This window comes from Hypanus sabinus, chromosome 7 (assembly GCF_030144855.1).
Source record: "Hypanus sabinus isolate sHypSab1 chromosome 7, sHypSab1.hap1, whole genome shotgun sequence".
Lineage (NCBI taxonomy): Eukaryota > Metazoa > Chordata > Chondrichthyes > Myliobatiformes > Dasyatidae > Hypanus > Hypanus sabinus.
The window spans coordinates 110229178-110471211 of NC_082712.1; the positions used below are offsets into that span (position 1 = coordinate 110229178).

The window sequence follows — 242034 nt, forward strand, 5'->3', positions numbered from 1 at the left end:
TGCTCTTTCCACACTCAGCCCATTTCTGGTGCATTCTAATTTTAATTCCATTTTCAATAAGGCATCTCTGCCTAACAAATTAATCGGAGTTCCTTTAAATACTAGCACCGGCAAAACAATTCCTTTATTTCCCTTTCTCAACCGCACTGGAGCCGTGCACTGTGTCAACTGTGTTTTCCCCGAGAACCCTACCATCTTAATAAACTTTCCTGACATGGGAAGGTGAAGCGCATACTGTGGCTGTACACAAGTGTACGTGGCTCCAGTATCTATCATCATTGGTGTCATTTGCCCTTCTAACATAACCTGAACAATGGGTTCCTCGTCTGCCTCCCTTGTTATCATTGGGTAATGTCCCTTCCCACTCAAGTTCTCGGGGCACCCCTAATACCTCGCATAGGGGTTCACAGGTCCGCTTGGGCCTGTGGGGGCTGGTCCTTGGCTAAACTTTAGTTCCCTTTAGTCACTTTAGTTGCAATTGTTATACTCCAATAGTAGAAACTGTCCTTGAGCCTTGTGCTTGGTGCTTTCAGACTTTCCTATCTTCTGCCCGTTGGAAGAGGGGAGAAAGGAGATTGTCCAAGCGGGGCGGGATCTTTGATTATGCTGCCTGCTTTACTGAGAGTCCATGGAGGGGTGGCTGCTTTCTGCGATGCGATGAGCTTGAGCCCTGTGCACAACTCTGCAGCTTCTTGCAGTCACGTACAAAACAGTATCAAGCCATTGTATGAGGAAATCTACAGATGCTGGAAGTTGAACATAGAGTTCTCCAACTTCAGGTAATTACTCCCCACCCCCCGTCAGATCAGCACCACTCCTCTGTCAGCCTGACTGGTGATAAATAGTCTCCAGTTTCACGGTTTTGGATGAACGTCACCGAGGATCTCTGTTGCTCCATCAGCATGACCTCGAGAGTAGGGCAAGCACAACTTTGACTATACTACCTGAGGCGTTTCAGGAGAGATAATCTGCCCCAAGCATTGCTGGCCAGCTTTGATCGATGTGCGATAGAGAGCATCACTCAGCACATCACTGGGACTCAACTACTGGACCTGGAGACAATTCACAACTCTTGATGTCTGTGGCACACTCGTAACATCATTAAAGACCCATCCCATCCCCGACACGGTCTGTTCAATCTCCTGCCATCTGATAGGTGATACAGAAACATCGCAGCCAAGACAGTAAGAATGAGAACCAGCTTCTTCCCCAGGGCTATTGTGCAGCTGAATAATGCTACAGCCCGGCTTGCCAATGGCCTTTTGAGTGTATGGACTATCAAAGTCACTTGTTGCATGTAAATATGGGATTTGTTATTTTTTAAGCTGTAGTTCATGCATTGTAGCTATCTGTTTTGCATGGACTGGAGTAGCGCTGAGTCATTTTTGTCTTGAGCAATGGCAATACAGTTCTGTTCGATTCTATTAAGGACCACTCCCCTTTACCATTCTTACACATGTTCTAATGAAAATATGGACTGGAAGCTAGTTGTGCCTTAGATGATCAGCTTAATCCTTAGTGAACAGAACCAATCCTAACTTTCAATGCAAGTCTGAAGGATCTGAGATACAGCTAATTTTCAGTTCAAATTTGTGCAAATCTGTCACACAATGTATCCCTCATAACCAACATAGGGACCAGAGCTTTCGGTAGAGTGTACATGGTCCTTTGTATGTGGTGTTTCGGCATTACAGCTTTGAAGTGAAACACATTCCTTTAACTACCCCATGCTGCGCACTAGGAGGCAAAAGGAATGCAAATGATCAAACTTCAGAAAATATAGTTTGGATTTTTTCTTCAAATGAATCAGAATTTGATGATAGCAATGAGAATAAGGCGTTTCCTGGGTGGTGGGTGTCCTTCTTGAGGCACCGCTCCTTGAAGATGTCCTGGATGCTATGGAGGCTAGTACCCATGATGGAAATAAGTTTACAATTCTCAGCAGCTTACACTGATCGTACGCAGTAGCACCCCATCCCTCCATACCAGACCCGGGGGGGGGGGGGGGGACATTTAACTGTTGTGTTTCTAGAGTGTCATATAGCAAGGATTCAATAAGGCTTGATGAGCGTATGGACATGAAATACTGTTTCCTATATCAATCCCATTTCACAATTGAGGAAAGGTAAGCCTATCTCTAACTGGGGCACAACACAAATGTCAGCATCATCATCATCAGGTGCCATGCCCAGTTTGAGCTTTGTCTACCATGGCCCACACACTCCTGTTTTGGGTCAAGTGGATCAATTCATTGGCATTCATTTCCAGTTCTCTGGCTGCTGTCTCCATCATCATTTGTCTTTGCCTTCCTCTTGCATTCTTCCCTTCAATCTTTCCCATAATTACAGTGCATTCTAACTCCTCTTTCCTAATCACCTGTCCAATGAAGTTAAGTTGCCTTTCCATGATCTCATACATTATCTCTCTCTGTGCTTGCTCTGTTCATTACATCCTCGTTAGATATTCGTTTCGTCCATGATATTCTTTGCATCCTCCTCAAGAACCACAACTCTGCTGCTTCAATTCATTTTTTTATGTTACTAGATATTGTCCAACATTCTGAGACATATAACATAACTGGATAAACATAACATTTCAGTACTCTGAGGCGGGTTGTCACGCCTAGTTTAGTGTTGGTCAGTATACTCTTCATCCTCATAATGGTGTCTTTTGCCATCCCTATTCTTCTTTTGATGTCCATGTCGCACCTGCCATCTGATGTCACCCAGCTTCCTAAGTAGCAAAAGTTCTGTACTTGTTTTATGTCTTCCCCGTTTATTCTCAGCCTGCAGATAGGATTCTCCTTCTTTTTGGATATCACTTTATCAAATGCTTCTGTGTAGTCGATAAAACAAACAAACAAATCTTTTTGCACTTGAATAGCTCATTCTGATCCTTAACATCAACATCGCGTTTCTTGTACCTTTGTCTTTCACAAAACCACATTGTTCTTTACCTATTTCAGCCTGTATCTTACTTTTAGCTCTTGTCATCAAAGTTCTTAGAAGTATCTTAGTGATATGACTTATTAAGCTTATGGTCCTAAGTAATTCACACTAATGTAACATCATTAATTGTATTTACTCAGTTAAATTGGGCTAGATAAAAGTAAACGTTTTTTAGTAAAGAATGGAATATTTCATAATCGTTGTGGACTGTAATGTTTCAGACAAAGATCAATATCAACTCAATTTATGTTTTCATTATAGTCATACTTTCTTTAAAAACGTGACCAATGCAAGCATTGGAATTATGTAGCATTGATTCAGAGTGTAGCATTTCATAAATTAATTTACAATCATTGATGTTATTCAATGTCTGGATTAGTTGGCATCAAGTGCAGAATTAACACCACTGTGCCCCTTCCTGAATATAAACATCAGTTTCCATTGCCACTTCCAGAAAGATAGTTCTTTCTACCTGTCTGGGTCCTAATGCCCTTCGCTTGGACAACATTGGTGGCGTGGAGAGGGGAGACTTGCAGCTTGGGCAACTGCCGGTCATCTATAAAAAAACCTTGCCCAGGCTTGCGCCCTGGAAACTTTCCAAGGTGCGCATCCATGGTCTATTGAGACTAACGGAGGCCTACACACACACAGTTTTTTCTATTCTTATATCAGTGATATTTGCAAAGCATCTTGCATGCACTTCACACAACAATGGACTTCATGCCTTATGTTCCAATTATGTTCTTGTATATAATTTATTTTCCTTGAAGATGCTGCTTATGTAATGCTAAGTTCAGAAATTCAAAGTAAATTTATTATCAAAGTACATAAATACAACCCTGAGATTCATTTTCTTGTGGGCATACTCAATAAATCCATAATAAAATAATAACCATAATAGAACCAATGAAAGTCCACAGCAACAGGGCTTCCAATCAGAGTGCAAAAGACAATAAATTCTGCAAATAGAAAACATGAAATAATGATAGTACATAAATTATTATGGAGTGATGGGACTCAGGATAGGATGGATGGTAAAAAAGCGAAGATGGCATGCAGTCAGATTGTCAGGAAAGGCAGACAGATGATGAGACAAAATGATCAGTGCATTAGGGATGCAAAAAAAAGGTTAGCAAATACAATATTTAAAGTGTTATATCTCAACGCAGGGAGTATAAGAAATAAGGCCAATGATCTTGCTGTACTATTACGGATTGTCGGGTATGATGTTATAGCATCACTGAATCATGGCTGATGGATGGCTGTAGTTGGGAGTTGAATGTCCAAGGTTACATATTGTATCAGAGGAAGGTAGGCAGAGGGGGTGACATGGCTCTGCAGGTAAAGAATAACATCAAATCAGTAGAAAGATCTGATATAGGTATCGGAAGATGTTGAATCCTGTGGGTTGAGCTAAGAAGCTGTAAGGGTAAAAGGACACTGATGATGGTTATATACAACGATAGCTGGGATGTGGAACACAGATTACAACAGGAGATAGAAAAGATGTGTTAACAGGGCAATGAGATGGCCTACTCCAGATCCTATTTCTTATGTTCACTCCATAAGAAAGGAAAGAAGCAGCAGAGAGGAAATTTAAACCAGTTAGCCTGACCTCAGTGGTAGGGAAGATGTTGGAGTTAACTGTTAAGGATGAGGCGATGGAGTACTTGCTGACACAGGATAAGATAGTATGAAGTCAGCATGGTTTCTTAAAGGGAAAATCTTGCCTGATGAACCTATTGGAATTCTTTAAAGCAATCACACATAGGATAGATAAAGGGGATGTAGTGGAAGTTGTAGATTTGGATTTTCCGAAGTCTTTGGCAAGGGGGTCGCACACGAGGCTGCTTACCAAGAGCCCATGGTTTTACAGGAAAGTTACTGGCATGATTAGAGCATTGGCTGATTGGTAGGAGGCAGCCAGTGGGAATAAAAGGATTCATTTCTGGTTGGCTGCCAGTGACTAGTGGTGTTCCATAGGGGTTGGTGTTGGGACCACTTATTTTTATACTGTGTACCAATGATTTAGATGATGGAATAGATGGCTTTGTTGCCAAGTTTACAGATGGTAAAAAGAGTGGTGAAGGGGCAGGTAGTGTTGAGGAAACAGGTAGGGTGCAGAAGGACTTAGATTAGCAGAATGGGCAAGAAAGTGGTGAATGAAATACAACGTTGGAAAATACATGGTCATGCACTTTGGTAAAAGAAATAAATGTGCAGCCTATTTTCTAAATGGGGAGAACATTAAAAACTCCGAGATGTAAAGAGATTTGTGAGTCCTTGTGTAGAACACCCTAAATGTTAACTTGCAGATTGAGTTGATGGTGAGGAAGGCCATGTTAGCATTCATTTCAAGAGGTCTAGAATACAAGAGCAAGGATGTGATGCTGAGGCTTGAAAAGGCACTGGTGAGGCCTCACCTTCAGTATTGTGAACAGGATTGAGCTCCTCATCTCAGAAAAGATGTGCTGGCATTGGAGAGCGTTCAGAGGAGGTTCACAAGGATGATTCCTGGGATGAAAGGGTTATCATACGAGGAACATTTGATGGCTCTGAGTCTGTACTCACTAGAATTTAGAAGGATGAGGAAGCTACAGGCGGAACTTCCCATTTGCTTCAAAAAGGTGACACTTATACCTAAGAAGAATAATATAAGCTGCCTTAACGACTATCACCCGGTAGCACTCATATATACAGTGACAAAATGCTTTGAGAGGTTGGTCAAGGTTGAACTCCTGCCTCAGCAAGCACCTGGACCCATTGCAATTTGCCTGTCGCCACAATAGGTCAATGGCAGAAACAATCTCAATGGCTCTCCACATGGCTTTAGACCACCTGGACAACACAAACACCAATGTCAGGATGCTGTTCATCGACTATAGCTCAGCATTTAATAATATCATTCCCACAATCCTGATTGAGAAGTTGCAGAACCTGGGCCTCTGTACCTCCCTCTGCAATTGGATCCTTGACTTCTTAACCGGAAGACACAATCTGTGTGGATTGATGATAACATCTCCTCCTCACTGACGATCAACACTGGTGCACCTTGGGTGTGTGCTTAGCCCACTGCTATACACATGACTGTGCGACTAGGCATAGCTCAAATACCATCTATAAATTTGCTGATGATACAACCATTGTTGGTAAAATCTCAGGTGGTGATGAGAGGGCGTACAGGAGTGAGATATGCCAACTAGTAGAATTGCATCGCAGCAACAACCTGGCACTGAACCTCAGTAAGATGAAAGAGCTGATTTTGAACTTCAGGAAGGGTAAGAAGAAGGAACACATACCAATCCTCATAGAGGGATCAGAAGTGGAGAGAGTAAGCAGTTTCAAGTTCCTGGGTGTCAAGATCTCTGAGGATCTAACCTGGTCCCAACATATCAATGTGGTTATACAGAAGGCAAGGCAGTGGCAATACTTTATCAGGAGTTTGAAGAGATTTGGCATGTCAACAAATACACCCAAAAACTTCTATAGTTGCACCGTGGAGAGCATTCTGACAGGCTGCATCACTGTGTGGTATGGAGGGGCTACTGCACAGGACCGAAAGAAGCTGCCGAAGGTTGTAAATCTAGTCAGCTCCATCTTGGGTACTAGCCTACAAAGTACCCAGGACATCTTCAGGGAGCGGTGTCTCAGAAGGCATTGCCCAGCACCCAGTGCATGCCCCTCACTGTTACCATCAGGTAGGAGATACAGAAGCCTGAAGGCACACACTCAGCGATTCAGAAACAGCTTCTTCCTCTCTTTCATCTGATTCCTAAAAGGACATTGCATCTTTGGACACTACCTCATTTTTTTTATATACAGTATTTCTGTTTTTGTACTTCTAAAAATCTATTCAATCTACGTAATTGATTTACTTGTTTGTTTATTATTATGATGTTTTATTTTTTTTCTCTCTCTGCTAGGTTATGTAGTGTATTGAACTACTGCTGCTAACTTAACAAATTTCACATCACATGCTGGTGATAATAAACCTGATAAAAAAAAACCCTTTTGAATGTTGAAAGGTCTAGACAGAGTAGATGTGGAAAGGATGTTTCCCATGGTGGGAGAGTCTAGAACAAGAGGGCACAGCCTCAGGATAGAGGGGTGTCCATTTTAAACAGATGTGGATTAATTTCTTTAGCCAGAGGGTGGTGAATTTGTGGAATGTGTTACCACAGGCAGCTGTGGAGGCTAGGTCATTGTATTTAAGGTGGAGATTGATATGTTCTTGATTGACCACGGCATCAAAGGTTCTGGGGAGAGTGCTGGGGTGTGAAGCTAAGGAGGGGTAAAATAATTAGTTATGATTGGATGGCGGAGCAGACTCTATGGGACAAATGGCCTGATTCTGCTCTTATGTCTTATAATCTTATAAATAAGCATTAAACATCAACAATGTGAGGTAAAGAATTCCTGAAAGTGAGTCCATAGATTGAGGGAGCATTTCAGTGATGGGTCAAGTGAAGTTGAGTGAAGCGATGTCCTTTTGTTCAGAGCATAATGGTTGAAGGACATTAACTGTTCCTGAACCTCGTGGTGTATGTCCTGAGACTCCTGTACCTTCTCCCTGATGGCAGCAGCGAGAAGAATGCATGTCCCAGATGGTGGGGGTCTTTGACAATGGCAGACATCCCACCCTGCAAACACTCGTTTCAGGGAGGTAGCACCATCAATTTGCAGGAGACTCCCGGGAGAGGTGGGATATCTGCAATAGAGTCGCTCTTTAGCAGCTAGCTAGCTAGTTTAAATAATGTTAGCTACGCTAATGAACGAATGACACCTGTTAAACTCATCTCAACAGTGATTTAACCCACCGTAGGCAATAGAAAAGTCACTGTTGCAAACAGTGCAGCGTGCAACACTGTCATTATTTTTGACCCCTATTAGGCAGGGGTACACTTTAGTGTAGTCTGGGGTAAAGTACGTTTTTTTGGAAAACTGCCATGTCGCGCTCTCTGTCTCTCTCTCTCTCTCTCTCCCTCCCTCTCCCTCTCTCTGTCTTTCTCTCTCTCACTTGCTCGCTCTCAAAAAAATTGATTTCCAGGGTATTCTATATAATTTTTGGGTGTCAGGGAGCTGCTATGAATATGTGGGAGAATACCGGAAGTTCTGGGAGAGCTGGGATCTCTGCGATGGATGTTGCTTTCCTATGATAATTCTCAGTGCTGATGTGCTCATTGGTGGGGAGGGCTTTACCTGTGATGGACTTGGGCCATATCTACTACTTATTGTAGGAAATTCCTGTGGTGCTGATGTAATAAAGTTTCCATTGCACATGCATATGTGTGTGCATATAATAAACCAGGATTCAACTTTTAACCATGAAATTGAGGATGGGACTTCAAAACCTGGACTATTTCTCTCTCCACAGATGCTGCCCAGCCTATTCAGTATGTATTTCAGGATTTACAGCATCTGCAGGTTTCTATAATTCCCATTAATGTCCACTGGGTACCACCACTGCAGACAGCTTCTCCATCTTCATCTTTGAAGAAGTCAAAGCAGTTTTCTCTTCAGATTGAGAATTACTCAGTGGCTGCACAAACTGGACAGTTTTCATTCTCAGCTCCATAATAACAAAGCTCTTCACAGACCCCCACCTACTGAAACCAAACTACACAAAGGAGCTCTGTGCCTTCGTAATTTGTCTTACAGCCCTCCTAACAACACACAAAATGCTGGAGGAGCTCAGCAGGCCAGGCAGCATCTATGAAAAAGAATACAGTCGACCTTTCGGCCCGAGATTCTTTTCCACAGATGCTGCCTAACCCGCAGAGTTCCTCCTGCATTTCCTGTGTTGCGTCTGCAGATTTTCTCGTTTGTGATTGGATCACATGCTCTGGTACCGCCCCTTCCACTTCCTGATTGATAGGTCTTCCAAACATTCAGAACGCATCACCCGGCAGGCTGTTCCTCCAATCAGCTCACTGGTCTCCCGCCAAACCGCGCGGAATCGGCTGAAACGCTCCCTTTAACCCCCTCCCCTTTAACCGGGACGCCGCGGCCGGCGGGGAGACGATGAAGTGGTGTTGCTGGCTGGCGGTGCTGCCTTTCCTGCTGACCGGCGCCACCCTCTCCAAGAAAGACGCGAAGAAGGCGGGAGTCCGGAGTTCCGACGAGGAGGTGAGCTCGACACAGCCGGAGGTGGCGGCTTGGGGAACGGTGATGGGTCTGGGACGGGACCGATCCCGGGCCAAGCGGCTGGGCTCCGGTTTGGGAGTGGGGTCAAGGGTCTAGGGTCTTGGTGGTGAGTCCGGCGTCAAGGAGATAGGTTAGGCCTCTGAGGTCAAGGATCTGGGGGGGGGGGGGGGGGTAGGGCCAAAGTGCAAAATAAACTTATTTTTTATTCAAACCCGAGGTTCTCTTTCTTGTGGACATTCTCGCCAACTCTATGGCCCTGACTGAGGAGAGGTGCTCAGTGGATCAGGCAGCTTCTCTGCAAGTAGAGTAGTAAAGTTAACACCACAACTGGGTAAAGTCACTGTCTTTAACTTTGTTTCTCCCCCTGCAGACATTTTGTCTGACATTCTCAATGCTTCCAACATTTTCTCCTTGTATTTCAAATTTCCACAATTGGATATAAGATCACTGAGGTAAAGCTATCATCATGAGGATGAGACATTCAAATTAGAGGCTATTTAATCCTTCGGGTAGATGTTAAAGACCTTGACCTTACGGTACTTTGGTTCTTTCTCAATTGACACAGGAGCCTGCTGAAAAATGGTGCATTACAGTAAGTTCAGTGCTCAGACACCCTGGCTTCAGAAGCGCTTGTGATTAGTAAGTTTAACATGTTTGGAGCCTGTTATGAACATCAGTGTTTGCTTTTATTAGGCAGGACCATCGAAACACTTAGTTCAGGATCGAGGCCTTGTTGTCACTGACCCAAAGGCGAAAGATATTGTCAGGGAGCAGAAGAGTTACTGCGCTACAAAAATGAGAGAGAAACACTTCCAAGGTGACGTTCTGGGATATGTCACGCCTGTGAGTACCTGAATGGGATGATACTATTATTCATTGGGGGTACCTCACTGTATATGTGGTTGTCTACACAAGCTGGCTCTCTTACCTTAGCTCCTCACCCGCCCATCGCCTCTCTCTAGTGCTCCTCCCCCTTTTTCTTTCTTCCATGATCTTCTGTTCTCTCCTATCAGACTCCCCCCTTCTCCATCCCTGTGTCTCTTTCACCAACTTCCCAGAACTTTACTTCAGGTTTCACCTATCACCTCTTTCCCCTTCCCCCCCACTTTTTAATCTACTTTTCAGTTTTTTTTCTCCAATCCTGCTGAAGGGTTTTGGCCCCAAACATCAAATGTTTGCTCTTTACCATCGATGTTGCCTGGATCCAGCATTTTGTATGTGTTGCTTGGATTCCCAGCATCTGCAGATTTTCTCTTGTTTGTGACTAACATGTGTCCGTTTCCCAGTGGCTCTGCTCCAAGCCAGCATTATTTTATTGCCCTTCTCATAAGTAACAACTTGTAATGAATATCTCTTTGTTCTGAATCAGAGCAGACCAGCCAGTTACTAGACTCAGGTTCCTCCAGTCAGACACGGACTCCCCAATTCATAAACCTGCATGCTCTAGCGCACCAACAAACTTCCTTTTTGGAACTGATCTCTTGTTCATCAGATTATCAGGAATGTCACTGTGTCCACTTTAAACCACTTTGATAGAACTATTCCTGAGCAAAAACAGCTCACAAAATGGCAGTCTCCATTCCACCAAGCACATGGCAAGAACAATTGGTTTGTCTTTTTCCATGACTCATTCAAGTTTGATGTTTTCTTCATACTTCAGTTTGTTCATGGCCAATATCCCTCTCCCTCTCCCCTTTGATCAACTGAAAATCTGGGGATCAGACTATAGTTATATGTGTGAGTGAGTGAGTACAGTATAAAAGGAACACCAGCGTTCATGACTACGTCAGGTAATACTGAGAAAGACGCCAACAAACTGTTATTGAATGTAAACCATAAGTATCAAAACACTGGCATATTTAAAGATAATTGGTATAAAAGGATATAAAAGAAACATAAAATGTACCTATTTTCATATTAAATGCTTGGTATATACTAACAAATAAGTGTAATGAGGTATAGGTACATTGTACTCAACGTAAGACAACATCATAATGATAAAATCACCAAAAAGTGACTTAGAATGGCATTTAGCATGTAAACTAAGTTGTTTTAAGTTGCTATTGGAAAACACTTGGGAAAATACGTTGCATTGGTTAATCATTAGAAGAAGGAGCAGAACAACAATAACGTGAAATACAAATCCAAGCATGTACATTAACATTAAGACCCCGGTTCCAAACATTACTCCAAAAGAGTGGATTCTGCAAAACGTCATTAGCTAAATCCGCATGATCTTTAATAGTGTTGGATAACTCATCCCATAGCTTCCATATATTTAGTAACTATCTTTCTGTGCAGAGAAATGAGGGATAGGTGGAAGATCAGTAAGTACATATCTATGTAAACCCTCCACAATGTTGTTGATATAGACATTCAGTTGAATAGGTGGTTTTACAATGGTTTGGGCAAAACTTGATCAGCCAAAACTGAGTCACTTCAAACATTGGAAACTTCAACATTTGAGTTAATCTAACTGCAAATCAAAGATCCCTTGTAATGCTGTTTGAAGTAGCAATGTACTGTAATAAGTATCACTCACCAAAGCAAATTTTAGGATTGTCCTGTTATTGATGGGCAAAATAGATAGAGAACTGTTATCATGAGGAACAAACCCACAAATTCCTTTGGAGAAATCCAGTATTCTCCCTTTTGATGAAAAGAAGCCAAAATCACTTACTTTGTAGATGCTTGCCATTTAATATCATAAGACCACAAAATATAGGAGCAGAATTAGGCCATTCTAGACCTGTCGAGTCTGTTCTGCCATTTAATCATGGCTGATCCTTTTTTTTCCCTCTTTAACCACACTCCCCGCACTTCTCCCCGCAACCTTTGATGCCGCGTCCAATCAAGAAACTGTCAAGCTCTGCCTGAAATATACTCAACGACCTGGCCTCCATAGCTGCCTGTGGGAATAAGATCCATCTATTCACCACCCTCTGGCTAAATAAATTTCTCCACATCTCTGTTTTAAATGGATGCCCCTCTATCCTGAGTTTGTGCTCTCTTGTCCTAGACTCACCTACAATGGGAAAAATCCTTTCCACGTCTACTCTGTCTAGGTCTTTCAAAATTCAGAAGGTTTCAATGAGATCCCCCTTTGTCCTTCTAATTTCCAGCGAGTACAGACCCAGAGCTATCAAATGTTCCTCGTATGATGATCCTTTTATTCTCAGAATCATCTCCAGTTCCAGCACAACACTTCTTAGATGAGGAGCCCAAAACTGTTGACAATACTCAAGTTGAGGCCTTACCAGTGCCGTGTAAAGCCTCAGCATCACATCCCTGCTCTTGTATTCTAGACCTTTTGAAATGAATGTAACGTTGCATTTGCCTTCCTTCTGTTTAGAAAATAGTTTGCATGTCTATTTCTTCTACTAAAGTGCATGACCATGTGTTTTCCAACATTGTATTTCATTTACTATTTTCTTGCCCATTCTCCTAATCTGTCTCAAGCCTTCTGCAGCCTACCTATTTCCTCAACACTACCTGCCCCTTCACCAATCTTTGTATTATCTGCAAACTTGGTAACAAAGCCATCTATCCCATCATCTGGATCATTAATATACAGTGTGAAAAGAAGTGGTCCCAACACTGGCCCCTGCAGAACGCCACTAGTTACTGGCGGCCAACAAGAAAAGGATCCTTTTATTCCCGCTGGCTGCCTCCCACCAATCAGTCAATGTTCTAACCATGTTAGTAACTTTCCTGGAATACCATGGGCACTTAACTTGGTAAGCAGACTCATGTGTGGCACCTTGTCAAAGGCCTTCTAGCAGTCCAAATATATAACATCCGCTTTATCTCTCCTCAAAGAATTCCAACAGGTTTGTCAGGCAAGATTTTCCCTTAAGGAAACCATGCTGACTTTGTTCTGTCCTGTCCTGTGTCACTTCATGACCTCATCCTTAACAATTGACTAACATTTTTCCAACCACTGAGGTAAAGCTAACTGGCATATAATTTCCTTTCTGCTGTCTTCCTCTTCTTAAAGAGTGGAGTAACATTTGCAATTTCCAGTCCTCTGGCAACATGTCAGAGTCCAGTAATTTTTGAAGGATTATTACTAATCTACTGCTACCTCTTTCTATGATGCAGTTCATCTGGTCCAGGTGACTTACGTACTTTTAGGTCTTTCAGCTTTTTGAGCACCTTCTCCCTTGTAACAGTAACTGCACCCACTTCTCTCCTTTTGCACCATTCAGCATCTGGTGCACTGGTAGTGTCTTCCACAGTGAAGACTGATGCAAAATACTCATTTAGTTCATGTGCCATCTCCTTGTCCCCCGTTATTATTCCTCTGGCCTCATTTTCTAGCATTCCTATTTCTACTCTCATCTCTCTTTTATTTTTACACAAAAGCTTTTATTATGCACTTTAATATTGTTTGCTAGCTTGCTCTCCTAATGATCCTCTGAGCTACTCTCTAGGTTTTTACAAGGTTCCCAATCATCTATCTTCCCACTTATTTTTGCATTGTTATATGCCCTCTTTTGTTTTTACATTAGCTTTGACTTGTCAGCCATGGTTGTTCTATTTTGCCATTTGAGTACCTTGGCCAACTGCCCTCTCATACCACTGTAAGTTCCTTTACTCCACTGAAATACTGCTATGTCAGACTTTCTCCCTATCAGATTTCAAGCTGAACTCAATCATACTGTACTCTCTTTTACCTTAAGCTCCCCAATCACCTCCAGTTCATTACCTTAAGAAAACCATACTGACCATACATAACACCCAATCCAGTATAGCTGATCCCCTAGTAGGCTCAACGACAAACTGCTCTTAAAAAGCCATCTCATAGGCATTCAACAAACTCATGCTCTTGAAATCCATTACCAACCTGATTTTCCAAATCTATTTGCATGTTGAAATCTCCCATGACTATCATAACATTGCCCTTTTGACACACTTTATCTATTTCCTGTTGTAATCTGTGGTCCACATCCCAGCTACTGTAGAGAGGCCTGTATATAACTGTCATCAGTGTCCTTTTACCCTTGCAGTTTCTTAACTCAACCCACAAGGATTCAACATCTTCCAATCATATGTCACGTCTTTCTACTGATTTGATGCCATTCTTTACCAGCAGAGCCACACCTCCCCCTTTGCCTACCTTCCTCTCCCTCCAGTACAATGTGTAACCTTGGACATTCAGCTCCCAATTACAACTATCTTTCAGCTACAATTCAATGATGGTCACATCTTACCTGACAATCTATAACAGGGCAACAAGTTCATTCACCTTATTTCTCATACTCCGTGCATTGAGATATAACACTTTGAGTTCTGTATTTGCTACCCTTCTTGATTCTGGATCTCTAATGCACTGATAGGCACCCTGCTGGCTTCAATTTTGTCCTATCATTTGACTGCCCTTCCTGACTGTCTGACTGCATGCTATCTTTTCTTTTTTACCATCTGTCCTAGTGAGTCCTTTCACTCTGGTTCCCAGCTCCCTGCCAGATTAGTTTAAACCCTCCCCAACAGCTCTAACAAACCTGCCCGTGAGAATATTGGACCTCCTCAGGTTCAGGTTCAACTCGTCACTTTTGAACAGGTCATACCTCCCCCAGAAGAGATCCCAATGATCCAAGAACCTGAAGCCCTGTTCCCTGCCCTAGCTTCTCAGCCACTCATTAATCTGCCAGATTATCCTGTTTCTACTCACTGGCATGTGGCACAGAGAGCAATCCAGAAATGATTACCTAATAACTAGGTGGATTAGTCAGTGAAATCCAAACTCCTCCTTGATAAACGTTCAATTTACAATGGAGTTCCTAAACATTCTAACACAACGGAAACTGAATGGTAGCCTTGGACATGGCATCTGTTGGAAACCCACTGACACGGACTTATACATCAACAATAACAGCCACCATCACAAACCTCAATGTAGAGCGGTTCTTTCTACTTTGATTAACTGTGTGAAAACTTATTTTGGACCTAGAGAGTCACTCTGAGGAAATAAGACTATCCCGTACAACATTTTTACAGAATGGCTGCAAAGTAAGGGAAATCAATCGGGCCCTTAGAAGGGCCAATGGAAAAACTGGGAAACCTAACGAAAGAGGAGGCTGCTGAATGTCTTCCCTGTATTTCCACAGTTTCTGGAGCAATTACCAGGGTCTTGAAGAAATACTGGAATAATACCAACCACAAGCACATAAGGAAGCTCAAAGCACAGCTTATGCGGGTCAGGGATGACCTGGGACTCAGGTTGGCTGCATATTGTCAAATGTGGAGCAGCATGTATCGACCAGATGGGACACACAGTGAAAACCCGCATCGAGCACAGGAGGTGTATCCGTTTGGGTTACCCAGAGAAATCGGCGGTAGCAGAACATTGTATTCACAATGGTCGTAGGATTGACTGCAACACAAAATTACTGTGCTGCGCCATTGGCTTTTGGGACTGTCTGGTAAAGGAAACCATTGAAATAAAACAGAGGAAAAGAATTTTAACCAAGAAAAGGTCTCACTCTAAGTAAGACCTGGAATTCGATTGTAAAAAAAGGTGGGAGAGTGGAAACCTGATTGGATGAGGACTAACCAATCAGGAGGGATGGACTACAGGGGGTATAAATACCACCGGACTAGCTATGTCCAGGCATCATCACTGATGAAATGGCAGAGCTTGTGATTGAAATATTAGTTATTATCGATACCTGCACCCTGCTGGAAGCCTGTGAAGAGTTTATTCAACGACCTCACTACTTTTTTATTTCTATTTTTGCACTACTATATATATATAGACACACACACACACACACACACACACACACACACACACACACACACACACACACAGTAATTTACAGGTTTTTTCCTCTGTTATTATGTATTGCATTGTACTGTTGTTGCAAAGTTAACAGATTTCACCACATATGCAATTGATGTTAAACCTGATTCTGATTCTGAAATTCTGAATGAGTAAATTATTCAATTTATAAATGTTGGAAAAGCTCCTGGTGGCTTACTCCATACCAGCTAGGAATTTGGACTGCTGTTAAGTTGAAGAACACTTGCACGTGTCTAGATTAATTTGTTCTTTTTCATCGAATGCCAGTCCTACTCCCTGTATCTGTCTGAACCTCATCATAACAGTGGACAAGTAAGAGCTGGCACTGCAGTGGTTGTAGGATCAGTTGGTGTTGACAGGTGTAATGGGAAATTCTGATGCTTGAGAGCAACTGGGATAGAGTTGCCAGAGGCACATGCTAATCCTGGATCTCATTTCTGATTTGTGTCCACTACATTCACAATGAAGGTGTACTTGAGTTATAAGCCCTTTTTTTACTGAAGCAGGACCGGGGAAAAAGAAAATTCCCATCATTATTGTAGTACTCCCATCTTTTCTCCAGATCACCACTACTTGACTATGATTATCAACAGACATTGGTCTTATTTCCTTTACAGTATCTCATCTCAGTTCTTCATAAGTTTGTACAACCATTTCACCTTCCTCACCCATACAGTCTACTATTACTATGGCAACTATATAGACTACTCCATGAATCTCCATCTGCAGCCTGCCTAATCTTCATACTTAGCACCTGTCCATAATTAGCCAATAATGTATTGTAGAACTCATTGTAGAACATGTAACCTTCAGCAAAACCTTTGACCACTATGAGGCTGCTCATCAGTAGTATTCAAACACCAATCATTTCCAAATACGGAGAAAACAAAACATCAAGAGCACCTTCTGTACTTATTCTAATCATCTGATGCTTCCTCTAAATTGAACTCTTCCATCTCACTTTAATTCCAGAAGATCTGGTAATGAACGCACTTTCCTATCTGTTTCTCTCTTCCGGTGTCTCTACCTTGGCTTTGGTGAATTGGTGATTGCAGGGATTGCCTTGTCTTCACCCTCCCTTCTTGATGATGAGTATGAAGTGAATTATTCTTGACCTCCGGTGGAACCTGGAAGAGGTTGCTGAACTCGGGACAGCTGCTCCTTCATTCTCATCATCATCGATTGTCCAAGAGTAAATCTGAGAGGTCATCATCTCCATCCAGGTCATCCCATTAACAATGTGATTTATGGTCCTCAGCCACTAGAGGAAATTGAGTTTCAACAAGGGGTTTAAGTTGGTTAATATGATACCAGTCTAGCTGGATTTTGTAGACTGATGGGCTAACTCTGTCAATGGCATCAAGAGGCCCTTTACATCTCGGATATGTAAAAGAACCTGGCTGATGTACTGAGGTTGTAACCTTTTGTTTTATTTCCAACACCCTAGGTTTTGTTTGCTTGTCAAAACAAGCTTTACTCTGCAGTTTCTTCCATCCCATATTAAGGTTCAAACGTTCATTTATTATCAAAGTATACTACTCTGAAATTCTCTGGATAGCTACGTGAAACACCCTGGTCTCTTTGTCTGCATAAGTCCAGGGAAGACACTCTCAAGTCCTGCCAAACCTGTGAGATTGAGACGACCTGTCCCACCCCAAACCCCAGTTTGTGTGGATGCTGTGTAATTTGTTACCGTGTTATAAATTAGTGCCACAAAATAACAGACAGTACACTGTTTACGATTAAAGGGATTATATTTATGAATCTTAACTAAAGGGTTAGTAAAGAATAACAAAAAGGGCCCATTCTAATTAAACAGTCAAATGTGCGCAAGTTGGAACTCATCTTGAACTTCTCTGTCACTCACACACTGGACACTCAGTCAATGTGAAAGCACACACCACCTTCTGAACATCGTTCGCAATCCATCTGGAACAAACAGGTCTCCCACCGGATCGTATGCTACGACCGGTTCTTCCCAGCGTCATCTCCTGATGAACAAAAACCTAAGCCCAACCTTATTGTTCCTCACCAGAAAAACTTCCCGGTAATTGGATGGCACACGTTCCACATCATCCTTTATCTTAAACAATAAGCCGAACAGGCTAAAAGCAGGACAGCAGCTCTGACAGAGCTTATAAATGAAATGTCTACAGTATAACAGTAAGGATGTAAACTAGGGCATTACACATGAAACCAAGAAAGATAGCACGATCATCAACCCCCTGATCCCACCTCTTTGCAAAAAAACCCAAAAAACAGAAGACAAATTGACCCCCAAATCCCTCCTCCCACACAAAATTATGTTCTGTGACATCATAGCCTTCTTTAATAGTGTCATTAATTGTTGTATCCATTTGTCCTTTACAATACCTTCATACTCGGGCCCTGATAAATCTAGCCCAACCAGGAATTCTGACCCCTCATTTCTCTCCCACCATCAACTTAAATGGTGCAAGTCCAGTGGAAGAAGCTGGGGTGGTATAGATGATCAAAAGGGCATCGGTAAGACAGTCACCTACGTGGTCTTGTGCTTTTTAGCCATTTTAGCTAACCTTGTATTTAAAGTCCTCTTCATGTGTTCAACATTTCCACTGCATTGTGGAACCTCTGTTTCACCCAGAGCAGCTTCATCAGTGTGGTGAGATGGAATCTTGAACTGATTCTAGAGTCCTTGGCGATTTCTCAATGGGTTAAAAACTCTCTCAAACAACATCCTGGCTGTAATCTTAGCAGTGTTATTTCTGGTTGGGAAGCCTCCGTGCACTTGGTTATCATAGCCAGGATTTATTTCAGTCCTTCAGGGGATGGAGGTAAAGGTGTGAAACAAAATCAGTCTGTTAAGTTAACCCGTGTCTTAAAACTGCGATTCTGGCCAAGTTATCAGAGTTATAATGAGCACAAATCAAAAAATGCTTACAATAATATTCTACATCTCCTCAGTCACCGACACAGATTCTTCAACTGTTCCATAGTTCTGTCTGCTCTTGGATGCCCCAAAATGTCATGTTACCAATACATCATCTGGTTTCTTTTACCTTATGCCACCACAAATCTAGCATTATTAAATGCAATTCTATTCTGTACCTGTATTCCTGGATGTTTCCCATACTCTTCAGAATTCTCACCTTTCTGTACCTTTGCTAACTCCGGATCCTGTTGCTGTACCTTGACTAAGTCTATAGGTATACTGTTTGTTGGTTTCTGTGGCATCGCTCTCTCTACATCTGGATTCTATTTCACCTTACACTTTGCTCTTAATTTGGCTAACTCATCCGTCTTCCTGTTCCTTTCTGGGGATGTCTTTACGTGAGCCTTCATCTTCACTCCATCAATGTTTCTTCTGGCCATTCTCAAAATATACTTTAACAAGGGTGGTGATGATAAAGGTTTACCATCTGCTGAATGTAACCTCAAATGGTAAATATTGAAACTATTTCAAACATATCTGTGTGTATGATTGCTCCTGAAGGATACCTGTCTGGGTGGCTGACAACTAGAGCTACAGCAGCAAACTCTGCCACTGTGGCAGTCATTGTTTTAGGTAACTCTGATCTTTACTCGTTCCTCATATGCCACATATATACCATATATTGTAAGCCTCTCTCCATCATGAAATGATGCTGATCTGTCAGCAAAGACCCTTAAATAGGAACTTTCCAATTGCATGATTTTACTTGCCTTTCCTGATTTTAAGATGGGAATGAACTTCATCCATGTACTACTGTCACCTGACACTCATGAGGTTCACTCCAATAGGTTAAGTTGTCTACAAGCTGAGTTGTACTGTTAACTTTTGTAACTGTGACATTAGGACCGTGCATTAACAATGTCTATTGGACTAGTTGAGTTGACTGACTGTTCCATCCTTGATATGACCAAGCTGAATTGGAGTTACCTCTGTTAAATTGGTTAGTGGATTAAAACCCACAATGTAAGTGAAATACACTGCTAATAGATGACATTCACATTATATATCTTTGCTTTACTGCAATGAGCATTTTAGACGCATCCAACATTGGCTCCAGTTGACCATGGAGTAACAAAGCTGATATTGTGGTGGCCATGTACTCCAAAGAGAATGGCTGGGAAGGATTTGGAGTCTTAAGAGCAGATGCTCCTGCAAGGCTAGTTATAAGATTTGACACTATCTTAGTGTGTTCTGGTTTCCATTTCCATAAGCTTTGGTAGCAAAGCCACCTGTGTGGTCTCTATAATATGCCACTAAACTGAGAAATGATCTCAATTCCCTTGCATCAGCGGGAAAAGGTTTTGCCATGCCATCCACACTCTGTTTATCAGTCTCTCATCTCCCAGGGGTTATGACCACTTCCAAGTGCCTCATGATTTGAGCCTTTTTAGGGTTAACCCTCAAACCCTTCTCCTGTAACGGTTGCAGTAATTCTTTTAAGTATAGCGGTGCTAGGAAGTTTGTGAAACTGTAGAATTTTTTCTATTTCTGCATAAATCTATATACTACTAAAAGTCTCATGCTCTGTCGGTTTGTGACCTCCTATTAGCGCAAACGGTGCATTACAGGGCACTTTTTGAACTTTACAAAGTTCAATAGAACAATACCATAGCAGGGAAGACAGTGGAACAACAATGGCAGGTATTTCTGGGAATAATGCAGAAGGTGCAGGATCGGTTCGTTACAAAGAGGAAGAAAGATCCTAAGGGGAGTAAGGGGCGGCCGTGGCTGATGAGGGAAGTAAAGGGCAGTATAAAAATAAAAGAGAAGTATAACATAGCAAAGATGAGCGGGAAACCAGAGGACTGGGAAGCTTTTAAAGAGCAACAGAATATAACAAAAAAGGCAATACGGCAAGAAAAAATGAGGTACGAAGGTAAACTAGCCAAGGATATAAAGGAGGATAGTAAAAGCTTCTTTAGGTATGTGAATAGCAAAAAAATAGTTAAGACCAAAATTGGGCCATTGAAGACAGAAACGGGTGAATTTATTATGAGGAACAAGGAAATGGCAGACGAGTTGAACAGGTACTTTGGATCAGTCTTCACTAGGGAAGACACAAACAATCTCCCAGATGTAATAGTGGCCAAAGGAACTAGGGTAAAGGATGAACTGAAGGAAATTTATATTAGGCAAGAAACAGTGTTGGATAGACTGTTGAGTCTGAAGGCTGATAAGTCCCCGGGACCTGATGGTCTGCATCCCAGGGTACTCTAGAAATCGTGGATGCATTGGTAATCGTTTTCCAATGTTCTACAGATTCAGGAACAGTTCCTGCTGATTGGAGGGTGGCTAATGTTGTCCACTTTTCAAGAAAGGAGGGAGAGAGAAAACAGGGAATTATAGACCGGTTAGCCTGAGGTCAGTAGTGGGAACGATGCTGTAGTCAATTATAAAAGAGGAAATTATGACACATTTGGATAGCAGTAGAAGGATCAGTCTGAGTCAGCATGGATTTATGAAGAGAAAATCATGCTTGACTACTCTTCTGGAGTTTTTTAAGGATGTAACTATGAAAATGGACAAGGGAGAGCCAGTGGATGTAGTGTACCTGGACTTCCAGAAAGCTTTTGATAAAGTCCCACATAGGAGATTAGTGGGCAAAATTAGAGCACATGGTATTGGGGGCAGAGTACTGACATGGATTGAAAATTGGCTGGCTGACAGGAAACAAAGAGTAGCGATTAACGGGTCCCTTTCGGAATGGCAGGCTGTGACCAGTGGGGTACCGCAAGGTTCGGTGCTGGGACCGCAGCTGTTTACAATATACATTAATGATTTAGATGAAGCGATTAAAAGTAACATTAGCAAATTTGCTGATGACAAAGCTGGGTGGCAGTGTGAAATGTCAGGAAGGTGTTATGAGAATGCAGGGTGACTTGGACAGGTTGGGTGAGTGTGCAAATGTATGGCAGATGCAGTTTAATGTGGATAAATGTGAGGTTATCCACTTTGGTGGCAAGAACAGGAAGGCAGATTACTATCTAAATGGAGTCAGGTTAGGAAAAGGGGAAGTACAATGAAATCAAGGTGTTCTTGTACATCAGTCAATGAAAGCAAGCATGCTGGCCTTTATAACAAGAGGAATTGAGTATAGGAGTAAAGAGGTCCTTCTGCAGCTGTACAGGGCCCTGGTGAGACCCCACCTGGAGTATTGTGTGCAGTTTTGGTCTCCAAATTTGAGGAAGAACATTCTTGCTATTGAGGGAGTGCAGCGTAGGTTCACAAGGTTAATTCCCGGAATGGCAGGACTGTCATATGTTGAAAGATTGGAGCGACTGGGCTTGTATACACTGGAATTTAGAAGGATGAGAGGGGATCTGATTGAAACATATAAGATTATTAAGAGATTGGACATGCTGAAGGCAGGAAGCATGTTCCCGCTGATGGGCGAGTCCAGAACTAGAGGCCACAGTTTAAGAATAAGGGGTAGGCCATTTAGAACAGAGATGCGGAAAAACTTTTTCACCCAGAGAGTGGTGGATATGTGGAATGCTCTGCCCCAGAAGGCAGTGGAGGCCAAGTCTCTGGATGCATTCAAGAGAGAGTTAGGTAGAGCTCTTATAGATAGCGGGGTCAAGGGATATGTGGAGAGGGCAGGAACGGGGTACTGATTGTGTATGATCAGCCATGTGAATGGTGAATGGTGAATCAGTGAATGGTGGTGCTGGCTAGAAGAGCTGAATGGCCTACTCCTGCACCTATTGTCTGTTGTCTTTTTTTTGGCTAAATCAACTTAAAATGCGCTAACTTACAGAATGCAGGCAAAGTTCAGGGTTATATATTCGTATAAAATTGCTCATTCGCCAAAATCAGCAGTCCCGCTTTCACCCGAGAGCCGATCCGCCATCATGGAAACTAGACGTGACACCACGACACATGCACACGGCCAGCCTCAGCAGTGATACCAGGTGGAGCAGAAAGGCAGGGCAGGGTAGCTGTATTTCGATTCTCTCAAAGGGTGCCCCAAAGGGTCACCCCGTTGTCTAGTATGACCTAAAATGTGACCAGATCTTCACTCAAGTCCTAAAACTAGATAAAGAGAACCCAACTAAATAAATAACACAAAAACATATACTTGTTCATTTATTTATTGAGAAAAATGATCCAATAATACATATATTTGTTGGAAAAAGTATGTTAATCTCTGGGATAATGCCTTCTGCAAAAGCTATTTGGAGTCAGGTTTTCTAATCAATGAGATGAGATTGGAGGTGTGGGTTGTAGAGGTGTCCTGCCCTATTTAAAATAAACACACACAAGTCAGATTACTGACAGAGCCTACTCGTCTCAAGAAAGATCTGTTTATGTGCACCATGCCTTCATCAAATCAACTTTCAGAGAAAAATTGTAGAGATGCATGAAGCTGAAAAAGGCTACAAAAGCATTACTAAAGATCTGAGTGTTCATCAGTCCACAGTAAATGGAGGAATGAGCTCATAATGCTCCTCTTGGGTCTCTCTGTAACAGCTGATCATCTACGTATTGAATTAAACACTGGGGAGCTGAAAAAATTTTCAGACCATTTGCTAACCTTTGATGGAAAATTGAGGGCGAGTTATGAAATCCTTGTGACAAAATTGTCAGATAATACTGTTCTATTTTTGAAGTGAAAGCAAATTTATATTGACACTCCTTTTTCAATAGAACAGACCAAAATCAATTACTCATATCCCATACTGAGAACCTCTTTGGTTACGGTATTCTGCTGAATCATAGTCTCTGGATTTATGGCAACTTTAGAGGTAGTTAAAGGGTAAGATGGCAGCACGCTCGGATGTAGCGGCCTCTTTGAGGCCAACCAAAGGTGTTTCTATATTTTAATCATCTCTTTTGCAAATGCAAGACAATGCTGAACATTAAGAACTTCAAGTACTGCAGGTCTACCCTGTCATTGAGTTGCTTGTTAGCATAGGAGCTGGACTTGGTGTGGACCATCTAGCTGCCTCCCGCAGAAAGACATCGGAGTCTGTCAGTGAAGGCGGTGTCCAGTCTAACAGCAAGTGATTGTCTTGGATGTTTTTCTTGTGATTGCAAGACTCTGTTGGACACGGTAATGTAAAATATTGTAAATCCAGTTTACTGGTTTATTGGGAAGACTGACAGTGGGGAAAGCTATGTGGCCTTGGTTGTAGCAAGGACAAGGCCTCATGCTGCGGGTTTACCTGTTGCAGCAGTCCAGGATGGATGATGCTGGATTGGGGGTTGGCCCCTCCGGTCAGTCCTGTCCTCAACAGAAAACTAGCTAAATCGTGCACGTGCATGTGTACGTTTGTTTGCAAACTGCTGAGAACTGTTTGTCCTTGCCAACGATACCCAGGCATCATCAATTTACGAGGCACATCTCTCATTTACTGCTATCTTATATGTGCTGTATGTTCAAAATTCAAAATATATTATTATCAAAGTACATGTATGTCAGCATAAACAACCCTGAGATTTGTTTTCTTATGGCCATACATCGTAAATCCAAGAAATATATCCAAGAGTTTATCCAGAAATCCAAGAATATGTGCCTTGTGCTGTGTATACTGTTGGTACTGTGTTTTGCACATTGGTCCTGGAGGAACACTGTTTTGCTTAGCTGTGTTCATGTATGATTGAATGATAATTAAACTTGAACTTTATTCAGTTCCCTGTAATCTATGTGTGTGTCCAACTTCTGTCAGATTTTTGAACTGGTCATATGGGTGAATTAGTTGTAGATACTATTTCTTGCAAAACTCCCAAATTGGTGCATTGAATGTGGATGTGTTTAGGGTGCTTCTGGAGCCTCCTGTATCCCAAAGAAATTTTATAGGGAGGCCTCCTACCCTACTTCTACATGGGATCTACTCGCACCACCCCACCTTGCGGTGCACACCCTGACACCATCATCATGTATTGAAGTCCGGATACAGTGGTGGCTTCTCTGAACTCTAGACATTTCATTGCTGGTAATGTGATAGACCTTCCAGGGGCAAAGGACATATTGTTATGTCCTAACCATTCCCAACCTGCTCCTGGCCAAATGACCTTTGTGTCCTCAATTGAAACATTTTCATGGATATCCAGTATTCATAACGGGGAATGCAGGCATTCTGACCGGGTCCTTAACCACTCCCTCTACTAGGTGGCGTTGCTGAGCATAATGGTGGCATACCCTGATAGCCAGTCTGTCTCCCTTTGTTTTGCCACTGCAGACCTTGTTCTCTTATAGGGGCCATTTTAGAACCCATTTCCACTTGCTTCCTTTACCCATACTTGTATCATCCTTCTGAAAACCCATGTTTCAGTGTGTGTGGAATCCGTTGGATCAAACTTATCACCCACTCTTCTGCTCTCCTCAGTACAGTGCAGCACCAGGGTCCTCAGCCACTTACTATTCTGTTCTTGAGTCACATTCCACCTATTCAAAGTAGGACCATAAACAGTTGAGAAAATGGGTCACAGTCTTGTCTCAAATGCAGTGGGGTGCTCCACTTTTTACCCTTGGCAAAATCTCCACTGAATCACCTTGAGTACTCCCTGCAGCTTCTATTATAGACTCTTGTAAATCACCCAGTGTCCCCTGGCCTTTTGTTTGTTCCTCTGCAAGTTAGACACAGAACAGTTTACTGTAAACTGAATTATCCTGTGCTGCTGAGTGTACTGGAAAAGTTCTGGAGGATCATCTCCCAGCATACACTTTGGTATACTTGGCACACAATTGGGCCACATTAAAAGGAGTAGAATATCGAGTCACAACCAGTTCCCTCGGCTCTAGTGTTTCCTGAACTCCCTGTTACCATTGGGGCAGGAGGTGCTGAAGGTTGCCTTCCCCTTGGAAAAGTCCATGGGGAAGAGGGCCAGTTCCCCATTCATCCTCAGTATTACATAGTGTTGCCTCATACACCAAATCACCCCACTATACGTCACCACCATGATTAGTTCTTGCCCAAAATGCTCGTCATTCCTCTCTGACCTTCTCTATCTGTTTTAGACAATTGGTGTGATCAGCATTGCCTTTCTTCTTAGCTGCAGATTTTAGAATGACTTTCATAACAGTCCACCAATCCTGACACTGATTTTTCCACCCCTCTCCCCTCTGCACATCAGGGCTGTATGACGTCACCTTCATCTTTACACAGGATCGCAAGCTGTCATCTGTGAGGCGTGCGCGATGTTTGTTTTTAATAAAGTTCATGTTGGAGAACACCTGCTCACATACATATGTGGATCCAAAGATCGACAGGACTCCAAGCGCATACTTTTTAATGTTTACATAAATGTCGGGGATAGCATTCCATGTTTCGAACACAAGTTTGTCCGGTTTGGGGAGGTTTTCAATATCACTCCATTTGTGATTCTGAGCAAGAACGGCCTTCTGACGGGCAACATCTTCAAGGTCTGCTGTCAAGCGTCTAAACTTGGACACCCATATGTCTTTGTCGGCTATGTCGGCCAGTTCCATCTCAAGATCAGGTTGACTCACACCTGCCAATGCAGTCGTATTCAGTAGGGATGGGTGGATGCTTAGGGGAGTGACTGGGAAGGATAATGTGTTTTTTTCCTCTCTGAACTCACAGAAGCGTTTCCCAAATGATGTTTGCATTGCGAAGATTGCGGAATGTAAATACTCCAAATTTATCATGTCGTGACCTTGTTTGAACTCTCTCAAATTGGGGAAGTGAGACAATGTGCCTTTCTGTAAATCTCTGGCAAGCACTGTCAACTTGCGCTCGAATGCCAAAACATCCTCCAACATGTGTAGGGCTGTACGTCCTTTCCCCTGAAGAGCTGTGTTCAGCGTGTTCAGGTGCGCTGTCATGTCTAGCATGAAGTGTAGCTTTTCCAGCCACTCTGGCTGTTCTAGCTCAGGAAAGGTGAGCCCTTTGCTGCCCAGGAAAGTTTTCACTTCTTCCAGACATGCGACAAAGCGTTTCAGCACCTCCCCTCTGGACAGCCACCGGACTTTGTTGTGCAGCAGGAGATCAGAATATGCGCTTTCCAGCTCGTCCAGTAACAAACGGAATTGATGGTGATTTAAACTTTTTGCCATTATTTTATTGACAATCTGAATGACAACATCCATTACTTCTGTGCATTCCGGAGGAAATGTTTGAGTGCACAGTGCCTCTTGGTGCAAGATGCAGTGAAAAGTCAGCAGCTTTCTGTCCAGCGACTTCTGCAGTAAAGCCACAAATCCCTTGTGCGCTCCTGTCTTACTTGGTGCCCCATCAGTAGCTACTGGCACCAGGTGGGTGGTCTTTATTCCTTTGGCTCTTAAACTATTCAAGACAGCCTCACAGATGTCCTCCCCCCGTGTTTGGCCTTTTAGAGGTATCAACTCAATCAGTTCTTCCTGTGGCCCGGCAGAGTTTACATACCGGCAGAACAGCGCTATTTGTTCAATATCACCTTTGTCTTTAGACTCGTCACAGGCAATCGAGTAGGCCACAGCTGAATTGATGTCTTTAATTTGCTGTCTTGTGATGTCTTCTGCCATTTTTATGGTTCTGTCTTTGCAGAGAGGGGCATATCCCTGATTTTCTGCACAATTTCACTCTTGTTTTTAAAGTCCGTGAATAGATGTTCTGAAATCTTAATGAAAGATTCTTTTATATATTCACCATCTGTAAACTGCTTCCTGTGCCTGACTATTTCCTGAGCGGCAACAAAACTAGCATATGTAGTTGATTTTCCAGACTTCATCCACTTCTTGAAATGATTTTTGCTCAGATCAACCTTCCGCATCATTGCGACATTTGACTTTTTGTTGTTTGCTAGTTTCTCATTGCATATTAAGCATACCGGTAAACCAGTCTCGTCAACAGTGAAAGCAAATGAATCTGTCCACGTATCATTAAACGTTCTGTTTTCTTCAGTCACTTTTCTTTTTTTAGAATTCTCCATAGTTAGCCTAACTTGGATCGAAAAATTAAACCGCGCACTGGCGGGTGTCAGGCATTGGCAGTGGTGATGCATATTAATAGCGATAAAAACACGTTGTAGCGGTGTGCTGCACGCAGTCAGTAAACTGCAGTCAAAGATAACTTTATTCGAACTAAACAGCCTTGCTTATAAGCCTCCCTCAACCCGCCCCCCCCCCCCCCATGGGCGCGGATGCTCCAAAAGACATGTACTCACAAACCCCTGTAGGCTATCTCCCTTAGCCTGAATGCTGGCTAATTGTGAGCCGGTTCGGATGTGCCAGGAAATGGGTTGCCATAACGTTTTATTAAGATTGTACAAGATCACCATAATCTTCAAATTTAGAATTTCATTTCAAAAACTAACAAACTAACATAAAATACATTTTAATTAAATACCATTTATTTTCCAAAGCCACAGGGAGCCGCAGCACAGAGATGAAAGAGACGCATGCGGCTCAGGAGCCGTGGGTTGCCGACCCCCGGTATATAACAATACACACAATCTCTCCAATCTTTTTGTCCTTTCCTTTTACCATTTTAATTTGGTTTGACTCGAAACAAGGGTCCCAGGCCTCTATTTTTCCTTTTTGAGCTGACTGGGGAATGCTAAATTCTGTTGACTATCATCAACTGATCTAGCTTAGACCATTCACTACGCAACTAATTAATTATCACTTCATTGTCATTGCACAACAACTTGGACCAACTTGAAGCATGAATTCTACTGTTCCCTCTGTACCAATACTCACTCAGATGACTTCTCCAATTTTCACACTGAAATCGGGTATTTTCCTTTCTTTTTCTTTTTAAATCTTTTTATTAGTTTTAAACAAACATAAATGAAACATGAATACAAAATGTTTGAGAGTACATAATTAATAGTTTAAATAGACATTCAGATATATAATAATAAAAATATATAACCTCTCAAACTCAGAACATTAATGAACAAAGAAGTAAAAAGAGGAAAAAAAAGAAAAAAAACCCCCAAAAAAACACTAACCAACATGGGCCATTGAATAACATTTAGTACATATACAGTAGTGCCAATAACTCCGAACCTCCATCCAATTAATTAAGGATAATATAAGTAAGGTTTAGGAAAAGACAATTCAACTCATGTGAAAATGTTGAATAAAAGGTCTCCAAGTTTCTTCAAATTTAACTGAAGGATCAAAAACCACACTTCTAATTTTTTCTAAACTCAAACAAGAAATAGTTTGAGAAAACCACTGATATACAGTTGGAGGATTAATTTCTTTCCAATTCAATAAAATAGATCTTCTGGCCATTAATGTAACAAATGCAATCATTCGTTGAGATGAAGCGGATAAACGATTATTATCCGTCATTGGTAAACCGAAAATTGCAGTAAGAGGATGCGGTTGAAAATTAATATTTAAAACTCTTGAAATAATACTGAAAATATCTTTCCAATAATTTTGTAAACAAGGACAAGACCAGAACATATGAGTCAATGAAGCAACATCAGAATGACATCTATCGCAGGTTGAATTAAGATGAGAATAAAATCGAGCCAGTTTATCCTTAGACATATGAGCTCTATGTACAACCTTAAATTGTATTAGGGCATGTTTAGCACAAATAGAGGATGAACTTACCAATAATAAAATTTTTTCCCATTGCTCAGTAGATATAGAACAATGCAACTCTTCTTGCCATTCCTTCTTAATTTTTTCTGATACATCTAACTGTAAATTCATGATCATCTTATAAATGATGGCTACTAAACCCTTTTGATAAGGATTAAGGGCTAAAATTATATCTGTAATGTCCAATGGACATTCTTTCGAAAAAGACTGTAACTCATTATACAAAAAATTTCTAACTTGCAAATATCAAAAAAAAATGGGTTTTAGGTAAATTATATTTATTAGATAGCTGTTCAAAGGGCATAATGTTATCATCCAGAAACAGATCACGAAAACATGTTATACCTTTTGTTTTCCATAAAAGAAAAGCTTGATCCATAGATGAAGGCCGAAAAAAATAATTAGATATTAAAGGACATGATAAAATAAATTTATTCAAACCAAAAAATTTAGGAAATTGAAACCAAATTCGTAATGTATATCTGACTATAGGATTAGTTATCTGTTTATTCAATTTGAATAAAGAGAAAGGAAGTGAAGATCCTAAGATTGAAATCAGTGAAAAATCTTGCACAGATTTACATTCCAAATTTACCCATTGTGGGCAAGTAGCTATAGTCCATTCTTGTGTCCAGAATATTAAATACCGTATATTGACTGCCCAATAGTAAAATCTTAAGTTTGGTAAAGCCAAGCCGTCCTCCTTCTTAGGCTTCTGTAAATATTTTTTACCCAATCTAGGATTTTTGTTCTGCCACAAGTAAGAAGATATTTTAGTCAATAGTATCAAAAAAAGCTTTAGGAATAAAAATTGGTAATGCTTGAAATAAATATAAGAATTTAGGTAGTATCATCATCTTAATAGCATTAACTCTACCAACCAATGACAAAGATAGTGGAGACCACCTAATAGCAAGTTGCTTAATTTGATCAATTAAAGGTAAAAAGTTAACCTTAAATAAATCTTTATGTTTTTTAGTAATTTTAATACCTAGGTAAGTAAAATAATCTGTAACAATTTTATATGGTAAATGTTTATAAATTGGAACTTGCATATTTAATGGAAATAGTTCACTCTTGTTAAAATTCAATTTATAACCAGAAAAATTACTAAATTGAGCAAGCAAAGATGGAATAGCAGGGAAAGATCTTTCAGGGTCAGATATATATAATAACAAATCATCAGCATATAATGATATTTTATACATCCTCTCCCCACGGGTAATACCCAGAATATTAGGTGATTCACGAATAGCTGTAGCCAACGGTTCTAAAGCAATGTCAAATAGTAAAGGACTTAAAGGGCAACCTTGCCTTGTACCACGAAATAGCTGAAAAAAAGGGGATCTTTGATTATTGGTAAAAACCGAAGCTAAAGGTTTATGGTATATTAATCTAATCCATGATATAAATTTTGAACTAAAATTAAATTGTTGCATTGTAGTAAATAAATATGGCCATTCAACTCTATCAAACGCTTTTTCAGCATCTAAAGAAATAACACATTCTGGTATTTTAGATGAAGTATAAATAATATTAATTAATTTTCTAATGTTAAAAGATGAATAGCGATTTTTAATAAACCCAGTCTGATCTTCAGAATTTAAAACAACTTTTTGATTAAAAAGTAGACCAGTAATAAGCAAAAATCTACCTTGTGGATCTGAAATTGTTTCATGATGTATAAAAGAAGTTGATGAGTCTATAAAAATAGAAACACCTCTTACTTTGGCTTGCGAATTTGCGTGATACTGTTTTCCCTTCCAAAACCTAAAAAAACATTGACTATCCAGCTTCCTTACATGAGTCTCCTGCACAAAAATAACATTGGCATTCATTCTATGGAATACTTTGAATATTTTTTTTCGTTTGATCGGATGATTTAAACCATTAGTATTCCAAGAAACAAAATTAATAATCCTATCCATATTGACAATATTTATTACAGTTAACACATAAGTTTAAAAAAGAAAGTGAACTCATGAACCCGGAAGAAGGAAGTGAGTTCAAGGAGAAACCGGAAGTCACGGCACTGCAACCATTTTTGTAGTTTCATATAGGCCCATGAAATAAAACTATGCAAAAAACAAGCAAAAAGAGAAAAAAGAAAAAGAAAAATCCCCCTCCCTCCACCCTCGAAACCCCAGGAAAAAAGCCAAAAAGAGGCAAGCAGGCAATCTAATACTAAAATTACCCCCGTGTCTCAGGACGGCAACTCAGACAAAAAAAAAATTGAAAAAAATACGAACAACCCATATTATAAGAAAGGGTTAATATAACAAAAGTTAAAATATAAAATTAGTATTATATATAACAAAAGGGTTAAAAAATTAAATTGATAAAACCCATAAATAAATAATACTAAATTAGTATTTTAAATGAGAGTTTAAAGCTTTTAAACTCATCAAAACGGATATGATGTTCCAAGCACTAGAGTCTGTCGGGAAGAAGAAATGCCATTTCATTATTTTTTTTTAAATCTTAATATTTAAATGTTAAAAATATAAAAAATCTTATACAAACTTAAAAAAAGGAACCCTAATCAGTTATTTTCAAGGTTAATAGATTAATAAAATATAAAAAAATAAAATCAGAATAAACCAAAAAAAGAGAACTTTTACAATATATAAAAAATACATGTCAGCCATACCAAAAAAAAACGCATCATTCTGTAAGAGATCGAAATTTATAGACTAATTATTACATTAGTCAACCTGATAGAGTGTCATTGTTCCAAAAAACTTTGAGCGTCCGCTGGAGATTTAAACAGCCGAACAGTTCCATCTTCAGAAGTAACTCTCAGATGCGCTGGAAATAACAGCGCTTGCTTGTAGCCTTTCTGGTGAAATTTCGACATAACCGGTCTAAAAGCCATTCTTGCCCTTAAAACTTCAGGGCTATAATCTTCCAAAATACGAAATTTAAATTCTTGAAAGTTAATCATACCCTTTTTCTGAGCCGCCCGAATCAGATGCTCTTTGGTATAAGGGTAATGGATCCAGAGAATTACATGCCGTGGTTTATCTGAATCAGAATGATAGCGAGAGACACGGTGTGCACGATCGATTATTGGAGGAGAGTCCAGAACTTCTGAACCGAATACATCCATTAGTTTAGAAAAGAAAACGGTAAGATCACCGCTCTCAAATTTTTCCGGAATCCCAATTAGCCGAAGATTTTGTCTTCGAGAGCAATTTTCAAGATCAGTAATTTTAGATTTATAACGATCCATCTGTTGAGAAGTCGAAGCTTGCTGTTGTTGCAAAGTTTCGATAATATGTTCTTTTTTGCAAGCGGCTTCTTCAAGTACCAAAATACTTGCTTGTTGTTTTTGTAGTTCCAGTGTAAGTGTTTGAAGTTCTCCTTCGAATGATTTTAAACGCTCATCAAACGCAAAAAGCTGTTCGGTTATTTTTCTCTCCAGACCTGCAAATTTAGCTTCTATAAGCTTTACAATAGTTTCTAAAGTTATCGGTTCTTTCGTCTGTTTCGATTCTTTTGCTTTAGACATTTCAGCGAGTTAAAAATAGATCGAATAGTTAAAAAGAAAAATTCTGTATGTTTAAACCCCTTTAGAATAAGTATAAAAAGATCATTTAAGGGGTGTTTGTAGGTTAAAAAGACGTAAAAAGGTTTGGAGCAAAGCCAAAAGCCGTTTACTCCATAAGCGCCATCTTGAGACCTCCTGGGTATTTTCCGTTGGCCATACAATTGATTCTTCTAGCCACAGGTGGGAGGATGGGGGAGGGGTTTCCTTGCAATAGATAGTCGTTGGAGTTCCACTGCTTTGCATTTGGAGCCCCTCGTTCTTATACTCTTATCAGTTCAAATGTTGCTTTTCGATCACATTGGCTCTGTCCTTCATGCTCACCTGTGTCAGCTTCCCATTTTCTCTGGTCCAAGCCAGCATTATTTTATTGCCCTTCTCATAATTAACAACTTATAATTAATGTCTCTGTTCTGAATCAGAGCAGACCAGCCAGTTGCTAGGCTCAGGTTATCAGGTAAGATAAACCTGTCTTACAAACAGGCACCTCAAATGACTTTTCATTTGGAAATTATCTCTAGTTTAGGAGCATCACTGTGCCCATTTTAAAGCACTTTGATATAAAACCATTTCACAAAATAGAGGATAAAAAGCAGCTTCACAAAATGGCAACCTCCATTTCTTCCTGGCACTCAATGTCAGTAAGATGAAAGAGCTGATTGTGGACTTTAGGAAGGGTAAGATGAAGGAACACATACTAATCCTCATAGAGGGATCAGAAGTGGAGAGAGTTAGCAGCTTCAAGTTCCTGGGTGTCAAGATCTCTGAGGATCTAACCTGGTCCCAAACTACTGATATAGTTATAAAGAAGGCAAGACAGTGACTGTACTTTATTAGGAATTGAAGAGATTTGGCATGTCAACAAATACACTCAAAAACTTCTATGATAGATCTTGTACCATGGAGAGCATTCTGACAGACTGCATCACTGTCTATTATGGGGGGGGGAGGGGGCTACTGCACAGGAACGACAGAAGCTGGAGAGGGCTGTAAATTTAGTCGGCTCCATGTTGGGTATTAGCCTACAAAGTACCCAGGATATCTTCAAGGGAGTGGTGTCTCAGAAAGGCAGCGTCCATTATTAAGGACCTCCAGCACCCAGGGCATGCCCTTTTCTCACTGTTACCATCAGGTAGGAGGTACAGAAGCCTGAAGGCACGCACTCAGCGATTCAGGAACAACTTCTTCCCCTCTGTGATCTGATTCCTAAGTGGACATTGAACCCTTGGACACTAACTCACTTTTTTTTAAGTATACAGTTATTTCTGTTTTTGTACATTTTTTAATCTATTCAATATACATAATAGATTTATTTATTATTATTTTTATTTTTTTCTCTGCTATATTATGTATTGCATTGAACTGCTGCTGCTAAGTTAACAAATTTCACGTCACATGCTGGTGATAATAAACCTGATTCTGATTGACAGCCAATTTTATCTTATAATTGGATAATGAATCACTGTGGTATCAAATGCCTTGAACAGCAGTCCTAACTAATAACACCCAATGTTGCACAAAAAACTCTTTGATTACGATCAACTTAATGACAGAGATGTCGGCCATGAGGGAATTAAATCATGGAACGAAACAGTGAACACAAATGGGTCAAGAATAGTGGAAGTACACAAACCAATGGTCTTTGTTGTTGCCATGTGTTTCAGAATCAGGTTTATTATCACCGGCATGTGACGTGAAATTTGTTAACTTAGTAGCAGCAGTTCAATGCAATACATAATCTAGCAGAGAATAAAATAATAAATAAACAAGTAAAAATTACATATGTTGAATAGGTTTAAAATGTGCAAAAATAGAAATAACTGTATACTTTAAAAAAAAAGTGAGGTAGCGTCCAAGGGTTCAATGTGCATTTAGGAATTGGATGGCAGAGGGAAAGAAGCTGTTCCTGAATGACTGAGTGTGTGTCTCCAGTTCACCTACCTGCCCCAACCAGGAGTTGAGGATGCCATCGTCTACCTGCTGAACCGTGACTACGTCCACCTGGACAAGCCGGCGAGCACTGTGAGGGTCATGTTTTTTGACTTCTCCAGTGTGTTCAACACCATCTGCCCTGCTCTGCTGGATGAGAAGCTGACAGTGATGCAGGTGGATGCTTCCCTGGTGTCATGGATTATTGATTACCTGACTGGCAGACCACGGTACGTGCGCTTGCAACACTGTGTGTCAGACCGAGTGGTCAGCAGCACTGGGGCTCCACAGGGATCTGTCCTGTCTCCCTTTCTCTTCACCATCTACAGCTCAGACTTCAACTACTGCGCAGAGTCTTGCCATCTTCAGAAGTTTTCTGATGACTCTGCCATAGTTGGATGCATCAGCAAGGGAGATGAGGCAGAGTGGGAAACTTTGTCACGTGGTGCGAGCAGAATCATCTGCAGCTTAATGTGAAAAAGACTAAGGAGCTTGTGGTGGACCTGAGGAGGGCTAAGGCACCAGTGACCCTTGTTTCCATCAGTGTGGTCGGTGTGGACATTACAAATACCTGGGGATACGAATTGACAATAAACCGGACTGGTCAAAGAACACTGAGGCTGTCTACAAGAAGGGTCAGAGCCGTCTCTACTTCCTGAGGAGCATGAGGTCCTTTAACATCTGCTGGATGATGCTGCGGAAGTTCTACGAGTCTGTGGTGCTATCAAGTTTGCTGTTGTGTGCTGGGGCAGCAGGCTGAGGGTAGCAGACACCAACAGAATCAACAAACTCATTTGTAAGGCCAGTGATGTTGTGGGGGTGGAACTGGACTCTCTGACAGTGGTGTCTGAAAAGAGGATGCTGTCCAAGTTGCATGCCATCTTGGACAATGTCTCCCATCCATTCCATAATGCACTGGTTAGGCACAGGAGTACATTCAGCCAGAGACTCATTCCACCGAGGTGCAACACTGAGCGTCATAGGAAGTTATTCCTGCTTGTGGCTATGAAACTTTACAACTCCTCCCTCGGAATGTCAGACGCCCTGAGCCAATAGGCTGGTCCTGGACTTATTTCCACTTGGCACAATTTACTTATTATTATTTAATTATTTATGGTTTTATATTGCTATATTTCTACAATATTCTTGGTTGGTGCGACAGTAACGAAACCCAATTTCCCTTGGGATCAATAAAGTATGTCTGTCTGTCTTCAGGCTTCTGTATCTTCTACCTGATGTTAACATTGAGAAAAGGGCATGTCCTGGGTGCTGGAGGTCCTTAATACTGGATGCTGCCTTTCTGAGACACTGCTCCTGAAAGATGACCTGGGTACTTTGTAGACTAGTACCCAAGATCTAGACATAGTACATCAAAATATTACAGCTGGTTACTTGAATACCAGATAAACCATTGTTCAGAGAATATGCTCAAAATGGCTGTACTGGACCTGAAAATGAAGCTGTTCACCATGGAGCCTTGGTGAGGATCTGACTAATACAGAATTGTGGTCAGGATATTGGCAAGATCTTGTTCCTCAGTATATTTTGACCCCTTTTACAGGATGCTGGTACGACAACATCTGGAGATGTATGGGCAGTCTTGGTCTGGTCATTAAAGTAAGGATGTTGATATTTTGGGAGTAGTTCCGAGAAGGTTTATCAGACTGACTGAACATCAGAAATAGGAGCAGGAGTAGGCCATCTGGCCTTCAAAGCTTTCTCTGCCATTCAATAAGATCATGGTTGATTTGATCTTGAACTCATCTCCACCTACCTGCCTTTTCCTCATAACCCTTAATTCCCCTACTGTGCAAAAATCTATCCAACCTTGACTTAAAATATATTTACTGAAGTAGCCTCCACTGCTTCATTGGGTAGGGAATTCTACAGATTCATCACTCTTTGGAAAAAGCAGTTCTTCCTTATCTCCATCCCAAATTTACTCCCCTGAATCTTGAGGCTTTATCCCCTAGTTCTAGTCTCACCTACCAGTGGAAACAACTTTCCTGCCTTTATCTTATCTATCCCTTTCATATTTTATATGTTTCAATAAGATCACCTCTCATTCTTCTGAATTCCAGTGAATACAGTCCCAGGCGACTCAACCTCTCCTCATAGTCTAACCTTTCATCTCTGGAGTCAACCTGGTGAACCTCCTTTGCACAGCCTCCAAAGCCAGTATATTCTTCCTTAAGTAAGGAGACCAGAACTGCACGCAGTACTCCAGATGCGTCCTCACCAGTACCCTGTATAGTTGCCGCATAACCTCCCTGCTCTTAAATTCAATTCCTCTAGCAATGAAGGCGACCTTCCATTTGCCGCCTTGATAGTCAAATCAAGTCAAGTCACTTTTATTGTCATTTCGACCATAACTGCTATGTACAGTACGTAGTAAAAATGAGACAATGTTTTTCAGGACCATGGTGTTACATGACACAGTACAAAAACTAGACTGAACTATGTAAAAAAACAAAAAAAAAACAACTACACTAGACTACAGACCTGGGACAGTTTGGCCCTCGCTGTTGTTAGGGCTGCCTTGTCGCCTGCTCTGAAGGCGGAGTCAGGGGTCCTCAGCAGCGTGCGCACCTCTGTGGTTATCCATGGCTTCTGGTTAACGCGTGTAGTGATGGTCTTGGACAGAGTAACATCATCAATGCACTTGCTGATGTAGCTGGTCACTGATGCTGTGTACTCCTCTCAGTTGGTAGAGTCGCCATCGGTTGCGGCCTCCCTGAACACGTGCCAGTCAGCGTTCTCAAAGCAGTCTTGAAGAGCAGAGATAGCTCCTGCAGGCCAGGTTTTCACCTGCTTCCGAACTGGTCTGGAGCGCCTGACCAGCGGTCTGTATGCTGGGATTAGCATAACAGATGCGGTCTGAGTAACCGAGGTGGGGGCGGGGCTCTGCCTGGTACGTGTCGGGAATGTTTGTGTAAACCAGGTCTAACGCGTTCTCCCCCCTCGTTGCAAAGTCCACATACTGATGGAATTTGGGGAGCACTGACTTAAGGTTCGCGTGGTTGAAATCACCAGCGACAATAAACAGTCCATCAGGGTGTGCGTTCTGCAGTTCGCTAATAACCCCATACAGTTCACAGAGCTCCTCCTTAGCATTAGCGTCGGGGGGGATGTAGACACTGAATATAAGAACAGAGGTGAATTCCCGTGGCAAATAAAATCGTCTGCATCGAACTGCCACAAACTCCACTAACGATGAGCAGTGTCTGGAAACCAGCACGGAGTTCTTGCACCATTCCGTGTTGATGTAAACACACAAACCACAACCATGAGTCTTACCAGAGAGAGCTGCGTCCCTGTCTTCTCGAAACAAGGCAAACCCATCCAGCTGAATGGTGGCGCCTGAAATTCCCTCAGTGAGCCATGTTTCTGTAAAAAACGTATGCAGAGCAGACTCTGTACTCCTGCCGAGTATTTCATTGTAGTTGGATGTGGTCCAATTTATTGTCCACGGAGCAGACATTGGATAGCAGAATGGACGGGAGAGCCGTCTGGCTAGGGTTTGCTTTTTGCCTGGCATGGTCCCCTGCCCGCTTGTCTCGCTTCCGCTTCCTTGCACATCACTGCGACGTCGCCATCTCCAGCTACCAGCATCAGGCGAGTCCGAGGATTGTAGGCCCGTTCCACGTAATTTGACCAGCAGATCTTCGTGAAGGTTTGTTTTGGGATGATCTCTGTATTGTAGTAGTATTTGGTGATGGTAGATAGTCGCTCTGTTATCCATGTGCCCTAATCAAAGTTGTGTATTCAAACTTAAATTAGAAAATTAAATTAAAGTAATACCAAGTCTGAAAGGCTGCTGTGCCGCACCGCCTCATGGGATAGCTTGCTGCACCTACAAACCAACCATTTGCAATTCATGCACAAGGACTCCAAAGACCTACACACAGCAGCGTGCTGCGGTCTTTTACCATTTAGCTAATAATCTGCTCTATCATCTTCCCTTCCGAAGTGGATGACCTCACATTTACCACCATCGTACTCCATCTGCCAGACCCTTGCCCACTCGCTTAGCCTATCTGTATCTCTCTGCAGACTCTCTGTATCCTCTGCACAATTTGCTTTTCCACTCAATTTAGTGTCAATAGCAAACTTAGATACACTACCCTCGGTCCCCTCTTCCAGGTTGTTAATGTCTATTGTGAACAGTCATGGGCCCAGCACTGACCCCTGTGGCACACCGTTCACCACTGATTGCCAACCAGAGTAACACCCATGTATCCCAACTCTCTGCTTTCTATTGGTTAACCAATTCTCTAACCATGCTAATATATCTATCCCAGCTCTACGTATCCTTATGTATAAGTCTTTTATGTGTCACCTTATCGAATGCCTTCTGGAAATTCAAGTAAATAATCTATCCACTGCACTCATTATAGCCTCAAAGAACTCCAGTAAGTTTGTCAAGCAGGACCTGCCTTTGCTGGATCCACGCTGCGACTGCCTGGTGGTTCCATTTCTTTCCAGATGCCTCACTATTTCTTCTTTAATGATAGCTTCAAGCATTTTCCGAACTAGAGATGTTAAATTAACTGGCCTATAGTTACCTGCCATTTGCCTGCATCCTTTTTTGAACAGTGGTGTGACATGCGCTTTCTCCCAATCTGCTGGGACCTGCCCAGGGTCCAGAGAATTTTGGTAAATTATCACTAAAGCCTCAACTATAACCTCTGCCATTTCTTTCTGTAGCCTGGGATGTGTTCCATCAGGATCAGGGGACTTATCTATCTTCAGCCCCACAAGTTTCCTCAGCACTACCTCTTCAGTGATAGCTATTGTATCAATGAATAGGCTGTTGTATGAGGAATTATTGGGCAGGCTGGGTTTATATCCTCTGGAGTTTAGAAAACTCCAAACACTCCTTGCTGAATCCAAACAGATCTGACTGTGGATGTTTCCTCTTGAGGGAGCATCTAGAACTAGGAGTGACCATCTTTAAACAAAAAGGCTCCTCATTTAGAATTTTTTTTCTCCTCTCCCTGAACAAGGCTAATCTTTGGAAAACTATTCACCAAGAGGTGATGGAAGCTGTGTCTTTGAATATATTTAAAGCAGAATTAGATGAGTTTAGCATTCTTGTATCTTTCCCATACAATTATCTTTTTTTCTTACTTTTGCAGTGGAATGGCCATGGTTATGAAATTGCAAAGACTTTTGGTGGAAAATTCACCTTCATTTCTCCAGTTTGGCTGCAGATCCAGAGAAAGGGAGTTCAGCTGTATTACCTGACTGGTCAGCATGACGTAGACCAAGGTGATGTTTCTGCTGCTGACACATCTCTCCGGACTTTAAACTTGTCCTTTCACTGTATAATTCCAATAGTCATGGTGAGGGCTGCTATCTCATTCTCTGTATGTATTGCAGTGTTCCAGATCTGTGTTCAGTTTGAGTTCTTTTTCACTTAACCGTGTCCTGTCAAAAGTGCTCCGTGCTTAACCTAAGTGCCACGGGGGTGTGTTGGCCCAGAGATACCATTTGAAATCATCAGTGGGAGCAGGAGGTGTAGAGTCAAGGTTGAGTTTATTGCCTTCAGCTCAAGTACATGTATACCCAGATGCATTGAAAAACATGCTGCAACATCACAGTATCAGAGAAGCAGATAATCAGAAAGCATAAGTTATATAAAAAAAAATCAGACAAGAAAGAACACAATTAGAAAATTAAGTCAATTTTTATACAACATAATCAAAGTGGTTATAGTCAGAAACTATAGTGATTAGGATTGTGCAGGTTGGTTCAACCACCAAATGGTCGAAGGAAAGTAGCTGTCCTTGAACTTCTTGATGTGGGACTTAAGGCTTCTGTACTTCTGCCCAACAGTAGCTGCAAGAAGACAGTTTGGCCCAGATGGTGGGGATCTTTGATGAATATTGCCTTCTTGAGGCAGTGCCTCATGAAGATATTACCAATGGTGGGAAGGGATGGGGAGTTTATGCTGAGATGTGAACTTTCAGTCAGTAATTATCTTACCATCAAGTAGTGATTGATTATTGGTTATCTGCCACTTTAATTCTCCATCCTAATCTTACTTTGACTGCTTTCTTTGGCACAATGTTCCAAAACAGCCAAACCCTTCATTTTTCTTACATCCATGTGCCTATATGAGAGTCTCTTAAATATCCTTATTGTCTCAACCTCTACTAGCACCTCCGTCCCTTCGTACCTTAAATCTATGTCCTCTACTTTGAGTCCCTGTTACTTCTCTTTCCCTGAGAATGAGAAAATGGACACATTCACCCTCTCTATGACTTCATACACCTTTGTAAGGTCACCCCTCAGGTCTTCTATATTTCAGAGAATAAAGTTCTACCCTTTTTAACCAGCCAGCCCCCCGAGTACTGGCAATATCCTCTACACTTTTTCAAATTTAGTGACATCTTTCTTGGAGCCAAAACTGAATGCAGTACTCATCAACAAATGCAAGTAATGTCTTAACCTCTGTACTCAATGCCCTAACTGATGAAGGCCAGCATGCCAGAAGTCTTCTTCACATTCGGTTGACTCTTTTGCCACTTCCAAGGAACCACACATTTGTCCTCCTAGGTCCTTCTGTTCTCCAACATTCCCCAGAGCCCCACCATTCTGTGAAGGTCCCATCCTGGTATGTGTATCACCGGGCATCTTTTTGTGGCTGTCAGTGTCAAGAACTTCATAAACAGAAGCTGGAGAAAACCATTCAATCCTTGTTCGGTCATTTGCAAATTTACTAACCATGCCTTGTACATTCTCATCCAAGTTGTTGATAGAGGTGACAAACAACTATGGGACTAGTACTGACCCCTGAGGCACACCACTAATCACAAGCCTGCAGTCCAAGGAATAACCTTCCACTAACGCCTGTGTGTTGTACCAGTTCTATAACCATCTATGTTGCTCTCCCTGAGGGGTGCACCTGTCATTGTCCCAAGTATGGTGAAGGTTCAAAACTAGATGGGATTGTAATGATGGAGGAGGGGAAGAGTTTCAAAGGGAGGATAGCAAGTTTAGTGAGTGGGTGAGAAGGAGGCAGAGGGAATGAAAGAAGAAATACGCAATAATCTATTTTGGTGTACAAAGCAGGAAAGTTTTTGCTATGTGATGAGAGACTGGTTAGTGTCAATGTTCAAAGGAAGCTGGGTGTGTCTACACACAAGTCACTGAAGGACACCAATGCAGATGCATCGGCCAATTAAGAGGGTAATTGGTGTGTTAGCTTTTGTTACGAAGAGGATTTGAAAATGGGAGTAAGGAAGTCATTTTGAAATTGTACAGAGCCTTAATGAGACTGCACCTGTACAGTCTTTGTCTCTTAATTGTAGGAAGGATATATTTACCAGCAAAGATCCACTAGACTGATTCTCATGATGGTGAATTTGCTGTGTGAGCAGAATTTAAAAAGGTTAGAACTGTTCTCTAGCATTTAGAAGAATGAGAGGCAATCTTATAACATTGACAAAATTTGTAAGTAATTTGATAGGCTGGGTGCAAGGAGAATGTTTCCCTGCCTTAGGGATCCAAAACTGGGTGCTGAATGAAGTTTAGTAATGTAGGACTGAGATGGTGTTGACACCTTCACCCTGAGTGAATTACCAGGAGCAGGAGGTGCAAGAACAAGGCAGTGAACAATACTCAATCTTTGAGCAGGGACACACCAGAAGAGGAGGTTAGTTTTTGTAGTGTCACATCCAGAATGAGGTAGTCTGCTGTGTTATGACTTATGTGATGGACTGAATGAATATTTCATTATCTAAATTACTCTACCCTGGAACTAGTACTCATGGGACGTCAATGTGTACATGCTACTCCTGGACCAGGTGTGGTCTGTGAGTGTTTCTTTCATGACCTTGATCTGAATGCCAAGGTTGGAGAAGATGGGATCTTCTGGCACGATGTGAGAGGCCAAAAGGAAAGTTGTCACCAACAGCACAGGTCTGACAAAATGCTTGAAGCACAACTAATAACTAAAATGTTGTTTTTGCATAAAGGATTACAGAACAGGTGACCTTGTTGCAACACAGTCCTGGTCCTATAAATGTGGCTACTTGGTCATCACCTAAAAGACAGACTGAGTGATGTCCACATCACCTCTATCATGACCGCCGTTTAATCCACTGTTCTCTCCATCAACCTGCCCCCAAAACAATAGCAGCAGCAGAAACATTGGTACAATAAAAATCAATTTTGTCCCCACAAAATGTTGACTGCTGGCCAGCTAACTTTGGTTAGCTAACTCAGTACACAAATTTTAATTAATTCAAAATTGTAACTTGATAATATATATGCAAATATTCACAAATTACGTCGACCCCTGGCCAACCACCACTTCAGTTTATAATATCGCAATAGGGGATCTCCAGTTGGCTAAACTTCCTTTTTCCTACTCCTGGCATGAGACATCTTCTTTGTTTTGGTTGGGAATTCTCGCTACTCATTATCCAGAACCCTTCATTCTTATTGTCTTATCATTTCTGCACCATTATGCTTTGTCTTCACTGATTTTGGCTTGCCTGTGTCAACCTTTCATAGGCTATGACTCTAAGCTACAGGTCCCATTGCTCTTTTCCCAAATAAGGACTTTCCTCTGATGTCATCCCTTGCTTCATCTTCCAATTCAATCAGCTCCAGCCATTTCATCCAGACACTGAGTTCAAGTTCCTTCAGTTTGCAGGCACAGACTGTCCTTCCATACGTCTGCAGTTTTCTTTCTTCCCGATGAACAGTTCACAAGCGATGGCTTATTTGGAAAGAATCTTTTGTCGAGTAGGTTATTGTAATTTCCACTTCCAGTTGTCCCTGGCGAAGAACCAGTTCACAGAATGGTGGTCTCTATTCCTTCCACCATGTGACAAGTACAAAAGCATTTGTTTTGTCTACTGACACTGTTGTTTATCTGTTCCAGTTAGCTGTACTTCATATTTTAATTTCTTCTCATATAGCCCCTTATGGTCTACCCAATGTCAACCAACCAGCAAAATCTGCAGAGTATCTGCAGTGCCCTGAAGTCCCCAGTAATCAGTAACTGGAGAGATTCTTGGCCTCTCTGCCAAAAAGCCTGGTTTGATGAGAATAACCGGAAGGTCAAAGAGTGAATTAACTGAAATTCCACAGACTGTAATGGAAAGGAGGCTGGTCTACTGGCAGCTGAAGGCTTGGATCCAACAGAAGTCTCAGGACCCAAAGGACAGTTGGTATGTGGAAAGAGTGCCGTAACTCTCTGACTGCCATGATGAGCCTTGCCCAACACTCCACTCGGAGCCAATGATAGAGGGTTGTTATTAAGAGCAGTGAGGTAGTTGGTGCCCACTTAGAAAATGAACCAAACCATGAGACTGTCCTCAAGTCCATCCGAAGATGGACTGTCCAGTCCAGCCACACCAACATCCCAGACCAACATGAAGTCAAATTTAAAAAAAAACTTAAGACCCCAGGAGCAGTTGGTATCCCTGCTGAAATTCTAGAAAACTACTTGGTCACAAGTCCACAGCCTCATTTCTTCTGGGAGGAGAATTATATAACTGAGGTGTTCTTCAGGAAAAGATATGTTTAGTTATGCTAACTTTAGGAGGATCTGTTGACTGTCAGTTGAGAGGAACTGTGTAGCAGACATCTTCGACTTGGCTGCAAGCAGAAACTCATCTCCCTTGCACCTTTGTTATGATGGTACACAGCTGTGATTTTAACTAAAGACTCCACAACAGACCTGATTTCAATGCAGCCTGTTACCACCCCCAACACTTTTCTGTACCAACAGATTTCCTGCTGAAATAGAGTTCACCCACAAGGTAAACACACTTAGTGCTGGAGGAACTCAACGTGTAAGGAAGCTTTGCTAAGCCCTCTTCTTGTCACCATCCCATCTCCATGAGCCCTCTATGCCCTTCTCTGATCCTATGCCTGCCCTAGCTCAAACCCTCCCTTCTCTGAGCCTGACATCAGCAAAGGCTTTGCCTTCATACCTCTGCACCTGCACCTTAATGAGCTTCAAGCTTACCATGACATTGAGATCTTACATTGCCTCTGCCTTTCATTCTTTGGCAAGGATTCCCTGCCTCCCCTACTTCTCCCACCTCAAACCCTCCTCTTGCACACGCACTTTTGGCCTTTAGCACTCGCTCAACTTTTTCATTCCTAGTTGTTGATGTGATATCAACCATCCTGACTTATCCAATCCAATCTAATCTTACCCCCTCTGACTACTGCTTTCTGCTCCCTGTGCTAATCCCAATCTCACTGTTAAACCTGCTGACAAGGGCAGTGTTGTTGTAGTCTTTTACTTCCACAGCTCCTTTTACCTACTCCTTGATGACTATCAGACCACAGGAATTATTGGCATATGCAAAAAATGAGATACGAGTCACAGACAAAGCATTCACCAAAATGTCCGAAAGAATGGGTCATGTTCTGATGGGTTCATCTTTTGGATAGCAGAGGTCCTATACCACCTGTCCATGATGTACTGTGCTACCCTCTCACTATTAAGTTCTGTGGCATAATCTTTGGAATTCTGTTATCTTGGGGACCATCTTTCCTTGAAGACCACAGAACTGACTATTGATAAAGCTGAAACAGATGGTGGGGTTGGTAGGATCTATTGAAGGAAAATTTAGAAAGTTTCAGAGAAATGGCAAAGCAATTTGTTTGTGTAGTACAGTAAAGTAAATAATAATACCCAGCATTTATCAAGACAAGCACAATAGTATTTCTACCAGAGGAGTGCACAAAGACAGAACTGAAGTCCTCTATGTGAATGCATGCAGAAATTGTTACAGATGGGTGAGTCAGTAGCACAAACAGAAATGGATGGGTACATTCGAATAGCTGTTATGATGTTGCAGACTATTAAAACAGTGGAAGGACATTGAGGTGGGCATGGATGAGAAGCTGGCCAGTGCGGAGACTGAGCCAGGAATGTAACCTCATCATCCTTGTGTCTGACAGTGGTTCTAATAGTTGTTCAAAATCTAGGTTGTGTTCCAAGCCAGGAAGGAGGGTAGACTTGAGATTTAACACCTGCAGTTTGCCTTTTGTTGAGCTGTTAAGCCACTAGATGGTAGTACTGTGTTACTGTTTAAAGAATCCTCTAAGCTTAACTCTGTTTACCATTGGTGAAATACTTCTTTTAAGTGAAAGTTACTAATAACAGGATTGAAAAGAATATTGAAGCATAAGCATGGAACGTTTTTGTCCTGTATTTTGGAGTGTTGGCTTTTCACCTATCAAGCCACTATCACGATGGTGCTGGTGAACGAACCATGGTGACATTCTGTGTGCTGCAGACAATACTTCTAAATATACTTTTAAATATACCTGTTACAAATTACTCTCACTGCAATCTGCAGCCTGTAATTTCTCTCTAAGGCTTAAGCAATGTAGTTTTAAATTAACTTAATGATCTACAGATTTCACAATTGTGTGAACTAGGCAGGTACAGCACATCTAAGTGGACTAAGCTTCATGGCTGTGGACAGAAGCAAGGCAGGAGGGGGGTACTCCAGAGCAGGCTGAAATACGGAAAGATGAGGCCTCTTCTAGCCAGCGTCTTGTTAGCAAATGTGCAGTCGCTGGAGAACGAATTGAGGACCCAAAGGCAAGATTGCTACATGGAAGGAAGATAAGGGACTGTTGTTTGTTTGAATGAAACTTGGCTGTCATCCGGCACACATGGTACATCTGTCAAACCAGAAGGCTTCTCGACTGACTGAATGGACTGAACTGTTGATTTGGAATAAGCAAAAGGTGGAGGTGTGTGTTTCATTATTAACTCTCGGTGGTGCTCTGATATGGCTGTTTTGTCAAACTCGTGTTCCTTTGACCTTGAACAGCTAACAGTCAAATGCTGTCCATTCTATTTACCTAGGGAGTTCTCCATAATCATGATGGCAGTTTACATGCCACCAGCAGCAAACTATAATCACTTGACATACTGCATGATGCCAACTCTAAACAAGAAACAGACCAACCATCCTGATGCATTTCAAATCATAGTCAGGCACTTCACACAGGCTTGTTTGAAGAAAACCCTGCCAGTTACCATCAGTACATAACCTGTAGCACCAGAGGTCCCAACACACTGGATCACTGTCACCAACTAAGATGAGGAATGCCTACTGTTCCATACCCAGTTGGCATTTCAGTAACTCGGATCACTTGGCTGTCCTTGTCCTAACTGCATACGTGCAGAAGCTAAAGAGCAAAGCTCCAGAGATTACGGCAACAGAGGTGGTGGTGGGAGGCAGAGGGGTGGCTACGGGGCTGCTTTGAGTCGGTGGATTGGGTCGTGTTCAAGGACTCGTCTGTGGATCTGAGTGAATTCATCATGGTTGTATTTTTCAGAATAATTGTAGACAAGAGTGTTCCCACAAAGTCATTCAAGGTCTTCCCCAATCAAAGCAATTATGAGATCTGCAATCTGCTGAGAGCCAGATCACAGGCAATCAAGTCTGGTGACCAAGAAAGTTACACGAGGTCCAGATACAATCCCCAGAAAGCCATCTCATGGGTGAAGTAGCAATTCTGGACCAAACATGAATCAACAAAGGATGCTTGACACTTGTGGCAGGGCTTGAATACTATCACCTCTATAAAGTTAAATCAAGCAACATAGTGGACAACAGGGTTTCACTTCCAGATGAGCTCAGTGCCTTCTAAGCAAACTTTGACTGTCAAAACATCGCGAACTCGCACAGCCCCTGATGATCCTGAGGTTTCAGTCCGATGCCAATGTGTGAATAACCTTCAGGAGGGTGAACCCACAAAAAGCATTCGCTTAGATGGGGTACCTGGCCAAGTACTAAAGACCTGTAAACAACACACACGAAATGCTGGTGGAACACAGCAGGCCAGGCAGCTTCTATAGGGAGAAGCGTTGTCGACATTTTGGGCCGAGACCCTTCGTCAGGACTAACCAAAAGGAAAGATAGTAAGAGATTTGAAAGTAGTGGGGGGAGGGGAAAATGCAAAATGATAGGAGAAGACAGGAGGGGGTGGGATGAAGCTAAGAGCTGGAAAGGTGATTGGCGAAAGTGATACAGAGCTGGAGAAGGGAAAGGATCATGGGACAGGAGGCCTCGGGAGAAAGAAAGGGGGAGGAGAAAAGCACCAAAGAGAGATGGAGAACAGGCAGAGTGATGGGCAGAGAGAGAGAAAAAAAACAACTAAGTATGTCAGGGATGGGGTGAGAAGGGGAGGAAGGACATTAACGGAAATTAGAGAAGTCAATATTCATGCCATCAGGTTGAAGGCTACCCAGCCGGTATATAAGGTGTTGTTCCTCCAACCTGAGTGTGGATTCATCTTGACAGTAGAGAAGGCCATGGATAGACATATCAGAATAGGAATGGGACGTGGAATTAAAATGTATGGCCACTGGGAGATTCTGCTTTCTCTGGCGGACCGAGTGTAGGTGTTCAGCGAAACGGTCTCCCAGTTTGCGTCGGGTCTCCCCAATGTATAAAAGACCTCACAAGGAGCAGCGGACGCAGTATACCACACCAGCTGACTCACAGGTGAAGTGTTGCCTCATCTGGTAGGTCTGTCTGGGGCCCTGAATGGTGGTGAGGGAGGAAGTGTAAGGGCAGGTGTAGCACTTGTTCCGCTTACAAGGATAAGTGCCAGGAGGGAGATCGGTGGGAAGGGATGGGGGGGGACGAGTGGACAAGGGAGTCGTGTAGGTAGCGATCCCTGAGGAAAGCAGGAAGAATTGGGGAGGGAAAGATGTGCTTGGTAGTGGGATCCCGTTGGAGGTGGCGGAAGTTACGGAGAATTATATGTTGGACCTGGAGGCTGGTGGGGTGGTAGGTGAGGACAAGGGGAACCCTATCCCGAGTGGGGTGGCAGGTGGATGGGGTGAAGGCAGATGTGCGGGAAATGGGAGAGATGTGTTTGAGAGCAGAGTTGATGGTGGAAGAAGGGAAGCCCCTTTGTTTAAAAAAGGAAGACACCTCCTTTGTCCTGGAATGAAAAGCCTCATCCTGAGAGCAGATGTGGTGGAGACGGAGGAATTGTGAGAAGGGGATGGCATTTTTGTAAGAGACAGGGTGGGAAGAGGAATAGTCCAGGTAGCTGTGAGAGTCATTAGGCTTATAGTAGATATCAGTAGATAAGCTGTCTCCAGAGATGGCGACAGAAAGATCAAGAAAGGGGAGGGAGGTAATTTGAACCAGTACTAAAGACTTGTCCTGATCAACTGGCCAGTGTGTTCACTGAAATTCTTTAACCTTTTGCTTTGACAACCTTTGGTACCCATCTGCTTCAAGTAGGCTTCAACCACACCAGTTCCAAGAAGAGCATGGTGACCTGCCTCAATGATGATCACCCAGTAGCACTTAAATCCACAGTGGTGAAGTGTTTTCATAGGTTGGGGATGAAACATCTCAACTCCTGCCTGAGAAGCGGCTTAGATCTGCTCCAATTTACATACTGGGAGCTCTTCACTCAACCCTGGAACATCTGGATAGCAAAGATTCATACATCAGGATGCTCTTTATTGACTACACCTCAGCATTCAATAGCATCATCCTCACAGAACTAATAAATAAGCTCTGGACCTTGGAGATCCTTGTGCAATTGGATCCTCAATTTCCTCACTCTCAGACCCCAGTCAGTTTGGATTGGCAAAAACATCTTCTCCACCATTTCCACCAGCACAGGTGCACCATGAGGCTGTGTGTTTAGCCTCTGCTCTGCTCACTTCACACTTATGACTGTGGATAAGTACAGCTCCAGTCCCACATTCAGGTTTGTTGATGACAGCACTGTCATTTAACGAATCAAAGGTGGTGAGGAATGAGCATACAGGAAGGACACTGGAAATCTGGCTGAATAATGCCATAACAACAACGTCTTACTCAATGCCAGCAAGACCAAGGAGGTGATTATTGACTTCAGAAAGGGGAATCCAGGGTCCGTGAGCCAGTCTTCATCAGAGCATCAGAAGTGGAGAGGGTCAGCAACTTTAAAATTCGTTGGTGGTGTTATTTTGAAGCACCTGTTCTGGGTCCAGCACACGTGCAATTTCAAAAAAAGCTCATCAGCACCTCTACTTCCTTAGGAGCTTGCAGAGATTCAGCATGGCATCTAAAACTTCAATAAACTTCTATAAATGTGCAGTGGAGAGTATATTAACTCCTACATCACAGCCTGGTATGGAAACACCAATGTTCTTGAACAGAAAATCATCATGGTGGAGCCTACCCCACTGGTGAGCAGGAAAGCAGCGTCCATCATCAAGGACCCCACCACTCAGGACGCACTCTCTTCCTGAACTACCAGGTTCAGGAGCACTTACTACTGCTCAACCATTAGGCTCTTAAACCAAACGAGATAATTTCATTCAATTTCACTCGCCCAATCTATGAAATGTTCCCACAACCAATGGACTCACTTTCAAGGTCTCGTCATCTCATGTTCTCAGTACTTATTGCTTATTTATTTACTATTATTATTATTTATTTCTTTTTGTATTTGGCACAGTTTGCTGTCTGCACTCGGTTGAACACCCAAGTTGGGCAGTCTTTCATTGATTCTGTTAATGGATATTATTCTGTAGATTTATTATGTCCGCAGGAAAATGAATCTCAGAGTTGTATATGGTAACATATATGTACTTTGATAATAAGTTTACATTGGACTTTGAACCAGTGCTAGTATTTGAGTCTCATTGTAATTAAATCGTGGCAAGCTCATGATTTTGGTGCTAGTTGAGAAGATGTTCAGCACTATCAGTTGTTCTATTTTCAGTCCAACATATTTTGAATAGACATTTCTTGTTAAGCTGTTACATGTTAGAATTATAAGTTTCCCTGTGAACCTAGTAAATTATGTGGAAATGGAGCCTGGTGAATTTCAAGGGAGAACCATAAGTAGAACGCGGTGAGTTTAAAGGGATCACAGATACCCAGGTCCCAGTACGTGGAGAGGAAGTGCAGCAAGCATTGCCTATAGGTCAGGTGCCAAACCATCAAGGTTTCTGAAGCAGGAGTTCCCTACCTGGGTCATGGACCCTTTGCTTAATGCAGTGGTCCCCAGCCTCCGGGATGCGAAGCACGCAGTGGTGTGGCGGTAGCCAGAATGCAGTTGTTTATTTAGGCTTTTTTCTTAAAGATGTGCTGGGTGAGTTCTGGCTACCACCTGCACGCTTTGCGGATCGGTATCGCTCTGCGGCCCGGAGGTTGGGGACCACTGGCTTAATGGTATTGGTGCATGGCTAAAAAACATTGGGAACCCCTGCTGAACAGTCAGATAATGGATTATGGTGTATACAGAGTGGCTGTGGAATGTAGTGCTGTGAAGTGTTTTAGTAATACTACAATTAACCCTAGCTGTGAGGTTTTGAGATGCTTTTTACTTTCTGTGGGATCACTAGAAGTGATGATGATAAAGAGAAGGAGAAAATGATAGAAAGTGTCAGAAGAATATGCAGGGGAATATTTTATATCTGGTGATCAGAATTCTGTTAGTTTCAAGATAATTAAGAAAGGTCTGATCCTCGGGTTGAAATTTTAAATTGGAAAAGGCCAATTTTGATGGCGTTAGAAAGGATCTGGCAGGTGCGGATTTTTATTTGGATTGTTTTCTAGCAAAAGGATGTGCGAGGCTCTCAGAAGTGAAATTTTGAGAGTACTGAATTTGTATGTTCCTGTCCGAATAAAAGACAATCGTAGCAGGTTATGGAATCCTGGTTTTCAACAAATATTGAGGCCTGGGTCAAGAAAAAGGAGGTGTAGAAAGCAGGAAATGAACAAGATGCTTGGGGAGTATAAGAAATGCAAGAGGAAATTATGAGGATGAAAAGAAGGTTGGAGATTTCTTGGCAAATATGGTGAGGGAGAATCCCAAGGGCTTCTACAGATATATTAGCAGCAAAAAGATAGCAAGGGACAATATTGGTCATCTATGCATGGAGTCGAAAGAGATGGGGAAGATTTTAAATGGATTTTAAGTACATATTTTGCATCTGTATTTACTTAGAGAATGGACACAGAGTCTGTAGAACTGAGGCAAAACAGCAGTGAGGTCATTCATTGTATGCAGATTACAGATCAGGAGGTGCTTGCTGTCCTTGAGGAAAATCCCCAGGGTTTGAGGAAATGTTTGTTTGTACCTTGTGTAGAAATTGCAGGGTCCCTGGCAGAGGTATTTGAAATGACCTTAGCCACAGGTGAGCTGCCAGAGGACTGGAAGATAGCTAATGATGTTCTTTAGTTCAAGAAAGACGCTAAGAATAAGTTGGGAAATTATAGGTCAGCGAGCCTGACGTCAGTAGTGGGTGAATTATTGGAAGGTATTCGAAGGGACTGGATTTAAGTATTTGGATAGACAAGGCCTGATTAGGAACAGACAACATGCTTTTGTGCATGGGAGGTCACATCTGACCAATCTTAAAGAGTTTTACGAAGAGGTTACTAGGAAATTTGAATTGCCTATTTGGACTTTAGCAAGGCCTTTGATGAAGTTCTGCTTGGGAGGCTGGTCAAGAAGGTTCAGTTGCTTGGCATTCAGGATGAGGGAGTAAATTGAGTTTGACATTAGCCTTGTGGGAGAAGCCAGAGAATGGTAGTATGTGGTTTCCTCTCTGACTGGAGGTCTGTGACTGGTGGTGTGCCGTAGGGATTGTTGTTTTGTCATCTACATCAATGATCTCGATGATGTAGTAAATTGGATCAGCAAATTTGGGGATGACACCAAGATTGGATAGAGGACAATGAGAAAGGCTATTAAAGCTTGCAATGGGGTCTGGACCAGCTGGAAAAATAGACTGAAAAATGGCAGATGGAATTTAATGCAGATAAATGTGAGTTGCTACATTTTGGAAGGACAAACCAGGTTAGGACTTACACAGTATATGGTAGAACAGAAGGATTTCTCTTACTCTTAGGATCCTTAATTCCTTAAAGTGGTGTCACAGATAGATAGGGTCGTAAAGAAAGTTTTGGCACATTATCTTTCATAAATCAAAGTACTGAGTACAGGAGCTGAAGTATTATGTTGAAGTTGTATAAGACGTTGGTGAGGTCTAAGTTGTGTGTAGTTCTGGTCACCTACCTACAGGAAACTAATAAATCTTCTCTGAATTCTTGCAATGTTATAAGGATGTTTTTGGGTCTTGAAGGTGAGTTATAGGGAAAGGTTTAATAGGTTAGAACATTATTTTCTGGAGCACAGCAGAATGAGGGAAGATTTGATAGAGGAACATCAAATTGTCACAGATATAGTGTAATTGCTATTAAGCTTTTGTCACTGAGGTTGGGTGAGTCAAGGGTTAAGGGGTGAAAGGTGAAATACCTGTATGTAAGAGGAGGCTGAAGGGGAAATTCTTCACTCAGTATGAGTGAAACGAATTGCCGGCAGAAGTGGTGAATGCAGGTTCAATTTCAGCATTTCAGTGAAATTTGGATGAGTACGGTATGTGGATGGGAGGAGTATGGAGGGCTGTGTAATGTGTGGGTCAATGGGATTAGGCAGAATAACAGTTCAGCATGAACTGGATTGGTGAAAAGGCCTGTTTCTGTGCTGTAATAGTTTGACTCTAAAAAGAATTAGGACATTATAAACAGTGAACCATTTTCAAATTTTGTGTGAGCTTTATTGGATTAACATGTTTTTAATGAACAGATCCCTCACCCTGCTGATTCACAAGTCGTCTACGTCACCCAAATCATATCAGTATGAGATTTACAGTAGGTAATGTGCACATAACCAAACTAGCTAAATGTAAATTATTTCAGTCTAAAGCAGAAGCCTTCTCCTTTAAGAGACAGTGATTCCACCTAAGCCTTGCCCCATCTGTTCCTGTTAATGCATTGTCATTCCATTTTCAAAACTGCAAACTGAAAATGTAACCATAAATCAATTCTTTGCTGAATATGTTTATAACTTTGTTACATGAAGAAAGAAGCTTGTTTCTAAGAGACCATTAAGTGGAATCTGCTGGCCTTGCTGTATTCTGCACATAACTAATTCTGTTCTTGTTATCTTTAAACAGGATGGATGAAGAAGGTGAGGGAGAGTTCCAGTGCAGTCCGTATTGGTGAGTGGTGAATTGTCTGTCAGCTTATTATTCGCAGTGATACTGTGACCTCCAGTCTCCTTACCTAGATTTTGTGCTCCATGGTTATTACAGGGCATTGTCTTTAGAATATTGGATTTGGCTGGTCACCAACTGTTGCAGAGAACTGTTGGCTGGCTCCAGTCAATGTCAGTGATATTCTTATAAGAGTCGTGGTGTTACCCCTATAAGAATCACGGCATTACACAGCAGTGAAACAGACCCTTCTGCTCAACTGATTTGTGCCATCTAAGCCAGACCCAAGACCCTCTAAATGTTTCTTATCCATGTACCTGTTCAAATGTCTTTTTAAATATTGTGATTGTACCTGCCTTTACTGCATCCTCTGGCAGCTCATTCCGTATTCCCAGTATCCTGTGCGTGAAGTTTATCCTCAGCATTTCCCCACCTACCTTAGATCTGTGTTCCTAGGTTTTTCTAGATTCCCAACCCTGGGAAAAATCTGTGACACACTACCCTATCTATCCCCTCATGGATTTTATAAACCTCTTCACTCATTCCTCCATCTTCCTCACTGAAGGGAAAAAGCAGTCCCAACCTGTTCAGTCTCTCCTTATAACTCAAGCCCACCAGTCCAGATGACATCCTTGTGAGGCCCTTCTCCATTGTCTCTAGCTTCACTGCATCCTTCCTGTAGTATTTATACATAGTACCCCTAAGTGTGGCCTAACCAACATTTTGTACAACTGTAGAATTTCAACAGTAGAGTGTGCTTTGGGGAGAGGCCACCTGTAGTCTGACCTCCCACACTGCAACCCTGAGCCCACTTCTGGGACTAGGGCCACTGCGATACTGACCTGATGAACTAAATTCACTTTGCATCTGGCCCCTCAGCATTTTAAACACTCTTGAGGGCATGTCCAGCATAGCCATATCCAGATGTGTGGGCTGTGTGGAAAGAAGCAAAGAGGATCCACTCCCACCCTCCCTGCCACACCCCTGATTTATTTATTTGTTGAGATGCAATGAGGAATAGGCCCTCCTGATCCTTTGAACTATGCCAGCTAGCTACCCCCGATTTAACTGTAACCTAACCATGTGACAGTTTACAACGATCAGTCAACCTACCAGCCAATATGTCTTTGGAATTTGGGAGGAAACCAGAGCACCCAGAGGAAACACATGCAGTCACAGGGAGATTTACAGACAGCGGCAGGAATTGAACCCGGGTCACTGCTACAGTAAAGCATTGTGCTAATGACTATGTTACGGTGCCTCTCTGTCTGCATGGCACTTACATATTCTCTCTCTGACTGTGTGGGTGCTCGCTGTGACCTCTCTGGCTTCACCCCTCATTCCAAGAACGTGCATCTTGGTGGTTAGTTTGCTGCTGTAAGAGTTGGCTGGCTGGTTCAACAATTTCCAGTAACATCAGTAGGGAACTGCACCTGGTTTCAACACCTGAGCGTGCTGCTCTGTGAATCTCATCTGAAGATCACTAGGGGTCTTATCATTATTGGAATGTCAAATTTATGGTTCTTGAATTTGTTGCTTTAGTGAGTCTAATGCCCCTTCCAGTCTATTAACTTTGCAGGTCTAACATGTGCTTAGCTAATGTGTTATTCTAAGGAACCACTTTTGGCTGTGACTCTGTGTAATGTACTGCTGCTATTTTCTGTCTTAAAGAGTCTAAACTGTACCATCTCTACAATTTCCCAGTTACCATTGCTTTTCACAACTCTAACCTGGTCACATTGTGTTTTATTTTGGAACAGGGAAAGGTGTAAGATTATGTAAAGTTTCCAGAGTTCAAATGACCAATCTTTAAAAACAGATCCCTCCATCTCTTATTTATCAACCTTGGGCTATCCATTCCATGTATTCAATGCAAAGTTTGTTCAGCTTTTCAGCCCATTTCATTCAGATAAATTTGTAGTGATCTGACCACATTGGATGAACTGGCTTTAATGATCTTTAAATAATATCTCTCCCAGCTATCTTCTCCGCACAGCAGTCCCAAATACCCTGTGTGCCCAGTGCCTTAAAATCAGTAGGGGTTTGGAACCAAAACAGAGAAACTGATCCAATAATTGAATAAATTAGTTCTGTGGTGAATGGAGTACTATCTGGCTCCCCAACATGTCCATCCTCACATCCTGTGTACTAGTGCTGACTTTACACTGTTTTCTGACCATTTATCCAACAGTTCCCCGTGTTCTCTTTGATGGTTGGACCTACCGCGATTATGAGAAGGTGTTTAACAGTGAGGATGAGATTGAGGATTTAGCGGAAGCCTTGGTGCAGACAGCAAAGGTTAGTCACTTAAGAGATTTTCGTTTCATCCATTCATTAGCTCTGTGGAAAACCTTAGCAAGGTTTTTCCTCCCTCACTCACTTCCTGAATAAAGCCAGGGTTCTTCTCCTCCTCTTACCTCCTCTCCCATTAGCTGTGCAGTGAATCCCTGCTAGGCCCAAGTGCTTTGAGATAGCCGATGATCGGTTATCTCCTTGAGCACGAGCAAGGGAAGGACTAATAGGACCTAACAGAATATGGACGATTCCCAACAGTAATCAGGGTGCTAAGGATGGACAAAATAGGGACGTGGGTTGGGCCAAAGCTGAGCTTGGAAGGTGTAAGTTTGGCAGGCTTGGGTCGGGCTTGGAAAGTTTGATGATGAAGTCAGTACTGTGGACTGCTTTTTCAACTGCATTGACAGATGAGGTTCAAAGGATCAGTGTGTCTGGATGTGATGTAACACTGCATGTTGAGTGACTCTCATTCCCCTGGGAAATTGTGAACAGGAGTATTCTCAACTAAGATGACAAGAATGAAGGTGGGGCCACTAAAGGATAAAGAAGGCAACATGTGCTTTGAGGCAGAGGAGGTTGGGGGGGGGGGGGGGGTTCCTAAATGAATACCTTACTTCGGTATTCACAAGTGAAAAGGACCTTGATCAGGATGAGGTTGAAATAGAAAATGAGGCCTGTGTGCTGGACAATGTGGAGATTAAGGAAGAAGTAGTGTTGGATCTTCTTAAAAACATCGATTGATAAATCCCCAGGGCCAGACGTGATGTACCCCAGGTTGCTGTGGGACATGAGAGAAGAGATCGCTGGAGCAGTAGCCATGATCTTTGATCCTCTTCGGCTGCAGGGGAGGTACTGGAGGATTGGAGAATGGCAGATGTAGTTCCCTTGGTTAAAAAAGGTAATAGGGAGAATCCTGGGAACTATAGACTGGTGAGTCTAATGTCGGTGGTCTTGCAAACTATTGGAAAGGATTCTTAAGGTTGCAACTCTGCAGATCTCTGGTGAGACCACACTTAGAGTATTGTGTTCAGTTCTGGTCACCTCATTATCAGAAGGATGTGGAAGCTATGGAGAGGGTGCAGAGGAGATTTACCACGATGTTGCCTGGTTTGGAAAACAAGTCATATGAGGCAAGGTTAGCAGAGCTGGAACTTTTCTCTTTGGAGCATAGAAGAATGAGAGGGGACTTGATAGAGGTCTGCAAGATTATGAGAGGCATAGATAGGGTGGATAGCCAGTACCTGTTTCCCAGGGCACCAATAGCAAACACCAGAGGGCATATGTACAAAGTTAAGGGAGGGAAGTTTACGGGAGACATCGGGGGTAAGTTTTTTACAGAGGATTGTGGGTACCTGGAATGACTTGCCAGGGATGGTGGTGGAGGCTAAAACATTAGGGATATTTAAGAACCTCTTGGACAGGCACATGGATGAAAGAAAAATAGAGGGATACGGGGTAGTGTGGGTTTAGTACTTTAAAAAAAAATGAATATAAGGGTTGGCACACCATTGAACGCCGAAGCGCCTGTACTGTGCTGTGGTATTCTAGTGTCTAGGGTGCTCACTTGGCTAGATAATCTTAAGTAAGGGGTTCACTCTTCTATCTCACTGTAGAATTAAATATAAACAAGCAAAGTTCAAAGGCAAGACATAATTGTAAACACCCAAAAGGGCAGTGAGTCAACAGGAATCAGCAGGACTGTGAAGGATGAAAAGGCTGCAATATCTTTGGTGATCTTAAGCTGAAGCATCCAATGAAAGCTGGTAAACCAGATGCTGGAAATCTGAATAAAACCAGGAAATTTTGGAAACACTCAGTAGGTCAGGCAGTATCTGTGGAAAGGGAAAGAGAGCTGATCAAAAAACAGAGTTAATTAACAGAAGAGCTGGTGTCAGCATTAAATGAGTGGGTTGTGAAGACAATAGGTTTATGTGGAATTGTACTTACTTTGGAGACCTGCTCTCCAAAGGACATGCACACTTCCTGTTCCTCTCCCCATGCCTTCATATCCTGCCCTTCAAATAGTTTCCATTTCTCCTTTTGAAATTTGCATTAAAGACAGGGAAGACATTGGAAAGAAATAAGAAAAGGTTGGCAAGTAGAAAATGTCCTCCCGTCTGGATGGGGTGCCCTCTGAATTCAGGTGCAAATTGTAGAATGTCTTCCTATTCTCCCTAGATGAAGGATTTAAACAAAAAATGGGAGATAAACTTAAAAGCACTTCCTAGGCAGAGATGGTGAGGAGTCTGGCTGGGGAAAATAGCATGGATTTGGTTTGAAGAAGCAGCTGATTTTATTTCTGTACTTTTGTGTTTGAACCATCATCCTGTTGACTTTTTCTGCGCAGTGTTGACCATCCCTTTTCCTATTTTACTGAAGAACCCCCATCTCTGATTCCACTTCATCTCTTCCCTTCCCTAGAGTCTTGGCATCCATTAAAGTGATATTTAAATTCATCAAATGTTACTCAAACATTAACCCTTCCATTCCCAGAATAATTCTCATGAACCTCCTCTAAATCCTGTCTAGTGCCAGCACATCTTTTATTAGATTAGGAGCCTAAAACTGCTCATGATTCTCCAAGTGCAGTCTGACCAATGCCTGATAAAGCCTTAGCATTACAGTTTTGCTTTTATGTTCTAGTCCTCTCAAATGAATGCTAACATTGCATTTGTCTCCCTTACCATGACTTATCCTGTAAGTTAGCCTGAAAAAATCCTGCATAAGGACTCCTAAATCCACTTGCACCTTAAATTTCTGAATTTTCTCTCTGTTTTAACAGTCTATGCCTTTATTCCTCCTTCTAAAATGCATTACCATACACTACACTCCATCTGCCATTTCTTTGTCCATTCTCCTAATCTGTCTAAGTATAATCCTCTATTAAAGAGCTCCCTTGAATTTAAGCAGACACACTTTTCCATATCAAATCCACTATATTTTGCTGTTCATCCTTGTCCCAGTGCCAGTTAATTATGTCTTTGATTAGGATTGCTGAAATTTCTTCCACTATGTATGAAAGTTCTATGTTTATCCCCCTACTCTTTATTTTAATCCTTTTTCTGGCATACCATCCATATCCAAGGAGGACTGGAAAATCTTGGCCTGACTCCACAAACTCCATCTGGCTTCAGATGGTGCTCTATCCGGACAGCCACCATCTCCTTATCCCACTTTTATTCTATCCAGTGTTGCTATTTCCTCCTCTTCTGCCTAATTGGCAGTCTCTGGCAGTAAGGGTGAATACAAAACATCAATATATTCCCTTAGTCATGTTTTCTGCCTCTGCATTCCCTTCCCTTATATTATTTGATTTCATGTAAGATGTTTATGTTCCCCTTTATTGCTGCTGCTCCTATTTATAGTTTCTGTATTCTGCTTTACCTGTTAAAGTGATATGAACAAGACCATCATCATATGTTCCCTTACACATTCTTTTTTAAATTCTTGCCATCTCGAACAATGATTTTCTTTTCCCCATGTATAACATCTCAGTTCAGCTGTTTTTCTTCGTTCCCCCTTCCCAGTCACTGAAATCAGCTCTTCTCCATTTGTACTTTGCAGTTGATTTTTCCTCATCCTTTCGGTGCCCTCTTGAAAAATTATTATTCCCCAAATGTCACCTGACTTGGTACACTTAACCACAGATTGAGATTTAACTGTTTTCTTCTTATTGCATGGATCAAGAAGGTGCCTGACCTGCTGTGCTTCTTCAGCACATTGTATGTATTGATCAAGAAGTTTTTTCTCCTTTATGTTCCTTCCTTTGGCCTTGTACGGTTACTTTCCCCATCTGTATTAAGTGAAATTCCATATTGTCACCACTCCCAAGTACTTTCTCTCCACTACAACTAACTATGATTTCCCTGAACCTTTTTCATAAGACTTAGTGACTTGCTCCCAACAGTGCATTTATCCCTTTGATATTCCTTAATTATAACCAAGTAGATTTCAAATGTCTTCTCCATTACATTATCCCTCTGCTATAGAACCATAGAACATTACAGCACAGAAACAAGCCTTTTGGTCCTCCTTTGCTGTGCGGAACCATTTCTCTGCCTAGTCCCCCTGACTTGCACCTGAACCATATCCCTCTCATCCATGTACCTGTCCAAGTTTTTCTTAAGTGTTAAAAGTGAGCCCACATTTACCACTTCATCTGGCAGCTCATTCCACACTCCCACCACTCTCTATGTGAAGAAGCCCCCCCCCAATGTTCCCTTTAAACTTTTCCCCCTTCACCCTTAACCCATGTCCTGTTTTTTTCTCCCCTAGCCTCAGTGGAAAAAGCCTGCTTGCATTCACTCTATCTATACCCATCATAATTTTATATACTTCTATCAAATCACCCCTCATTCTCATATGCTGCACGGAATAAAGTCCTAACCTTTTCAACCTTCCTCTGTAACTCAGTTTCTCAAGTCCCGGCAACATCCTTGTAAACCTTCTCTGCACTCTTTCAACCTTATTAATATCCTTCCTGTAATTTGGTGACCAAAACTGCACACAGTACTCCAAATGCGGCCTCACCAATGCCTTATGCAACCTCACCATAACATGCTATGTTTATAATGATGTATTTGATTAATGCTACTGACCTGTCTTACTTTAATTTTTCCATGTTTTTCCTTATTGCCTTATTGTCAGAAATATTGTTCCCAATCCTCTTTCTTTAAGAGTCCTGTAAGATTGTCACTATATTAAAATCCTACTTGTCTCACCAGCCGTTTTTCTTACTGTATTTGTATGCTTTGGACTAGTGCACCCCAAGCCCATCTAAAACTTTTTTATATTTGACTTGAGTACAATCCTCCTTTCTCAGGGCTAGTTTGTGATTTGTTCCACTGCCTCATCTCCTCTGCCTACCTTGTTTTTCATTTAATTTTCTATCCTGGTGCCTGATATTTTAAACCTTTCTCCACACTGCTTGTTGGCTTCACATTAGGGCATGGACTCCTTTGCACTGGAGTCATTGTCAAGTTTTCCCTGCGCAGTGATGTTTACTTTTGGTTTCTTTTCCCTAGGCTGACCAGTTTGATGGCTTTGTATTGGAGGTGTGGAGCCAGCTTGGTGGACAGAAACGGAAGTAAGTGGAGTCAATGTTAATATGAGGGAGGGACTGCTGAGTGAACAGGTACAAGGGGTTATCTGCTCTTGGATTTGCTTTGTCTAATGTCGGGACAATTTAAGTGCAAATGAAAAAAAGAAAATGAAGCCAGCAGTGAAGGTTATTGAATGCTCCACTGTTCGGTAAGATCACAGCTAATATGATTTTCCTGTCCAATGTCCATAACCTTTGAATGATACTAGTTTCCAAATTCTCTCTATCTCAAATAACAAAGTCTCCACATCACTCTGGAGTAGTGAATCTAAAGAGTCTCCTCAGCCCACTGAGTGAAGAAACTCCTCCTTGTCTCAGTGTTAGTTGGATGACTCCTTGTTTTATATCCATACACTTTAGTTTAAATTTTCACCCAACAGAGGGGGCATCTTCTTGACATCTACTTTCCCCTTGGCTTCTTCAGCTTCAAGGAGATAACCCTAGTTTATTCAGTGTCTTCTGAAATGCAAGTCTGGGTGTCATCCCAGTGAATCTTCGCTGTGTCACTTGGAGGGCCTGCTGTCTCACCAGGCTGTTGGTGAGAGAGCAGGAGAAGAGGCAAGTGCTATATCCTCTATGGTTTCAGGGGAGAGTGCCAAGGGAGTGGGAGGTATGGGGAAGGGTGGTGAGAGACGTGGACCAAGAAAGCAGGGGTGATAGGCGAAGATGTAACTGGTGGTGGAATTGGATTGGAGTTGGTGGAAATGGCAGAGGATGATGAAGGCTATGGGATGGTGAAAGGCAAGGGCTTAGAGAACTTGAAAACTGTCTCACTTAGCAAGGGAAGGGGGTTCAGAGCAAATGTCTTCAAGGGCTCCATCGACTATGGCAGAGGGAAAGCCGCAGTTCCTGAAAAAGGACATTTCCGTGGTCCTAGAGCAGAAGGCCTCATCTTGAGAATGAATGTGACAGACGCAGAGAAATTGAGAAGGAGGGCTGGTGTCTTTTCAGGAGGCAGGGAGGCAGGAGGTGTAGTCCTGGTAGCTGTGAGTCACCTGAAGAGATCCAGGTAAAGAAGAGAAGTGACAGAGTTGATCCTCCAGAGAAGGGGGACAGATGTGAGGTCACTAGATTATATTTCTGTAGAACATTAGTAGTTGGCTTTGGCAATCCAGTTGCTTCAGGTTTGCTTTTACCAATGCTAAATTTTTATTTCAGATTTATTTAATTATATTTAAGTTCCCAGTTGCTGTTATTGTAAATAGATTGCTCTTGACTAGTATTCAGCTTGGTCCCATTGCTGATAATGCTCCAAGTCCCATGAATGCTCATGTGTAAATAACTGCTTAGTATGAAATAAACTCCCCTGTCTGGTGTGTGCTGCCCTTCTGGGAACCAGCTCAAACCCTGTCCTCTGCTTGTGCTCAGTGAAGAGGCTGCAGCTTGGTATGCAGTGGGGCTCAGGGCTGCACTCTGCTGATACAGTGAGTGGTCTGCTGAGTCTGATAGCCGGTAGCAGCTGTTCAATGTGCTTGCACTGCTCTAGCCAGGCCAGAGGTTGCAACAGTGGTGATTGGGGTGACGGGTCTCTGTCAATAGTGCTCCTCCCTGTTAATACTGTCTTGCTGATATTTATTTATTGAGACACAGCATGGAATAGGGCTTCTGGCCCTTCAAGCCGTGCTGCCCAGTGACCCTCGATTAACTGAGCCTAATCATGGGAACACTTATGGTGACCAATTCACCTACTAAATGGTTCATATTCGGACTGTGGGAGAGAACTGGAGCAGCCAGAGAAAACCCACGCATTCCACAGGCTCCTTACCGATGACGTCGGAATTGGACTCTGAACTCCAAGCTGTAATAGCGTTTTTACGCTACCCTGGTGCTAGTGTTATGATGGCTGCATCTGCTAGTGTATTAGTACCTGATTACTTGACTTTAGAGCTCTCCATTACTGACGATTTCTTTTGTCATCGGACTATGCACTGCATGCATTAAGCCTTTCTCTGCTGCTTTGCAGCCTTTTTCTTTATGTGATGCATTGTGACTGTATGGATGTGCAGTGCATTATCTGAAGATGCAGCTTGTGAAGTGTCACAGCTGCTGGAGTTGCTGTTGTACTGCTTTCATTAGTGTGGCCCAGGTAATGAAGTTCCATGGTGCACTGTAGTAGCTCCGTAAGACCTAAAATACAAGAGCTTGTACAGACACTGACTATCTCCAAACAATGTTGTCAGCATGAAGTGCTGTAACTGTTGTAAGAATGTAAAGTTTAGGAGAAGGAGTGGACTGTATAGCCCTTGTACGATTGTTGGATTAGGGTTCAACACAGACAAAATGGTAGAGGAACTCAGCAGGTCAGCCAGCTTCTATGGAGGGAAATGGACAGTTAATGTTTAGGGCAGAGACTGTTTATTTCCCTCCGTAGATGTTGCTTCATCTGCTGAGTCTCTCCACCGTTTTGCATGTGCTGTTCGAGATTTACACCATCTGCAGAATCCATAGGGTCCAGATTGTTGTTTTTACTCTGCTTGCCCATGTAGTTTTAGCTTTATTTACAGTTACGTTTGTATAATCACCTGTTTGTCATCTTTAAGTAACTTGCGGTGTATTTAGTTCTATACGTAGCTTCTTTGTCTGAAAAGCTGAAGTGTGATGCAGTCAGTACCTGACTAAACTGCTGTGTTATCTAACTGGACCAAACTGGTTTGCAAAACAAAAGGAAAGCCTGTGCTCACTTTTCTTTGTTTCAGCCAGGCTGACTCTGTCTGACCTGTACTATGTACAGAATGTTTACTGGTACAGGTTGACTTTGACCTGTTTTGTGTATAGTGTTTGCTGGTACAGGCAGACTCTGAGTGACCTGTTGTATGTATAGAGTGTTTGCTGGTACTCACTGACTCTGTCTGACCTGTACTATGTACAGAATGTTTGTTGGTACAGGCTGACTCTGTCTGACCTGTATTATGTACAGTGTTTGCTGGTACAGTCTGACTGACCTGTACTATGTACAGAGTGTTTATTGGTACAGGCTGACTGACCTGTACTATGTACAGAGTGTTTATTGGTACAGACTGACTCTGTTTGACCGGTACTACGTACAGAATGTTTATTGATACAGGCTGACTTTGACCTGTTTTATGTATAATGTTGATACAGGCTGACTCTGGGTGACCTGTTGTATGTACAAAGTGTTTGCTGGTACAGGCTGACTCTGTCTGACCTGTACTATGATGAACATCTAATAAAACTATGTGACTGTAAGATTTACACCTTATTTTTGATTTCCAACCTTCTGGACAACGTCATCTCTAGATCCAACAGGCTGCTCTGCCATTTATCAAAATTTTTGTTTATCATCTTCAGAGCCATTTTCCTGCATTATTTCCATCTATCCCTTCATTTTCTTAACCTTCACAAATCTAAGTATCTCTTTTTTCACTAACTTAGTGAAACCCCTGTTTTCTCAGGAAACATTTCGTTAGCCCTTGCTGGCAGTCTTCCGACTCTGCGCCGAAAAACCCGCGGTTCTTGGGTCATGTAAGTCTCGGGAAAACACTCTCCGGTCCTGCCAAATCCATGAGATTGGGATGTCTCTCCCACCCAAACCCTGGTTTGTGTGAATGCTGTGTGATTTGCTGCCCTGTTATAGCTATGAAAGAACAGATGGCACACTGCATATAATAAAGGAAGTATATTTATGAATATTAACTAAAGGCTTGGTAAAGAAAAGGAAAAAACAAAAAGGGCTCATTATAATTAAATGTGCACAGGCTGGAGCTCAACTCTTCCAAAAGCCATACTCACCGATCTTCAGTAGACTCCTGCACCGTGCTCCATTGATTCATGGCCCCAGCCGGATCGAATCCTATAACCAGTTTCTCTCCAGCATCTGCTCTCTTCATTTTCTGCTAACCAAAGACCAAAGCTCACACCAGTGTCAGGCACACAAAAAAAACCCCAGTCCCCTGATTGGACGGCTCACATTCCAAAGCACCCATTATCTCCAACCATAACCCAAAGACTGCTTCTGCAGAAAGAGCATTATGTGAACCACCCTGCAATGTCAGCAGTAAAACCTTTACCAGGGCATTACATTAGTCTCCACTAAATTCAATTGTCTCTGTGTGAAGAAATTCTTCTTTTACCTCAGCTAAAAGTCCTACCCTCTTACTTAGAGATTAATATTGAGCTAATGATGTCACCCAGCCTGCCAAGCTTCACGAGCATCTTGTAAGTCAATGGGATTTCCTTTCATTAATCTAAACTCTGCAAAATCTAATCTATCCGATTTCCGCGTACACCAAACCCCTCATTGTCTAGAAAACATGTACTGTCCTCCCTCTATGGAAAGTATATCCTTTTATTTCTGAACTAAGAGACCAAACCTGTAAACAATACTCCAGGTATGGTCTCAGCACACCTACAGTAAGACGTCTCTACTCAAATTCTGTTGTAATAAAGGCCAAGAAATTGTTTGCATCACTCACCACCAGCTGCATGTTGGCTTTCGGTGCCCTGTGTGCAAGGATACCTATGAACATCAACATTGTTCAGTCTTGAAATTATGCACCATCTTAGTGTTACTTCATGGGTTACTTCATATTTTTGCATGTTCATATAGCAAAGAAGCAGGCACTTCAGACCACCACAATCATACTGGCTCTATTGCCCTTGCAATGTATATGTGCAAAGCTATGCAGCAAGTTAACCACCTTGTCAAAAATAACCCAAGACAGAAGCTTCCTTCAGGGTTTTTAATGAGGTCTTACTTGTGAAACTGCAGGAAGTTAAGTAAAGTAAGTATTAAATTCAATACAGAATATAGTAATATTGTGAATTCTTCTCACAGCTGGAGCTATCCAAGGTAATACACACACTCCATACTACATAACTATGCCACGTAACCAAGAGTAAACTCGTGGCACCAAAATATCTTGATAATGATAGGTGATAAACATACTGATTGATTCAAAATATATCTTCTAAATGTTTACTGAAATTAACAGAACGTAAGACTCACAGATACTGCTGTTTCAAGGGCAAATAAAGGGAAAATGGAGATGGATGTCTTTCCACTGTGTGCTTCAAATTGAATTCCAAGTTAATCCCTGCAGGAAATGATATAAAAAAATTTGCATATGGGAAGTGATGTTCTTACTGTGCCTCGAGGCCAGAAGACTTCTGCCCAGCATCCATAGGATGTCAAACTTAACTACTGAAACTATAAGTCAAATAACTTATTTTGTTAAGTCTTTGGCAAAGAAAGATAGTCTCAGACACAGATCTTGAAATTAGCCTTACTACATAGTCTTTAACCATTCTCATTTTGAAAATGCTGGTTTTGATGACATACTTGCTTGTGGTAATCTCTGATGAGTAGAGAGGTGACATGATGCCTACCTGCTGTGTGCATACATCTACTGATGCTTCTGGACACATCATCAGTGATGTTCCTGGAATCATCGGGTGTTTCGGGTCTTTCAACATCATACACCGTTCTCCAGGTGACCCTGCCGGGTCTGATCAGACCCCAGCTTGTGTCCAGATGGCTAGCTACACATGACTCCATGGCTCCCCTCTCAAGCCACAGCCACCTTGAGGCCCTCTCTGCCGCATCGGTGGTACTGCGGACGGCTCTCCTCTTCCTCTCTCCCTCGATGCCCAAATTGCTGTAGGCTCTGGCTAAGGAACAGGCTGCATATCCCCTACAACCAGCTTCCACTGGGAGACACCTTGCTCTCCATCCAGCCTGCTGGCAGTTGCTGACCAGTCCTGCATACTTAGAGAGCTTCCTTTCAAAGGCCTCTTCCAAGTGATCTTCCCATGGGACTGTCAGCTCCAGCATCACCACCTGCTTGGTAGACTCAGTCACAAGGACAATGTCTGGTCGCAGGATGGTGGCTGTGATATGTTCAGGGAACTTCAGCTGCCTTTCGAGGTCCACCAACAGCTGCCAGTCTCTTGCAGAGGTCAGGATGCCTGCCGATGTTCTTTTGCTTCGCACACTCCACTCCTGTGCTGATGGCTTCAGCGATGGTCTTCAGGACCTGATCATGTCTCCATTGGTACCAAACCTCCCCAAGTGCTCTTGTGCTGCCGCTGAGGATGTTCTCCAGGGTTCCTCGCTTGGAACACAGTGGGTACGCAGATGATTCTGCTTTGCCCCATGTGTGCAGGTTTGATGGACTTGGAAGCACATCGTACACTGCCTGGATGGGAAATTGGATGCAGTGTGGTTCGGCTTTCCAAAGCTCAGCCCAGATCACTTTCCTCTCCACCCCTTTCTCCCATCTTGTCCAAGCTCCCTGTTGCTTCATTCCCACCGCCTTGCAGGTTCTCCTCCACTGCCGCTCTCACCTCCTCCTGAACTAGATGGTGCCTTTCCTTCCCTCTGATGGTGTCCATTTGGGGAGTTGGAAAGAATTCTCGCCCAGCTCTGCCTCATATGACCACTCCCACCAGCCACTTGTGACGCAGCCTTTCCTCTGCTTCCTGAACAGCTTCCTCTGCCCTCCACTTCCTGCCAGTCCTCACTTGGATCCCTGCTCTAGCCACCTTCGGATCACTTGAGTCCCTGTACTGTATCACTTCTCTGGCTCTTGTTACTTTGAATTCCTCCTCCAGGGATTTGAAGGGCAGTTGCAGTTTATTGTAGAGTGCGATGCTGCTCAGGCTCCTTGGCAGCCCCAGCCATCTTCTGAGGTGCTTACTGACCCTCCTCTCTAAGGTTTGCCCATAATGATGACTGGCTGAGTTACCTGTAATGTGACTTAATACACCCTCAACTCCCAGTAGCCCCTCAGTTTCAAGAAAGGGACAGTGTTTACTAATGGAACTTTGGTTTGAGAGAAGTTCCTGTATACTATGTTCCTGCAACTTCTACAGATGTACTGTGGAGTACACTCTGACAGGCTGCATCACTGTCTGGTATGGAGGGACTACTGCACAGGACCGAAAGAAGCTACAGAAAGTTGTAAAGTTAGTCAGCTCCATCATGGGTACTAGCTTCCGTAGTATCCAAGACATCTTCAAGGAGTGGTGACTCAGAATGGCGGGGTCCATTATCAAGGATCCCCATTGCCCAGGTCATGCCCTCGTCTCATTGTCACCATCAGGAAGGAGGTGCAGAAGCCTGGTAATTTCCATGGTGCTGAGACTATGAAGACTTCCTTGTCTGGTGTGCTCCGTGCCCACTAATATGATGAACTGAGAAACAAGTCTTTGGGCCTGCAAAAGAAACTGTGCCGAGGTTCGGATCCGAGGACTCGTTTTTGGTCCAGAATGCTGTTGTTCGCTGTTGTTCACTTCAATTGTTTGTATTTTTTTCTTTTTCTTGCGCATTGAGAATTGGTCTTTTTATTTTTATTTTCTTTTTTTCTTTAAATGGGTTCTTTTGGGTTTCTCACTTTGTAGCGATCAGTGAGCAAGCAGATCTCAAGGTTGAACATTTAATAATAAATGTACTTGAATCTTGAAGGCACACACTCAGCAATTCAGGAACAGCTTCTTCCCCTCCGCTATCCGATTCCTAAATGGACATTGAACCCAAGAACACTACCTCATTTTAAAAAAAATACATTTTTGTTTTTGCACTACTTTTAATTTAGCTATTTAATACCAATTTAATACCATATTAAATACCAATATTAAATATTAATATTTATATTACTAAACATACTTACTGGAATTGATTGATTGATTCTAAATGATCATGTATTGCATTGTACCGCTGACACTAAGTTAACAAATTTTGCGACATAAACTGGTGATATTAAACCTGATTCTGATTCTGCTTCCGATCTTGTTGTGGATCAGCAAGAAATGCTGGGCCAGTTAACCATGAGGAGAGAGTGAGCTGATTAGCTTGGATCCCCTTGTGGCATGATCATACAGGTTGACATCACTAGGAACGTAGTTCCATTGGCTCTTCTGGGTTGATCACCTGACAGGTTATTTAATATTATGTATATAAACCCAGTCTTGTTCCATTAAATATATAACTGAGCACAGTCTTGCTATTGCTAAAGAACTTGATATTATCCAGTTCTGTGTCCAACTTGTGGGTTATCATCCCTGTAATTTCAACTATTAGAACAGCAGCACCAAGTTCAAGCCTTGGTATGGTGAGATCCGGTTAGGGAGCAAGATATACCTTGCCCAGGATGAATACAACTTCACTATATCCAGTTCAGCATCTGTGACCTTCAGATATGCACCAGCAGCAGTAGCTTTAGCTGACAGACCATAGAAGATGCAGACCTCTTTCTTTTGGGCAGTAGATAGTGGAACTGTTATGTAGGTTCCTGGAATTTTCAAACATTTATGATCCTGAAGGGAAGAACCCCACTGCTGCCACTGTTCATGTATTTCGTTAGGGAGTGGGGCATCCCTCCACAAGTATCCGAGGTCATCTCTCTTAACATGAACCGTCCCTGGATACTGACTGAAGCAGCAAATCCAAGGGGGTCAGATGGGCTGTTGATAGCAGGCCACAACTCGTAAAGTGTCTTTTGGTATCAGCAACCTGGAAAGTAAGGGTGTTGATAACAAGGTCCCATCCAAGGCCCAGACTGTGCTTCACAGGAGAGAGGTCCTGTCCAAGGGGGTCAAATGGGCTGTTGATAACACAGCATGACATATAAAAGATCTTTCGATATCAGTGACCTGGAAGTGAAGGGTGTCAATAAAGAGGTCCCCTCCAAGGCCTACACTGCACTGCACAGGAGGTAGGGCTTGTCCAAGGTCAAGTTCTGTAGTCCTTTGGCCGGATCGTCAGACATTCCACAGTCTAAAGACATACTGGTTAGTAGGTTAATTGGTCATTGTAAATAGTTTTGTGATTAGTTTAGGGTTAAATTGGGTTGTCAGGGGTTACTGTGTGGTGGGCTGGAAGGACCTATTCAGCACTGTATCTCTAAATAAATGGACAAAGGTGGGGAAACGTTGCATGACCTCAGCACTGTTGGCTGCAGCCCAACATTAGACTGTGACGACATGTTTTGTGCTGCTTTCAACATGCTAACTGATTCTGCACTAGAAAATGATTTAAGTCTATCATTAACATGGAAATGTCTCTCTATATAGCTCTGTGCTTCAGTCCCAAGCTCCTCCTCTCTTTCGGTTAATGCCATTGATAGTCACAGCTGGTGAGGGTCAGTTACCAAATACATGAACCCTCATGTGGTACTCCAGAATCTCCTTGTCCAGGTGGTGGTCATGAAACCTCAAGTATCTGAGATAGGCTTGATGATCCTCTCTCACTAGGAATCTGTGGAACATTAGTTCAATGTCTAGTTGTAAAGCGCATGAGAACCCCGAGCAAGCTGTTGTTGAGGGCTGGACCCTACAAGAGAACATTTTTCAGTGATATGCCTTTGGACTGCACACTTGAATCAAAGAAATTTATATTTGTACAGGGTTCTGGGGATGGTAAACACCAAAATTGGCCAAATACCAGTTTTCTTTGTCGGGATCTGGTGGAGGCACTAACTCAGCATGACTGTTCTTGAAGAGCCTCTCCATGAACTCCAAGTGATGGTCTTTCATTTCTGGCTTCCATCTCAATAGTGACTGAGGGACACGAGTCAAATGAGGGCTTGCTCTCAGTTGTTTGCTAGGAGATGTTGTGGCAAGCAAAAAGGAAAGGGAGCTACCCAACTGTTTGACTTGATTTGCTAAACTCCTTGTTCATGATTCAAAAAAAAGTCCTTTTCTTTGATAGAAGGTGCCAGCTTATAAACACCTTCCGAGTGACAGAAGACAGCTTGCCTAAGTCTGATTGAGCAGAGGTAAATATAGTATGCCACAGGGCGGTTTGCTTATCAACCATCTTCTGCTTCATTCAGATTCCACTCTCACAGGGTCTGAAATCAGTTGGGTGCCTGTTCTCCAGGACATTAGTCCGAAATGTACTGTGAGCACCATCAGGGCAAACTTCACCCACTGTGACCCAATCCAGGTCTGGCAGTAAGGTGCATCATGCCTACCATTGTGCTGCTCGCATACCTTATGTGCATGGATGGTGTCTCTGCCACTCAGCAGAAATGTGAAAGAACCCTACTGTTATGCTCTCAATTCCAATAACATGTCACTCAAAGAGTAGGGTAAAAGTGAAAAGGAGAACTTGGAATGGGACATTACCTGCCTTGGGCATGGAAGACAAGAGTTGGTGTTTTGTGAAGGAGGTTGGGCAGTACACCTTTTACTTAGAAGTTGGAACTGGTGAAGGCTGCAGTTGAAAGGCAGGAGGTTGTTCATTGAGCTCTACTGGTACAGGAATTGGGAGGGAGGGGAGGCAGAGAGAGAGAGAAGGGAAATGCAAATCTATGATTGGGACAGAGGATGGAGGGTCTTCTGCATGACAATGAAATCTATGAGGCTCTTACATTGTTGTGAATTGGATAAAGTTAGGGATGTAATTTGCGTGTTGTTCTGTGAGGATGAAAGAGCAGGAGTACCTATGCTACTCAGGACAGTACACAAATCGGGAAAATATTGCTTCCCTTATAACTCTTTTTCTCCAGCACACAATGCATCATGCTGTAATGTTTACACACTGCCTCCTAGAAACTGGATAACGGGACATTGTGCATTGACAGACTTTGTGACTGGGTTTTAGGTTTTGAGTATAAATCACAAGCATGTGATGACTGAAGGAGTCAGTGCAGATGGTGAAGCTGTGCATGGTCCTCAGGATATGGAGAATGTGGGCAGCTGCCACCTGGAACAATACAATAGGATGTTCCCGGTGCTCATAGCCTTGGCTTGCAGGAGCAGAGCTGTCTGGGCATAGTGTGTGGATGGAGTTCAGCTCGAAGAAGGTCCACGCTCTCTGTCACCTATTAGGTAGAAAACATGACGTTCTGGATAGTTTGTCCTTCAAATGAATTGGAACTCAAGTGGCTCCCAAGCCACCGCTGACACTTAGAGGTCTTTGGGGGGCAAAAGCAAAAAGAGTGATGAATGCAGGATTGAAGGTGTTATATTTGAATGCAAGCAGAATACGGAATAAGGTAGATGATCTTGAGGCGCAGTTAAGACATGGTGGGCATCACTGAGCTATGGCTAAAAGAAGATTATAGTTGCGAGCTTAACATCTAAGGATACACATTGTATTGAAAGTTCTGGCAGGTAGGCAGAAGAGATGGGGTGGATATGTTGGTTTTTAAAAAAAAATCAAATCCTTAGAGGTGAATTGTAGAGTCTTTGTGGGTAGAGTTAAGAAACTGCAAGACCAAAAAGACCCTTATGGGAATTATGCAGTATGCAAGCTTCTGACAGTAGCCAGGATATGAGATATAAGTTACAATGGGAGACAGAAAAGAATGTAAAAGGGGAATGTTATGATAATCATAGGAGATTTCAATATGCAGGTGATTGGGAAAATCAGGTTGGTGCTGAATCCCGAGAGAGAATTTTTAGAACGTCTATGAGATGGTTTTTTAGAACAGCCTCTGGTTGAGCCCACTAGGGAAGAGGCTGGATTGGATGTTGTCTAATGAACTAGATTTGATTAGGGATCTTAAGGTAAAGGAATCCTTAGGAGGCAGTGATCATAATATAATAGAATTCATCCTGCAGTTTAAATGGGAGAAAATAAAGTCAGATGTATCAGGATTACAGTGGAGTAGAAGGTATACAGAGGCACGAGAGAGGAGTGGGCCAGTGTTAATTGGAAGAGGACACTAGCAAGGATGAAGGCAGAATAGCAATGTCTGGAATTTCTGGGGGCAATTCAGAAGGCACAGGATAGATACATCCCAAAGATGAAGATGTATTCTAAAGGGAGGATATGCAACCGTGGCTGACAGGGGAAGTCAAAGACAGCATAAAAGGAAAAGAGAGGACATATAATGTAGCAAAAATGGTTGGAATCTAGAGGATTGGGAAATTTTTAAACACCAACAGAAGACAATTAAAAAACCATAAGGAAGGAAAAGATGAAATATGAAGGTAAGCTAGCCAATAATATAAAAGAGCATACTAAAAGTTTTTTCAAATATGTCAAGAGTAAAGGAGAGGAGAGATTGGATATCAGACCACTGGAAAATAATGCTGGCAGGGAGTAGAAGTGAGTGTCGTTGATATTATGAAGTGCTTGGGAAGTTGAAAGACTTGAAGGTAGATGAGTCACCTGCATCAGATGGACTGCACGCCTGGGTTTTGAAAGAGGTACAGTGTCTATAAGAGGTATTCCCCCCTCCCCCAAGAAGTTACCATGTTTTATTGTTTTACCACATTGAATCACAGTGGATTTAAGTTGGCTTTTTTGATCAACAGAAAGAGACTCTTGTGTCAAAGTGAAAATAGATCTCTATAAAGTGATCTAAATGAATTACAAATATAAAACACAAAATAATTGATTCACCCTCTTTAATTATCACTGGCGTAGCCAATTGGTTTAGAAGTCACATAATTAGTTAAATGGAGATCTGTATGCATTCAAGGTGTTTCAAATGATTGTGGTAAAATACACCAATGTCAGGAAGGTTCAACTGCTGGTGAGTTGGTATTCTGCAAAAGCTACACTGTAAAGACAAATGAACACTCCAAGTAATTCTGCGAAAATGTTATTGAAAGGCACAAGTCAGGAGATGGATGCAAGAACACTTCCAAGTCACTGAATATCCCTAGGAGTACAGTTAAGTCAATCATCAAGATGGAAAGAATATGACACAGCTGTAAATCTGTCTAGACCAGGCCGTCCTCAAAAGCTGAGTAATTGTGCAAGAAGGGGTCTTGTGTGGGAATCCACCAAGAAACCTATGACAACTCTGGAGGAGATACAAGCTTCAGTGGCTGAGATGGGAGAGATTGCATAGGTTGAGTCAGTGGTAAGGAGGGCAAATGCAATGTTAGCATTCATTTCAATAGGACTAGAATATAAGAGCAAGGTTGTATGCTGAGGCTCTATAAGGTATGGTCATACTGTACTTGGAGTATTGTGAGCAGTTTTGGGCACCTTATCTAAGAAAGGTTGTGCTGGCATTGGAGAGAGTCTTGGGGAAGTTCATGAGAATGAAAGGGTCAGGAATGAAAGGGTTAATGTATGAGGAGCTTTTAGATAGCTCTGGGCCTGTACTTAGCAGAGTTTTGAAGAGGGGGGGATTTCATTGAAACTTACTGAATGTTGAAGGGTCTAGATAGAGTGGATGTGGAGAGGATGTGTCCTATAGTAGGCGAGTCCAGGTTCAGAGGGTACAACAATTTAGAATGGAGATGAGGATGAATTTCTTCAGTCCCAGTATTCTTTGAGAGGAGTCTCTGTACATCCTCTCTGTGGAATGTGTGGGTTTTCTCCAGGTGCTCAAAGGGTATTGTAAGTTGTCCCATATTCAGGTTAGGATTAAATTGGGTTTGTTGGGAGCCACTGGCTTGCATGGCTCACAGGACTGGAAGGTTCTATTCTGCACTGTCTCCCCAAATAAATAAAAATTAACTCTTTAGCCAGATGATATTAAATTTGTTTAAAGCAGAGGTTGATAGGTTCTTGATTAGTCTGGGTATCAAAAGTTTACTAGGAGAAAGCAGGAGAATGTGGCTGAGAGGGATGTTAAATCAGCTACGATGGAATGGCAGAGTAGATTCAATGGGCAGAATATCCTAGTTCTGCTCCTATGTCTTATGGTCTAGTTTCCTGTCTCCCTCAAACTCCAGACACGCTAGCCATGTGTCCAGTGTCCGTTCTGCAGAAGAGTGAGCTGAGGAATGGGCTGTGCCCCTCTGCCAGAGTGTCCCATCGGACGGCTGACCTCCCTGCAGCTGACTGAAGGTTTTCAGAGTTGGGATTGACAGGCCCTTTGGATTGCACAGCTGCAGTGACTTGGGGAAACATGCCCCAGCTCCAGATGTTTGCTGAATGCTTGGTGACAAGACAGGATGTGCCAGTTACTGTGCTCTGCTGAATCACAAGTGGAAAGATACTTTAAATGTCACCATTTCCTTACGATTCAAACTTAGAACCTGAAATCCACTCACAAAATGTGTCTGAGTATAATGCTACGTGATCCAATTTCTGAGCAGTAGTGTGTAAATATTGCAACTGGATGTATAGTGTGTGACACCTCATCTATCTGTGAAGATCTTCCTCTGTTGACATGCCATTTGAGATGGGTGTAATTACTAGAAGTGGTCTGCATGGACGTGCTCTGTATTTATGAGCTAAGCTGTTATCATAAATTGTAATGTTGAGGAATATCAGGTGCACTATATGTCCTTGAGACCTTGAGCAGATTCATTGCTTTATTTGCTAGAAACTTTTGATATTTTCTTTCCCTGTAGGAACGTCTTTGAGTCATTTGTATGTATTATTGAAAATTATAAAGCTGCAGAACCTTTTTTTATTGTTCTGGAAGAACTGCACGATAGGTCAGCTGGTTGCATAGGAAAAGGAGCATGTTGTATCCAATAATTTAGTGTGTTGTGGTGGGGGTGGGGGCTGCTTCAATATCCAGTGAAATGCGATCTCTTGCTGCAGTATGTAAACAATGCTGTCAGATCGGCTAAATCATTCTGAAGGTGGATGCTAGTTTTATTGAATCAGCCTGTTGTCGAATGATTTCTTCTCATTCATTTGACCTCCATGTACATCCTTGAGTTTTAAATGGGGTCTCTTTCCCTCAGAGTTGATCATTTTGTTTGTTATAGGTATTTAAATCACCAGGCCTTCGTAGCCTGAAGGAAGAATTTCTTCATTACATGTGATTTTTAAAAAATAAGCAAAGGGTTTTCCATTTCTTTTATGGATTTTTGTGGGTGATGGCTTTGGAGCCTAAGGAGTTTATTGTGCATCACACTTCCGTGTCAGAAAGCAAATTTTTATCCATAATCAATCAGAATTGGGTTTATTATCACTGACATATGTCGTGAAATTTGATGCTTGTAGGAGCAGTACAGTGCAAGATATAAAAATTACACTAAATAATAAATAAATGGTACAAAAGAGGACTAGAGAGATAACGTTGATGGGACAGTTCAGAAATCTGATGGTAGAGGGGTAGAAGCTGCACATGCACCTCTCTGGTAAAGAGGAGAAGAGGGCAGAATCAGAATCAGGTCTGTTTATCACTGGCATGTGTCGTGAAATTTGGTAACTTAGCAGCACTTCAATGCAATACATGATATAAAAGAAGAGGAAAAAATAATAACATAAATAAATTACAGTATATATATATATATTGAATAGATTAAAAATCATGCGAAAAAACAGAACTAATACATAGCAAAAAAGTGAGAATGTGAAAATTTTAAAAAAGTGAAATTTAAAAAATGGGGGTCCCCCCATTCCTGATGAAGGGTCTCGGCCCGAAACGTTGGCTACTCTTTTCTCACGGATGCTGCCTGGCCTGCTGAGTTCTTCCAGCGTTGTGTACATATTCTTTGATCCACAGCATCTGCAGTTGTATTTTAGTGTTTTAAAAAAGTGAGGTAGTGTTAACATGTTCAATGTCCATTTAGGAATCGGATTATGGAGATGAAGAAGCTGTTCCTGAATCACTGAGTGTGTGCGTTCAGGCTTTTGTATTTCCTACCTGATGGTAACAGTGAGAAAAGGGCAGCCTCTGGGTGCTAGAGGTCTTTAATAATGGATGCTGCCTTTCTGAGACATTGCTCCTTGAAAATGTCCTGGGTACTTTGTAGGCTAGTACCCAAGATGGAGCTGACTAAATTTAAAACCCTCTGCAGCTTAGCACCACCCCCCATACCAGACTGTGATGCAGCCTGTCAGAATGCTTTCCACGATACATCTATAGAAGTTTTCGACTGTATTTGTTAACATGCCAAATCTCTTCAAACTCCTAATGAAGTATAGTCGCTGTCTTGCCTTCTTTATAACTGCATTGATATGTTGGGATCAGGTTAGGTCCTCAGAGATCTTGACACCGAAGAACTTGAAACTGCTCACTCTCTCTATTTCTGATCCCTCAATGAGGATTGGTATGTGTTCCTTCATCTTACCCTTCCTGAAGTCAGCAGTTTTGTCTTACTGACATTGAGTGCAACATTCTTGCTGTAACACCATTCCACTAGTTGACCTATCTCTCTCCCTGTACGCCCTCTCATCTACATCTGAGATTCTACCAACAAGGGTTGTATCATCAGCAAATTTATAGATGGTATTTGAGCTATGCCTAGCTATACAGTCATGGGTATAGAGAGAGTAGAGCAATGGACTATGCACACACCTCTGAGGTGCACCAGTGTTGATCATTGGTGAGGAGAGGAAATATTATCACCAATCTTCACAGATTGTGGCCTTCCAGTTAGGAAGTCAAGGATCCAATTGCAGAAGGAGGTACAGAGTCCCAGGTTCTGCAACTGCTCAATCAGGATTGTGGGAATGATGGTATTAAATGCTGAACTGTAGTTGATGAACAGCATCCTGACATTGGTGTTTGTATTGTCCAGGTGGTCTAAGGCTGTGTGGAGAGCCATGGAGATTGCATCTGCCATTGACCTATTGTAGCGATAGGCAAAAAGCAATGGATCTAGGTCCTTACTGAAGCAAGTGTTCAGTCTAGTCATGAACAACCTCTCAGAACATTTCATCACTGTAGATGTGAGTGCTACTGGGCGATAGTCATTAAGGCAGCTCACATTATTCTTCTTAGGCACTGGCATAATTGTTGCCTTTTTGAAGCAGGTGAGAACTTCTGCCCATAGCATTGAGAGGTTGAAAATGTCCTTGAGTACTCCTGCTAGTTGGTTGGCTTGGATTTTCAGAGCCTTACCAGGTACTCCGTTGGGACCTTCCACCGTGTGAGGGTTCACCCTCTTTAAAGACAGCCTAATATCAGCCTCTGAGACATATATATCTCAGATGTGAGTGCCCTTAATGATGGACGCTGCTGTCTTAAACCTTGCTGCTGGGGAGTGTAGTAGCCATGATGGAGCTGGCTGAGTCTACAACCCTCTGCAACCTCCTTCAATCCTGTGGCTGCTGTTGTAACCAGGTCTTCCATGCACTTACCACTTCTCCAGAAATCTGATCACCACCGCTTGTATGTCAGATGTTAATGGAGACAACTGACTGTGACAAGTGACCTTTATCAGTGTATAACATAACATCAGTCTCACTCTTGGTTGCATTGTGTTGGTACTTGAAACCTCATCAGGGATAGAAAACATTGCAATGAAGTTTAGGATGAAGAAAGTTCAATCAGACTAGATTAGAAAGTGGGACTTCAAATAATTTTAGTATAACTATTCTAGAATCAGAATCAAGTTTTTATCACTGTACATATGCTGTGAAAATGTTTTGTCGTAACAGTATCAAAGGTTTTAAAGGTTTCAAAGGTACATTTAATGTCAGAGAAGTAAGTATCATGCAATAAATAAAAATTAAAATAAACTACAATGAGAATATATAAAATATAGATCAATAGTGTAAATGAAAAAAACAAAGCAAAATAATGAGGTGGTGTTCATGGATTAATGAACCGTTTAGAAATCTGATGGTGGAGGGGAAGAAGCTGCTCCTGCACTTCCTCATTGATGGTAGTAATGAGAAAAAGATACATCCTGGATGGTGGGGGTCCTTCATGATGGCTACTGTGTAGCCTTTAAAATTTTTCTCAATGGTGGGGAGGCCAATGCCCATTACAGAGCTGGCTAAGTTTACGATGCTCTGCAGTGCTTGCCAATCCTGTGCAACTGGTCGGAATGCTCTCCACAGTATATCTGTAGAAATTTGCCAGCCTTTGGTGACATACCAAATGTCCTCAAACTCCTAATGAAACGCGGCTGCTGTCTTTGTAATTGCATAATGTGTTGGGCTCAGGATAGCTCTTCCGAGATATTGACACCCAAGAACTTGAAGATGCTCACTCTTTCCACTGCTGAGCCTTCAACGAAAATTGCTGTATGTTCTCCCAGTTTTCCTGTACTGGAGTTCACAATCGGTCTTACTAACATTGGTTGTTGCGATGCTACTGAGCATGCGATGTATCTCACTCCTGTATGCTTCTTTGTTACAATCTGAGAATCTGTCATTGATGTAGAGATAACAGAACAGTACAACACAGAAATGGGCCCTACAGCCCATCTAGTCCTGTCTAGTTATTAATCTGCCAAGTCCCATCTACCTCCATAAGCACCCCCCCCCCCCATGTACCTGTTCAAATTTCTCTTAAATTATAAAATCAAATGCGCATCCACTACTTGTGCTGGCAATGGGTTCCACACTCTCACCACCCTCTGAGGGAAAATGTTCTTAAACATTTCAGCTTTCACCCTTAACCCATGACCTCTAGTTGTCGTCTCACCCAACCTCAGTGGAAAAAGCCTGCTTGCATTTACCCTATCTAAACCCCTCATAATTTTGTATACCTTTACCAAATCTCCCTTCAATTTTCTATATTCTAGGAAATACAGTCTTAACCTATTCAATCTTTCCCTATAACTCAGGTCCTGAAGTCCCGGCAATCTCCTGGTAAATTTTCTCTTCATTCTTTCAATCTTATTTATATCATTCCTGTATGTAGGTAACCAAAACTGGACAAAATACTCCAAATTAGGCCTCACCAATATCTTACGCATTTTCAACATAACGTCCCTACACCTGTACTCCTTTCTTTACAGCTCTATCTACCCACAACACCACTTTCAAGGAATTATGGATCTGCATTCCCAGATCCCTCTGTTTTGCTGCACTCCTCAGTGTAAGGCTTACCCTGGTTGGTCCTCCCAGAAGTGCAACTTGTCTGCTTTAAATGCTATCTGCCATTTTTCAGCCCATTTTTACAGCTGGTTCAGATCCTGCTTCAAACTTAGATAGTCTTCCTTATTGCCCACCTTGCTCCCAACCTTGAAGTCATCTGTAATTTTGCTGATCCAGTTTACCACATTATCATTCAGATTGTTGATACAGATCACAAACAGCAACTATCCATGTGGCACTCCAATGGTCACAGGCCTCCAGTGAGAGAAGCAACCATCTACTACTACTCTATGCTTTCTCCCACGAAAGCTTAAGGTAGTAATCTCCCTTTCTTGACTAGTCTCCCCTGTGGGACCTTGTCAGATGCCTTGCTGAAGTCCATGTAGACAACATCCACTGCCTTGGCTTCATCAACCTTCCTGGTAACTTCCTCGAAAAACTGTAAGATTTGTTAGATATAACCCACCACACACACATCCACGTTGAACATCTCTGGTTAGTTCTTGTCTATCTGGATATTGTATATCCGGTCCCTGATAATACCTTCCAGTAACTTTCCTACTACTGATGTCCGGCTCACTGACTATAATTTTCTGGCCTCTTCTTAGAATCTTTCTTGAACGATGTTCAAGAAATATTCTTAGAACAACGTAAAAACATTAGCTATACTGCAATCCTCCTGCATCTCAACTGTGGCTAAGGGTGTTTTAAATATCTCTGCTAGGGCCTCTGCATTTTCTGCACTGGCCTCCCACAGGGTCCAAGAGCACTCTTTGTCAGCCCCAGGGAATTTATCCACCTTAGTTTTATTCAAGACAGCCAACAGCTTGTCCTTTGTAATCTATATACAGTCCATGACCTCACTGCTACCTTGCCTCAGTTCTATAGACTCCGTCTGTCTGCTGAGTAAATACAGATGCAAAAATATCCATTTAAGATCTCTACCATCTCTTTCAGTTCCATGCATAGATTATCACTGATCTTTCAAAGCACTAATTTTGTTCCTTGTTCTCTCAAAAACCAAGGATTCCTAAACCTGTTATCCTTGCCTTTTATTCTAACAGCCTCTGTGACAAACTCTGTACTCCAAAATTTCACTTTTGAAGGCCTACCACTCACCAAACACACCTTTGCCATCAAAAGTAGCATTCCTCCGATTTAGAATCTCAATCTGAGGACTTGACCTACCCTTTTCCATAATTACATCGAAACTAATCACTAGATGCAAAGTGTTCCCTACACAAACTTCTGTCACCTTCCCTGTCTCATTACCAAACAGGAGATATAGTTTCGAACTCTCTAGCTGGGACTTCTGTATATTGATTAAGGACATTTTCCTGAACACACTTAACAAGCGCTTTCCCATTTAGCCCTTTTACAGTATGGAAGTCCCAGTCAATATGTGAAAAGTTCAATTCACCTAATATCACCACCTTGTACTCTTGCAACAGTCTGCGATCTCTCTACAAAGTTGTTCCTCTAAATCCCATGGACTGTTGACTGGTCTGCAATATAGCCCCATTAATGTGGTCGTATTTTCTTATTCCTCAGTTCTTCCCATAAAGCCTCACTAGACGAGCTCTCCTGTCAGTTCTGACTGAGCGCTGCCATGACATTTTCCCTGACTAGTAATATCACCCCTGTCTTTAAAGCTTCCCGTTCTATACTGCCTAAAACAACAAATCCCTGGAACACAGAGCTGCTAGTCCTTCAACCAAGTCTCACTAATAGCTACAGTGTTGTAATTCCATATGCTGATCCATGCCCTAAGCTTATCCACTGTTTCTACCTGCCCCTTGCTTTGAAATATACACAGCACAGACATTAGTCCTACTGTACTCAACCTTTTGATTCCTAACTTTGTATGTAGGCTTACTATCTTTATCCACAACCAATCAACTATCAGTTCTGGCACTCTGATTCCCATCCCCCTGCAACTCTAGTTTAATTGTCTCTGTGCAGCACTGGCAAACCTTCTTGCAACGATATTAATCCCCTTCTAGTTCAGTTGCAAACCATCCCTTCGATACAGGTTACACTTTTCCTGGAAGAGAGAGCCCAATAATCCAAAAATCAGAAGCCCTGTCTGCTGGTCTATCTCCTTAGCCAGGTGTTAAACTGTATAATTTTCCTATTACTGACCACTCTAGTATGTGGCACAGGCAGCAAACCTGAGATCATAACCCTGGAGGTCTTGTCCTTTAACTTAGCATCTAACTCCCTGAACTCTCAGTGTAGGACCTTCTCACTCTTCCTGCCCATGTCATTGGTAATGGCATGGAGCATGACCTCAAATTTAAGAATGCTGTGGACTTGATCTGAGATGTCCCTGATCCTGTCAGCCTGAGGGCAAAATACCATCCAGAAATCTCATTCTTGTCTACAGAATCTCCTTTCTGTTGCCCTTGCCAACAAATCCCCTATCACTTCAGCTAGCCTGTTCTCCCCTCTTTCCTTCTGAGCAATATAGCCAGATTCACTCCCAGCGACCTGACTGCTGTGGCTTTTCTCTGCTAGGTCATTCCCCGCCCCTTCCCCCCCAATGGTATCTAAAACAGAATACCTGTTATTGGGGGAATAGCCATAGGGTACTCTGAACTGGCTGCCTACCCCCTTTCCTCCTTCTGATGGTCACCCAGTTTCCTGTGTTCTGTGCCTTGGTTGTAACTATCTCCCTGTATGCCCTCAGCTTCCTCATCTGCAGTTCATCCAGTTCTAGCTCCAACACCTTAACACGGTCTGTTAGAAGCTGCAACTGGATGCACTTCTTGTAGGTGTAGTCATCAGAGATACAGGAGATCTCCACATCCCAGAAGAGGGGCATTCCACTCTCCTGTCAGCCCCACTGCTTTAAATGTGCTACAAACAAAGAATAAATAACGGGAAAAAAATTGCTGTACGGCCGATGCCTCTCCTCACCAAATCCTCAATGAGCCAAGGCCTCAACTTCCCCTCAAGCTATCGGTGAATTCATTGATGACGTATGAGTATAGAGAGAGTAGAGCACTGGCTAAGCACGCATCCTTGAGGCACACCTGTGTTGTAGCCAGCAAGGAAGAGTTCCACACTGACTGTGGCTTCCCAATTAGGAAGTGAAGGATCCAGTTGCAAAGAGAGGTACAGAAGCCCAGGTTTTGAAGCTTGTTGAGCTGAGATCAATGAACAGCAACTTGACATAGGTATTGCTGTTGTCCAGGTGGGCCAAGGCTGAGTGGAAAGCCGGTGAGATTGCATCTTCTGTGGACCTGTTGCCATGGTAGGGAAATTGCAGCAGGTACAGGTCCTTGCACAGGGAAGAGTTAATTCAACCCAAGACCATCTGTTCAAAGCACTTCATCACCGTAGATATGGGTGCTACTGGGTGATAGTTATTGAGGCAGTTCAGCCTCCTCTTGATTGATGATTGATGCCCTTTTAAAGCAGGCAGGGACTGCCGACTGCAGCAGTGAGACGTCAAAGCTGTCCTTGAACACTGTGGTCGGCATGGATTTTCAGTGCCCTGCCAAGTACATCATCAGGGCCTAATGCCTTGAAAGGGTTCACAGGGTCACCAGATGCTTGCAAATATTCACACAGGTGTAGCTTCATTCGTCCTATCAAAGTGTGCATAAAGAATGTTCAGTCAATCTGAGAGTGAAGCATCATAGCCATTTATGATATTAGATTTCACCTTGTAGGAAGTAATTGCCGGCAAACCCTGACACAGCTAACAAGCATTCCATTTTGTCTCTAACTGTACTCCCAGAATTGTTTTGTATTGCTCTTAAGATAGATTTCTGTAGGTCGTAGCTGCACTTATGGAGTTCTGTATCACTGGTCTTAAACATCACATATCCAGCCCTGAGACGGCAAATCCCACAGTTGTTCCAGAGCTTCTGGTTGCAGTGTGTCCATAATGTTCCTAAAGGCACCCACTCATTCACATAGGTCTTGATCAAAGGTCCAAGGTCAAAGTACATTTATTATCACAGTATATATACTTTACGCAACCTTGAGATTCTGCTTCTTACAGGCAGACACAAAACAATGCAGTTAGAACCACAATCTCATTGTTTTGAGCAATGGCAATAAAGTTGTATTCTATTCTATTTAATATTCAATAACATCACAGAAGATGACATTCAAAAGCCCTTTGATTGAGAACTGACAGAGCAAATAAACTTTAATGGAGTTAAATGTGAGGTTGTGTGCTTTGATGGGAAATAAAAAATCTCACTTAGAAAATAAGAAACTGGAGTAGAAGAATCAAGGATTCTTGGGAGAAAATATCATTAAATACAGAACTACAGATTTAAAAGCAATAAGAATTACTAATATAGTTCTTGGGTTTATTTGTAAAGTGCTGACTGTAAATGTGAAGTTTTGTTGAATTTGTAACAAAGCTACTGTAATGACATAGAAACTGGGCAATCATTTTGGCATAGAATGGACCAATACCCTCTGGTAGGGTGATTCGTCACTCCTATCCTCTAAGTGCTGATCCAATTGCTCTTTGAAGACCCTCTTTGACACTATTTCCACCACTCCTGCAGTCAGTGAGCACCAGATCATAACTACTCCGCATTCCTAATAAAATTCCTCATAACACCACATCTTTCACTTCCCACTTTTTTCCTGAATTTCACATCTTTGCCCCGTAAACCATTTGTTATGGAAACAGCTTCCCTGTTTGATCACAAACAAGAGAAAATCCAAACAACACACTGATGAAGGGTCTTGGCCTGAAACGTCAACTGTACTCTTTTCCATAGTTGTTGCCTGGCCTTCTGAGTTCCTCCAGCATTTTGCATGTGTCCCTCTGTTTGAGTTATTTAAACCAGTCACAGTCTTTTCAACCACTATCAGATGTAACCTTAGCTTTCTTTCCTCAAAGGAAAATACTCTAGCTTCTCCTTTTACACCTTGTATGAAAGAAGGTTTTAAACCCTAGGTCTCTTCCAGATAGTCTAAACCAACGCTCTTTCTGAAGCCATTAGTGTTTAAGTGATGCTGTGACCAAAACTGGACATGATAGTAAACCATCTAACATAGCCACTGTAGAAAATGTAATAAGATTTGAAAGCTGGCATCGACATAGAGAGCTTCCATTGAATAAGATTGCTCAGTTTAGGGCTTTCCTTTTAGACCATAAAACCACAAGACGCAGGAACATAATTGGGCCATTCAGCCTATCGAATCTGCTCTGCCATTCCGTCATGGCTGATCCTGGATCCCACTCAACTCCATACAGCTGCCTTCTCGCCATATCCTTTGATGCCCTGAATGATCGGGAAACAATCAATTACTGCCTTGAATATACCCATGTACTTGGCCTCCACTGCAGTCTGTGGCAGTGCATTCCACAGATTCACTACTCTCTGGCTGAAAGAATTCCTCTTTACCTCTATTCTAAAAGATCGCCTTCAATTTTGAGGCTGTGCCCTCTAGTTCTGTATACCCCACAATAGGAAACATCCACCTTATCTAGTCCTTTCAACATTCAGTAGGTTTCAATGTGATCCCCTTTCATTCTTCTGAATTCCAGTGAGGACAGGCCCAAAGCTGCCAAATGCTCCTCACATGTTAACCCCTTCAGTCCCAGAATCATTTTGGTGAACCTCCTGTGGACTCTCTCCAATGACAACATATCCTTTCAGAAAATGGGGCCCAAAGCTATTGACAATACTCCAAGTGCTGCCTGACTAGTGTCTTGGCTCAGAATTATCACCTTGTTTTTAATCTTCTATTCTCCTTGAAATAAATGCCAACGTTGCATTTACCTTCTTTACCTCAGACCTAACTTGCAAATTAACCTTCTGGGAGTCTTGCACAAGGACTCCTAAGTCCCTCTTCACCTCTGATGTTTAAACCTTCTCCCCATTTAGATAATAGTCCGTACTGTTGTTTCTTTTACTAAAATGTATTATCATACATTTACCAACATTGTATTCCTGCTGCAATTGCCTTGCTTCCTCAGCACTGCCTAAACCTCCACTTACCTTAGTATCATCCACAAACTTTGCCACAAAGCCATCAATTCCATCATCTAAATCAGTGGAAACTTCAGCTTATAGGGTTTTCACAATTATCAATGAGTTAGTCATTCAGGCTAAGAAAACAATATAGAAAAGATAAACAAAGGACAGGCCCTTCAGCCCACAATGTCTGTGCTGAGTGTTATGCCAAAGTTTGCTAATCCATTCTGTCTGTATATGGTCTATGTCTCTCTCTTTCCTGCCTGTTCATCTGTCTGTCTAAGCGCAGTTGTATTTTTTCCACCACTCCCTTCCATCACTTGCAGTTGCTGGTGTGTATGTGGTGGTTTTGGGGGTGGTGTAGAAGGAAGGACTAAACTTGTAGCTCTCCTTTAAACATTCCCCCTTTCTTCACAAACCATTCCCTCTAGTAATTGAAGTTCCCCACTCTACGAGAATGACTGATAAAATGACCCTGTCAATGTCTCATAAAATTATAAACCTCTACCAGATTTCACCTGTGCCACCGATGCTTGAGTGAAAACTATCCAAGTTTGTATGACTTCTCCTTGTCATTAATGCTCTTTGATCCAGGTAGCATTCTGGTGAATTCTCTCTGCACCTTCTCCAAAGCCTCCAGTAATGCAGCAACCAGAAATGCACATAGTATTCCATACATTCCCTAACCAAAGGTTTATACAGCTGCTACATCACGTCTGTGATGGTTTTAACAACATTAAGGATCAAATACCCATTGTGTCAGAATCCAAAACTAGGAGCTTGTATATGAAGAGATGAGGAGACTCATTTGTCCATGGAGAAATGAGGAGACTGACCTCTTTTTAAAAAATACTCAAACAATTGTTAAAATATGGAATCTACTACCTCTTAAAATAGTTGAAGATGTGAGAGAAAAAAGGAAAAAATGCAAAAAGTCTAATAAAATAGACAGGTTGGGGGCTAACACTTTCATGGATTCACAGCACAGATTAATTAAGGCAAATTACTTATGTAAGTTTCATATAAAATGAATAGGTCCCAAATCTCTTTGTTACCTTGCAATCTGTTTGAGAACAGGAGTAATTACCTGCCTCTTTTCTGTAACATCTAAAATATCCAAACATTTGTGTTCTCCCATCCCTCATAACCTAAAGTCCCATATACATCTCCTTACCCATTTTAGGATGTATTGGATTTTCATGCCTTCTGTCCTTCACTTTAACGTGTGACAAGCTCAATGATCCATTGATACATCGAACAATCTATTGAAGGGTCTCAGCCTGAAACATCAACTGTTTATTCCTTTCCATAGATGCTGCCTGACCTGTTGAGTTCCCCCTATCTGTTACTCTAGACTTCCAGCATCTGTAGAATGTCTTGTATTTACAGTGCACTGATATTTATGTGAGTTTCCACCTCAACTCATGTAGCCCTCTGCCAAGCTAATCATCTCCAGTAATGTTTAACATAACACACTGTGAGCAGAATACAAATTGACTTCACCAGATGTCATCTTACAGAATGTGTTGCTCAAAGTAAATTGAGAGAGATGTGAAAATTGCCACCTTTGTTGTCGTTTAAATAACATGTTCAAAATTGACTGCCAATCCTTAAAATAACTGAGTGATCTAGACAAGGGCTGTGCTCAGGAGTTAGCTGATAATGGGTTCATTTTAATGGAGCAACAGTTTAAATAAAGTGATAAAGATCAAAACATATTTCTATTTGTGATAAGTGAAAATCTGGCTCTTGCAAGTGTTCTCTTGTCATTTAACAAGATATGAAGACAATTACTTCTGGACTGTTCACTTAAAAAATTGCAAGGGCAGACAAAAGTCTTTCACTGTATCTTGCTGCATATACCAATGATAAAGCAATTCCACATTTGCCTCTAATAATGTCTGAGTGAATTTGGATGACTCCAGATCTTAGCCAGTATTTATCTGGGAGTTCTGTTGTGTTTTATTATGACTCTTGCCCAAACAATGCTGGGGATTTTCTCTACAGAGTCACTGGATAAACCAGACTGTCAAAACAACAGTGCCATTTTGTGAAGTGTAAATTGCTGGTAGTGCTCTGCAGTCCTTTATTCAGTTTCATAATGAATTGCAAGATCTTTGTTCAAAATGATGCTTGTTATCAATTTAGCAGCATGTTCTCAGGCAGTATCTTACTAGGGGCTGTTAGTTTGAATCAAGAATGTACTACAGCAGCAACCTGTTGCCTATTTAATGCTTCAGTAATATTTGAATAATACTGTAAATATATTGTTTGATAGAGCATTCTTTGTTGTTTAAATAATTCATTTTAGGTTACATGTAAAAATACGTGAATGGCATACATCACCACGTCATTTGTGAGCACCTCACTAAAGTAAAGCTAAACATAATTGTCCTAAGAGCTGTCAGTTCAGTGATGGGCTTAATGATGCACCGAGAGATCGTTATAGTGACATTCAAAAATGGCTGCTAACTGAAACATAACTCATATTTAAAAGAGCAATTGAAATTGCTGTATCAATGGAAACAGCAGCTAGAGTTGCAGTTAGAAATGAAAGTAAACATGAAAAAATTGCAACATCTAAACAGAAACTGGCCTAGACAAACAAATTATGTTACCATTGTGGCAGGTGCTCTCATACACCAGACAAGTCAAGTCAAGTCACTTTTATTGTCATTTCGACCATAACTGCTGGTACAGTACATCGTAAAAATGAGACAACGTTTTTTCAGGACCATGGTGTTACATGACACAGTACAAAGACTAGACTGAACTACAAAAAAAATAACACGGAGAAAGCTACACTAGACTGCAGACCTACACAGGACTGCGTAAAGTGCACAAAAACAGTGCAGGCATTACAATAAATAATAAACAGGGCAATAGGGCAAGGTGTCAGTCCAGGCTCTGGGTATTGAGGAGTCTGATAGCTTGGGGGAAGAAACTGTTGTATAGTCCGGTTGTGAAAGCCCGAATGCTTCGGAGCCTTTCCCCAGATGGCAGGAAGGAGAAGAGAATGTATGAAGGGTGCATGGGGTCCTTCATAATGCTGTTTCCTTTGAGGATGCAGCATGTAGTGTAAATGTCCGTTATGGCGGGAAGAGAGACCCTGATGATCTTCTCAGCTGACCTCACTATCCGTTGCAGGGCCTTGCGATCCGAGATGGTGCAATTTCCAAACCAGGCAGTGATGCAGCTGCTCAGGATGCTCTCAATGCAATCCCTGTAGAATGTGATGAGGATGTATACATTGATGACCAATGTAGGTTTAAAGATAAAACTTGATGAAAATGTATCAAAATAGGACACATGCAAAAAGCATGTTGGGCAGGCAAAAATAAATGGTCTGTATAGGGAAGAGAAAAAGATAAAAGTGAAGTTACAGTTTCAGAAAGAGCACTAACCTGCATGCTGCTGATGAAAAATCTAGTAAGGATGAGAGTGACATAGGACTGGGTAGCCTTGAGATGTATAATGTGAAAACTAACCAGAGAACACAGCACATTACAGACCCTCAAACCCTGCCTCACATATAACCCCCCACCTTAAATTCCTCCAAAAACCTGTCTAGTAGTCTCTTAAACTTCACTAGTGTGTCTGCCTCCACCACTGACTCGGGCAGTGCATTCCACGCACCAACCACTCTCTGAGTGAAAAACCTTCCTCTAATATCCCCCTTGAACTTTACTCCCCTTACCTTAAAACCATGTCCTCTTGTACTGAGCAGTGGTGCCCTGGGGAAGAGACGCTGGCTGTCCACTCTGCCTATTCCTGTTAATATCTTGTACACCTCTATCATGTCTCCTCTCATCCTCCTTCTCTCCAAAGAGTAAAGCCCTAGCTCCCTTAATCTCTGATCATAATCCATGCTCTCTAAACCAGGCAGCATCCTGGTAAATCTCCTCTGTACCCTTTCCAATGCTTCCACATCCTTCCTATAGTGAGGCGACCAGAACTGTACACAGTACTCCAAGTGTGGCCTAACTCGAGTTTTATAGAGCTGCATCATTACATCACGTCTCTTAAACTCTATCCCTCGACTTATGAAAGCTAACACCCCATAAGCTTTCTTAACTACCCTATCTACCTGTGAGGCAACTTCCAGGGATCTGTGGACATGTACCCCCAGATTCCTCTGCTCCTCCACACTCCCAAGTATCCTGCCATTTACTTTGTACGCTGACTTGGAGTTTGTCCTTCCAAAGTGTACCACCTCACACTTCTCCGGGTTGAACTCCATCTGCCACTGCTCAGCCCACTTCTGCATCCTATCAATGTCTGTCTGCAATTTCGACAATCCTCTACACTATCCACACCACCAACCTTTGTGTAGTCTGCAAACTTGCCAACCCACCCTTCTACCCCCACATCCAGGTCGTTAATAAAAATAATGAAAAGTAGAGGTCCCAGAACAGATCCTTGTGGGACACCACGAGTCACAACCCTCCAATCTGAATGTACTCCCTCCACCATAACCCTCTGCCTTCTGCAGGCAAGCCAATTCTGAATCCACCTGGCCAAACTTCCCTGGATCCCATGCCTTCTGACTTTCTGAATAAGCCCACCGTGTGGGACCTTGTCAAATGCCTTATTAAAATCCATGTAGATCACATCCACTGCACTACCCTCATCTGTATGCCTGGTCACCTCCTCAAAGAACTCTATCAGGCTTATTAGGCACGATCTGCCCTTCACAAAGCCATGCTGACTGTCCCTGATCAGACCATGATTCTCTAAATGCCCATAGGTCTTATCTCTAAGAATCTTTTCCAACAGCTTTCCCACCACAGACGTAAGGCTCACTGGTCTATAATAACCTGGACTGTCCCTACTACCTTTTTTGAACAAGGGGACAACACTCGCCTCCCTCCAATCCTCCGGGTACCATTCCTGTGGACAACGAGTGCATAAAGATCCTAGCCAGAGGCTCAGCAATCTGTTCCCTCGCCTCGTGGAGCAGCCTGGTGAATATTCCATCAGGCCCCGGGGACTCATCTGTCCTAATGTATTTTAACAACTCCAACACCTCCTCTCCCTTAATATCAACATGCTCCAGAACATCAACCTCACTCATATTGTCCTCACCGTCATCAAGTTCCCTCTCATTGGTGAACACAGAAGATAAGTATTCATTGAGGACCTCGCTCACTTCCACAGCCTCCAGGCACATCTTCCCACTTTTATCTCTAATCGGTTCTACCTTCACTCCTGTCATCCTTTTGTTCTTCACATAATTGAAGAATGCCTTGGGGTTTTCCTTTATCCTACTTGCCAAGGCCTTCTCATGCCCCCTTCTTGCCCTTCTCAGCCCCTCCTTAAGCTCCTTTTTTGCTACCCTATATTCCTCAATAGAACCATCTGATCCTTGCTTCCTAAACCTCATGTATGCTGCCTTCTTCCGTCTGACTAGATTTTCCACTTCACTTGTCACCCATTGTTCCTTCACCCTACCATTCTTTATCTTCCTCACCGGCACAAATTTATCCCTAACATCCTGCAAAAGATCCTTAAACATCGACCACATGTCCATAGTACATTTCCCTGCAAAAACATCATCCCAATTCACACCCACAAGTTCTAGCCTTATAGCCTCATAATTTGCCCTTCCCCAATTAAAAATTTTCCTGTCCTCTCTGATTCTATCCTTTTCCATGATAATGCTAAAGACCAGGAAGCGGTGATCATTGTCCCCCAGATGCTCACCCACTGACAGATCTGAGACCTGACCCAGTTCGTTATCTAATACTAGATCTAGTATGGCATTCCCCCAGTCGGCCTGTCAACATACTGTGACAGGAATCCATCCTGGACACACTTAACAAACTCTGCCCCATCTAAACCCTTGGAACTAATCTAGGGAAGTTAAAGTCACCCATGATAACAACCCTGTTATTTTTGCACCTTTCCAAAATCTGCCTCCCAATCTGTTCGTCGGATTCTCTGCTGCTACCAGGGGGCCTATAGAATACCCCCAGTACAGTAACTGCTCCTTTCCTGTTCCTGACTTCCACCCATACTGACTCAAAAGAGGATCCTGCTACATTACCCACCCTTTCTGCAGCTGTAATAGTATCCCTGACTAGTAATGCCACCCCTCCTCCCCTTTTCCCCCCTCTCTATCCCTTTTAAAGCACTGAAATCCAGGAATATCAAGAATCCATTCCTGCCCTGGTGCCAGCCAAGTCTCCATAATGGCCACTACATCATAATTCCAAGTACGTATCCAAGCTCTCAGTTCATCACCTTTGTTCCTGATGCTTCTTGCATTGAAGTACACACACTTTAGCCCTTCTACCTTACTACCTTTACACCCTTTATTCTGCTTCTCTTTCATCAAAGCCTCTCTATATGTTACATCTGACTTTACTCCATGCACTTCTTTCACTGCTCTATCGCTCCGGGTCCAATCCCCCTTGCAAATTAGTTTAAACCCTCCTGAACCATGCTAGCAAACCTATCTGCAAGTATATTGCTCCCCCTCGAGTTCAGGTGCAACCTATCCAATCTGTACAGGTCCCACCTTCCCCAGAAGAGATCCCAATGATCCATAAATCTAAAACCCTGTGCCCTGCACCAACTCCTCAGCCACGCTTTCAACTGCCATCTCCTCCAATTCTTACCATCACTATCACGTAGCACTGGCAGCAATCCTGAGAACGCCACCCTTGAGGTCCTGTTCTTCAGCCTTCTGCCTAGTTCCGGGAACTCACACTTCAGGACCTCATCCCTCTTCCTGCCTATCTCATTGGTACCAACATGTATCACGACTTCTGGTTGCTTTCCTTCTCGTAACAGGATGTCATGCACCTGGTCAGAGACATCCCGGACCCTCTCACCCGGGAGGCAACAAACCATGCGGGTGTCCTTCTCACGTCCACAAAATCTCCTGTCTGCTCTCCTGCTATAGAGTCTCCAATGACGACAGCTCTCCTTCTCCGTCCCATCCTTCTGCACCACAGGGTCAGACTCAGTGCCAGAGGCCCTGCCACCATGGCTCACACCTGGTCGGTCATCCTCATCAACAGCATCCAGGATGGTAAACCTATTATTCAGGGGAATGGCTACAGGGGTGCTCTGCACTACCTGTCTACTCTCCTTTGCTTTCCTCCCTCGGACTGTCACCCATCAACCTGCTTCCGTTAGCCTAGGTGTGACTACCTCCCTGTAGCTCTCATCTGTGACTGCCTAATTCTCCCTTATGAGTCGAAGGTCATCCAGCTGCTGCTCCAGATTCCTCACATGGTCTTCCAGATCACCCAGCCGCAAGCACTTCTGGCAGATGTGACTCTGCAGGAGAGGGGAGTTCCCCCAAGACTGCCACATCTCACAGGAGAGGCACATCACCGTCTCAGGAGGCATTGCAAAGACTAACTGGGAACAAGCTCGTCCTCGACCTCTTCTCGTTGAAGCCTCTCGAGTCAAAGCCTCAAATCTCCACTCCTTCACTGGCCCACTCACTCACTGGCCGCTTTCCACTGGATGTGAATGGCAAATTAATTAAAATGTAATTGGGCATTTGTTCAACTGTATCAGTTACTCCACAAAGTAGATTGAATGTTATTTCAAAGCAGTGTTCTACGATGACATTGGAAAACTCAAACATATCAAGGATAAAATAGAGTGAATGAAAATGCCACACCCAAGTTTAACAAAGCCAGTCCGGTTCCTAATATCATCCATGATAATGTAGACAATGAGCTAGATCACATGGAGGCTGAAGGAATTCTCTCCAATGTTGAGTGGAGCCTGTGGTCAATACCAGCAATCTCAGTAGCCAAGAAAGATGAGTCTTTCAGGATTTGAAGTGATTTAAGGTCACCAGTGCTGAAAGTAGATAATCCCTCTGCTCAGGATAGAGGATATTTTTGCAAATCTTTCTGGAGGAAAACACTTCAGCAAAGTTTATGTTGCTGAGGCCTACCTTCAGATGGACATGGAAGATTCCAAACTGTTTCTCACCATAAACACTCACAAAAGGCTTTATTGCTATCGTAGGCTTATTTTTGGAGCAGCATCTGCACTTGCACTCTGGCAGCATGCTATGGACCTGCTGCTGCAAGGCTGCCCAGGCATTCACTGTTATCTGGATGACATCATTGTTACTAGTGAGTGTAACAAGGAACACCTTCAAGATCTTAAGTATTAAAAACATTAGAAGATTATAGAGAACGACATAAGTGTGAATTCTTTAAACCAAACATCACTTACTATGGTCACACTATTGATGCTCAAGGATCGCATAAGTGTTTTGTGAACATTTGAGCGATGGTGGATAGCTCAAGGCCAAAGTATGTGTCACATTTGTGGTCTTTTTAAGGATATGTCAATTACTATAACAGGTTCCTGCCGACCCTGGCTGTTGTGCTCTTCCCATTGAACTCATTACTACAGATTGGGAAGAAATGGAAAAGGACAAAGCAGTGTGAGATGGCTTTCCAAAAATCAAAGGAAATGGTGATGTCAAACACTACTTACACATTATAATCCACATCTTTCAGTGAAGCTTGTATGTGACACCTTGCCTTATTGGTGCAGACATGTCACATGCAATGAGTGATGTAAGATGTTTAGCCTTTGATTCATGTTCCCTTACCACAGCAGAGAAAAAATATGTGCAGATTGACAGAGAGGCCTTGAATCTGGTTTGGGGTGTACTGTAAAATATTTCAACCAGTACTTGTATGGGAGAGATTTTACCCTCATTACTGTTCATTGATCACCAGTATCTATTTTCAATCTATTGAAGGGTGTTCCACTAACAACAACAGTACACGGAGGAAACAATTAGAAAATTGAATTCAAGAGGACAACTAATCATGAAAATGCTAATGGATTGTCCCATTTACCCTTGGAAAAAGAAATAACTGGTAATTTTACAAAAGTAAACACTCCTTAGTGTAATCTTCCTAATGCAAATCAAAAGTCTCCCAATTACAGCAAAGATAGTCCAAAGGAATACCAGAAGACCCACACTGTCACAGGTTTACATGTCTACCCAAAATGGCTGGAATGTGCAGCAGAAACTCCCGTTCCCCCATTTTTACCAGTGCCAGGATGAACTTGCCCTTGACCAGGGTTGCTTTATGCAGGGATTGAGAGTTGTTGTACCATCAAAGCCGAGAACTAAGGTGTTGGAGGAGCTACATGCCAGTCCTCTAGACATGGTCAAAATTAAAACGTTGGCTCAAAGCTTTGGTGGCCTGGGATAGATTAGCAGATCAAGCAGCTTGCCATGCACTGCTCGGGATGCAAACACGTTCAGAAAAGCTAAAAGTAGTGTCTCTCCCTCCCTGGAAATGACCTGCATTGCCCTGGCAAAGGATTCATGTGGACTTTGACAGACCATTCATGGACGCAAATTTCTTGCTAGTAGCAGATGCAGCTACAAAGTGGCCAGAAGTGTTCCCAATAGCCACTGTTGATGTGTTGAGAAGCCTCTTTCAAAGACTGGTGTTCCAGAACAATTACTCATTGACAATGGACAACAGTCTGTTGTGGAACAGTTTCAGTCATTCTTGAAAATGAATGAAATAAGTTTATCTGCACCATACTACCCAGCTACTAATGACTTGGCGGAAAGGAGTCTAAAGAACGCACTGCAGGCAACGTCAGCAGTGCACACTACACTGACACTGAATCAGAAGCTTGCAAATTTCATCCTTGCACATGGCAATGCAGCAGACTCCACAACCAACATCTCACCAGCTATGCTGTTTGTGAGACATCCCTTGCGCTCATGTTTGGATCTCCTCAAACCCAATCTCAGAAGGAGCCTGGAGGACAAACAGCTGAGAGAGATTGAGGGCTCCTCCAACAAGGAGGTTCGATGTTTCACTCCTGGGCAAGCAGTCCTGGTGAGGAACTGGAGATGATCAAAAGTGGATACTTGGAAAGATTAAGCATAGAACTGGATCACTCTCCTACACAGGGGAACTGGCTTGTGATGCCATCTGGAGGCAACACATCGATTAGGAGATTAGAGACGATTGTTGGAGAAATAAAGGTATCCAGAGCTGTCAGAGCTACTTCCTGAAGTCCCAAAGTCACTCCTACAACCACCATGGTGAGGGGTGGGGGGGGGGGGGGGGGAGGTGGCAGCACAAGTCTCACCTGCTAAGCAGAGTAACCCATCTCCACCCCGTCAGGAAGGACATTATATCACAATGTAAGAACTCCTCCACAGCGATGAAATCTTTAGGCTTGAATGGGACAATTTAAAATATACTGTGCTGTGGATATCTATGTAGTAACTGTATACTATATATGTGAGGAGTGTTGTGTATTTACTGTTTCAGTAATATTTGAGTGATATTGTACATGTATATGAGTGGCATATGTCATCATGCCACCATGTCATATGTGAGTGCCTCACTAAATTAAAACTAACAGTACATGAATTATCTACAGTTCTCATGTTCTTTCTTTCAATGAGTTTTATGTTTTGAAGTTACAAAACACAACACAGCCTACAATTAAATATTGACATCAGCGTTCTGAAAAGCTTGCAGTGAATGGAGAATGGCAGTGTTGTGGATGTATGAAATATAAAGGAATTCAGAACTGTGCTTATAGATGCCTATGGAGGATGGAGGTGAGAGGAGAACTACCAGACCATGGGAGGGTGTATGTGGTAGAGGGCTTTTGGAAGGATTACATAGAGGCCTAAAAGGTCATCCACTAACAGTGAGGTGGAGAGAAATGTTTGCTATCAAATGATAAAATGGACTCGACTTCCCAAACAGGAGAAAATCTGCAGGTTCAGGAAATCCAAGCAACACAAAATGCTGGAGGAGCTCAGCAGGCCAGGCTGCATCTATAGAAAAGAGTATAGTTGGTGTTTTGGGCTGAGACTCTTGGGCAGTGACTTCACAATCTACTTTGTTGTGATTTTTCACCTTACTATCTACCAACACAGCACTATCTCTAACTGTAACACTTTATTTTGCCTCTAACTGTTTTATGTTGCATAACCTGAATGTACTTGTTGTAGTAAATTCATTTGTATGGATGGTATGCAAGACAAGTTTTTCACCGCACCTTGGTAGATGTGACAGTTATAAATCAATAATGACGATGAAGGGTATAGATGGTTTACAACTGTGGTAGGAAATAGAATTTGAGGGTATAGTGTTATATACCCCTAGGGGATATATTTTTTCTGTGGCTTGTATTGAATATACAAGGACACAGAGACAGACACATAGTCAGATTCGAGGTGGATTCGGTCAATGGAAGATACCAGTGAGTGGGTCGCTGGTTTAAACTTTCAGTAGCCCAAAGGGGTGAGTTGAGTTCGATCCAGAGTATTGATAAATGACACTCACAAGTGTTGCAACTGGAAGAAATTTGTGGAGAGGAGAGGAAGGTTTAAAATCAGAAGATACCTAGTGACATAGAGTTCACTGTTTGGTCTCTCTCCAAGTAGCCTGTAAGGGTGAGTTTGTTTCCATTCAAATATAAAAGTGTGATTGTCACATAGTTAATCCACAGGAGTGGGTTCTCTGGTGAGGGGGAAACCTTTGTGAATACCACTTGTGTGTTTACCCTTGTCTGGGTGTGGTATTTCACTGAAGAAGGCACCCTATGGCAAATCACTGTTGGACTTATTTTGTTTGGGGGCAAAAGTTTAAGGATAACATGAGGGGGAATTTCTTTACTCACAGAGTGGTAGCTGTGTGGAATGAGCTTCCAGTAAAAGCGGTAGAGGCAGGTTCGGTATTGTCATTTAAAGTAAAATTGGATATGTATACGGACAGGAAAGGAATGGAGGGTTATGGGCTGAGTGCGGGCCATTGGGACTAGGTGAGTGTAAGCGTCGGCATGGACTAGAAGGGCCGAGATGGCCTGGATAAGTGGCTACCACGTTGTGTGGTTGAAGTAACCTTGTGGAATCTACCAGTGTGTCTACCCTTGCCTGGGTGGTAGTTTTCCCTGGAAGAGGGTCCCCGTTGTGATAAGGTATTGTTGGTGATAATCCCTATGTGGATTCTGTTTGAGTGTCCTGTGGCCACCACTTTGGGATGTCCCGTAGCTGGATTCGGCTGTGGTACCTCTTGTGTTGAAAGGATATTTGTGAAGATCACTGTTGGTGATACTTCGTGTGCGGAGTGGAGCAACTTCAGAGATAAAACCTACCACTATTGTTATTCTGTATTGCTGTTGTGGAATCTGTGGAATATCGACGTAATTGCCTTCTCACAACATTCGCCTTTAGGCATGGCTTGACTCGACTTCCGGGTCATCAAGGGAGTGGCGGTGTAGGGAGAGGTCTCTCGACAAAAAAGAAGGTAAACTGCCCTAAAGCCGAAATTAGACAAATATTTAAAATTGAATAACTATATTAATAAAAGGGGCAAGCATGTTGTCTAAGAGCAAGAGTAAAAAGTCCGCTCAGAAGGTTGAAAAACAAAGAGACGCAGCGAGATGACGGGCCTAGCTCCCCCACGGCTAGCCAAGACGGAGACAGTGAGGAAGAATCAGTGAATTTGACTTTGATTCTCTGAGAGATTTGTGAGTTCCGACAAGATAACAGCAAACAGTTGGAATATATTAAAGGGGAAATAGTAAACACTAATTTGAGGTTAGACAAAGCCGAAGTGAGGATTGTAGCGACTGAGGAGAGGCTGCAAAAAACCGAGGAAGTGATAGAAATAATGCTGAAGCTGCAAGAGCAGCTCCAGTGGAAACTAACAGACCAAGAAAGCCGCTCAAGAAGGGAAAATGTGAGGAACTACAGAGTTCCCAAAGTAGCTGAAGGTAAACCCGGATTGATGATTCCCTTCGTGGAGAAGCTGCTTAGAGAGAATCTTGATATACCGGATGCAAAAGACCTACAAATAGAAAGGGTTCAACGTGCATTAGCTCCGCTACCCCCGGCAGGCGCCCAACCCAGATTAATTGTAGTCAGATTAATCAGCTTCAGAATGAAGGAAGAGATGCTTAAATGTGCATGGCAAAAGAAAGGTTTCATGTTGAGCAACTGTAAAATCAGTTTAGACCACGATTACGCACCGGAGATCCTTGCCAGATGGAAGGAATATGCGGAAACACGGAGAGTCCTGAAGGAAAACAATATCAGGTTCCAGACCCTGCATCCACCTCGGTTGAGTCTTTTACAACAAAGGGATAAAAACCTTCGCTACAGTAGTAGAGGCAACGACAGACATGGCGGACCGAGGTCTACCTATAAAAGTTATCACCCAACCGGAGTCGTTACTGGAGAGGATTCAGCAAAAGTCATGGCAGCCAGCGAGGGGAAGACGTTACACGAGAACCAGAGTGTCAAATTACAAGGAAAAGCTGCAAATATTCAGACGCGAACGTACAGAGAATATAGATTAATTAAGAGAAATGACTGAAAAGAGTAAGTCGGACTTGAAGGTAAAATGAAAGTTGGTAACGGAAAATAAACTAGACGGGATAACTTGAATATAACAATATGGTCGAGACATAAAAAGGAGAGAATTCTCAATGATTATTCACACTGTGGAGGGGCCTCTAACACAGGGTGAAGATAGAGGTATTCTCTCTGAACTGAGGCGGGTTGGTGCTCAGGCCTCACTGTTGGAAGTCGGGAAAAATTTACAAATGTTTTTTGTTCAAAAATGTCCAGGTGTGGTTGTATGTTTTGGTTTATTGTTGAGAAGGGATTGCTTACTGTTTGGTTAGAAATGGAGAGTGTTTTTTTTATTAGAGAAAAATGCAAACTGCACTGGTAAAAATAATTTCCTGTAATGTTAATGGGGATTTGAATCCAATAAAGAGAAATAAGACTATGTCTAAATTGAAAAAAGAGAGGGCACAAATAGTTTTCCTTCAGGAAACACAAATGAGCCAATCCGAACATGTAAAATTAAAAAGAATGGGTTTTAAACATGTATTTTATTCATCATATAAATTGAGCCACAAGAGAGGGGTAGCAACTCTAATATCAAATGCTCTTAATTATGAACATATTTCAGAGACTAAAGACAAGGATGGACGATTTGTAAAAATTACAGGAAGAATAGAAGATACAGAAATAACATTGCTGAATGTTTATGCTCCACTAGGTTGTGAATGGTCATTCTATAGGCACATTTTTGACCTAATGGTCAATTCTCAAGGGGTAGTAATCTGTGGAGGGGATTTTAATATTAAGTACTGCATTAGATTCTTCAAGAATAGTCACTCAAAATAAACCTTTGACTAGGAAAGTGAATTCATTGATGGAAGAGTTGGGAATTATAGATGTGTAGAGGGAATTACACCCCACTAGTAAAGATTATACACATTACTCTTTCCCTCATTCAGCTTATTCAAGGATAGACTTTTTTAATATTTAACATAGATAGACAGGATAAAAGCCTGTAATATTGCAACAATTGATTTGTCAGATCATAGCCCAGTCTCTATGTTCCTGATCCTGGAAAGGACAATGAAGAAAACGCTATGGAGGTTAAATTCACATATGCTCAATAATCCAGATAATAATGGAGAGATTAAGGGGAGAAATTAAAGAATACCTAGACCTTAATGACACGGGGGAAACATCACCAGTGATCTTATGGGACGCATTAAAAGCTGTACTGAGAGGAAAAATTATTTCCATAACCACTCACATGAAAAATTTAATGCACAAAAATTAGCAGACCATCAAGGAAAATTAAAACAACTTCAAGTTGTAAATAGCAATAAAATTAATTCTAATTTAAAACAGGAAATTAAGAAATTGCAAAGTGGAATTGATGATATTTATACATTGGAAACAAAGAAATTTTCTTTCACAAAAAAGAATTATGAAGTAAATCAGCTAGATTATTAGCATATAAATTATGTAAACAACAAGTAGATAATACAATTTACAAAATAAGAATCCAAAGACAAAGCTGGTGGAGAGCACAATAAGGAAAATTCAAGAGAGTTTTGAAACATGTTCTCGAGAACTGTACTTTCAACCCCGGGCCTCAAATGAGCCCTATATAGACACTTTACTGAATTCTTTAGATCTACCCAAGCTCACGGATTTACAAAACAAATGCCTATTAGAACCAGTAACTGTCAAAGAACTGAGCGGGGCCATCTCTAGATTAAAGATTGGAAAGCCTCCAGGTTCTGATGGATTTACCTCAGTGTGGTGCAAATTGCTGAAGTCACAGTTAGTCCCATTGCTACTTAACACCTTTAATTGGATATTACAGAGAGGAGAAATTCCACCTTCCTGGAGAGAAGCGATTATTTCAGTTATTCCTAAAGAGGGCAAAGATAAACTAGAATGTGGTAATTACCGGCCAATCAGCATTCTTAATGTGGATTACAAATTATTTACATCTATATTAGCGCGCAGACTGGAAAAGTTTTTAGCTGGTCTCATCCACTTAGACCAGACTGGATTTATTCAACAAAGACAACTCAGGACAACATAAGGAGAACTTCACACATGCTAGAACAGGTTACTAAGAGTGGGACAGAGACAATGATAGTGGGGCTAGACGCTGAGAAGGCTTTTGATTCAGTTAGTTGGGCATTCCTATACAGATTTGGCTTTCAAGAAAAGTTTATTAAAGTAATCCAGACTTTATATGACAGTCCCACGGCTCAAATTAAGATAAATGGGGACCTCCCTGACTCCTTTATTTTAGAGAGAGGAACTAGACAGGGATGACCAATTTCTCCTCTCCTTTTTGCATTATACATTGAACCGCTTGCCCAACTAATAAGACAGAGCGAAATTGTAAAAGGTATTAAGGTGGCAGGGACTGAACAGAAAGTGGCGTTATTCACAGATGACGTTTTAGTCTATCTGAGTGAACCAGAAAAATCATTTATAGGATTGTTTACACTGTTGGATGTGTTCAGGAAATTATCAGGTTATAAAATAAATGTAAAGAAAAAGCAGGTTATGACCCTAAATTATACAGTATCCAAAAAACTACAGGGTACATATGATCTTGAGTGGGAAGCTAAATCATTAAAATATTTAGGAATAACCCTGCCAAAGGATCTTTCAACATTATTACAGGTAAATTATGAGCCATTAATTTCAAAGATAAAAGCAGATATACATAGGTGGAATTTTTTACCCTTTTTAAGTTTAAATTCAAGGATAAATACTATAAAAATGAATATTCTCCCTCAGTTACTGTATCTTTTCCGGACTTTACCTGTAGAGGTGGACGATAATCAATTCAGGGAATGGGACAAATGGATTTCCCGCTTTATCTGGCAAGGAAAGAAACCTAGAATTCGATTTAACACCTTACAATTAGGGAAGGAAGAAGGAGGAATGGCACTTCCTTGCTTGAGAAATTATTTTTATGCTTCACAGATAACCCCTCTGTTATGCTGGTGTAATAAGGAATATAAGGCTAGATGGAAGGAAATAGAATTTGGATTGATTGACAGTTTTCCTTTGCAGGCCTCAATAGCAGACAAAGGATTGATAGTCCAATTGGAAAAGTCTAAAAACAGCTGGATAAATCTTACATTAAAAGTATAGCAGAAGGTGGCTAATTCATGTGGATTTAATAACATGTTAAAACTTTTTAGATGGTGTGCATATGATACCGAATTTCTTCCCAACAGAGTAGATAAAAGATTTGAATTATGGATAAAGAAAGGTCTTACAATTTATCTTTCATTTACACAGAAAAGAGTATTACAAAGTTTCCAATCCTTACAGGACAAACATGGCCTAGAACATAATGACTTCTTTAGGTACCTTCAAATACGACATTATGTTAACCAGAGTGGTAGATATACAGATTTATCAACAGTAGAATTTGAATTTTTCAAGATTCTGAATTCAGCTTACAGTTCAATGCCAAGTAAATCAATTTCTCGATTATACAATGTATTCTCACATGCTAAAAATGAAAACACATTGTATATTAAAGAGAAGTGGGAGAAAGAAGCGGAGTTGGTACTTTCAGAGGTTTGGGGGAAAAAATACGCAGCTTTCAGTGGTCTTCGACTAACTCTTTGATTTGGAGAGAACTGTTGGAAAAATATTATAAGACCCCCATATCAGGAAAAATATAAAGATACAAAAGTGACGTGTTGGAGAAGGTGTGGCTCCAAGGAGACAAACCATTTCCATATTTTCTGGGATTGCCCTGAATTAAGTTTATATTGGAAAGGTATTCATAGAACTTTAGGTCAGGTATTTAAGACCCAGATACCTCTGAACTTTGAGATGCTCTATTTGGGACATGTACTGTTTTTGGATCAGAAGAAAGACATAAAGTTACTACAGGTCCTCTTAGTGGCAAGTAAGAAATCAATTACCAGAAAGTGGCAAAATCCAGTATCACCTACATTAGAAGATTGGCATGAAATTATTTTGGAAATATTTAAAATGGAAAAGATGACCTACTCTTTGAGAATTCAGAAAGAAAAATTTAATCAAATTTGGAATAAATGGATTGAATTTATAACCCCAAAGTGAGCAGACTTTGGAGGGCTCTCCTAATGATTTATACTGCTTTTTTTCATCAACACTGTAATATTGCTAATGTAAGCACCCTTGGTTCGATTGTTTACTTTTTTTTGAAAATAGGGAATTAACACAAATAAAGGAAAAGATTTGGGAAAGGGGAAAAATATGGAAAAATTAAGTAAATAAGTACATAGGGATTCGAAAATTATGTTTGGGGGTAGGAGCAAACATGAACGAGTTAGGATATAAAATCCTCCAATGGTAATTAGCTAGGGTTATATATAATATTTTGGACCAGAAGTAATGGTTCAGAAGAGATACACGGAATTATTATTAATCCGCTATTATTACTATTTTTCTTAACAATTATTGTCATTGCTTAGTCTAATAAGGTGGAACTACAACTGCACATAATTATCTATTTAAGTGCCTTATTACTTTTATATTATCTCAATGTGTACTTATGAATGTATAAAAATTATAGATTAAAATTAAAAAATTAAAAAATATTTATTACAGATATCTCACATTAATTATCCTGGGGATTGAACTGAACTTTCTTACATACCATCGTAAGACTGTAACTCTTGCCACCTGAGCTTGAATGAGTTTGGGAACTTTTAATTTTACTCCTATATATGCATAACACTGCTAACTCTTGGTTTATCTGGTTTAAGTTATTATATTTGGTAGTTACTAGTAATTTGTTAACAGCAAAACCTGACTCCAGGTGTGCTTTTGCTGCTGATACTTTTGCACGGTTGCGTGTACGTAACATAATTGGGGGCTCATCCGGGATATGAGCAAATGTCTGCAGCCATTTTAAAATTGTTTGGGCCCACTAGGTAAAGGCTTAATATCAATCATCGGAGATAAACTAGTGGCCTTACGACGGGCCCCCATGGATAAAATCAAAATGGCCTGGGAGCAGGATTTAAATATCTCCTTATCTGAGGAGAGCCGGGATTCAGTTCTCAAATCGGTTAACTCAACCTCTCTTTGTGCTCGCCACTGCCTTTTACAGTTTAAGATTGTTCATAGAGCCGATATGTCTAAATCTAAGCTATCTCAATTCTACCCTAGCGTTAGTCCGCTCTGTGATAAATGCAAGAGGGGCGTGGCCTCTCTCATCCATATGTACTGGTTCTGCCCTAGCTTGGAGAAATTCTGGAAAGATGTCTTCACTACGTTATCGTGTATTCTGAATCAGCACCTAGAACCAAACCCCTTAATTGCTCTGTTCGGTTTTTGGGGCGAGACAGATTTATGTCTGGGTCCGACCAAATGCCGAATATTATCCTTTGCCTCTCTCCTGGCTAGACACTTGATCCTTCTCAAATGGAGAGATGTTGCCCCGCCCACTCATGCTCAACGGCTTAACGACATCATGGCCTGTTTGGACCTTGAAAAAATTCATTATTCAGTTCTCAATTCGGATCTAAAGTTCCATAAGGTCTGGGGACCTTTTATCGGGTACTTTCATAACCTTCTTCTTGACTAGGGTTTTTTTTTCTTTTCGGTCCCTTGCTTTCAGCTCCTTTTTTTTCTGATAGAAGGCATTATTACCCTCTGTTGCTGAGTGTATTCACAGTCTGGGAGTTTGGCTGTCCTGACTTATACTCTCTATATTGTGTTGTGGTTGGTCTGTTGTTGCTGTTGTTTTTTCTTGTGTTGTGGGGCTTGGGGAGGACACTAAGCTTACTTGTCTTTAATTTAGGTGCTTTTTGTTTTGCTAAATTCTCTTCCTTTGTAACATATTGTTATTGTATGCTTAATTTTGCACTGTTTTAATGTTCCTCATTGGGATTTGGGGTTTTTAATTTGTAAAATGTTTTGAAAAGTTAATAAAAAAATTTAAAAAAAAATAAAAAAAAATTGTTTGGGGGCTTAATTGATTGATTAATGATCGATCTGCTTTGGGGAAATCTCTTTTGTTCTGCTTGAGTAGAAAATCAGCAGCAATGAATGTTGATAAATTTTCAGAAACGCCAACCTGAGGCATTAGAGGACACCAGAAGGTTTGAGTTGTTGAGTATTGCTAAAAAGTTGAAACTTATTAAGGTGAAATCGACAATGAGGAGGTCACAGATGCAGAGGACAATAGCCGAGTATTATGTATCTGAGGATGTGTTTAAAGTGGAGTTGTTTCCTGAAAGCACCAGTATCAGATGGAACGATTAAGGTTCGAGGCTGAGGAGAAGCAAAGGCAGCAACAGCTCGAGTTTGAGTTACGAGTAAAACAGCTCAAGGCTGAAGAGGCAGAAAAGCAGAGGAAGCATGAGGCTGACGAAGCAGAAAGACAGAGGCGGTTTGAGCTGGAAAGGTAGAGAAATTGCAGCAAGGAGGTCTAGTGTTAGACCCCGGCGGTGGGTTTAGTGTTAGTTGAGAAATTAAGTTGGTACCACCACTTGATGAAGCAAAAGTTGATAAGTACTTCCTGCATTTTGAAAAAGTAGCCCAGAATCAGCAGTGGCCAAAGGACCAGTGAGCTGTTTTGTTGCAAAGTGTAATTAAAGGGAAAGCTCAGCAAGCATATTCTGCCCTGACACTGTTACGTACCCTGTAACTGGGTCACTTACCAGCAAAGATAGAGAGGTCTGTTGAAGTCTGATGGTACTTTTTTTTAAATTAGTTTTTAAATACATTTTCTACATCGCTACAGATAAAAAACACAGATCAAAATGAAGAACATTAATACAGTGCAAAAATAAACATACAATAATAATATAATACAAAAAATGATAATTGAGAAAGCACCCAAATTGAAGACATGTAAAATTAGTATCCTCCCCAAGCCCCGCAACAAAAAAAAAGAACTCCAGACCAACCACAACACAATATAGAGAATATAAATCAGGACAATCAAACCCCCAAAACTGTAAATACACTTAGCAACAGAAGATATTAATGCCTACTACCAAAAAAAAGGAGCTGAAAGCAAGGGACCGGGAAAAAAACCTTAGTTAAGAGGAAGGTTATGAAAGTACTCAATAAAAGGTCCCCAGACCTTATGGAACTTTATATCCGAATTAAGAACTGAATAATGAATTTTTTCAAGGTTGAGGCAGGACATAATATCGTTAAGCCATTGAGCATGCGTGGGCGGGGCAACATCTCTCCATCTAAGGAGGATTAAACGTCTAGCCATGAGAGAGGCAAAAGATAATATTCGACACTTAGTCGAACTCAGACGTAAATCTGTCTCACCCAAAAAACCGAACAGAGCAATTAAAGGGTTAGGTTCTAGGTAGTGATTCAGAATGTATGATAACATTATGAAGACATCTTTCCAAAATTTCTCCAAGCTAGGACAAAACCAGTACATATGAATGAGAGAGTCCTCGCCCCTTTTGCATTTATCACAAAGAGGTCTAATATTAGGGTAAAATCAAGATAGTTGAGATTTAGACATATGGGCTCTATGAACAATCTTAAACTGTAAAAGGCAATGGCGAGCACAAAGAGAGGTTGAATTAACCGATTTGAGAATCGAGTCCCAAGTCTCATCAGATAAGGAGGTATTTAAATCATGCTCCCAAGCTATTTTAATTTTATCCACAGAGGCACGTCTTAAGGCTGCTAATTTATCACGAATAAATGATATTAAACCTTTACCAAGTGGATTAATAGGAAGAAATAAATCCATAATATTTTTCTTAGGCATTTCAGGGAAGTTAGGAATTAAAGGATTAATAAAGTGTCTAATTTGGAGATATCTAAAAAAATGAGCATTGGGCAGATTGAACTTAGCAGAGAGCTGTTGAAAAGATGTAAAGCGATTATCAATAAAAAGATCTTCAAAATGTCTAATGCCCTTCCTATACCAATCATGGAATGCTGAATCATACGTAGTAGGTAAAAAAAGGTGATTATGTAAGATAGGGCTAGAAAAGGAAAAACCATGGAAACCATAAAATTTCCTAAACTGAGCCCATATACGCAAAGTGTGTCTAACAAGAGGATTAACTATTTATCTGGACAAACTACTAGGGAGTACAGAGCCAAGAAGTGCAGAAATAGATAAATCTTTAGTGGAACTCAACTCCATTGCCACCCATTTAGGGCACTCGGGTTGGCCATGGAAAAAAGACCAAAAGGTAGCGCAATGTATATTGGCTGCCCAATAATATAAACGAAAGTTAGGTAAAGCCATGCCACCCTCTTTTTTAGATTTTTGGAGATGAACTTTATTAATTCTAGAGCGCTTATTCTTCCACAGATATGACAAAATGATAGAGTCTAAGGAATCAAAAAAAGATTTAGGAATAAAAATTGGGATTGATTGAAATAAATATTAAAGTTTAGGGAGATCATACATTTTAACAACATTAATACGACCTACCAAAGACATAGATAGAGGTGACCATTGTAACAGACTCTGTTTTATAGTATATGAAAGATTGGCAAAATTTTCACAAAAAAGATCTTTAAACTTCCTTGTGACTGTAATCCCAAGATAAGTAAATTGATTATGAACTACTTTAAAAGGGAGATCACGGAATGTTAATTCTTGTGCTTCTTTATTAATTGGGAAAAGTTCACTCTTATGTAAATTAAGTTTATAGCCAGAGATCTGGCTAAACTGATCAAGAAGTTAAAACATTGGAGTTAAGGATGTAGACGGATTTGAAAGAAAAAGTAATAAGTCATCAGCATAAAGAGAAACTTTATGCTCAACACCCCCTCTCCAAATCCCAGTCAATTCAGGACAATTTTGAAATGCTATCGCCAAAGGTTCTATAGCCAAATCAAAGAGAAAGGGACGGGTGCCGCGTTTGAGGTTAAATAACTGGGATTTCTGAAAATTAGTCAAAACAGAGGCAGTAGGACACAGATACAGCAATTTGATCCAAGAGATAAAACTTTGACCGAGGTCAAATTTTTCTAAAACTGCAAAAAGGTAGTTCCACTCTATACGATCAAATGCTTTCTCCGCATCGAGGGAAATAACACATTCAGGAATCCCAGTTGGAAGTGAATATAAAATGTTAAATAAATGCCGAATGTTAAAAAAAGGAAGACGGTTTTTAATAAAACCAGTTTAATCCTCAGAAGTAATAGAGGGAATAACAGTTTCCAATCTATAAGCCAAAACTTTGGCCAAGATTTTAACATCAACATTAAGCAAAGAAATCGGCCTATACGAGGAACATTCTGTTGGGTCTTTACCCTTTTTTAATAAAAGAATAATAGATGTCTCATTAAAAGAGGGTGGCAATTTACCGTAATTAAACGAATCAGATAATACTGAGGAGAAAGAAGTGAAGAGAATGATTTATAAAATTCTACGGGGAACCCATCAGGTCCAGGAGATTTCCCTGAAGACAATGCAGAAATTGCAAAAGATGATATAGGCGCATTAAGTTTAGCTTTAAAATCAGATGAAAGCGAAGGAATATTCAGATAATTTAAAAAATGATCAACAGAGATATTCTCATTCAGAGATTCAGAGGAATAAAGTCGAGAATAAAAATTTTTAAGTGCGTCATTGATTTCTAAGTGATCCGATTTCTAAGTCTCCATTCTCCTTCTGGATCTTTGTAATATGTTGTTTGGCTTTGGAACGCCTCAGCTGATTGGCTAGAAATTTACCAGATTTGTCACCATGAATATAAAAGCGACTCTTACTTTCAAGAAGTTGGCATTCAACAGGTTGAGCAGACAGAAGATTAAATTTAGTTTGAAGTTCTACACGCTTCTTGTATAGTTCAGGATTCTTAGTTTGAGCATACAGTTGATCCAATTCTTTAATCTGATTAATGAGGTCTAATCGATCTGCACAGGACTTTCTATTAAGATTTGCTGTATAGGAGATTATTTGACCCCTCAAATATGCTTTCATGGCATCCCAGACAATCTGGGATGACATTTCAGATGATGTATTGGTGTTAAAATAAAAGGTTATCTGATCCTTAATAAATTTTAGAAAATCATCATCTGATAATAAAGTCGAGTCAAACCGCCAAATTTTATTCCTCTGAGGGAGACCAGGAAGATTTAAAGACAGAGTAATTGGGGCATGGTCAGAAATCAGTATACTCTGATAATCACAAGAATAGACAAATGGAATAAGTTGATTATCGAGTAAAAAGTAGTCAATTCTAGTAAAAGTATGGTGAACGTGAAAAAAAAGAATAATCTCTCTCAGTAGGATGAAGGAAATGCCATGTATCAGAGATATCATAATTAGAGAGAAAAGATTGAATAGCTAAGGCAGATTTAGTAGGTAGTCTAGTAACAGAGGACGATCGATCCAAATTAGGATCTAACCAACAATTGAAATCGCCACCCAGTATAAGAGAGTATGAGTTTAAATCTGGTAGTGAGGAGAAAAAACATTCAAAAAAATTAACATCATCGAAATTGGGAGCATACAGGTTTGCTAGTACAACTTTAGTATTGTATAATTTACCAGAAACAATAATAAAACGGCCATTTGTATCAGATATCTTATTATGGAGTTCAAAAGGAATATTTGAGTTAATAAGGATGGAGACCCCCCCCCCTTAGCTTTGGCGGAAAAGGATGAATGAAAATTGCTGACCCGCCCACTTTGACAAAAGCCGAGAATTATCAAAACTACTAATATGAGTTTCTTGAAGGAAAGCAATGTCAGCTTTGAGTTGTTTAATATGTGAGAAGACCTTCCTTCTTTTAACAGGATGATTCAATCCCTTTACATTCCAGCTCACAAATTTAAGTGTATTAACCATTATCAATTGTTAGTGCATAGAAGGCAGCAGGCATATAAAAAATCAAGCAGTACAATAACAGTCTGGGAGCAAAAATGTAAACATAAATCCGTAGAATCAAAACAGAGACATGTCCTGAATGACAAAGGAAAACAAAAGAAACAGTGAATAGTGTTGGAACTGGAGAATCCACCCCACCCTCGCAACCCAAAGCTAGACGGCTACCTAAAAAAGCAGCTAGCTCTACCAAAAAAATTACCCCAAGTATGACTTCCAGTTCTGTGTCGTTAACAAAAGTTCCGTATAAATACTATAGCAAATAATAACTAATTTATGCACTAGAAAACAGAATTGCAAATAGGAAGAACTTCAACAGAAGTATAGAACTTAAGACAAAGAAAATCAGAAGAAAACTAAAACTAACCTACCCGCAAAAAATTATAAAAGATTAAAAGAAAAAAAAAGGAGGGAGAAAAGGGGGAAATTATAAATTCAAAGAGTGTACTTATCAACCATTTACAGAAAAAAAAGCAAAACTTAAACTATGAATCAACCAACAGGGAGGCCTTCAATAAAAACTCCAAACCTCCAAAACAAATTAGAGTCAATTGTAGATCTCTACAGATAAAGTTATACAAAAATAAAATATATTACACAAGTACAATCTAAAAGTCCTTAGGGAAGCATTAAACTTAGATTATCTATTTAGAAAAATCGCACCAAGTCCAGGGAGAGATTGACTACAGCCCTTAGAGTTTCAATAGATAACGTCTGAATTACTCAAGTAAAGTCTGAGTTCGGAAAAAATAGTTTTACTTTGAGAAGTACTTATCAACCATTTTAGAAGGTCAGGCCGGTTCCGAAGAAGATGGGGTGGCTGGAAGACTTCCAACAAATGCCTCAGCCTCCTTCACTGATTTAAACCACTTATAATCTCCAGTAGTAAGCATAATTCGAAGATCGGCTGGATTTCGGAGAGAGGGTCTGAATCCTCGATCAAAAAGCACTTTCATTACACCTTTAAACTCAGCACGCATCTTCAGAACCTGAGGGGCAAAATCCTCCACAAAACGAATGACCGTATTTTGAAAAGCAAAAGTACCTCTGCGGCGTGCCTCCATAATCAAACGGTTTTTCACCTGGTATTGATGAAAGCACAAAATTACCGGCCGTGGAATGGAACCCAGAGTTGCACGAGGAACATACATCCTGTGAGCCCTTTCAAGCTCAGGTGGAGTCGGAAGAAATTCTTTCCCAAAAATCTCACAGAGAAAATCAGAAAAAAATTCAACGGGAGAGCCCTTTTCGGTGGCCTCTGGCAAACCAAGAATTCATAGATTGCAACGTCTGCTCCGGTTTTCAAGATCCACCATTTTGGAAAAAAGTTTACTATTCTTCTCCTCTAGGTTGGAGCAGAGAGTTTCAAGATATTGAACACGGTGTTTTAAATCTTCAGAAGTTGAGTCAATACAAGATAAATGTTCAGCATGTTCATCCACTCTAGCATTGATCTGATCCAATTTGGAATCCAGCTGGTTGAAGGAAGTTCTAAATTCATTTCTAAAATCCATTAAAGTATCTTGTCGATGTTGTTCCAAAACAGCGAGAATGTCAGCCGGCAAAGCCGTAGAAGTTTCCTTTTGCCCAGTTTTAGTACTTTTGGTAGCCATTATAAGATAGATGTGTTCGCAGGCAGGTAAAAGAGAACTAATAAAATACCTAACTAAGGTTTAAGAAGGGACACATATAGTGCAAAGATAGGAAGAATGACGGAGCAAAAGTTCAGAGCAACTAAACAATTGCCATCTTACCGGAAGTCCGGTACTATTTTTAACAGTATTTATTGATAAAAATACACAAAAATAATATCAATGCAAACATACAGATAATATACATCGTCAATATTAAATCTAAAAGCGCGGGTATAATAATAATCAATAAGAAATAGCTCTATCGTTGTCTATGGGATAATGTATTGTCCGATGGAAATATAAAAGTCACTTTAGTTCATTCAAGCTGCAGCTTTTGGTTGGAGAGAGAGGCGGAGGTTTAGAACTTGCCAGGTTTTCCGTTTTATGATGTTGATCCTTCAAAATGGCGTCGGTGGTGATCTCTTCTTTAGCTAAGCCGCCTTCTGTGGTAGGGCCTCAATCCCGGGGCAACGGGAAAGGACACACGTGGGCCCTCCACCAGCTACCGCTATTAAACGCAGTCACGGAACTTCTAGCGTTTCTCCTGGTGCGTGTCAAGGGCTGTCCCCCAGACCCTCTTTTATCCTGACTCACAGGGTCTCAGATGTCAACCAGGGTGGAATGATGCCATCCCCCAACCAGCCCACGTTGCCTGAGGGCTTCCATGAAGTACAGTACTCAATACACAATTCCGTCTCCGAGAAACAATGACCTGTTCTGTGGCTTTGTATCACTGGGGCCAGGACATTCCAAACGTCTCTCTCTCATTTCCTGGGTCTCCTGACCTGACTTAATAGCGATCTTGTGATTCTCAAAAAGGAGGGAGGGGCACAGGTGTAACAACACTTGCAGAGGCAGCTGATTATAATACAGTGAAAGATGCTGTGCTTCAGGTTTATAAGTTGGTTCCATAGGCGTACAGACAATACTTTAGACATTTGAGGAAGTCTGGGAGCCAAACGTATGTGGAGTTTGCCAGTGAGAAACTTGTGTACTTCAATCGTTGGTGTACCTCAAAAGGGGCGAATGAGGATATTAACAACTTGAGAGATTTGATTTTGGTTGAAGAATTAAAAAAATGTGTCCCTGCTGAAATAAGGACATACCTAGAGAAGAAAGAGGCTGCGACCGTTTCAGAGTCTGCTAGATTAGCAGATGAGTTTGCTTTAACCCATAAGGTTAAGTTTATCCCGAATGAGAGCTTCCAAGAGAGTAGCTGGGGTGATCAGGGGAATTAGAATTTGAACTGGGATTAGTGATGAAAGCGAGGAAGAGGAGGCAGTCCCAGTTGCCTGTGTTCAGGTTGTTGAAGCATCTGTAAACCTGCAGGATGCTGAACATTGTGTTGAAACTCAGTTAAAACCTGAGATGTCAGATTTGGTTGGAAAGGAATTCAGTCATTCTCTGAAGTCTGGATTGGTTTCAAGACTTTTGACCTTGTTGGAGGGAGTGGTGAGGTGAGAAAGTGCCTGTTAGTCTGTTAAATTTTGCATTGATATTTAGAAATAAACAACTTGGCGATGTTGTTTAAGTTTGTGATTTGGAGAGACAGGGTTTGGAGACTTCTCAAAACAAAGGGCAGTGTTGTTTTGACCAAGAGGGACAATCTGCGACCAGAGATCTTGAAAATGGAACTAATGACTTGTTTGGAACTTTTTTCAAGGTAAACAATAGTGATGAGTTGGCGCCTGTGCAGGGTAAAGTTCAGGCAGTCTGTGGAGTACCTATTTGAGCTGGTAAGCAAGCTGATCACGTGATGGCTAAGTGTTCTGCTTTGAAGTGGAAAAGGGAAAATGGTTGACCAAACGCTGTTTTGAATACAACAGGATCTGGTTTTGCAAGAAATTGATTTTTTTTGTACTAAAGCATGTGATAGGTGAAGACAATATCATGGCAGATAGACTGGATGTTAAGTTTAGAATGTTAAGTTAATGAAATAGAAACTAGTATCTGTATAAGCAACACACACAATGCTGGTGGAACGCAGCAGGCCAGGCAGCATCTATAGGAAGAAGTACAGTCGATGTTTTGGGCCGAGACCCTTTGTCAGGACTAACTGAAAGAAAAGATAGTAAGAGATTTGAAAGTGGGAGGGGGAGGGGGAAATCCGAAATGATAGGAGAAGACAGGAGGGGGAAGGATAAAGCCAAGAGCTGGAAATTTGATTGGCAAAAGGGATACAGAGCTGGAGAAGGGAAAGGATCATGGGACAGGAGGCCTAGGGAGAAAGAAAGGGGGAGGGGAGCACCAGAGGAAGATGGAGAGCAGGCAAGGAGTGATTGTGAGAGGGGCAGAGAGAGAAAAAAAGGAGAGAGAGAAACGGGGGGGGGGTAATAAATAAATCAATCAATAAATAAGGGATGAGGTAAGAAGGGGAGGAGGGGCATTAACAGAAGTTAGAGAAAACAATGCTCATGCCATCAGGTTGGAGGCTACCCAGATGGAATATAAGGTGTTGTTCCTCCAACCCGAGTGTGGCTTCATCTTGACAGTAGAGGAGGCCATGGATAGACAAATCAGAATGGGAATGGGACGTGGAATTAAAATGTGTGATCACTGGGAGATCTGATGGATAGAGCGTAGGTGTTCAGCCAAACGGTCTCCCAGTCTGCGTCGGGTCTCACCAATATATAGAAGGCCACACTGGGAGCACCGGACGCAGTATACCACACCAGCCGACTCACAGGTGAAGTGTCACCTCACCTGGAAGGACTGTCTGTGGCCCTGAATGGTGGTGAGGGAGGAAGTGTAAGGGCAGGTGTAGCACTTGTTCCGCTTACAAGGATAAGTGCCAGGAGGGTGATCGGTGGGAAGGGCTGGGGCGGACGAATGGACAAGGGAGTCGTGTAGGGAGCAATCCCTGCAGAAATCAGAAAGGAGGGGAGGAAAGATGTGCTTGATAGTGGGATCCCGTTGGAGGGGATGGAAGTTATGGAGAATTATATGTTGCACCCGGAGGCTGATTGGGTGGTAGGTGAGGACAAGGGGAACCCTATTCTGAGTGGGGGTGGTGGGCAGATGAGGTGAGAGCAGATGTGTGTGAAATGGGAAAGAAGTGTTTGAGAACAGAGTTGATGGCGGAAGAAGGGATGCCCCTTTGTTTGAAAAAGAAAGACATATCCTACGTCCTAGAATAAAAAGCCTCATCCTGAGAGCAGATGTGGCAGAGATGGAGGAATTGCGAGAAGGGGATGGGACAGATTTTAATTCCACGTCCTATTCCCATTCTGATGTTTCTATCCACGGCCTCCTTTACTGTCAAGATGAAGCCACACTCAGGTTGGAGGAACAACACCTTATATTCCGTCTGGGTAACCTCCAACCTGATGGCATGAGCATTGATTTCTCTTACTTCAGTTAATGCACCTCCTCCCCTTCTTATCCCATCCCTTATCTATCTATCTATCTATCTATCTATCTATCTATCTATCTATCTATTTATTTATTTATTTATTACCCCCTTCCCCCCCCCCCCCTTTTCTCTCCCTGCCCCTCTCACAATCACTTATTGCCTGGTCTCCCATCTCCCTCTGGCGCTCCCCTCTCCCTTTCTTTCTCCCTAGACCTCCCGCCCCATGATGCTCTGCCTTCTCAAGCTGTGTATCCCTTTTGCCAATGGCCTTTCCAGCTCTTAGCTTCATCCCTCCCCCTCTGTCTTCTCCTATCATTTCGGATCTCTCCCTCCCCCTCCCACTTTCAAATCTCTTACTATTTTTTTCTTTCAGTTAGTCCTGACGAAGGGTCTCAGCCCGAAATGTTGACTGTACTTCTTCCTATAGATGCTGCCTGGCCTTGCTGCATTCCACCGGCATTTTGTGTGTGTTGCTTGAATTTCCAGCATCTGCAGATTTAGTTTTAGTTTTTGTATTCACTTCTGTAATGTACTAGATGGTAATCACATATGTATTGCTTTATACTCTGTAATTTACAAAATTGCGGAGAATAAAAGATCAAAATTTTCTCGCTTGGGGGAGGTGTTATATACCCCTAGGGTTCATTTTTTGACTGTCACTTTAAGATGGCGAGAGATTGAGACTGACTCAAGCACACTGACTGCTGCTGTTGGCTTCTGACTTGCTATGGTGAGAGAGGTGGAGTTATTTGACGGACATTGAATGTTTACATTTTTTGTGCGGCTTGTGTTGAATATACAGAAACACACACAGCCGGAGTCGAGGTGGATTCGGTCAATGGAAGATACCAGTGAGTGGGTCGCTGGTTTAAACTTTCAGTAGCCCAAAGGGGTGAGTTGAGTTCAATCCAGAGTATTGATAAATGACTCTCCCAAGTGTTGCAACTGGAAGAAATTTGTGGAGAGGAGAGGAAGGTTTAAAATAGAAGATACCTAGTGACATAGAGATCACTGTTTGGTCTCCCTCCAAGTAGCCTGTAAGGGTGAGTTTGTTTCCATTCAAATATGAACGTGTGATTGACACATACTTAATCCACAGGAGTGGGTTCTCTGGTGAGGGGGAAACCTTTGTGAATACAATGTGTGTTTACCCATGTCTGGGTGTGGTATTTCATTGAAGAAGGCACCCCTGTGGCAAATCACTGTTGGAGTTACTTAGTATGTGACGGAATTGGATAAGTGACTATCACGTTGTGTGGTTGGAGTAACCTTGTGGAATCTACCGGTATGTCTACCCTTGCCTGGGTGGTAGTTTTCCCTGGAAGATAGTCCCCTTTGTGGTAAGCTACTGTTGGTGATAATCCCTACGTGGATTCTGTTTGAGTGTCCTGTGGCCACCGCTTTGAGATGTCCCATAGCTGGATTCGGCTGTGGTACCTCTTGTGTTGAAAGGATATTTGTGAAGATCACTGTTGGTGATACTTCGTGTGTGGTGGAACAACTTCAGAGATAAAACCTACCACTATTGTTATTTTGTATTGCTGTCGTGGAATCTGTGGAATATCGACGTAATTGCCTCCTCACAACATTCGCCTTTGGATTACAGATATCTCACATTAATTAACCTGGGGATTGAACTGAACTTTCTTACATACCATCGTAAGAGTGTAATTCTTGCCACCTGAGTTTGAATTAGTTTGGGAACTTTATTTTTACACCTGTATATGCATAACACTGCTAACTCTTGGTTTACCTGGTTTAAGTTACTATATTTGGTAGTTACTAGTAATTTGTTAACAGCAAAACCTGACTCCAGCTGTCTTTTATTGCTGCTGATCCATTTACAGGGTTACCTGTACGTAACAAGAGAAAGGAGTTAAATTGCACATGCATAGGGCTGGAGAACTAGTTGTGCAGAGACTGTTTGGGACTGCATTTTGGTCCATTTAGAATTGTTGGTGGATGAATACTAATTAGAAATTATTGGAGTAGTAGGATCTGACGTTGAGCCATACAGTGTCCAGGAGTGAAGTCAGCTCAAAAACTGCAGGCTTCCTCCTTTTAGGCTGGGTGATTGATTTGAGAAAATGGTATGTTAAAGTGTCCACTGCCATAGAAGGCAGGCAATTCTCATTTTGAACACTGGCTATCCCCTCTAATATAGTGCTGTGGGTAACCTCAACTCCTTTTCTCCCTCTCTGCCAGGCCAAGATGCTCATGGTGTTGCAGGAGTTTGTGGTCTGTGCCCCAGCACCTCGTGCACCACCGTTCTCAGAGCCTGATCCTGTCTTGGTTCCATCAGCCTCATTGCTGCTGTGTATTCGCCTTAGTTCATGTTCACATTATAGTGATTTTCAAAACGAAAATAATCCTACATAATTATTTTTTCGATTACCTTCAGATTGTTTGTTAGTTCTCTTTTTGCTCTATTGAAAGGTGTAGATTTTCAAGGTTAACTGTTGTCTGCAGTTTTTTTGACATCCCCAGTTCTTTCTTAACTACCTCCACTAATTACTTTTAATTACTTGGCCAGTATCTAGCCTTCTGCATACGTGTATTCATTTCGCTTGGAAGTTTTCACTTTTTATTGCTTTACAGCATTGAATTATGGGGGATTTAATTTGGTCTTTTTGACACTGATCAAGAGAAAAAGACTCTTTTGGGTCAAAGTGAAAACAGATCTCTACAAAGTGATCTAAATTAATTACAAATGTAAAACACAAACTAATTGATTTCATAAGCATTCGCCTCCTTTAATATGACACACCAAATCATCAGTGGTGCAGCCAATTGGTTTAAGAAGTCACATAATTAAATGATCTGTTTTTGAAGACCTGTGTGCAGTCAGAGTGTTTTAATTGCTGGCAATCCAGTATCCTAGTAAAAACTGCACCATGAAGACAAAAGAACACACCAAGCAACTCTGTGAAAGGGTTATTGAAAAGCACAAGTCAGGAGATGGAAACAAGAAACAAGAAAATATCCAAGTCACTGAATATCCCTTGGAGTTGCAGTTATATCAATTATCAAAAAATGAAAAGAATATGGCACAGCTGTAAATCTGCCTAGACCAGGCCGTCCTCAAAAACTGAGTGACTGTGCAAGAAGGGGACTCGTGAGGGAGGCCACCAAGAGACCTATGACAACTCTGGAGGAGTTACAAGCTCCAGTGGCTGAGATGAGAGAGACTGCACATACAACAACTGTTGCCCAGGTGCTTCACCAGTCGCTGCTTTATGGGAGAGTGGCAAAGAGAAAGCCACTGTTGGGGGAAAAAAAAACTCACATGAAGTCTTGGCAAGAAAATTGCCAGAAGGCATGTGGGAGACTCTTAAAGTGAGCTGGAGGAAGGTTCTATGGTCTGATGAAACAAAATTGAACTTTTTGACCATCAGACTAAACACTATGTTTGGCGTAAGGCGAACACTGCTCATCATCAAAAACACACCGTCCCTACCATGAAACCTGGTGGTGGCTCCATCATGCCATGGGGATGCTTCACTGCAGCAGGCCCTGGAAGGCTTGTGAAGGTAGAGGGTAAAATGAATGCAGCAAAATACAGGGAAATCCTGGAGGAAAACCTAATGCCTTCTGCAAGAGAATTGTGACTTGGGAGAAGATTTGTTTTCCAGCAAAACAGTGATCCCAAGCATAAAGCCAAAACTACACAGGAATGGCTTAAAAACAACGAAGTCAATGTCCTGGAGTGGCCAGGTCAGAGTCCAGACCTCAATCCAATTGAGAATTTGTGGCTGGACTTAAAAGGGCTGTTCACTCACGATTCCCATGCAATCTGAAAGAGCTTTAGCAGTTTTGTAAAGAAGAATGGGGAAAATTTGTGGTATCCAGATGTGCAAAGCTGATAGAGACCTATCCAAACAAGTTCAAGGCTGTAATTGCTGCCAAAGGTGCATCCACTAAATATTGAGTTGAAGGGGGTGATTATGCAATCAATTATTTTGTGTTTAATAATAGAAGTTTAGACCAATTTAACCAAGGGGGGGGGGGGCAAATACTTTTTATAGTCTCTCCCTCTTCCTCCCTTATATGAATGTATGTGTGTCGTGCAACAAATTCTAAGCTCCATCCCACAACTCAATGCACTCTGAGAATGCGGTAGATACAGGTGCATACTGTGAGCATGTGTAGCCTCTGATGAGACGTGTTTGCTTTGCAGGGAACTCTCTCACATGATTCGGCACCTGGCAGAATCGCTGCATGGAGCCATGCTGAAACTTCTGTTAGTGATCCCGCCAGCAATCATACCAGGGTAAGCACTAGATTACATAACAGATCATTATGCCCAGCAGAACTATGAAAACAAAATACTTGGATCACTGAGCGGTGAGAAGTATCTCTACTAATGACAAGGCCATAAGACATAGGAGCAGTATTAGACCATTCAGCTCATTGAGTCTGCATGCTTTTTCATCCATTTCCCTGTGAGCACCAATGTCCTGCCTCCTCCCCTTAACTCTTCATTCCCTGACTGATCAACAATCTATCAACTTCTGCCTTAATTATTTAAATATATCCAATGACTTGGCCTCCACTGCTGTCTGTAGCAATGAATTCCACAGATTCATGCTACAGAATTCACCACTCTCTGGCTATAGAAATTTCTCCTCATTCTGAATAAACATCCCTCTATTCTGAGGTTGTGTCCTCTGTTCTTAGACTCCCCCAGCACTGGAAACATCTTCTCCGATCTACTCTGTCCTGGCCTTTCAATATTTGATAGATTTCAATGACACCCCCCTTCATACTACTAAATTCCAACGTCCCAGGGCCTTTAAACACTCTTCATGTGATAAGCCTTTCATTTTGATTTTCATGAACCTCCTTTGAGCCCTGTCCAATGTCAGCACATCCTTTATTAGATAAAGGGCACAAATGTGCTCACAAGTGAGGCCTAACCTCTGCCTTCAAAGCCTCAACATTACATCTTTGCTTTTATATTCTAGTCCTTTCAAATGAATGCTAATATTGTATTTGCCTTCTTCACTGCTGACTCAACCTACAGATTAATCTTTTGGGAATCCTGCATGAGGACTTCTAAATTCCTTTGCAGCTTAGATTTTTGAGTTTTCTCTCCTGTAGGAAAATAGTCTATCCTTTCATTTCTTCTACATTGTATCCATCTGCTACATCTTTGCCCATTCTCCTAATCTAAGTCCTTCTGTAGCCTTCCTGCTTCCTCAACACTAATGCCCCTCTACTTGTGTTTGTAGTGCCTGCAAATTTGACCACAAAGCCATCAATACCGTCATTTAAACCATTGAATACAACGTTAAATGAGATGGTCACAACCCGGACACCTGTGAAACACCACTAGTCACTGGCAGCCCATCAGAAAAGGCTTTGTTTATTCCCATTCTTTGCCTCCTGCCAATTAGCCACTGCTTTATTCATACTAATATCTTTCCTGTAATACCATGGCCTCTTAACTTGTTAAGCAGGATCATGTGTGGCACCTTGGCAAAGGCCTTTTGAAAAACCAATTAGACAACATCCATCGAATCTCCTTTGTCTATCCTGCTGGTTATTTCTTCAAACAATTCCAACAGAGTTGTCAGACAAGATTTCCCCTTAAGGAAACCATGCTGATCTTGGTCTATATTATCATGTGCCTAGAAGTACCCTAAAACCACATCCTTAATGATTGACTTTAACATTTTCCCAACCATTGAGGTCTCACTAACCGGCCTATAATTTCCTTCCTTCTGCCTCTCTCCCTCCTTGACAAATGGAGTGACATTTGAAATTTTCCAGTCCTCTGGAAACATACCAGAATCTAGTGATTTTTGAAAGATCATTACTAATGCCTCCACAATCTATTCAGCCATCACTTTCAGAACCCTGGGGTGTAGTCCATCTGGTCCAGGTGATTTATCTACATTCAGATCTTTCAATTTCCCAAGCACCTTCTCCATATCAATGGCAACTTCATTTATTTCTGCCCCCTGACACTTGAACTTCCACCATACTGCTAATGTCTTCTTCAGTAAAGGCTAATGCAAAATACTTATTCAGTTTGTCCGCATTTCCTTATCCTCCATTACTACCTCCCCAGCATCATTTTTCAGTGGACCAATATCTTCTCTTGCCTCTTTTTTACTAATAATATATCTGAAGAAACTTTTCTATCCTCTTTAATATTATTGGCTAGCTTGCCTTCATATTGCATCTTTTACCTCTTTAGTTGCATTCTGTTCTGTTGTCTTATGCCTCTGGAATTCCGTATACTCCACTGTAATACTGATACATCTGACTTTAGCTTCTCAAATTGCAGGGCACATTTTATCATATTATGATCACAGTCTCTCAAGGGTTCCTTTACCTTAAGCTCCCTAATCAAATCTGGTTCATTACACAACACCCAACACAGAAAATGTGTTTCTCCTAGTGGGCTCAACCACAAGCTGCTCTAAAAAGCCATCTTATAAGCATTTTACATTAAATCTCCTGCACTGTGCGAATTAATGGAGCTTCCCATTGCATTGTTTACATCTCAACTGCTCAGCCCACTGAAAGAGCCAGCATGGTAACTTGATTCCAGATCCATTTTCTGATGATGATTTCTGATGATTGTGTAGTATTCATTTCCATTCATGTTCCCCTGTTGTTGAGCTGTATCAAAAGGGGTAATGAATCAGCATATAGGAGGGAGATTGAAAATTTGGCTGAGTGGTATAATGACAACAACCTCTCACTCAATGTCAACAAGACCAAGGATCTGATTAGAGACTTCAGGAGAGGGAAATCAGAGGTCCATGAGCCAGTCCTGATCAGAGTAGCAGAGGTGGAGAGGGTCAATAACTTTAAAATCCTGGGTGTCACTATCTCAAATTGCAAAGAAAGCATGACAGCACCTCTACTTCCTCAGGAGTCTGCAGAGATTCAACATGTCATCAAAAACCTTGGTAAACTTCTATGGATGTCTGGTGGAAAGCGTGTTGTCTGGCTGCATCATAGCCTGGTATGGGAATGCCAATCCTTCGAGTGGAAAATTCTACAAAAGGTAGTGGATTTGGCCCAAGTACATCATGGGTTGAGTGGCATCAGATAAGGATCAATAACGCTTGTCAATGCAACACTCTCTTCCTGCTGTTAATTATCAAAGCTGACTTTGTCTCTTCCACTTTCAAGGACCAATCTGTCTGGGATGTTTAGGAAGCAGGACTTTGAGCAGCTGGCCCAAGTTGTGGATGGATTCAGTCTCATGACGTATGACTACTCAAGCACACCTCGGTAAGATCTGTGGTGAGACAGTTCCATCCTTTATCATGATGTCATTACAGCCACTAAGTCTAAAGCAGACTGTAATTGTTTTCCTGGGTCTCTGACCCTGGGTTTGCATCTCACCTGCACTATGCCTGATCTGGCTCCACCTACCCCTTATCTCCAGGGTCATGTTTGTGTGTTTATCTATCTGTGAGTGTTTGTTTCCCTGTGAATGTGTGTGTCTGGATGTGTTTGTGACCCTATTTGTGTGTGTGTATGTGTGTTCATGGATAAGTATGTTTATATGTGTTTGTGTGCACAGAACCATTATTATGGGTTCTGTGCTGATTGGTTAAGTGGAGTGTTGCCAGGGGAGATAGCCACACCTTGTCTATCATTGTCTGGGGTCTCGGTTCTCACAAGTACAATGCAGTGTTCCACTTCCCTCTCATTCCAGAGAGTGGTGAATCTTACAAGCTGGAACTGGACTATGAGAAGGAGCAGAGATTGGGACAGGGAAGAAGTGCCCCTACTCAACCTGACCTCCCTCCTATCCATCACATTCACTGCCACCAGTTTTGGAACATGAGCTGGAAGAGAGAACGGCGGTTCCAGGGAAATGCAGAGGCCAACAGATACCAGCAGGCTGCTGGTACAGGCAGCCAGTCCCCTGCTGCGAAGGAAAGAATACTTACTTGTGAACACAGGGAAGTGTAATCTAGTTCCACTCTGGAGCAATGGCCAGGCAGAGGGTGTGTGGATTGGAGCTAGGAGCTAAGGGTGGTGCTTTTTACCTATGTATCTGGAAAATAGTTCAAGACTCAGATCTAACTTCTGAGTTCCAGAAGAGAAGGTGTTGACTTTTCAAAAGACCATGCAATAGTTGGTTACTTTTTCAAAATAGTTTTACAAAATAAAATGAAGGTTGATCTCAATAAATTTTATATGGCATTCTGCATTACATCCCCTCATTCATATTGTGCCTACACTGAAGAAATGCAAGTTCAGTGGAAAGTCATCTTTGATTCCTCAATATTCTCTGCCTCTATTTCCAAAGGACCTATTCTGTGTGTCTGTTGAGAGGAGGGTGCATGTTCTGTTGGCTTTGCATGGTAAACATCTGTCTGTACCACCACTAACCATTACCAGTATCACACTAGTGTGCTGGGGAAAGGCTTCTATCTGAGCAGTAATACAATGAATAAAGTGCCAGGAAAACCTGTTTCTCCACAAGTGGCCAACAATCTTCTATAAATCATAAAAGTGATCTTCCAAAACTTTAACATGAGGAAATTTGCAGATGCTGGAAATTCAAGCAACACACACACAAAAAGCTGGTGGAAGGCAGCGGGCTAGGCAGCATCTATAGGAAGAAGCACATTCGACATTTCGGGCTGAGACCTTTCATCAGGACTAACTGAAAGATCCGTGCTGGGTCTTTACCATCCCCTCCGACCTTCAACTCTCTTAGGCAGAGTGCTCTGTTCTCAGTAAGGGCCTCACCTTTGTCCCCCTTTGCCCACACCTCAGCGAGTTCCGCGTACGCCATGACGCTGAACTCTTCTTCTGCTGGCTCCATCTTCGAGCCTACTTCTTCGGCAAGGACTCCCACCCCCACCGATGACCCCATCTCCTGTCTTCAACCCTCCTCCTCTTCATGGGCACCCTGCTCTGGTCTTCTGCCTGCTCTGGATCTCTTTATTGCTAACTTGCTGATCGGACATCAACCATCTTCACTTCACCACACCCTGTGCAAATTCCAACCTCACTCCTTCCGAACACTCTGCTCTCTACTCCCTCCACACCAATCTCAACCTCACTATAAAACCCACTAATAAAAGGGGTGCTGTTGTAGTCTGGCGTACTGACCTCTACCTTGCCGAGGCACAGCGACAACTCACTGATACCTCCTCTTATTTACCCCTCAATCATGACCCCATTAAGGAGCCCCAGGCCACTGTCTCCTACACCATCACCAATCTTATCAGCTCTGGGGATCTCCCATCCACTGCCATCAACCTCATAGTTCCCACACCCTGCACTTCCCGTTTCTACCTCCTACCTAAGATCCACAAACCTGCCGGTCCAGGTAGACCCATTGTCTCAGCTTGCTCCTGCCCCACCGAACTCATTTCTGCATACCTTGTTTATCCCCCCCGTTCAATCTCTTCCCACCTATGTTCGTAACACTTCTCACGCTTTGAATTTTTTCAATGATTTTAAGTTCCCTGGCCCCCACTGCCTTATTTTCACTATGGACGTCCAGTCCCTATATACCTCCATCCCCCATCAGGAAGGTCTTAAAGCTCTCTGCTTCTTTTTGTATTCCAGACCTAACCAGTTCCCCTCTACCACCACTCTCCTCTGTCTAGCGGAATTAGTCCTTTCTCTCATAATTCCTCCTCTGGCTCCTCCCACTTCCTCCAAACCAAAGTTGTAGCCATGGGCACCTGTATGGTTCCCAGCTATGCCTGCCTTTTTGTTGGCTTTGTGGAACAGTCCATGTTCCAAGTCTATACGGGTATCCGTCCCCCTCTTTTCCTTCGCTACGTGGACAACTGCATTGACGCTGCCTCCTGCACGCGTGCTGAGCTCGTTGACTTCATTAACTTTGCTTCCAACTTTCACCCTGCCCTCAAATTTGCCTGGTCCATTTCTGTCACCTCCGTCCCCTTTCTTGATCTTTCTGTCTCCATCTCGGGAGACGGCTTATCTACTGATATCTACAATAAGCCTACTGACTCTCACAGCTACCTGGACTATTCCTCTTCCCACCCTGTCTCGTGCAAAAATGCTATCCCCTTCTCACAATTCCTCCATCTCTGCCTCATCTCAGGATGAGGCTTTTCATTCCAGGACGAAGGAGCTATCTTCCTTTTTTAAACGAAGGGGCTTCCCTTCTTCCACCATCAACTCTCCTCTCAAACACATCTCTCCCATTTCACGCACATCTGCTCTCACCCCATCCACCTGCCACTTGGGATAGGGTCCCCCTTGTCCTCACCTATCACCCCACCAGCTTCCGAGTCCAACATATAATTCTCCATAACTTCTGCCACCTCCAACGGGATCCCACTACCAAGCACATCTTTCCCTTCCCCCCCCTTCTGCTTTTCGCAGGGATCACTCCCTACGTGACTCCCTTGTCCATTTGTCCCTCCCATTCCTTCCCACCGATCACCCTCCTGGCACTTATCCTTGTAAGCGGAACAAGTGCTACACCTGCCCTTACACTTCCTCCCTCACCACCATTCAGGGCCCCAGACAGTCCTTCCAGGTGAGGTGACACTTCACCTGTGAGTCAGCTGGTGCGGTATACTGCGTCCGGTGCTCCCGGTGTGGCCTTTTATATATTGGTGAGACCCAACGTGGACTGGGAGACCGTTTTGCTGAATACCTATGCTCTGTCTGCCAGAGAAAGCAGGATCTCCCAATGGCCACACATTTTAATTCCACATCCCATTCCCATTCTGATATGTCTATCCATGGCCTCCTCTACTGTCAAGGTGAAGCCACATTCAGGTTGGAGGAACAACACCTTATATTCCGTCTGTAACTTCTGTTAATGCCCCTCCTTCCCTTTTTACCCCATCCCTTATTTACTTATTTGTTTCCCCCTCTTTTTTCCTTCTCTGCCCCTCTTATGATCACTCCTTGCCTGTTCTCCATCGCCCTCTGGTGCTCCCCTCCCCCTTTAATTCTCCCGAGGCCTCCCGTCCCATGATCCTTTCCCTTCTCCAGCTCTGTATCCCTTTTGCCAATCACCTTTCCGGCTCTCAGCTTCACCCCACCCCTTCTATCTTCTCCTATTATTTCAGATTTCCCCCTCCCACTTTCAGATCTCTTACTATCTTTTTTTTCAGTTAGTTCTGACGAAGGGTCTCGGCCTGAAACGTTGACGGTACTTCTCCCTATAGATGCTGCCTGGCCTGCTGCATTCCACCAGCATTTTGTGTTTGTTGCTTTCAAAACGTTACTCACTATCAGTAGCTCCTTACCAAATCCCTGATGCCAGTACCAATATTCCAAGTCACTTTGCTAACTAACAAGGTTCTTGAGAATTACTTGTGTTTTCAGGACTTGTATTTGCATGGCACATTAAATATTTTAGGGGCATAATTGGCTGCAGATGCTGAAATCTGAAGTTAAAAACAAACTGCTGGAGGAACTCAGTGAGTCAGGCAGCATCTGTGGAGGGAAGTAGACAGTCAGTGTTTTGGGCCTTGTTCTATTCTATGCCGACTCTCCATCTCTCTCCATAGATACTGCTCAAGTTCCTCCAATAAATTTTATTTTTTTTCTCTAGAATCTTTAGGCTTTCATTTGTTCTTTTTCCTTAGTTTGGATTCAGTTTGATCCAGTTTGATGTGCTGTAGCTTTCAGAGCTGACTTTCCATTTGCCTTCCAGACCTGGCCCCAACTCTCCTACCCCCTGGATACAAGCCTGCGTTAAGGAATTGGATCCCGAAGCAAAATGGAGGAGTAAGATCCTGCTGGGCCTGAATTTCTACGGGATGGATTATGGTACATTTGCAGGAAATGGGGAACCAATTATAGGGCAGAGGTAAGATGTACCGTCTGTCTTTTCATTCTCTTTCAAAGCAGGGATTATTCACACTATAAATTCCGCCTGGATCCTGTTGCTGTTCCATGCTGGAAGATTTATTGAATGAACTAGGACAAGTCGGACCACTGAAGGTCAAAGGTTTGAATTCAGTGCTCTGAGGTCTCATACAAATGATAATGACTTTCTGTAATCTGCAGTTTTAACTTCAACTGTGAATAACCTTTAACTACTTTCGGTTAAACTATTCCTTGTTTCACGTCCCTGAGACCTTGTACACAAAGATAGTTCTATAGCACAACAAACAATCTGCTGGAGGAATTCAGCCGGTTGAACAGCTTTTGTGTGGGTGGAGGGGGGGAGGGGAGGAAAATGAAATTTTATTTCGGTCAGTACAAACACAACAAAAAGCATCATTTTCAACGATGATTTCATAAGACAAAATTACAACAAAAACATAGATATTCTTTAAAACAGATGGAAAGGGTTTAAGGCTGAAGCCACAGCTTATTACGCCTACCCTTCTTACTTATACAACAACGTATGAAATAATTGGTGACATTTCAGGTGGAAACCCAGCGTCAGTCGATCTGAATACCCATGAAACTTAAACAATACAGCACAGGAAAACACCCTTTTATCTATGCTGTCTGTGCAAGGATAATGCCACTTTAATTACACATCTGCCTGCACATATCCTTCCATTCCCTACCTGTCTAAATGCTTCCTAAATATTACTATCTTATCTGATTCCAGCACTGCCCATTCCAGGCATCCACCACTCAGTGTGTAAAAAAAACATTCTTCTCACCTTAAAGCTATACCCTCTAGTATTATTGTATCCTCCTTGGAAAATGAATCCTATGAATCCTGATGAGGAGTCTTTGGCCTAAAATATTAAACTCCGATTATTTCCCACAGATGCAGCCTCAACTTCTTAGTACTTCCAGAATTTTCTGGTTTTAGTTTAGATTCCCAGCATCTGCAGGTTTTCTTTTTAATTTTCTCTTTCTAGTGGAATTCACTGCTACTTCTCTTCTAGGACTTTCACCTGAAGAAGTTCTGTTTTGCTCTGATGTGAGATTCCTATCTTTCTTGCCTGCCTTGTTCACCCTCCGTGGCGTCTTTTAACCCAGTTATGATGAAAGGACTACAACCTGAAACATTAATTAAGTTTCTCTTTCACAGATGCAGCCCAACCTGCTGAGGGTTTCCACCATTTTCTGTTTTAATTTTAGATATCCAAATAACACTTTCCCAAATCTTATAGCAGTAGTACACCAACCATAGAACATTGAGTAAACTTCGGACAGTTGCACAAGCTGTTTCTTTAATTATCAGGTAATGTCAATTCAGTAATTCACATGTTTCTAATCAAGTGTTGAGCAAAGCAGACAAGGATAGGAATTTCCATTCCTTTAAGAGCAAAAGTGAGCCAGACTATATTTTTAATGATTTTTATAGTTTTGTGGTCTGTTTAAACATATTGTTGTGTGCTTAATTAACTAAGTTAAATTTTTCTATGGTGCCATGGAAGAATTTGAATGTATCACTGGATATTTAGTCAGCTATCTGGATTGCTGGATCCACAGTTTAATCCTTGGTTTACCATGGTTATAAGCATTTCTTATGCTGCTGAATACATGTTCTACAGTTAAGTGTAAATATTAAAAGAAGATTAAAATAAGAGGCTTAAAATGTTACCAAGAATAGTATTCCAAGGATTGGAAGAGTTTTAGGAAGCATCAGCCAATGACCAAAAAATGGATAAAAGTCTAAAAGGCAGATTTTGAAAGCAAATTAGCAAGTAATGAAAAAAATGTTTGTAAGAGCTTTCACATCTAGGTAGTAATGCAAGTTCTAGGAGAAATTATTGTTGGAGGATAATGAAAAATATGCAGGAATATGGAATATTTTGTTATTTCATTGAGAAGGATCCCAGGTCTGATGGTGGTGAGAACTTAGCCCATACATGAATTTTGCCACACACACACACACACACACACACACACACACACACACACACACAGTTCTCCTCAAAATCTTGGAATCTCTCATTGGTAAAGACAACCAGAGCATAACACTTTAGACAATATGATGGCATTTGGGAATATTTATGCAGTGGATTTAGTTATTACTGTGCAGCAGTGGCTGTAATCTGTGTGGATTTTCAAATTACATTTTATAGGACCTGTTTCATAAAATAAAAGGTCATCAAGTTAAGGAAAACATACCACAAGAATCCTAGTCCAAATATTTGTTTTCCCAAATGATCCAAAATGTAGATTTCTGTAGTGATTGTTCAAAAAATATTTATGTCTGTTAATGTGTCCATTGAATTAATACAATAAATATATCTTAGTAAGATTTATTTATTCATAGAGGGCAGCCATCGATCCCAGGGGACTGGGTCCTCTCCACAGTACAAGCCTGGGATGGGAAGATTTGAAGAACCGGCTGTTGCCCATGCAGCAGGTTCCCCCTCTCCACGTCACTGACGTAGTCCAAGGGAAGGGCAAGCGCCAATACAGCTTGACACCAGTGTCATTGCAGAGGTTGCCAGAGTACAATTACCAACAACATCAAACTGCCTTAGGGACTCAGCTCTGGATTTACTCCTGAAGCCTTTCCTGTGGGTGGGTATGGACACAAGGCAATAGAGGGTTAACATCAGAGTTTTCCTTCTCCTCGGCAGGCTGCCATCCAAGGCAGATGGGCCCCACCTGCCCGAAGCAACTGGTTTTGAGGTGCCAGTGGTCCGCCTTTGCCCATTCTTTCATCAGTAGAAATAGTTCCGCCGGGCCTAGTAGCTAAGCCACACGTGAAGGCGAAGAGTGGACTTGGTTGTCAGAGGCTGTTAGAGTCACACGCCATTTGGAGCACTTTATAGGTAGTAGGAGCTTATCCCCACTACCACCCCCAGCTATGACAACCTTAGGAATCTATTTATTCATAATATTACTTGTAAAACATAATGTGCTAAACAAAGTAACGTTTAAAATTAAAGGGGGTGAACAATTCCAACACTCAGTGGTGAACTGTGTCATTGAAACTGGTCTGTAACCCAAACTGGAATTGGAATTGGAATTGGAATTGGTATCATTGCCACATGAACCAAGGTAGAGCAAGGAACTTATCTTGCATTCTGTTCATACAGATAAGATCATTTCACAGTGCATTGAGGTAGAACAAAGTAAACCAATAGCAAAGCAGAATGAAGTGTAACAGCTAGAGAGAAAATACAGTGCAGGTAAACAATAAGGTACGGGATCATAATGAGGTCAAGAGTCCTATTTATCATACTTGGGATCTTATAACAGTGGAAGCTGTCCATGAGCCTTGGCAGTCCCAAGAAACTGGACTGGAGATTTTCCACTGAGCTAGCATGGTGAGAGTATTGATGAAGGAGAGAAGGTAGAGATGAGGGCGGAGGGTTGGTGGGTTCTGTACTGGGTTTTCTGATGATACAAAGTGAGTGTAAAGAGAAGCATTAGTAACACTCTTGAATGGGGTATAGGAGGGGGAGGGGATTGTGACCCTAGAGAGGGTACAGGAAGGGGATGAGATCTTGAGGTGGGTGCCAGAGCTGTTATTGATCTGAGGAGGTGAGTTGTTATATGATTGATGTGGGGAACATGTGAAGGTGTGGTGGGAAATGTATGTAAGTGGTAAGGTAAGATGCAAAAAAGAATACGTCCTCTCAGTTCATGTTCCTGTTTTTCCATGTTCTAGTAGTACCAGACCTGCAACCACTTCGTTGAAACCTCCTCTTTGGCCATATGGTGTCTGTGCTTCATTGCTCCTAGTACTTGCCCTTTGGCTGGTGCTGAGACCAATAATGCACGTAGGGTGTGGACACGGTTACCTCACAGTCTGGGCAGCCTCTGGAAGCACCTGGTTAAAATGCCACAAGACTCACCATCTGTTTATTCAGCAGTCTGCATTGTATTATCAGAATTAAAATGTCATAGCAGTCTCAGATTTAAATGTTTAACTAACTGCAATAAAAATAATATGTATTAGAATTGATTTGTAATCCCACACTAATCATGTAAATAGTGGTGTTGGCCTGTAATGAGATTTTCAACTGGCAAGTAATGGGGCTGAATGTGTTGGGTGGAATTACAGGCACACATAATGAATGGAGTCACTCTGTCTTTCTATGATGCTCTTCATTAGTCACTGTATCTGGGGAATTGCTGTACCTTTGAATTGTTAGCGTGCAGTTTAAAAAGTAGGGAGTCAGAGTTGCCTACCCACGTAAAGACACGTCGGCTTCTGCACACCCACGCACCCTTCTGTCTTGCAGTTAGATCTTACACTTTTTGTAAGTAGTTGTGTATAGTCCTGTTGTAATGAGCTGTGCCACCTGTACCCTGACTATCACTCCATAAGGACCCTTATCAGCATTTAACTTGCGCTGCCTTCTCATATGTTAACCCAGAAGCAAGCTATTCTTATCTATACTGGCTCTCAGTACAGCCCCATTAATCTCTTTCCTCATTTATTCCTCTGAAACATTTTCTAGCTCAAAGGATTGTGACTCTTGACCCCACCCACCTTCTGCCTATACTTGGATTAAGAGGAAATCAGGAGCCCCTAAAGAAATCCACATGCTCACAAAGAGAACGTGCACACTCCACACAGACAGCTCACAAGGAGAACGTGCGCACTCCACACAGACAGCTCACAAGGAGAACGTGCGCACTCCACACAGACAGCTCACAAGGAGAACGTGCGCACTCCACACAGACAGTTCACAAGAAGAACGTGCGCACTCCACACAGACAGCTCACAAGGCGAACGTGCACACTCCACACGGACAGCTCACAAGGCGAACGTGCACACTCCACACAGACAGTTCACAAGGAGAACGTGTGCACTCCACACAGACAGCTCACAAGGAGAACGTGCGTGCTGCACATGGACAGCTCACAAGGAGAACGTGCGCGCTCCACACGGACAGCTCACAAGGAGAACGTGCACGCTCCACACGGACAGTTCACAAGGCGAACGTACGCGCTCCACACGGACAGCTCACAAGGAGAACGTGCGTGCTCCACACGGACAGCTCACAAGGAGAACGTGCGCGCTCCACACGGACAGCTCACAAGGAGAACGTGCGCGCTCCACACGGACAGTTCACAAGGCGAACAAGCGCGCTCCACACGGACAGCTCACTAGAGTGAGGGAGCTGCCATACCTGCTGCACCACTTACACATGCCTGAATAAAATCGTTATTCTCATGTTCTTCTTGCCACATCCCCTTCGCCAATTCCTTTGGTTGTTAGTGTACTTCTAACTGCTGTCCTGAATTCTCATAGTGCTGATATAACTGCAGTCCTCTTCCCTGTCCAGTCCTCGTGATGATGCTTACGTACCTGCGAGAGCAGCTAGCATAGTGGTCAGGTTTGCGAACGCTAGCTCAGTGGTGAAGTGCAGCGGAAACATGATCCACAGGAGGCTGGCAGCACTGAATGCAGCCAGGAGTGACCAACACTGACTCTAGACTACTGGACACTGGCTAGACCAGTGTCTGTTAGATATGTCAGCTATTCATAGTCAGTTTTATTTGATGTATATGGTCAGATATGGGACTTAGTGAATCTGACAAGCAGATTGTATTTCTTCAGGCAGACTCAGTTTGGCGCATGATATATTGATCGGTGCTAATGGTGTGAAAGAGGGCAAGGCTTGCATTTACTCTTTTTACTTGTTTTTCCGGGGAAATCCAATCTACTGTTAACTACCTCACGAAGTATGAGGAATAAATATAGCTGAAGTCAGAAGCTGATTTCCCTTGACCTCCTCTCCTTGAGAAGCGGTTCCATTCACAGGCATCATTCTGAAAGCTTCAAAGAGCTGGGCTCAGCATCCGAAACAGAGTTGTTTACTTCGACTGGCATGAACAGCACTGGCTCCTAACATCAGCTGTGGTCCTCCACACCCCTGTGTCCCAAACCTCCACACCCCACCTCCCAAACCTCCACACCCCACCTCCCAAACCTCCACACCCCACCTCCCAAACCTCCACACCCCACCTCCCAAACCCCCACACCCCACCTCCCAAACCCCCACACCCCACCTCCCAAACCCCCACCTCCCAAACCCCCACACCCCACCTCCCAAACCCCCACACCCCACCTCCCAAACCCCCACACCCCACCTCCCAAACCTCCACACCCCACCTCCCAAACCCCCACACTCCACCTCCCAAACCCCCACACCCCACCTCCCAAACCCCCACACTCCACATCCCAAACCTCCACACCCCACCTCCCAAACCTCCACACCCCACCTCCCAAACCTCCCAAACCCCCACACTCCACATCCCAAACCCCCACACCCCACCTCCCAAACCTCCACACCCCACCTCCCAAACCCCTACACCCCACCTCCCAAACCCCCACACTCCACCTCCCAAACCCCCACACCCCACCTCCCAAACCCCCACACCCCACCTCCCAAACCTCCACACCCCACCTCCCAAACCTCTATTTATATAATGGAAAATTTTATTGGAGAGCTCTGATGTTTATGCACTGGATTTTATGCTTATGGTTCTTGAACTTCAGGCTGAACTGTCATGTCAAATGGAATGTCTTTGCTAAACTTAAAATGTTCTCTCCTTCATACACTGATACTGTTGAGGTGAGATGAGAGATCAAGTGTCACTAGTCCAATGTAAAAGTCTTTGTGTAACTGCCTTGTGTTTAGCCCCGCTGCCTAGCCAAGGGCACATTTCACACACTTGAATATTGTGTTCTACAGCCTTTCCTTTACTTCAGATGCTCTGTTGGGGTTAAGTCAGATTGATGGAGTAAGGCTCGTATATATGCATGACTCATCTTCTTTCTTTTTTTATTGAAGTTCATCATCAAACAAACATTTCTGTAAGATGTATTTCAGACTTTGTACATATATATCATATATGTCACAAATCTCCACAAAGTATTTATCTGAGGTACACACTTATGGAAAAAAGTGGAAAGAAAAAACAAGCAAAAGTAAAGAACTATGTACAAGTAGAGAGTGATCTTTTTTTTACAACAGATTCATTGATTTGTGAGAATAAAATCAGGCCTATGAGGCATTATGTAGTTAAACCATTTTTCCCAGTATGAATCAACTTCTTCCAAATTGGATAAAATTCTCTTACATTTGATTCGATTTAATAGCCCATTGACATTAAAAGAAATGAATCTTACCTTGTCTTTAGCCATGTGTATTTATCTGTCAGTGTATCATTGAAATTAGAATAAAACTTAATTGATCTACTCCCTCAACAAATAAGAACCAAGAAACGCAAATAATAACAAAAGTGGCAAAGAACGTGTGATTCCAAGGCTGAGGTCTCTAGTAGATGACCCTGCGTTGAGCTAGAGGAAATGTCTAGCTGTGGGGGATAACCCCTCCTACTTGTGAGTTGAGGGTCCCTATTGCAGTATTCATAAAAGTCAGTGAATAAATCCATTACACAGAAAAGATTTCCCTTTGTACTCCTCCTATATACATACAATGCACACGTGCACACGCACACTCTCTCTCTCTCTCTCTCTCTCTCTCTCTCTCTCGTGCGTGCTCTCACTCTCTCTCACTTGTTCTCATTTTTCCTGATATATTTCTCTTGGCCTCCTTCCGTCTCCTGCCTTCTCGATTCTCGCACTATTTCCCAAGCGGAGCGGGATAATTCCTCAGCCAGGCTTTCCCTTGTTTTGGTCACGCTGACGGGCAGCCCTCTGACCTTCATGTCTCTAGTCGCCTTTTCTACCATCTGGTACAACCATGTCCCGTTGTCATAAAACACTTGAAGTTTAACAGAGTATGGAGTTTGAAATATAATTTTTTTTGCTTTACTTCAGAGTATTCTTTGCATTTCTGCAGGACCGCGGGGGGGGGGTAATCTTGGTTGAAATATATTAATTTATCATTAAAAACAACTCTCTTCTTACCCCAGGCCCTTTGTAGAATCTCAGCCTTGGTGCTGTACTGAAGGAATTTAATTATTATTGAGCGTGGCTTTCTATCCTGGGTAGGTTTCGGGACTAATGCGTGGTGGGCTCTTTCGACTTCCAGCTTTATAGCTGAGGGAAGATCCAGTGCATCCCGCAGTAACTGTCCGACAAAGTCCATCATAGACGAACCCTCTGCTCCTTCGGGAACGTTGTAGATTCTGATATTTTTCTGCCGTGATCTTCCCTCCAGGTCAAGCAGTTTACCTTCTTGATGATGTATTATTTTTATCGTCTTACTCAGTATCCGTTCCACGTTTTGAACACGATCTTCCACCTTCTCAATTCGAGTCTCTGCCACCACTATTTTTTGATCGACGCTGGCAAGCTCTGACTTAATATCACAGAGCTACTGTTTTATTTCTTTCTGGTACTCCATTATTTCTTTCAGAATTTCGATCACATTCGTTGCTTTGCCTGAATGAGGTCCAGTGTCCGCCTCGCTAGTACGCGGTCGGGTAGGAGAGCCAATCGCTGCACTCCTCTCGGCCGCAGGCTCCGCAGTGTAGCTTTTTTTATTTCCATTCTTTTTCCCCATTCTTGCCCCTCTTTTCAGTTCAAATATTTGTCAAAAAATATTATATTTGATGGGTTAATGGGGCTTAATACGTGTTTTTCCGGAGGAGCTAGTGACTTAAGCTGCCATTCTCGACAGTGACATCACCAGAACCCGACTCACCTTCTTTTATAGCGTAGTACTTCCCTTCTATCTCTGTGATGTTCTATATCTGTGATGTTTCTGTATGATAAAGCATCCTGATTCCAACAACACACCACCAAAATTTTTCTGTAAAACAGATGAAATGGTTTATGATGAAAAAATAGTGTCCATACTGAGACATTGAAGGCATGAGGACACCAAATAAATTATAAACTCATTTGTCAATACCAGGTATTTGTAAAGTATCTGGGGAGCTTCACTTACTGAAAATTAGAAAAAACTTCTAGATGCTGGGAAGCTGGAATGAAATCTCTCTTCCCTGGTTCAGATACAGGCTCTTTAACCTGAAATGTTAACGGTTTCTGTCTCCAGCTGCCACCTGACATCCTGGGTGTTTCCATACACTTGCTGCTTTTATTGGAGTTTTATTTGTCCTTGGAATGTTTGGTAGAATATATATAGAGAGAGTGTAATATTTATGGAGATAATTGTGTAATGATTCTGATCTTGGGAGGTTTGCTGAGATAACATAAAGAGGTTTCTCTTAGGAGAGGGCAGGCTGTCAATAATAACAAATTACTGACTCCACTCTCCTTGATGAGCAGAAATACTCCCATAAATAAATCAGTCCTTTGCTCTCCCAGATATCTCATTCTGTGACCTACATTAGTGATTTCCTAAGTGCATCTTCAGTTAGCAGTTGTGCAGTATTGGATTTCAGAAGTGTCAGATTGGTACCTGTCCTCTGTGGTGTTGAGAATTTATAGTAAAGGAGCAGTGTATGGATTAGGTGTATATTTACTGCCTGGCAGAAATTATCGTATTATGTCATTTGGAGAAGTTACAAGCTTGCTTGTCTGGGCAAGTGAAGTACAAGGTTTATGAGTTTGGGAGGGCATGTCATTGGCAAAGTTAGAATTTAATGTCTGTCCCTAATTGCCCCTGACCTGAGGGGTCAGTTAAGAGTTAACCCCCTTGGTGGGTCCGGAGACACGGAGAGCCCAGATCAGGTAAGAGTGGCAGATGTCCTTGCTAGGGTAAACATTAATTGAACCAGAGCATTCACTAGGGGTTCTCATATTATCCTGGCTTGAGCAGCTATCGGCCCAGTGGTCATAGAATGGGAACAGTTAGAGAGCTAGAGAAAAGGAAGTAGGAGTCACAAAGCACAGAACAGGAAGACATGTCCCTTCACCAACCTAATCAACTCTGAAAATCTCCCAGACACTGCCACCAACCTCCTAGTTCCCTTATCCTGCAATGTTTGTTTCTACCTCCTACCCAAGATCCACAGATTTGACTATCCAGGTGGGCCCATTGTTTCATCTTGCTCCATTTTATCCCCTTTGGTTTGGTCCCTTCCACTTACATCTGTTATACTTCACATCCTCTCAATCTCTTCAATCACTTTCAGTTCCCTGGCCCTGAATGCCTCTATTTTGCAATGGATGTCCAGTCCCTATACATTTCCATCCCCCATCAGGAAAGCCTTAAAGCACTCACTTCTTTTGAAGCACCTTCTTCCATCTGGTGGAACTGGTCCTCACACTCAACAGTTTCTCTTTTGGTTCCTCCCGCTTTCTCCAAACCCAAGGTGTAGCCATGGATCGCCAAATGGCCCCCAGCTATGCCTGCCTTTTCACTGACGATGTGGAACAATCCTTGTTCCAAGCCTTCTCTGGCAACACTACAACTCTTTCTGCGCTATATTGATGACGACATTGGTGCTGCTTCATGTGCCCATGATGAACTCCTCAATTTCATCAACTTTTCCTACAATTCCCACCCTGGTCCATCTCTGGCACCTCTCTCCTTTTCTCAATCTGTGTCTTCATCTCTGGAGACAGACTGTCTACTAATATCTTTTATAATCCTATTGACTCACAGCTGTCTTGACTATACCTCTATCCAACATGTCACTTGTAAAAATTCCATTCAGTTTTCACAGTTCCTCTGTCTCTACCACATCTGTCCTCAGGATATCTGAGTTGTCCTTCTTCAAAGTATGGGCTTTCCCTTCTACTACTATTGATACTGCCCTCACCCGCATCTCCTCAATTTTCTAGATGTCTTCCCTCACCCCATCTTCCCACCACCACAACAGGGATAGAGTTACTCTTGTCCTTAACTACCACCACACATGCCTCTGCATCCACTGATCTCTCTACTGCACTTATACATACAAGTGCTACACCTGTCCCTTCATCTCCTCCCTCACTGCCAGTTAGGGCCCCAACATTCTTTCTAGGTGAGGCTACCTTTCACTTGCAAGTCTGTTAAGGTCATCCACTGTGTCCTGTGCTCCCTGGTGCTGTCTCCTCTATGTGTGACTCAAGATAGATTGGGGGAGTGCTTTGTCAAGCATTTTCTCTGTCTTCTACAAGCAGGATTTCCCGGTGACCAGCCATTTTATTTCCTCTCCCCGTTCCCATTCCATGTCAGTCCTGATGAGACCACTTTTAGGTTGGAGGAGCAATGTCTTCAACTTGGTGGCATGAACATTGATTTCTCTAACTTCCAGTAATCTGTGCCCTCTCCCTTCTCTCTTTTTCCATTCCCCATTTTGGTTCACCTCTTACCCCTTCTTTAATCCTCACCTGCATATCACCTCCCTCAGGTGCCCCTGTTCCATCTACTCTCCTATAAGATTCCTTCTTCTTTAAGCCTTTTTCACCTATCATCTCCCAGCTTCTCATTTCCTTCCCCCCTCCCCGCCCCATCTACCTTCCCACCCCTTTGCTTCACCTATCATCTCCCAGTTTGTACTCCTTCCCCTCCCCCACCTTGTTCTGGCTTCTTCCCATTCCTTTCCAGTCCTGATGAAGGGTCTCACTCCGCAACATCAACTGTTAATTCCTCTCATGTAATGCTGCCTGACATTCTGAGTTCCTCCAGCATTTTATATGTGTTACTTTGGATTACCAGTATCTGCAGAGTCTCTTGTGTTTATGGTCTGGCAGGTCAGGCTGGCTCAACCTCCACTCCCAGAGGGAAAAAAGAAATAAAAAGTAAAAAGTAATGAAATTATCTTTGAACAGGAAAAGATGCCTTCAACAGTGCCAACAAGTACAGTAAGGGAAAGGTTGCAGTATGTTATTACCATGGCAGATCTACTGAGATTAACTCTAGCCCTTGAAACCATCCCTGAACATCTGTTGTGTGTTGCTCTTTTCCTGTCATGTTTTAATCTTGGATTGTTTTGTGCAGGAAGAGATTGCCAATGTTCTCTGAACAGTCAGGGTCCTGCTTCTCATTAAGACATCATTCACAGCACGCCAGCAGCAGAGCACCTTTAACCCGGAGTAGCATATTTTGGTGCTTGATAGAATGAAATGATTTGCTGAGAGTGGGTGATGCTGACAAGGCCAAATTTATTTATCAGCTTATTGCCCTAAGAAAATAGCAACAAATTTCAATGAATTGCTCACTTGAACACTGCTTGGTGTGAGCTGATGCACTTTGAGAGGACGAATAGGGGTAGGACATACACAGTGAATGGCTTGGAAGTATTAAGGAACATCAGGACCCTGGTGAACAAGTCCAAGGATCCCTAGTGGCATCAGCAAGAGGCACATTAGGTGGTGAAGACATGGGAGACTCAGATACTGCAGTCTGAAGATGCACACAAGATGTTGGAGGAACCCAATTGTAGGTGCAGAAATATGAGCAAATAAACAAACTGTGAGAGGAACAGCAGGTCAGAGAGTATCTGAGGAGGGAAATGTGGATAGTTGATGTTTCAGGTATGGATCCTTCATCCCAAATTGATCTGATCTACTGAGTTCCACCAGCAGTTTGTTATTTTGCTTCAGCTTTCTGTACCTGCAGTCTCTTGTCTCTCCAAAAATGTTATACATGCAATGCAAATTAATTCTTTTGAGTCATGGAGTTGTAGAGCACTACACCACAGAAACTCCCTTCAGCCCATCTAATCTGTGCTGAACTGTTATTCAGCCTCTGGGCCATAGCCCTCCCTCCCTACCCCTCCCATCAAGTACTCATCCAAACATTTTAAACATTGCACCTGTACCTGCATCTACCCCTTCTGTTGGCAGCTCGTTCCATGCTCCCACCCCTCTCTACATCTACCCTTCTGTTGGCAGCTCGGTCCATACTCCCACCACTCTCTACATCTACCCCTTCCACTGGCAGCTCGGTCCATACTCGCAGCACTCTTGTGAGTGAAGAAGTTCTCTTCAGGTTCCTGTTAAATATTTCACCTTTCACCCTAAATCTATGCACTCTATTTCTCACCCAACCTCAGTGGAAAAAGCCTGCTTGTGTCTATCCTGTCTATACCCCTCAATTTTGTATACCTCTTATCAAGTCTCCCCTCATTCTCCTACCATCAAAGTAATAAAAGTTATAACCTATTCAACCCTTCCCTATAACTCAAATCCTCAAATCCCAGCAACATCCTTGTAGATTTTCACTATACTCTTTCAATCTTATTGATGTCTTATTGCACACAATATTCCAATTTCCATCTCACAACATCTTTCACTACCTTAACATAACATCCCATCTCCTGTATCAGTACTTTGGTTTATGAAGACCAATATACCATAAGCTCTCTTTATACCCTATGTACCGTGATGCAACTTTTTAGGAATTATGGATCTATATTCCCAGATCCCATTGTTCAACCACACGCCCCAGTGCTCCATCATTTAAGTCCTAACCTAGTTTTTCCTCCCAAAGTGCAAAACCTCACACTAGCCTGAATGAAATTCCATCTGCCACTTTTCAGCCCATTTTTCCATCTGGTTCAGATCCCACTGCAAGCTTTGATAGCCTTCTTGGCTGTATTTTACACCCTTAATCTTGGTGTTATCCGCACATTTACTGCTGCTGTTTACCACATTATCATCCAGGTGGTTGATATAGATGACAGACAACAACAGACCCAGTACCAATCCTTGCTTCACACATGGGCCTCCAGTCAGAGAGGCAAGCATCAAATACCATTCTCTAGCTTCTCCTGCTAAGTCAATGTTGAATTCAATTTACTACTGTAATTGAGTACCAAGCATCTGAAACTTCTTCATCATTTTCCCATGCAGGACTTTGTCAAAGGCCTTGCTAAAGTCTACGTAATCAACATCCACTAGCTTTTGAGTGGTTCTAAAAATGCAAGTACTTTGCAAGAATCTCATAAGTTTATGAAGTTGGACCTGGAGCATTGGTACAGACAACTGATGCTATCTGTAGTGCTTTGCTGAGCGAAGATGAAGATGAAGAGAACCAGTCTTTCCTGGCAGTATTCATTGTAACAAACTGCTGAGAGTGACCCAGATAAAGAGTGTGAAAGATAGGGATGTTAATGTGGTCCAGATGAGGGATGGTGGTGGTGTAGGTACATGTTTATCATACAAAGCTAACAAAATGTGCACAAAGACTTGTCACCCTACCCTCAAAAGACACATGGAGAAGTCCTTCAGAAACGGTTATAGAGAATACTGAGGAAACATAGCTGACAAAAAGACCTCTCCTGTCAGATTCCTCCTTCTTCAGACTTTTACCTCTTCCACCAATCATCTCCCACCTTCTCACATCATTCCCAAACCTGGTCTCACTGTCACCTGCCAGCTTATACTCCTCCTTCTTTACCCACTTTCTTTTTCTGGCTTCTGCCCCCATCATTTCTGATGAAAAATTTTGACCGGAAATGTGAACTTGTTTATTTCCCTCCATAGATATTGCATTTTATGTGTGTTGCAAGTCTTCAGTTTTATTTTTCATATGGATTGGGTCTGTATTCATCTGGACTGGTTCTTGATTCAAGTCATCAACTGTCCATTTCTCTCCATTGATAAAGTGGTGAAGATTGCATACAGAACACCTGTCTTCATTAGCAGGGGCTTTATAGAATATGAGAGCAGGGTTTTAGAGTCCTGTATACTCTGCTTTCTCCTCTTGCTACCCAGCAACAAGAAATACTAGTTTCTCAGTTGAGGTAAGACTACTCGTTTGGCTATCAGGGTTCCCTGGCCAGTTCTGTTCTCAACTTATAAAATTTTACTGTGTTTGCCTTCAATCTTTATGTATTCCCAGGGCTAAACCCACCCCATTGTCTCAAGCCTTGCTGTAGATCTAATTGCAGACTGGGTGACTAATTTTGTTGAACACCTTCACTCCATCAGTTGTGGCCATCTGGATCTCCCATTTGTCAGTGATTTTTAAATCTGCCTTCTTATCCCACGTCAATATGTCAGTCCTCAGCCTCCTCCATTGCCAAGTTGAGGATAAGCTCAAATTAGAGGAACAGCACCTCATATACCACCTGTGTTGTCTGCAATCTGGCAGCAAGGATATCAGATTTTCAAGCTTCCAGTAACTCTCCCTCACTAACCCTTTCCTCTCTTCTCCAGGTCCAGTTGAACTCCAACACTCTCTTTTTCCTTCCCACCCTTTCATCTGCCCATCACCCACGCACTCCTTCCAATCCTATCAGATTCTATCACCTGCAGCCCTGGTTGCCTCCACCTATCACCTCCCTCCCAACTCCTGTTGCTATTTCCTCGTACCCCTCGGCATCTGCCTATCACCCCTCATCAACTGGCTCCAGCTATCGCCGACCGACTCTTGCTCCACCCTTTCCTTCCCCCTTTTTATACAGGCTGCCTCCCTTCTATCTTTCCATCCAGATGAAGGGTGTCACCCTAAGATCTTGACTGTCCATTTCTCTCCATAGATGCTGCTTGACCTGCAGTGTTCCCCCAGTCTGTCCCGAGCCTTATAGGCTCATTAGGCCGGTGCTTATGCCAGTTTCCATGGCAGGAAGTGACAGAATACGAGACTTCCCCCCCCCCCCCCCACCAGATAGGATGCCAGTCAATCGCGAGGTTAACCCCCAGCATTTTGCTGGTACCCATTTTCAGCTGGGTGGACTGGAGCAATGTGTGGTTAAGTGCGTTGCTCAAGGACACAACACGCTGCCTCAGCTGAGGCTCAAACCCACGACCTTCAGGTTGTTAGTCCAATGCCTCAACCACTTGGCCACGCGCTACACAGCATAACAAGCTTACATCATTATATTAAGCATAAATTTTTTTGCAAGAAAGTACACAATGAGCACAATAAAGTCCAGTTCAGTTAAATTGTTCATAATATTTCTAAGCTGTGATGATTGGCTCTAGAAGCAAATGGTTGAAGGCAAGTAACTGTTCTTGAACTTGGTGGTGTGGGACTTCAGGCTTCTGAGCCTCTTGTCTATGGTAGCTACGAGATTGGCGGAATGGTGGGGAGCTTTTATGGTGGATGTTGCCTCACAACCAATACTTCTGTTTGATCACTAGGCCTGAAGTATCCAGGAAAGGTGTAAAGTATTCAGGTTCTCTCATTAGCAGACATATTCACAGAATATTGTCTGTTTTTGAGGCTTTCACTTCACTATTCTGATGGACAACTGACCCAACTTTAAAGGAATCAGTAGCCAGAGGTTAGCAAAGAAGACTAACGGACTAACTTAATCATATCAATTTAATATGATATAATTTAATTTAATCAGACTAACTTAATTATAAGATGATGAGAGGCCTTGATCATGTGGATAGCCGGAGGCTTTTTCCCAGGGCTGAAATGGCTAGCACGAGAGGGCACAGTTTTAAGGTGCTTGGAAGTAGGTACAGAAGAGATGTCGAGTAAGTTTTTTACTCAGAGAGTGATGAGTGCACGCAATGGGCTGCCGGCAATGGTGGTGGAGGTGGATACCATTGGGCCTTTTAAGAGACTCCTGGACAGGTACATGGAGCTTAGAAATAGAGCGCTATGGGTAATCTTGCGTGATTTCTAAAGTAAGTACCTGTTCGGCACAGCGTTGTGGGCCAAATGGCATGTATTGTGCTGTAGGTTTTCTATGTTTCTATATCCTAATGCAAAGGCTGGATATTAATCCAGTTATCATACTGTTACAAGGCTTATCCATTAGAAATAATGATCAGTTACGCACAACTGGAGTCTATTTATTGAAAGTACCTTTATTGGCTCAGTTCATAAGCATTTGAATTTACACAACTGAATTCCTATGTGCATACCTACTAAAAAGAGAAAAGGTAATACCCTAGAAAAGGGTATTAATCAATTTAATCTCCATGAGTCCGGTGTGGAATCCTCTACATCTGCGATGGCTGATCCCCAGAGAGTTGTTGCTGCTTGTGCTCCCAAAATCCTTCATTCTCCTGCCTTTACCAGATCGAAGTCTTGATGTTTCAGTTTTGTTGGATCAAGCTCATCTGCCTGAGCTGTCTCAGTTCTCATTGAATGTGCCCAGGGCTACGAGTAGAATGTTATGTCCTTCACCATCAGCTTTGTGCCTTAGGTGACTTGTTCCATTCAACTCTGAGTGGTTAAAACCAGTTAAACCAGGTCACCTGCATACTGGGTCCAGGTGACAAGATTACTTCTACAAACCTGCCATTTTACACAATAAACAGTTATTTGAGAATGGTCTCAGGTTTAGCAGATCATTCACAGAAACTCCCTGTGCCCTTGTTTAATTGCTTTGATTAAGCTATCCCAGAACAAGAATCAGTTCATCAAAATGGCAGCTGCAAGTACAGCTTCACAAAATCGCCACCTCCAATTCCTGTTCACTGATTTTAGTTCTTTTTGGCCAACAGTACAGACCATCTGAATTTCTTATTTATTAATAAACTTCTGCTACGATTCTTTTTACTCATATGTGTCTTGTTAAACTTCACAGCCATTATGAGCCAAGCGGGTAGGTATTGAGAAGCAAGTGCGAGTGTGTCTGTGTGGGTAGGTATTGAGAAGCAAGTGCGAGTGTGTCTGTGTATCAGATTAAGAAAGGATAACAGAAATTTTGCACAAAACATAAACACGGGGGGGGGGTGCATGGGTTGCTGTATGGGGAATGGGGGGTACAGTTTGCTGCAGCAGTTTTCATTCACAGAGATGACATTCAGCCAGAGGTCTGACCAAAGAGGAGAGTTGTAATGAGAGTTCAGTGATCTTCATGAGGCAGAAAGGGCATGGGAGAGTTTGAGATTAGATTGGGGAAAGGGTTTGGTGTGGGGCTCAAAAAGTCTTAGGAGAAGATGGTAGGTATTAAACCTGACTTTGTCAGTGTCACTGTAGGCCAGTGAGAGGAAGAGAACCTGCATTTAAGGCAAGGGTGGAATCTTTAAGCAGATACAAAGGTAGCATATAAGAGGCTGTTGGATAGACACAGAGATTTGCTGGAAACAAGGGAAAAAAATGACAGAATACAAAATAAAGTTTTACAGTTACATAGAAAATGGCGTACAGCCAAAGAGGTGCAAGACCAGAATGGGTAGATTGTGAGGTGAAGAGTCCAGTTTATTGCATTAGGGAGTCATTCAGTTGTATTGTAACAGTGGGTAGAAGCCTGTTGATTTGTGCTTTCAGGCCTTTGTATCTTTTGCTGGGGGCGGGGAAGAAGCAATAATGTCCATGGTGGGTGGGGTCTTTGCTTATGTTGGCTGCTTTACCGAGACAGTGAGAGGTGTAGAGAGAGTCTGGAGGGGAGGCTCCTTCCATGATTCACTGAGCCGTGTCCACAATTCTGCAATTTCTTGCAGTCTTGGGCACAGCGGCTGTCATGTCAAGCTAATGCGTCCGGTAGGATGCTTTCTATGGTGCATCAATAAGAAGCAGTGAGGAAGTAGTCATACTGGTGAACTTTCTTGGGTACATCCTATGTTGGAGAGAATAACCTGGTGCAGGAAAAGATACAGATGTGTTAAAGATACCCCAACCTAGAGTTCCCTCCAGCATTTCAGCATCCCGCAGGCACCCTCTCACTAACAAGAGACAGATATCACTCCTTCTGCAGCGAGAGGGGAGAGCCTCACCATTTCGATGATACAGTCAGTTTGGAGAGTTGCTTTTCATTTCAAGCTCCCTGATTTGAGAATCAGCAGAAATCTCTCACTCACCATTGAGAGAGAGGAATTGATCACCGAGTACAGAGGCCTCTGACAGCCACTCTTGCTGTCTTCGATGTTCCAGCTCCCACTACGTTTCAGGTTGCAACACTGGTGAGAATTTTTGTCCACAGGACTGTGCAGCACCAAAACCCAAAGGCACCCAACTTCAGGCCAAACCTGGATGTATCAAAAAACACAGCCAATTGGCAAGCTCCAAGATTGGGAACTTGCTACTGTGTAGAGCCACAGTTTGAGGGCCACTGTAGATGAAAGACCCAAAAGGACCCTGGCCACCCTGAATAGAGATATTAGAAGAGGAAGAATTCAACTGTTTCACTGATGGGCTGAGGTAAGTTGTCTTCCAGCACCATCTTTAGCTCCACCCCAGTTGTTGCTTTTCTTAAATTTGTGCAACCATCCTGCTGAATATTCACAATTACCTTCACCTTTCAGTTCATCATGATAGATCTTTGCTTGTTTCATGATCAACATACCGTTAAGCGGCATATGTTCACTCTGACACTGACAAATCCACTCTTTCATTGCAGGATCTAGATCTTCATGTTTTGCTTTTCATTTACCTCTGTTAGTTACAACCAGTATGTGAGGTCACCTCTCAGACCTCTGCTGTGCTAGTGCATTGCCTGGGACTCTCCAGTGCCTTGTGGAATTTTCCATTTCTGACGTTATTGTCAGTGCTCAAAAAAATTCTGGATTTTGGAGGTTTTAGGATTTTGGAATTTTGGATAAGGGATGCTCAACCCATGAAAAACTTGCAGCAACATCAAAGGCATGTAGATACAGACAGCACACAGAATATAAATTATACATAAAGTTATACCGTATAGTAAATGAAGGGACTGTGTAAACAAGTCATTAGTGCAAACAAAACACAGAAGTGAGTCCATGGTAGTGCAGGGTAATGAGGCAGGGTTAAAGTTGTGCATCAAGAACCTGATGGTTGTAGGAAAGTAGCTGTTCCTCAACCTGGTATTGTGGGACTTCAAGCCTCTATATACCTTTTGTTTGATGGTAGCAGTGAGAAGACATGACCCTGATGGTGTGGATCCTTGATAGATGCCACCTTGAGACAGCATCTCCAGTAGAATCTGTCAGCGGTGGGGAGGGCTGTCCAAACTGTGACCTCTACTTTCTGTAGCCTGTTTTGTTCCTGTGCATTCGGATTGCTGCACTAGGCCGGGATGTTCTCAATCTCCATTTGTCTCCTTTAAAATAATCTGTTAAGGCTCCAAAATACAGACTCCTTACAGACAGTAGTTTGAATTGAACCCTGGTCACTGGCATTGTAATGGCATTATATTAATCACTATTGTACCACCCCAATATAATTTCTCTCTAATCCAGACAGCATCCTAATAAACCTCATCTGTGCCCTCTCCAAAGCCTCCACCTCCTTCCTATAATAGGGTGACTGTATGCAATACTCCAGATGTGGCTTAACTGGAATTTTATTAAGCTGTATCATAACTTCCTGACTCTTGAACCCAGTATTTCCAACTAATAAAGGCAAGCATGCCGTATGCCGCCTTTACCACCCATTCAACCTATGCAGCTACTTTCAGGTATCTACGAGCCTGGACCCCAAGATGCCTCTGTACATCAACACTGCTAAGGGTCTTGCCCCTTTGCAATTGCTTTCCAAAATGCATCACCTCACATTTGGTCGGATAAAGTGACGTGGCGGATTTTTAACATCATAAACCAATGAGTTGTTTGTTATGTCTCCCTGCTTGCTGTGAAACCAAAGACACCTGTTTCTCCCTTATTAGGGAGAGAGAGAGCCTGTGGTATGTTGAATACCGGGTGGAATGCGAAGTCTGTGTCTTTGTTGTTGCTTTACTCATGCTTGAGTGCTTGGTGGCAGGTGCCAATGCTTTCTTTTGCTGGTGGGGTGGGGGGATTTTGGGGTTCTAACACTTGACTGTCATTCATTCTTTGGGGCACTCCTCTGTTTTTGTGGATGTTTGCAAAGAAAAAGTATTTCAGAATGTTATATTGTATACACTTATCTGGCATTAAATGTACATTTGAAACCTTTGATTAAACTCATTTGATTTCATGCTACTATCAGATTTTATCTTCTGCAGCCCAATGTTACTTCCACCTGTCACCTCCCAGCCGCTGTCATTATTTCCAGCTTTCCACCCCTATCTGCTTATCACCCCTCCTCACCTGCCTACTCTTGCTCCATGTCTGCTCCTCACCTCTTTATATTGGCGATCTCCCCTCTACTCTTTCAGTGCAGAAGAAGAGTCTCAACTTGAAATTGTAACTGTCCATTTCCCTCTGTTTTGTCTGACATGCTGAGTTCCTCCAGCAGTTTGTTTCTTGCCCCAGATTCCAGCATCTTATGTCTCCTAAATTTATGTGAGTTGGATGTAGCATGAGAATGGAGTGTATCAGGAAATGAGATGGTGGGGTAGTCCAGACCAAGGGGTCAACCCTACTTTTGCAGGTGCTCTTCAGATTCACAACACTGGCAGCTGCCTGGGTATGTGTATATTGGAGGGTATTTATGAAACTGCACTGAGAGCTGGTGTGGTGATGGAAGATGAAGTAGCTGTTGTTACGAAATCCCGTAACTGGATCACTTACCAGCAAAGATAGAGAGGTCCGTTGAAGTCTGATGGTACTATTTTTAAATGTCTTTATTTATGAAGGGGCACAAAAATAAGATTAATACTATACGTCGTCACTACTCAATCTAAAAGCGCGGGTCTAATAATAACCATCAATAAGAAACAGCTTGATTGTTTTCTAGGGGATAATATATTGTCCGATGGAAATATAAAAGTCACTCAGTTCCTGCAGGCCTCAGCCTTTTGGGGGGACCGCTGGGTTTCCACTTGTTGGAAAGAGAGAGATTGGTGAGAAAAGAAACTTGCCCGGGTCTTTTATGAAGCAAATCCGTTGAGTCAGGGGAGTGGGCTTCCCCGTTGTTAGCTAAAAGCTGGTTTCCGTGGTTCCAGTCACCGATTCCAGCAACGGAATCGAACGCACGTGACTTCCTTCAAGTGGCTTCCCGCTACTACGGGATCGTTAGCATTTCTTCTGGTGCGTCTGAAGGGGGTGTTCCCCCAGACCCTCTTTTATACTTCCTCACGTGGTCTCAGATATCAATCAGGTTGGGATGTTGCAATCTCTCTCAACCAGCCCACTTTGCCTGAGGGCTTGCACGTAGCATACTCCAATCCACAACCGTGGTCTCCAGGAGACAATGGTCACTGTCGCATTATTTTGCATCGCGGTGGAATGAGGTATTCGGCACGTCTCTCTCTCTCCATTTCCTGGGTCTACTGACCCCCCCCCCCTCAACTAGTGCTCTTGCGATTCTCACAAAGGAGGGGGCTGCGGACATAACACTGTGAACATGAGCTAATGTGCCTTAGAGCAACAGGTGAATGCAGGGTGGAGGTACGAGACTGCAGATGCTGGAGGCTGAAGCCAACGCACATCTGTTGGAGGAAATTCGGGACCATCTCTTTGCATCCACAGATTATCTCCTTTTGTTACAGCCTCTCCCATCCTTTCATCTGTTTTGATAATAGATGGTGACCCAGATTACCAACAGTAGGTGATTTTATGAGAATATCAAAGAGTGAAATGGAAAATGTTTTGATGTGTTCATTACCTGGAGCATGTATGACACAAACACGTGTCACTTGAAAGCTGAGTGCTTGTTCTACAGTTCTGGATCAGAATAACTACGGTATGAGAGGAACTGCTTGAACACTCTGCCAAGATCAGTGAATGATGCACCACCACCAGTGGGAGGCATAGAAGCTGACTGGGAGCAGCAGTGTTTTGTTCACGGCCAGGTCTGTCTGTTGAATGAGTTGCCACATTGCATCCAGGACTGAGTGTGTTCTGTCTCATGACCAATGCTGTCACGGACAACTGTGGTAAGCAGGTTGGCCCTGTATGTGGGTTCTCTCATCACCTGCTCTAGCAGGGGTTCCAACCTTTTTTATGCCATGGACCAGTACCATTAAGCAAGGGGTCCATAGACCCCTGTTCTATAGTGTGCGTCCTTCAACACTCAGTCAGACTGGCCTGTGTTGATACTGCCATATCATTCTCCATGATGGATTTTGAACTTCAAACTTTGTGCATTCACTGGCCTAACTAAATACAACTTTTAATGCAGACCACCACTGACTCATCAGCAAGGAGAAGTATTAAGGATGGATTTTTATATTCAAAATTCAGAGGAGGGGTTTATCAATCCCCAGATTGGAAACTCAGATCCATTTCACTGTTCTCCCTTCATGTATCCCTTCATGCTCTGACTAATCAAGAATCTATCAACCTCTGCCTTAAATATACCCAATGACTTGGCCTCCACATCTGCTGTGACAACGAATTCCACAAATTCACCATTCTCTGGCTAAAGAAATTCCTCCTCATCTCCATTCTACATGTATGTCCCTCTATTCTGAGGCTGTCCCCACCTCTCCACATCCACTCAATAGGTCCCTCATTTCACACAGTCCATGAATTGAAACCTGGACCCCACTGCATTTGCCTCTCTCCATAATAGGTCTATGAAGGACATGATCTCATTGGCTCTCCATGCGGCCTTGAATCACCAGGACAATACTATACCTATGTCAGGAGCTGTTTATTGACTACAGTTCAGCATCTAACACCATCATTCCTACAGTCCTGATCAAAAAGCCCCAGAACCTGGGCCTCTGTATTTCCTTCTACAAGTGGATCCTCGACTTCCTAACCAGAAAACTACAATCTGTGCGAACTGGAAATAACACTTCCACCTTGCTGACAGTCAACACTGGTGCACTTCACAGGTCTGTGCACTGCTGTACTTTCTCATCACCTCTGTGGCTAGGCACACCTCAAATGCCAAATATAAATTCGCTGATGATACAACCATTGATAGCAGAATCTCAGATGGTGACAAAAGGGCATACAGGAGCGAAATATTTATCAGTTCAGTGATGTCACAGCAACAACCTTGTACTGAATGTCAGTAAGACCAATAATTGTGGACTTCAGAAAGGGTAAGATGAGGGAACACCCACCAGTCCTCATAGCGGGATCAGAAGTGGAAAGAGTGAGCAATTTCAAGTTCCTGGATGTCAATATCTCTGAGGATCTTACCTGGACCCAATATATTGATGCAGCCATAAAGAAGGCAAGGGAGCAGCTGTATTGTATCAGGAGTTTGAGAAGATTTGCTTTGTCACCAAATACGCAAATTTCTAAAGATGTACCATGAGAGCATCTAACTGGCTGCATCACCTTCTAGAGTGGTGGGAGGGGGTGGGGCCTAATGCACAGGATCAGAGTAAGCTGCAGGGAGTTGTAAAATCAGTCAGCTCCATCATGGGTACTAGCCTCCGTAGTATCCAGGACATCTTCAAATAACAGTGCCTCGAAAAGGTGAAATCCAATATTAAGGACCCCCATTACACAGAATATGCCCTCTTCTCATCGCTACCATCAGGAAGGAGGTACAGAAGCCTGAAGGCACACAAGCAATGATTCAGGAACAGCTTCTTCTTTCCCTCTGCTGTCCAGTTTCTGAATGGACGTTGAACCCATTAATACTACCTCACTACTTCTTTATTTCTATTTTTTGCGCTACTTATTTAACTTTTTATATATATGTACTTACATATAATTCATACTTACAAAAATTCATAGAATTTTTTCTCTCTACTATTAGGGATTGCATTATACTGCTGCTGCAAAGTTAACAAATTTCATGCTATAGGCCACTGATATTAAACTTGATTCTGATTTTATTTCTCCTACACCTACCTTCACTTTCTCCTTGAAGGTACACCTTCACCTCCTTGGTCTCATTAACATCATGCCAGTGTTCACTTGGCTGAAGCAGTGTCCAGAGAGTGTTAACTCCTGTGACTCTGCTGATTCATTTGGACCCTAGCTATTCATATTCTTCCAGAACCACCTTCTTTGTCTTGACTGTCGTTAGTTCCTTTGTCCCACACTGCGATTCTCTCCTACCCTGAAGAGGTCTCAACCTTACTTGGCAAGTAATACAGCCTTCTGGTCTCATTCTGGTAGTTGCATTGAACAGCATCTGTTCCTTACTACCACCCACTTCCATTTCAATTCCCCCACCGTAAATGGTGCTGTGCATCATGATGGCTTGGCCAGTTTCCTCACTTTCCTGCCTCCTCTGCAAGAATTTCATGTATTGTTTCCTCTAGCACCTCTTTCTGGATCTCCACATCTGCCTCACACCCTCCTGTCTCTCACGACTAACCAGTTCTATGGTATTATATTGAAGCATTGAGACTTTCTCCCAGTAACTTTCCTTGTTGGTCTATCACAGTGTCCGGATCTCAGAATCCAGTTCATCAGCTCTGGGCTGCAGTTCTGAGGCTGCAAGAAGCAGATGTTAACTGCAACACAATGCCTGTCCTCTCTCTGTATGCTTAGGTTACTAGTTAACTAACTTAAATTCTCAAATGCTTATTTATACAAGTTCATCATAATTTTATCTCATCCAAAACTTAGTTTTGAGATACTAGTTTTAGTTAGTGAGATGCAATAGATTAGAATTTTGGATAAATCCCTTTAAAATGGGGAAAAGGGATCTGCAATCAGATTGCACCAGATAATGTCAGACTCACCATCAGATTAGCTCCCTGACTTAAGTTATATTTAACTGTGCTGTGATTCATTTGCAATCCTTGTCACACAGAAGTCCTTATTCAACAAAGTGCATGCTGTAGTCACTGCTCTCTGTCGACAGAGATGTAGTTCTGTCAGTTTACTGTGGGTGACTATTTTGGGGGTATTTTCTGATCCTCTGTTTGCCGATTTATTAAGTATATTATTTTTCAAAAAGCAGAGTCTCATGAAAGAGATCATTACACCAGTAGTTGTCCTCTTACAAACCCAAGGAAGGCACCTCTACTCACTTCCCATCTCTTAACACCTCTGCTACAAAGAATGTCTGCACGCAACCAGCTTTTCACTCACCTGTTTATTTTTACAGGTATATAGAGATTCTGAAAGAACACAAGGCAAAACTGCTGTGGGATGACCAGATTGGTGAACATTACTTTGAGTATAAAAGGTGAGCTTTTATATTAAAATATGCTAATTAATGAGCCACTCTTCTCCTTCCTTACATCTCTGTCCTCAGATGGTCCTCAGTGATCTTTCCCAAGGCGCTGCCATGCTGATGAGGTGCAGAATGAAACACGACAGAAGATTTTTCGAACATTCTGACAATGAGCTAGATGTAGAAAGCGAAGTCGGTGTGAGGTTTGTGACAAAACGAACCAGATTTATAGGGGTTGTCAGAAAGGAATAAGTACAGGGGTGTTAATGGAAACAGTTGTAGTGGAGATTCAGTCAGCAGGCTGTGCTTGGATGGAAGGTATGTAAATGACTGCATTTTCTCTGCCTTCACAAACGAGAGGAATTCAGATTCATATCGTTTTACTGTCATATACACCAGGGGGTAATGAAATTCCCTGCCTGTGTGAGTAAACAATATGTATGGATATAATAAATACTATGTATACAATAATAAGTGTGAAACAACAGGGCAGCCGTGTAAAATGAACTGGGCAGAAAGAATGTGTTGTTTTCTGGGTCTGAGGCCTCTGTTGGTCAGAGATGACCATGGATATTGCTTCCTAGCTGTCTGGATACGAAAGCCTGGGTAGTACAATACAGAGAGCAAGCTGTTGCCCATGTAGCAAGCTCTCCCTCTCCACGCAACTGATGAACCGAAAGGAACGGCAGGGACCCAGCAGCATCGCTGTTGCTAGTCAGCGTTGAACTCAATGTAGGACTGCCTTAGGGACTCCAGCTGTGTAACTTTCCCTCAGGGTTTTCTTGCAAAGCCTTCCCCATGAGTGGGTATCACCCCAAGAAATTGGAGGTTTGAAATCAGAGCTTTCCTTCTAGCTGCAAACCATGGCTGATGAGCTCCATCTGCCTGAAGCAACTGGATTTAATGTACCTATAACCTACCTTTGCCCCTTCTATCAGTAAAAATGGCTCTGCTGAGCTTAGTAGCTAAGCATACATGAAGGCCGGGAGCTGGACTTGGTTGTCAGAGGCTAATTGAGATGCATGCAATTGGGAGCATCTAAATAGCTAGATGGAGCTTGTTCCCATTACCACACCTGGCTATAACAACCTTAAGGAACCTGTGTTGTTTTAAACAGTAATTAAAAGCATATAGATCACCAGACCTGGATAAAATGTACCCATGTTCTTAAAAGCAGCAAGAGAGGAAATTACCTGGCCTCTGACCATCATTTTCTAGGATTTTTTTGACCACAAATGTAGTGGCAGTGGACAGAAAGGCAACTACTGACAGTATTGTCTGACAAAAAAAAGAGTAATGTATGTACTGCTCACAAAAGATGAATCTCTGGACTCAGAATCCCAGAGACTTATGCAGATAGTTAAAGGGGGGTAGATGTATGTGATTTGAGGGCTTGGGGGAATTGGCACAGAAGAGGAGATGGAAGTCTAGGGCAAATCATGTTAAATGTTGGGGCAAGCTTGAGGTGCCTAAATCTGAATCAGATTTAATATTGCAGGCATGTGTCATAAAATACTTTGTTTTGTGGCAACAGTACATTGCAATACATAGGAATAAAAACCTATAATTTAAAAAATATGTATTTATCTATCTATAAATATTTATATTTATATTGGAAAGAAAAAAATTAAGTTACCCGAAAATCTACCACAGCCATGTCTTTAAGGCAAAGCCGCAGGCTCCCCACTCTAATACTGTCACACTCACACAATGGCCACTCCCCTTAAACCTACCTAACTTCCTTTTTTTTTTAGCCTTTGCTAAGTGCCTAATTATTTTGCAATCTCTGGTTTGAAGAATGTCCCATCTGGCCCCATCCACTTTTTCAAAACTCACTTCCATAATGTACAATCCAACACTTTGCGAACTCTGCCATGTAAAATGTGTTTTGAATTATATCCTCTAGCTTATATCACATCTTTTCATCCTAATACCCAAATATAACACTTCACATTTCACACCACTAAATTTCATTTGCTGTCTATTTGCCCATTTCCTTGAAGTCATTCTCTGTCCTCCTCATGGCTCATTTTGCCTCCAAGTTTTGATCATTTGTTAATTTGGAAATTGTGCCATTCTCTAAAATCCAAGTCAGGAATGAATATTAAGGAAAGCAGTGCTGTTAGCAGCACCCTCTGGTGTACACGTTCCTTCAACCCGAGTACCACGTGCACAGGATGGTACAGTAAAGAAGATGTACGGCATGCTGGCCTTCATTGCTAAGAAACAGTAGAAAAGTCTGGAGGCCATGTTTCAGCTTTTGTAAGCTACATTTGGAATATTGTGAGCAAACATGAGGAAATCTGCAGATGCTGGAAATTCAAATTCAAACAACACACACAAAATGCTGGTGGAACACAGCAGGCCAGGCAGCATCTATAAGGAGAAGCTCTGTCGACGTTTCAGGCCGAGACCCTTCGTCAGGACTAACTTTGTCAGGAATATTGTGTGCTGTTCTATCTCAAACATCACTGGAAGCTCTAGAATTAATAAAATCCATCTCCAAAAATCTAAAAAAGAGGGTGGCATGGCTTTACCTAACTTTCGTTTATATTATTGGGCAGCTAATATACGTTGTGCTACCTTCTGGTCTTTCTTCCATGGCCAACCCGAGTACCCTAACTGGGTGGCGATGGAGCTGAGCTCCACTAAAGAATTATCTATCTCTGCACTTCTTGGCTCTGCACTCCCTAGTCGTCTGCCCAGATCAATAGCTAATCCTCTTGTTGGACACACTTTGCGTATATGGGCTCAGATCAGGAAATGCTATGGTTTCCAGGGGTTTTCTGTTTCCAGCCCTATTGCTCATAATCACCTTTTTTTACCTACTACATACGATTCAGCATTCCAGGTTTGGTATAGGAAGGGCATTAGACATTTTGAAGATCTTTTCATTGATAATCGCTTCGCTTCTTTTCAGCAGCTCTCTGTTAAGTTCAATCTGCCCAATGCTCATTTTTCAGATATCTCCAAATCTGACACTTTATTGCTCCTTTAATTCCTAACCTTCCTGAAATGCCTGCAAAAAATGCTATGGACCTATTTCTTTCCATGAATCCACTAGGTAAAGGCTTAATTTCAATCATCCGAGATAAACTAGCAGCCTTACGACGGGCCCCCATGGATAAAATCAAAATGGCCTGGGAGCAGGATTTAAATATCTCCTTATCTGAGGAGAGCTGGGATTCAGTTCTCAAATCGGTTAACTCAACCTCTCTTTGTGCTCGCCACTGCCTTTTACAGTTTAAGATTGTTCATAGAACCCATTTGTCTAAATCTAAACTATCTCGATTCTACCCTAGTGTTAGTCTGCTCTGTGATAAATGCAAGAGGGGCGTGGCCTCTCTCATCCATATGTACTGGTTCTGTCCTAGCTTGGAGAAATTCTGGAAAGATGTCTTCACTACGTTTTCGTGAATTCTGAATCAGCACCTAGAACCAAACCCCTTAATTGCTCTGTTCGGTTTTTGGGGCGAGACAGATTTATGTCCGGGTCCGACCAAATGCCGAATATTATCCTTTGCCTCTCTTCTGGCTAGACACTTGATCCTCCTCAAATGGAGAGATGTTGCCCCGCCCACTCATGCTCAATGGCTTAACAACATCATGGCCTGTTTGGACCTCGAAAAAATTCATTATTCAGTTCTCAATTCGGATCTAAAGTTCCATAAGGTCTGGGGACCTTTTATCGAGTACTTTCATAACCTTCCTCTTGACTAGGGTTTTTTTTTCTTTTCGGTCCCTTGCTTTCAGCTCCTTTTTTTCTGGTAGAAGGCATTATTACCCTCTGTTGCTGAGTGTATTCACAGTCTGGGAGTTTGGCTGTCCTGACTTATACTCTCTATATTGTGTTGTGGTTGGTCTGTTGCTGTTGTTTTTTCTTGTGTTGTGGGGCTTGGGGAGGACACTAAGCTTACGTCTTTAATTTAGGTGCTTTTTTTTGCTAAATTCTCTTCCTTTGTAGCATATTGTTATTGTATGCTTAATTTTGCACTGTTTTAATGTTCCTCATTGGGATTTGGGGTTTTTAATTTGTAAAATGTTTTGAAAAACTAATAAAAAAAAATAAAAAAAACCATCACTGGAAGGATGTGGAGACTTTGCAGAGAGTCACATTACTGGAAGAATGTGGAATCTTTGTTCTGGTCACATCACTGGAAGAATATGGAAACTTTGGAGAGGGTGTAGGAGAGGTTTACCAGAATGTCACAAGCACGTGAAGATCTGCAGATGCTGGAAATCCAAAGATCCAAAGGAGGGCCTCAGCAGCCCAGGGTCTCGGCCCGAAATGTTGACTGTTTACTCTTTTCCGTAGATGCTGCCTGACCTGCTGAGTTCTTCCAGCATTTTGTGCGTGGAAACTGGATGTTGCCTGGATTGGAGGGTATTAGATAAAAGGAGACGCAGGACAAACTTGGATTGTTTTCTGTGGAGTGTCAGGGGCTGAAAGGAGATCTGATGGAAGAATGCAAAATTGTGAGCTGGATAAGACGGATTGATGATTTGTTTCTTTCTCAATAGAAATGTTAAATTCTAGAGGGCATCTGTCTACGGTAAGGGGAAAGATAAAGGAGATTTACGTGGCAAGCTTGTTTTTACATGGAGAGTGCCTGCGACAGACTGCCACGGTAGTTGGTGGAAGCAGATACGCTAGCAACTTTTAAGAGACGTTTAGACAGACGCATGAACAGGCAGGAAATTGGAGTGTATGGATCAAATGCAGGTAGCTGTACAGTTGAAACTAGTGTCGTGGTCAGTACAGACATGATGTGCCACAGGTCTGTTCCTGTGTTGTACTGTTCCATGTTGTTATTTGTTATTCAGCTAATGTTACTGTACTCCTTGTTATTGCATGATCTTCAGTCTAAGTGACAAATCTAATGTGGAGGTGCTTTCAATCAGTGTGTGTTGGACTGTTGGTATTCTGTCAGTAACCATCATCACATGCTTGCTGAGAGCTGTGAGCTGGGTGCCATGATAGCTGAGTGGTTGGCACAACACTATTCCAGAGTTCAGAGTTCGATTCCGGCGGCGTTCTGTAAGGAGTCTCTGTACGTCCTCCCCGTGGAATGCGGGATTTTCCCTGGGTGCTCCAGTTTCCTCCTACAGCCCAAAGATGTACTGGATTGGTTGATTGATCTTTGTAAATTGTCCCATGAATTCATGAATTAGGTTAGGGTTAATAGGGCATACTCTGTGCTACATCGCTAGATAAATAAATAAAATTAAGGGATCTAATTTTAGCTGGCATTGATCTGGTGGGCCAGAATGGCCTCCTTCATGGCCACAATGTTAAATGGTCCTGTGATCTTGGGGTAGTAGTGTTAATGTACTAGCTGAGACAAGTGAAGGTGTTGACCCAGGTACAGTGGTGAATGAACTTGGTCTGGTCTATTACTGGGAGCTGTGCTGTATACAGAACTTGTAATGGATGATGCACCCCACAGATTGTTAAAGGGAAAGGGGTTTGGTCTACTGATGGAAATAGTTCTTACTAATTGGTAGGTTAACCATAATAATGAGAGGCAGTGCCCACAGTGCCCACTTAATAATGCCCTTTTCTTGTTTCCAGGCACCAGGGCGGGAAGCACGTTGTCTTTTACCCAACATTAAAGGTAAGTGAGGAGGGGTTGTGGTTTGAGAGCATTTCTACAGTAACTCCTGAAAGAGTTACTGTAGCTGGGGGTTGGGGGGGGGTGTGTGGGGTTGGTCCTTTGGAAGCCCTATAATGGCAGGCACTCCTAACATTCCCTCTGGGATGAATGTGAATTGAAGAACTGCAGGGGCAGTTCTGTCAATAATTTCATAGTCTGAGCTCCTGACTGGAAAATTTAGTTCAATCTCAAATAAGAGAAAATCTGCAGATGCTGGAAATCCAAGCTGCACACACAAAATGCTGGAGGAACTCTGCAGGCCAGGCAGCATCTATGGAAGAGTAAACAATTGAAGTTTCAGGCTGAGACCCTTCAATAGGACTGAAACATTGACTGTACTCTTTTCCATAGATGCTGCCTGGCCTGCTGAATTCCTCCAGCATTTTGTGTGTCTTGCTTGCATTTGGATATCTTTGTATATACGATTACTTATCTCTTTTCACTTTTTTTGCAGTCTATACAGTTACGATTAGAACTGGCTAAAGCGTTGGGCACTGGAATCTCCATCTGGGAACTGGGACAGGGGCTGGATTATTTCTATGATTTACTGTGAACATGGCATTCCCACAAACACAACCCTTTGGAACCTTGGAACCCATTTCCAGGAGACCAGAGGGTGGCCATATCTGATCTGAGGAGAATTCAGAAGCTGAAGTGAATTTTGAAGCTCTCAGAGCTAAAAGCCCATTTTCCAAAACTTGGTTTAAAATAAGTTTTGAGAGCATTTCTAATAAAGTCAGAGTTCATTAGGACATCTGGGTGGGTTTTTTTTCTGCCTTGGTTTCACTCACCAGTTTCTTGTGCTACACTAACACACAGTGGGATCCTGGCTGGGGGATGATTTGGAAATGTTTTAGCCTATGATGACAAGCAAAGCAAGTACCTTCTTCACTACTCTATCCATCTGTGTCACCATTTTCAAGGAGCTATGGCCTTGCACTCTGAGGTGCCAGTGGTGTTGCCTTCCTGTCAGATTGAACCAGTGTGGCCATTCTCCTCTGACCTCTCTCATTAACAAAGTTCAAAGTAAATTTATTAGCAAAGTACATACGTATATGTCACGATATACTACCCTGAGATTCATTTTCTTGTGGGCATTCACAATGAACTACAATGAACACTATAGAGTCAATAAAAAACCACACACAAGATGGACAAATAACTTACGTGTAAAAGACTACAAACTGCAAATACAAATAGTAAAATAATAATAAGCAATGAATATTGAGAATAATGAGATAAAAGAGTCCTTGAAAGTTAGTCCATTGATTGTGGAAACAGTTAAGTGTAGGGGTGAGAGAAGTTATCCCTTCTTCTTCAACAGCCTGATGGTTGAGGGGTAATAATTATTCCTGAACCTGGTGGCCCCTGAGTCCTGAGGCTCCTATAGGGGATTCTTGATGATGGATGCTGTTTAACTGCAACAGCACTCCTTGTAGATGTGCACAGTGGTGGGGAGGGCTTTTCTCGTGAAGGTCTGAGCTGTATCCACTACTGTTGTGGGCTTTTCAAGGCCATTGTGTGTCCATACCACACTGTGATGCAACCAGTCAGGATGCTCTCCACAGAGCATCTATAGAGGTTTGTCAAGGTTTTCCATGACTTGCTGAATCTTCACAAACTTGACAGACAGACATACTTTATTGATCCCGAGGGAAATTGGGCTTCATTACAGCTGCACCAACCAAGAATAGTATAGAAATATAGCAATATAAAACCATAAATAATTAAATAATAATAAGTTAATCATGCCAAGTGGAAATAAGTCCAGGAGCAGCCTATTGGCTCAGGGTGTCTGACACTCCGAGGGAGGAGTTGTAAAGTTTGATGGCCACAGGTAGGAATGACTTCCTATGACACTCAGTGTTACATCTCAGTGGAATGAGTCTCTGGCTGAACGTACTCCTGTGCCTAACCAGTACATTATGGAGTGAATGGGAGACATTGTCCAAGATGGCATGCAACTTGGACAGCATCCTCTTTTCAGACACCACTGTCAGAGAGTCCAGTTCCACCCCCACAACATCACTGGCCTTACAAATGAGTTTGTTGATTCTGTTGGTGTCTGCTACCCTCAGCCTGCGGCCCCAGCACACAACAGCAAACATGATAGCACTGGCCACCATAGCTTCGTAGAACATCCTCAGCATCATCCAGCAGATGCTAAAGGACCTCAGTCTCCTCAGGAAATAGATACAGCTCTGACCCTTCTTGTAGACAGCCTCAGTGTTCTTTGACCAGTCCAGTTTCCCCAGGTATTTGTAATCCTCCAACTTGCAAGGAAGTAGAAGTGCTGCTGTGCTTTCTTTGTGATGGTACTTAAGTGCTGGGTCCTCTGAAGTGATATCGCTGAGGAGTTTAAAGCTATTGACCCTCTCCGCCTCCTGGATCCCCAGTTTCCTCCTCCTGCTCTTTGGTTTTTCAGGGTGCTAAACACACAGCATTGTGCACCTGTAATGAAGATCGTGGAGGAAATGTTGTTGCCAATTTGAGCTAACTGGGGTCTGCAAATGAGGAACTGAGGATCCAGTTGCATGGCCAAAGTGGGCATAAAAGGCTCATCTGGGAGCGAAACCTTGAAGGCCACATATATCACTTGGTTTTACTTTGTAGGAGAGTCCTACCAGAGCTGCTGAGCATTGGACTGTGATTCCAGTTCTTGCCAACAGAACTACTACTCACTGGACGTTCTTTTTTGTTTTTCATACCATTCTCAGTAAACTCTAGAGATTATTGTGTGTGAAAATCCCAGGAGACCAGCAGCTTCTGAGATACTCAAACCATTTGGCGCCAGCAATCATTTCACGATCAGGCACTTAGATCGCATTTCTTCCCCATTTTGATGTTTAAGCTGAACAATAACTGAACCTATTTATGCATTGAGTTGCTGCTACATGATTAGTTGATTAGATACTTGCATTAACGAGCAGATGTACTTAATAAAGTAGCCACTGAGCATGTACAGTATACTGTACATTACAAACAACAAAGGTTCCAGCTCCAATCATCTAACTGCCACTAATTCAGTTCTCTTTTGATCTTACACAGTAGAATAATAAACCTTCCAGTGAACGTGGCAAATGTAAAGGGAGCACAGGAATATGGCTCCAGTGTTTTAAAGGGAGCATGGAAATCTGGTGTCTGGAGGGGAATAGAGGAACTGGGGACCCATGTTTCTATATTTTTCTATGCAGAAGTCATTCAACTGCTTCACAATCCCATTCCCATTCATATTCCGTTAGCTTTTCTCCCCATGTTCCCACTAATCCTACCAGCCGCCTAGAGAGACAGTTGACAATGACTAATTAACCCCCCCCCCCCCCCCCCCGTCTTTGGGGTGAGGGAAAACTGGAACATGCAGAACCCACACACTCATGGGGAAACATGCAAACTCCACCCAGTCAGGATCACATCCCTGGAGGCACTACCAGCTGTGCCATAAAGGTTTTATAGGAGCTACATAAAGGCTGCAAACAACAGGAAACCTTCGTTCTTTTCTCTGAGGTATCGGAAATGTTGGAGGCAGCCTGATAGATGTATATGCATATTATAAGACCAGAAGAATTAGGCTGTTTGACCCATCGAGTCTGCTCCACAGTTTCATCATGGCTGATCCAAATTTCCTCTCGATCCCAATCTCCTGCCTTCCTGCTGTATCCAGAGCAATCAAGAATCTATCAACTTCTGCTTTAAATATGCATAAAGGCTTGGCCTCCACAGCTGTCTGTGGCAACGAATGCCACAGATTCACCACTCTCTGACTAAAGAAATACTTCATCATCTCTGTCCAAAAAGGATGCCCCTATATTCTGAGGATATGTCCTCTGGTCTTGGACTCTTTTACCATAGGAAACATCTTCTTCACATCCACTCTGCCAAGGCCTTTCACCATTCGATAGGTTTCAATTAAGTCACCAATATTTCTTCTGTACTCTAGTGAATACAGGCCCAGAGCCAACAAACAGATGACAAGCCATTCAATCCTGGAATCATTTTCCTGAACCTCCTTTGAACCATCTCCAGTTTCAACACATCCTTTCTAAGATAAGGAGCCCAGAACTGTTCAAGCTACTCAACGCGAGGCGTCACTAGTTTTTTTTATATAAAGTTTCAACATTACATCCTTCCTTTTATATTCTATTCCTCTTGAAATGAATGCTAACATTGCATTTGCCTTTCTCACCATAAACTCAACCTGCAAATTAACCTTTAGGGAATCCTGCACAAGGACTCTCAAGTCCGTTTGCACCTCAGATTTTTATATTTTCTCTCCAGTTAGAAAATAGTCAACCCTTTCGTTTCTTCTACTAAAGTGCATGACCGTATACTTTCAGACACTGTATTCCATTTGCCATTTCTTTGCCCATTCTCCTAATCTAAGTCCTCTGTAGCCTCTCTACTTCCTTAAAACTATCTGCTACAACTATCTTCATATGTCTGAAAACTGCAACAAAGCCATTAATTCCATCATCCAAATCATGACATAACATAAAAGGAAATAGTCCCTACACAAACCCCTGTGGAACACCACTAGTCACTGGCAGCCATCCAGAAAAGGCTCCCTTTATTCCTATTCCCACTGGCCTTTTGCCAATCAACCATTGCTTTATCCATGCTAGAATCTTTCCTGTAATCCCTTGGGCTAGTAGCTTGTTAAGCAGCCCCATATGTGGCACCTTGTCAAAGGTCTTCTGAAAATCCAAGTACACAACATCAACTGGATCTCCTCTGTCTGTCTTGCTTGTTATTCAAAGAACTCCAACTGATTTGTCAGGCAAGATTTTCCCTTGGTGCTGATTATGGCCTATCTTATTATGTGCCTCATCACTGTGGATAAGGCTCCTAGTGGATAAGGCATCAGTCTAGTGATCTGAAGGTCACTGGTTTGAGCCTCAGCTGAGGCAGCGTGTTGTGTCCTTGAGCAAGGCACTTAACCACACATTGCTCTGCGACGACACCGGTGCCAAGCTGCTTGGGTCCTAGTGCCCTTCCCTTGGACAACATCGGTGGTGTGGAGAGGGGAAGGCTTGCAGCCTGGGCAACTGCCGGTCTCCCATACAACCCTGCCCAGGCCTGCATCCTGGAAACCTTCCAAGGCGCAAATCCATGGTCTCACAAGACTAACGGATCCCTATTACTATTACCATGTGCCTCCAAGTACCCTGAGACCTCATCCTTAGCAATCGACTCTAGCATCAACTCCTGATCACTGAGGTCAGGCTAACTGGCCTTTAATTTCCTTCCTTCTGCTTCTCACCCTTCTTGAAGAGTTGAGTGACTATTGTAATTTTACAGTCTTCTGGAACTATTCCAGGATCTAGCGATTCTACTGCCTCCACAATCTCTTCAGCCCCCTCTTTCAGAACCCTGGGTGTGCACCATCTGTTCCAGGTGAGTTACCTATCTTCAGTTTCCCAATAACCCTTTCCCTAATAATGGTAACTTAGCAAACTTCATGACCCCTGACACCTGGAATTCCACCATATTGTTTGTGTCTTCTGCAGTGAAAACTGATGCAAAATGCCTATTCAGTCCATCCATCATTTCCTTATCCCCTATTACTACCTCTCCAGCATCAATTTCCAACAGCCCGATATCCACTCTCACCTCTCTTTTACACTTTAGGTATCTGAAGAAACTTTTTGTATTGTCTTTAATATTATTGGCTAGCTTACTTTCATATTCTATCTTTACCTTCTTAATGACTTTTTAGTTGCTTTCTCTTGGTTTTTAAAGCTTCCCAATAATTCCCCACTAACTATTGCTTTGTTATATGCCTTTTCTTTGACTTAAAATACTGTCCACCACTTATAACAAATAATATCCAAATGCTCCATCTGAAATGACTGTAGTGACCTTTTATTCATTTTCGGTATCTGAACATCCCCAGGAAGGCCAGCATTTATTGCCCATGCCTAACTGCCCTTGGGAAGGTGGTGGTGAGCCTGTTTCTGGGAAGGTATTCCCAGAGAGCTGTGCTGTTAGAGAGTGAGTTCTAGGGTTGAGATACAGAGATGATGAAGGGTCGGTGATAGATGTGATGGGCATCGAACGTCACGGGGAGGTGACGAGCCTCTCCTATTAAAGATTGTCCCAGCCAGAGCAGTTGTTGTGTGTCTCAGAGAGGAACCTATGGGCAGGCAGTGATGTTACTGCTGCACCTGTTGTTCTTAACCCTCTCGGTGGTAGGGAAGGTGCTTTTGAAGTAGGCCGGGTGAGTATATGCAATGTCCTTTTAGATGTATGCACGTTGTCCACCTGCGTCTGAGGCAGTGAATGGTTAGGCTGATGGATGGGTGCCAATCAATCAGATACCTTGTAGGGGTGAGAGGTCCACTGTGGCAGGTGATCAGTCCTTCCCTGTGCTGACCAGTTGTAGTGTCATTATTGGTGTACCTTGACTAGTTGAGTTTTTATCCCTCAAGATGTTGATAACGGAGCACTCCTTACCTTTACTCCAGATTTCTTCCTCAGCCGCTTACCTCTCACATGGATCACCTCCCAGCTTCCCCCTCACTATAACCTGTCAGCTTGTATTCCTCTTCTCCCCCCCCCCCCCAACACACACAATTTAGCTTCTGCCCCCTTCCTTCCAGTCCTGGTAAAGGGTCTTGGCCTGAAATGCCATCTGCTTATTCCCCTCTATAGCTGCTGCCTGATCTGCTGAGTTCCTCCAGCATCTTGAGTGTGTTGTTCAAGATTTCTAGAGTCTTGCATCCAGAAGGTTGTCATTGCTTGGCCTGATGTTACCTCCCACTTAGATGAACGTCCTTTATGCCGTCTACCTCACTTTCTGAGAAGCTGAGTCTGGTTTTGAACATTATGTAACATCAGCAAACATTTCCAATTTTGACCAATGATGAAACAGAAGAAACTTGGGTTTGGAACTTTGCTGCAAGGAATCCCTGATATGCTGAGACTGGAGTGACTAACATTTAAGGATCAAAAATGTCCTTTGTGAGAGGTTTGACTCAAACACCCGAGGGTGTTTTGCCATTGATGTCTGATAGCTTCACTTGTTATGTACCCCTAAGGTTCCTATTTTCTGTGGACTGTCACTTTAAAATGCCGAGAGAATGAGACTGACTTGGACACTGTTTGAGCAGCTCCAGAGAGAGAGAGAGAGAGAGGGGTGGAGTTATTTGATGGATGATCAATGTTATGGTTTCTCTGCAGCTTGCTTTGAATATACAAGGACAGTTACAGACACACAGCTCAAGATGGATTCGGTCAATGGAAGACACCAGTGAGTTGGTTGCTGGTTTAAACTTTCAGTAACCCAAAATGGGTGAGTTGAGATCGATCCAGAGTATTGATAAATGACTCTACCAAGAGCTGCAACTAAAAGAAGTTTGCAGAGAAGAGAGGAGAGGAGAGAAGGTTTGAAACAGAAGAAACCTATTGACAAAGAGATCACTGTTAGGTCTCTCTCTCTCTGTAGCCCATGAGGGTGAGTGTGTTTCCAATCGGCTACGAAAGTGTGATTGTTACTTAATCTGGAGGAGTGGGTTCTCTGGTGAGGGAAAAACCTTTGTGAATACCACGTGTATGTTTACCCTTTGTTGGGGTGTGATAGTTCACTGAAGAAAGGCACCCCTGTGGCAAATCACTTCGGAGTTATTTCGTATGTCATGGAACTGGAATGTTATGGTGAGGTTGTATAAGGCATTAGTGAGTCCGAATTTGGAGAATTGTGTGCAGTTTTAGTCACCTAATTACAGGAAGGATATTAATAAGGTTGAAAGAGTGCAGAGAAGGTTTACAAGGATGTTGCCAGGACTTGAGAAACTGAGTTACAGAAAAAGGTTGAACTGAGTTACAGAGAAAGGTTGAATAAGACTTTATTCCCTGGAGCATAGAAGAATGAGGGGAGATTTGATAGAGGTGTATAAAATTATGATGGGTATAGATGGAGTGAATACAAGCAGGCTTTTTCCACTGAGGTTAGGGGAGAAAAAAACCTCTAGAGGATAAGGGTTAAGGGTGAAGGGGGAAAAGTTAAAAAGGGAACATGGGGGGTGGGGCTTCTTCACGCAGAGAATGGTGGGAATGAACTTCCAGATGAAGTGGTAAATACGGGCTCATTTTTAACATGTAGGAAAAACTTGGACAGGTACAGGGGTGAAAGGTGTATGGAGGGATATGGGCCAGGGGCAGCTCAGTGGAACTAGGCAGAAAAATGGTTTGACACAGCCAAGAAGGGCCAAAAGGCCTGTTTCTGTGCTGTAATGTTCTATGGTTCTATGGATAACCTTGTGCAATCTACCGGTGTGTCTACCCTTGCCTGGGTGGTAGTTTTCCCTGGAAGATGGTCCCCTTTGTGGTAAGCTACTGTTGGTGATAATCCCTACGTGGATTCTGTTTGAGTGTCCTGTGGCCACCACTTTGGGGCGTCCTGTAGCTGGATTCGGCTGTGGTACCTCTTGTGTTGAAAGGATATTTGTGAAGATCACTGTTGGTGATACTTCGTGTGCGGAGTGGAGCAACTTCAGAGATAAAACCTACCACTATTGTTATTTTGTATTGCTGTTGTGGAATCTGTGGAATATCGACGTAATTGCCTCCTCACAACATTCGCCTTTGGATTACAAATATCTCACATTAATTAATCTGTGCATTTGAACTGAACTTTCTTACATACCATCATAAGAGTGTATCACTTAACACCTAAGCTTGAAGAAGGTTGGGAACTTTATTTTTACACCTATATATACATAACTCCGTTAACTCTTGGTTTACCTGGTTGAAGTTACTATATGATGTAGCTACTAATAGAATAGTGATTTGTTCACTGCAAAACCAGACTCCAGGTGTGTTCTATTGCTACTGATCCTTCTACAGGGTTGTGTCTACATAACACGCTTTTTCCAGGACTTCTTTATTTCACAGTCAGTGGCTGCTGCCAGAGAGAGTGCTGATAGGGAGGTTCAGGTGGGTAGTAGGACTCAGATGGTTGTCAAGTTTGAAAGGTGGAATGAGCTGAGTCATCAAAGGTTATTGTAAAAATGACTCCAATCCAAGGCTGGCTGAGAGGTTTAATGCCTCTTAAACAGTATGAGTATGTTATAGCCCTGCTCCTCCCGTCAAACTTATATCCAGTTAGAAATCCTCTTGCTCTGGTGAGTCCAAGAATGACGAGGAAAGTAGGAAGGGTGGATCGGTCAAAGAAATTTCGAGCCACTTGACTTGCTGTGTGAAGCAGGTGTGGATTCGCTGACGTAAGAAGATCGCAGAATGTTAAATTGCAAGGATGGCTTTGTGCTTATTAAGGAACAGTGCTTTGTGGATTGTGATGGCCGTATCTGAATTCCAGATATCACACAGCTTTTCACTGTGAGGGATTTGGGCTGCGGCAACAGGCTATCCAAACGCACTGAAGATGCAGGAGGCTGTGAATGCTAGAATCTGAGCAACACACACAAAGCCAGAAGAACTCAGTGGGTCAGGCCATGGAGGAAAATGGACAGTAAGCCTTTCATCTGGACTGGAGCCCCGTAATCATATCTGCCCAGACAGGGAGCACCATGCCACACTCTTCATGGTTTGTAGGGACCTTGTTTAGGGTAGTCCTTGCAGTTACCTGGGAATAACCACCCCATACATCAGGGTTAAACTCTGCCGTAGACAGTTACAAGCCCAGATGCAAAAGGAGAAGAGTTGGGGCATGGGGCTAGCAAGCCCATCCCAATAAAAACCAAGACTGCAACAGCTCCAAAGATCTCATCCCTGGGAGAGTTGGGATCTTAAGATGGGCTGCACCTGGGGAATTACTTGAAAGACTATTTAGGAGTCCTCAAGCAAGACTCCTCCCAGAAGGTTAGTTCATAGGTTGAGTCTGTGGTGAAGAAGGCAAATTCAATGTTGGCATTTCTTTCAAGGGGAATAGAAAATAAAAACAAGGAGATAATGCTAAAGTCAGGCCACACTTAGAGCACCGTCAACAGTTTTGGACTCCTTATCTCAGAAAGGATGTGTTGTCATTGGAGAGAGTCCAGGGGAGGTTCACAAGGATGATTCCAGGAATGAAGGGGTTAACATATGAGGAGTGTTTGGCATCTTTGGAACTGTACTCACTGGAATTTAGAAGGTTGCAAATGTCGAAAGGAGTAGATAGGGTGGATATGGAGAGGATGTTTCCTCTGTTGGGGGTATCCAGAATGAGAAGCCACAGCCTCAAAATTGAGGGGCAACCTTTCAGAACAAAGTAGAGGAGTTCTGGTCACTGAATTATAGGAAAGATGTCAACAAAATAGAGAGAGTACAGAGAAGATTTACTAGAATGTTACCTGGGTTTCAGCACCTAAGTTACAGAGAAAGATTGAACAAGTTAGGTCTTTATTCTTTGGAGCGTAGAAGGTTGAGGGGGAATTTGATAGAGGTATTTAAAATTATGAGGGGGTTAGATAGAGTTGATGTGGTTAGTCTTTTTCCATTGAGAGTAGTGGAGATTCAAACAAGAGGATATGAATTGAGAGTTAAGGGGCAAAAGTTTAGGGGTAACACGAGGGGAAACTTCTTTACTCAGAGAGTGGTAGCTGTGTGGAATGAGCTTCCAGTAGAAGTGGTAGAGGCAGGTTCGAATTGTCATTTAAAAAAAAGTTGGATAGGTATATGGACAGGAAAAGAAAGGAGGGTTATGGGCTGAGTGCAGGTCGGTGGGACTAGGTGAGAGTAAGCGTTTGGCACGGAGTAGAAGGGCCGCGATGACCTGTTTCCATACTGTAATTTAATGGTTATAATTTTTTTAGCCAGAGAGTAGTGAATCTGTGGAATGCTCTGCCACAGACTGCAGTGGAGGCCAAGTCCGTGGGTATATTTAAAGCAGAAGTTGATAGATTCCTGGTTTGTCAGGGTATCGAGTGATATGGAGAAGGGGCAGGTGTAAGGGATTGAATGGGATACGGGATCAGCCATGATGGAATGGCGGAGTGGACACGATGAGTTGAAAGGTTTAATTCTGCTCCTGTGTGGCAGAAAAGGGGACTATAGCAAGCTGCTGTCAGCCACCTATGCCCTAGTAGGGGTGACAGGCTTAAGTAAGTAACGTCAGGGTTAACTCATGCCACTTTCACCATATACCCTTGTACATACGCACCCCTGAAGTGGGCCAGCCAAAGAGGGTACACTTATACCCAGTAGCACACACAAAATGCCAGAGGAACTCAGCACGCCAGGTAGCATTCATGGAAGAAAGTACAGTTGATGTTTTGGGCCGAGACCCTTCAGCTGGACTGGAGAAAGAAAGAAGAGGGGTAGATTTAAAATTTGAGGGAGGGGAGAGAGGAATAAAAGGTGATGGGTAAAATTGGGAGGGGGAGGAGTGAAGTAAAGAGCTGGGAAGTTGATCAGTGGAAGAGATACAGGGCTGGAGTAGGGAATCTAACAGGTGAAAGAGATACAGGGCTGGAGTAGGGAATCTAACAGGAGAGGACAGAAGGCCGTGGAAGAAAGAAAAGGGAGAGGAGCAACAGATGGAGGCAATAGGCAGGCGAGGAAATAAGTCAAAAACTTCTATAGTTGTACCGTGGGGAGTATTCTGACAGGCTGCATCACTGTCTGGTATGGGGCTGGGTGTTGGCTACTGCACAGGACCGAAAGAAGCTGTAGAAGATTGTAACTTTAGTCAGCTCCATCTTGGGTACCAGCCTACAAAATACCCAGAGCATCTTTAAGAAGCGGTGTCTTAGAAAGGCCGCATCTATTATTAAGGACATCCAGCCCTCTCTCACTGTTACCATCAGGGAGGGGGTACAGGAGCCTGAAGGCACACACTCAGCGATTCAGGAACAGCTTCTTCTCCTCTGCCATCCGATTCCTAAACATTGAACCCTTGAATACTACCTCACTTTTTTAATATATATTGTTTCTTTTTTTTGCATGATTTTTAATCTACTCAATGCATACTCTGTAATTGATTTTTTTTCTTTCTATTTTATCGTGTATTGCATTGAACAGCTGCTGCTAAGTTAACAAATTTCATGACACCTGTCAATGCTAAACCTGATTCTGATATGTGTGAAATGGAAGAAATGTGGTTGAGGGCAGCATTTGATGGTGGAGGACAGGAAGTCCCTTTGTTTGGAGAAGGAGGACATCTCCTTCATTCCGGAAAGACAGGCTCATCCTGAGAGCAGATGCGGCCGAGACAGAAGAATTGAGAGAAGGGGATAATGTTTTTACAAGAAACAGGGTGGGACGAGGTTTAGCCCAGGTAGCTGTAAGAGTCCGTGGGTCTATAATAGACATCGGTGACAGATAATCTGTCTCCTGAGATAGAGACAGTGATACCGAGAAAAGGGAGGAAGGTGTTGGTAACGGACTGGGTTGAACCTGCCAATCTCATTAACCCCAACTGAGACACCTTTGCTGATGGCCTGCAGTTTTAAACTGAACTGTGACAAGCTTGCCAACCCCTGAATGACACAGTTGGCACCGGGTGAAATGTGTGCAGAGTGGATGTAGTGCAACAGAGACATCACCCAGCGTGGTTAGGAAGCTGCCATTGTCAGAACTGGCTTTGAGTTGCAACAGCTGAGATCTGGGCCAGCAATGGACAGTGAGTGAGATGCAAAATCATATGGGAGGGAGTTCTTAAAAATGAGTGATGCCCCCACCACAAGTAAAGCAAAAAAGAGGTCCTCCTCAATAGTGTGCACACAACATGGGCAACTCCTGAAGAAAAAAGGAGTTGCAATGAGATTGGACCTGCCCCTGTTGTCTGCTATTCATCACATCTTTTTCAATATTCTCCTTCCCAAAGCCTTTGATGAGGATATTACATTAGTAAAAATCAAGCAAGCTTTAGAAATGCCGAGGTAAGTTTTGAGTTGTAACACTAAGCAGTCTGCTCCTGAACAATACGGCCACCTTCTCCCACAATGCCTCTTGGTAACTCTGAACCCGAATATGGGAGCTGGTACATGAAAGCACTTTCTCTGTTTTGGTGAGCCTAAAAAAAGATCAGCTGAGTTTTTCCAACACTGTTAGTGTATCGTCCTGATGACGAGAATTACACTTACCATCACTGACTTATAAGTTATGAAATCTGTTGCTTTTCTGCAGTCATGCAGTGCAAATTACTATAAATTACAAAATAAATATTGCAAAAAAGGAATAATGAGGCCGTGTTCATGGACCAGTAGAAAACTGATGGCAGAGGAGAAGAAGCAATTTCCGAATTGTTGAGTGTGGGTCTTCAGGCTCCTGTATCTCATCCCTAACGCTGGCATGGAGAAGAGGGCACATCCCAGAGGGTGAGGGTCCTCAATGATGACACTTCATTTTGAAGATGTGCTCGTGATGAAGCTGTCTCGAGTCTCCAACCCTCTGCAGCCTCTTGTAATCCTACACATTGAACCTGCATGCCAGGCTGTGATGTGAGCTATCAGAATACTCAACACTGTACACCTACAGAAATTTGCAAGATGACATGCCAAATCCTAGCAGAGTCATTAGCATGCCTTCTTCATGATTGCTTTGGTGTTGACTCAGGTGAGATCCTCCAAGATGCCAGATCTATAGTCAACTGTGCATGAGCATTGTCTGTACTCCTGTATACTGATCAGGTGGGGCAGGGGTCACAACCACATGACTGACTCATTGAGGTAGCATTAGGTAAAGGAGGTAACTAATAAAGTGGCCACTGAGGATATGTCCTTTGTGTCTATGTTCTCTGGTAAGCGTACAATCCTTACTAATGGATGGGGATCATTGAAGTGGACCAGAGAGGACTTACACCAATCCAATCTGATTGTGGGAAGTTCCCAGGGAAAGCAGTTGAAGGAGTGAAGACATGCAGGCAGCGATGCAGGAACTGAGGTAGGAGATGATGGAGTTCATGGAGGAGAGATGCGGCATGAAGAAATTTGGAAGTTGCAGTAGTTGATGCAGGAATTGCTGTATTAATAAAGAGATGAATTCTGACTGGTTGCTTGGTTTGGAGGCTCCAATGTGCAGGATTACAAAAGACTGCAGGGTTGATGCAAGTGTGAAGGGATGAAAGAGTTAAGCTCTTCAAAGCTCAGTACCAGTGCCCAAGAGCACCTCTTGCCTGTGACCCATCCTCGCTACATGCCTCTGTGGTGTTTATGATCACAGAAAAGCCACACAGCCCAATGATGAGACTCCCACAGTCACTTCCCTTTCATTCTCTCTCCGTCAGGAAGCATAACAACAGGATCAGAAGGTGCACTAAACCCAAGCAGCTGTGAGTAGTAGGGCTCCAGCTGACTTCATGGCAAGCTCCTGGGCAGGTCTCCAGTCTCTTCAAAGCAAGGGAATTAATTGCAGTCAAGATTGCTTAAAGGTCAATAGATTTCTTCTCTCCCCTCCCACCTCATCACCAAATCCATGGCACTCTCATTTACTGATCAGTGTCACTTACCAAGTTGGGCTGCAGTGCAAGAAATTGGTTTTGTTGTTGGACAACACTTTTTACCTTCTGAGAAGTTTAAGGAGGTTTAACATGTCATCAAAAGCTCTGAGAAGCTCCTACAATGTGCAGTGTGAAGTATTCTGACTGACTGCATCAGAGCCTAGTCGGGAAGGATCTCAGAGAACGATGGACTCGGCCAGTTCCAGCTCTCCCCACTATCGAACACATCTACAAGGGGTGATGCCTGAGCAATCGGACACCCATCGTCAGGGACCCTCACCATCTAGGCCAAACTCTCTTCTCGAAGCTGTCCTCGGGGCAGGGGGTATAGGAGCCTGAAAACCTACACATCAAGGTTCAACCACAGCTTCTTTCCACGGCCATCAGGTTCTTGAACGGACCTGAAAATCCTAATTCTACCTCAAACTGTTTTCTTCCACTCTCAATCTTGCACTAGTGTCCATGTGTTAATTTGCACACATATACGATGTGTATAATTGATGTCAATTTACATTTGTCCTTGTCTTGTAACGTACTCCAGCTTTTACAAATAGCATTGAAACCTTGTGTATCTATGCCGATGAAACAGTAAACTTGACCCAAACTGTCCAAATAACTGAGCTGCCTGTTTAATGCTTGACTGCGAGGTCTCTCCTTCCAGAACCGCAACAACCTTGTGGGTTACCTGTAGTTCTCAAGAGATGAACTTCTCCTCATTGTGTTGTGGTAATTTGGGAGTTTTAGACCATAATACCTTAAGATATAGAAGCATTGTTATTATGCTTATGTATTTGAAAATTAACAAAAAGATTTAAAAAGAAAGAAAGATATAGAAGCAGATTTAGGCCATTCAGCCCATCGAGTCTGCTCTCCTATTCAATCACAGCTGATTTGTTTCTCTATTTCATTTTCCTGCCTTCTCCCCATGACCCTTAACCCCTTACACATTGAAACCCATCAACGTGCCTAAATACACCTAATGGCATGACATCCACAGTCCTCTGTGGCAATTAATTCCACAGATTCACTACCGTCTGACTGAAGAAATTGCTTCTCAGCTCATTTCCACAGGGATGTTATTGTGAAGATTTGGATCCTACTCTCCGACTAATGGAAGCATCCTCTCCAGGTTCACTCCATCCCGGCCCTGCAGGGACTGTTGGACAAGCCAGCCATTGCCGTTGGAGGATCTCGCTGGCTCCGTGCTGCACCGATCTGGAGCAAGGTTACTAACATGCAGGGAAACTGAAAACCGGGTATGAGGGGCGGGGCTGGATCTGACATGGGAGAAATGCAGCAAATGTGGGGAATGTAAAACCGAGTTGTAAATCAGGCAGCGTAAGTCCAGAGGGAGATTGTTTGTCACCGAGTGGCCAGGGGACGTGCAGCCAGGGATGGAAGGTGATGTGACAGGGTCAGTGGTTCCAACAGTGAGGGCCATGGGTGAGTTCTGCATCTGATCGGGATTCACTGATCAGGTATGAATGCCTCAGATTCCTAGTGTGGCCCAGTTCACCTTACCACCCCCACCCCCATTCCCCCACGCACAGCCACACTGGAGGGTTTGTTCCTGTGCTGAACTTTTCAAACCTGGAGTAGTTCAAAATGTAGGGTTGGAGAAGAGTCCGGAGAGCTACTGCACAAAGGACTTGAGAAAAACTGCTCGTGGGACCTCCAGCCCACAGACTTTGTCAACGTCCATCCTATTTATTTTTGAGGGCATCGGGGTGACTCAGCAGACGGAGTTGCTGCCCACGGTGCCAGAGACCTGGTTCCCATTGTCCTCGGCTGCGAGCTGTGATTCCGGGGCTCTCTCCCAGGGGCTCCAGTTCCCTCACACAAAGGCCGTGTGGGTTGGTAGGGTATAACTGGTCCATGTAGAGTCAGTGAGATTAGTGTAAACAGGTAGTTGTTGGTCAGAACAGACTTGGTGGGCTGAAGGGAATCTCTCTCTTTCTCTCTCTCTCTCTCTCTCTCTCTCTCTCTCTATCTCCCTCCCTCTCTCCCTCTCTCCTTCTCCTTCTCCTGATGAACCTTGGATCAAATGCTGGAACAAAGAGTTAAAACGAGACAGACAACACCTGCATGCCTACTGGGGGACCACAGACACCCCCCCACCAGTGGCAGCTGGGGCCAGTGCAGTCGATAAACCGAGATCAATAGATTTAAGGTGAGGACAGGCACGGGAAGACAGCTCAGCCATCACTGATTAGCCCCAATCGGGTAAGAAGTTGGGCTGTGACTCACAGGAAAGCTCTGCAGAAGGTTTAGCACAGTAAAACTGAGGCTTATATTTACACCAGCCTTTGATAGATTAGAAAACATAGTTACAATTCATGTGTAATACATGAAACTGAAGACACCTTTTATAAAGTGACGCGGTGAGAATTCTGACTGCGTTGTCACTGTTAAGTGCTCTGCAACAGAGTGTGACCAGCCGCTGATCCCCGAACCCATCAAAACAAGGCCACACTGCACCGTAACTTCAGTAAGTCAGTATCTGACCAGTTGGGTAGATGGGGGCTGTGACACCCCACATTTCACTAGCGCATTATCACACACTGATAAATCATTGGCCTTACTGTAACAGATGAACAAATACATAACCATGCATAACCGTTCCAGAGTGTGGGCTTCCTTGTTCTACCGTACTGTATGTGTTAATAAAAAGCCCCTAGAATGATGGTCTCGGCCTGTATCCCATACCGTACGGGTTGATAAACTGCTGCTGTGCAGACTGTCACAGACCAAGACAATTACTGAGCTGCCGTACTCCCACACGTTCACAGGCTGACGAGGACACTGACCAGTGGGTGGAGGTGACTGTCCCACTGGAACAGAACAACTGTCAGGAGTGTGGACAATGCCCTGCCCTGGGTTGTCTGGAAAGCCCAGAGTCCATCCAGGGGGGTGAGGGCTCCCACCAACAGTCTCGGATGCCCCACCTCACCCGTGTCCACAGCCGCGGGCAGCAGAAGGGCAAGGTCACACTGTAAGTGTTTTTAAAATCAGTGCGATTGTGAGGACTCCTCTCACTGGCATTCAGGCTGCCCGCTGTCAAACGTACTGCTGCAGTGAATGGCCATGAAGGTTCTCTGCTGACAGCGACAGCCCGTCACTACGCGGGTCTCTCAGCATTACCCCAAAGGAATGCACGCGTTGAACTCCCGGCAGGGTAGCCGCTCCAGGAATGGCTCCACCAGACAGCACGGACCCTCCCTCGATCCATCCAAAGCCCACTCGAAAATTAGAGGCGAACACCACTATGAAAGAGTTGAAACACTGCACTTCTCATGGAGGGAGAGAGCCACCTGTGACAACGAAGGGATATTGTGGAAGGGAGGGGATGGGAGAGGACCAGAGCAGGGATGGCAACAGGACCCAGGAATACGTGCAGACAGTAGGCCGCTGGGTCTAAGTGTGACTCTCGGTCCCATGCACAGCCTGACAGAATATCACCATGGCCAGGGTCAATCCCACCACCTGCGGAAGGAGAGAGAAAAATAATAAACCTCCAGACATCGGAAACACCCTGGATGATGGAGTGGTACAGGCACAGGGCACTGAGTACAGTGTGGGTACAGGGAGAGTGTGGGTACAGGGTACAGTGTGGGTACAGGGAGAGTGTGGGTACAGGCACAGGGCACTGAGTACAGTGTGGGTACAGGGAGAGTGTGGGTACAGGGTACAGTGTGGGTACAGGGAGAGTGTGGGTACAGGGAGAGAGTGGGTACAGGGAGAGTGTGAGTACAGGGTACAGGGTACAGTGTGGGTACAGGGAGAGTGTGGGTACAGAGTACAGTGTGGGTACTGGGAGACTGTGGGTACAGGGTACAATGTGGGTACAGAGAGAGTGTGAGTACAGGGTACAGTGTGGGTACAGGATACAGTGTGGGTACAGGGAGAGTGTGGGTACTGGGAGAGTGTGGGTACAGGGAGAGTGTGAGTACAGGGAGAGTGTGAGTACAGGGTACAGTGTGGGTACAGGGTACAGTGTGGGTACTGGGAGATTGTGGGTACAGGGTACAGTGTGGGTACAGGGAGAGTGTGGGTACAGGGAGAGTGTGAGTACAGGGAGAGTGTGGGTACAGGGTACAGTGTGGGTACAGGGTACAGTGTGGGTACTGGGAGAGTGTGGGTACAGGGTACAGTATGGGTACAGAGAGAGAGTGAGTACAGGGTACAGTGTGGGTACAGGGTGAGTGTGGGTACTGGGAGAGTGTGGGTACAGGGTACAATGTGGGTACAGGGAGAGTGTGGGTACAGGGTACAAAGTGGGTACAGGGAGAGTGTGGGTACTGGGAGAGTGTGGGTACAGGGTACAGTGTGGGTACAGGGTACAGTGTGGGTACAGAGAGAGTGTGGGTACTGGGTACAATGTGGGTACAGGGAGAGTGTGTGTACTGGGAGAGCGTGGGTACAGGGAGAGTGTGGGTACAGGGTACAGTGTGGGTACAGGGAGAGTGTGGGTACAGGGAGAGTGTGAGTACAGGGTACAATGTGGGTACAGGGAGAGTGTGGGTACTGGGAGAGTGTGGGTACAGGGTTCAGTGTGGGTACAGGGAGAGTGCGGGTACTGGGAGAGTTTGGGTACAGGGAGAGTGTGGGTACAGGGTACAGTGTGGGTACTGGGAGACTGTGGGTACAGGGTACAATGTGGGTACAGAGAGAGTGTGAGTACAGGGTACAGTGTGGGTACAGGATACAGTGTGGGTACAGGGAGAGTGTGGGTACTGGGAGAGTGTGGGTACAGGGAGAGTGTGAGTACAGGGAGAGTGTGGGTACAGGGTACAGTGTGGGTACAGGGTACAGTGTGGGTACTGCGAGATTGTGGGTACAGGGTACAGTGTGGGTACAGGGAGAGTGTGGGTACAGGGAGAGTGTGGGTACAGGGAGAGTGTGAGTACAGGGAGAGTGTGGGTACAGAGTACAGTGTGGGTACAGGGTACAGTGTGGGTACTGGGAGAGTGTGGGTACAGGGTACAGTGTGGGTACAGAGAGAGAGTGAGTACAGGGTACAGTGTGGGTACAGGGAGACTGTGCGTACTGGGAGAGTGTGGGTACAGGGTACAATGTGGGTACAGGGAGAGTGTGGGTACAGGGTACAAAGTGGGTACAGGGAGAGTGTGGGTACTGGGACAGTGTGGGTACTGGGACAGTGTGGGTACAGGGAGAGTGTGGGTACAGAGAGAGTGTGGGTACTGGGTACAATGTGGGTACAGGGAGAGTGTGGGTACTGGGAGAGCGTGGGTACAGGGAGAGTGTGGGTACAGGGTACAGTGTGGGTACAGGGAGAGTGTGGGTACAGGGAGTGTGTGAGTACAGGGTACAATGTGGGTACAGGTAGAGTGTGGGTACTGGGAGAGTGTGGGTACAGGGAGAGTGTGAGTACAGGGTACAATGTGGGTACAGAGAGAGTGTGAGTACAGGGTACAGTGTGGGTACAGAGAGTGTGAGTACAGGGTACAGTGTGGGTACAGGGAGAGTGTGGATACTGGGAGAGAGTGGGTACAGGGAGAGGGTGGGTACTGGGAGAATGTGGGTACAGGGAGAGTGTGGGTACAGGGTACAGTGTGGGTACAGGGAGAGGGTGGGTACTGGGAGAGTGTGAGTACAGGGTACAGTGTGGGTACAGGGTACCGTGTGGGTACAGGGAGAGTGTGAGTACTGGGTACAGGGTGGATACAGGGAGAGTGTGAGTACAGGGTACAGTGTGGGTACACAGAGAGTGTGAGTACAGGGTACAATGTGGGTACAGAGAGAGTGTGAGTACAGGGTACAGTGTGGGTACAGAGAGAGTGTGAGTACAGGGTACAATGTGGGTACAGAGAGAGAGTGAGTACAGGGTACAGTGTGGGTACAGGGAGAGTGTGAGTACAGGGTACAATGTGGGTACAGAGAGTGTGAGTACAGGGTACAATGTGGGTACAGGGAGAGTGTGAGTACAGGGTACAGTGTGGGTACAAGGAGAGTGTGAGTACAGGGAGAGTGTGAGTACAGGGAGAGTGTGAGTACAGGGTACAGTGTGGGTACAGGGAGAGTGTGAGTACAGGGAGAGTGTGAGTACAGGGTACAGTGTGGGTACAGGGTACAGTGTGGGTACAGGGAGAGTGTGGGTACAGGGAGAGTGTGAGTACAGGGTACAATGTGGGTACAGAGAGAGTGTGAGTACAGGGTACAGTGTGGGTACAGAGAGAGTGTGAGTACAGGGTACAATATGGGTACAGAGAGAGAGTGAGTACAGGGTACAGTGTGGGTACAGGGAGAGTGTGAGTACAGGGTACAATGTGGGTACAGAGAGAGTGTGAGTACAGGATACAGTGTGGGTACAGGGAGAGAGTGGGTACTGGGAGAGTGTGGGTACAGGGAGAGTGTGGGTACAGGGTACAGTGTGGGTACAGGGAGAGTGTGGGTACTGGGAGAGAGTGGGTACAGGGTACAGTGTGGGTACAGGAAGAGTGTGGGTACAGGGTACAGTGTGGGTACAGGGAGAGTGTGGGTACTGGGAGAGAGTGGGTACAGGGTTCAGTGTGGGTACAGGGAGAGGGTGGGTACTGGGAGAGTGTGAGTACAGGGTACAGTGTGGGTACAGGGTACCATGTGGGTACAGGGAGACTGTGAGTACAGGGTACAGGGTGGATACAGGGAGAGTGTGAGTACAGGGTACAGTGTGGGTACAAAGAGTGTGAGTACAGGGTACAATGTGGGTACAGAGAGTGTGAGTACAGGGTACAGTGTGGGTACAGAGAGAATGTGAGTACAGGGTACAATGTGGATACAGAGAGAGTGTGAGTACAGGGTACAGTGTGGGTACAAGGAGAGTGTGAGTACAGGGAGAGTGTGAGTACAGGGAGAGTGTGGGTACAGGGTACAGTGTGGGTACAAGGAGAGTGTGAGTACAGGGAGAGTGTGAGTACAGGGAGAGTGTGAGTACAGGGAGAGTGTGGGTACAGGGTACAGTGTGGGTACAGGGAGAGTGTGAGTACAGTGTACTATGTGGGTACAGAGAGAGTGTGAGTACAGGGTACAGTGTGGGTACAGAGAGAGTGTGAGTACAGGGTACAATATGGGTACAGAGAGAGAGTGAGTACAGGGTACAGTGTGGGTACAGGGAGAGTGTGAGTACAGGGTACAATGTGGGTACAGAGAGAGAGTGAGTACAGGGTACAGTGTGGGTACAAGGAGAGTGTGAGTACAGGGAGAGTGTGAGTACAGGGTACAGTGAGGATACAAGGAGAGTGTGAGTACAGGGAGAGAGTGGGTACAGGATACAGTGTGGGTACAGGAAGAGTGTGGGTACAGGGTACAGTGTGGGTACAGGGAGAGTGTGGGTACTGGGAGAGAGTGGGTACAGGGTACAGTGTGGGTACAGGGAGAGGGTGGGTACTGGGAGAGTGTGAGTACAGGGTACAGTGTGGGTACAGGGAGAGTGTGAGTACAGGGTACAGGGTGGATACAGGGAGAGTGTGAGTACAGGGTACAGTGTGGGTACACAGAGAGTGTGAGTACATGGTACAATGTGGGTACAGAGAGAGTGTGAGTACAGGGTACAGTGTGGGTACAGGGAGAGTGTGAGTACAGGGTACAACGTGGGTACAGATAGTGTGAGTACAGGGTACAGTGTGGGTACAGAGAGTGTGAGTACAGGGTACAGGGTACAATGTGGGTACAGGGAGAGTGTGAGTACAGGGTACAGTGTGGGTACAGGGAGAGTGTGAGTACAGGGTACAGTGTGGGTACAGGGTAACGTGTGGGTACAGGGAGAGTGTGAGTACAGGGTACAATGTGCGTACAGAGAGAGTGTGAGTACAGTGTACTATGTGGGTACAGAGAGAGTGTGAGTACAGGGTACAGTGTGGGTACAGAGAGAGTGTGAGTACAGGGTACAATATGGGTACAGAGAGAGAGTGAGTACAGGGTACAGTGTGGGTACAGGGAGAGTGTGAGTACAGGGTACAGTGTGGGTACAGGGTACCGTGTGGGTACTGGGAGAGTGTGGGTACTGGGAGAGAGTGGGTACAGGGTACCGTGTGGGTACAGGGAGAGAGTGGGTACAGGGTACAGTGTGGGTACAGGGTACCGTGTGGGTACAGGGAGAGTGTGAGTACAGGGTACAGGGTGGATACAGGGAGAGTGTGAGTACAGGGTACAGTGTGGGTACACAGAGAGTGTGAGTACAGGGTACAATGTGGGTACAGAGAGAGTGTGAGTACAGGATACAGTGTGGGTACAGGGAGAGTGTGAGTACAGGGTACAACGTGGGTACAGATAGTGTGAGTACAGGGTACAGTGTGGGTACAGAGAGTGTGAGTACAGGGTACAATGTGGGTACAGGGAGAGTGTGAGTACAGGGTACAGTGTGGGTACAGGGTACCGTGTGGGTACAGGGAGACTGTGAGTACAGGGTACAGGGTGGATACAGGGAGAGTGTGAGTACAGGGTACAGTGTGGGTACACAGAGAGTGTGAGTACAGGGTACAATGTGGGTACAGAGAGTGTGAGTACAGGGTACAGTGTGGGTACAGAGAGAGTGTGAGTACAGGGTACAATGTGGGTACAGAGAGAGTGTGAGTACAGGGTACAGTGTGGGTACAAGGAGAGTGTGAGTACAGGGAGAGTGCGAGTACAGGGAGAGTGTGGGTACAGGGTACAGTGTGGGTACAAGGAGAGTGTGAGTACAGGGAGAGTGTGAGTACAGGGAGAGTGTGAGTACAGGGAGAGAGTGGGTACAGGGTACAGTGTGGGTACAGGGAGAGTGTGAGTACAGGGTACAATGTGGGTACAGAGAGAGTGTGAGTACAGTGTACTATGTGGGTACAGAGAGAGTGTGAGTACAGGGTACAGTGTGGGTACAGAGAGAGTGTGAGTACAGGGTACAGTGTGGGTACAGGGAGAGTGTGAGTACAGGGTACAATGTGGGTACAGAGAGAGTGTGAGTACAGGGTACAGTGTGGGTAAAAGGAGAGTGTGAGTACAGGGAGAGTGTGAGTACAGGGTACAGTGTGGGTAGTAGGAGAGTGTGAGTACAGGGAGAGAGTGGGTACAGGATACAGTGTGGGTACAGGAAGAGTGTGGGTACAGGGTACAGTGTGGGTACAGGGAGAGTGTGGGTACTGGGAGAGAGTGGGTACAGGGTACAGTGTGGGTACAGGGAGAGGGTGGGTACTGGGAGAGTGTGAGTACAGGGTACAGTGTTGGTACAGGGTACCGTGTGGGTACAGGGAGAGTGTGAGTACAGGGTACAGGGTGGATACAGGGAGAGTGTGAGTACAGGGTACAGTGTGGGTACACAGAGAGTGTGAGTACATGGTACAATGTGGGTACAGAGAGAGTGTGAGTACAGGATACAGTGTGGGTACAGGGAGAGAGTGGGTACTGGGAGAGTGTGGGTACAGGGAGAGTGTGGGTACAGGGTACAGTGTGGGTACAGGGAGAGTGTGGGTACTGGGAGAGAGTGGGTACAGGGTACAGTGTGGGTACAGGGAGAGGGTGGGTACTGGGAGAATGTGGGTACAGGGAGAGTGTGGGTACAGGGTACAGTGTGGGTACAGGGAGTGTGTGGGTACAGGGAGAGAGTGGGTACAGGATACAGTGTGGGTACAGGAAGAGTGTGGGTACAGGGTACAGTGTGGGTACAGGGAGAGTGTGGGTACTGGGAGAGAGTGGGTACAGGGTTCAGTGTGGGTACAGGGAGAGGGTGGGTACTGGGAGAGTGTGAGTACAGGGTACAGTGTGGGTACAGGGTACCATGTGGGTACAGGGAGACTGTGAGTACAGGGTACAGGGTGGATACAGGGAGAGTGTGAGTACAGGGTACAGTGTGGGTACACAGAGAGTGTGAGTACAGGGTACAATGTGGGTACAGAGAGTGTGAGTACAGGGTACAGTGTGGGTACAGAGAGAGTGTGAGTACAGGGTACAATGTGGGTACAGAGAGAGTGTGAGTACAGGGTACAGTGTGGGTACAAGGAGAGTGTGAGTACAGGGAGAGTGTGAGTACAGGGAGAGTGTGGGTACAGGGTACAGTGTGGGTACAAGGAGAGTGTGAGTACAGGGAGAGTGTGAGTACAGGGAGAGTGTGAGTACAGGGAGAGTGTGGGTACAGGGTACAGTGTGGGTACAGGGAGAGTGTGAGTACAGGGTACAATGTGGGTACAGAGAGAGTGTGAGTACAGTGTACTATGTGGGTACAGAGAGAGTGTGAGTACAGGGTACAGTGTGGGTACAGAGAGAGTGTGAGTACAGGGTACAATATGGGTACAGAGAGAGAGTGAGTACAGGGTACAGTGTGGGTACAGGGAGAGTGTGAGTACAGGGTACAATGTGGGTACAGAGAGAGAGTGAGTACAGGGTACAGTGTGGGTACAAGGAGAGTGTGAGTACAGGGAGAGTGTGAGTACAGGGTACAGTGAGGATACAAGGAGAGTGTGAGTACAGGGAGAGAGTGGGTACAGGATACAGTGTGGGTACAGGAAGAGTGTGGGTACAGGGTACAGTGTGGGTACAGGGAGAGTGTGGGTACTGGGAGAGAGTGGGTACAGGGTACAGTGTGGGTACAGGGAGAGGGTGGGTACTGGGAGAGTGTGAGTACAGGGTACAGTGTGGGTACAGGGTACCGTGTGGGTACAGGGAGAGTGTGAGTACAGGGTACAGGGTGGATACAGGGAGAGTGTGAGTACAGGGTACAGTGTGGGTACACAGAGAGTGTGAGTACATGGTACAATGTGGGTACAGAGAGAGTGTGAGTACAGGGTACAGTGTGGGTACAGGGAGAGTGTGAGTACAGGGTACAACGTGGGTACAGATAGTGTGAGTACAGGGTACAGTGTGGGTACAGAGAGTGTGAGTACAGGGTACAATGTGGGTACAGGGAGAGTGTGAGTACAAGGTACAGTGTGGGTACAGGGAGAGTGTGAGTACAGGGTACAGTGTGGGTACAGGGAGAGTGTGAGTACAGGGTACAGTGTGGGTACAGGGTACCGTGTGGGTACAGGGAGAGTGTGAGTACAGGGTACAATGTGCGTACAGAGAGAGTGTGAGTACAGTGTACTATGTGGGTACAGAGAGAGTGTGAGTACAGGGTACAGTGTGGGTACAGAGAGAGTGTGAGTACAGGGTACAATATGGGTACAGAGAGAGAGTGAGTACAGGGTACAGTGTGGGTACAGGGAGAGTGTGAGTACAGGGTACAGTGTGGGTACAGGGTACCGTGTGGGTACTGGGAGAGTGTGGGTACTGGGAGAGAGTGGGTACAGGGTACCGTGTGGGTACAGGGAGAGAGTGGGTACAGGGTACAGTGTGGGTACAGGGTACCGTGTGTGTACAGGGAGAGTGTGAGTACAGGGTACAGGGTGGATACAGGGAGAGTGTGAGTACAGGGTACAGTGTGGGTACACAGAGAGTGTGAGTACAGGGTACAATGTGGGTACAGAGAGAGTGTGAGTACAGGATACAGTGTGGGTACAGGGAGAGTGTGAGTACAGGGTACAACGTGGGTACAGATAGTGTGAGTACAGGGTACAGTGTGGGTACAGAGAGTGTGAGTACAGGGTACAATGTGGGTACAGGGAGAGTGTGAGTACAGGGTACAGTGTGGGTACAGGGTACCGTGTGGGTACAGGGAGACTGTGAGTACAGGGTACAGGGTGGATACAGGGAGAGTGTGAGTACAGGGTACAGTGTGGGTACACAGAGAGTGTGAGTACAGGGTACAATGTGGGTACAGAGAGTGTGAGTACAGGGTACAGTGTGGGTACAGAGAGAGTGTGAGTACAGGGTACAATGTGGGTACAGAGAGAGTGTGAGTACAGGGTACAGTGTGGGTACAAGGAGAGTGTGAGTACAGGGAGAGTGCGAGTACAGGGAGAGTGTGGGTACAGGGTACAGTGTGGGTACAAGGAGAGTGTGAGTACAGGGAGAGTGTGAGTACAGGGAGAGTGTGAGTACAGGGAGAGAGTGGGTACAGGGTACAGTGTGGGTACAGGGAGAGTGTGAGTACAGGGTACAATGTGGGTACAGAGAGAGTGTGAGTACAGTGTACTATGTGGGTACAGAGAGAGTGTGAGTACAGGGTACAGTGTGGGTACAGAGAGAGTGTTAGTACAGGGTACAGTGTGGGTACAGGGAGAGTGTGAGTACAGGGCACAATGTGGGTACAGAGAGAGTGTGAGTACAGGGTACAGTGTGGGTAAAAGGAGAGTGTGAGTACAGGGAGAGTGTGAGTACAGGGTACAGTGTGGGTAGTAGGAGAGTGTGAGTACAGGGAGAGAGTGGGTACAGGATACAGTGTGGGTACAGGAAGAGTGTGGGTACAGGGTACAGTGTGGGTACAGGGAGAGTGTGGGTACTGGGAGAGAGTGGGTACAGGGTACAGTGTGGGTACAGGGAGAGGGTGGGTACTGGGAGAGTGTGAGTACAGGGTACAGTGTTGGTACAGGGTACCGTGTGGGTACAGGGAGAGTGTGAGTACAGGGTACAGGGTGGATACAGGGAGAGTGTGAGTACAGGGTACAGTGTGGGTACACAGAGAGTGTGAGTACATGGTACAATGTGGGTACAGAGAGAGTGTGAGTACAGGGTACAGTGTGGGTACAGGGAGAGTGTGAGTACAGGGTACAATGTGGGTAGAGAGAGAGTGTGAGTACTGGGTACAGTGTGGGTACAAGGAGAGTGTGAGTACAGGGAGAGTGTGAGTACAGGGAGAGTGTGGGTACAGGGTACAGTGTGGGTACAAGGAGAGTGTGAGTACAGGGAGAGTGTGAGTACAGGGAGAGTGTGAGTACAGGGAGAGTGTGGGTACAGGGTACAGTGTGGGTACAGGGAGAGTGTGAGTACAGAGAGAGTGTGAGTACAGTGTACTATGTGGGTACAGAGAGAGTGTGAGTACAGGGTACAGTGTGGGTACAGAGAGAGTGTGAGTACAGGGTACAATATGGGTACAGAGAGAGAGTGAGTACAGGGTACAGTGTGGGTACAGGGAGAGTGTGAGTACAGGGTACAGTGTGGGTACAGGGAGAGTGTGAGTACAGGGTACAATGTGGGTACAGAGAGAGTGTGAGTACAGTGTACTATGTGGGTACAGAGAGAGTGTGAGTACAGGGTACAGTGTGGGTATAGAGAGAGTGTGAGTACAGGGTACAATATGGGTACAGAGAGAGAGTACAGGGTACAGTGTGGGTACAGGGAGAGTGTGAGTACAGGGTACAGTGTGGGTACAGGGTACCGTGTGGGTACAGGGAGAGTGTGGGTACTGGGAGAGAGTGGGTACAGGGTACAGTGTGGGTACAGGGTACCGTGTGGGTACAGGGAGAGTGTGAGTACAGGGTACAGGGTGGATACAGGGAGAGTGTGAGTACAGGGTACAGTGTGGGTACACAGAGAGTGTGAGTACAGGGTACAATGTGGGTACAGAGAGAGTGTGAGTACAGGGTACAGTGTGGGTACAGGGAGAGTGTGAGTACAGGGTACAACGTGGGTACAGATAGTGTGAGTACAGGGTACAGTGTGGGTACAGAGAGTGTGAGTACAGGGTACAATGTGGGTACAGGGAGAGTGTGAGTACAGGGTACAGTGTGGGTACAAGGAGAGTGTGAGTACAGGGAGAGTGTGAGTACAGGGAGAGTGTGAGTACGGGGTACAGTGTGGGTACAGGGTACAGTATGGGTACAGGGAGAGTGTGAGTACAGGGTACAATGTGGGTACAGAGAGAGTGTGAGTACAGTGTACTATGTGGGTACAGAGAGAGTGTGAGTACAGGGTACAGTGTGGGTACAGAGAGAGTGTGAGTACAGGGAACAATGTGGGTACAGAGAGAGAGTGAGTACAGGGTACAGTGTGGGTACAGGGAGAGTGTGAGTACAGGGTACAATGTGGGTACTGGGAGAGTGTGGGTACAGGGATAGTGTGGGTACAGGGAGAGTGTGGGTACAGGGTACAGTGTGGGTACAGGGAGAGTGTGGGTACAGAGAGAGTGTGAGTACAGGGTACAAAGTGGGTATAGGGAGAGTGTGGGTACTGGGAGAGTGTGAGTACAGGGTACAATGTGGATGCAGGGAGAGTGTGAGTACAGGGTACAGTGTGGATACAGGGAGAGTGTGGGTACAGGGAGAGTGTGAGTACAGGGTACAGTGTGGGTACAGGGTACAGTGTGGGTACAGGGAGAGTGTGAGTACAGGGTACAGTGTGGGTACAGAGAGAGTGTGAGTACAGGGTACAGTGTGGGTACAGAGAGAGTGTGAGTACAGGGTACAATGTGGGTACAGAGAGAGAGTGAGTACAGGGTACAGTGTGGGTACAGGGAGAGTGTGAGTATAGGGTACAATGTGGATACAGAGAGTGTGAGTACAGGGTACAGTGTGGGTACAGAGAGTGTGAGTACAGGGTATAATGTGGGTACAGGGAGAGGGTGGGTACTCGGAGAGTGTGGGTTCAGGGAGAGTGTGGGTATAGGGTACAGTGTGGGTACAGGGAGAGTGTGGGTACAGGGATACTGTGGGTACAGGGAGAGTGTGGGTACAGGGAGAGAGTGGGTACAGGATACAGTGTGGGTACAGGGAGAGTGTGAGTACAGGGTACAGTGTGGGTACAGGGTACCGTGTGGCTACAGGGAGAGTGTGAGTACAGGGTACAGTGTGGATACAGGGAGAGTGTGAGTACAGGGTACGGTGTGGGTACAGGGAGAGTGTGAGTACAGGGTACAATGTGGGTACAGAGAGAGTGTGAGTACAGGGTATAATGTGGGTACAGGGAGAGTGTGGGTACTGGGAGAGAGTGGGTACAGGGTACAGTGTGGGTACAGGGAGAGGGTGGGTAGTGGGAGAGTGTGGGTACAGGGAGAGTGTGGGTACAGGGTACAGTGTGAGTACAGGGTGAGTGTGAGTACAGGGTACAGTGTGGATACAGAGAGTGTGAGTACAGGGTACAATGTGGGTACAGAGAGAGAGTGCGTACAGGGTACAGTGTGGGTAGAGGGAGAGTGTGAGTACAGGGTACAATGTGGGTACAGGGAGTGTGAGTACAGGGTACAGTGTGGGTACAGGGTACAGTGTGGATACAGAGAGTGTGAGTACAGGGTACAATGTGGGTACAGAGAGAGAGTGCGTACAGGGTACAGTGTGGGTAGAGGGAGAGTGTGAGTATAGGGTACAATGTGGATACAGAGAGTGTGAGTACAGGGTACAGTGTGGGTACAGAGAGTGTGAGTACAGGGTACAATGTGGGTACAGGGAGAGGGTGGGTACTCGGAGAGTGTGGGTTCAGGGAGAGTGTGGGTATAGGGTACAGTGTGGGTACAGGGAGAGTTTACCTACAGGGATACTGTGGGTACAGGGAGAGTGTGGGTACAGGGAGAGAGTGGGTACAGGATACAGTGTGGGTACAGGGAGAGTGTGAGTACAGGGTACAGTGTGGGTACAGGGTACCGTGTGGCTACAGGGAGAGTGTGAGTACAGGGTACAGTGTGGATACAGGGAGAGTGTGAGTACAGGGTACGGTGTGGGTACAGGGAGAGTGTGAGTACAGGGTACAATGTGGGTACAGAGAGAGTGTGAGTACAGGGTATAATGTGGGTACAGGGAGAGTGTGGGTACTGGGAGAGAGTGGGTACAGGGTACAGTGTGAGTACAGGGTGAGTGTGAGTACAGGGTACAGTGTGGATACAGAGAGTGTGAGTACAGGGTACAATGTGGGTACAGAGAGAGAGTGCGTACAGGGTACAGTGTGGGTAGAGGGAGAGTGTGAGTACAGGGTACAATGTGGGTACAGGGAGTGTGAGTACAGGGTACAGTGTGGGTACAGGGTACAGTGTGGGTACAGGGAGAGTGTGGGTACTGGGAGAGTGTGGGTACAGGGATAGTGTGGGTACTGGGAGAGTGTGGGTACCGTGAGAGAGTGGGTACATAATACAGTGTGGGTACAGGGAGAGTGTGAGTACAGGGTACAGTGTGAGTACAGAGAGAGAGTGCGTACAGGGTACAGTGTGGGTAGACGGAGAGTGTGAGTACAGGGTACAATGTGGGTACAGGGAGTGTGAGTACAGGGTACAGTGTGGATACAGGGAGACTGTCAGTACAGGGTACAGTGTGGGTACAGGGAGAGTGTGAGTACAGGGAGAGTGTGAGTACAGGGAGAGTGTGAGTACAGGGTACAGTGTGGGTACAGGGAGAGTGTGAGTACAGGGAGAGTGTGAGTACAGGGTACAGTGTGGGTACAGGGTACAGTGTGGGTACAGGGAGAGTGTGAGTACAGGGTACAATGTGGGTACAGAGAGAGTGTGAGTACAGGGTACAGTGTGGGTACAGGGAGAGTGTGGCTACTGGGAGAGTGTGGGTACAGGGATAGTGTGGGTACAGTGTACAGTGTGGGTACAGGGAGAGTGTGAGTACAGTGAGAGTGTGAGTACAGGGTACAGTGTGAGTACAGGGAGAGTGTGAGTACAGGGTACAGGGTACAGTGTGGGTACAGGGAGAGTGTGAGTACAGGGTACAATGTGGGTACAGAGAGAGTGTGAGTACAGTGTACTATGTGGGTACAGAGAGAGTGTGAGTACAGGGTACAGTGTGGGTACAGAGAGAGTGTGAGTACAGGGTACAATGTGGGTACAGAGAGAGAGTGAGTACAGGGTACAGTGTGGGTACAGGGCAAGTGTGAGTACAGGGTACAGTGTGGATACAGGGAGAGTGTGAGTACAGTGAGAGTGTGAGTACAGGGTACAGTGTGGGTACAGGGAGAGTGTGGGTACTGGGAGATTGTGGGTACAGAGAGAGTGTGAGTACAGGGTACAATGTGGGTACAGAGAAAGTGTGAGTACAGGTTACAATGTGGGTACTGGGAGAGTGTGGGTACAGGGTGAGTGTGGTTACAGAAAGAGTGTGAGTACAGGGTACAATGTGGGTACAGAGAGATTGTGAGTACAGTGTACAATGTGGGTAGAGAGAGAGTGTGAGTACAGGATACAATGTGGGTACAGAGAGCGTGTGAGTACAGCGTACAATGGGGGTACAGGCAGAGTGTGGGTACTGGGAGAGTGTGGGTACAGGGTGAATGTGGGTACAGAGAGAGTGTGAGTACAGGGTACAGTGTGGGTACAGAGAGAGTGCGAGTACAGCGTACAATGTGGGTACAGAGAGCATGTGAGTACAGCGTACAATGGGGGTACAGGGAGAGTGTGGGTACAGGGAGAGTGTGGGTACAGGGAGAGAGTGGGTACATGATACAGTGTGGGTACAGGGAGAGTGTGAGTACAGGGTACAGTGTGAGTACAGGGTGAGTGTGAGTACAGGGTACAGTGTGGATACAGAGAGTGTGAGTACAGGGTACAATATGGGTACAGAGAGAGAGTGCGTACAGGGTACAGTGTGGGTAGAGGGAGAGTGTGAGTACAGGGTACAATGTGGGTACAGAGAGTGTGAGTACAGGGTACAGTGTGGGTACAGGGTACAATGTGGGTACAGGGAGAGTGTGAGTACAGGGTACAGTGTGGATACAGGGAGACTGTGAGTACAGGGTACAGTGTGGGTACAGGGAGAGTGTGAGTACAGGGAGAGTGTGAGTACAGGGAGAGTGTGAGTACAGGGTACAGTGTGGGTACAGGGAGAGTGTGAGTACAGGGAGAGTGTGAGTTCAGGGTACAGTGTGGGTACAGGGTACAGTGTGGGTACAGGGAGAGTGTGAGTACAGGGTACAGTGTGGGTACAGGGAGAGTGTGAGTACAGGGAGAGTGTGAGTACAGGGTACAGTGTGGGTACAGTGAGAGTGTGAGTACAGGGAGAGTGTGAGTACAGGGTACAGTGTGGGTACAGGGAGAGGGTGGGTACAGGGAGAGTGTGGGTACAGGGTACAGTGTGGGTACAGGGGGAGTGTGGGTACTGGGAGAGTGTGGGTACAGGGATAGTGTGGGTACTGGGAGAGTGTGGGTACAGGGAGAGAGTGGGTACATGATACAGTGTGGGTGCAGGGAGAGTGTGAGTACAGGGTACAGTGTGGGTACAGAGAGAGTGTGAGTACAGTGTACTATGTGGGTACAGAGAGAGTGTGAGTATAGGGTACAGTGTGGGTACAGGGAGAGTGTGGGTACAGGGAGAGTGTGGGTACAGAGAGAGTGTGAGTACAGGGTACAAAGTGAGTACAGGGAGAGTGTGGGTACTGGGAGAGTGTGAGTACAGGATACAGTGTGGGTACAGGGAGAGTGTGAGTACAGGGTACAGTGTGGGTACAGGGTACCGTGTGGCTACAGGGAGAGTGTGAGTACAGGGTACAGTGTGGATACAGGGAGAGTGTGAATACAGGGGACAGTGTGGGTACAGGGAGAGTGTGAGTACAGGGTACAGTGTGGATACAGGGAGAGTGTGAATACAGGGTACAGTGTGGGTACAGGGAGAGTGTGAGTACAGGGTACAGTGTGGGTACAGGGAGAGTGTGAGTATAGGGAGAGTGTGAGTACAGGGTACATGGTACAGTGTGGGTACAGGGAGAGTGTGAGTACAGAGTACAATGTGGGTACAGAGAGAGTGTGAGTGCAGTGTACTATGTGGGTACAGAGAGAGTGTGAGTACAGGGTACAGTGTGGGTACAGAGAGAGTGTGAGTACAGGGTACAATGTGGGTACAGAGGGAGAGTGAGTACAGGGTACAGTGTGGGTACAGAGAGAGGGAGTACAGGGTACAATGTGGGTACAGGGAGAGTCTGAGTACAGGGTACAATGTGGGTACAGAGAGAGTGTCAGTACAGGCAGAGTGTGAGTACAGGGTACAGTGTGGGTACAGAGAGAGTGTGAGTACAGGGTACAATGTGGGTACAGAGAGCGTGTGAGTACAGGGTACAATGTGGGTACAGAGAGTGTGAGTACAGGGTACAGTGTGGGTACAGAGAGTGTGAGTACAGGGTACAATGTGGGTACAAGGAGAGTGTGAGTACAGGGAGAGTGTGAGTACAGGGTACAGTGTGGATACAGGGAGAGTGTGAGTACAGGGTACAGTGTGGGTACAGGGAGAGTGTGGGTACAGGGAGAGTGTGGATACAGGGTACAGTGTGGGTACAGGGAGAGTGTGGGTTCTGGGAGAGAGTGGGTACAGGATACAGTGTGGGTACAGGGAGAGTGTGAGTACAGGGTACAGTGTGGGTACAGGGAGAGTGTGGGTACAGGGAGAGTGTGGATACAGGGTACAGTGTGGGTACAGGGAGAGTGTGGGTTCTGGGAGAGAGTGGGTACAGGATACAGTGTGGGTACAGAGAGAGTGTGGGTACAGGGTACAATGTGGGTACAGAGAGAGAGAGTGAGTACAGGGTACAGTGTGGGTACAGGGAGAGTGTGAGTACAGGGTACGATGTGGGTACAGAGAGTGTGAGTACAGGGTACAATGTGGGTACAGTGAGAGTGTGGGTACTGGGAGAGAGTGGGTACAGGGTACAGTGTGGGTACAGGGAGAGGGTGGGTACTGGGAGAGTGTGGGTACAGGGAGAGTGTGGGTACAGGGTACAGTGTGGGTACAGGGAGAGTATGGGTACTGGGAGAGTGTGGGTACTGGGAGAGTGTGGGTACAGTGAGAGAGTGGGTACATGATACAGTGTAGGTACTGGGAGAGTGTGAGTACAGGGTACAGTGTGGGTACAGGGAGAGTGTGAGTACAGGGTACAGTGTGGATACAGGGAGAGTGTGAGTACAGGGTACAATGTGGGTACAGAGTGAGTGTGAGTACAGTGAGAGTGTGAGTACAGGGTACAGTGTGGGTACAGAGAGAGAGTGAGCACAGGGTACAGTGTGGGTACAGAGAGAGGGAGTACAGGGTACAATGTGGGTACGGAGAGATTGTGAGTACAGGGTACAATGTGGGTACAGAGAGAGTGTGAGTACAGGGTACAATGTGGGTACAGTGAGAGAGTGAGTACAGGGTACAGTGTGGGTACAGGGAGAGTGTGAGTACAGGGTACGATGTGGGTACAGAGAGTGTGAGTAGAGGGTACAGTGTGGGTACAGAGAGTGTGAGTACAGGGAACAATGTGGGTACAGTGAGAGTGTGGGTACTGGGAGAGAGTGGGTACAGGGTTCAGTGTGGGTACAGGGAGAGGGTGGGTACTGGGAGAGTGTGGGTACAGGGTACAGTGTGGGTACAGGGAGAGTGTGGATACTGGGAGAGTGTGGGTACTGGGAGAGTGTGGGTACAGGGAGAGAGTGGGTACATGATACAGTGTAGGTACTGGGAGAGTGTGAGTACAGTGTACAATGTGGGTACAGGGAGAGTGTGAGTACAGGGAGAGTGTGTGTACAGGGATAATGTGGGTACAGAGAGAGTGTGAGTACAGTGTACTATGTGGGTACAGAGAGAGTGTGAGTACAGGGTACAGTGTGGGTACAGAGAGAGTGTGAGTACAGGGTACAATGTGGGTACAGAGAGAGTGTGAGTACAGGGTACAGTGTGGGTACAGGGAGAGTGTGAGTACAGGGTACAATCTGGGTACAGAGAGAGTGTGAGTACCGGGTACAGTGTGGGTACAAGGAGAGGGTGGGTACTGGGAGAGTGTGGGTACAGGGTACAGTGTGGGTACAGGGAGTGTGTGGGTACAGGGAGAGAGTGGGTACAGGATACAGTGTAGGTACAGGGAGAGTGTGAGTACAGGGTACAGTGTGGGTACAGGGTACAGTGTGGGTACAGGGAGAGTGTGGGTACTGGGAGAGTGTGGGTACAGGGATAGTGTGGGTACAGGGTACAGTGTGGGTACAGAGAGTTTGAGTACAGGGTACAGTGTGGGTACAGAGAGTGTGAGTACAGTGTACAATGTGGGTACAGGGAGAGTGTGAGTACAGGGTACAGTGTGGATACAGGGAGAGTGTGAGTACAGGGTACAGTGTGGGTATAGGGAGAGTGTGAGTACAGGGAGAGTGTGAGTACAGGGTACAGTGTGGGTACAGGGAGAGTGTGTGTACAGGGACAATGTGGGTACAGAGAGTGTGTGAGTACAGTGTACTATGTGGGTACAGAGAGAGTGTGAGTACAGGGTACAGTGTGGGTACAGAGAGAGTGTGAGTACAGGGTACAATGTGGGTACAGAGAGAGAGTGAGTATAGGGTACAGTGTGGGTACAGGGAGAGTGTGGCTACTGGGAGAGTGTGGGTACAGGGAGAGTGTGGGTACAGGGAGAGTGTGGGTACAGAGAGAGTGTGAGTACAGGGTACAAAGTGAGTTCAGGGAGAATGTGGGTACTGGGAGAGTGTGAGTACAGGATACAGTGTGGGTACAGGGAGAGTGTGAGTACAGGGTACAGTGTGGGTACAGGGTACCGTGTGGCTACAGGGAGAGTGTGAGTACAGGGTACAGTGTGGATACAGGGAGAGTGTGAATACAGAGTACAGTGTGGGTACAGGGAGAGTGTGAGTACAGGGAGAGTGTGAGTACAGGGAGAGAGTGGGTACATGATACAGTGTGGGTACAGGGAGAGTATGGGTACTGGGAGAGTGTGGGTACTGGGAGAGTGTGGGTACAGGGAGAGAGTGGGTACATGATATAGTGTAGGTACTGGGAGAGTGTGAGTACAGGGTACTGTGTGGGTACAGGGTACCGTGTGGGTACAGGGAGAGTGTGAGTACAGTGTACAATGTGGGTACAGGGAGAGTGTGAGTACAGGGAGAGTGTGTGTACAGGGATAATGTGGGTACAGAGAGAGTGTGAGTACAGTGTACTATGTGGGTACAGAGAGAGTGTGAGTACAGGGTACAGTGTGGGTACAGAGAGAGTGTGAGTACAGGGTACAATGTGGGTACAGAGAGAGTGTGAGTACAGGGTACAGTGTGGGTACAGGGAGAGTGTGAGTACAGGGTACAATCTGGGTACAGAGAGAGTGTGAGTACAGGGTACAGTGTGGGTACAAGGAGAGGGTGGGTACTGGGAGAGTGTGGGTACAGGGTACAGTGTGGGTACAGGGAGTGTGTGGGTACAGGGAGAGAGTGGGTACAGGATACAGTGTAGGTACAGGGAGAGTGTGAGTACAGGGTACAGTGTGGGTACAGGGTACAGTGTGGGTACAGGGAGAGTGTGGGTACTGGGAGAGTGTGGGTACAGGGATAGTGTGGGTACAGGGTACAGTGTGGGTACAGAGAGTTTGAGTACAGGGTACAGTGTGGGTACAGAGAGTGTGAGTACAGTGTACAATGTGGGTACAGGGAGAGTGTGAGTACAGGGTACAGTGTGGATACAGGGAGAGTGTGAGTACAGGGTACAGTGTGGGTATAGGGAGAGTGTGAGTACAGGGAGAGTGTGAGTACAGGGTACAGTGTGGGTACAGGGAGAGTGTGTGTACAGGGACAATGTGGGTACAGAGAGTGTGTGAGTACAGTGTACTATGTGGGTACAGAGAGAGTGTGAGTACAGGGTACAGTGTGGGTACAGAGAGAGTGTGAGTACAGGGTACAATGTGGGTACAGAGAGAGAGTGAGTATAGGGTACAGTGTGGGTACAGGGAGAGTGTGGCTACTGGGAGAGTGTGGGTACAGGGAGAGTGTGGGTACAGGGAGAGTGTGGGTACAGAGAGAGTGTGAGTACAGGGTACAAAGTGAGTTCAGGGAGAATGTGGGTACTGGGAGAGTGTGAGTACAGGATACAGTGTGGGTACAGGGAGAGTGTGAGTACAGGGTACAGTGTGGGTACAAGGGCACCGTGTGGCTACAGGGAGAGTGTGAGTACAGGGTACAGTGTGGATACAGGGAGAGTGTGAATACAGAGTACAGTGTGGGTACAGGGAGAGTGTGAGTACAGGGAGAGTGTGAGTACAGGGTACAGTGTGGGTACAAGGAGAGTGTGAGTACAGGGAGAGTGTGAGTACAGGGTACAGGGTACAGTGTGGGTACAGGGTACAGTGTGAGTACAGGGTACAATGTGGGTACAGAGAGAGTGTGAGTACAGTGTACTATGTGGGTACAGAGAGAGTGTGAGTACAGGGTACAGTGTGGGTACAGAGAGAGTGTGAGTACAGGGTACAATGTGGGTACAGAGAGAGAGTGAGTACAGGGTACAGTGTGGGTACAGAGAGAGGGAGTTACAGGGTACAATGTGGGTACAGGGAGAGTGTGAGTACAGGGTACAATGTGGGTACAGAGAGAGTGTCAGTACAGGGAGAGTGTGAGTACAGGGTACAATGTGGGTACAGGGAGTGTGTGGGTACTGGGAGAGTGTGGGTACAGGGTTCAGTGTGGGTACAGGGAGAGTGTGGGTATAGAGAGAGTGTGGGTACAGGGTACAGGGAGAGTGTGGGTACTGCGAGAGAGTGGGTACAGGGTACAGTGTGGGTACAGGGAGAGGGTGGGTACTGGGAGAGTGTGGGTACAGGGAGAGTGTGGGTACAGGGTACAGTGTGGGTACAGCGAGAGTGTGGGTACAGGGAGAGAGTGGGTACAGGATACAGTGTGGGTACAGGGAGAGTGTGAGTACAGGGTACAGTGTGGGTACAGGGTACCGTGTGGGTACAGGGAAAGTGTGAGTACAGGGTACAGTGTGGATACAGGGAGAGTGTGAGTACAGGGTACAGTGTGGGTACAGAGAGAGTGTGAGTACAGGATACAATGTGGGTACAGAGAGAGTGTGAGTACAGGGTACAGTGTGGGTACAGAGAGAGTGTGAGTACAGGGTACAATGTGGGTACAGGGTACCGTGTGGGTACAGGGAGAGTGTGAGTACAGGGTACAGTGTGGATACAGGGAGAGTGTGAGTACAGGGTACAGTGTGGGTACAGAGAGAGTGTGAGTACATTGTACTATGTGGGTACAGAGGGAGTGTGAGTACAGGGTATAGTGTGGGTACAGAGAGAGTGTGAGTACAGGGTACAGTGTGGGTACAGAGAGAGCGTGAGTACAGGGTACAGTGTGGGTAGAGGGAGAGTGTGGGTACTGGGAGAGTGTGGGTACAGGGATAGTGTGGGTGCAGGGTACAGTGTGGGTACAGAGAGAGTGTGAGTACAGGGTACAGTGTGGGTACAGAGAGTGTGAGTACAGGGTACAATGTGGGTACAGGGAGAGTGTGAGTACAGGGTACAGTGTGGATACAGGGAGAGTGTGAGTACAGGGTACAGTGTGGGTATAGGGAGAGTGTGAGTACAGGGAGTGTGTGAGTACAGGGTACAGTGTGGGTACAGGGAGAGTGTGAGAACAGGGAGAGTGTGAGTACAGGGAGAGTGTGTGTACAGGGACAATGTGGGTACAGAGAGAGTGTGAGTACAGTGTACTATGTGGGTACAGAGAGAGAGTGAGTACAGGGTACAGTGTGGGTACAGGGAGAGTGTGAGTACAGGGTACAATCTGGGTACAGAGAGAGTGTGAGTACAGGGTACAGTGTGGGTAAAGGGAGAGTCTGGCTACTGCGATAGTGTGGGTACAGGGATAGTGTGGGTACAGGGTACAGTGTGGGTACAGGGAGAGTGTGGGTACAGAGAGAGTGTGAGTACAGGGTACAAAGTGAGTACAGGGAGAGTGTGGGTACTGGGAGAGTGTGAGTACAGGATACAGTGTGGGTACAGGGAGAGTGTGGGTACAGAGAGAGTGTGAGTACAGGGTACAAAGTGAGTTCAGGGAGAATGTGGGTACTGGGAGAGTGTGAGTACAGGATACAGTGTGGGTACAGGGAGAGTGTGAGTACAGGGTACAGTGTGGGTACAGGGTACCGTGTGGCTACAGGGAGAGTGTGAGTACAGGGTACAGTGTCGATACAGGGAGAGTGTGAATACAGAGTACAGTGTGGGTACAGGGAGAGTGTGAGTACAGGGAGAGTGTGAGTACAGGGTACAGTGTGGGTACAGGGAGAGTGTGAGTACAGGGAGAGTGTGAGTACAGGGTACAGGGTACAGTGTGGGTACAGGGAGAGTGTGAGTACAGGGTACAATGTGGGTACAGAGAGAGTGTGAGTACAGTGTACTATGTGGGTACAGAGAGAGTGTGAGTATAGGGTACAGTGTGGGTACAGGGAGAGTGTGGGTACAGGGAGAGTGTGGGTACAGAGAGAGTGTGAGTACAGGGTACAAAGTGAGTACAGGGAGAGTGTGGGTACTGGGAGAGTGTGAGTACAGGATACAGTGTGGGTACAGGGAGAGTGTGAGTACAGGGTACAGTGTGGGTACAGGGTACCGTGTGGCTACAGGGAGAGTGTGAGTACAGGGTACAGTGTGGATACAGGGAGAGTGTGAATACAGGGGACAGTGTGGGTACAGGGAGAGTGTGAGTACAGGGTACAGTGTGGATACAGGGAGAGTGTGAATACAGGGTACAGTGTGGGTACAGGGAGAGTGTGAGTACAGGGTACAGTGTGGGTACAGGGAGAGTGTGAGTACAGGGAGAGTGTGAGTACAGGGTACAGGGTACAGTGTGGGTACAGGGAGAGTGTGAGTACAGAGTACAATGTGGGTACAGAGAGAGTGTGAGTGCAGTGTACTATGTGGGTACAGAGAGAGTGTGAGTACAGGGTACAGTGTGGGTACAGAGAGAGTGTGAGTACAGGGTACAATGTGGGTACAGAGGGAGAGTGAGTACAGGGTACAGTGTGGGTACAGAGAGAGGGAGTACAGGGTACAATGTGGGTACAGGGAGAGTCTGAGTACAGGGTACAATGTGGGTACAGAGAGAGTGTCAGTACAGGCAGAGTGTGAGTACAGGGTACAGTGTGGGTACAGAGAGAGTGTGAGTACAGGGTACAATGTGGGTACAGAGAGCGTGTGAGTACAGGGTACAATGTGGGTACAGAGAGTGTGAGTACAGGGTACAGTGTGGGTACAGAGAGTGTGAGTACAGGGTACAATGTGGGTACAAGGAGAGTGTGAGTACAGGGAGAGTGTGAGTACAGGGTACAGTGTGGATACAGGGAGAGTGTGAGTACAGGGTACAGTGTGGGTACAGGGAGAGTGTGGGTACAGGGAGAGTGTGGATACAGGGTACAGTGTGGGTACAGGGAGAGTGTGGGTTCTGGGAGAGAGTGGGTACAGGATACAGTGTGGGTACAGGGAGAGTGTGAGTACAGGGTACAGTGTGGGTACAGGGAGAGTGTGGGTACAGGGAGAGTGTGGATACAGGGTACAGTGTGGGTACAGGGAGAGTGTGGGTTCTGGGAGAGAGTGGGTACAGGATACAGTGTGGGTACAGAGAGAGTGTGGGTACAGGGTACAATGTGGGTACAGAGAGAGAGAGTGAGTACAGGGTACAGTGTGGGTACAGGGAGAGTGTGAGTACAGGGTACGATGTGGGTACAGAGAGTGTGAGTACAGGGTACAATGTGGGTACAGTGAGAGTGTGGGTACTGGGAGAGAGTGGGTACAGGGTACAGTGTGGGTACAGGGAGAGGGTGGGTACTGGGAGAGTGTGGGTACAGGGAGAGTGTGGGTACAGGGTACAGTGTGGGTACAGGGAGAGTATGGGTACAGGGGAGAGTGTGGGTACTGGGAGAGTGTGGGTACAGGGTACAATGTGGGTACAGAGAGAGTGTGAGTACAGTGGGAGTGTGAGTACAGGGTACAGTGTGGGTACAGAGAGAGTCTGAGTACAGGGTACAATGTGGGTACAGAGAGAGAGTGAGCACAGGGTACAGTGTGGGTACAGAGAGAGGGAGTACAGGGTACAATGTGGGTACGGAGAGATTGTGAGTATAGGGTACAATGTGGGTACAGAGAGAGTGTGAGTACAGGGTACAATGTGGGTACAGTGAGAGAGTGAGTACAGGGTACAGTGTGGGTACAGGGAGAGTGTGAGTACAGGGTACGATGTGGGTACAGAGAGTGTGAGTAGAGGGTACAGTGTGGGTACAGAGAGTGTGAGTACAGGGAACAATGTGGGTACAGTGAGAGTGTGGGTACTGGGAGAGAGTGGGTACAGGGTTCAGTGTGGGTACAGGGAGAGGGTGGGTACTGGGAGAGTGTGGGTACAGGGTACAGTGTGGGTACAGGGAGAGTGTGGATACTGGGAGAGTGTGGGTACTGGGAGAGTGTGGGTACAGGGAGAGAGTGGGTACATGATACAGTGTAGGTACTGGGAGAGTGTGAGTACAGGGTACTGTGTGGGTACAGGGTACCGTGTGGGTACAGGGAGAGTGTGAGTACAGTGTACAATGTGGGTACAGGGAGAGTGTGAGTACAGGGAGAGTGTGTGTACAGGGATAATGTGGGTACAGAGAGAGTGTGAGTACAGTGTACTATGTGGGTACAGAGAGAGTGTGAGTACAGGGTACAGTGTGGGTACAGAGAGAGTGTGAGTACAGGGTACAATGTGGGTACAGAGAGAGTGTGAGTACAGGGTACAGTGTGGGTACAGGGAGAGTGTGAGTACAGGGTACAATCTGGGTACAGAGAGAGTGTGAGTACAGGGTACAGTGTGGGTACAAGGAGAGGGTGGGTACTGGGAGAGTGTGGGTACAGGGTACCCTGTGGGTACAGGGAGTGTGTGGGTACAGGGAGAGAGTGGGTACAGGATACAGTGTGGGTACAGGGAGAGTGTGAGTACAGGGTACAGTGTGGGTACAGGGTACAGTGTGGGTACAGGGAGAGTATGGGTACTGGGAGAGTGTGGGTACAGGGATAGTGTGGGTACAGGGTACAGTATGGGTACAGAGAGTTTGAGTACAGGGTACAGTGTGGGTACAGAGAGTGTGAGTACAGTGTACAATGTGGGTACAGGGAGAGTGTGAGTACAGGGTACTGTGTGGATACAGGGAGAGTGTGAGTACAGGGTACAGTGTGGGTATAGGGAGAGTGTGAGTACAGGGAGAGTGTGAGTACAGGGTACAGTGTGGGTACAGGGAGAGTGTGTGTACAGGGACAATGTGGGTACAGAGAGTGTGTGAGTACAGTGTACTATGTGGGTACAGAGAGAGTGTGAGTACAGGGTACAGTGTGGGTACAGAGAGAGTGTGAGTACAGGGTACAATGTGGGTACAGAGAGAGAGTGAGTATAGGGTACAGTGTGGGTACAGGGAGAGTGTGGCTACTGGGAGAGTGTGGGTACAGGGAGAGTGTGGGTACAGGGAGAGTGTGGGTACAGAGAGAGTGTGAGTACAGGGCACAAAGTGAGTTCAGGGAGAATGTGGGTACTGGGAGAGTGTGAGTACAGGATACAGTGTGGGTACAGGGAGAGTGTGAGTACAGGGTACAGTGTGGGTACAGGGTACCGTGTGGCTACAGGGAGAGTGTGAGTACAGGGTACAGTGTGGATACAGGGAGAGTGTGAATACAGAGTACAGTGTGGGTACAGGGAGAGTGTGAGTACAGGGAGAGTGTGGGTACAAGGAGAGTGTGAGTACAGGGAGAGTGTGAGTACAGGGTACAGGGTACAGTGTGGGTACAGGGTACAGTGTGAGTACAGGGTACAATGTGGGTACAGAGAGAGTGTGAGTACAGTGTACTATGTGGGTACAGAGAGAGTGTGAGTACAGGGTACAGTGTGGGTACAGAGAGAGTGTGAGTACAGGGTACAATGTGGGTACAGAGAGAGAGTGAGTACAGGGTACAGTGTGGGTACAGAGAGAGGGAGTACAGGGTACAATGTGGGTACAGGGAGAGTGTGAGTACAGGGTACAATGTGGGTACAGAGAGAGTGTCAGTACAGGGAGAGTGTGAGTACAGGGTACAATGTGGGTACAGGGAGTGTGTGGGTACTGGGAGAGTGTGGGTACAGGGTTCAGTGTGGGTACAGGGAGAGTGTGGGTATAGAGAGAGTGTGGGTACAGGGTACAGGGAGAGTGTGGGTACTGCGAGAGAGTGGGTACAGGGTACAGTGTGGGTACAGGGAGAGGGTGGGTACTGGGAGAGTGTGGGTACAGGGAGAGTGTGGGTACAGGGTACAGTGTGGGTACAGCGAGAGTGTGGGTACAGGGAGAGAGTGGGTACAGGATACAGTGTGGGTACAGGGAGAGTGTGAGTACAGGGTACAGTGTGGGTACAGGGTACCGTGTGGGTACAGCTAAAGTGTGAGTACAGGGTACAGTGTGGATACAGGGAGAGTGTGAGTACAGGGTACAGTGTGGGTACAGAGAGAGTGTGAGTACAGGATACAATGTGGGTACAGAGAGAGTGTGAGTACAGGGTACAGTGTGGGTACAGAGAGAGTGTGAGTACAGGGTACAATGTGGGTACAGGGTACCGTGTGGGTACAGGGAGAGTGTGAGTACAGGGTACAGTGTGGATACAGGGAGAGTGTGAGTACAGGGTACAGTGTGGGTACAGAGAGAGTGTGAGTACATTGTACTATGTGGGTACAGAGGGAGTGTGAGTACAGGGTATAGTGTGGGTACAGAGAGAGTGTGAGTACAGGGTACAGTGTGGGTACAGAGAGAGCGTGAGTACAGGGTACAGTGTGGGTAGAGGGAGAGTGTGGGTACTGGGAGAGTGTGGGTACAGGGATAGTGTGGGTGCAGGGTACAGTGTGGGTACAGAGAGAGTGTGAGTACAGGGTACAGTGTGGGTACAGAGAGTGTGAGTACAGGGTACAATGTGGGTACAGGGAGAGTGTGAGTACAGGGTACAGTGTGGATACAGGGAGAGTGTGAGTACAGGGTACAGTGTGGGTATAGGGAGAGTGTGAGTACAGGGAGTGTGTGAGTACAGGGTACAGTGTGGGTACAGGGAGAGTGTGAGAACAGGGAGAGTGTGAGTACAGGGAGAGTGTGTGTACAGGGACAATGTGGGTACAGAGAGAGTATGAGTACAGTGTACTATGTGGGTACAGAGAGAGTGTGAGTACAGGGTACAGTGTGGGTACAGAGAGAGTGTGAGTACAGGGTACAATGTGGGTACAGAGAGAGAGTGAGTACAGGGTACAGTGTGGGTACAGGGAGAGTGTGAGTACAGGGTACAATCTGGGTACAGAGAGAGTGTGAGTACAGGTTACAGTGTGGGTAAAGGGAGAGTCTGGCTACTGCGATAGTGTGGGTACAGGGATAGTGTGGGTACAGGGTACAGTGTGGGTACAGGGAGAGTGTGGGTACAGGGAGAGTGTGGGTACAGAGAGAGTGTGAGTACAGGGTACAAAGTGAGTACAGGGAGAGTGTGGGTACTGGGAGAGTGTGAGTACAGGATACAGTGTGGGTACAGGGAGAGTGTGAGTACAGGGTACAGTGTGGATACAGGGAGAGTGTGAATACAGGGGACAGTGTGGGTACAGGGAGAGTGTGAGTACAGGGTACAGTGTGGATACAGGGAGAGTGTGAATACAGGGTACAGTGTGGGTACAGGGAGAGTGTGAGTACAGGGTACAGTGTGGGTACAGGGAGAGTGTGAGTACAGGGAGAGTGTGAGTACAGGGTACAGGGTACAGTGTGGGTACAGGGAGAGTGTGAGTACAGAGTACAATGTGGGTACAGAGAGAGTGTGAGTGCAGTGTACTATGTGGGTACAGAGAGAGTGTGAGTACAGGGTACAGTGTGGGTACAGAGAGAGTGTGAGTACAGGGTACAATGTGGGTACAGAGGGAGAGTGAGTACAGGGTACAGTGTGGGTACAGAGAGAGGGAGTACAGGGTACAATGTGGGTACAGGGAGAGTGTGAGTACAGGGTACAATGTGGGTACAGAGAGAGTGTCAGTACAGGGAGAGTGTGAGTACAGGGTACATTGTGGGTACAGAGAGAGTGTGAGTACAGGGTACAATGTGGGTACAGAGAGCGTGTGAGTACAGGGTACAATGTGGGTACAGAGAGTGTGAGTACAGGGTACAGTGTGGGTACAGAGAGTGTGAGTACAGGGTACAATGTGGGTACAAGGAGAGTGTGAGTACAGGGAGAGTGTGAGTACAGGGTACAGTGTGGATACAGGGAGAGTGTGAGTAAAGGGTACAGTGTGGGTACAGGGAGAGTGTGGGTACAGGGAGAGTGTGGATACAGGGTACAGTGTGGGTACAGGGAGAGTGTGGGTTCTGGGAGAGAGTGGGTACAGGATACAGTGTGGGTACAGGGAGAGTGTGAGTACAGGGTACAGTGTGGGTACAGGGAGAGTGTGGGTACAGGGAGAGTGTGGATACAGGGTACAGTGTGGGTACAGGGAGAGTGTGGGTTCTGGGAGAGAGTGGGTATAGGATACAGTGTGGGTACAGGGAGAGTGTGGGTACAGGGTACAATGTGGGTACAGAGAGAGAGAGTGAGTACAGGGTACAGTGTGGGTACAGGGAGAGTGTGAGTACAGGGTACGATGTGGGTACAGAGAGTGTGAGTACAGGGTACAATGTGGGTACAGTGAGAGTGTGGGTACTGGGAGAGAGTGGGTACAGGGTACAGTGTGGGTACAGGGAGAGGGTGGGTACTGGGAGAGTGTGGGTACAAGGAGAGTGTGGGTACAGGGTACAGTGTGGGTACAGGGAGAGTATGGGTACTGGGAGAGTATGGGTACTGGGAGAGTGTGGGTACAGGGAGAGAGTGGGTACATGATACAGTGTAGGTACTGGGAGAGTGTGAGTACAGGGTACAGTGTGGGTACAGGGAGAGTGTGAGTACAGGGTACAGTGTGGATACAGGGAGAGTGTGAGTACAGGGTACAATGTGGGTACAGAGAGAGTGTGAGTACAGTGTACTATGTGGGTACAGAGAGAGTGTGAGTACAGGGTACAGTGTGGGTACAGAGAGAGTCTGAGTACAGGGTACAATGTGGGTACAGAGAGAGAGTGAGCACAGGGTACAGTGTGGGTACAGAGAGAGGGAGTACAGGGTACAATGTGGGTACGGAGAGATTGTGAGTACAGGGTACAATGTGGGTACAGAGAGAGTGTGAGTACAGGGTACAATGTGGGTACAGAGAGAGAGTGAGTACAGGGTACAGTGTGGGTACAGGGAGAGTGTGAGTACAGGGTACGATGTGGGTACAGAGAGTGTGAGTAGAGGGTACAGTGTGGGTACAGAGAGTGTGAGTACAGGGAACAATGTGGGTACAGTGAGAGTGTGGGTACTGGGAGAGAGTGGGTACAGGGTTCAGTGTGGGTACAGGGAGAGGGTGGGTACTGGGAGAGTGTGGGTACAGGGTACAGTGTGGGTACAGGGAGAGTGTGGATACTGGGAGAGTGTGGGTACTGGGAAAGTGTGGGTACAGGGAGAGAGTGGGTACATGATACAGTGTAGGTACTGGGAGAGTGTGAGTACAGGGTACTGTGTGGGTACAGGGTACCGTGTGGGTACAGGGAGAGTGTGAGTACAGTGTATAATGTGGGTACAGGGAGAGTGTGGGTACAGAGAGAGTGTGAGTACAGGGTACAATGTGGGTACTGGGAGAGTGTGGGTACAGGGAGAATGTGAGTACAGGGAGAGTGTGGGTACAGAGAGAGAGTGGGTACAGGCTACAGTGTGGTACAGGGAGAGTGTGAGTACAGGGTACAGTGTGGATACAGGGAGAGTGCGAGTACAGGGTACAGTGTGGTTACAGAGAGAGTGTGAGTACAGGGTACAATGTGGGTACAGGGAGAGTGTGGATAAGGGTACAGAGAGTGTGTACAGGGAGAGAGTGGGTGCTGGGTACAGTGTGGTACAGGGAGAGTGTGGGTAAGGGCACAATGGGTGCACAGGGTACAGTGTCGTATAGGTACAGTGTGGGTACAGGGAGTGTACAGCCATCAGGATACTGTTGTTAATCAATAAGTGATTGTAAATCTTTCTCTCACCCCGGAACAAATTATTTTCTGTGAGTCTCCTCTTCCTCGCAGCACCTCATGATGCTCCGTTACAATAAGACCGTAAGACATGGGAGCAGAATTAGGGTGTTTGGCCCATCGAGTCTGCTCTGCTATTTTGTCACGACTGATCCATTTTCCCCACTGCCCAGCCTTTTCCAAGTCCAATCAAGAACCTATCAATCTCTGCCTTAACTACGCTCAACAACCTGGTCTCCACAGCTGTCTGTGGGAACAAATTCCACAAATTCACCACCCTGTGGCTGACGATATTTCTCCACATCTCTGTTTTCAATAGACACCCCTCTATCCTGAGTCTGCGCCCTCTTGTCCGAGACGCTCCCACATCCTTTCCATATCTACTCTGGCTAGGCCTTTCAACATTTGAAAGATTTCAATGAGATCACTCCTCATCCTGCTAAATTCCAGCCAGGACAGGCCCAGAACATTGAAATGTTTCTCGTATGTTACCCACTTCAGTCCTGGAATCATTCTTCTGAACCTCCTCCGGACTCTCTCCGAATACAGCACAGCACTACTTAGATAAGAAGCCCAAAACTGTTCTCAATACTCACGGTGAGGCCTCACCAGGGCCTTATAAAGCCTCAGCATCACATCCTTGTACTTGTATTCCAGACCTCTCGAAATGAATGCTAACATTGCATTTCCCTTCCTCACTACTGATTGTACCTGCAGGTTAAGCTTTTGGGTGTTCTGCACAAGGACTCCCAAATCACTTTACGTCTCAGATTTTTGGACTTTCTACATGATTTTCATGCGTGACAATGCATTTTCTAAAATTGTATTTCATTTGCCATTCTCTTGCACATCCGGGCCAGTTGTTGTTACATACCAGAGGCACATCAACCTCCCCTTCCTGAGGCCGGTCCACCTCCCCTTCCTGAGGCACGTCCACCACCTCTTCCTGAGGCATGTCCACCTCCGTTTCCTGAGGCACATCAACCTCCCCTTCCTGAGGCCGGACCACCTCCCCTTCCTGAGGCACGTCCACCACCCCTTCCTGAGGCCGGTCCACCTCCCCTTCCTGAGGCACGTCCACCTCCCCTTCCTGAGGCCGGTCCACCTCCCCTTCCTGAGGCCGGTCCACCTCCCCTTCCTGAGGCACGTCCACCACCCCTTCCTGAGGCCGGTCCACCTCCCCTTCCTGAGGCCGGTCCACCTCCCCTTCCTGAGGCACGTCCACCTCCCCTTCCTGAGGCCGGTCCACCTCCCCTTCCTGAGGCCGGTCCACCTCCCCATCCTGAGGCACGTCCACCTCCCCTTCCTGAGGCCGGTCCACCTCCCCTTCCTGAGGCACGTCCGCCTCCCCTTCCTGAGGCCGGTCCACCTCCCCTTCCTGAGGCACGTCCGCCTCCCCTTCCTGAGGCCGGTCCGCCTCCCCTTCCTGAGGCCGGTCCGCCTCCCCTTCCTGAGACACGTCCACCTCCCCTTCCTGAGGCCGGTCCACCTCCCCTTCCTGAGGCCGGTCCACCTCCCCTTCCTGAGGCCGGTCCACCTCCCCTTCCTGAGGCACGTCCACCTCCCCTTCCTGAGGCCGGTCCACCTCCCCTTCCTGAGGCACGTCCACCTCCCCTTCCTGAGGCCGGTCCACCTCCCCTTCCTGAGGCACGTCCACCTCCCCATCCTGAGGCACGTCCGCCTCCCCTTCCTGAGGCCGGTCCACCTCCCCTTCCTGAGGCCGGTCCACCTCCCCTTCCTGAGGCACGTCCACCTCCCCTTCCTGAGGCACGTCCACCTCCCCTTCCTGAGGCACGTCCACCTCCCCTTCCTGAGGCCGGTTCCACCTCCCCTTCCTGAGGCACGTCCACCTCCCCTTCCTGAGGCCGGTTCCACCTCCCCTTCCTGAGGCACGTCCACCTCCCCTTCCTGAGGCCGGTTCCACCTCCCCTTCCTGAGGCACGTCCACCTCCCCTTCCTGAGGCACGTCTACCTCCCCTTCCTGAGGCAGGTCCACCTCCCCTTCCTGAGGCACGTCCACCTCCCCTTCCTGAGGCCGGTCCACCTCCCCTTCCTGAGGCACGTCTCCTCCCCTTCCTGAGGCCGGTCCACCTCCCCTTCCTGAGGCACGTCTCCTCCCCTTCCTGAGGCCGGTCCACCTCCCCTTCCTGAGGCACGTCTCCTCCCCTTCCTGAGGCCGGTCCACCTCCCCTTCCTGAGGCACGTCTCCTCCCCTTCCTGAGGCACGTCCACCTCCCCTTCCTGAGGCCGGTCCACCTCCCCTTCCTGAGGCACGTCTCCTCCCCTTCTTGAGGCCGGTCCACCTCCCCTTCCTGAGGCACGTCCACCTCCCTTTCCTGAGGCCGGTCCGCCTCCCCTTCCTGAGGCCGGTCCACCTCCCCTTCCTGAGGCACGTCCACCTCCCCTTCCTGAGGCCAGTCCACCTCCCCTTCCTGAGGCACGTCCACCTCCCCTTCCTGAGGCACGTCCACCTCCCCTTCCTGAGGCCGGTCCGCCTCCCCTTCCTGAGGCCGGTCCGCCTCCCCTTCCTGAGGCCGGTGCGCCTCCCCTTCCTGAGGCCGGTCCACCTCCCCTTCCTGAGGCCGGTCCACCTCCCCTTCCTGAGGCACGTCCACCTCCCCTTCCTGAGGCCGGTCCACCTCCCCTTCCTGAGGCCGGTCCACCTCCCCTTCCTGAGGCCGGTCCACCTCCCCTTCCTGAGGCCGGTCCACCTCCCCTTCCTGAGGCACGTCCACCTCCCCTTCCTGAGGCCAGTCCACCTCCCCTTCCTGAGGCACGTCTCCTCCCCTTCCTGAGGCCGGTCCACCTCCCCTTCCTGAGGCCGGTCCACCTCCCCTTCCTGAGGCCGGTCCACCTCCCCTTCCTGAGGCCGGTCCACCTCCCCTTCCTGAGGCACGTCCACCTCCCCTTCCTGAGGCACGTCCACCTCCCCATCCTGAGGCACGTCCGCCTCCCCTTCCTGAGGCCGGTCCGCCTCCCCTTCCTGAGGCCGGTCCGCCTCCCTTTCCTGAGGCACGTCCACCTCCCCTTCCTGAGGCACGTCCACATCCCCTTCCTGAGGCACGTCCACCTCCCCTTCCTGAGGCCGGTTCCACCTCCCCTTCCTGAGGCACGTCCACCTCCCCTTCCTGAGGCCGGTTCCACCTCCCCTTCCTGAGGCACGTCCACCTCCCCTTCCTGAGGCACGTCTACCTCCCCTTCCTGAGGCACGTCCACCTCCCCTTCCTGAGGCACGTCCACCTCCCCTTCCTGAGGCCGGTCCACCTCCCCTTCCTGAGGCCGGACCACCTCCCCTTCCTGAGGCACGACCACCTCCCCTTCCTGAGGCACGTCTCCTCCCCTTCCTGAGGCACGACCACCTCCCCTTCCTGAGGCCGGTCCACCTCCCCTTCCTGAGGCACGTCTCCTCCCCTTCCTGAGGCCGGTCCACCTCCCCTTCCTGAGGCACGTCTCCTCCCCTTCCTGAGGCACGTCCACCTCCCCTTCCTGAGGCACGACCACCTCCCCTTCCTGAGGCCAGTCCACCACCCCTTCCTGAGGCACGTCTCCTCCCCTTCCTGAGGCCGGTTCACCTCCCCTTCCTGAGGCACGTCTCCTCCCCTTCCTGAGGCCGGTCCACCTCCCCTTCCTGAGGCACGTCTCCTCCCCTTCCTGAGGCGCGTCCACCTCCCCTTCCTGAGGCCGGTCCACCTCCCCTTCCTGAGGCCGGTCCACCTCCCCTTCCTGAGGCCGGTCCACCTCCCCTTCCTGAGGCCGGTCCACCTCCCCTTCCTGAGGCCCGTCCGCCTCCCCTTCCTGAGGCACGTCCGCCTCCCCTTCCTGAGGCAGGTCCGCCTCCCCTTCCTGAGGCACGTCCACCTCCCCTTCCTGAGGCACGTCCACCTCCCCTTCCTGAGGCCGGTCCACCTCCCCTTCCTGAGGCCGGTCCACCTCCCCTTCCTGAGGCCGGTCCACCTCCCCTTCCTGAGGCACGTCCACCTCCCCTTCCTGAGGCACGTCCACCTCCCCTTCCTGAGGCCGGTCCACCTCCCCTTCCTGAGGCCGGTCCACCTCCCCTTCCTGAGGCCGGTCCACCTCCCCTTCCTGAGGCCCGTCCGCCTCCCCTTCCAGAGGCCCGTCCGCCTCCCCTTCCTGAGGCACGTCTACCTCCCCTTCCTGAGGCACGTCTACCTCCCCTTCCTGAGGCAGGTCCACCTCCCCTTCCTGAGGCACGTCCACCTCCCCTTCCTGAGGCCGGTCCACCTCCCCTTCCTGAGGCACGACCACCTCCCCTTCCTGAGGCACGTCTCCTCCCCTTCCTGAGGCACGTCCACCTCCCCTTCCTGAGGCACGTCACCTCCCCTTCCTGAGGCCGGTCCACCTCCCCTTCCTGAGGCACGTCTCCTCCCCTTCCTGAGGCCGGTCCACCTCCCCTTCCTGAGGCACGTCTCCTCCCCTTCCTGAGGCGCGTCCACCTCCCCTTCCTGAGGCCGGTCCACCTCCCCTTCCTGAGGCCGGTCCACCTCCCCTTCCTGAGGCCGGTCCACCTCCCCTTCCTGAGGCACGTCCACCTCCCCTTCCTGAGGCACGTCTCCTCCCCTGCCTGAGGCCGGTTCACCTCCCCTTCCTGAGGCACGTCCACCACCTCTTCCTGAGGCCGGTCCACCTCCCCTTCCTGAGGCACGTCCACCTCCCCTTCCAGAGGCCGGTCCACCTCCCCTTCCTGAGGCCGGTCCACCTCCCCTTCCTGAGGCGGGTCCACCTCCCCTTCCTGAGGCGGGTCCACCTCCCCTTCCTGAGGCGGGTCCACCTCCCCTTCCTGAGGCACATCCACCTCCCCATCCTGAGGCACGTCCACCTCCCCATCCTGAGGCACGTCCACCTCCCCTTCCTGAGGCCGGTCCACCTCCCCTTCCTGAGGCACGTCCACCTCCCCATCCTGAGGCACGTCCACCTCCCCATCCTGAGGCACGTCCACCTCCCCTTCCTGAGGCACGTCCACCTCCCCTTCCTGAGGCCGGTCCACCTCCCCATCCTGAGGCACATCCGCCTCCCCATCCTGAGGCACATCCGCCTCCCCTTCCTGAGGCCGGTCCACCTCCCCTTCCTGAGGCACGTCCACCTCCCCATCCTGAGGCACGTCTCCTCCCCATCCTGAGGCCGGTCCACCTCCCCTTCCTGAGGCACGTCCACCACCCCATCCTGAGGCACGTCCGCCTCCCCTTCCTGAGGCCGGTCCGCCTCCCCTTCCTGAGGCACGTCCACCTCCCCTTCCTGAGGCACGTCCACCTCCCCTTCCTGAGGCACGTCCGCCTCCCCTTCCTGAGGCCGGTCCACCTCCCCTTCCTGAGGCCGGTCCACCTCCCCTTCCTGAGGCACGTCCACCTCCCCTTCCTGAGGCACGTCCACCTCCCCTTCCTGAGGCACGTCTCCTCCCCTGCCTGAGGCCGGTTCACCTCCCCTTCCTGAGGCACGTCCACCACCTCTTCCTGAGGCCGGTCCACCTCCCCTTCCTGAGGCACGTCCACCTCCCCTTCCAGAGGCCGGTCCACCTCCCCTTCCTGAGGCCGGTCCACCTCCCCTTCCTGAGGCCGGTCCACCTCCCCTTCCTGAGGCGGGTCCACCTCCCCTTCCTGAGGCGGGTCCACCTCCCCATCCTGAGGCACGTCCACCTCCCCTTCCTGAGGCCGGTCCACCTCCCCTTCCTGAGGCACGTCCACCTCCCCATCCTGAGGCACGTCCACCTCCCCCTCCCCATCCTGAGGCACGTCCACCTCCCCTTCCTGAGGCACGTCCACCTCCCCTTCCTGAGGCCGGTCCACCTCCCCTTCCTGAGGCACGTCCACCTCCCCTTCCTGAGCCACGTCCACCTCCCCTTCCTGAGGCACGTCCACCTCCCCTTCCTGAGGCTGTGTCTTTCATCTTGGTCCTGATGTGATGGACCGTCTGTTTTTCATAAATAGTTGCTTGATGCCATCCCCTTCTGCACCCCATACACCACTGGTAAATCCCCACCCAGCCACTCTCAGTTGCGCTGAATTACTCGTGTCACTCTCCAGGCTGGAGGGCAAGGAAGGTGGAGCTGGTGAACTGCAGCCTCCCTCCCTTGGGCTTGGCTAGCTCAAAGTACCCAGACACACAGATTCCTTAGTTGGGTTAAGCGGCCTCTGGGTCGTGGTGGGCAGGGAGGGGGGGATGGGGGGTCAAGTGTTGCTGTTTTGACAGAAGGTTACCTGAACCAGGGCCGTGCAGAGTGCAAAGGTCCCTACAGCCAGGAGATTGTCTTGGAGCCACAACTTGACTCTTTCGTAGCAGGCCTGTTGGAAGTTCAAAGCACCATGTTATTTTCACACCTCACTGTTCAGAGCATGTAGTCTGGGAGTTGGTAGGGAGACATACCTGCCTACCCTCTGCCTGTAACCAGAGCCACTGCACTGAGAGCCTGAGATTCGGAGCATCCTATCGTCATCACACAGCCTGTCCGTCTCATGCCCAGACACCGAAACGGCCAGACCCATTCTCATGCCCGGACACAGAAGGGGCCAGTCCCTTTCTCATGCCCGGACACAGAAGGGGCCAGTCCCTTTCTCATGCACGGACACAGAAGTGGTCAGTCCCTTTCTCATGCACGGACACAGAAGGGTCCAGTCCCTTTCTCATGCACGGACACAGAAGGGGCCAGTCCCTTTCTCGTGCATGGACACAGAAGGGGCCAGTCCCTTTCTCGTGCACGGACACAGAATGGGCCAGTCCCTTTCTCGTGCCCAGACACAGAAGGGGCCAGTCCCTTTCTCATGCACGGACACAGAAGGGGCCAGTCCCTGTCTCATGCACAGACACAGAAGGGACCAGTCCCTTTCTCATGCACAGACACAGAAGGGGCCAGTCCCTGTCTCATGCATGGACACAGAAGGGGCCAGTCCCTGTCTCATGCATGGACACAGAAGGGGCCATACCCTTTCTCATGCACGGACGCAGAAGGGGCCAGTCCCTGTCTCATGCCCGGACACAGAAGGGGCCAGTCCCTTTTCATGCCCGGACACAGAAGGGGCCAGTCCCTTTATCATGCAAGGACACAGAAGGGGCCAGTCCCTTTCTCATGCACGGACACAGAAGGGGCCAGTCCCTTTATCATGTCCGGACACCGAAACGGCCAGTCCCTTTCTCATGCACAGACACAGAAGGGGCCAGTCCCTTTTCATGCCCGGACACAGAAGGGGCCAGTCCCTTTATCATGCAAGGACACAGAAGGGGCCAGTCCCTTTCTCATGCACGGACACAGAAGGGGCCAGTCCCTGTCTCATGCCCGGACACAGAAGGGGCCAGTCCCTTTATCATGCACGGACACAGAAGGGGCCAGTCCCTGTCTCATGCAAGGACACAGAAGGGGCCAGTCCCTTTCTCATGCACGGACACAGAAGGGGCCAGTCCCTTTCTCATGCCCAGACACCGAAACGGCCAGTCCCTTTCTCATGCACAGACACAGAAGGGGCCAGTCCCTTTTCATGCCCGGACACAGAAGGGGCCAGTCCCTTTATCATGCAAGGACACAGAAGGGGCCAGTCCCTTTCTCATGCACGGACACAGAAGGGGCCAGTCCCTGTCTCATGCCCGGACACAGAAGGGGCCAGTCCCTTTCTCATGCACGGACACAGAAGGGGCCAGTCCCTGTCTCATGCAAGGACACAGAAGGGGCCAGACCCTTTCTCATGCCCGGACACAGAAGGGGCCAGTCCCTTTCTCATGCACGGACACAGAAGGGGCCAGTCCCTTTCTCATGCACAGACACAGAAGGGGCCAGTCCCTTTCTCATGCACGTACACAGAAGGGGCCAGTCCCTGTCTCATGCACGGACACAGAAGGGGCCAGTCCCCGTCTCATGCACGGACACAGAAGGGACCAGTCCCCGTCTCATGCACGGACACAGAAGGGGCCAGTCCCCGTCTCATGCCCGGACACAGAAGGGGCCAGTCCCTTTCTCATGCACGGACACAGAAGGGGCCAGTCCCTTTCTCATGCACAGACACAGAAGGGGCCAGTCCCTTTCTCATGCACGTACACAGAAGGGGCCAGTCCCCGTCTCATGCATGGACACAGAAGGGGCCAGTCCCTTTCTCATGCACAGACACAGAAGGGGCCAGTCCCTTTCTCATGCACGTACACAGAAGGGGCCAGTCCCCGTCTCATGCCCGGACACAGAAGGGGCCAGTCACTTTCTCATGCCCGGACACAGAAGGGGCCTGTCCCTTTCTCATGCATGGACAGTGAAAGGGCCAGTCCCCTATCTGTAGGCCTCATAGAACTGGAACTGGCCCTTCAGCCCATCATATTGGTGCTGACCATGATCCCAATGTAAATGAAGCCCAGCTGCACTCAAAGAGCTGGATGCACTCAGCAGATGAGGCAGCAACCGTGGAAGGAAGAGGACAGTCTACGTTTCAACTCAAGACCCTTCATCTGCAATGGTTCTCCATTAAACTAAACCCATTCGCTTGCAAATGGTCTAAGCCCCTGGATTCCCTGTCAAAATCCTCTCAAGCATAAAACGTTGCCATCATAAATCCTCTTAATTCATGAGTGCAGATATTACTCCAGATATACCGAGCCTTTGTGAGATTGTATCTGGGTCAGCTCCAGATTCCCTACTGGAGGAAGATCATGTTTGGAAAAGGGAAAGTTCATCAGAGGTGAATCTGGCTGATTCCTCATGGCCAGATTAAGCCAACCCGGTCTGCGGTTGATCCCATTGAAGCACGTACAATTCTTGCAGGGATTGCAAGGTGGTATGAACAGTGATATCTCACCTGGCTAGGGTGTTACTCCCTCAGCAAAGTAAGGAAATTTAGCATTTCCCCATGATGCTCACGAACTTTGACAGGAGCACCACAGAAAGCATCCTGTCTAGATCCTCCACAACTTGCTATGACAACTGCCCTGCCCAGGGCGGCAAAAAATTGCTTGGATTTGTGAACAAACGTAGCCTGGTCTGTCACGCAAACCAACCTCGGGAAAGCAGGAAACGGAATCAACAACTCCTCCCACCTTTTTATTCTGTTCTACCCCACTCTTGTTGAGCAAAACACAAAACTTTGAGGACCTGCATCACCGTGCTCAACGTCTATCCCACTGTTATCTCTTGAACAATAAAGATTAACCCAAAGTTCCTCATCCATGGCCCTTGCCTACCAGCTCTGTAAAAGCAACACTATACTCTGCAATTTGTTTTTGCCTTTCCATTTGTGCTGCCTCAGTGGAATCACCTGTCTGCATGGCATGTAATCAAAGTTCTTCACTGTAAAGTTTAAAAGGGAGCTGAGAGGCATCTCCTTCACGCAGAGGGTGGTGTGTTTGTGGAATGGGCTGCCAGTGAAACAGATTGAGGTGGGTACCTTAACAATGCTTAAGAAACATTTGGACAACTACACGGATAGGAAAACTTCACAAAGTCCAACCCTACATCCCTGTGGTGGGAGGTGGAAAGGGGCAAGGCGAGCCAACAGGGCTCTGGTGAAGCTGAATAGGCCAAAGGTGAGAGGAATTTGGACCAAATGCAGGGAAATGGGACTAGCTAAGATAGGAATCTTGGTCATCATGAAGCAGTTGGGCTGAAAGGCCTGTGCCCATGCTGTATGATTCTACATCTCCAAAAATAGCGTCCAGGCCTTTCCTGGGTCTGAACATACAACGTTTAGCAATTACAGCATGGAAACAGGCCATCTCGGCCCTTCTAGTCTGTGCCGAATATACACCCTGCATATTGTATATTCAAGCAGTGAGATTTAACATCAATTAAAGTTGAAAGGAAAAGCATTTGGAGTTTCTGAAACCTCAGGTTTTCCCCTTGTACTCATGTAATTTTTAAAGGAAACCTTATTCATTATTAATCTTTCCCCTTAGAGTCTGTTCATCAGTTAACCTCCTTGGATGAAAGTGACAGGGTTTCCTCCCAGTGCAGTTGGGAGCTTCGACTCAAAGGGAGGAGAGAGGATCTGAGGAGGTGAGGGGATGGGACCCTAAAAGCGCAGTCATGGTGGAGCTGTGTAGTTGGAACTCACGACGGTTACTCGGAGACGTGTTGTCGCTGCTTTAGAGTCGCTCAGCCCACACTGAGCAGGTAGACATGTCGAACAAACAAATATAATACTTGGGCAAGTATTATGACAACCAGTAGGAGTACAGGCATGTTACATTGCCCAAGGAACTTGTAAAGCAAGCACCAAAGGCTCATCTTATGTCTGAGGATGAATGGCAGAAACTAGGTGTGCAGCAGACTCTGGGCTGGGTCCGTTACGTGATGCATGAACCAAGATCCCACATTCTACTGTTCCAAAGGACCAGGAAAAATTAATCTTCAATTTCTGGGACTTACTGTAAATATTGTAGTATTCAGTGAATACATTATAATTGTACAAATTCATTCAAACCTGAGCACAAGCTGTATTCTAAACAACAGTGGAGCTCAATGTGGTGCAGTGAGTTTAAACCGCTGTGAGACATATTTAAAAACAAAAGTACACGGAGTCAAAATGATATTGGTTCCACTCTTTAAAAAAATAATAATAGTTTTCTTCTGTTAACTTTTCCCTGTAAACTCTTTTGCCTTGTTTTCTTTTGATTGATACAGTCGTGAATAAAAAAAATTCTGATGTAAAAAGTGCGGTCACCAGGGCAACGAAGTGACAAGAGGCTGGGGCAGATGGAGAATGAGACTTTACTGGTGAATACACCCCAGAACAAAAAAGTATTTAAACATGGGTGATTTCAAAATGAAGGTGCACTGGGGTGGGGGCTGGGGCGATTGTGTGTGATGGATGCAGAAGAGAAGGCAGCCAGGTTTCAGGTGAACAGGGGCTGATTTGGATTTGTCCTTCTTAATTTGAAGGCTGCAGTAACACTAACAGGGAGGGTCAGCTGATGTTCCACGTTACGCGTTTCACAGTACACATCGGACTCTGGCCAGCTATATGAATTCCATTTGCCCACAGTAGCATCATATCCTCCTACACCTCGCCTATTCTTGGCTCCCTACATGCCTCATCAGTGTGTTTATCATATCTGACTCCTCCATCTCTGGCAGTGACTTCCAGTTCCAGGTACCAACTACTCTGTGTAAAAAAAACCTTTATTTCCCCTTTAAAGCTCCCTCCTCTCACCTCAAACCTCTGCCTCATCGCTTCGGTGTGCTCCCTCCACTGCCCTCTGAGGAAGAGACTGACCTCTGTGAGGAAAACTGAATCATCTTGTTTTGAGCTACCCAGTATCTTTCAACAAAAGCCCTGGTTGTAGACTCTCCCACAGGCGGGAACTACCCTGCCCGCAGTCCACGGCGAGCAGAGACATGTTGTCCTACTTACATCTTTCCACCAGGTTTCTGGAGAGTGCAGGCCACAGCTCACTGTGTATTCCCGGCAGCAGGAGTCCGGAACTTGCGTGGTGTTGAAGACGTCAAACCAGTCTGTGTAGTTTGACACCCCACAGCATCTAAACTGAAGCAGATGACACAGGCAGGTCAGTGGAATGTGACCCTCCATCTTTAACCATTCCTCTCCAAGTCTTACATTCGATCATCTAGCTCTGACCTACTTCCACTGGATAGAGCCTGAGGAGACTGGGAGACTGGTGGAAGAGAGGGACTCGGGAGTATTAGTACATGGTTCCCTAAAAGAGTGGATAGAGTTGGTGAAGAAGATTTTGGCACACTGGCCCTTGTCAGTCAGATGTGACATTGTGTGCTTTGCCTGGACTATCTACAGTTTTGGTTATCTATCCCCTTACAGGAAAGATGGCATTAACAAGGAAAATATGTGTGGATATTGCCAGAACTGAAGAGCCAAGTTATGGGGAGAGCTAATCCTTTATTCCTCGTCCTGTAAGTGAAATGGGGGTGATCCTGTGGCGGTGTATAAAATCATGAGGGACAAAGACAAGGAGAAGGGTGCAGTCTGATTGCCCAGGGTTCAGGAATCAAGAACCAGATGAGGGGGTGAGATTTAATAAGAACCTGAGGGGCAACATCTTCACTCAGAGCAAGTGGCTGAGGCAGGTACATTTACAACATTTAAAAAGTACTTGGACAGGTAAGTGGATAAAAAAGGTTTGTAGGAAAATGGGTCTAGCTTAGATGAGCAACATGTTGAGCATGGACCAGATGGGCAGAACGGCCTTCTTCTATGTTCTTCGAGTCTATGACTCGCTCAGCCGTGATGAAATTAAACGGCAGAGCAAGATTACACCATATCCTGCCATTTTTGTGAGGGGTCCCATAACACAAAATGATCTGTTGCTTTCGACTCGGCAGATTTAAGGAACAAAATGGGTGGGATGACTACACTTCGCAAGCGTGTGGACAGGGAAATGTGGCATTGTCAGGAATGTGACAGGATCTCTCTCCTTGTGGGATCTCTGTGTTATAGGAGTTGGTGAGGATTCTATTCGGTGGATTGGGTTATTTAATATCTCTTTAGCATTCACTGACTACAGCGCCCTTGTGAATGCTGTGGAAGAAACCCAAGCTCATTGAGAAGTTTTGCCTCAACAAGACTTGAGATCAGTTAATATCAGGTGCTGCTTTATATAATGAAGACAATCCACAAATGAAACTGAGCACAATGTCCCTCTAAGCCAGTTCCATGTGCCCCGTTTCCCTCTAATTAGTTCCTATCCATCTATCTGTCCAGGTACACTATCTGTTTTTGTTCCTGCCTCAACCATGTCTTCTGGCAGATTTTAAATCTCTCCTCTCCCACTCTAAGCCCTTGAGCTTTTCTTCACTTTACCAGGGAAAAGGAATGTGTGCATTCACCCCTATGTTCCAAGGAAGGAAGTCCCAGCCTGCCCAACCTCTCCTTATAACACAGGCCCCTGAGTCATGGCAACATCTTCTTTGCACTCTTCTAAGCTTAATTTCTTCGGCAGTTTGAACGGGGCACGACTGCGCAAGCACGTGAAAGTAGGTCCGTGAGGCAGCGGGAGAGTTTAAAAAGCGAGCAGATTAACGGAGCGGGAGACAGAGTAGGAAGGCTTTGGCTCGAGAGGCTTTGGCAAGCAGAGGCTCAAGGCAAGATCCACGCCAAGTGAGGTACGGCCGGGTCAGCTCCTTTAATTAATCTAATTACCTTAGGGGTAGGTAATGGAGGCAGCAGTTAGGGCAGTCGAGTGCTCCGTTTCCAGTATGTGGGAAGTCAGGGCGAGCACAATTGTCCCTGATGACTACACTTGTAAAAGGTGCATCCTGCTGCAGCTCCTGATAAACCGAGATAGGGAACTGGAGCTGGAGGTAGATGAACTTCAGATCATTTGGGAGGCAGAGGTAGAAATAAACAGGAGTTTCAGGGAGATAGTCACCCCTAAGAGTCAGGAGACAGGCAGCTGGGTGACTGTCAGGAGAGGGCAGGGGATTAGACAGAATGAGCAGAGCACCCCTGTGGCCATTCCCATCAATAATGAGTATATCATTTTGGATACTGTTGGTGGGGATGACCTACCAGGGACAGGTTGCAGTGGTTGCGTCTCTGGCACCGAGACTGGACCCTCAGCTCAGAAGGGAAGGAGGGAAAAGAGAGCAGTAGTGATAGGAGATTCAATAGTTAGGGGGGCAGATAGGAGGTTCTGTGGAAGATATTGAGAATCCCGGATGGTCTGTTGCTTCACTAGCGTCAGGATCCGCGATATCTCAGATCGAATTCTCAGTATTCTCAAGAGGGAGGGTGAGCAGCCGGATGTCGTGGTCCATTTAGGGACCAATGATGTGGGTAGGAAGAGTGAGGAGGTACTGAAAGGTGAGTTTAGGCAGTTAGGCACCAAGTTAAAGGACAGGACCTCCAGGATAGCAATCTCAGGACTGCTACCAGTGCCACATGCAGGCCAGTTTAGAAATAGTAAGATAGCGCAGGTCAACATGTGGCTGAAGACAAAGTGCAGGAGGGAGGGCTTCAGATTTGTAGATAATTGGGCAGTTTCCCAGGGAAGATGGGACCTGTTCCGGTGGGACAGTTTACATCTGAACTGGAGGGGGATAAATATTCTTGCAGGTAGGTTTGCTAGAGAGGCTCCAGTGGATTTAAACTAGATACAGGGGGGGGGGGGGAGAGGGGAACCAGAGTGTAGGAACAGATGTATGGGAGAAGGAAGAAAAAGAAGACAGTAAAGTTGTTTTCACCATTAGAGATAAACAAGAGAGGAAGAGGTGGAGAATTTCTTAAATGCATCTATTTTAATGCTAGTAGCATTGTAAGAAAGGTGAATGAGCTTAGAGCATGGATTGATACCTAAAAATATGATGTTGTAGCTATTAGTGAAACATGGTTACAGGAGGGGTGTGATTGGCAACTAAATATTCCTGGATTTTGTTGCTTCAGATGTGATAGAATTGGAGGGACAAGAGGGGCAGGTGTTGTGTTGCTTGTCAGAGAAAATATTACAGCGGTGCTCTGGCAAGATAGATTAGAGGGCTCGTCTAGGGAGAATATTGGGATGGAACTGAGGAATGGGAAAGGTGTAGTAACACTCATAGGGGTGTATTATAGACCACCTAATGGGTAGCAAGAATTGGAGGATCAAATTTGTAAGGAGATAGCAGATATTTGTAGTAAGCACAGGGTTGTGATTGTGGGAGATTTCAGTTTTCCACACATAAACTTGGAAGCCCATACTGTAAAAGGGATGGATGGTATGGAGTTTGTAAAATGTGTGCAGGATAGTTTTTTGCAGCAATACATAGAGGTACCAACTAGAGAAGGGGCAGTGTTATATCTCCTGTTAGGGAATGAGATAGGTCAGATGACAGAGGTATGTGTTGGGGAGCACTTCGGGTCCAGTGATCACAATACCATTAGCTTCAATATAATTATGGAGAAGGACTGGACCCAGGGCTGAGATTTTTGATTGGAGAAAGGCTAACTTTGAGGAGATGTGAAAGGATTTAGAAGGAGTGGATTGGGACAATTTGTTTTATGGGAAGGATGTAATAGAGAAATGGAAGTCATTTAAATGTGAAATTTTGAGGGTACAGAACCTCATGTTCCTGTTAGGTTGAAAGGAAAGGTTAAAAGTTTGAGAGAGCCATGGTTCTCAAGGGATATTGGAAACTTGGTTCGGAAAAAGAGAGATATCTACAATAAATATAGGCAGCATGGAGTAAAGGAATTGCTCGAGGAATATAAAGAATGTAAAAAGAATCTTAAGAAAGAAATTAGAGAAGCTAAAAGAAGATACAAGGTTGCTTTGTCAAGTAAGGTGAAAATAAATCCAAAGGGTTTCTACAGTTATATTAATAGCCAATGGATAGTGAGGGATAAAATTGGTCCCTTAGAGAATCAGCGTGGACAGCTATGTGTGGAGCAAGGAGAGATGGGGGAGATTTTGAACAACTTCTTGTCTTCGGTATTCACTAAGGAGAAGGATTTGGAATTCTGTAAGGTAAGGGAAACAAGTAGGGAAGTTATGGAAACTATGATGATTAAAGAGGAGGAAGTACTGGGGCTTTTAGGGAATATAAAATTGGATAAGTCTCCAGATCCTGACTGGATATTCCCTAGGACCTTGAGGGAAGTTAGTGTAGAAATAGCAGGGGCTCTGACAGAAATATTTCAAATGTCATTGGAAACGGGGATGGTGCCGAAGGATTGGCATATTGCTCATGTTGTTCCATTGTTTAAAAAGGGTTCTAAGAGTAAACCTAGCAATTATAAGCCTGTAAGTTTGACGTTGGTGGTGGGTAAATTAATGGAAAGTAATCTTAGAGATGGTATATATAATTATCTGGATAGACAGGGTCTGATTAGGCACAGTCAACATGGATTTAAGCGTGCAAGGTCATGTTTGACAAATCTTATTGAATTTTTGAAGACGTTACTAGGAAAGTTGACGAGGGTAAAGCAGTGGATGTTGTCTATATGGACTTCAGTAAGGCCTTTGACAAGGTTCCACATGGAAGGTTAGTTAGGAAGGTGCAACCGTTAGGTATTAATATAGTAGTAAAATGGATTCAACAGTGTCTGGATGGGAGATGCCAGAGAGTAGTGGTGGATAACTGTTTGTCAGGTTGGAGGCTGGTCACTAGTGGTGTGCCTCAGGGATCTGTACTGGGTCCAATGTTGTTTGTCATATACATTAATGATCTGGATGATGGGGTGGTAAATTGGATTAATAAGTATGCGGATGGTACTAAGATAGGTAGCGTTGTGGATAATGAAGTAGGTTTTCAAAGTTTGCAGAGAGATTTAGGCCAGTTAGAATAGTGGGCTGAAAGATGGGAGATGGAGTTTAATGCTGATAAGTGTGAGGTGCTACATTTTGGTAGGAATAATCAAAATAGGACATACATGGTAAATGGTAGGGCATTGAGGAATGCAGTAGAACAGAGTGATCTCGGAATAATGGTGCATAGTTCCCTGAAGGTGGAATCTCATGTGGATAGGGCGGTGAAGAAAGCTTTTGGTATGCTGACCTTTATAAACCAGAGCATTGAGTATAGGTGTTGGGATGTAATGTTAAAATTGTACAAGGCATTGGTGAGGCCACATTTGGAGTATTGTGTACAGTTCTGGTCACCGAATTATAGGAAAGATGTCAACAGAATAGAGAGAGTACAGAGAAGATTTACTAGAATGTTACCTGGGTTTCAGCACCTAAGTTACAGAGAAAGGTTGAACAAGTTAGGTCTTTATTCTTTGTAGCGTAGAAGGTTGAGGGGGGACTTGACAGAGGTATTTAAAATTATGAGAGGGATAGATAGAGTTGACGTGGACAGGCTTTTTCCATTGAGAGTAGGGGAGATTCAAACAAAAGGACATGAGTTGAGAGTTAAGGGGCAAAAGTTTAGGGATAACACGAGGGGGAACTTTTTTACTCAGAGAGTGGTAGCTGTGTGGAATGAGCTTCCAGTAGAAGTGGTAGAGGCAGGTTCAGTATTGTCACTTAAAGTAAAATTGGGTAGGTATATGGACAGGAAAGGAATGTAGGGTTATGGGTTGAGTGCGGGTTGGTGGGACTAGGTGAGAATAAGCATTCGGTACGGACTGGATGGGCTGAGATGGCCTGTTTCTGTGCTGTAATTGTTATATGGTTATATGGCACCATTCCTATAATGGGGTGATCAAATACTCGAGATGTGGCCTTACTGGTGTCTTTGACAACATCAAACCTCATTACTCAGCGCTCTGACTGATGAAAGCCAACTTCTTCTCCAACCTGTAACATCACTTTCCGAAGAGTTCTAAGAGGACTGATCAGGGGATTTCTGAATCAAACTGCAGTCTCTGGCGTAAACCTCACCATCCGACCTGCAGATGGAGTGAAGCTCATGTGAGCTGAAAGTGGTTCCCAGCCTGGGGTCCACAGACCCTCCATGGCATAAAAAAGGGTGGGATAGAGCCCTCAGTCAGTATTAACCTGTGTTTCAGACTGGCACCCACTCAGAAGTACACTGAGATTCGATTCACACAACATAATGCCCTCTCTGCTGGCAACCAAGTAGAGGGGTGTCAATCAGAAAGGATTTTGACCCCCTCACTGCTGTGCAGAGTAGGTGGTACCTACATCTGTTTGTATGATGCTCCAGGCATTAGTGAGGCCAATGTTGCCATCTGTTCCGAACAGCTGAAGACCATCCTTCAGGTCTTCACGGGCGTAAGAGTCGATCTGAAGACGACAGGAGAGAGGCTTGTGTTAGCAGAGCTTTGATCCAGGGTGAAGTTGTGGATTTGTGAGAGACTGGGGCGGACTGCTGTGCATGGATATCGAGCCAGAATCAAACGGTACAGGAATGGGTCAATGTTCCTTGCTGACCTTTGTGTTAGTCTACAGTACACTAACCACATTTCCCTGTTTTAGGCTCATGCCTTTTTACACATTGTCATGTGCACAAGTACAGTCAAAAACCTTCTTGCAGTGCGTGAGTGCACACAACACACATAATAAATTATTTATAAACTAAACAAGACATTAATGCAAAAAATATAACCACAGACTTGTGCAAGAGGTGGTCTGTAGTGTTCTGTTACTGAGGTGGGGTTAGGGTTGTACAGGTCAGATTAAAAACCTGATAATTAGGTAATTTGTTGTTCCTGAACCTGGTGACGTAGGACTTCAGGCTCCTGATGCCAGCGGTGAGAAGAGGGAATGACTCGGATGGTGGGCACGTAAATTTCCTCTTAACAACGGACTACGAAATTACATCAATGATCTTCAGATCTGATGTATGATGGTTCAATGTGGAGTGGTAAAGCGTGGCACCTTTAAAGGCCAATGCCATGGCTGAAATGCAGCAGGAGAGGCAGATTTCAAACCAGGCTGAAGCAGAGAGGGTTGAGACTTCCTGCACCCAGCACCTTGTTGGCGAATGTACACTCACTGACGACCTCAGGGGAAGGCTGCTGTATCAGAGGCAGATCTCGATTGTTTGTTGGATTGATACCTGGTTAAATGCAGATACACCAGAGGCAATACAACCAGAAGGTTTTACAATTTTCAGAATGGATCAAACCATGAACTCTGTTGAGGAAAAAGGTAGCAACGTGTGCATTTTAGTCAATTCTGGTTGGTGTATGAACATTGGGGTTCTGTCGACCTCTTGTTCCCCCAACTTAGATCAACTAACAATTAAATGCAGGCCTTTCTATCTGCCTCAGGAGTTTTCATCTGTGATTCTGACCACAGTTTATATACTACTAGTGGCTGATTATAAAGAACACTCGTGAAACTGCATGATGTTGTCTGTAAACAAGAAAAGCCTATCCCGATGCATTTCAAATTATAGTCAGTGACTTTAACCAAGCCTGTTTGAAGAAAACCCTCCTCAATTATCACCAGTAGATAACCCATTGCACCAGGGGTCCCAACACACTAGACCACTGCTACACTACTGCAGACCAGACTTCGTCAAATCCGACCATTTGGCTGTACTCCTACTAGCTGTACACAAACAGAGCTGAAAGAGCAAGGCTCCAGAGATCAAGACAAACAAGAGGTGTTTGCAGAAAGCAGAGAAAGGTTTAGGACTGCCTCAAGTCAGTGGACTGGGCTGTGTTCAAGAACTGATCTGAGGGCCTGAATGACTATACCAGGGTTGTTATTAAAACAGCTGTGGATGAAATCGTCCAGGATTTTCCCCAATCAGAAGCCCTGGATGAACAATGAAATCTGGAATCTGCTGAGATCCTGGTCAGAGGCATTCAAGTCTGGAGATTAAGAATGCTACAAGAGGTGCAGGTATGGTCTCCGGAAAGCATCTCTCGGGTGAAGTGGAGACTCTGGACTAGACTGGAAAAACGAGGGATGCTGGGCAGTTGTGGCAGGGTTTGAATGCCATAACCTCCTTACAAGGTTAAATCTTGTGACAAAAGGGGCAGCAAAGCTTCGCTTCCAGGTGAGCTCAATCCTCCCATGTGCACTTTGACCACCAGAACAGGGAGGAACCATCGTACACCCCCCTGTCTCCCGGTGATCCTTTGGTCTCAGTACCTGAAGATGACGTGCAGACTGCCTTCAAGAGAATGAATCCAAGGAAAGCATCCGGTCTGGATGGAGTACCTGGCCGAGTACTGAAGATCTGTGCTGACCGACTGGCCGGTGTCTTCATGGATATCTTCATCCGCTTGCTCCAGCAGTGTGTGGTACCCACCTGCTTCAAGCAGGCTTCAGTCGTACCGGTGCCGAAGAAAAACATGGTAACCTGTCTCAATGACTGTCGTCCAGTGGCAATTACATACACAACGATGAAAGGTTTTGAGAGGCTGGTGTTGAAGCATATCAGCTTCTGTCTGAGTGGTGACTTGGATCCACTCCGATTCGCCTACTGAAGCAACAGGTCTACAGCAGACGCCATCTTGTTGGCTCTTCACACAACCCTGGAACATCTGGACAATAAAGATGCATACAGCTCTTTATCGATAACAGCTCAGTATTTAACACCATCATCCCCTCAAAACTAATCAATAAGCTCTAAGACCTTGGCCTCAATACCCCCTTGTGCAATTGGATCCTGAATTTCCTCAATTTCTGGTCCCAGTCAGTTAGAATTGGCAAAAACATCTCCACAATCTCCATCAGCACAGGAGCACCACAAGCACGTGAGCTTAGCCCCCCACTCTACTTGCTTTACCCCTGTGTCTGTGTGGCTAAGTACTGCTCCAACACCATATACGTTTGCAGCTGTGGGCCGTATCAAAGGTGGTGATGAATCAGCATACAGGAGGGGGATTGAAAACATGGCTGAGTGCTGTAATAACAACAGCCTCTCACTCAATGTCAGTCAGACCAAGGCACAGATTGTAGATTTCAGGAGAGGGAAATCAGATCCATGAGGCAGAAATCATTGGAGGATCAGAGGTGGGGAGAGTCAGTAACTTTAAATTCCTGGGTATCACTATCTCAGAGGACCTGTCATATAAATACAATTGTGAAGAAAGCACGATAGTCCCTCTGCTTCCTCAGGAGTCTGCGGAATTTGGCGTGTCATTGTAAACCTTGGCAAATTTCTATAGATGTGTGGTGGAAAGTGTGCTGTTGGTTAATTTATGGCCTAGTATGGGAATACCAATGCCTTTGAGTGGAAAATCCTATAAAAGGTAGTGGATTCAGCCCAGTACATCACGGGTAAAACCCTCACAACCACTGAGCTCATCTACATGAAACGTTGCCATAGAAAAGCAGCATCCATCATCAAAGATCCTCACCACCCATGCCCTTTTCTCGCAGCTGCCATCAGGCAGAAGGTACAGAAACCTCAGGACTCACACCACCAGGTTCAAGAACAGTTACTACCCTCAACCATCATGCTCTTGAACAGAAGGGGATAACTACACCCATTTAAGAACTCTTTTATCTTGGTATTTTATGCTCGTTATTTATTTATATCTGTATTTGGACAGTTTGTTTACATTTGCAGTTCCTGATGTTTACAGCTTACAGTTACTGTTCTATAGATTTGCTAAGTATGCCCACAGAAAAAAATCTCAGGGTTGTATGTGGTGATATGTAAGTACTCTGATAATAAATTTTACTGTAAACTTTGAACTTGCAGACTCTGAGCTGCAATCTCACTCACATCTCTTGAAATGTTCAGAGATTGGGACTGGGAGCACTGTGATGTCGCCTTCACTATCAGAGAAAATAAGGGAGATTGTCAACTACCATCTACACCGACCAGTACTAAATAAAATAATCTGTGACCGTGAGAACCCTGTCACGACTGCTCATGCAAGGTCACGTTGCACAGGACACTGGGATTGGAGCGAGCCTCACAGCTGCCAGGGTTTCAAAATCAGGGTAATTTCTTCGGCAGTTTGAACGGGGCACGACTACACAAGCGCGTGAAAGTTGGCCCGTGAGGCAGCGGGAGAGTTTAAAAAGAGAGCAGATTAACGGAGTGGGAGACGGGGTAGGAAGGCTTTGGCTTGAGAGGCTGAGGACGAGCTCCACGCCAAGTGAGGTACGGCCGGGTCAGCTCCTTTAATTAATCTAATTACCTTAGGGGTAGGTAATGGAGGCAGCAGTTAGGGCAGTCGAGTGCTCCGTTTCCAGGATGTGGGAAGTCAGGGACAGCACAATTGTCCCTGATGACTACACCTGCAAAAGGTGCATCCAGCTGCAGCTCCTGACAAACCGAGTTAGGGAACTGGAGCTGGAGCTGGATGAACTTCAGCTCATTTGGGAGGCAGAGGCAGAAATAGACAGGAGTTTCAGGGAGATAGTCACCCCTAAGAGTCAGGAGACAGGCAGCTGGGTGACTGTCAGGAGAGGGCAGGGGATTAGACAGAATGAGCAGAGCACCCCTGTGGCCATTCCCATCAATAATAAGTATACTGTTTTGGATACTGTTGGTGGGGATGACCTGCCAGAGACAAGTTGCAGTGGTTGCATCTCTGGCAACGAGACTGGACCCTCAGCTCGGAAGGGAAGGTGGGAAAAGAGGAGAGCAGTAGTGATAGGGGATTCAATAGTTAGAGTGACAGATAGGAGGTTCTGTGGAAGAGATCGAGAATCCCGAATGGTCTGTTGCCTCCCTGGTGCCAGGATCCGCGATATCTCAGATTGAATTCTCAGTATTCTCAAGAGGGAGGGTGAGCAGCCGGATGTCGTGGTCCATATAGGGACCAACAATGTGGGTAGGAAGAGAGAGGAGGTGCTGAAAGGTGAGTTTAGGCACTTAGGCGTCAAATTAAAGGACAAGACCTCCAGGATAGCAATCTCAAGATTGCTACCAGTGCCACGTGCAGGTGGGTTTAGAAATAGTAAGATAGTGCAGATCAACACATGGCTGAAGACAAGGTGCAGGAGGGAGGGCTTCAGATTTATAGATAATTGGGAGTTTTCCAGGGAAGATGGGACCTGTTCTGGCAGGACAGTTTACATCTGAACTGGAGGGGGACAAATATTCTTGCAGGTAGGTTTGCTAGAGAGGCTCCAGTGGGTTTAAACTAAATACGGGGGGGGGGGGGGGGGAGAGGGGAACCAGAGTGTAGGAACAGATGTATGGGAGAAGGAAGAAAAAGAAGACAGTAAAGTTCTTTGCACCATTAGAGATAAACAGAGAGGAAGAGGTGGAGAATTTCTTCAATGCCTTTATTTTAATGCTAGGAGCATTGTAAGAAAGGTGGATGAGCTTAGAGCATGGATTGATACCTGGAAATATGATGTTGTAGCTATTAGTGAAACATGGTTGCAGGAGGGGTGTGATTGGCAACTAAATATTCCTGGATTTTGTTGCTTCAAGTGTGATAGAATCTGAGGGACGAGAGGGGCAGGTGTTGCATTGCTTGTCAGAGAAAATATTACAGCAGTGCTCTGGCAGGATAGATTAGAGGGCTCGTCTAGGGAGACTATTTGGGTGGAAATGAGGAATGGGAAAGGTGTAGTAACACTTATAGGGGTGTATTATAGACCACCTAATGGGGAGCGAGAATTTGTAAGGAGATAGCAGATATGTGTAGTAAGCACAGGATTGTGATTGTGGGAGATTTTAATTTTCCACACATAGACTGGGAAGCCCATTCTGTAAAAGGGCTGGATGGTTTGGAGTTTGTAAAATGTGTGCAGGATAGTTTTTTGCAGCAATACATAGAGGTACCAACTAGAGAAGGGGCAGTGTTGGATCTCCTGTTAGGGAATGAGATAGGTCAGATGACAGAGGTATGTGTTGGGGAGCACTTCGGGTCCAGTGATCACAATACCATTAGTTTCAATATAATTATAATATAATAGGATTGGACTGGACCCAGGGTTGATATGTTTGATTGGAGAAAGGCTAACTTTGAGGAGATGCGAAGGGAGTTAGAAGGAGTGGATTGGGATAATTTGTTTTATGGGAAGGATGTAATAGAGAAATGGAGGTCATTTAAAGGTGAAATTTTGAAGGTACAGAACCTCATGTTCCTGTTAGGTTGAAAGGAAAGGTTAAAAGTTTGAGAGAGCCATGGTTCTCAAGGGATATTGGAAACTTGGTTCGGAAAAAGAGAGAGATCTACAATAAATATAGGCAGCATGGAGTAAATGAGGTGCTCGAGGAATATAAAGAATGTAAAAAGAATCTTAAGAAAGAAATTAGAAAAGCTAAAAGAAGATACAAGGTTGCTTTGGCAAGTAAAATAAATCCAAAGGGTTTCTACAGTTATATTAATAGCAAATGGATAGTGAGGGATAAAATTGGTCCCTTAGAGAATCAGAGTGGACAGCTATGTGTGGAGCCAGGAGAGATGGGGGAGATTTTGAACAACTTCTTGTCTTCGGTATTCACTAAGGAGAAGGATGTTGAATTGTGTAAGGTAAGGGAAACAAGTAGGGAAGTTATGGAAACTATGATGATTAAAGAGGAGGAAGTACTGGGGCTTTTAGGGAATATAAAATTGGATAAGTCTCCAGATCCTGACTGGATATTCCCTAGGACCTTGAGGGAAGTTAGTGTAGAAATAGCAGGGGCTCTGACAGAAATATTTCAAATGTCATTAGAAACGGGGATGGTGCTGGAGGATTGGCGTATTGCTCATGTGGTTCCATTGTTTAAAAAGGGTTCTAAGAGTAAACCTAGCAATTATAGGCCTGTAAGTTTGACGTCGGTGGTGGGTAAATTAATGGAAAATATTCTTAGAGATGGTATATATAATTATCTGGATAGACAGGGTCTGATTAGGAACAGTCAACATGGATTTGTGCGTGGAAGGTCATGTTTGACAAATCTTATTGAATTTTTTAAAGAGATTACTAGGAAAGTTGATGAGGATAAAGCAGTGGATGTTGTCTATATGGACTTCAGTAAGGCCTTTGACAAGGTTCCGCACGGAAGGTTGGTTAGGAAGGTTCAATCGTTAGGTATTAATATTGAAGTAGTAAAATGGATTCAACAGGAGATGCCAGAGAGTAGTGGTGGATAACTGTTTGTCAGGTTGGAGGCCGATGACCAGTGGTGTGCCTCAGGGATCTGTACTGGGTCAAATGTTGTTTGTCATATACATTAATGATCTGGATGATGGGATGGTAAATTGGATTAGTAAGTATGCAGATGATACTAAGATAGGTGGCGTTGTGGATAATGAAGTAGGTTTACAAAGCTTGCAGAGAGATTTAGGCCAGTTAGAAGAGTGGGCTGAAAGATGGGAGATGGAGTTTAATGCTGATAAGTGTGAGGTGCTACATTTTGGTAGGACTAATCAAAATAGGACATACATGGTAAATGGTAGGGCATTGAGGAATGCAGTGGAACAGAGTGATCTAGGAATAACGGTGGAATCTAGGAAGGTGGAATCTCATGTGGATAGGGTGATGAAGAAAGCTTTTGGTATGTTGGCCTTTATAAACCAGAGCATTGAGTATAGGAGTTGGGATGTAATGTTAAAATTGTACAAGGCATTGGTGAGGCCAAATTTGGAGTATAGTGTACAGCTCTGGTCAGTGAATTATAAGAAAGATGTCAACAAAATAGAGAGAGTACAGAGGAGATTTACTAGAATGTTACCTGGGTTTCAGCACTTAACTTATAGAGAAAGGTTGAACAAGGTAGGTCTTTATTCTTTGGAGCATAGAAGGTTAAGGGGGGTACTTGATAGAGGTTTTTAAAATTATGAGGGGTATAGAGTTGACGTGGATAGGCTTTTTCCATTCAGAGTAGGGGAGATTCAAACAATAGGACATGAGTTGAGAGTTAGGGGGCAAAAGTTTAAGGGTAACATGAGGGGGAATTTCTTTACTCAGAGAGTGGTAGCTGTGTGGAATAAGCTTCCAGTAGAAGTGGTAGAGGCAGGTTCAGTATTGTCATTTAAAGCAAAATTGGATAGGTATATGGACAGGAAAGGAATGGAGGGTTACGGGCTGAGTGCAGGTCGGTCGGACTAGGTGAGAGTAAGCGTTCGGCTCGGATTAGAAGGGCCGAGATGGCCGGTTTCCGTGTTGTAATTGTTAAATGGTTAGGCCCATTACTGCAGGCCCCCGCAATCTCAGCCCCGTGTACCAGGACTGTGGCTGCACACCTTCATTCAGAGGGAGAAAATCCACTCAAGGGGAATGGAAATCTGAAATCGAGCGATGGGTATCTCTCCCAGAGGGTGGCCATCTCACTCTGTAACTGAAAAAATGCTGCTGGGTAACTGTGGGACCCTGCATACCGGAAAGTTAGAGCCAGGCTGTATCGGAGTGATGTAAAGGAAGTCTTCAAATTGTGGAATGGTTACAGGACAAGTTGGCCATTCAGCTGATAAATCCTTGCCAACCCAGTTAGCCCCAATCCTGGCCTGTTTCCAGTTGCTGATGGGACAGGTTTCCTTCACATACAAACTAAATCTCTCTGTGAGAGCCTCCAGTGAGTTGCCCTATACAGCTCCACAATCCTGCAAAAACCAGAGTCCTCACCTTCCATAAGGCAGAGTGAGGCTAATTGAGTCTGTTCCGCCATTCCACCATGGCTGATTTATTACCCCTCTCAAACCCATTCTCCTGCCTTCTTCCCATAACCTTTGACACCCTTACCAATCAACCTCCACTTTAAATAAACCTAATGACCTGGCCTCCACAGCCGTCTGCGGTAATAAATTCCACAGATTCACCACGCTCTGGATAAAGAAATTCCTCCTTGTCTTTGTTCTAAGAGGATGTCCTACTAACGTGAGGCTGTATCTTTTATTCCCTGCAAACCCACCGCTGGCCACCATACAACATTCTCTGAACTGATACCTTAACGTTGGGGGCACCTATAATTCAACAGTTGACATTTTGGAATAAATCCCTTCATCTGGAACCAAAGGCAGAGGTTGAACAGTAACAGCTGGCGCAAAACATTGACTGGTTATTCCTCCCGTAGGCTCTGCCTGACCTGCTGAGTTCCTCCAGCAGTTTGTATGTGTTGCCCAAGACTTCCAGCATCTGTAAATTCTGTGTCTCTGCACACTTCTACAGATGTACCGTGGAGAGTATTCCGACCGTTGCATCACCGTCTGGAGTGGAGGCTCCATTGCACAGGACAGAGGGAGGCTGCGGAGACCTGTAAACCCAGCCAGATTCATCACAGGCACAACCACCCCACCGTCGAGGAGACAACCCTCCCACCGTCGAGGAGACAACCCTCCCACCGTCGAGTACACAACCCTCCCACCGTCGAGGAGACAACCCTCCCACCGTCGAGGAGACAACCCTCCCATCGTCGAGGAGACAACCCTCCCACCGTCGAGGAGACAACCCTCCCACCGTCGAGGAGACAACCCTCCCACCGTCGAGTACACAACCCTCCCACCGTCGAGGAGACAACCCTCCCACCGTCGAGTACACAACCCTCCCACCGTCGAGTACACAACCCTCCCACTGTCGAGGAGACAACCCTCCCACCGTCGAGGAGACAACCCTCCAACCGTCGAGTACACAACCCTCCCACCGTCGAGTACACAACCCTCCCACCGTCGAGGAGACAACCCTCCCACCGTCGAGTACACAACCCTCCCACCGTCGAATGCACAACCCTCCCACCGTCGAGTACACAACCCTCCCACCGTCGAGTACACAACCCTCCCACCGTCGAGTACACAACCCTCCCACTGTCGAGGAGACAACCCTCCCACCGTCGAGGAGACAACCCTCCCACTGTCGAGGAGACAACCTTCCCACTGTCGAGTACACAACCCTCCCACCGTCGAGTACACAATCCTCCCACCGTCGAGGAGACAACCCTCCCACTGTCGAGGAGACAACCTTCCCACTGTCGAGGAGACAACCCTCCCACCGTCGAGGAGACAACCCTCCCACCGTCGAGTACACAACCCTCCCACTGTCGAGTACACAACCCTCCCACTGTCGAGGAGACAACCCTCCCACCGTCGAGGAGACAACCCTCCCACCGTCGAGTACACAACCCTCCCATCGTCGAGTACACAACCCTCCCACTGTCGAGTACACAACCCTCCCACCGTCGAGTACACAACCCTCCCACCGTCGAGTACACAACCCTCCCACCGTCGAGTACACAACCCTCCCACTGTCGAGTACACAACCCTCCCCACCGTCGAGTACACAACCCTCCCACCGTCGAGTACACAACCCTCCCACCGTCGAGTACACAACCCTCCCCACCGTCGAGTACACAACCCTCCCACCGTCGAGTACACAACCCTCCCACCGTCGAGTACACAACCCTCCCACCGTCGAGTACACAACCCTCCCACTGTCGAGTACACAACCCTCCCACCGTCGAGGAGACAACCCTCCCACCGTCGAGTACACAACCCTCCCACCGTCGAGGAGACAACCCTCCCACCGTCAAGTACACAACCCTCCCACCGTCAAGTACACAACCCTCCCACCGTCGAGAACACAACCCTCCCACCGTCGAGAACACAACCCTCCCACCGTCGAGTACACAACCCTCCCACTGTCGAGGAGACAACCCTCGCACCGTCGAGGAGACAACCCTCCCACCGTCGAGTACACAACCCTCCCACCGTCGAGGAGACAACCCTCCCACTGTCGAGTACACAACCCTCCCACCGTCGAGTACACAACCCTCCCACCGTCGAGTACACAACCCTCCCACCGTCGAGTACACAACCCTCCCACTGTCGAGTACACAACCCTCCCCACCGTCGAGTACACAACCCTCCCACCGTCGAGTACACAACCCTCCCACCGTCGAGGAGACAACCCTCCCACCGTCGAGTACACAACCCTCCCACCGTCGAGGAGACAACCCTCCCACCGTCGAGGAGACAACCCTCCCACCGTCGAGTACACAACCCTCCCACCGTCGAGGAGACAACCCTCCCACCGTCGAGGAGACAACCCTCCCCACCGTCGAGTACACAGCCCTCCCACCGTCGAGGAGACAACCCTCCCACCGTCGAGTACACAACCCTCCCCACCGTCGAGAACACAACCCTCCCACCGTCGAGTACACAACCCTCCCACCGTCGAGTACACAACCCTCCCACTGTCGAGTACACAACCCTCCCACCGTCGAGGAGACAACCCTCCCACCGTCGAGTACACAACCCTCCCACCGTCGAGTACACAACCCTCCCACCGTCGAGTACACAACCCTCCCACCGTCGAGAACACAACCCTCCCACCGTCGAGTACACAACCCTCCCACCGTCGAGTACACAACCCTCCCCACCGTCGAGAACACAACCCTCCCACCGTCGAGTACACAACCCTCCCACGGTCGAGGAGACAACCCTCCTACTGTCGAGAACACAACCCTCCCACCGTCGAGAACACAACCCTCCCACCGTCGAGGAGACAACCCTCCCACCGTCGAGGAGACAACCCTCCCACCGTCGAGTACACAACCCTCCCCACCCTCGAGGAGACAACCCTCCCACCGTCGAGTACACAACCCTCCCACCGTCGAGTACACAACCCTCCCACCGTCGAGGAGACAACCCTCCCACCGTCGAGTACACAACCCTCCCACCGTCGAGGAGACAACCCTCCCACCGTCGAGGAGACAACCCTCCCACCGTCGAGGAGACAACCCTCCCACCGTCGAGGAGACAACCCTCCCACCGTCGAGTACACAACCCTCCCACCGTCGAGGAGACAACCCTCCCACCGTCGAGTACACAACCCTCCCACCGTCGAGTACACAACCCTCCCACCGTCGAGTACACAACCCTCCCACCGTCGAGTACACAACCCTCCCCACCGTCGAGTACACAACACTCCCACCGTCGAGTACACAACACTCCCACCGTCGAGTACACAACCCTCCCACCGTCGAGGAGACAACCCTCCCACCGTCGAGTACACAACCCTCCCACCGTCGAGTACACAACCCTCCCACCGTCGAGGAGACAACCCTCCCACCGTCGAGTACACAACCCTCCCACCGTCGAGGAGACAACCCTCCCACCGTCGAGGAGACAACCCTCCCACCGTCGAGTACACAACCCTCCCACCGTCGAGGAGACAACCCTCCCACCGTCGAGTACACAACCCTCCCACCGTCGAGTACACAACCCTCCCACCGTCGAGTACACAACCCTCCCCACCGTCGAGTACACAACCCTCCCACCGTCGAGTACACAACCCTCCCACCGTCGAGTACACAACCCTCCCACCGTCGAGGAGACAACCCTCCCACCATCGAGTACACAACCCTCCCACCGTCGAGTACACAACCCTCCCCACCGTCGAGTACACAACCCTCCCACCGTCGAGTACACAACCCTCCCACCGTCGAGCAGACAACCCTCCCACCGTCGAGTACACAACCCTCCCACCGTCGAGTACACAACCCTCCCACCGTCGAGGAGACAACCCTCCCACCGTCGAGTACACAACCCTCCCACCGTCGAGGAGACAACCCTCCCACCGTCGAGGAGACAACCCTCCCACCGTCGAGGAGACAACCCTCCCAGCGTCGAGAACACAACCCTCCCACCGTCGAGGAGACAACACTCCCACCGTCGAGAACACAACCCTCCCACCGTCGAGTACACAACCCTCCCACCGTCGAGTACACAACCCTCCCACCGTCGAGTACACAACCCTCCCACCGTCGGTACACAACCCTCCCCACCGTCGAGTACACAACCCTCCCCACCGTCGAGTACACAACCCTCCCACCGTCGAGTACACAACCCTCCCACCGTCGAGGAGACAACCCTCCCCACCGTCGAGTACACAACCCTCCCCACCGTCGAGAACACAACCCTCCCACCGTCGAGTAGACAACCCTCCCACCGTCGAGTACACAACCCTCCCACCGTCGAGTACACAACCCTCCCACCGTCGAGGAGACAACCCTCCCACCGTCGAGTACACAACCCTCCCACCGTCGAGTACACAACCCTCCCACCGTCGAGTACACAACCCTCCCACCGTCGAGTACACAACCCTCCCACCGTCGAGTACACAACCCTCCCACCGTCGAGGAGACAACCCTCCAACCGTCGAGTACACAACCCTCCCACCGTCGAGTACACAACCCTCCCACCGTCGAGTACACAACCCTCCCACCGTCGAGTACACAACCCTCCCACCGTCGAGGAGACAACCCTCCCACCGTCGAGTACACAACCCTCCCACCGTCGAGTACACAACCCTCCCACCGTCGAGTACACAACCCTCCCCACCGTCGAGAACACAACCCTCCCACCGTCGAGTACACAACCCTCCCACCGTCGAGTACACAACCCTCCCACCGTCGAGGAGACAACCCTCCCACCGTCGAGTACACAACCCTCCCGCCGTCGAGTACACAACCCTCCCGCCGTCGAGAACACAACCCTCCCACCGTCGAGTACACAACCCTCCCACCGTCGAGTACACAACCCTCCCACCGTCGAGGAGACAACCCTCCCACCGTCGAGGAGACAACCCTCCCACCGTCGAGGAGACAACCCTCCCACCGTCGAGGAGACAACCCTCCCACCGTCGAGAACACAACCCTCCCACCGTCGAGGAGACAACCCTCCCACCGTCGAGGAGACAACCCTCCCACCGTCGAGAACACAACCCTCCCACCGTCGAGAACACAACTCTCCCACCGTCGAGGAGACAACCCTCCCACCGTCGAGGAGACAACCCTCCCACCGTCGAGGAGACAACCCTCCCACCGTCGAGTACACAACCCTCCCACCGTCGAGGAGACAACCCTCCCACCGTCGAGGAGACAACCCTCCCACCGTCGAGTACACAACCCTCCCACTGTCGAGGAGACAACCCTCCCACCGTCGAGGAGACAACCCTCCCACCGTCGAGTACACAACCCTCCCACCGTCGAGGAGACAACCCTCCCACCGTCGAGTACACAACCCTCCCACCGTCGAGTACACAACCCTCCCCACCGTCGAGGAGACAACCCTCCCACCGTCGAGTACACAACCCTCCCACCGTCGAGTACACAACCCTCCCACCGTCGAGGAGACAACCCTCCCACCGTCGAGGAGACAACCCTCCCGCCGTCGAGGAGACAACCCTCCCGCCGTCGAGTACACAACCCTCCCCACCCTCGAGGAGACAACCCTCCCACCGTCGAGTACACAACCCTCCCACCGTCGAGTACACAACCCTCCCACCGTCGAGGAGACAACCCTCCCACCGTCGAATGCACAACCCTCCCACCGTCGAGGAGACAACCCTCCCACCGTCGAGTACACAACCCTCCCACCGTCGAGTACACAACCCTCCCACCGTCGAGTACACAACCCTCCCACCGTCGAGAACACAACCCTCCCACCGTCGAGTACACAACCCTCCCACCGTCGAGTACACAACCCTCCCACCGTCGAGTACACAACCCTCCCCACCGTCGAGAACACAACCCTCCCACCGTCGAGTACACAACCCTCCCACCGTCGAGGAGACAACCCTCCCACCGTCGAGAACACAACCCTCCCACCGTCGAGTACACAACCCTCCCCACCGTCGAGTACACAACCCTCCCACCGTCGAGAACACAACCCTCCCACCGTCGAGTACACAACCCTCCAACCGTCGAGTACACAACCCTCCCACCGTCGAGTACACAACCCTCCCACCGTCGAGTACACAACCCTCCCACCGTCGAGTACACAACCCTCCCCACCGTCGAGGAGACAACCCTCCCACCGTCGAGTACACAACCCTCCCACCGTCGAGTACACAACCCTCCCACCGTCGAGGAGACAACCCTCCCACCGTCGAGGAGACAACCCTCCCACCGTCGAGTACACAACCCTCCCACCGTCGAGGAGACAACCCTCCCACCGTCGAGTACACAACCCTCCCCACCCTCGAGGAGACAACCCTCCCACCGTCGAGTACACAACCCTCCCACCGTCGAGTACACAACCCTCCCACCGTCGAGGAGACAACCCTCCCACCGTCGAGGAGACAACCCTCCCACCGTCGAATGCACAACCCTCCCACCGTCGAGTACACAACCCTCCCACCGTCGAGTACACAACCCTCCCCACCGTCGAGAACACAACCCTCCCACCGTCGAGTACACAACCCTCCCACCGTCGAGTACACAACCCTCCCCACCGTCGAGAACACAACCCTCCCACCGTCGAGAACACAACCCTCCCACCGTCGAGGAGACAACCCTCCCACCGTCGAGTACACAACCCTCCCACCGTCGAGTACACAACCCTCCCACCGTCGAGTACACAACCCTCCCACCGTCGAGTACACAACCCTCCCCACCGTCGAGTACACAACCCTCCCACCGTCGAGTACACAACCCTCCCACCGTCGAGTACACAACCCTCCCACCGTCGAGAACACAACCCTCCCACCGTCGAGTACACAACCCTCCCACCGTCGAGGAGACAACCCTCCCACCGTCGAGGAGACAACCCTCCCACCGTCGAGTACACAACCCTCCCACCGTCGAGGAGACAACCCTCCCACCGTCGAGTACACAACCCTCCCACCGTCGAGGAGACAACCCTCCCACCGTCGAGGAGACAACCCTCCCACCGTCGAGGAGACAACCCTCCCACCGTCGAGTACACAACCCTCCCACCGTCGAGGAGACAACCCTCCCACCGTCGAGGAGACAACCCTCCCACCGTCGAGTACACAACCCTCCCACCGTCGAGTACACAACCCTCCCACCGTCGAGTACACAACCACCCCACCGTCGAGAACACAACCCTCCCACCGTCGAGTACACAACCCTCCCACCGTCGAGGAGACAACCCTCCCACCGTCGAGGAGACAACCCTCCCACCGTCGAGTACACAACCACCCCACCGTCGAGTACACAACCCTCCCACCGTCGAGTACACAACCCTCCCACCGTCGAGGAGACAACCCTCCCACCGTCGAGCACACAACCCTCCCACCGTCGAGTACACAACCCTCCCACCGTCGAGGAGACAACCCTCCCACCGTCGAGTACACAACCACCCCACCGTCGAGTACACAACCCTCCCACCGTCGAGTACACAACCACCCCACCGTCGAGTACACAACCCTCCCACCGTCGAGGAGACAACCCTCCCACCGTCGAGTACAGAACCCTCCAACCGTCGAGTACACAACCCTCCCACCGTCGAGTACACAACCCTCCCACTGTCGAGTACACAACCCTCCCACCGTCGAGTACACAACACTCCCACCGTCGAGTACACAACCCTCCCACCGTCGAGTACACAACCCTCCCACCGTCGAGTACACAACCCTCCCACCGTCGAGGAGACAACCCTCCCACCGTCGAGTACACAACCCTCCCACCGTCGAGTACACAACCACCCCACCGTCGAGTACGCAACCCTCCAACCGTCGAGTACGCAACCCTCCCACTGTCGAGGAGACAACCCTCCAACCGTCGAGTACACAACCCTCCCACCGTCGAGTACACAACCCTCCCACCGTCGAGGAGACAACCCTCCAACCGTCGAGTACACAACCCTCCCACCGTCGAGGAGACAACCCTCCCACCGTCGAGAACACAACCCTCCCACCGTCGAGTACACAACCCTCCCACCGTCGAGTACACAACCCTCCCACCGTCGAGAACACAACCCTCCCACTGTCGAGTACACAACCCTCCCACCGTCGAGGAGACAACCCTCCCACCGTCGAGGAGACAACCCTCTCACCGTCGAGGAGACAACCCTCCCACCGTCGAGGAGACAACCCTCCCACTGTCGAGTACACAACCCTCCCACCGTCGAGGAGACAACCCTCCCACCGTCGAGGAGACAACCCTCCCATCGTCGAGTACACAACCCTCCCACCGTCGAGTACACAACCCTCCCACCGTCGAGTACACAACTCTCCCACCGTCGAGTACACAACCCTCCAACCGTCGAGGAGACAACCCTCCCACCGTCGAGTACACAACCCTCCCACCGTCGAGGAGACAACCCTCCCACCGTCGAGTACACAACCCTCCCACCGTCGAGTACACAACCCTCCCACTGTCGAGTACACAACCCTCCCACCGTCGAGTACACAACCCTCCCACTGTCGAGGAGACAACCCTCCCACCGTCGAGTACACAACCCTCCCACCGTCGAGTACACAACCACCCCACCGTCGAGGAGACAACCCTCCCACTGTCGAGTACACAACCCTCCCACCGTCGAGTACACAACCCTCCCACCGTCGAGTACACAACCCTCCCACCGTCGAGTACACAACCCTCCCCACCGTCGAGTACACAACCCTCCCACCGTCGAGTACACAACCCTCCCACCGTCGAGTACACAACCCTCCAACCGTCGAGGAGACAACCCTCCCACCGTCGAGTACACAACCCTCCCACCGTCGAGTACACAACCCTCCCACCGTCGAGTACACAACCCTCCCACCGTCGAGGAGACAACCCTCCCACCGTCGAGTACACAACCCTCCCACCGTCGAGTACACAACCCTCCCACTGTCGAGTACACAACCCTCCCACCGTCGAGTACACAACCCTCCCACTGTCGAGGAGACAACCCTCCCACCGTCGAGTACACAACCCTCCCACCGTCGAGTACACAACCCTCCCACCGTCGAGTACACAACCCTCCCACCGTCGAGTACACAACCCTCCCACCGTCGAGGAGACAACCCTCCCACTGTCGAGTACACAACCCTCCCACTGTCGAGGAGACAACCCTCCCACCGTCGAGTACACAACCCTCCCACCGTCGAGTACACAACCCTCCCACCGTCGAGTACACAACCCTCCAACCGTCGAGGAGACAACCCTCCCACCGTCGAGTACACAACCCTCCCACCGTCGAGTACACAACCCTCCCATCGTCGAGTACACAACCCTCCCACCGTCGAGGAGACAACCCTCCCACCGTCGAGTACACAACCCTCCCACCGTCGAGTACACAACCCTCCCACCGTCGAGGAGACAACCCTCCCACCGTCGAGAACATCTTCAAGAGATGGTGCATTCAGATGGCAGTATCCATCAGTAAGGACCCTCACCACCTGGGACATACCCTCTTGTACAGCTCCTACAATGCAGCACACACAACCTGCCACAGGAACTCAGCAGGTCCAGCAGTATCTAAGGAGTAAGCCAGTGGGATCCAGGGCCGGGGAGCGGTCTCCAGTCAGGAGGAGGCCCTCTGGTACAGAGATGAGGGAAGGTATCTTCCGGAGGGTCATGTAAATATCCAGAACTCTGTGCCTGCAAAGGCTGAGACATGGTGTCCATTGAAAGTGAGGGAGGGTAAAGGATACAGAGGTAATTCAGTAAATCAGCGCTGGGAAGATTAGGGACAGATTAATCAAAGGTGGAGCAGATTGAGGAATTGACTGATGAAGATCCTGGACCTCGTGTTGCTGTGGGTGGGAGGAGGTTAGTCCAGCTCCCAAAGTGGTCCTCCCACAACGGACCCAGATTGCCACTCAGACAGGGACAAACGCAACTGATGTGTCCAAGCCTGGGGGTGGTGAACACAAGCAGACTGCCTCTTCCTACCTGAACTCTGTAAACGCAGAAGAGGCTTCCTCCAATCAACTCCATCAAGAAAATCAGAAGCAGCAGGAAGAAAAACTGACAAAAAATACCAAAGAGGGAGCGGTCAGTGTGGGGAAGGGAAAGGGAACGGTCAGTGTGGGGACGGGAGAGGGAACGGTCAGTGTGGGGACGGGAGAGGGAGCGGTCAGTGTGGGAACGGGAGAGGGAACGGTCAGTGTGGGCACAGGAGAGGGTGTGGCCAGTCTGGGGACTGGAGAGGGAGCGGTCAGTGTGGGCACGGGAGAGGGAGAGGTCAGTGTGGGGACGGGACAGGGAATGGTCAGTGTGGGGACGGGAGAGGGAACGGTCAGTGTGGGGACGGGACAGGGAACGGTCAGTGTGGGTACGGGAGAGGGAGCGGACAGTCTGGGCACGGGAGAGGGAACGGTGAGTGTGGGGACGGGAGTGGGAACGGTCAGTGTGTGGACGGGAGAGGGAGTGGTCAGTGTGGGGACGGCAGAGGGAATGGTCAGTGTGGGGACGGGAGAGGGAACGGTCAGTGTGGGGACGGGAGAGGGAACGGTCAGTGTGGGCACAGGAGAGGGAACGGTCAGTGTGGGGACGGGAGAGGGAACGGTCTGTGTGGTTAAGGGAGAGGGAGCGGTCAGTGTGGGGACGGGAGAGGGAGCGGTCAGTGCGGTCAGGGATAGGGAGCGGACAGAGTCGGGACGGGAGAGGTAACGGTCAGTGTGGGGACGGGAGAGGGAACGGTCAGTGCGGGGACGGTAGAGGGAACGGTCAGTGTGGGGACGGGAGAGGGAACGGTCAGTGAGGGGACGGGAGAGGGAACGGTCAGTGTGGGGACGGGAGAGGGAGGGGTCAGTGTGGGGATGGGAAAGGGAACGGTCAGTGTGGGGACGGGACAGGGAACGGTCAGTGTGGGCACGGGAGAGGGAACGGTCAGTGTGGGGATGGGAGAGTGAGCGGTCAGTGTGGGCACGGGAGAGGGAGTGGTCAGTGTGGGTAAGGGAGAGGGAATGGTTAGTGTGGGGACGGGACAGGGAACGGTCAGTGTGGGTATGGGAGAGGGAGCGGTCAGTCTGGGCACGGGAGAGGGAACGGTGAGTGTGGGGACGGGAGTGGGAACGGTCAGTGTGTGGACGGGAGAGGGAACGGTCAGTGTGGGGACGGGACAGGGAACG

General features: G+C 45.5%; 2 protein-coding genes across 3 annotated transcripts in view; one reads left to right on the plus strand and one right to left on the minus strand.

The window, feature by feature from the left end:
* The first annotated feature begins 8830 nt into the window (after positions 1 to 8830).
* On the plus strand, positions 8831 to 158837 carry chid1 (chitinase domain containing 1). Of its 2 annotated transcripts, XM_059975398.1 has the most exons (12): positions 8832 to 9074; positions 9786 to 9935; positions 39990 to 40122; positions 53831 to 53875; positions 56061 to 56167; positions 61189 to 61250; positions 119152 to 119244; positions 122124 to 122225; positions 126607 to 126762; positions 152363 to 152443; positions 158004 to 158046; positions 158540 to 158837. In XM_059975398.1, the coding sequence occupies exons 1-12, from the start codon at positions 8970 to 8972 to the stop codon at positions 158636 to 158638; spliced, it is 1176 nt and encodes a 391-aa protein (XP_059831381.1). In that variant the 5' UTR covers positions 8832 to 8969; the 3' UTR covers positions 158639 to 158837. The 2 variants fall into 2 exon arrangements, with proteins under 2 accessions (XP_059831382.1, XP_059831381.1); XM_059975399.1 differs by lacking the exon at positions 39990 to 40122 and having other exon boundaries at positions 8831 to 9074; positions 9786 to 9909.
* Positions 158838 to 174293: 15456 nt separating this feature from the next.
* LOC132397531 (tetraspanin-4-like) overlaps positions 174294 to 242034 on the minus strand; it is a 101031-nt gene continuing 33290 nt past the window's right edge. The window contains exons 2-6 of the mRNA XM_059976361.1: positions 240854 to 240928; positions 222556 to 222657; positions 216372 to 216503; positions 211251 to 211334; positions 174294 to 175942 (exon numbers count right to left, since the gene is read on the minus strand). Of these exons, the coding sequence (XP_059832344.1) occupies positions 175874 to 175942; positions 211251 to 211334; positions 216372 to 216503; positions 222556 to 222657; positions 240854 to 240928 (462 nt within the window). The 3' untranslated portion in view covers positions 174294 to 175873. The remainder of the gene's footprint in view (positions 175943 to 211250; positions 211335 to 216371; positions 216504 to 222555; positions 222658 to 240853; positions 240929 to 242034) is intronic.

Excerpts from the sequence above, each read along its gene's own strand:
- chid1 (XM_059975398.1), top strand. The coding sequence starts at position 8,970 with ATGAAGTGGTGTTGCTGGCTGGCGGTGCTGCCTTTCCTGCTGACCGGC. Across the intron at positions 9,936-39,989 it reads TTCTGGGATATGTCACGCCT|TGGAATGGCCATGGTTATGA; the intron begins GTGAGTACCTGA and ends TTACTTTTGCAG. Across the intron at positions 61,251-119,151 it reads CTTGGTGGACAGAAACGGAA|GGAACTCTCTCACATGATTC; the intron begins GTAAGTGGAGTC and ends TTTGCTTTGCAG.